The 243,793-nt window shown below is 39.0% G+C and overlaps 1 protein-coding gene, 3 long non-coding RNA genes and 1 pseudogene across 11 annotated transcripts; 2 read left to right on the top strand and 3 right to left on the bottom strand.

Moving 5' to 3' along the window:
* Window positions 1–5,359: 5,359 nt before the first annotated feature.
* LRPPRC (leucine rich pentatricopeptide repeat containing) lies at window positions 5,360–109,084 on the bottom strand. 8 transcript variants are annotated; one of them, XM_081591953.1, is made up of 41 exons: window positions 107,546–107,888; window positions 102,899–102,988; window positions 102,680–102,814; window positions 96,037–96,189; window positions 94,536–94,735; window positions 93,086–93,208; window positions 88,658–88,779; window positions 88,492–88,550; window positions 87,727–87,813; window positions 86,908–87,034; window positions 86,227–86,371; window positions 85,763–85,908; window positions 85,155–85,260; window positions 84,966–85,073; window positions 76,934–77,052; window positions 75,365–75,458; window positions 72,171–72,237; window positions 65,382–65,409; window positions 62,799–62,856; window positions 61,585–61,691; window positions 61,288–61,365; window positions 60,918–60,962; window positions 60,463–60,567; window positions 59,348–59,478; window positions 58,575–58,660; window positions 56,949–57,156; window positions 49,657–49,781; window positions 49,050–49,156; window positions 37,485–37,553; window positions 36,636–36,726; window positions 30,551–30,693; window positions 30,311–30,416; window positions 25,289–25,415; window positions 19,662–19,750; window positions 15,838–16,042; window positions 13,931–14,070; window positions 13,671–13,786; window positions 11,152–11,226; window positions 9,903–9,987; window positions 7,333–7,475; window positions 5,360–5,518 (listed from the first exon to the last, which is right to left on the bottom strand). In XM_081591953.1, the coding sequence occupies exons 5-41, from the start codon at window positions 94,618–94,620 to the stop codon at window positions 5,462–5,464; spliced, it is 3,912 nt and encodes a 1,303-aa protein (XP_081448079.1). In that variant the 5' UTR covers window positions 94,621–94,735; window positions 96,037–96,189; window positions 102,680–102,814; window positions 102,899–102,988; window positions 107,546–107,888; the 3' UTR covers window positions 5,360–5,461. The 8 variants fall into 8 exon arrangements, with proteins under 8 accessions (XP_081448079.1, XP_081448080.1, XP_081448077.1 ...); XM_081591954.1 differs by lacking the exon at window positions 102,899–102,988; XM_081591951.1 differs by lacking the exons at window positions 102,680–102,814; window positions 102,899–102,988; window positions 107,546–107,888 and adding an exon at window positions 108,864–109,084.
* Window positions 27,609–28,531, top strand: LOC145546077 (heterogeneous nuclear ribonucleoprotein A1-like 2; annotated as a pseudogene).
* Window positions 107,494–163,338, top strand: LOC145546078 (uncharacterized). The gene is made up of 3 exons (XR_014082468.1): window positions 107,494–107,534; window positions 156,599–156,705; window positions 157,314–163,338. It is a non-coding gene; the product is annotated as an uncharacterized LOC145546078 (long non-coding RNA).
* Window positions 163,339–167,477: 4,139 nt separating this feature from the next.
* Window positions 167,478–176,163, bottom strand: LOC145546072 (uncharacterized). Its single transcript, XR_014082462.1, has 2 exons — window positions 176,056–176,163; window positions 167,478–168,174 (listed from the first exon to the last, which is right to left on the bottom strand). It is a non-coding gene; the product is annotated as an uncharacterized LOC145546072 (long non-coding RNA).
* Window positions 176,164–195,599: 19,436 nt separating this feature from the next.
* Window positions 195,600–243,699, bottom strand: LOC145546071 (uncharacterized). The gene is made up of 6 exons (XR_014082461.1): window positions 242,514–243,699; window positions 230,499–230,624; window positions 216,247–216,425; window positions 204,846–204,962; window positions 195,871–196,051; window positions 195,600–195,721 (listed from the first exon to the last, which is right to left on the bottom strand). It is a non-coding gene; the product is annotated as an uncharacterized LOC145546071 (long non-coding RNA).
* Between the last annotated feature and the right edge of the window lie 94 nt (window positions 243,700–243,793).

The following is a 243,793-nucleotide window of genomic DNA, read 5'->3' as shown; positions in this document are numbered from 1 at the left end:
AAGGGGACAACAGAGGATGAGATGGTTGGATGGCATCACTGACTCAATGGACATGAGTTTGAGTAAACTCTGGGAGTTGGTGATGGACAGGAAGGCCTGGCATGCTGCAGTCCATGGGGTCGCAAAGAGTCGGACACGACTGAGCCACTGAACTGAACTGAACTGATGGGATTAGCAGATACAAACTAGTACACATAAAATAGAGACGCAACAAGAATTTACTATACAGCCCAGGGAACTATATTTGATATCTTGTAATAACTTACAATGGAAAAGAAACTTAAAATGTATACATGTAACTGAATCACTTACACCTGAAACTAACATAATATTGTAAATCAACTATAATTCAATTAAAAAAAAAAAAGCAGGGGTTGCAATCTTTCCCCTTTAAGGGTCAGATAGCAAATAGTTGTCTTTGTGGGCCATATAGTCTGTTGCAACTACTTAAATTGGCTGTCACAGTGTGAAGGCGCCACAGACATCTCTGAAGTCTGGGTGGTGTGGCTGTGTTCCAGTGAAACATTATTTACGAAAACAGGCAGCGTGCAGATTTGACCTGAGGCTGTAGTTTGCAGACCTTTGATCAAAAGGTACAGGCTTTGAAATTTGCATTTTTAAACCCTCTGATTTCGACTTGTGCTATTGACAGGGAAATTTTAATTAAGCAGAAAATAATTACCTTTATATTGACTCAAATGTTTCCTGATGAGATTTTTTAAAACTGCTTTCGTTCCTGTAAAGATTATTTTAGACGCAATCATTCCCTTGGTCAAGCTGATCTCCTCGGTCAGGCTCATAGATCTTACATTTGTTTCTTTCCTTCCACTTTCTTCTTGCTTTGATCCCAGATTAAACAGCTAGCAGCAGTGATATTTAAATCTGTACCAAATCCAAGTGTGAACTACAAACCTGGGGCTAGGGGGTTCTTCTGAGATGTAAATTAGTCATTGGGCAGAGTTTAGCACAGCTGCCCTGGGCCCCTCTCCTTTAGGCCCAGTCAGGGAGCTGGAGCCCCAAGCAGGCTCTGAAGGAGAGAGCAAGGGCCTGGGATGCTGGGATGCAGGAGTAAGGAAGCATCTTGCTGGCTGATCTCTGCTTATTTACATTCAATTCTCATGGCTGAAAGCATCCTTATTTGCAAATAGTCTAAACTAGGTAATTCAAGTCTCAAATCATCTGTCATCTGTTTTGATAAAATGACTGGTTCTTCTAAAGTGGCCAGGGTATGGAGCCTGTCTTTATCCCCTAGTCTGCCTGGGTAGGGCATGAGGCAGGCAGATGGAGCACAGCCCATTTTCTGGTGGCAGCCTGGAAATAGCCGTGCATGTGGTGTTAGCAGCTAATTAAAACAATCGTGTTTTAAGCACTGAACTGAACTGAACTGAGATTTTTAAATACTTACCAACTCAAAGACTGGATGATACTCCTCAGCTTTCCAGGTGATAGTGCTCACAATTATAGTTGTTTCGTGTTTCCCCAAACTGCTAAAAAGCTCCATGGTCCCATGTTAAAAACGAAGCTCTTTGTTTTTGATTCCACTCTTGCACTGTGCTTGTGCTGCGCTTGAGGTTGTCCGATTTCATCACACACTTTAGAGCTGTCTTCCTCCTGGCGGCAAACCTCGAAATGCTTACCCGTGGGCACGTGGGGTTTGAGAGAACTCCTCGGGCATCAACCCCAATATCCTGGCTCTGAGCTAAAAGCTGGTCCCTCTATCTCCTATGAAAAGGTGTATGAGGAAGAAATCCCACCCCCCCACCCCACCCCCAGCCCAGCACACAGAAACCATAAACCTCAAAAACATGCCTTGGAAAGGGGGACAAGTGAGGTACCCACTGATTTCATTCAATGCTCACTGGGCACCTACCACTGCCAGAATGGTGGGGCCGTAGAGCACCGGGAGAGCTCAAGTTCTTGAGGGAGAAGAACCACAAGAACAAGTAAATGATTAAGAGAATCTCAGCAAGTGCAGGGCAGTGGCAGGGTTGGTGAGATCTGTTATTGATCTTCTGAAGATCCCAAGAGCCAACCACTATCCAAACGGATGTGCAGGGTGGTAGATCTGAAGCTGGTTAAGTGTTTTTGCTCTACTTGGACCTGATGATGTTGCTTTTCTTCATGCAGAAAAACTCCAATAAATGCCTATTTTCAATTTGCTAATACAGCCATTTTCATTAATTCTAAAGCTGCGTAATATGGGCTATGTAAAAAGTCTACAGGCCTGAAAGCAGGGTGTGTTTCTGATGGAAACACTCACATGTATGATTGTACAACAGCAAAGAGATAAATGACCATGATTTTGTAACCCCCTGCCGCTGTTAGTTTGACCATACTTCAGGAATGTTGCTTTCACTTACAGAAACTCTACAAAGGTTGGTTTGTTAAAAAGACAAATATTAAATGAAACCTGTTTGCTTGAAGACGTGACAAAGTGTGCAGAGCACACACACTGCAGACAGACTGAAGAAATAAAATGTTCCAGGAAGAATAATTTGCAATATAAAGCTTAATAATTTATTGCAACTTGAAAATTTGCAGATTATGCCAGACACTGGGGATTAGATTAAATGGAAGAAAATACCTTTATAGTGCAAGCTGTCCATCTGGGGACACTTGTATTAATATGAAAGTTTTTAAAAATATATTCTTAAAGTTTAGGGATTCTGATTTGATTTTTAACTGAGTCTAAGCTGGATTGCATCCTTTTTTTTTTGTATTCTCATAGTAATAAGTACACATCTGTCCAGAGTCCTGGCCATATATCTCTGATTCCGGGCAAATTAACTTCTGTAAGCACCTCACTGTGGGTATCAGACAAGAGGGGCGTGTGACACATGGTGGAACCCACAAAACTGACCATTGACAACTGGGGAATGTGCTAGGCTGGGGATACACAGACAGGAGACAAAGCACTGACCCTCAGGGAGTTCACAACCTGCCTGACTGGTTATCTGCTCTGCTTTCAAGCAGCTGCGGGGGCCCTGGAGAGAGAACAATTATTTGTAGTGGGAGCAGGGGCACTGAAGCATCCTCAGAGAGCATTCACAAACAAGGAACAGGAGAGGGAAGGTAGGAAGACAGGAGTGTGCACAGCCCTGGTGGAGTGGAGCCCACTCCTCTATACAGCTTTAAAATGCTTCGTCTGACACTTAAAAGTCCCCCTTGTTTTGTCATTTACCACACATCCAACTCTAATTCTCACCAACCATGGACCTTGGAGATCTCAAATATCTGCTCATCCTTAAAACAGATAAGCAGTGACTTCATACACACAACCTGTGCACCATTTGACAAGGAAATTCTGGCCACAACAGAGGCCACCACACAATTTTTAATTAAAAATTTTAAGACTCAAGTCCTTGAAATGGCTTAAAGTGGTTATATAAAAATTTGGTAAGATAAAAATGAACAAGCCCACAGGTTGCTGGAATACAATTTATTCAAAGCAATTCACATTAAAATATTAGGTTTAAATACACATACAACTGTATTATAAAACACTATACTTTTCCAAGGTTTATGACATTTACTTTTTAGAATCACCTGTATGCTTCTAATTTGAGTCTAAAAGATACCACTGAGTATTGCTGTAATTGTATTTATATTCCCATTTATTTCAAGTTTGCTAATAGATATTTAGAAAGTATTCATAAGCTCATCTAGAATATACATGGTTATATGGTAAATGTTTACATTCAAAAGGGGAAGTCAATACAGTGCTACAGATACATGACTCGATAGTTCTTTAATATATGAAATATATTTAATGGTTCAGCTTGCTAGAAATGTTATTAAGCAGGAAAAGCTCATCAAGGGGTTTATATCTACCTCCTCTGCACTAGACCCACATTCTACCAGAGTCCATACACAAGGCTGGCTTGGAGTCACTTCATGTAAATGAGATTGTACTGAGTTTCTGTAAAAATGACTGGGAAGTTCAGATTTTGTCCCAAGGTTGTTCCTCATCTTAGAGACCTATTTCAATGACTATTAATAAAATTCAGCTCAACTAACCTATGATTGGCATAACTACAAAATACAGAGCCTTTTTCAATGGAATCCCTAGTGGAGTGAGGCTCATGGCAAATCAGGTATTATCAAAACAACACGCATAGGTCCTGCACCTGAAAAGTGCACAAAGGGAAGCTTAGGACTAAGTTCTGGAAGCTGGGACTCAGCACTGATGGAGCCCCATTCCTCAGGTCTAATTCTACAGAACACAGATGAAGAAAAGTATGGTTGGTGCCACCATAACATTATTCCTTGGCTTCCCTCCATCAACCCTCCCTTCTCATGACATCTGCAGGCCCTAGATGCAGGACGGTTGGTCCCAACAACACACAAGTTAGCAGCATAAACAGCGTGAGGCTGGCTTATTTCCCACCAAGGCAAGGTCCCCCTTCTTGTACATGGTGGGAACCAAGCAACCTCATGGAAACCAAAACAGTAGCTAATCACTGATTTCAAATGAACAAGGAATACACCAAATGGGGATAAGTCTCAATTAAAGCATTTTCAACTTTTAAGTAATACCATAATCCCAAAGTAGGTCGACATTACATAGTAAGATGACAGACTATCTTGACTACCCACCTTAAATTCTTTTATAGTAATGACTTACAGTGTAGATATTAACAGGCATGAAGGCAAATTTGAGGACAACTCTGGTAAAACTGAATACAAACCAAGATTTCACTCCTTCACATACTTATTCACATATTCATTGGGTGTGCGAATGAAGTAACAAGTCCAGTGTAGGGTAGAGCTTATGCTGAAGACCTGAAACCATGATGAACGCACTGCACTGCTCTACTTCATGATCAAACTCATGACTCAGATGCAGATCTGGAGACTTCAGTGAACAGAGGTCTGTGGGAGCCACTGTGGTAGAAGGGAAGGCGTGGAGGGAGCACCCTGACCCAGCAAGTCTCTTTGAGTCTCAGCGTCTCACTGGAAATGACAAGCGATGGATTTGATGACACATTAGATGCTTTCTGGTGCCAACATTTTACAAACTGGAAAGTATGCAGAGTGTGTAAGTAAAGAATTGTTACTTCATTGAATATTAAGCATCAGAAAGGCCACTGAGCATCATTTTGTCTGGATCCAAATTTTTTCAGATAAACAATATTGACAAGCAAGTCAACCACAGGAACAAAATAGCCGAGGATCTGAAAAGTCAATGGGGAGAAGAACCCTGAACAACTATGGCCTCATACACCAGGAGCCTCAAAGAAAGTGCCATAGATTTACAGTGTAGGCAAAACTCAAAGTCTAGTGACTTAATATACAGTTATTGTCAGTAAGATGGTGAACATTATCAACATTATGAATAAATAAAAGTACAACAACAAAGTCACTTTTTATTTGTTTATTTTGTCCTCTAAAACACATTTAAAAAATAACATTTAGACACAGAATCACAAATACACACAAAATAAAATAGTGCTGGCTTGCTTCACAAATGGGTTTCCTTTGACTCCTTTAGCTGATTTGCATAAAATTCAAAGCTCTCCTGTAGACAAGAAAAAAGGGAGGGAAGTTACAGATAAGAGTTACCAGCAAGAGATGATGGCACAAAACTTGGAAATCATAAAATACTGCAAACTGGCAGGACAGACTGCTGGGCCCATGATAGCTGCCGTCCCCTCAAGGCTTCAGCACTCTGCTTTGTTTCGTGAAATCACCTATCCAAGAGGCCTCAAGTCAGAGTCAAAGCACCAAGAGCCCCTGCTCTGTGTGTGCAGGTGTGCACACTTGGGAGACTCTGCAGCCTCCCTTGGGAAGGTTAAGAGGTTTGAAATAAACATGTTTCAGCGACTTCCAGTTCAGTGAAACAGTAAAAAGGAATTCTGCACATACGCTCTCTCTTATTAAACAAAGCCAAGTAAAACAAAATTTCCCAGGCAACCTACTGAATGGGAGAAAATATTTGCAAACATATATATCTGATGGGGGTTAACTGTCATACAAAGCATTTATATAACTCAATAGCAACAATGGAACTGAACAGACATGTTTCCAAAAATGAACTACAGTGGCCAAGAGGTACATGAAAAGCTGCTCAACATCACCAATCAGGGAAATGCAAACAAAAAACACCCTGAGATGGATCTCCCTTCATATCTATTAGAATGGCTACTGTAAAAATATGACTTGAAATAACAAGTGTTGGTGAAGACATGGAGAAAAAGGAGCCCATATGCACTGTTGGTGGGAACAGAACTGGTGTAGCCACTAAGTAAAACTGTATCACAGCTCCTCAAGAAAGTCAAAATAAAACTAACATACGATCTAGCAATTCCACTTCTGGATATTTATCCAAAAAAAAAAAAAAGAAAACATTAATTCAAAAAGATATATGCTCCCTGCATATTCACTGCAGAGTTAAGAGGAGCCAAGACAAGGAAACAACCTAAACATCCATTGATGGATGAATGGATAAAGAAAATCTCACACACAGAGACACAGGAATATTATTCTGCCATAAAAAAGAATGCAATCTTGCCACTTGCCAACAATAAGCAAGGATGGACCTCTAGAGTATTGTGCTAAGTGAAATGAACCAGACAGAAAAAGATAAACACTGTGTGATCTCACTTATATCTAGAATCTGAAAAACACAAAGTTCATGGATATAGAGACTAGGTTAGTGGTCGCCCAGAGGCAGGTAGAGGTGGGGGTTGGGGAGGAGGAAGATGGGTAAGCCATACATACATAAAGTTAATAATACTGTACTGCACATTTGATAGCAGCTGAGAGCACAGATCTTACAAGTTTTCACATGAAAAAAAATTTTTTGACTATGTATGGTGGCCAGTGTTAACAGGACTTACTGTGGTGATCATTCTGCAATATCTACAAATATCAAATTATTATTTTGTACACTTGAAATTAATATAATGCTATGTCAATTATACTTCAATTAAAAAATCCCAGATAAAGAAATAAAAACCAACTTATTTAAAAATGGAAATGAGCAAGTAATTAACAGTGACATAATATGCTTAGCTATTGAAATACGGCCATTAAATCCTATTTCAAGTTGAAACGAAGAGAGAACTGCCCCAAGGACATTTGATAAATTCGTATCTACACCTGAAGTTCTGAGACTGACCTTCTATTTTAAACCTCGGTCCCAGAGGGCTGTGTTCTGTGGCAGCCAGACCCGTAGCATAACTTTAGTTCCTGAAGCCCTCCCTGGAGGGTCCTTCACAGAGATCTAATCCTCATGTAATTAAGTATTCACCTTATTTTTCACACATTATTATGAAGCATATACAAATCTGTAGAGGTATTTTTCCCCCCTCTTAATTAAGAAATACTCACAGGAGGTTCAGTGAAAGGGACAGACTCTCCAGCATTCTTCAGCAAAACTGCGTAACGCTTTAGAAACAGATCATTCAATTTTACATTCTTTGCAGTCAAACTTTCATATAGTGCTTTAGCAGATGCAACATCACTGTCCAAGACTAGAAAAAAATATATTAATCATAGATAAAGTCAACCTATCTTCTTGTTTTTCCCAAACACTTAGCCATTCATCGACTCCTGGATCCCTTTATCCTAAACGAAACCAATACTCAACTACCTTCAACAAAAAAAAACCATATTCAGGATCTACAATCCAGTCTTCCTTCCCCACACGTCTCACTATGAAAGAGAAGGAAAACGACAACACAGCTATTTTAAAAGATCCATGCTAGTTCAACTGACCACAAATGGAAGTCTTCAATCATAGAGTAAGCACATACCATTCAATTTCTTCTGTTTAAAACCACACTTTGAAATCAGGCTAATTCAGTGACTTTTGTAATGCTGCTGTTGCTGCTGCTAAGTCGCTTCAGTCATGTCCGACTCTGTGCGACCCCATAGACGGCAGCCCACCAGGCTCCTTCGTTTCTGGGATTCTCCAGGCAAGAATACTGGAGTGGGTTGCCATTTCCTTCTCCAGTGCATGAAAGTGAAAAGTGAAAGTGAAGTCGCTCAGTCGTGTCTGACTCTTAGCGACCCCATGGGCTGCAGCCCACCAGGCTCCTCCGTCCATGGGATTTCCCAGGCAAGAGTACTGGAGTGGGGTGCCATTGCCTTCTCCGCTTTTGTGATGAGGGGCATGTAAAAATAACTAATGTGGAAGTCTGTATCTACATCAAGATCAGCTGCTAAACAACACCAAAAGACTTTCAGTACATTCTCCTATTCTAAAATATGCAAATGAGGCATAGTTAGTGATCCCCCTCAATAGGAGCTAGGTTTAGCTGGCTCTCTACTTGTGGCTGGTATACAAATATTTTTAAGTTCACTGTTGAAATTATACAAGCTCTGCTAAGAATTGTTGGTGATCCGACTCTTTGATCTTGCATTAGATTGCTAACATCTACCCTACACTGATGCTGAATAATTAATCCCAACTCTACCAGCACCAAGGTGGGCCTCCAGGATGATGTGGGATGTTCAGGGATCAATCAAGGATCTCCCTAGAGGGACTGAGGATGACTCTACACCTCTCACTGAAGCTGAACAGATCTTTAGTTTGGGTGAAGTCAGTTTCCTCTGTGTAAATCCTTTGCTCCCGTCCCTAAGAGACCAAAGCCTTCTCCTGCCACTGTCAAGGGCTCAGCCCAAGCTCTACCATCTTCTAGGGAGCTGCTCCCCAAACTCTCCCATCTTCTTCTCTTTCCTTACTTCCCGATCTCCCTGCTCTTCTCCCTCCCAACTGCCATGCAATTTAGTACTAACTTCATGCCGTTTTACACTACTTCATCTTAGATATTACTAATACCTGCCAATTCTGCAAATGTAACCTTAAGAAAGTTCATGATTATAGCACTATTTCGACATATATCATGTTCCGCTCATAAGGGTATAAAAATGGAGAATTCTGATTGCTAAGTCTGGTGTCCTGCCAACAATCAAATCCACAAAGCAACTCTTTATTTACCCTTTGGCTGAAGTGAACAAATCAGCAGGTGTCAGATGGACAGCTGATCATAACTTAAGAATGCTGACATTCATCTTAATTACTGAGGAAACTTTAGACTGGTTCCCTTCCACATGTGGTTGCCTGGCAACCAGGGAGGAAAACTGCTTAAAAGACTACAATTTCAAAGCTGTGACTTCAGGTAAAACCTTGGGGCCCCCTTTTTAATTAAGGTGTTTGCTATTTCCAAGAGTAGGTAGGTAGGCCACTGAAGGAGCAAACAGGCAAGTGAAGTCTTAAACATATAGCCATTTTACACTGTACTTCAGGTGGCAGGCCGTTGGAGGGGTAGGATTGGTTCCCAGAATGTACACCCAAGTGGACTTCCAAGTCTTTCCAGGAACCTGGATCGTAACTCAACACAGCAGGGCCCCTCAGAAGATGCTCACAGATAGTTTACATTAACCTATAAGAATAATTTCAGATTTTTTTTTTTTAATACAGGTTTTTTCTATTTCTTGGCTGTGCTGGGTCTTTGTTGATGCACGGGCTTTTTTCTAGTTGTGGCGAGCGGAGGCTACTCTCCAGTGGTGGGGTACAAGCTTCTCACTGCAGTGGCTTCTCGTGTTGCAGAGCACAGGCTCTAGGGCACACAGGCTTCAGCAGTTGCAGCTCCTGGGCTCTAGAGCACAGGCTCAATAGTTGTGGCGCATAGGTTTAATCCCCATGGTGTGTGGGGATCTTCCCAGATCTGGGATCAAACCCATGTCTTCTGCATTGGCTGGCAAATCCTTTACCACTGAGCCACCAGGGAACCCCCTTAACTATAGTTTTAAAACATATCCTAAGGCTAAGTAAATTATTTATACCATAAGCGATTATCTGATATTTAGGATTACTGCTTTTGAGCTGAAGACTTGTTGACTATACTACAAATATTTAAATCACTTAAATAATGCAGTTACATGAGACTTATTACCATAGCTTTTCATGATGCAAGTGTATGCTTCTTCCTTGTCAATTAATTCAGGAATCAATTCTAACAAAGACTTCATAGCTGGTGCCTAGGAAATTAAATATAGGTAACATCACCACAACTCAAAAGAACAGTGAAATATGACACTGATATATGGACATTATATCATAAAAACTTAACAATAATATAGTAGAACTGCCTACTCAATTTAATGGACTATTTCTCTTTTGTATCTTTTAGTATAGTCAGCCCCTCTGTAGCCTGTGGGTTCCAAGTCTGTGGATTTAACCAACCCTGGACCAAAAATATTCAGGAGAAACAAAAAATTCTATAAAGTCCAAAAATGCAAATGTTGAATTTGCTGGGTGCTAGCAAATATTTACATAGCATTTACATTGTATTAGGTATTGTAAGTAATCTAGGGATGATTTAACATTTACCAGTGATGAGTGGTAGGTTATATGTAAATATACATCATTTTATATGATCTCATAGAAAGGAAAAAAAGGCAACTCAATATTTTCTAAATGATGCCTGCTGTAACTAAATATATGAGTCAGAGAGAAAAGTGCAATTAGGTAAATTTTTTTTTTAAAAAGTATGTTTATGTGAAAATTAAGGAAAATTAGTTTCCAGAGTTGGAAACAACCTAAATGTTCCACATAAAACAAACATTACAACTGGCGCTCAGTTTAAAACTTCATAATGTGCCCAAATAACCTAAGAACAAGGTTTCTGGGGCCCATTCACAGGTAAAATCGAATCTAAAAGGGCATTTTTGAAATATGCTTTTGTTCTTTTTTTTAAAATAAACATCAATAAGCTTGGTTCTGTTTCATACATACACACATACTTTTAGTATAAATAAGCTAAAGAGTTCCTCTACCTCGCAGTTTCTCCCGGAGTCACCTGACAGGAGGCGCTCTGTAGCAGGCATCTCCCTCAAGTTCTGCACTCTGAAACTCATCCAGTGACCCAAGCAATGGGATTTGTATCTTACACTCCTAAGGGTCCTTTCTTAGGGCTCAATGCACTGCATGAACCTGTTTTGCATTTCCAATACAACCAAGGAGCCAGAACTGACTTTGCATAAATATCTAAAAAAGTAAACAAGTTCAGGCCAGCAAGTGTTCAATCTCTGTAGCATTTTTAGAAAAGGTCCTGAATCAAAAAGCTCTTCTATGATACTCAATACCTTTGAATAAGACTCGCTCATAGCATTATTGCCTTGGCAACAAGTACAGCACCTTACCTTTCCTGATCTCCGAGAATTCCTAATACAGAACACCAAGAAAATCGGGATTTGTTCAGCAACTGCACCACACCTCTAAAAATCGAAACATTATTCAGTAAGTGACGGTTTTGATAAACAAGGGGACCAAGGTGAATATTTCCAATTAAGAAAGTTCACAGTAATATAGTAATGTATCATTACTAACAGGAAGGCCTAATAGTCTACCAATTTTTTCAAAGCAAAAAAAGAAAACAAGTGCAAGCTCTGCCAAGCTTTTGTGAATGTTGTCCTTGGCACTGCAAGTATAAAGTTTGTTTAAAAAGAAAAGGGAAAAATTAAACTAATGCTTCAACAACCACAGAATAAGGTTTAGGACTGCAAAGAAAGAGGGAAAAAAGAAACACTATGCCTCTCCAATTATACTGCCAAGCATTCACAAGTGAGCTAAGGATCATAAGGTTAATTATACATTTAATAAGGTGTCAGGGAGATAACTGCTCGTTTCTTTATAAAAATTAAAATGTACAAAGCAAGTTCTCTTTAAAGTATAATTACCTACACTTATGCATACAAAAGGACTGATTTCAATCTCTCTATTTTATAAAAGGCTTTCACTGCAACAGACAGCCAGTGCTTGAGAAAGAGACAAAAGTTAAACTCAAAAAAAAAAAAAAAAGTTTATATGACAGACCAGATAAATCAAGTGTCTATCCCATCTTAGATGCTATAGTAAAATCAAATATGGCAAGACAATATTTTAGTTTACATTCATCGCAGATGTCATTCTCTTAAGTTTCTAAAAGCATATTGCTCTTTCAAAGCTTTAAAACATTGTCAATACTAAAACGACTAGTATAAAAAGAACTTTGGGGGACACACAGAACATTTACACTATAAATGGATGCTTTCGACATCTGTGAATAAGATATTTTTCACTACAGTAAGAATAATCTTTAACTGTTTGACAGGCAGGTAAAGAATGGGTAAAGGGTTTATGGGTAAAGGGTTTACCATCTGAAACCACAGTCTATTGAAGGAATAAAATTGAAAAGACAAAGCTGTTGCAGCAACACTTGGCTGTCATAAAGAGCTCTGGACAGGCTGCTGTGGGTACATGCAGCTCTGAGGGTGGTCATCACAGCCCCAGTGTCTCCCACCCTGGGCTACTAAGAAGAGCTTTGATGACCATGGCTCAGAAAAAGCTTGTAAATGAAACACGAAGTGCACCTTTCTAAAGAGCTATCGTAATAATGTGTCACAGTTGAATGAATACTCAGCTAGACATCCATATACCTGAGTAGGTACACTTAGGTATGTACCATACAGAGACAAAACATGAGATTTTATTCTTTTCAAGATAAAGCTTTTAACACTGAAGACAAGAAGATAGAACAATGAAAAGATTCCTGAATCCCCATTATAAATTGCCACTTGTTTGAAAACAAATTTTTTTTAAGGAAAAAAAAAAAGGTAAACAAGAAAATTCTCAAATAATTGGCATTTCTCTCTCTCCAGGAACAAAAGTAAAAAAAGCTTTAGAGGCAGTGCCAATTTATACTTTTCACAAAACTGTTAACACAGAGAAATTTCTCAGGAATTCCTTTTACAAATGGCTTGGATTCCACTCTCGAACTGGATGACCTTTCAGGATCACAAGCAGGTGAGTTCACTTTCCCCTTCCCTATCTGCTACCTAAGATGTGTCACAGCTAGCAAAAACGTAAGTGAATGTAATACTATTTACTATCAGAAATTGGTCCCAGGCCTCAATTTGACACAGGGAGTCTACACAAACACAGTCGATGGCGGGATCACGGTGACTGTTTGACTGCCACCTGCTGGGAAGGGGCTCCCTGGCGGTGCCTGTTTGTGTACATTACCAGTGGCAGCTCCGATCACCCACCGTTCTGTCGGCACTTGGCACGGCTTTATATTTAGTGCTGTTAAAATGGCATGAATGCAGTTGTCTCCTTCCCTGAAGATTGCTAATTTAACTGAGAGTGCGGGCCACAGAGACCTGCATTTGTCATTTAATGTGTCTGTGACACACAAGTGAATAGAAAGCAAATTTGACTCTTAATAAATCTTGAATAAGGCACCAAGAGTGTTTGAGTATTCAAGAGAAGCGGTACTTGAAAAGAAAACATTTCCTACTTTTTGTTTGCAAACTGTGTTGCCATGGTGACGCACGGTATTTAGAGCACTAGAGAAATTAAAGTAGGAAATCAAAGGAACTGTTTTGCAATACCTATCTGCACAGAAACATTTGTCTTTAAATCATTTTGGCAAAACATGTCTCTTTCCACCCCCATTTAACTCTAAAGACATTTCTAGTCCAATTTGGCATCTTTAAAACCAGCAACCTGTAACATACAATCCAGTCCTTGTCATGTAACCTTGAGTCACATTGAATTTAAATGTGCTAGCAGTGCTGGACTTCACTTCCAGTCTTCCACCACATACCTAACCCTAGTAATTTCTCAGCTGACTTCACACAAGTCACAAAGCCTCACTGCTCCACATGTGGTGGGTCATTACCTGTAGGAGAGCTCTGGCATCATCCACCTTGCCTGAATCCACGAGCTGAAGGAAAAGATCAGTTACAGGTTTGTAAACTGCAAACTGATTGGCCAATCTCTCTGCCATGATGCTTACTGTAAAAAAAAAAAAAAAAAAAGACAAGTAAGAAAAATCTTTCATTTAAACAATGGTATAACTAACTCACTCACCAAAGACAGTCAGTCCAGACACGCTAGAGAAAGTGCGTCTTTGCTCTTCGACCAGAAGAGCTAACTTACTCTTTTCAAGTGCTGGTTCCAACTGTCCCTCTATGACTTTTCGGAATAAGTATGCCAAGCCAAAGTACTGAGGGTCCACAGTTTGGTTCTCTGAAGTAAGCATATTTTCAATGCTTTCTATTGCAACGTCTATGTTATTACTGTAAAAGAAAGTAAAATAAATTACAAAGAAATATTTGCTTTTATATTAATATTGCAGGCAGTTTCAGTACAGGTAATTTAGTATTTACACATGCAAGCACTTTAGGGGAAAAAAGACAATATGTTTACAATTAACCAGATAAAAAACATTACACAAGTTGAACCAAATTACATTTACGTGGCAAAGGCAATCACTGGGTGCTTTATGCTGCAACAAATAACTGAAGTGGCTGCTTATTTTAAAACACTGCTCTAGAGAAAAGAACAAACAACTATACAGAGAAGAATTAAAGACAGTAACTTAAAAAATTATTGTATTTCAATGTTTTGTTTTTGCAGCTGTTTGGATATAAAATGAAATCTTTTATACTTACTTTGGTATTATAATCTACAACTGGTCACTACTGCATGAAGTAAAGATAATGTTAATCTCAGGATTCTTAAAAATGCTGATGATGTCTGCAAAAGGTACATTTTCATGTCTCTCAACCCACAGTCACAACAATTTGTTCTTGTCAGGTAATATACAACATTTGAAAAATATTCAATTTATATCAAAGTTCTCTGAACAAAGTATCTTCATACTTCATTCTTAAAAAATTAATTACATGGCCCCTTATTAAACAACTTATGATGAAAATTATCTTTATGACTTTTTGGTTAAGGTGCTCTTTAACTGATACTTTACAGTTATGGTATGGTACTCCAAATCCAAACAATCAATTTTATGTTGGAATTATCACCCAAAACAAGAATTCTCTAAAAATGAACCCCATTACAATAAATTTTTCTTAAAGGTTTTAGTTAGAGAATAATTTAATAGTCAATTATATTTGATAGTGAATAAAAACATCTCCACATCATATAAAACTCTGATTATATGGTAACATTTAAAACTTCATCCAGATCTTTCTTGAATAACTTTCTGGAATCTTCTAACTTAAAATAATAATCACATTTTCTTACTAAAGGGAAAGTTTAAAGTTCTATATGGGGAAACAGTTTTAGAAGGGGGAAAAACAAAACAACTTCTGTCCAAAGAAAGAGGAAAAAACAAAAAACCCTGTAAAAGCCAATAAGACTTTTTAGTATCACAACCCATTACATGTATGTAAGATTAATTGGTAAAGAACATTTTTTCTCCTAAAAGCATGAAGAATGTCAATTCCATAATTACCCCCATGAATCTTTAACTTCACCAGTGAGGCTAACAAAAATCAAGTTCTTATTTATTTCTACAATAGTGATTCTCAATAAGGAATCTAGAAATGGTGGTAAGAGAATCACCTGTAAATACCTCCCTTTGTGTGGGTGTGTGTTGACAGGGGTGGATGGATAGGAGGGTGGACAAAATAGAAATGCATATTTTTAATAAGCTTGTAGGGCCACCCATTTCATGATGTTCTGGCAGAGTGTCACCTTCAAGTGTTGCTGACCTTCAAATGAACTTATTTTTCACTTTCGTGAAAAAGTCTTTCAACAAGGGCCTGGCATGTATGAATGAGAAAAGTTACCAACCGTGGGGCAAATTTTATGAATTTGAAAATTTTGATCAATGTTGTTTACGATTTAATTTACAGCTAAAACATATTTTGTAAAACAAAATTATTCCCTGACAATTATAAAACAGGCAGCAACTGGCATCACTATTTCCTCTACAGTTGATACGGTTTCTAATAGCCTGCCTAGTTTTTAAAAGGTGGTATTTGAGATAATGTTCCTTCCAGTGTGTACAGCGGAGGAAAAGAAAGTTTGAAGATACTCACTTTTTTATTTGTGCTAAAGCAATGTTATTGATGAAAACCATACGAGAAAGTCCAATTGTATCCTCGAGTCCATTTACCAACTTCTGAATGTCATGTATGCTTTCCGTATCACCCTTCAAGGCACATGCCTGAATAAGGCGGGTCACTGCCAATCTAGAAGGTATCTGGTCCAGATCTAAGGCTGTTTTTAGTGTTGTCAGAGCATCTACAATAGAAAAGCAGCCGACAGAGTTTTTCTTATATGAAATGTACTGACAATGCATTTTGAGAACTAGCTTTTGATATGAGCACCAAATGACTATACACAAAAAGCTATTAATACTTTTATTCTATATTATAGAAAATATTAATACTTTATGTGAAACCTGAAAAAAAAATTATTTATTTGACTATATCAGAGACCAGAGAAATTTCTTCCTTAAGTCACACAGAAAATGCAAATGTTACCGATAGAAAGCAGGTTCCATTCAGGGACAACATTTAGTGACTAATTTCAAGGAAGTTGACAAGTTCAGAGAAATATAAATAAGGAAGAATTTAAAAAATTAAAGACTTTCCAAAACTATGTAACTTTTACCCGCATTCACACTTCCCCAGATTTTATTATACTCAAGAGATTCATCATTATCAAAATCTTTCTAATATTCCAAAGATTCTTTCTTGAAAACAGTATCTCTTTCTAATCCAAAAAGGTTTGATCATACAAGATGAACAGCCAACCTGGAACATTCAGCTCACGCAGCGACAAATTTATTTTACATGATTGAATACCATGCAGATATTTTCTTGCACTGATTTTTCAGAGAAAAGAAAGCTCATCAGGTTCCCAGGGAAGCTCTCCACAGAATTGTTTTTTTTTTAATATCAAACTTACAAGTATTTGATTATGGATAAATATGGAATATCCTTCTGAGTTACTGACTTAAGTGCCAGACTAGCAAAATCATTATACTAAATACAGTGGTGGACTGGAGGGAATGTAGTACTTAACATAACAATCACTGCTACCAAAGAAAACTTCATGGCTCTCTAGCAATTAAGGCAATGCAACCTACACAAAACAAAGACTCTCAAAGCAGCTTTCCAAATAAGAACAGTCCATCGTTAACAGAAGAATAGGGAAAGGGTAACAATTAAACACGCTATTAAAAGTGATATGATAAAAGACATCATGAATTTAGTATTTATTACCGAATAAAAAATTTATTATTACTCCAAATCTATACTTTAAATCAGGGATTCTCAAATGGGGAAAAGGGAAAAAAAGGTTAAAAAGTATATTCAATAAAATTTTACAGATGCATATGAACATACAGGAAATAAAAAATTTTATCTATAGAAAATAGGCTTGATAAAATCTTCTTAACTGGTGGTCATACACAGATAATCAACTTTGGAATATTCATATTAGCCAGGGATACTGTCAGCTAAGAAGCATCTTCCTACAAGTAGATCAAATAGTTAAGATAATGATGTGGATGATAGTGTTTATCGAGCTTTTATTACGTATGTTGAGCACTTACTATGCTCCAGACACAGATTAAGCAGTTACACTCACAACTAACCTTCTGAGGCACCAAATTTATATGTGGGAAACTAAGGTACCGATAGTTTAAATAATTTCCTTAATTTTTTTAAGGTCATACTGTTAGACACCAACCCAAGACCTTAAGCACACTGGAGCCTGCATCTACGGGTGCACGTGTGTGTCAAAGAGTGGAGGATCGAGAATAGATCACCTTATGTCTACCCAAAGGAAGCAGGGGACCTTGGAACTGAAATCATATTCCCATACATAATTTGCCTTCTGTACAGTTCATGACTTATGAGACATCAAAAGCGGTTCCCACCCACACCCTCCGCCCTGAGTAATACTCATTATATTGCCAAGTTGTGATGTATCAGCTATTAATATTCCACAACAGCATAAGCTAGTTAAATTAGATTAAGACTGAATTGGCTTTATTTTTCTTCCTGCTTTAGATGGAATTGAGAAAAAGAAACCCGATTTTTTTTTTTTTTTCAATTGGGAGCTCTAGTCAGCCATGGAGCAAAAATAAGGTAATATGGATAGTGCCAACACCATCCTGCCCTTGACAATGACCACTGGAGGTTATTACTCCATGGGAGGCACGGAAAGTGGGCTCATGATTTCTGCTCTCAATCAGTCTCCAACTGAATAGATGAAAACAGATGTGAAATTATATCAGTTTCTTGTTGTTTTCACAGGATAACCTAACATACAAGTAGGGTAGCAGTCAACTAAACATTGATCAGATTCAGCTCAAAAAGCAACCCCTTGAAATTAAAAAAAGTATTTTATTCTGATCTCCATGTCTATAGAAATATAAGCTATTTACAAAAATGAGCTTATTTATATGGGGAGAAAATTTAATTTTTTGATGTTTTAAAATCGTTTATCAGGGACTTCCCTGGTGGTCCAGTGGTTAAGACTCCACACTCCCACTGCAGCAGGCATGGGGTTTGATCCCTGGTTGGGGAACTAAGAGTCCACATGCTGTGTGTAATGGCCAAAAAATAAAATAAAAATACAAAAAGTAGAAAAAATTTATCATATCTGCGTTTAAAAAGCAACTTGCCTAAAAGCCTTTGCTACTGAAAATGAAAGCTTTTGAAGTTTTAATAGCAAACCACACAACACTCCGTTATGACTAAAGGCTGGGCTGTTTAATGTGCTGGTCCTGCATATAGAATACTGAAGCAGCAATTCTGCGAAGGCAGAAATCATCACTTACACACTCAGTCCTCACTAATTAGGAAGACATCTATAGTCCAATACCTCTAGGCATTACAGGTAACATTAAAGCTGCACAATTAGACAGCAACTTTCAGGGATGTGAAATTCTACTATAAGCATGCAAGTGAAGAATAACACCATTCTCACAGATTGAGGAAAAAACTAGGTAATACACATATTTAACAGTTAAAAAGCTGTTTCAACCTTCCCTAAAGAGTTCCTAAGTGGTTTTGCTACATCGGCAAAATCTGTGGTGTTACTGTATTGACTAAAATTCAAATGTAAAATTAAATGTGAACAGATGCTTATCTAAATTTAAGAGTCATCATTTTTCCCCCTTGGGAGCCCATTCATAAGCCCATCCCATCCATATCCATCCCTCTCCAAACCCATAAACAGCCTCCGCCAAGCAAATGGCCCCATGTCCCAATCCTCCCCAGAGTCATCTCCAATTTCTCTGGTGTTATCCTCTTAATATTCATTTAAAAACTCCAAACTCCAAATAAATATGGTATCTTACTGCTGTTGGTATTATGAACTATTAAAAAAGAATTAGATTAAGTTTTAAAAATCAATATTGTAATCATTTGGTGCACAATCCCACACATTTAACACTCAATTTAACTCATTTGCTATCTCACACACAACCAACACAATATGCAAGAAACAAGTGCTGGGAATTGTTTCAGATGCTCTAAAGTATGTTAATTTCCAAAGCAAAAAAATGACTTGTGCTGTGAATTTTAACGCACTTGAAAGCCTGTACTTTCTCTCGTTCTGGAACACAAATTTTGCATGTCTGAAGAGCTGTGATTCATCTTAAGAAAACCCATCTTGTGTTAAATGGAATGGAAACTGGACTAAGTGGTCAAATGACAAGTACATTCATATTCAAGCTGTATTATAAATGCATGTACAGTAATTTACGTCTCTCAGCTACCACAAAAGGCTCTTGATAAGCAGGTAATTTGCTAAATGGACTCCTTTATCCAAGTATTCGAAGGGCGTTACAAGAAAAATCTGCAGAGGCATTAATGTGACGTAAAGGTCAAGCATTGTGACATACCTTTCAAATAATCCCGCCTAACTTGCGTTATGATGAGGAGGCTGTTGGCAGCATCGTTCAGTGTGAAGCCCTTGATGTGGGTCTCAGCGCTAAAAGAAGCAGACATTTAGAAAGGAATTACTGACATGCTTCTGATACGATAATAAATGGTTGAGCACCAAGGTGAAATTATAAAAACTACCGTTCGTATGTTAAAAATATTGCTGCAAAATATCGACCTGGAGACAGCTTTTGTGTTATCCTGTCAATGGTTATAGAAGGATAATTTTTTTTTGCATTCTGACAGATGACAAAGTTGGAAATGAGCAACAAAAGAAACAAAGTACAAGATTTTTTTTAAACAATCGGTTCAGATTCTTGAATGCTGACATATTAGATGACTAAAATAACTGCATGCCCTGCATTGTTCTGCTGTATCCTAAGCGGGATACTTTTTCCTTTTTTTCCTACACTCACCATAATTTATAAAATGTAAAAACTAGTCTTTCAGCAACAAAAATGAGCATTTATTTTCAGCACTTTATATTTTAAATATAAATTAAAGCATATTACTAACACCATCTCATTCAGTTGATTAATTTTCAAATTTCTGTCATCTAGATACATAGTTTTTAAAGGTGAACCTACTGCAGAACTAAAACCACGGTTACAGTAAAATGTAAAATTTCACACAATCTTGTCCCAGCCTTAAATTTGAAATCCCCCAACTTTTTAAAACTCAAGAGCAAAAACTTGCTTTACTTATGACTAAAACCTACATGATTTATTAAAAAGAAGAAGAAAAAAAACCCCAGCAGAGATGATCTGTTTGCTACACTGTGCGTGTATCTCCTGTGTTGAAATTTCAGCATCCTTAATGCCCCTGGGGTTCATCTCCCGATTAGGAAATCTCCAAAGGTCAAAAGGAGCAAAAGCAATTGCTGCCATTTGCCTTCTCAAGCTCAGTGATGGTCCGGCTGCTAACAACCTTGGCCTGCCGACATGAACATCTAAGCTGAGCAGATTGCGAGAAAAGCAGGGTCACTGCTAAATTATTCTCATCAATCCCAAGAAAATCCTCCAAAACACCGTGATGTGCCCATCATCGCAGTCACTTCAAGCCTCTGGGGTTCCCCCCGCCGTTCTCGGGTGCAGGATTTTCTTATTCCCCCGACGATCCTCTTAATCCCACCAAAGCACCCACTGCTCAGTTCGACTTGTTTCCTTTGTCCCATCTGTCAAAGCTCTTAAGTCAGCAGTTTCGTGCATGTGACTATAAACTGCAGAAAATAAAGGATTTACGTTCTCAATCTCTAGCATGATTAAATAAACAAGGAGACACTATTAAAATTAAGCTCACTTCTTATGCCAACAATATTACATGTATTATATGATACTTACTTGAAAATATTAACTAAAATTCATTTAAAACCACAAGGTAACAAAACTTGTGACACACTTGATGTCAAACCTTTTGAAAATCTCAAAACACAGAATATTTTTCTTTTAATAATTTCTTCCTATCTCAAGAAGGTATGTATTCAATACAAATTTGAAATTGGGGATAAACAGGAAGAAAACTCTCCCCAGGTCTATTATATGCTGAATACATACATGTTTTACATATAAAAACCGACCAATCACAACCAAAATGTTTCAAACTGACAAAGGGAGAAAAACTACAAAGGGTACTGGTAACTTTGCGATGGATTCACTAATACAATAAAATAAGAGAAGTTTACTTCTGATTCTTAATTTTGATCTTTCCTTTTGGAAAAAAATCTAGTACAGAGATGTGAAATCAAACTTACTGTGATGATGAGAATATTTTTTATCCATGTCATCCAATAGGGTAGCCACAAGCTACACATGGCTACCTGGCTACTGTGGCGGAGGAATGGAAACTTTAATTATATTTTAGTCATTTAAATTTAAGTGGGCGGTTATAGCTAGTGGCTACTGGATTGGACAGCACAGAATTCTAGACATTTCATTTTTAGAGCTACCAAAATAAAGGAAAAAAAATCACAGAGAGAAAGGGGTATCAATCTTGTAACTTACAATCAACTGCAAAAGTTAATCTGTCTTAACCAAAGAAGATAATATTACAGGGAAAGTTTCCTCTTAAGAGATTTCAGAGCAATGACTGGTCTATGGATTGTACTTACATAACATGCACACGGGGCATTAGGCAGTGATCAGAATTTATCTTACTTTGGATAACAAAACCTGGCCAATCCAGTAAAAAGCATCAGTGATTGATTTAACACTATTTTTAGACACAATAAATAAGCTAGTAGGAACAAAAGAAAATAAAGTGCTATTCTCCAAAGATAAAGCAGATATATCGCCATATGATTCTCAAATTTCATAACTATATAGTTCAGTGTTAACAAAGATTTAAAATAACAATTTATATAACCCTTACTGTTTTATGAATAAGTAGTTCCCCTCTTCTGAAAAAATTCACTATACCTAAATTTTTATTTTGAAACATGAAGAAATGTATTTCTAACTAAAAATGAAAGAACATAATTCTTTCTTTCTTTCAAAAATGTTAAAGGCATTTGTTACTTTTGAGGTTCCATTACTTGTTGGGAAGGTTAAATAACCTCCTTAATAAAACTGAAGAAATCTCATTAGTAGTCAAGTGAATCTGTAACACATTAGAGACAGCAAAGGTATAGCAAAAACAATGACTGCACTAGTTCAAAGGGGAAACAACTGCTCTTAAGAATGAACAAGTGGCATCATGTAGGTAACTATAACAGACTGCTATTTACGGAGTAATGTGAGAGTAACAGTGCCAGAATAATACTAGGGGTACAGCCACTTGCTACAATGGCTCATTTGGTCATACCATATTAAAATAATGATGGCTCTAAAAAAAAAAAGCAACAATTCTTTTTCATTCTTATCACTGATGCAGAGTTGGAAGTAGAAAAGATGACCTAGTGGAATGTTAGTAATAAACCAGGAAACAAATCGAGGGAAGTTACAGGACACTCCTTTGGTAACAGAGAACTGGAACTCTAACTTCCACTTCTGAATTCCTAGTTCAGAGGTATTTTCAAAACTACCCAATGCAGATCTAACCCAAGATACAATTCTTACAATTCTTCATAGTTAGATACAACATTTTATTGGTTCAAGGAAAAGGATGTGCACAGATTCCCAGATTAAGTGCCCTTGGGCATTTGAAAGCTTTTCACCTAGGAATTCTCTTTGGCCCACACAACTACATGGGGAAGGCATCTACAAAACACTCCCAAAACGGTAACACAGCGAAGATGAAAGTGACCTCAGGAGTACAGCAAGGCTTCGTGAAGATCTTAGAGAGGCACGGAAGGCAAGAAGATAAACCTACATTTTACAGGCTGTGGACATAAGTGGAAATAGATGAGCTGTGCTTATAACCACCTTCTAGGTCAACAGCTTTCACACTTGTTTGATCAAGATTCTCAGTCAGACATGGTAAAAAATGATGCTTTACACTACAGACCAGCACACTAATATACATACGCACATATAACAGAGAGGAATCATTCACAAAATATCTTTACTACATGGAGTGCTTTAATGTTTTCTATTCATTAAGAAAGATGTTGATTCTGCCCCATTGACTAGAATTCATCATCTACTAACTGGTTACAAATGCAATTGGAAAAACTACTCTAGACCAGGGGACTTCAGTAAGAGGTATGCACACTGTGGGAATGCTCTAGGGTGAGGCAAGAAAATGCTTGTTTCTATTTTTGAAAAATTTCTATTTTTGGACTATGTTTTATAATATACTTACATATCATACAGTAGTGCAGCTCACTGAGAATGGCATGTGATCAAAATGTTTAAGACACGAGATTCTTGAATCACCTCGGATGTCTAGTAAAATGCAGATCCCTGGGTCCTACCCTAGATCAGATGAGTCAGAACTTCTGGAGCAGGTGGAGAGGAATCTGTGCTACCAGAATGTGAGGTTCACCGTTCAAGAAGCAGCCAAGTTAAAATGGAAGAATTATAATCTGTGCTTTTGGGAAGTATTTCAGAGGTCTTTGTGGCCAACCTCAGGATTAAAAGACTTTTGAAAAAGTTTTCTTTGTTTCCATCTCCTCAGATAATCTCAAAACAAAATTCTCAATACTCAATTCTCAACTCAAAATGGTGCCCTTTTTTTCCTGCTGCCCCTTCCTCCCAAATCCCTGTTGCCTCAAAAATACCTCTGATAATTGAGGATTGTGTTTATACAATACTTTTTCGAGAAAAGTAACTTTAGGAAAAAATCTGCACCTCCTGGATGACTTCAATGGTTGTAGATGACAGGATGCTGTTCAATGTCAAATTTTTCAAGTCACTAACTGAGGATATACTGAGTATTCCACAGATAGATAATTTAATTATTAACAGCAACTGAGTAAACACACAAATGAGACATAGCACTTATATGTATATATTATGAATATATATATATACACACATATGCACAGCTTGTGTGTATATACAGAGATATAGATATATTTCTATATACAAGTACAATCACACACAACATATTTTTCAAAATGTACCAAGACATAAACAGTAAATATGGCCCTATGGTGCATAACTTTAACATAACACTAATATTAAATCAGGTTTTCCAGTGAACTCCAAGAGTGGCAAACATCCGTCTTCTATTCAAGATTCTAAGATTCCAAAAGTGCTGAAACTTAAAAATTTTGAAGGCCAAAAATTAGCCAGGAAACATTATTTCAAAACTTACAATATACTAGGAAAACACTGACTTTTGCCATTGAAAAATAAAGCTATTGACTCATTAACAGGACAGGTCTACATTCCAGAGAAGGTAACCTTGATCCACTCCTTTCTAGGCCCTTTCTCATCATTTACTTAACTTCTGAAGTTAATTCCTTGGAAATAAGACAACCGAGTCAGTTAACTAACACATCAGGGAAGAAAGCTTTATTCTTGTTCTGATTTAAAAAGTATTTTACTCTAGGGAACTAGCCAGAGAGACAAAACCATTACCACTTACAACACCACAAACAGGTTACAAAACAAGAAGGGAAAGAGAAAAGGTATTTAAAATATGCTGAGTACCATATATTTTTTCCTACTTCACCCTGTCTTTCAATGCCTAGAAGAAACAATTAATATAAGATTTATTACCATTTCATTACACAGAAGAAAAACTGAGGTTCAGAGATAGGAAGAAATTTTTCAAAAGGCTTTCAAGTACGATTCAAAGCCTTGCCTAAGTTCAAAACCCTTGATGCCTTCACATATTAGGCTGCTTCCACCATAAAAGGTACACAGATCGAGCTGAACAAGAAACAAAACAGATACCTATAAAACAAAACAGAACACCACCCCCCCCGCCAAAAAAACCAAACTACTTTTCTGTATACGAATAGCATACATGAGTTGTGAGGTTCTATAAGGTAAAATAAAATATACTGCAGTGTGCAGGACAAATAAAAGTTCCATTTTTTGTAGTTTAAAAACTCCCTTAAAATTAGAAAACCATTTCATATAATTTCTATGGATAGTTGAAGACAATTAAGCAACTGTTACTATAATACATCATTAGAAAATTCCTAATGATAGGTTTTTCTTTTTTGAGTGTGAAGTTTAATAAATGAACTGATACTTACAAATCTTTCACTTGCATTGCTTGCGTAGAATTATCCTTCATCAACAGTAAGTTTATAAGGCTGGCATAAGCTTCATTGTCAAACACAATGTTTTGCTTTTTTGCTGTCAGGAAAATATTAAATGCATCTATGAAGGAAAACAAAAAATGAGATGACATTATTCTGAAATGGCAAAAAGGAGGGGGAAAAGCCCTAAAGCAAAGCCCCTAACCCCCCCTGCCACGTATTTCTGCTTCTTTTAATACGCACCCAGTATACCACTCTACAGAGATACATACTGACTAAGTAAGCAGATGGTATCACTCTTCTAATCTTTAAAAAAGTAAGGGACAGTTTTGGAAACTACTACTTAATCCCAGTGGATGGTAATAGAAAGGGCTTCCTTTTACAATGATTTTTTTCATACTAGCTCTCTAAAGTCAATAAATTATTTTCATGCCAATAAAAACACAACACAGCTCTTCCGAATTTGTTTGTCAAAAGATCCCAGTTTCAAAATAAACTGTAAAATGTGTGTTAAAGTCCAAATAAACCAGGGGTATAATTTAGACTGAGGGGAGCAAAAGATTCATTTTAAAGCAATCTTTAATCTATAAGTGGGTGGTTACTATGGTTAACATTGCAACACAATAGCATTAAAGTGAATATAGCCTATAATTCTAAAATTAGGAGATCAAATTATTTGGTTACGACAGGACTTATACAAAAACATACAATTTTCAAATATACAGATATCTAACAAGTAAACTAAGCAACATTTGTTTGACTGATTAACAGTTTTATTTCACTTGTTCACAATAACTGTCAGTGAATGAAAAGATGTTACCAAAAGAAAAGTAACTACACTTTTCAGTCACCTACTTTTCTGAAATAAAATTGCCTGGCTATAAACATCCAACTGAAACTATAATCCACACTCTGTTGTGTATAAACAAATCACAAAAAAGGTGGGGCATAACTGAACTATCACTCAAGACCTTTTATAGATATAAAGCTCCATGTAAAGAAAATACAGAACACATAACTAGGAATGAACATGATATTAAAGCTCAGAAGAATATTCTAGGCTACTTTAGAGGTTTCTAAACAAGCAGGAAAAAAAAAAGTAAAACCCAAGCAGAAATTATGCTTGTGTTTACAAGTTATGGGAGTATGAACTAGCTCTACTGAAGAGACAATACCAAAAACTTAACCTTTCAAGTTAAACTCTGAGAAAACAAGAAAAAAAGATATGACACTAATATTTGCATCTTAACTAAGAAAAGATAGACTCTATCATTCAGTATATAATGCATATATTTTTCTTTAAAGGAAGCTTAGAAATTATGATGTATTGTAATTATTGGCTATATCCCAGCAAGCATATACAATAGCTTCACTACTTTGCTAAGTGAAAATTTACACTAAGTACAATCTGAGTATTTAAGATCAACAATGTAATATAGAAAAGCTTACTGCTGCTGCTGCTAAGTCGCTTCAGTCGTGCCCGACTCTGTGCAACCCCATAGACAGCAGCCCACCAGGCTCCCCCGTCCCTGGGATTCTCCAGGCAAGAACACTGGAGTGGGTTGCCATTTCCTTCTCCAATGCATGAAAGGGAAAAGTGAAAGTGAAGTCGCTCAGTCGTGTCCGACCCTACCAGGCTCCTCTGTCCATGGGATTTTCCAGGCAAGAGTACTGGAGTGGAGTGTCATTGCCTTAGTTGTTTTCTGAAATTGTAGTCTTGAATTCAGTTTTCAAGTATTCACATTTTGCCAAGCACTTCTACACAAACGTAACTAAAACCTCTTGAATTAACAGAATGAAATCAACTAGATAAATGCATATGGTATATTAAAACTACAGCAGGGGTATATCTTTATAATGCATTATATTTAGTCAACTGGTTAGATGTTTTTACTTAAATAAAAACAACTAAAAAAAGGCAATATATGGAGTTTCAGAATCTTTAAATAGGAAGTATACACTAATGGTACATTCATTTCAGTTAAATCAAAATTCCTTTAGAATGTTTAAACAGTATCGATAATAATGAACTTTAGGTTTAAGAGATACATGGCGAAAGACTCAAGGATGTATTAGACTAAATACACAGCAAAAGAAAGTAACTCAGAAAGAATAAAGTTATTCTGCAGGACTGAGAAAGCTTAAAAGTTTAGCTTAATTCCTACTTAAGACACTGTATATCAGTGTCACAAAATCTGTCACAAAATTTCTAGTTAAGAAATTAAGAGGGAGATACATTCGTTAGGTTACTCCTTTCTGTCCATGGATGCCACCGAGAAAGCACTGTTGAAGTCTCCCCCTCTCCACTGCTGTCATGTCTAAGTCAGAGTCTCCCAAAGAGTCCGAACAGCTGCACAAGCTCTTCATCAGAGGACTGAGCTTTGAAACAACCGGTGAGAGTCCGAGGAGCCATTTTGAGCAATGGGGAACGCTCACAGACTGTGGTAATGAGGGATCCAAACACCAAGCGCTCCAGAGGCTTCGGGTTTGTCACATACGCCACGGTGGAGGAGGTGGATGTGGCCACGAATGCAAGGCCACACAAGGTGGACGGAAGAGTTGTGGAACCAGAGGGCTGTCTCAAGAGAAGATTCTCAAAGACCTGGTACCCACTAAACTGTGAAAAAGATTTTTGTTGGTGGCATTAAAGAAGACACTGAAGAACATCACCTGAAAGATTCTTTTGAACAGTATGGGAAAACTGAAATGACTGAAATCGTGACTGACCGAGGCAGTGGCAAAAAGAGAGGCTTTGCTTTTGTAACCTTTGATGACCATGACTCCGTAGATAAGATTGGTCATTCAGAAATACCACACTGTGAATGGCCACTACTGTGAAGTGATAAAAGCCCTGTCTAACCAAGAGATGGCTAGTGCTTCATCCAGCCAGAGAGGTCGAAGTGGTTCTGGAAACTTTGGTGGCAGTCGTGGAGGAAACTTCAGTGGTGGAGGTGGCTTTGGTGTAGCCATAGTGGTGGCGGATATGGTGGCAGTGGGGAAGGTTATAATGGATTCGGTAATGATGGAAGCAATTTTGGAGGTGGCAGAAGCTACAATGATTTTGGCAATTACAACAATCAATCTTTAAATTTTGGACCCATGAAAGAAGGAAACTGTGGAGGCCGAAGTTCTGGCCTGTATGGTGGTGGAGGCCAATACTTTGACAAAACACGAAACTAAGGTGGCTATGGTGGTTCTAGCGGCAACAGTAGCTATGGCAGTGGCAGAAGGTTTTAATTACTGCCAGGAAACAAAGCTTAACAGGAGAGGAGAGCCAGAGAAGTGACAGGGAAGCTGCAGGTTACAACAGATTTGTTAACTCAGCCAAGCACAGTGGTGGGAGGGCCTAGCTACTACAAAGAAGACATGTTTTAGACAATACTCATGTGTATGGGCAAAAAAACTTGAGAATTGTACTTGTGACTAATTGTATAACAGGTTATTTTAGTTTCTGTTCTGTGGAACATGTAAAGCATTCCAACAAAGGGTTTTTAATGTAGATTTTTTTGTGTGCACCCATGCTGTTGATTGCTAAATGCAATAGTCTGTTCATGATGCTGAATAAATGTCTTTTTTTTTTTTTTAAGGTGCTGTGTAAAGGTAGTCTACTCTGAAGCTATTTTGGTAAACTACTCCAACAGTGTGAAGTTAGAATTCCTTCAGGGTGATGTCAGGTTCCATTTGAAATTTATTTACAACCTGCTTTGGTGGAGAAGCTGTTGTCTCCAGAACCTTGGTGTAGTTGAACTGACAGTTACTGTGTTGTGACCTGGAGTTCACCATTAAAAGGGTCACCCGTGCAAAGTCATGGAGTTTTTTTTGGTTATTAATGATTGTTGGTATATCCTATGTAATATACCTAAACTGAATTATGGTACCGATAAAGTTATAGATGGGAATGAAGCTTGTGTATCATCTATTATCACATGTAATCAATAAAAAATTTAATACCCTTTTGAAAAAAAAAAAAGTTAAGAGGTTCTATAAATTTCTAAACTGATGGCTTTCTACCAAAGAGAACTCAAACTGTCAATACTAGAATGAAAACAAATCTGCTGCATAATGGTTAAATTATCATAAAGCATACTTGGAAATCTACACAAAAACTGGAGAAATTAAAGATAACAGAAGCATTCTATGGAGAAAAATTAAGTGAAGAAAATGAAAGTAGTGTACGATCTGGGAAGAGTACAATGAAGTCTAAATGAAAACATCTAGAGTATGAAAAGCAAGCTTGTATCAGAGGGTTCAGGGTAGTCATAGAAATTTTAAAGCAGTCATAATAGAGGTAGGCACACCTTCTGGAAACATTACCACTGAAAAAAGGAAGAAGAGCAAGAAACGGGTCTCATATCCAGCCTTCAATCTCGATGTTAAGCAGAGATACTATATGATCGTTAAAGTCAGAATCGTCTTTTGTTTTCACACAAAATCAAAATATGTAAAAAGTATATTTGCCAAAAAATTCATGATCATGTTATTTTCAAAGTGCAATTTTTGATAAAATGACATCTACTTTAGTTTTCATTATGAAAAATTTCAAGTGTACAAAAAAATATAAGGAATAGTATAATGACCCCCACCATGTATCCATTGCCTACATCTAACAAGCAACATTTTTCCTGATCTGTTTAACCTTTAAACACATGGCTCTTGACTTAAATATTTTATGGCTTAAGGACTTTCTATATGGCTTAAGTATTTTAAAATGAATTACAGAAATCTTGAGTTTTTTCATTTCTCAATACTTCATTACTGATCTCAAAATTCAAGGACATCTATAAATCATAAGCTGCTATTCTATCTAATATAAACATGAGAGTGATTGCTTAATTACCTACTACTGAGTCAACGTTTAAATTTTCCCAATTGTACCAAAATGTCTTTGTTAACTTAAATGAAAGAAAATAATTAATAAACACAATTTAAGTTCCATCTCTTCCTAAATCACTACTAATTTGCTGGGCTTAGATCCCACGTTGCTATCAGAAAGAAGACCCCAGTGTACATGTTTACCTCTGTTTCTCCTCCTGCGGCAGGCATTCAATAGCTCTTTCTGGAGATTAACTTCTACAGGTGAGCGTAATGAAGTTGGGGAATCTTTTTCTTCCTCATACCACAACTTAAAAATAAAATTATTGGGTTAAAGAAAAAGTGGTAAATACAGTAACCTTTTCAATGTAAAGCTGGGTTCACTATAACCTAAATTTATACCGACAACAAAATCTGTTATGCTTATAGTTAAAAACAAACTACCTCGGGTACATCAAATGGAACCTCTTGATTACTGTTCCTAAGGATTTCTGCTAATAACCTTAATGTCTTCTCACGAGGAATAATATTTTCTTCTTGCATTTTATTCCAGACAGCATCAGCTCTTTGCCAGTCATCATTTACTTCTGTAAAAATAAGTAGAAACTAATGAACATACTAAATAGAATTCATGAAAATATTTAGAACTTTTTATTTGCTGCTAAAGCAAGTATTCCAAACACTGCCTCCGGGGAAAGGACCAGGGTCACTGTGGACCAAAAGTGAGAAGACTTCTTTCTGTATACCTTTTTGTACCTTTTGAAGTTTAAACCATAGAAAGTCCTTACCTATTAAAACACAAGAAAAAAAAAGAAAACCACACTTCATTAAAAACTTCTCAACTATGAGCAGTAGACTCTGGAAAGATGACAGGATGCACATACACAGGTCCAGTACACAACAATGATTGAAAACGTACAAATGTATGATCTTTGTCAAGAGTGACAAATCAACAAATCTTTTTTGCTTAGTTAAACAGGGAGAATTCTGTCTCTTCTGTCGACCTGAAGAACTTCTACGTCAGTGTGTGATAGATTTCTCATAATGTCAATAGACTTAAGTAAGATTACAGGGAGAGAGGAAGGTTATTGGAAAGAAACCAGCAGATTTCCTTCATAATGAAATATCTAGTTTCTTCTGTGTGATAACCCAGTCTTCACAAATAGCAAAAACTTCAGAATCAAGACTTCATTTTTAAACATTCTATGAGTTTTGAAAAAAGAGCAAGTCATTTAAGTTTCTGCCTGTGAAAAATTAGGGCAAAATATGAAAAAACTTATGACACTAAGTTCAACACACCTGTTACACACAAAGAAATATTGTTCTTAAAAGTGACCTTTTAAAAAATTTGAAAATATGAGTAAGAAATATCTCAATGGTGTATGGTCAGCTCCAGGAAGAGCGTTTGTTTCAGGACATGAATGTTCCAGAAAACATAAGAATGTTTGTTTCTCAAAAATATCAAAATACTAAAACACATGATTTTCCTAGATTTCCTCCCACCCTAAAATTGAAAAGCTAATAAGCTTTTTGATAACTGACTCTTCAAAGTAAAAAAAACTCAAAGAACAAAAACATTCACACTCCATCAGAAACGTGCAACAAAGAAAAAGAAAACAAGTAGAAAATTTCCTAGGAGTCACACAAGGATGGCAGCCCAAGTTTTCATATGGAATATACTAAAAGGTGAACCAAATGGTAGAAATTAACCTAAAGTTCAGAGTGATTTTATATATACTTTGATAATAAAATCAGCCTAACATAAAACCCTTGCTAAATTTACAATCAATTTTCAAAGCAAGAGTCTCATAAGCTAATTATGCTTTTCTTTCATTAAAACATTCTCATGTAATGTAAAACTCAACAGTAATTTTTCAAGTATGTTAATATATAAAACTTTATATACATAAAGGTTATCAAATACACTTTAGTTTATTTAATTAAATAAAAACAAAAACCCAAGCCCCCAAATCTTTAATTCTGTAGAAAGGGAAAGGTGGACCACTTCTGTTTCATGCCAAAGGGTACTATGGACTGTGGAAGACACAGGGAAAGTTTCCACACACTGGGAACAGAACTGCTAAGGCACTTTTTTAAGCTAATAATTATTATTTCAGATAGTGAGGAGATGGATGAGGTACAATGCCTTCAGACTGGAAGGAGTACAGGAAGATAATTTACTTCTGGAGAACAGGATACAACAGAGAGGCACCTGTTCAAATGGACTAGCAGCTTACAACAAGAAAATATTTCAAAACACAGGTGAGAACTAGACAGTGTACAGCATGAAACAACTGAGATATATGCACTTTCCATCTTGGAAATGTACCTGGATCACAGAATATAGAACAAAAATTGGAGGCAATCAAACTAGTCAGTGCCAAAATCTGTAGCCATGCTCTCACCAAGACACAGAAAGGCTAAGCCTTTCATAATATACCTCAGGGGCTTTAAATTCCTTTAACCAAAACAACAACAATCATACTTGTTATCTGAAAAATCAAACAGCCCACAGACCTGGCTGTAACCAAGGAATGGACACTGCCTCAATAATTCCATCACTTTCCTGGAACTCCTGGTTCCTTCTTTAAAGAACATGAGCACTGATGTACTAAATGATCTGAGAACCTTAAGTGATAAAAACTAAAGAATTTTTGAAACTATCAGTGAATTTTACAGGAACATAGCTGTGGGACTTCACTGTGGGGCCATCTGATCAGCATGTAACAACAGCTGGCGCTTCACACACAGTTTCTATGGTATTAAACTAAGAGACAAAGATTTCTAGAGTTCAGAGTTTTAATTATAAAGTTGGTAAGTTTTTACGTATTACTGATAGGATGGGGTAATTTCTAAATTCCCCATGTGTCAATCACCTGATTATGGTCTCTAAATATCATTCCTCTCTAAAATAAGGTTTGGACAGGAATTACACCACATAAGCCAGGATGGTCTTGTTTGGCCTGAAAATAAGGACCTATCAAAGACTACTGGGGTATGTCAAATGACACAGGGAGCTGATGGAAAGAGGTTCCCAGTGGCCAAAGACAGGACAATTTGGGCACCAAAAAGAACAATGACTGCAAGGAAATGAAACACAAATATACCAGAAAGTTCACCAACTCATTAAAAAAATGTTTAACGATCAACTTAGGAGGTTCCAGGGATACCAGCACTTAAAACTGGTTAACTGAAGGGAGAAAAAGCAAGCATGTATCTTTTCCTATGGATTTATTTCATATTAATAAAATAAGCCACAGAACACAGCACACAAAACATGTAGAGCATTAAACAATCAAAATAATGATGGGTGTATATGCAAAAAAATACATGGATACAAATGTAGAGAGAGTGATTTGGAAGGATGGCCACGGACAACTCAACTCAGGTATTGTGTGGACACAACATTTGACATTTTGCTTTGTATACTACTATACTGGCTTGACCAGTCAGTCATTTAGAATACATTCATGTGGTATGTGTGTAATAATGGAGGGGGGAAGACCATACAGCATGAAAAAGAAATGTCAATGGTCATAAGTAAAGAAAATAGCATGTAAATAACGTCTTAGGATAAATACTCAGGGTGGTTTTCCTGTTTTCTCCCCACCCCCAGTTGCGCCATGCAGCACATGGGATCTTAGTCCCTTGAACAGGGATTGAACCCAGGTCCCCTGCAGTGAAAGCATGGGAGTCATAGCCACCGGACCACTAGGCAAGTTCCATAAATGTTCATGTTTTAAATGTTGGGGTTTTAAAAATAGATTTTATTGCAAAATTATGAATGTAAGGCATCTCAAGTTTTGGCAAGAGTACTTTATATATACAAAGAATAAATTCTCTTCTTTGTATATGTAAAGAATCTGAAGTGTTTTGAATATAATAAAACTGTAAGAAGGAGAAAAAACTATCCTTTAGAAATAACAGAATATTCCTTATAGTAATGTTAAAGTAATAATATATATGCAGTTGAGGGAGTTGTTTCATTCACGTAATGTTTGTTGCAGGTCTTGGAAGCCAATTTCACAAGACTATCACAATGGAAAGTCAAAATACATTAGAAAGGAGAGAACTAAAGTTTGAATTATGGCAGATTCCTATAACAGATCACCTATGAACATCATATTATTAAGCAGAAAAGGAAAGCTGGTTTAGTAGAGCTAGTATTTAAAGGAATGAAAAGTTACATTTTTTATTCCTTAATCTACATGATAGTTACATGGAGGCTGGGTGCTAGGAAACCACGGAGCCATGTTTGTCTTGTGTATGGTTCTGTCATATGCTGTAATTCACAACGAAGTGTGTATATGTGTGTGAAAGGTACTGTTTTAAAATAAACAAGCAAAACTGCTCTTTAACAAATATCCTGAAATAATTAAATGAACTCCTTTCAAGGGCTAAAATTATATCATGAAAAAGAATGAGTTCATAAAAAATTCCAAAACATCGAACAAGTTGTTTTCTCAGAAATCCAGTCTGGACTTTTCATGTGTTACAGGGCCCCATTCCATATATCATTCCATACTTCTTGTTCCTTTTCAAATAAATTGTGCTTTATAAATTATTCAAAATATTTAAGTAGTGGTCCAAGTCAAAGGGCAAAAAGGCAGTGGGGGGGCCACGCAGGAGGAGACAGCTTGCTTTTTCTTCAGAAAGGGAAGGTTTTGGGTTACCACAACCACATTATCAATTCATAACACGACAGATGCTGGGTTAAAAAGTATATACTTCCCTATGATGCTTCCTCTGGCTTCCAGTCCCATGAGAGGTTGCCGTCATGCTATCTCACCCTCAAAGGCTCCTCGGCTGAGCAGAGGAGAGCTTCTCAGACTACTGGCTCAAATACAGAGCTGGGAGGGGCTGTCCATCAGAACAGATAGAAGGGATTAAAGAAAATGGTAATAAACCTCAGAGGTTATTTGTAAGAGTTTCTGCTGATCCGTAAAGGAAATTTTAAGATGAACTTAAGACTTGTTTTTTCTTTTCTTCCTTTTTAGAAAAACAGCAAAAGGTCAGCTCCAGAGGGAAAAAGAAGTCTGTAAAGGTGGCTGCCTCTCATCCTTCCCTGGATGTTCCTCATGTACGCTTGCAGCTGTTCTTTCACCCCAAGGTATCGTCAGTCCTGGTTCAGGTCTAACCCTTCTGCAGAACACCAGTTTTCTATCTGCAGTGCCTACCTCAACACTAGCACTGTGGACTTCCGAGATATTTCTGAATGAAAGTCTTCTATGGGATGACCTGAAAGGTTGAAACTCATTTAGATGTAACACTTTGGTATTTGCAAAACATTAGAATTTAAGTAAGAAAGAATTCTTTCAAAGTAAGAAAAAGCAGGGGGAGTGGGGAGAATTAGCACTTGAATACAGGTTATAATCCACTAATTAAGGACTAAACGCCTAAAATCCAAGTTTTAAAATTATATACATTCAACAACCTCAGCATTGGGTGCCAGAATTTGATCATCATTCAAGTGAAAAGTTTTAAGAATTACATTGTGAACTGTATTGTCAATGTAACCAACGAATGAAATGTAAAATTTACAGCATATTTAATATACACCATCAAGATGTAAGACAAAGCCTCCAATGATAATAAATACAAGTTCAAAAAGACAAATGAATCAACTTATTCACTGCTGTCTGTTTGGTGAAGGAAAAAGAAGAATAAATCAAGATCAAATATCTTATGTAGGAAAGGAAGGAAGAAAGGTCACCTACTATTCCGTCGTTCCTCTCTACAAAATACCTTAAGAGACTGCACAGTTCCAGATGTGTAAACTTGCATAAACATACTAGAGAACTGTTTAACAACAGAGACCACAGTTTCAGAAATGACCATCACTTTTAACCCTTAGTGCAAATACAAATTCAGCTTAGGGAAACAATCAAGGTTGTGAACAAAGATTAAGCTATAAAGACGACTAATGAAAGTGTTTTATAGGATGGAGAAGTAAAATCTATTCACATATCCAGCAGTAGGAGACTAGCTGGGTAAACTCTAATATATCTGTTCAATACAGCCATTGGGGGGTGATCAAGTGCAGGGAAAGGTTCGTAACATAGAACTGAGCCAACACTATCTCACAATACAATCACATTTTGAAAAGTAATTGTTTACAATGAGTCTGTATATAAATATGCATTTTTCTGGAAAAATATCTAGACACATGAATATGTCACTGATTACTTACAGAAGTGACTGATGAATTTACTGAAGAATTTAAATTAAAAGAAAAAAAAGAATAGTTTCTCCTCAAGAACTCCCACTAAATTCTGTGGCTCTGATGAAGAGTTTTCTCACTTTCTCATTACTGCAGTAAGAACGTCAGGGAAGACTGCAGGATGTCTAGTGAAACAACACAACATTTTGTGATATAAATTCAATCTGGCCTCTACTTGAGCCTCTGTGGAAGACTCCACAAGTGACAACCCCAGGAGCTTCCTCAGGGCCTGATGTTCCTTTCCGGGCACTGCCTTCCACAGAATAAATATCTCAAAATAAAAACATGAGGAATAGTCATATTACTTACTATATAGTTTTAGCAGACTGTAGTATAGCTGGTCTCTATCACATTCAAATAGCTTCTGTGTCAGCTCCACTAATTTTTCTAGAGTTTCAACCTTAAAAATAAGATTAACAGAGGGATCTAGGTTGTATAAAGGATATATTTTATAGTTGACAAGTCACAGTTGAATAATCCTTCAAATCAGCTTTACCCAAAGGGCAGGCTACCTTTACTTCAAAAGTTAAAGGACTGAGCACAAGCATGCAACTGTACTTAATGCCATGATAAATGTGATGCCATATGTATTTTATCACAATTAAAAACAATTTTAAACTAAAGAGCTAAAGGATTCTTTGAAGACAAGAGTACATATGAATAATTCTCTAGTTGCGAAAACCTCCACGGAGGAGCGTTTTGGAAAATTCAAAGATACTGAGGGTGGAGGACTCAGTGAGTACATCTATATCTGTTAACAGGAATATTCTTCCACCCCAACTTTATACTCCTCTTTCCCTGTGGCTTTTTCTTGGCACGATGCGAGAGGCATCTGGGCTGGAGTAAAGTAGAAACTCCACTGGGCTCCCATCAAGCATTTCCTCTGGTCACTAACGACAAGCAGATTTTAACTGCCAAGGAAACAACGTCAGCCCTGCTGAAACCAACAAGTAGAACGAAGCCAGCTGAAATCTTCAGAGCCTATGTTATTATTTTCAGGGATTCTGTAGACCTCACGGACCAGAATTAGGCAATTGCTTATTTGGAAAACAACCAAGGTAACCAAAGCTGCATCTCATGAAATCCCCAAATGCTCACAGGACATGGAGGACACTACTCACAGTTTTAGGTGAGGGAGACCAGAAATTAAACACAAACCTGTTTATTTGCAATACATCTATCACAAAACCACTGAAGTCTTGTAGGCCGAGCTCTAATGCCTGGAGTCTGTAAAATAAAATAATCGTACAGCACACAAGGTAAGGCTTTAGCCAAATGTTAATTTTCCCTCAATGATAGTTTTCCTTCTAATGACCCTGGATGCCTCCTTCCCAAATGTATATACTAAAAGAAATCTATAACTTAATCCCACAGTTATCAAGGACCTTTAGTATTAGAACAACCTACACTTAACCAATGTCTAGAAGATTCGGGTTATTTCAAAATACTACTCTGTAGGTCAATTTGAATTCCATAAATCTATAATTATTAAAAAAAGGCTAAGCGTTCTGTAGTTGAGAAAGAAAGAAACCTTGAAATGATGGACTAAATCAACTCCAAAATATATCAAATTAGACACACACACACACTTTATAGAGATCCCTATAAATTCAGAAAGCAAAAATTATTAATATGTTACACAGACTTAATAATTAATCACAATGATAAACCAATGGTTTTTAAAGAAACATGCCTTGTAAAACTTAGTGATGAAAGTATTCTGATTGCCATACATGCTTGCCTAGTACCTAAAACTAAATGTTTCAAGAGCTAAGTACTAAAAACAATCCAAGCACTCAGTTAGTTCATAGTCTTAGTTTATTTCAATAATTGAGATGTATGTTATAGCCTCACTTAGGAATAACTAATAATTAGTCAACAATTCTGGTTTCAAAACTTTACAATTTTGGATACTGAAATAAAAGACTTCACATGTAATTTCAAGGATCTGTCACTCTACCTATAGCATCTTCATCATCTATGAGGGCTTCCCTATGAAAACACTACATTATTTAATACATGATCACAGTATTATGATAAGAAAACAACATACTCACAACCCTGGCAGCTCTAGTCCAGAGGACATACCTTTACTGCTTTCTCCACTCAGTTTTGTGGACTACACCAAGCAACCCTCAAATCTGACCTCTTATTTTTAAGTCTTCATTATGTTTTATTTCTTAATATCATACAATGTTAAATTAAAAGCTGACGCAAGAACCAACATCTCAGGGCTTTGGTAGAATGACAGAAAAATTGGTATAGAAGAAGTTTGTAAATTAAGTGTTCTTATTCTAACCATGCAAGTACCCACATTTTGGGTTACAAGAAATAAATGTGGAATAAATTAACTGTTGATATATATATATATATTCTCAAATATCACTAATATTTCCTTTCACATCCAATTTCTACTCAAGGATGTTCTCACATTATCTGTTCTGTTTCACATGCGTTACACTGAAAATGAAGCCAACACCAAATGTACACAAAAGCCCTTGAAAAAAATACTAGATAATCCTCTTTAGAACATGGCAAAATGTAAGGGCTACATTCACTTACAACTTTCAATATTATTGCTCATCCAAATGGCAATGATCTAAATAGCACAACTTTCATGGCAAACTCGTCCTTTTTGTGGCCGATTAATCTGCCTGTCACTGGCAGGACAACTGACTTATATGGCAGATATTCCTATGCTTCATTATGAAATTAAGGACTGTTTTCCCAAATGAATCTCAATCATCAAAAGAACATCTAGGTCAGATTAACTAAATCTCCTAGTGTTCTGTAACAGTCTACATTTCTGGCTTATCTCTTAACATCTTATTGAATTTTAAACACTGTAAGTTGAAAGCAAAAAACAAAAAAAAAAGAAAATGTAATAAAAACATGGAGTACAGAATTCTAATTGGGATGCTAAATATAACTTATCCAAAACGAGTTAATGCTTAATTAAAACAATGAACTCAACTCTAATTTTTTCTGTTTTTCCTATATACAATCTATTTAATAGACAATGAGGATAAAGTAATTATTGTAATTAAAAAAAACAAACAAACAATATGTTTGTTTCCACCTGGGTTACTGTGCTTCAAAACACACTTTGTGCAGCTGCAACTCAGAACTAGGTTCACTTGTATTAGAAAAAAGTAATCCCAATTTAAAAAATAATTTTCATTACATCACTCTGATATAAATTTGCTGTTATCATAACAGCCTTTCTATGTATATTAGTAGAAACAGATATCAAGTATAATATTGATAATTATCATTTTGAAGTGAAAACAGATGAAGATTCTTCTACTTCAAACTCCACCACAAAGGAAATCATTTTAAATTTAACTAAAATAGTGATTTTTACCTGTTCTGAGTTTTGTTATCATTACTGCTAGAAATGGAAAATGGAAAACCACCACTCTGGCTTCATGTCCTCTAGCTGAAGTAGTAGGAGGAAAATCAAATGCACAAGGAGGATGGGACAAACAAAAACAGTAAGAACCCAACTATCTATCTATCCCCAGAGCCAAAATAACAAGGAGTAAAAGGGTATCATGGTAATTATTAAACCTTTCAACAATTGTCCTTTCTCTACGCTCTCCAGAGACAGACTTAAAGATCATATCTAGTAAGGAGGAAAATATGGCTGAGCAAGTCAAACCAACAGTCTAATTATCATTAACTAAATATGATTCCTGTGTTACAGAAGATACTAAGTAACTCATGGGAGAGAGGGAGTATAAACTGGCATGAGAACTGACATCTCCTGAAATTTTGGGGACAGAAGCGGGGGAACTGGAAAAGGAAATGGCAACCCACTCCAGTATTCTTGCCTGGGAAATCCCATGGACAGAGGAGCCTGGTGGGCTGCAATCCATGGGGTTGCAAAAGTTGAACACGACTGAGCACACATACGCACACAGTGGGGGAACTAGCTCTAAAATCCCTTCTTTATATATGAGATCCATTTTGGCTTATTAAAGAAGGCATATTAGAATAAAGCCCGGAATCTGATCTGTTAAAGAACAAAGGAAGGAGGAACAAAGGTTGGGAGACTGCTATAATCCAAAATTTTGGTCCTAAAAGCAAAGTCATAAAAAGAAGGGATCTGCCCCTTGAGAAGATAGCAAATTAACTCTGGCTGAAATGTTATGGAAGAGTAATAGCAGATCGAGAGGGAAAATTCAGGAAAGAGAAATGCTGGAGAAATTTTAAGTTGTTTTGGTGGTTCAGATATTAAAGGTTGAGAGCTCATGGAGGCTGAATTGAATACATGAAAAACAAAGTGAAACTGAAGTGTCAGTTGCTCACTCGTGTCTGATTCTTTGAGATCCCATGGACTGTGGCCCACTAGGCCTCTCTATCCACTGAATTCCCCAGGAAAGAATACTGCAGTGGGTTGCCATTCCCTAGTCCAAGGGATTTTCCTGACCCAGGGATCATACCTAAGTCTCCTGCATAGAAGGCAGATTCTGTACCATCTGAGCCATCAGGGAAGCTCCATATTGAATATATAAATATATCAAATCAACAGGTCCAACACCTTAAACTTAGTGAAACATTATATCTTATCTCAATTTTTTAAAAAGAGAGATCATGGAAGCAGAGGCAGAAATGGTGTAAGGGAACCAACAGAAAATTTGTAATCAGGATGCAATCTCCAAGTCCATGACAACTACTAACTAAATAACCTCCACACTCACCCCCTGAATTGAAGTTTCACCGCCCTAATAACTTCTCAGAGTTTTTCTGTGAGGCTCACATGAAGATATACATGAAGATCATTTGAGAAGTATTAAAATGTTACTAATATGGTTATATTGCTTAGCTTGTAATCTAGGTTTGAACCTCAAGAGACGAGGTTAGAGAAAGAAATTCTAAGTAAGTTTAAAGCAGACGCTTGCACATCTTTGTGTTTGTATCCTGAGAACTTAGCTGTAATTACTGAGCTGCTCAAAGGGTTAAGAATAAAACTGATATATTTCTCTACAGAAACTTTTAATATGGTTATTTAACATTTCATGTCATTATTTAACTTTCTGTACTTGTTTGTACCATCTCTCCCTAGACTTAAGCTGCAATCTTAAAAACATAAAATGAATTATCTACACAGTGTTTATTTAAATGACCCACAACACTTCTTTCCTGGGAGGTGAACGAACTTGACTAAAAGAATGAAGTCATTTTCTCTAAACAAAGAAATACTACCTTATTTTATCAAATATGTGTAGCAAAAGAAGTATGGGACTAGAATACTAGAACTCAAGAGGCCTGGGTTTTAGTCCAATCTTTGCTACTACGAATCATAAAAGAGGTATCATCTATAAACACACAACAAAATTTTTGTCTTTATGCATCAGAGGCCTTAAAAATGGTAATAATAACATATGACCCACTTCTGAGAAATGATCCTAAGTAAATAATCTGAGAAACAAATATGCTAGAAGGTAAAGATGTGAATTATGATGACTACTTACAATAGTGAAAAATTTTCTCAAAAGAGGAATGGGCAAATAATCTTATACAAAAGAATGATGTAGTCATTAAAATGCTTTAGAACAGTTCTTACTGACATTCAGAGAATGCAGAGACAGTGATGTAGGGTGAAGAAAGTATTATGCAAGCAATACGATTCAATTTCAAATATATACAAAAGAAATATGCATTGAATAAAGGACAGAAAACCCACAAAGATGACTAGATGAGTAGTGGCCTGATATTGAGTCTTTAAACTGGGTGTATTTTAAACAGTAACACATGTTAAGCTTTACTTGAATCTGTACAAAGGGGGAGGGTTTCCCTGGTAGCTCAGCTGGTAAAGAATCCACCTGCAATGCAGGAGACCCCAGTTTGATTCCTGGGTTAGAAAGATCCCCTAGAGAAGGGATAGGCTACCCACTCCAGTATTCATGGGCTTCCCTGGTGGCTCAAGACGGTAAAGAATCCACCTGCAATGTGGGAGACCTGGGTTCAATCCCTGGGTCGAGAGGATCCCCTGGAGAAGGGAATGGCAACCTACTCAGTATTCTTGCCTGGAGAATCCCCATGGACAGAGGAGCCTCGTGGGCTACAGTCCATGGGGGCTGCAAAGAATTGGACACGACTGAAATGACTAAGCACAACAGAGCATACACAGGGGGAACAATCAGGTTGACTATCATCACCGGGAAGACAAAATACAACACACAAAGTGTATTTATCTGATATTATTATGTAAGTTTATAAAAATAATTTGTGAACATTTCCCCAGTTGCACATTTCATTCCAGAATGTGCCAGAAGAATATCAGAAGGAACCAGGGACAGTTAGCCTACAGAGGATGAGACTGAAGAGAGAAAAGGGTTTGACTTCAACACAAGAAAGAACATCACAGAGAAAGCAGAGCATAAAGCTAACATTCAGTGTTTAACATTGTCCCAGACACTCTAGATGTGGTCTTAGCAGTGTTGTCTCATAGAGCCTTAAAAGAACAAGGATAGAGAAGAAAAGTCCTGTCCTGCTCTGGGGCCTTTGCACAGGCAGTTGTCCTCTAAGTGAGATGTTTTTGCTTCCACTCATTATGTGCCTTGCTCCTAGTTCATCCTTTAGTTCTCATCCCAAACATAACTTCCTCAAAAAGATTTAGTCTGAAACAGACACTTTCATAGCACATTCCGTTACAATAACACAATTATTGCACTTTCATCTTTCTAAAGTCTATCTTTAGGACAGACTGTAAGATGTGATCCATAACTGTTTAATGAAGGAAGGAAGGGAGAGAGAAATGGAGGGGAAATTGATCACACTGGGAAGCGAAGCAAATTTCAGAAACCACGCAAATTTTATCAACTACCTTAGTTAAAGGACTTTGCCCAGTTTTAAGTGACAAAATCTGCCAATGCCAACTTTATAAGGGTTCATAATGGGAGGTGCTGTTGTCAGATCGAAGATAGAGCTCAATGTACCTCAAGTCAGAGCTTAGATGATCTTATGTCTCTGTTACTTCATCATTGTTGTTCAGTTGCTCAGTCATGTCCAACTCTTTGTGATCCTATGGACCAGAGCCCGCCAGGCTCCTCTGTCCACGGGATTTCCCAGGCAAGAATACAGGAGTGGATTGTCATTTCAATCTCCAGTGGATCTTCCCATGTCTCCTGCTTGGCGGGCAGATTCTTTACCACTGAGTCACCTGAGAAGCCCTTAATTCACCATCAGTCAGTTCAGTAGCTCCGATGTGTCCAACTCTTTGCGACCCCATGGACTGCAGCATGCCAGGCTTCCCTGTCCATCACCAACTCCCAGAGCTTGCTCAAACTCAAGTCCATCAAGTCGGTGGTGCCATCCAACCATCTCATCCTCTGTTGTTCCCTTCTCCTCCTACCTTCAATCTTTCCCAGTCTCCACCATACTTTCTGCTAATTAAGGTCAGTAGCACTGAGATATCTACTATTAGATATCATTTAAAGTGACTGAGTAAAGTGTCTTGAAAATCCCCACAACCACTATCCTAATTCAGATCCTATTAATCTTACTGTACCAAACCTCCTTTCATCTATCACACATCCTTCTGCTAGTATAAACTTCTTTCTAACATTGCTGAGAGTTCACTGTCTTCTGAATGAACTCTAGCCTGCTTATTCAGATACTGAAGGGTCTCTGGGAACAACCTACCCTTACAAGGTATTTCTTATAAATCCTATACCCTAGGATGAAAGATTTATTTAGAAAATCAGGAAAAAAACTGGCTTTGTTTGCAGATGACAAGAACTTATATATAGAAAATATAAAACTATTAGAACTGATCAATGGATTCAGTAAAGTTGCAGGATTCAAAATCAACAGAAAGAAGTCAGTTTGACTGCTATCCACTAGGAACAGAATATCTGAAAAAAAATTGAAACAATCCTAATTCACAAGATTATCAAAATGATTAAAAACAAACAAACCCTAGGAATAAATTTAACCAAGGCCATGAAAGTACACTGAAAATTAAGACTTAAGTCAGACACACAACACACACATACACTCACACACATAGAAGTCCTTCCATTTGCAACAACACAGACGGACCATGAAGGCATCGTGCTAAGGAAAATAAGTCAGAAAAAGGGGAAGACTTTATGATTATCACTTATATGTGAAATCTAAAAAAGCCAAACTCCTAAAACCAGGGCATAAAATGGTGGTTGCCAGGGTCTTGGGGGTGGGGGAACAGGGAGGTGCTGGTCAAACAGTACAAACTTCCAGTTCTAAAATGAATAGGTTCTGGGGATCCAACGCACAACATCACAATTATACCTAATAATACAGCTTATACACACACACACACTCTCATATATTTGAATGTTGCTAAGAACAGATTTTAAATGTTCTTACCACAGAAAGGGTAATTATTACATGAGGTAACGGAGCTGTTAAATAACACTACTATGGTAATCATTTTGTAATATATAAGCACATCAAACCAACAGGGTGTATACCTTAAAGTTATACAATGTTAAGTGTTACTAATATCTCAATGAAGTTGGAGGAAAAAAGGAACTATTTCGAGATTTCTCTTTTCTACTTCTTTGCTCTACCTCTAATACCTTTAATACACTTCCAACCCCATCAAACTCCCCAATGTGAAGAGTACTACCACATCCATCAATCTGCACCCTAAACCCCATTATCAGTAAAGTCACCTAATTTCCTACATTAAGAATAAGTTTCTCTCTTGAACTCTCAAAACCATTTATATTTTTCTTATAGCAGTTAACGGTTGTCAGTCTAATACAGATGTTATCTTCATGTATTAATCTTGTGTTCAAGAAGCTTCACATTAATTGCTTGAGGATCAATCTAGGTCCGATTTACTTTTTTCTCCCTTAGCCTTTCTTTTAGAGGAAAACAACACTCTTTCTGAATATATATATATATACACCCTCATTACTGAAAACTCAAGAAAATACAGAAAAGTATATAGCAAAATACAGCTATAATTCCATTCTCCTACAATAAATGATGGTTAGACATATAAAACTACGTTAAAACATAATACATTTATGATATATGTAAACCAACTCATTTTAAAAACATAGTACATAATACACCAAAATCTCGTCTTGGTCTTCATTTAATGAGAGCATTTTTATGACTGGTTGATTGGCTTATTTTATCTCCCACAGTGCTTAGGATACAAAGAAGCTTTATTGTATATTTTGCTTTGGAAATTCAACCCTAGTGAATCTACCCATGGATAACACACTGCTGCATTTTGGGGAATGATAGAAATGTTGTTCAGTATTTATTATGTTCTTTCATATATTGGTACTGTCCTAGTTTATTAATATTCATTACGTTTAAGATTTTCAATAATCGTTAGGAAATCACAAAGGAGAACTCCAGGCCTTGAATTTTCACAGTCAAAAAATCAAGTTGCCACTCCTACACTGCTGGTGAGAATGTATATTGGTACAGTAACTATGAAGAACAGTATGGAGGTTCCTTAGAAAGATAAAAATCGACTTACCAAATGACCCTGCAATCCCAGTCCTGGGCATGTATCTGAAGAAAAACGTGATCTGAATGGATACATGCACCCCAGTTATCATTGCAGCACTGCTTACAATAGCCAAGACATGGAAGCAACGTAAATGTCCGTCGCCAGAGGAACGCATAAAGAAGATGTGGAACACAGATACAATGGAATATGATTCAGTGATTAAAAAGAATGAAAAATGCCATTTGCAGCAACACGGATGGGCCTAGAGAGTGCCATATTGAGTGAAGTAAGCCAGACAGAGGAGGAGAAACATTGTATGACATCCCTTATACGTGGAATCTAAAAAGAAATGGTATAAATGAACTCTTACAAAACAGAAACAGACTCACAGACTTCAAGAACAAGCTTATGGTTGCTGGTGGCGGTGGGTGGGGGGGGAAGAATGGGGAGAAGGGATAGTTAGGGAATTTGGGATGGACATGTACACATGACTATATTTAAAATGGATAACCAGCAAGGACCTACTGAATACTACATGGAACTCTGCCACTCTTGTTATAAGTGGCAGCCTGGATGGGAGGGGGAATATGAGGGAGAATGGATATATGTGTATATATACATGGCTGAGTCCCTTTGCTGTTCATCTGAAACTCTGATAACACTGTTTGTTAATTGGCTATACTCTAATATAAAATGGCAGAAAGTGAAGAGGAACTAAAAAGCCTCTTGATGAAAGTGAGAGAGTGAAAAAGTTGGCTTAAAGCTCAACATTCAGAAAACTAAGATCATGGCATCTGGTCCCATCACTTTATGGGAAATAGATGGAGAAACAGTGGAAACAGTGTCAGACTTTATTTTATGGGCTCCAAAATCACTGCAGATGGTGACTGCAGCCATGAAATTAAGATACTCCTTGGAAGGAAGGTTATGACCAACCTAGATAGCATATTAAAAAGCAGAGACATTACTTTGCCAACAAAGGTCCATCTAATCAAGGCTATGGTTTTTCCAGTGGTCATGTACAGATGTGAGAGTTGGATTATAAAGAAAGCTGAGCGCTAAAGAATTGATGATTTTGAACTGTGGTGTTGGAGAAGACTCTTGAGAGTCCCTTGGACTACAAGGAGATCCAACCAGTCCATCCTAAAGGAGATCAGTCCTGGGTGTTCACTGGAAGGACTGATGTTGAAGCTGAACTCCAATACTTTGGCCACCTCATGCGAAGAGTTGACTCATTGGAAAAGACCCTAATGCTGGGTAGGATTGGGGGCAGGAGGAAAAGGGAACTACAGAGGATGAGATGGCTGGATGGCATCACCGACTCAATGGACATGAGTTTGGGTAAACTCTGGGAGTTGGTGGGAAAAAAATCAAGTTCCTACTTTAATTAAACTCCAACTAACCATTAAAAAAAAAAAAACCTAAAAATGTGCCTCAAATATTTCTATATATTGCATACCTTGCTGTCGTACCCTAGGGTACTGCAGAAGGATTCTGTAAAGCTATTCTTTATTCTTTAAGCAGTTCTATACACTTTCACTGTAAAAATTCTGCCATCAGTATACAGCCATTCCTAAATGATGACACTCAATGAACTGCTGTACACTGACAAAACCTTAAGTAATTAAGAGCAGCCTTCTCTTGCCTATTCATGTGACAAGCACGTACCTTACGCTAAGCATAATTCTGTGAATTACATGGGGTGAAGAAGACAACAGAGTCTCTACCTTTAAGGGGCAAAGAGAATTAATATTGATTACTACCATAATCCAAGAAACATGCAAGCTGCTTTACACACTAAATTATGTGATTGAATCTTAAAGAAAGACCCTATATTCCCGTTTACAGATGAGGAAGCTTAAAAAGGTTTAGTAACTTATTCTTTATCACAATAGGCAGTAGATGACAAAAGGAGAACCCACTCTTATGCCTTTTGCTCTTCCTATTATGTCTTGCTTATTACACAAAGAGAGGCACCCGCTTTCCTGCTGCAGACCCTCTAATCGCTATTGTCTGAATACCTGAGTTTTATTTCTGCTCTGATCGGTGCCTTACTATACTGATAACATGCACAAAGAGTAGCAGAACTCAACAGGCAGACAGCTCCCCTCATTTTCATATACCTACGCTGTGCACTTTCAAGTGAGAGAATTTATCCCATTTCCTAGAAAATACAAATGAACTACTTGAGCTACAAAGGCACCTGTCTGAGACAGTACACCTTACTTCCCTCTGCTAGAAGGACAGACTGGATTAAAGAGAAAAAAAGAAGAAAGTTCTGAATTAATTTCACAGTCCTTTTTCATACTAGACATTTCTCTTCTTTGAAAAATGTCAAGAGAAACTAATAATTTTCTGGGTTGTGTGCCTGTATTTTCAAATCCATTATACGCAGTCATCAACATAAAAACAAGGAGGCCAAATACCACCTCATCCATTGTGGGCCATCCATCATGGGCACTTTTGGGAAAAGACATGGGTAGCAAGCAGTAAGGTGTATCTGAGAGAAACATGACTGATATATTTACAAGTTTATTTTACACACATTAAGCAATATCTAAGACGATGTGTCCATCGTCTATGAAATGATTTTTTAGGGGACACAGGACTGTTTTAATAGTGAAATTAATCACAATTTGGACAGACTTCATAGTTGCCCTTTGACTTACCAATTTCAGTAAGCAAAATTTCAATCAAGCCTAGATAAAATATACTAATCCTAAATAGCCCAGGTTTGTCACCTACCATTTCCCATAAGCTGCTTACCATAGTGAAAAAAAAAAGAAGAAATTTTAAATTAAATGCCAAACAGTTGCAGACAGCACTTGTTTGGCTGATTAACTTGTAGACAAGCATTACAAATAAATCTGAGCATGGTCTGCAGCAAATTAAATTCCACTGCTTTTAAGAACAAAGAATTCCTTGGCAAAGAGGATTAGCAACTTTACACCCAGGAATGCCAGTTTAATTTAATTGTTCCACAATCCAAGATTTAATATGCAAATGTCATTTTGATATATAACAGTGAATTTAACAAAGTGAAGAAACAAATTCAATATACAACCAGGCTGCCTTTTCTGAACTGTAATTACATACAATAAAGAAGCTGGCCGAGTCTCCCCCCCTCACCCCACATTATTGGGACTGAATTATATTAACATGAATCAAAAAAAGTGTAATTAAAGGTTAAAATTTTTAAACATATTCTAATTAAGAGTCTAAATAGCTGTACAATTAGAATACTGTAGTTAACATCATACCTCAATGATCTTCTTGGCTTCTTTGTAATTTCCTGTTTGTAGGAAGGCAAAGAAGAGATCATAGAGCATAGTCATTTCACCCTGTTCTTGGCTCACAAAGTCCATTGCTAGAGAGGAAAGAAGAAAATATATTAGAAGAAAAAATATAGAGTAACACAGTATCACTTGAAGAATTCTGAACAAATATCAGAAAACTTTAAATATTCAGAATAACTTAAAGCTTATAGCTATATGAAACAATTTTCTGTCACATTCTTTACCTAACAGCATATATTTATGACATTAAGCACCTATGACTAGCTTCAAAGAGAACTGGTGAGATTAAGGGTGAAAATCCCCACAAAGGTAGATCATCAAGAAGTGGAGGGAAAAAAATAACAAAGGGCAACTTTTCAAAATGAACCGTTACTAAAAACAAGGACATCTGTAATATTAAAAAAATTTACCTGATACTTTTCTTTTCAACTCAGAAGCGCAACAAAAGTTTCTCTGGATGTGCTTGTCTTCCCGTTAAATTTTCTCCTCACAGCAACACATTAAGATTACACAAGCAAGAAAGAGGAGAAAACAAAGACTAACAGCTCTAAGATATTAGAAGGTGACTAACCTTTCTGAATTAGCTCAGTCTCGCCCTTCTCTATCAGCTTACACAAGACATCATGAATCCTTGGCAGGATTTTATACTTTCCATAGCAGTCAATGGTGCTTTCAAGAGCAGCAGGTAAGTTATCCCTTGGAAACAACAAAATATTAACGTTGAAAAAAATATATCTAATTAATCTGAGAGATACACAATGACCAGTCAAAAAGTACACAGGTAGCTTTTACTTAAGTAGACTACCACAAAGCCAAAATGGAAAAAAAAAAATACAAGAAATAATCCTTATATAAAAATCAATGTTCAGAGTACAGACATCATTAGCGGCTCCTTCTTTCCTCTGCTTCACCTTTTATTATTTCACTTGCTAAATGGCACTTTTTAAAGAGTCCAAAAGATGAAGGCATTTTCTCATATTATATAGAAGTTGCTATAAGAATGCATTATTTCTAAAAACAAGGACAACTGTCAAATATTTTTTCCAATCACTTAAGTTTATGGTTCTCAATAATTTCAGATTTGGGAAACATTGCTAAATGTGCATCAACAGTCGCCAAGAACTTTTCAAGCACTTTCACCTTTCTCATCATAATTTTCAAACTGCTGCCTTTCCGGATAAGGAGGAAATAACTTCAGGACTCATAGTAGGTGTGTAATTAATTAAAATAAAAAGACATTTTCATTAAGTTATTTATTAAATAAGAGTATGGAAATACATTCTTGTGGGTCCTCAAAACCTATTTTATCCTTTAGGAAACAACATATAAGAAGTTATTAAGACCTTGGAAAAGCTGTTTAGATAATGTGATCCATGTCTACCTGCCACTTTCTTTTATTTTTAAACAGATGAGGAAATTAAGGCATATAGAGATTGACTGATTAGCCTAAGGCCACTAGGAAGGCACTGCCATTAGGTCCCTGGACTCCCCCTTTCGGAGTACATCTAATTATACATTATGCTCTATTAAAAAGCAATGTTGTTCCTTTAACCTAATAAGGTGATATAATTTGGAATAATAAATTTAAAAGATTTTTTAAAAGAAAGTATGAAATGTACTTAGAAAACAAACAAACATGGTTACAGGTATGGACCAAAAAGTATAGCTAGTGATAATCTTCGTAGAGAAAAGACATTTCTCTCACACGTGCAACAGTTTTTAAAAGGAAGAAAAGCCTTTTAAAATTTTCCGCTGAAGCCCTAACATTTTGGTTCATTATATAAATGTTATGTTGCCCTAGATTGAATTACTATTTTATCCAGATTAAGATTTTAAACTGTACTAAGAAGTACAATACCATGAAGAAGCGTTAATTTTACTGCAATAATACTGACACAGTGAAAATGAGCCGATCCGAATGGAACTCCACCTCATCCCCTTACTGAGCCCTGTTTACAGTGCATCTTCTGGTACCCCACAGAGTCATTTGAATTTTTGTCATTTGGGGTGAAGACTAAATTACAGGTTAATTTCAAAACTGCAAGTAGATGTTGCAGGCTAGATTACTGTCATACAAGGGAAATGCTACAGAAGCTACCACATAGGATATAAAGCTTTATATAATCAGTATTTTCCTTTGCTTCAGATACAAGTTCAGTTATTACCTTTCCACAATTTCACTTAAGGGAAAAACTACCAAAACATTTTTTCAAAAGAAAAACTAACATAACGGATTTTTAAAAGGCAGGATGATTTGCTTTTTCAGGTCCATTCCCAAACTAGAATAGTATTGTATCTCAATTGTATTTTCCCTGCATTAGGTCAAAGTTATCAATAAATGAATGAATAACTGTTTGGTCAATCAAAGAGACACACTAATAGTCTTTGGTCTCCAAATATATGCTTCTGAAGATTACACATGCTCAGAACAACAACAGAAAAGACAAAGATAGCAAAATGGAAATAATTCATATATATTTGTTAGTAATTTTAAATAACAATGTCACTGATCCCAGGTTGCCAACAAAATGAATTAAAAATCTGTAATGAAACATTTCATACCTACTGATGATAGAAATAACTAATGACTAGTCATTTCTTTTCAATTCCTATTTACATCCTGACTTGTGTTTCGCTGGATCATGTAACTTTAGACAAAAATGTCCATTCTTCATATAATTTGGTGTCATCATTAATCCTTCCTATTTAAGCCTGAAAATTCTGGTTATGGAAATTAAAAATATAGAAAGTATCTAAAACTGACATTGCTAAAATAGTTGTATATGCATAGGACTTTTGAATTGCAACCCTAATTGATAAGTACTACAACGAAGCTTGGCTCTAACAATGTGACACATTTCAAGAAGTGGTGATAAAAAGTAGATTATCACAACAGTTGAACTCAAGGATCTTTGGGTCTCTTCTCAGTTCTAATACTCTAATATAAGGTTCTATAAACTTGAGTTTAGCAGGTTCATCATCTCAAATGTTTCACACCAGCAGAGAAAACCATCACATGACTACTACTTGTATTAGGCAGGATTACATCAGAAAGTGCAGCAAAATAACAAATGGAAAAAGGTTGAAACTGCTTTACACCCAAAATGTGGGGGAAGATTTAATTAATCAGTGTAATTCCATACCCTAAAATGACTTTGTTTTCCTCTGTATGCATTAAAACACTAGCATTGATTTAAAACTCTACTCTAAAATAGAAATAAAAATTTAGCCACTGCTTTCAGAAACCTCAAATAATACTAAGTGAAAACCAACTCTAACATACTATTATCTCTAAGAAAAATCCACTGTGATATTTTCAATGACTAGACACCCTTCAAAATATTTCAATGATATACGTACAGTAATCTTCATAAATAAAATATATGCTAGTAAAAAGTAAGCAATCATTTAAAAGTATTTGTGACTGATGCAAATCAACTCAATATGACTTTAAATCAAAATTCTACGAGCCGATGAAATAAAAGCAGAATGGAAGAAAGATTTTATAACAATACCGGAAAACAAAGCTCTCCTAACTCAAATTTATTTATAAATAAGCTAAAAATCACAAATGTGTTTCATACAAACTTGAACTGTTAGAACAAGAACAACCAGTGATAACTATCTATTTACCTATCGATAGCTTTAAACTTAGTCTGCTCACCCATAATAACTTCCAATTCAGAGAGTATACTTAATTTAATCAAAATTTTAAATGACAAATATTGGTTTTTTTAATTGGAATAAAGTGCTTCAACATTATGCATAAAGTGCTGGTGAAGTGGCAATTTACCTAAAGAGCTTACTGACTGAAAAGCTCTCAAAATCTGAAATCACTAGAGAAAAGAAGGTCGCTGGGGGGAAAAAAGTTCAAAACAAGGGAAGGGGGGAAAAACACCTTAACACTCTCAACACCAACTATTCTATAAATCTTAAGCAGATGTTCAGTGTGGAAAGAAATCATTCCAGGAGAAACCACAGACTTTGCAAAAATTTTTCTGTTAAGAGAACCAGTCTCTGAAAGAGCTAAATGTTTTTTCTGTTCATCATCTATAAATGAGGAATCTTCAAGGAGACTGGTGTTGCAATTACAACTAATCCTCCCCAAAAAATTAACTGTGTTGAAGGCTTTGTAATTTCCCTAGGTACAATTTAGCTGTCACTTACTTTAAAATTTACTCAAACATGCGCTCCGAACAGCACTAACTTCACATGTCAAGTGCTTTCCAGCCAATTGAGTCTAAACTGGAAGTCGGTGTTAAACAACTGAATGATTAGACAAGATAGCTCATTTCCCTGCTCTTTTGTTCAGAATAAAATGCCACATTTACATTATCAGGCTCAACAGGATTTTCTGACAGAGGGAGAAAAAACCCTACTGAACACTGTCCGTACTAAGCACATGAAGCCTGTCATTTACCAATCATCCTTCAAAAAGCAATAGCCATGAATGTAACTTAATTACGACCCAATGATCCTTGACGAAAAATCATCTTATCACTGTCCTGTTCCCCTAGGGCAAATGAACCACTTTTGTCCTTTGGCACGGATGATGCTAAATTCTTAATTGCAATAATGGAGTAAAAGAGCCAAACCTCCTTAATTTCCTTTCAGCACATAAAGAGTTTTACTCTAGAAGGCAAGCATTCCCATAAATAATAAAAGTATCCAGTACAAATGAAGATGCCAAAATTAAAGGGGAGTGTATATGACAGAATAACCACCATCCTAAAAAAGTGTATTTCCCACTTCTGCAACACACTGAAGTGTTACAGTGTGTGAGTTTTAAAACGTACTGGGATAGGTTCACCTTACAGAAGTTGTGACCTTTATGAAGAACTCAAGATTAACACAGTAAGAATTCTGGGAGGATTATATACACAAAGTCCATGATTCACTTAAATGAAATGCATGTGGGTATATACAGCTGATAGCACAAATCAGCATAGAAAAATCCTTAATGGAAAGCAGAAATTAAAGTTTCTTTGATCATTTGCACTAAATAATCCAGTTAAACAGCTTCAAATATTTTTCATATGCAATGAAACCAAAATGTATCAGCTATACAAGAAGTGAATCTGAAACTGCATCATACAAATTCTTAGGCTTTTAAAACTAATGGCCAGATTTCATTAATTTTATTTCCTTTACCATAGCATAAAGACTAATCAAAAGCTCTTTTAACCTATTTTAAAACATTTTTCTTTCTTAATATGGAGTATCCAGGTCATCTTTCTGAATCAAGCATGATTTCAATTAAAAATATATTTAAGTAGTTACAAAGGAAAATGTTTAATGTTCATGTGGACTACATGTAGACATGTGGCTTATACAACCCCAATATAAACAAAACACATGAAAATTTTGTTCAATTCAGTATGTTTCTTTTCTGTTCGGTACAAGCATTATTTTGATAATACAAATCAGATTAAACAACTTCTTCAAAATTTTGCAAACCTGTCATTATTTTGGATTTCCTTGAGCAAATGAATAAAACAAAATATATTATTTTTCATAACAATAAGGATTTTATACACTATCCGGTAACAAACAGATACAATTAAATTTCTCCTGTGTTTTATCTGATGCTGGAAAATTCAGTTCAAAATTAAAATCTACTGAATCTTAAAGATCACCTTTCTAAGGAACTCAACCTCACAGATTTGTTCCAGAATTACAGTATGTAAGTGACAGCCTTCTTCACAGTCTGGCAATGATTTTCCAAAAAGGAAAGGATGAAGATTTTGTACCATGCTCTGAAATGTTTCACTTAATTTTACCTCAAGTTTGAATAAAAGGCTCATTCTCCAGATGAGCTTATACCTGCTGAGACCAGTTACATGATATTATTGAAGATCAAACATATTTAATCAAGTCAAATACATGCAGACTTTTGGGGAAGCCAGTGTAGTTAATCCTGCACTTGTCATCATTTGGGAAAACATCATTTGGGAAAACACAATTGAAAACAAGTTTCAAAATCAATGTTTGCCTCCAACTTAGCCCCGACTAGGAGTGCTACTATTGTTCTCTGCAAAACATGAACTTTTCTTTATCTCAAGTTCTACTTTCTGACTCTAAAAGAGTCGACAGGAAGTTTTTTCATGACAGATGAAACCGAAAGATCTTGTCAGGGAAAAAGCCTCTGCAAAGCAGAGACAGCAAAAAACAAAAAAAGTCAGGCAAATAAAAATAGAAGGTAACAATTTCTCTTTATATCTGAAAGCAGTAAAAAAAAAAAAAAAAATCATAAAAGGTACTAATTTACATTTCTCTAGCCCAATTAACAGGGACAGTCAAATTTAACTGAGACAAACAAATCTCTGTACTATTAAATCAGAAGCACAGAGTATGCTCCATGTTAACATCTGAATCCCATGCTTTTTTCATTTTCCTTTGGGGGAAGTTCTCCTTGGTTCATGAGCCCCATCTGCAGACCTTTCTCGGAAAACTTTTCATCTTCTGTTTCACGGTATTTCTGTTTGTAAGATACTTCTCTACTATGGCCTCGTTTTCATTGTTAATTATTTTATTTTTGCCCACTGATGGAGGAGGGCCTAATTCTTCTGGGCACTGGGCCCATTTCTTTCAAACCCCTATGCAGAGCTCCACATGCAATCTGCAGAGATGGGTCTTTTGAGACCATCAAAAAAATTCTTGGAGGAAGCATATTAATTACAGGATTTCTATATAAAGTTGGCTGTGAACACGAGAACTCAATAACACAGTAATTGTTTGAATCACTATTCTTTAAAAAGATATAATGCTGAGATTGTGGAGGTTAAAGACTTAGCCAAATCAGCTAAGTTGATAAACTGCTTTTTGATTGGATGTCAAAGAAATTATTTCACAAAACATTTGTGTGTATGAACGTGTGTGCACATATATATGTATATATAAACATAACATAGTTAGATGTTTTTTATTTCACACTTTCAAATCATTCGTTATATTCAATTAATTATGTTCTTAGTAAATAAAAACTACCAGAAATTTGGGAAGAATATGAGTACACTAAGATTTACCCTTTACTTTTCTCCTGGCATTGATACAGCAACATCCAAACTAAATGAGAAAAACTCAATCACAAAATCAGCAGATTAAAAAACTGCACTAAGTCATGGAAGAGAATGGCAAAGGGGTAAGGTCTGAGAAATACTTAAAAACAGAAAAGAAAAACAAATGCTAGAGGAAAAGAAGATAATAAAGGATGCTTTATTATCTTACTAAAATGTTTCACTCTGTGTAAGAATGTAGGTTGACTTTATGATTTACACTTGAAAAAAATACCTTAAATTGGGCACCAACATGAACATTCCAAACACAGACATCTTCAAACTCAGTAAACCTTACCCTATTAACAAAATTCATCTTGCCACAAGACACAGAGACATCTTCTACAATAACTTAGAGAAGCTACAGTAACTCCTGTGTTGGTACATGCAGTTAAAATACTACACGGAAAAAAGGATCCCTCAAGAGACACTGCCACATCATAACATGAACAACAGTGATGAAGCATAAACAAAAGCCCCAGAGAATCCTTTCTTATGTTTATTAATAATTAACACTTATAAGGCTCAAAACTGGGGAAAACTAGATTTGGTTTCATGTAGTATCATCATATGCCCCACTAAACCTCCCACCCCCCAAAAACCACCATAGATCATTTCACTGAAAAGTAATCCGTAGGACCACAGGGTTGTTGGCAATTTTAAAGGTCACCTACACCATAGACATTCTCTTATTCGGTGGCAAATAAGGCTTCCGCAGCATCACAGAGAATTTACAAAATATAATCCCTGTATGATTAGATTCATTCTTTCAATGCCACATTCAAAACTGAAAATTCAATTAACTTACTTTTCCAGATACAGGGTGACCAATGGGGAACTTAAGGTGGTAGATGGTTTCGCTAACCCTAGGGTCACGATGGCTTCATGCAACTGTTTTACTGTTTCCGTTTCACCTCGTAAAGCTGCGCCATTTAGGATGTGGAAAAAGGACAAGACTGTTGCATCTTTGATAAGAACATCCTTCTCTTTCATCTCCTTTAGAATGTTAATAGCATCTACAATGAAGTAGCACAAAAGACCCTTAGGTAATTTCATGTAGGGAAAACAAACTGCTATTAAAACAGCATTTCAAGCCCAGCAGGAATGTAAATTCTAGTGTATAATGCCGATTTCAAGTTAATTACTACTTGCATTTCTAAACGAGACTACAATTATAAATCCACAATAGCATGGTTTTATCATTTCCCTGCAACTTTGACTACAAATTATAGATAGGGACTGTGTGCCCACTCTGCACCACATAACCCTGTACGGTGTGCCCTATAGCTGTAAGATCCTCCTAAATGGATGCTTTTATCGTTCAGAGCTAACATCTGCTAAATCACACCATTGTTTCTTCAGCAGATGGCTTGTCAGGAGGCCAGATAATAAAGATGTGTTTACACTGTATATACAGCCAGACTAATGGTCTGATACCGATAGGGCCTGTTTGCTATGTCGATACTAATTAGCCAAGCAGAGCCAATGAAAGCTTTCCAAAAGACTGCATGTTAATACATTAGATTCATTAAGCTTCATTAGGAAGGCAGAAACAAACATTTTAGGATATGGAATAAGTGCATTTTTATAATTTTATTAATTACTGCACAGACAAAATGTTTTGACCACTTTATAGAAAGTGATTTTAAAAAGCAGGCTAATCTTCATAAAGGATTGTCTGTGTTAGAAAAATTTCCTAGGGAAAAATTCAACAATCAAGTCAAATACTTTCTCCATACATTTTTCAGTATAATGATTTAAAAACAAAAAATCTTTAGGAATAAAAAGAAGACAGGGAGGTTTTTTTAAGTTTCAAAATAAAGCCTAATGAGAAACTTAAGAAATAATCAAATAGCTAAGAATAAATTATTAGGTATAATTATATTAGGCTTAGCATTATCCCAACTATAAGAAAGTTAGAGGATACACATCAACTATATAATCAGTTAGGCTCTCCCTGAAAACTTCTCCCTGAGAAACCTTATTGAAGTATACACTTTGTTAATGTTATTAGAAGTGAAGACAAAGATGCCTGCAAAATTCATATTCTTGAATAAAGGTTATATTTACAGGTTTTATGTTCAGCCTTCCAATGTTCTTAAGCAAAAACAAAGCCATTAGTGCAGGCATATAGGCAAATTGTGCCATAAGTCATGATCTTCAAACTCAACCCAAACAGCAATGCTAATAAAAACTAGCTGCAGAAATGCAAAAAGCACTGAGCTGTGCAAATGTAAATGACAAGCTTGCCAACCCATTAAAACTAATGGCCTACACTGTCCATGCAGCTTTGGTTGGATTCACATGCAAATTTGTATGCAAAGTGTTCAAGCACTTTGCAGGATGGACATGATATACCATTAATTTCAATTCACATGTTATTCCAGTGGCAAGATACTTGCATCACACATTTCCTTTATGTGCTGTTGCTTACCTTGGAGCTTGCCATGTTTTCCCAATACTTTAACGAGTCTTACATACTTGCCAGTGTCAAGGACAGCAGAAGGATCTAAGCGGTCACTAAAAATTAAAGCCATATTTATATTATGTTAGAAGTTGTTTAACTGTTAATAGCAGTGCAGTATCTACTTGATCACTTTTCCAAAAAATCTCAGAATCTGAATGTTATTAACACTGGCTCCTACTTTTTAGTTCAGGTTTATTTTTGAGGCCATATACAAATCTACATGCAATTATATTCAAAGAAGTAAAAATGTAATACTAGATGTGTATTACATCTTTCCATCTGCAAATAATACAAATAAGAAATGCTTCTGTTTCATGGCACTTAAGGTGATTCTCACTTTGTTGCAAATACTGAAATGCCCCCAAGAGATATTTTTATTTGGTAAATCTATCAGTGGGAAGCGGACAGAATTCTGTTTACACTACAGTACAGGAAGGGGAATATTTAACAAGCCTTATATAATAGTTACCATCACTGTTGTGATATGCAGTTGTATAATCAAGAGGAAAAAATCTTGGCTTCAAGGAATAGAATGTCTTATCATACTTAAACAAAGACTCCTTGCTGAAAACAAGCCATAATTAATCAAAGAGTATTACAGTATGAAATTTCAAAAGCACTCACAAAAGAGAATTTTTAAAAGTTACATTATATGAGAGTGGTATTCACTCTACATGAGCCATCAAGGACTGTATAGCAGCATAAATGCTGATGATTTATTTCAGTGTCTGGGTACTCACAATTCTCGTTTCAGGTTCAATGCATCTTCTGCATTATCATGTCGACAGCACAAATTTATTAAAGCTGCATAGCCACCGACAACCATATCTGATTCATATTTTGCTTTCAATTCAAGAGCTTTTTGCATGTTCTAAAATAAAGGAAGGAAATGAAAAAGAAGTAAGAAATTAATATGAAAGTGTAAAATTTTTAGTTTCCATGTTCAGAGTGTAAAAAAAGTTAACACTACTTTTAAAATAAATGGATACACATTATTAACTTCACCTTGCTCCCTGGTATTTTTAATCCACCTTTTAAAAAGCAGGAAAGATATATATGAAGGGTTCAAAAGATTTGTTATCTGCGCTGCAAAACTGATCACTATGCCAAATTTGACGTTTTAGGTTTCGGTACTGTATTATGAAAAAAGACTTCCAGATTAAATCTGTACCAAGTAAGTCAAATTTCCATGCACAGAAATATATATCATTGCCAAGTTCCTCACAGTCTGTAAAGTGCAGGAAATATTTTAGAATTTAATAGTGCCATATTATAACCTTAACGTCAGCTGTATTTTTTCCCCCTAAAAACACAGGCATACGACCAAATGATCTGAACTAGAAACTGAAAAAGTCTAGTGATATACCCCAACTGCAGACACACACTAAAATGAACACAAAGTACAGCTGGACGCCTGCTGAAAAAAGGCAAGAGACCCTTTATCTCAGAAAGAGCTTTTTTCCAGCAGGAAAATGGAATTTCAATCCCTGCATTAACAACCTAGTAATATTTGACTTGCAAATGACTACTGCCATGTATCAGTTGCTTGACAATCTAGATATGAGAGACCGGAGCCATGGCTTGAAAGGACATTTGGCATGTATGATAAACCTATCACGGCTGTTACTATCATTCACTTTGCAGATTATCGTAAACAAACTACGGCAACCCGAAAACATGCCATTCAAGGTGTAGCTGAAGTTAGTTAACCTCTCATTTAATTGCATTCTTCACAGACATGATGTATAATAATCAATTGAAAAGATAATAAATTTTATATTAGGCTTTGCTTACTTTTATCTGTAAAGAATTTTTTACCTTAATAGCACATTTTAAATATTTAAACAAACGTTACCTCTTCTGAACATAGCATTAATATGAGCTGCTTTAGGATATCTCCTACAGGTTGATTTTCAGCTTTTAGCTTTTCAAGTTTAGACTCCAAATCAGGTGATGAAGGCTGCAAAGCAGAAATGGGAAGAAAAAAGAAGGAAAGAAATTTACTACAAAGAAAATGTACCCTTTGTCACTCTTCTCTTTAAACTGTCCTTTCCTAAATGTCATAAATGCTATCAAGGATATTAATGTGGGGATCTGGGATGGACTCTAGGGATTTATAAAGCTTCTGATATTATATGTAGATTTCTTAGACATAATTTTTCTGAGATGGTAAATGGCTTTTACCAACTTCCTAGAAGTATGCTAGAGGCAAAAACGTTAGGAACCACTGGTTTTAAAAGGACACAGTCTAGAACTCTCATTAAATGAGGTTATTACAGCATGTAGAATCTACTCAAAAAACATACTTACTTTTCTAGAGTCTGTCTTCTCTCTTTCAACCAATACATTAACATCCTAAAATCAGGATTTAAATTAGGATTAGAAAACATATGGAAAATATACAGCAAATGTCAAAAGCAAATTTTGGAAGTCTCATTTCATTTTTCCATTTTCCAAAATTTTCCCGAAACTCTCTTCAGACTTTATAACCACTGTAAAAGACACTTTTAAATACATTCTTCAATATGTAAACAGCATTCACCAATAATCAATAAAAAGCCTTGTTTTAAAGGCTATCATTTAAATAAACTTTTGGCCAAAAGCAATATATTTAAATAAAACTTTGACATGCCTCTATATATAAAGTAAGCATTTTAAGAAGGTATTATTTCACACACACCTTAATCAATTCAGGAACATGGTAGCTATCCAGTAAATTACGAATGCCTCTGTAGATATTTTCAGGAATTTTTACATTCTGTGCAAAGGGGAGGGAGGAGGAAAAAAAACAAACAAACAAGTTTTAGACAACCAAACTTAAATTTGTCTAACAGAAATTATCTCAGACATAATTTAAGTCTCCAACTCATGTATGTCATTGAGAAGTGGTCTGGTTGTACTTAAAAGCAGCAATTTCAAATCTAATAGATACATGTCAGACAGGACAGGCATTATATAGCAAAAAATGAAATGGTACCATCTCCTTCAGCTGATGGAAGTATTGTCTCAAACGCTCCTCCTTGGCCTGTGCCTCTGAGTCACTCATGCTGTCAATCAAGTTATAAAGAAAATAGCCAACAGCTTCTGTGGAAAAAAAACAAGAGAAAGCATTCCACTAAAATTACTGAGACTGTCATGTTATCAAGATTAATTTATAAGAAATCATTTTGGTGTGAGATGTCACCCTGATGAGAGGCTCTGAAATGGCAACAATGATCACTGAGGCATAGAGATTATGTGGTTTGGGAGCACACATCTAACTGGTGAGTGAAAGGAATATTAATTATTTTCAGACCGAGTGACAGCTTTTCAGTACTGAATCTTACTTCAATCTATTTTCTTCTACCACTCTGTGACAGAAGTGGTCCTGCCCAAGGCCTTACCCCTTTACTGTCCAAATCACAAATAGTGAGAATAAATAAATGCCCCATATGTATTTCTATATTAATTTTTCGTGGGCAATTTTTAGGAAACATAAAATTAGAGGATTGGTAAATGTTGAGTATAGAAAGTTAAATAATTTTAATAAGCAGATGTAATATTCCTGTGGAGAGCTGCCTATTAGCCAATGAAAAACCAAGATTAACAAAGATGTTTCGTAACAACAGTAATTTTCCTATGCATCTAAGCATAAAATGTATAGGGCCATGTGTTAATACATAGGATATAAAAATACAAACTTTCAAGAAAGATACCATATGGTTTTTTTTGTGTGTGTGGTGTTGTTTTTTTAATAGAAAACCACATATGCTAGGCTTTATTACATGAAAACAAAAATCATTAAATGTCAAAATAATGTATTTTGGGTAATAAATTATATTTAAGTGGAAAAATCTACAAGACCTCTTTACTATTTTATATGTTTAAATTATACCTGCAAAACATTAAAATCACATAAACACTAAGGATTACTGATTTTTAAGGCTATTTTCACTGATGCTGTAAGAAGCATTTCCTCAATATCTGAAAAGAAAAACCCTCCCAACCCTGACTTTAGAAAAACAACTATGGTAATACCAACCACCTCACAGATCTCAAAATGATGCACTTATCAATGTGAAGATTTATAACAAGTGTTTTCAAATTTCACTTTCAAAAACAAAATGTTTACTGCTGTAATCCTTCTGGCCCATCATTACACAGAAGAATGGATTTGTGGATAAGTTACAATCATCAAAATTGAAACGCTACCCGTTGGTCCTGGAGGCTCCTGGCAATAACGTCCATCCTTGTACAACAGTTCTGTTATCTGGTAAGACAGAAAATGCGTGCATTGCAGCAACAGAAGCAAACTAGAACAAACACAATCTGAAATTGAATTCTTGAAATAATATAGCCTCTCCCCAGTAAGGTATTACTGTATATCACAGTAATACAACACCACCCCCACTTGCCAAGGAAATTGTTTTGTTTTTAAGTAACAGGTTACTCTTTTAAAAACAAAAACAAAACAAACCCCCGTTGAAGGAAAACTGCAGTATTTCATGATACATCACTAAGAAAACCTCTAAACTGTTCTGGTTATATATTGTTTTAAATAAACTGTTACTGTAGAAAACAGCTTATAGGAATTATCAACCAATGTTATTTGTCATTGTATCGTTTTTGGTCTTGCTGAAATTCAACCAGTTTCCTCCTTTTAAATGAAGTTTTACAGCAGTAAGGAAGTAAAATATCCTGAAACACTAAATAATTTTTTTTTTTTAAGTTTTTCAACATTTTGCCAGTCATTTTAATGGCATTAAAACAAAATGGGGGCTTTCCTGGTGGCTCAGATGATAAAAAATCTGCCTGCTATGCAGGAGACCTGGGTTCAATCCCTGGGTCAGGAAGATTCCTTGCAGAAAAGGGAATGGCAACTCACTCCAGGATTCTTTCCTAGGGAATTCCACGGACAGAGGAGCCTGGTAGGCTGCAGTCCACAGGGTCACAAGGAGTCGGACAGGACTGAGCAACTAACGCTTACTTACTTACTTAAAACAGGGTCAAAAGTTGTAATATGTTTGTTATCATCGATTGTTATCAACTGAATACACAGAAACTAAAAGACCTACTCTTCAACATTAACTCTACCCACAAAATTTCAATTTAAAAAATCCAAACGTATTTGATGACGAAAACGATTACAAAACCTACGATACTGACATGTAACTTTTGAACACTGTATTTTGACTATATATCAACAGGCTAAAGATAGTAAGAAAGGAAGCATAGGTTTCTGAAGTGATATGAGCTACAAATTCTCAATTACTTCATGTGTATACTACGACTGAACCTATTTGCTCTTTAGATAGTGTCTGCTCAGCTGCTCAGTCGTGTCCTACTCTTTGTGACCCCCATGGACTGTAGCCACCAAGCTCCTCTGTTCAGGGGCTTCTCTAGGCAAGAATACTGGAGTGGGTTGCCATTTCCTTCTTCAAGATTGTGTCTGGCCATAGCATAAGTATTAACAACTCAAACTACAGTTCCTTCTTTAACTATGTATTTTCTAATATGGAAAATTAGGTAAACCTGATCATATCCCACTTCACTAAACAATGAAAGCATGATGAATAGCAATCCAAAGGATAGTTAAGGTAGAAACTATTAAAAAGCAAAGCAAAACAATCCTATCTACAAATTTTTTTTTAACCAACCCAGATGTTGGTTAAAGATAGAAGATAGACAATAAATTCTACCAGAAGTTGTAGCCATACATTAGACATACAACAGCCACATTAAAACCTAATTTTGAACAAAGACACATTTAATAAGCCAATGAAAAAGTCTTTATAGTCAAAAAAAATTACTTATAAATATCTTAACCACCTATTATAACTGACTTATATCGTTTGAATGGCAGTTTAAGTAATACTAAAAACAGAACTGAATGAAAATAAGATTTTAAAAAATATTTAAAATGGGAATTCCCATCAATAATGTGCATTCTGATTGTGTTGTTGTTTATTCGCTAAGTCGTGTCCGACTCTTTTGCAACCCCATGGACCTTATCCCTGCCATAATCCTCCGTCCACGGGATTTTCCAGGGAAGAAAGCTGGAGTGGGTTGCCATTTCCTTCTCCAGGGGATCTTCCCACCCAGGGATCGAACTTACACCTCCTGCATTACAGGCGGATACCTTATAATTCAACATAAGGATTGTTGTACTTCCTGCATAAAAGCAGTTAACTTCTTAAGAAGATGGCAGTTTAAAACTGATCTGTTTATCATTCATATATAGATATACATATAGATACACTTGATGCTTCCTGTGTGGCGCTAGTGGTAAAGAACACACCTGCCAATGTAGGAGACATAAGAGACGTGAGTTTGAGCCCTGGGCCAGGAAGATCCCTTGGAGGAGGGCATGGCAACCCACTCCAGTGTTCTTGCCTGGAGAATCCCTTGCACAGAGGAGCCTGGCAGGCTACAGTCCATAGGGTTGCAAAGAGTCGGACATGACTGAATCAACTTAGCACGTATAGGTACACTTCCACAAATATGTATAACATATATAACATGCATATATTTTTTAAAAAAATTATTAAATACGAATGGTTACCGCCATAATGTTAACAGTTCTTATTGGAAAAGTTGAAAACTTAAGAATTTAGGAGTAACTCAAGGTCACGTCAATAATAAATTTCATGATCCAGGAAGGTAGTTTTAAAACTAAAACTACCGATTCAAGATTCTAAATTCATTAACTTCTAGTGATGCATGATAAATGTATGAAGCTATTATAACTTGCTTTTTATCTATTACACTATGATTTGCAGTATTAGGAATACTTACCTTGCTCCAAAGATTTATATTCATAGACCTGCAGGGGGCAGCAAAGGATTAAAAATAAACCCAGAGGTTTAAAAAACATTAAAATATACTAGCAATCATTATATGCAATACATACAGACCAAAGCCTTAAAAAAAAAAAAAAAAAAAAGTTTCCAAAATCAAAGTTAATTTTTAGGGCAAGATAATTTAGAAAGATTGATTCACTTATTTTGAACCCTCAAAATAGAGAGTGGTTTGGACACGAATCACTAAGAACCATCTCTAAACCTTGGGGTCCCAGTTTGATGGAGCAGGGTATCTGCATGGTCTCAAAGGATCTGCCAGAGACTGCTTATTACTTGTAATGGTAAAGACAGTAACTGCACAGTGGAGAAACTGAACCAATATCGTCACTGAGTGGTCAAAATTAACATCACTAATGAGGTGCTGATAGACACATTTTAGATTTAATTCCCTGAGAAAAACAGAACAGCATTCCTGTGGTATTCCAGTCAGAAATATAACATGAAGTTAAACATGAGGAAGCATCATGGGGAACATTCTAGAAAATAACTGGCCTGTATTCTCCAAATCTATTAATGTCATAAAAGACAAAGGCTGAAGAACTGTTCCAGATTAAAGAAAATTAAAGAGAAAAGATGACTAACATCTATTCCTTGACTGGATTCTGTATATGAGTGAAGTCACTCAGTCATATCTGACTCTGTGACCCATGGACTGTAGCCTACCACACTCCTCCGTCCACAGAATTTTCCAGGCAAGAGTATTGCAGTGGGTTGCCGTTTCCTTCTCCACGGGATATTCCTGACCCAGGTATCGAACCCCTGTCTCCCACATTGCAGGCAGATGCTTTACTATCTGAGCCACCAGGGGTTCTGTATAAGAGGGAGGAAAACATGGGCCCCTCCAAAAAAAGAGTGAAAATACTTGACAGAATTGGTATATGAGCTATGTCAGATAAAAATATTCCATCAACGTTAAATATCCTGAGTCTGTCAACTGTGATGTGGTTGTATAAGGGAATATCCTTGTTCTGTGGAATTGTGTGTACGTATACGTGCTTATACACGTGTCTGACTCTTTGTGATCCCATGAACTGTAGCCCACCAGGTTCCTCTGTCCATGGGGATTCTCCAGGCAAGAGTACTGGAGTGGGTTGCCATTTCCTTCTCCAGGGGATCTTCCCGACCCAGAGATCGAACCCATGTCTCTTCCATCTCCTGCACTGGCAGGTGGATTCTTCACCACTGAGCCACCTGGTTGTGTAAGGGAATATCCTTGTTATGTGAATTATATACTGATGTATTTAAAGATAAAGCATTATGATATATGCAACCTAAGCCCAAATAGCTAAAATGTAAATTAAATTTTTAATATTTCAACAAATATTTAATATTTAATAAAATAAATTAATAAATATTTAATAAAAATTTAAAATTAAAATTTATATACGTGTGTGTGTGTAAATTAATAGAAAGTATAATGATAATTTCACAAAATGCTAAAAATTAATAAATGGGGTATGTAAGAAATCTCTGTACTACTCTTGCAATTTTCTATAAATATGAAATTATTTCAGGAAAGCAAAAATAACAGCTCACTCAAATTGTGACTGTTTAAAGGAAAAACTATTTACAAAACTGGATAACCAATGAACATTAGGTCTTAGGCTATTTGCAAGCTTTGTAAACTTAATGTCTATAAGCTTTGTATATTTAATTCAAATATGGAATCTACTTTCAGAAGATTAGTTATGTGTTTTAATGATAATATTACAATGTAAATATAATGTATATATTTATTATAATTATGTATATTATACTTACATTGTAAAAATACCCACAAAATTTACAGACCTCTTAAAATCTGCACCCACAAAAATTCATAGGCCTCTTTAAACTTGACATTGAGCAGTTTCGAGTTAACTGTTTTGGTATAGTGAGTTAATAAGGCACTTGTTTTTACTTTAAAAACATTCCAAATGAACTACTGACACACACAACAACTAGGATGTATTTGGGGGCATTATGTTGAGTGGAAAAAGGCCAATCTCAAAATACGATATACTCTGTAAGTCCACTTATGTAACTTTTGCAAACTAAAATTATAAAAACTGAGAACAAATTAGTGGTTGTCACAGATTAAGGATGGTGAATGGAAGCTAAAGAGGTAGTGGCAGGGAGGTGGGGAATTTGTAGTGATGGCATAGTTCTGTATCTTCACTGCGGTAATGGTTACTCAAGTCTATATATGTGATAAACTGTCAGAACTACACACATACATTGTACGAATGTAAAATTCCCAGTTTTGGTAATGCACTGTGGTTATATAAGATGCAACCACTGGGAGAAAATGGGTAGAGTGTATATAGGCCCTTTGTGTCTTATGCTTGCAGCTTTCTGTGACTCTAAAATTATTTCAAAGCAAAAAATAAAACATGTTCCATGCCCTGCTAGAATCCTTTGCCTTATGATAAAATCACTCCTCCTACTGAAACACATTGAGAAAAAGTTTTAAAAAAGATGAAACTATATTTATAAGTGGAGAAAAATGTTTACAAAGCCTTGCATTGTACACATATTCTTTTTCATTATAGTTTATCATAGGATACTGAATATAGTTCCCTGTGCTATATAATAGGACCTTACTGTTTATTTTATATATAGTAGTTACAATCTGCTACTCCCAAACTCCTAATTTATTCCTCCCCCCCTTTTCCCCTTTGGTAAATCATAAATCACCCTTATGGTAGAAAGCGAAGAACTAAAGAGCCTCTTGATGAAAGTGAAAGAGAAGAGTGAAAAAGTTGGCTTAAAGCTCAACATTCAGAAAACTAAGATCATGGCATCTGGTCCCATCACTTCACGGCAAATAGATGGGCGAACAGTGGAAACAGTGGCTGAGTTTATTTTTGGGGGCTCCAAAATCACTGCAGATGGTGATTACAGCCATGAAATTAAAAGGTGCTTGCTCCTTGGGAGAAAAGTTATGACCAACCTAGACGGTATATTAAAAAGCAGAGACATTACTTTGCCAACAAAGGTCCGTCCAGTCAAGGCTACGGTTTTTCCAGTAGTCATATACAGATGTGAGTTGTACTATAAAGAAAGCTGAGCACAGAAGAATTGATGCTTTTGAACTGTGGTGTTGGAGAAGACTCTTGAGAGTCCCTTAGACTGCAAGGAGATCCAACCAGTCATCCTAAAGGAAATCAGTCCTGGATATTCATTGGAAGGCCTGATGCTGAAGCTGAAACTCCAATACTTTGGCCACTTGATGCGAAGAACTGACATTTGAAAAGACTCTGATGCTGAGAAAGACTGAAGGTGGGAGAAGGGGACAACAGACGATGAGATGGTTGGATGGCATCATTGACTCAATGGATATGATTTTGAGTAAACTCTGGGAGTTGGTGATGGACAGGGAGGCCTGGCGTGCTGCAGTCCATGGGGTTGCAATGAGTCGGACACAACTGAGCTACTGAACTGAATCACAAATTTTGTTTTCTATGTCTTTAAGTCTGTTTCTGTTTTGTAAATAAGTTCATTTGTAACATATTTTAGATTCCCCATATAAGTAATATTGTCTTTCTAACTTATTTCACATAGCATGATAATCTCTAGGTCTATCCATGTTGCTGCAAATGGCACAGTTTCATTCTTTTTTATGGCTAAGTAATATTCATGTGTGTGTGTATGTGTGTGTACACACTACATCTTCTTTATCCATTCAGAGATAGCATCTTCTCCTCTACACATTCATAATTATCAAGACTAGTTTGCAGTTGCTTTCTTACTTTCTGCTCTATAACTAATTAACAAGTTGAAGGCCAAGAAGATTCCTGTTCATCCTTGAATTACCTATTATCTCGCAGTTGAGGCCTAAGCATACACTAAAAAAGTTATAATTCCTGAGTACTCACAAATTGTAGTTCATGAAGTATATTCCTTCTCCTTGTAAAAACATCATGAGTGGGAGCCTCACTGGCTGACTGAAAAGAGGAACTTAACATCTGGCACTTAACTTGGTTGGTTTCAATAGGGCTGGTGTCAGACACTTGATTTTTTCCAACATGTGAAAGGCCGCACCATTCAGTGGTACAGATTCCCACTTCTCGAGCTCAAACTGTTGCCACTGGGTCAGAAAATCTCTCCTTATATCACAAAACTCTTTTATCTATGCACTACAATGCCTTAAATGCCTCCAAGGCAATTCTTTTTAAAAAAAAATTAATTTATTTTAATTGGAGGATAATTACAATATTCTGGTGGTTTTTGCCATACATCGACATGAATCAGCCATGGGTGCACATGTGTCCCCCCATCCTGAACCCCCCACCCTCCTCCCTCCCCACCCCATCCCTCTGGGTTGTCAGAGCACTGGCTTTGAGTGCCCAGCTTCATGCATTGAACTTGCACTGGTCATCTATTTTACATATGGTTATATACATGTTTCAATGCTCTGAAACATCTGTTTTTGGTATATTGCATTGTCAACCGCAGTTTGAACTATCTTCAATGACATTTTGTCTCTGAGAAGTAACTCAACATTTTTGTGGTAGAGTTTTCAGTAATATATAAAACGTACACAGCCTTATTTCTCATTTGAACTTCGTTCAGTTAGAAGCATTGTTAGGAGGAAAGAAAGTCTTATACTAAACATCCTCTTGCCTTGGATTTGACAGAAGAATTCACTAACTTTATCAGTCAGAAGTAAATACCCTTTAAAATACTTTAAAAATAGTTAAAAAAAAAAAAACCTTAATAGTAAAAATTCCCTAATAACCTTTACTAATCCCTAACTAATAAGCAGTATTGAATTTTAAACATTTTTAGATAGGTGACTTCACCTTCATAGGTTAACAATTTAGTTTATATATTGGGAAACTTTGGGAATGTATTACACTTGACTGGTATTCAATGACCATCTCCTGAGCTTATCAACTTACAATATATGGGCTAGCAGATAAAGTATCAGGATCAGGGAGACACTACTACCTTAATAGCAGGGCTCAACTAATTTAGTGGGAGTAATCCTAGACTAAAAGCTGCTCAAGTCCTACCTACGAAGCATAGACTGCAAGAGACGTGGGTTGGATCCCTGGGTTAGGAAGATCCTCAGGAGGAAGAAATAGCAACCCACTCCAGTATTTTTGCCTGGAAAATGCCATGACAGAGCAGCCTAACGGGCTACAGTCCGTGGGGTCGAAAAGAGTATGACACGACAGAGCACACACACAAAGCATGGAAGCACGCACTAAGGAAACTGTTCCAAGTAACTTAATTCAAGATCGTCTCAGGACAAAGCTCAAAAATATTTACAGGAATTAAAACAAAAAAAAATCCACATTCCCCAGCATAAAATTCATAACTGGCATCCAGTCAGAAATTGTAAACAAGCACAAATTGATGCATAGTAAGAAAAAAAATTATTTAACAAAATTAGTAGGCAAGGACATCAAAACATCTGTCATTAATATCTCCATAGAGAGAAGAAGGAAGAAGCATGAACATATTAAGGAGACATGGCATATATTTAAAAACAAAAAACCCAAAATGAAAAATATAATGTCTGAGATTCAAATACATTCTAGATGTATCTCTGCCTCAGCCAAATCTCTGCACAGTACAAGTTAGTCTACTTTCTTCAGAATAAAAGGCAAGTTCCTTCATGCTTTTTTAAAATATTTCACAATCTGATCCTAATCAATGTCTCCAATCTCAACAATAAATACTTGCTGAATAAAAGGGAATGCTCAAAAACAGAGGCAGAAACACAGAATAAATAAGGCCTCAGTAATTAGTTCAACAGTGTTGATTATGTGCCAGGTATTAGTATCTATGTGCTGAACATAGGGCAATAAACCAAACATGGAGCTTATGTTCTAATAATCAAAACAGCTATCACAAAATCTTTGTCATAAAATAAAAGCAAAAAAAAAAGATATGGCATGCCCTTGTTTAGAAGGTTTCATTTTTCAAAACTACAATGACTTTGGTTATCTAACTTCCCAGCCCACCATAAACCAGAAGCAACCTACATGTCCATCAACAGATGAATGGATAAAGATGTGGTACACGTCTATACACACACATACATACAATGAAATATTACTTGGCCACTAAACAGAATGAAATATTGCCATTTGCAACAACATAGATGGACCTGGAGATTATCATACTAAGTGAAGTCAGTCAGAGAGAGAAAAACAAGTATCATATGATCTTACTTATAAATGTAAAAAAAAAAAAAAAAAAAAAGGTGCAAATGAACTTATTTACAAAATAGAAACAGACTCACAGACTTAGAGAATGAATTTATGGTTGGTTACCAGCAGGAGAGGGGGGAGGGAGAAACAGATTGGGAGTTTGAGAATGATATGTACAAACTGCTATATTTAAAATAGATAACCAACAAAGACCTACTGTAAAAAAAACAGTCATCTTGTAATTAAATGCTCAAAGCATAAATCAAATATACATGTAAATTTGTCTATACCTTCTACTTGCTTTCTTTTTTGAAACAAGACCTTTACCAAATTAGTATGCCTTTCTTAGAAATGTTTGATATAAAAGGCAGCCTAAACTCAATTCAACTACTTAGTAAGAATAAAACAGACTAAAACAAACAAACAAAAAACAGATAAGGTTGTTTCAGGTAACTAATGTATTGCAAGATAAGATGTATTTCAAGATAAGATTATCTGCTTCTCTCCTCAAATAGTAGGTCAAAAAGACAGAAGAAATCATTCCATATTTAGACAAAGATCATTTAAGGTGATCATCTTACCTCCTAAAGCCTAAAATGAGGCTGCCTCTCAATGAAGTAAATGACAAAGGCAATGTATTTGATTCCACTGCAAAAGAAAATTATCATCATAAAATTCCAGACCAAAACCAAAAACTTGCATTATCAACTTATTTGGAAACACATTTATACCAGTATCAATTTTCATTTGGGAAGTATTATTTTAAAAACGGAAAAATTTTGACACAAAATTAATTAGAAATTACAATAATATGTATTGGCAATGTAAGCTATCCTTTTAGAACATTTTACTTCATTTACATAAATCTATACAACTAATGAATTTGTAACTATTCTTCTGTATAAATACATTAACTAATCTACCAGCGTACTCAAAGTCAGCCTGGTACATATACCAAGGCTGTATGTTATTGGACAACATGGCACTACGAAGGGAGAGAATGTAACTACCCTTTAAAAACAGAAGATTGGGGGGGGGGCTCTTTCTTGAGAGTTGTGTCGGATTATGTTGAACCATTCACATTTCCTCATTCTACTTTTCACTATGATCTATGATCTGCATTCATGCAAGAGTGACACCCTAAAGGCATAATAACCTTGATCTGTTAAATAACTGATTTATATTGATCTTTCACTTTTCGGATGATTTTATTTCCTCTACTATTCATTTGGCATTTAACAGTCATGTTTCAATGAAACCTTGCATGCTTCAACGCTGACAGTCAAAGCCTGATTTGCCTTAGTGTAAGAATCAGGCTTTAATGCGTAAGACCTGACACATAACCCTTGTCATAACAAGCATGGGACAGAATCATGGTCAGCATCTCCTGAATTTATTTTATATAAAATAAATATATAAAATGGTGCCACGTTATACGTAATTGTTTTTATCTTTTCAGTACGTATGTAAAGTGGCTACTAAAAGATTCAAGAGGGACAGAATTATAATAGGTAGGAACCCACTGTGGAGGCAAATTCTGAAGACAGAATTAATAAATACAGGTTAGATTAAAAATTAAGATACCCGGTTAAGATTTTTAAAAAATTCATGGGAAAAGTCACCATAAGTTTTAATATTATTTGCTCATTTCCCTAAATATGAAAAAAATTTAACCTACACACATAAGGAGAATTACTTGAGACCAACTGTCAGATCCCTTGAACAAGAAGCCTAAGTTTCTCAGTGGTTTCATGTGACATTAACTCTAAAAACCGTCTCTGAAATGACCTGAATTTAGTCGTTCCAGGAATTTTGAAGTGAACGCACAACATGCTTTTTGGTAACCTTGAATTTCGCTTGATCACATTAATTTGCATCCCTACAAACTCAAGTGGAGAAATGGTTCTCCTTATTCCACAAACTTGATCAAGATTAGCTATTTCATAAGTCAGGGGGTTGGAATATACAGCATGGTGACTAAAGTTGGTAATACCGTATCTTGTATGTGAAAGTTGCTAAGAGTAGATCTTAAGTGCTCATCACAAGAAAAAAAATTTTTTTTAACCATGTATGGGGATGGATGTTAACCAGACTCACTCGGGTGATCACTATCCAATACATACAAATATTAAATTACTATATTATATGCCTGAAACTAATATTTTATGTCAATTACATCTCAATTAAAAAAAAAAAAAGACAATCCATTTACTTTTTGCTACTACTCGCCATTCCTTGTAACCACAAGTGCCTCTCTATAAGCAGCCTACAGCAAATACCAGCAATTACAGAACTAACTGCTCTTCAAAGACCTATAATTCAAGAGAAAGGGAGGGCACTGATGGGAGTGAGCTGAAATCTTCTGTAGTCTTTAAGTTCATGGCATTTTTCTTTTTCACATGTAATAAACAATCTCTTGGAAACTTATTTCTAAACTATTCAAATTAGTATTTTACAGAATATTATCAAGCTTTTATTCATTAAAAAGGTCACCAGAAACATTTCAGCCAGCTGGAAGGCTGCTGATAGAAAGCATCTAGTTTCCGTAGCAACAAACAAGTCTGAAAAAAATCAAGAGGCTGACAACGAAGTGGAATGGATGGTATGATAAAGGGAAAGGCATCTCTCTTGTATTCACCTTATGCGCCCAGATTCCTGTTAATGCTTCTCTGTTTTCAACTTGTCAGTATGAAAAATCTATATATTATACAGAGTGGAAGGCAAAATCAATACACTTGGATAGCAGCCTGCATTAATACCCAACCTTACACTCAAATAACTACACCTCTAACAATCACCATTTTTCATACTGACATTTCACCTTTCCCTTTACAATAATACAATAAACTATTTTGTAAAATGTAGACACAGGTAATATGTACCAACAATCTGGTTTTTACAAAGCTTCCATTTATACAATTTGAATACATGTTAATCAAAGCTTAGCTTTTAACATTTTAGTGGGCTAGATATTGATGTTTGTATGCTTGTTTTTAAACGGTGTCTTTTTCACAAGACCTGAAACTGTCAAGTTAATGCCATAGATAATGTTAACAAATTTTAATTAAAAAATGTCTAATTTATTAAAATTAAAATGTCTGATAGTAAAAAAAAAAAAAAAAATAAGGTTAAAGTTAGATGATCTTGGTCTGACTCAATCACCAACTTTGGCCAAATCATTTAACCTCTCTAAGCCTCTCTTCATCTATCAGTGGTTGAATTTTATTAGTATATGATGAAACCGTAGAGCACCCTATCATTTATAAGTGTTTAGTAAACATTTGCTGTGTTTCGTTAATGAGGACTGGGAGCTGGCTTCATGGAACCTAGGGCCATAATAGGCATTAGCTTAGAAAACACTTTCAGAAACCACATCTCATAGGATTTTCACAACTCCCACAAGGTAGAGAGAGAGGCAATACAATCCCATTTCATGAAATTGAAACAAAAGAATGGTAGATTTGTTTCTGATCCCATAATCAGCAGTTTATCATAAATAAGATCCAAGCCTTCCAGGTCCCCATTCCAACCTAACACCATGTTACTTCCAAGGTTCTTTAAATTTTAAAACTACTTCCAAATTATTTATAAATTTCAATCCATAAACTGTCTTATCAGGATAATTTTTTTAAAAACTTATAAAAACTTCCTCCCTTTAACGGAAATTACTTTGAACTACCTGAGGCAGGGAGTGAGGGAATGGACTACCTTGCATGTTCTCAAAAGTCACAGAAATTAACACCTGCCAAGTTTACTACTTATGTTGCATACTTACGAAAAGATAAAATATAATCCAAGTTTCCATGTACTGCTTCACTTCTCAATTCAGCTTGAGAAAATACATTATCATCATGTGGACATCCATTTTCCTAGGGATAAAGCATATTTCAATGATAATATACCTCAGCTAAAAATATTCCAAGTTCCTGTTTTTCCCATTTCTTTATATCAGAAACTCTAATAATCTTTCATTTTAAAAGATCATTTTCTAAAATACAAATAAACTGAATAAACAAACTGAATAACCAAACTTTAGCAAAAATTATGAGATGGAGTTTCAACATTCTAAATTAAACGTTTATCTTCAAATTCATATAATCTGCTACTATTCGAGTGCCTTCCTTCTAGGGAGAGTATACTACTGAAGACATTAGAACTACTCTCTCATTTACAACAATGTACTGATCCAAAACGAAGAATGTATTGATCCAAAATGATATTTTAAGGCATATAATGAGGTACAGGTCAAATTTATTTTTATTTAACTACAAATGGGTAATTACTTGTCTTGACATCATATTTAATAATTTAAGTAAATGAGCTGAAATTCAGCTGAACATATTTACTGAACCACTTTGTAATAACAGCACAATATTAAAAATCAACTGATCAATAATAAGAAATAAAGATAAATTATGGTACATCTATACAATAAGACATTCAATCATAAAAAATAATTTGTGGAATTACATACTATAATGTAAAGATGCCAAGTGAGAAGAGTAGGTTTTGGGGAAATAAGAATATGTGGGGAAATTACTTTTTTAAATGCATTGTTTAACAGTTAAATATGGATAGTATAGTCTCAAAATACACTGTTAAGGACTCAGGGAAGAAAGGTGAAGACACTCCTAAACTCTAAGAGGAATGTAATTATGAAATTATTTAAAAGAAAAGACACTCTTAACTACAGAAAAATAAAGGCATTATGTGAATAACCACCTAAGAAACAGGTCTCCTGAGCAAAATATTTCTTATTAAAGTATGTGGTACTCTACAGAGTTGCTCCTAATTGCCCAGTACTTTATTCTGAAAATCAAAGTGCAACCATTTGCTAAGCCAGTGCACTATCCAACTCAATTTTTCATAGGCCCCTTCATAAATGTCTTGCTTATTCTGGTGGGGACAGGAAGTATCTGGTAGGAAAATAAAGCTTTGGGGTCAAACAAAAGATTATTTAAAAAAAAAAAGAATGTAACAGTAAATTTATTAAGAGTTTATTATGAAAATTCATAGAGAAGTGAAAAGTACTACTCAAAACATAGATACAGTTGCACTGTAGAGTAGGGTTAGAGTGAAATTGTTTCATTTAAATTATGTGTGATATTGGCATGTTCTCTCTTCAACACAAGACAAATGTTACTTTACCTTTTAAAGTTTTTTTAAAGTTTAATAACTTTACCGGTGTTACATTCACCAATATTTTTACAAAGCTTTAGAAAGTTATATACCAACATAACCATTTTAGTCCTCAGCTCAGTGACTTTTTTCCTTGGTTACCACAAAACACTAGGGAGGGAAGATGTTCTCTTCAATTATGAAATTAAAGCCACACTGTGCTCACCTGCAAAATAGCACGAACGGATTTTATACTATCAAAGCACGGAAACACGTAATTAACGTATGTCTCCTGATCAGGAGTTACTCCTATTTCATGCATTCCTTTAAGGACTTCCACTATACCTGTAAGATCAAATTTAAGAGCACAGAGATGAAGAACTTAGAATATATTAACAAATGATCAAAAGTTCAGTTCATTTATTTGAATTGTAATGTAGGAAAAGTACTCGGCATTTTGTTTGTCTGAAAGAAAAAGAACAAAACTGGGTGATAAGATGCTAAATGAAAAAAATTAAACTACTCCTTCCTTCATCTCTCTCTATTAATTCAGGAGTAAATAGTAAGGAAATACTCCAGAATTTATAAAAAAAAATGAAAACATTAAGCCAGATGCTTAATAATTTCCAGTATCCCAAATGAACAGAGATCATAAAATATCACTGCTTTCATACAGCATTGACGGATCTACAAAATAAAACTTGACATGAATAAATATCATAGAGACAAGCGATCAGAGGAGTGGGGTCAGAGGAGATCTCTTCAAGACAAAAGTTTTTAAGTTAAGCACTTATGTAAAGAATTCCCTTATTGTATTAATAACTTAACTACCTTGTGATATCTTATTTAATAACACAAGAATAAAGAAAGAATAATTGATTCTAATGAGCTAGTCTCACTGTATTTTACACTGTAAAAGTCTAGTAAATTGTTCGTTCTTTCATAAAAACATCCCCCATTCATAAAAACATCTTTTATTAACTTCTAAAAAGGACAGTTCATGTTTTCCAAAGCTATGGTTAGCTTCAAATAGTACAAACTAATTTCTTTAAATTAGACCAACTAATTCTAGAATATTGTCAAACTACTCAGGTGTTACCTACTTTGACAGAAGCAACAGTTTAAGAAAGACCTCATCTGTTTTTCTCTTTAGAATTTACTTCTTTAGCTTCATTACTTTCACATTATTTAAACTTCCCCTAAACAAAAATCCCTGTTTTTGATCTATGGTATTATCTTCAAGCTGGTTTTAAATAAGGCAGAGGAACCACAGATCAAATTGCCAACACCCGCTGGATCATCGAAAAAGCAACCGAGTTCCAGAAAAACATCTATTTCTGCTTGATTGACTATGCCAAAGCCTTTGACTGTGTGGATCACAATAAAGTGGAAAATTCTGAAAGAGATGGGAATACCAGACCATCTGACCTGTCTCTTGAGAAACCTGTATGCAAGTCAGGAAGCAAATTGGACATGGAACAACAGACTGGTTCCAAATCGGGAAAGGAGTACATCAAAGCTGTATATCATCACCTTGCTTATTTAACTTATATGCAGAGTACATCATGAGAAACACTGGGCTGGAAGAAGCACAAGCTGGAATCAAGATTTCCGGGAGAAATATCAATAACCTCAGATAGGCAGATGACACCACCCTTATGGCAGAAAGTGAACAGGAACTAAAAAGCCTCTTGATGAAAGCTGATGAAAGAGGAAAGTGAAAAAGTTGGCTTAAAGCTCAACATTCGGAAAACTAAGATCATGGCATCTGGTCCCATCACTTCATGGCAAATAGATGGGCAAACAGTGGAAACAGCGGCTGACTTTATTTTTTGGGGCTCCAAAAGCACTGCAGATGGTGACTTCAGCCATGAAATTAAAAGACACTTACTCCTTGGAAGGAAAGTTATGACCAAACTGCTACTGCTACTGCTAAGTCGCTTCAGTCGTGTCCGACTCTGTGCGACCCTATAGACGGCAGCCCACCAGGCTCCGCCGTCCCTAGGATTCTCCAGGCAAGAATACTGGAGTGGGTTGCCATTTCCTTCTCCAGTGCATGAAAGGGAAAAGTTAAAGTGAAGTCGCTCAGTCGTGTCCGACTCTTAGCGACCCCATGGACTATAGCCTACCAGGCTCCTCCGTCCATGGGATTTTCCAGGCAAGAGTACTGGAGTGGGGTGCCATTGCCTTCTCCGATGACCAAACTAGACAGTACATTAAAAAGCAGAGACATTACTTTGCCAACAAAGGTCTGTCTAGTCAAGGCTATGGTTTTTCCAGTAGTCATGTATGGATGTGAGAGTTGGACTATAAAGAAAGCTGAGCACAGAAGAATTGATGCTTTTGAACTGTGGTGTTGGAGAAGACTCTTGAGAGTCCCTTGGACTGCAAGGAGATCCAACCAGTCCATCCTAAAGGAGATCAGTCCTGAGTTTTCATTGGAAGGCCTGATGCTGAACCTGAAACTCCAATACTTTGGCTACCTCATGCTAAGAGCTGACTCATTAAAAAAAAAAAGACCCTGATGCTGGGAAGGATTGGGGGCAGGAGGAGAAGAGGATGACAGAGGATGAGATGGCTGGATGGACATGAGTTTGGGTAAACTCCGGGTTTGGTGATGGACAGGGAGGCCTGGCGTGCTGCGATTCATGGGGTCGCAAAGAGTTGGACACGACTGAGCAACTGAACTGAGCTGAACTAAACTGACATAAAAACTACATTTCTTTAAGTTCCTTATGTAATACACTCTAGTACAAAACCTTGAATATAAATTCTCACTGAATACAGAATTGCATATACAGACAAGTCTAACTACATTATGAATACTGCACATTTTTTAGATAAAATTCAGATTATGGATCAAAACTTTTTAAATTTAAACAGCTCATTATATTTAAAATTACCCAATATTTTCAAAACCTTAGTTAATTAGATGTATTTTTCAAGATGTAAAAATAACACAGGAAAAAACCCCCAGAAGACAAAGCATGTGCTTACTTATACAGAGAACATGCATGTCGAGTTGGTCCATACAGCACACACAAGCTTAAACAATAATTGCAAGAAAAATCTGAAGCTATTCCTTCAACAATTCCCTGGGAATTGGTACTAATAACCTTTATATCTATCTAAAAACTGCAAGTCACACTGGGCTCTTCTTCATATGCAAAAATTACTAAGCACTTGGCACAGTACATAACTGCTTTTCAATTACTAGTAATAGACCTGTGCTAATCTAATGTCCTCAATGTATCTTCTGGCCAGTAATGACCGCTTTCATGACCACGGTTTAAAGTAAATTTCTAAATTTCACGTAAGACATTACAGTGAAATGACAAAACAAAAGCAAGGTTTGTAGTTTAAAGAAACTTAGCTTTTAACTCTGGTTCTGGCACTTAATGGCAGAGTAAATCTGAGTAACTCACTTTACTGGGCCATAATCTCTTAGCTTACACACTAGAAATGGCAATATACCCAAACTGTGCCAACAATTTAACATGTAACATTTGACTTGATCCTTCTATCCACCATCCATGTAATAAGAAAGGCAATACATCACGGCACTCAATAAACAGAACAATTTTCTGACCCATAAGAGTCCATGCCTATTAAATAGATGGAAGCAAAGTATCAAAACTGTAAACACTGCCCACAGGTATGAAGAAATTCTCGTGGTCTAGGCCTACAGGAAGATGGAGGACAACTGAAAAAGCAGAACATACTGAACAAAAAGAATCCCAGTATTGCAACTCAGTTTAAACTGATCAGTATATAAAGCTTTATATTAAGAAGGTTTTCATCTCAGCCTACTCGGGGGGATTAGTATATATTTCTCTACTTAAATAAAGTTGGAAATGCCTCTAGAAGTCCAATAACCTTTATTTTAACAAAAGTGTTAAAGTTAGCATTTTCAAGGTCAAAGACATGTCCTAAAATAGAAACACTGTTTCCTAACTGCAGGCAGGTGCTTATAACACTACAAAAAAGGAAAAACCTACACTTTCCCCTCCAACCAGAAGGATCTACGATCAAGTCCTTTGGACTCAGGAATGATAATAAAGCTCCATATTTACTTCTCAGGGTGGTCCATAAAACTAAAATCTGTGTGAAACCCTAAAAATACTAAACAAATGTTAACAGTAACAACAAGTGAAATTTTTTTAGCTGTCTTAAAATACTTTAATAGCATAAAATAACTATTTCATTTTCTTGCAAACAGGCCAACAAACTGACTACAGACAGAAGATTCCTATACAAACACTTCTCAACATCAATGCCTCAAATATATTCTAATCTCTTAATTCTTCATTCTTCTAATAACGCTTTTCAGGTCAGGAAAGAGTGCATTCTGCTTGTTTAGATGACCTGCATTGGTAGCATTTTTAACTTATGTATCTTTCCAACTGAAACTAAAGTAGTTTTATGAAAACCTGGCTTCCCATCATTGCTCAGATGAGTTCAGTCAAGTATCTTCACTTCAGTAACTATAGTGGGACTGCTGCTAAGTTGCTTCAGTCGTGTCCAACTCTGTGCGATCCCATGGACGGCAGCTCACCAGGCTCCGCTGTCCCTAGGATTCTCCAGGCAAGAATACTGGAGTGGGTTGCCATTTCCTTCTCCAGTGCATGAAAGGGAAAAGTGAAAGTGAAGTTGCTCCGTCATGTCCGACTCGTAGCGACCCCATGGACTGTAGCCTACCAGGCTCCTCCATCCATGGGATTTTCTAGGCAAGAGTACTGGAGTGGGGTGCCATTGCCTTCTCTGTATAGTGGGACAGGAAGATACAAACACTTCTCAATAAGAAGAAAGGTGACTGATCTAACATACCTACATGTATTTTCCTCAGAAATACAATCCACATTTTTTAAAAATATTCATATATTAACTTAGATAAAGAAGGATCCCAAACCTCTGTGAACTTAGAAAATCTAAACAATCTAGTAAAAAATATTTCAAATGTAAGCACAATAAAGTTTATGAATCGAAAGGAAAGTCTCCATTCAAAAAGTTTTAAAGGAATTAAAGTACTTCAAACTACTGGGAAAGATACATGGGTTTTCTGAACAAATTCCACTGACTAGGGCTGTTTACGCCACATGATTTTAGACTCTACCCAGAGAACTCACTTTACAAGGAGGGAGTTTCTTATTTTTTAACAAGTACCTCCTAAAATAAGGATTCTTTTTTATTCTACTTGTTTGAGTTAGTATGAATAGAATGCTAGATTTTTAATTTATATTCACTCAAAACTTTGATATAGTTCCATGTATTTTGGCATCAAGTATTACTGCTAAAAGTCTAAAAAATTTATTACCTTAGTGATCTTTAAAAACAAAAAAACTGAATGAGGCTTGAAACTTCTAATCCAATTTTGAGAATATAAAGAAAATACTATGTTGTAAAAAAAAGAAAAAAAAACAGGAAATTAACATGTGATACAGTATTGTTAACTAAAGCACAGATTTTGTTCAAATTTGAAAAAAAAACTTATCATAAGCCATTTGGGGAAAAAAGTAAACTGCTTCCACTGAAGCCATTTGTTTGTTTAGATTTTCAATAAAAAGCATTTCACTAAGAAAAATAAAAAGTACCTCCTACTCAACCATTTTACTCAACTGGTATTTAGGCTTTCATACCAGCCTTTCCTTTCATATTTTACCTCTTTTATCTTCTTATTTTCAGGTTTCTAAAAATATACCAAAGCATGTAGATCCTTAATCATTCTGCATTATTTCCTCTCACTTGGACCAGTCCGCTAAAATTCTAAGCAAGGATTTTTCCTTTTGTGCCACAGAGAAACACCAGCAAGATAAGCCATGAGGAAGTCATTATAAGAATCTTTTATAGGACTTGGTGATGGCCAAATTTGCAGCCAGAAAAATCCTGTTCAATAAACGTTTGATCATGCTACAGTTGAAAACTTTGTTCAGTCTGATCTGAGCTCTGAATACCTTTCTTTGATTTCCTGAATAGTTCCTCTACATCCTCCATCCTCTGCAGCCATTACTTTCTTCTATTTACTTCAATCAGTTTATATATGACATCCCCCCAAAGGCAAAGTCACTGCACTAGGAAGAATGTTACTTCTTTATCTTACAGTGTGCTGGAGAATTGATGCTTTTGCACTGTGGTGCTGGCGAAGACTCTTCAGAGTCCCTTGGATTGCAAGGAGATCAAACTAGTCAATCCTAAAGAAATCAGTCCTGAATATTTATTGGAAAAACTGAAGCTCCAATACTTTGGCCAACTGATGCAAAGAACTGACTCACTGGAAAGACCCTGATGTTGGGAAAGATTTTGAGGGCAGGAGGAGAAGGGGACAACGGAGGATGAGATGGTTGGATGGCATCACCGACTCGATAGACATGAGTTTGAGCAAGATCTGGGAGTTGGTGATGGACAGGGAAGCCTGGCATGCTGTAGTCCACGGGGTCGCAGAGAGGTGGACCCAACTGAGTGACTGAATTGAACAAAACTATATAAAATATATACAGTCATTTCCCTGTTAGTCTGTAGAATACATACTTTATTTTCAGGACTAACTGCAAGGGAGAAATGAGTTTTTAAAAACTATAAACCAGCTGACAATCTCTTGTACTCTCAGGCTAACTTCCTCAGTTTTCCTATTTTCCCAGTTAAAAATCTTCATTGATTAAAATAACTTGGTACCATTGTTTAAAAATGTCCTTAATTCAAAAATCAATACCTAATTTTTACCAATACTCAGAATTTTTAGAAAACAAATACAGTATATTTACCAATGTCTAATATGGAGTTATTAAGGTATTAACAATGAGTATTTAAAATAGGAGGACAGAAACTGTGTTCTAATCCAAGCACTACTGACAACTACATGTGTGGAACCCAAGACCAGTCACTGAATCTCTCTGGGCTCTCAGTTCCTTCATTAATATCATGTGAGCTTTCAAAAAGGTACCTTTGAGCCTAAGAGTCTAAGAAAGAGAGCCTGGAGATAAGAGTCCACTTTTCTACTAGTCTGAGATACAACTATGGAAAGAAATTATCTGAATTCTTTCATGTTTACTAAGTGTAAAATGTAGTAAACAATTCAAGTCTAGATACTGTGATAGGTTGAGAAAAGGAAAATTGACCTGATGAACAAAGGTTTCAACGGGAGTACTCAAAGTATTTTCATATCTGTGTACAGTGGACAATACTAATATGCCCAAGGATTTTCATGGGATGTAAATTTTCTGTGGTTCAAAAACACTAGGTTAAAGGTTACCTCTTGGAGCTTTCAGAACTGGAGGATACACAAAGAGTTAATCAACTAGCATATTGTTTTCCTAAAGATTTTTCTAAAAAGGATTTAGATACTTTTAGACCCAGAAACAATTAGGGAATGCTTGTTTCACTATTTCCTTTAAACCAGAAGACAGCTATATATTTAAAACAAAATTACAATATGAAAGTCTGCTAAAAGCACTTTTTTTGTTGTTTGTGCATTTTGTTTGTCACCCAATGTCATACTAACAACCCTGCATCTCATTCTAAAGCACATTATACAGCAAGATAAAATGAAAAAGACCATTTTTTGTTTCCCCAAGGGGGAAGTACTTCTGTTAAAAGCATCTTTTTATGAGACTACTCTTTCTGAATTACCAATAATGCAAACCAAGGAATTAGATACTGTACTCTAAAATTTAATATTTGTTCAATTCTTATTCATATCCTATAGACATCCCATGTGTACAGGGAAAAGTATGCTAAATGCTTAAACGTACTTAAGAACCTAAAAGATTGAACATTTCTGTCCTTCAATCAGTAGGCTGTCAGGCCATAAGCACTTATTTTGCAGTAAAAGTTTTCCTGCCTTTCCTATTATTGTAACAGCTCAGTAAAGGACAAATAGACTGGTCCAGAAAGAAAATGGTCTGGTTGTACAGTACATAATTTTGACTTTAAAAAGGCTAGATAAACTAATTTCAAACACTGTATGTATGTAAAATCAAGAACTAAAGAGTTTTTTGAAGAACTTAAAAATGATGAACTATTTAAAGCCACAATCACAAGTTTGAATACCAAGATCAGAGATGAAATAAGAAATGAAATTAAGATGAAAGAAATCCACTGTTTGTCTTTTAAGCTTTTACCTAATACTTGACCATGACTTAAACCAATTCTATTTCCTCATAAGGTTTAATAAGTATGTTTCCTCAAATAATTCAATTAAATGTGTACAGAAACTGTTATACAGGATATCTGAACCACTATATCTGTAAAAGGTAAAACCTAACCTTGAACATTTCTCTCCTTCTGATGTCCAACTAGCAACGGCCAAAAATAATGAGTTCTGATAGGAAAACCTTCTTCCTTCAAAGCCTTCATCAGAACTTTTGCCAAATCTGAAAGAGATACCATAAAATATATCAAAGCTACCTCAACAAAACTTACTTATGTGAGTTCTAATTATGAGAATATAGTACCCAATTTTTGAGCCATTAAAGCACACTGGAGTGTGAACTGCAAAGGCGACGTGTGCAGCTGGGCTTCCTTTAACTTCTTACAGTAGTCTTTAAGCTTCTCTGCAGGCTAGAAAAGAAAGGCGCTACACATCAGTTGAATCTGCAAATACCCTACCATTCGACCTTCTGCTAATATTCTACCGCTTTTGAGATTTAAAAAAAAAAAAAAAGTGAACTCCTCATCCTCTTTCTGCCCAATACTCTTCCAACACAAAAACAAAGCTTTCTTAATATTTATATTAATAGTTGATCTAGTTTCATAATATGTTTGACTTCCCTGGTGGCTCAGACGGTAAACGGTCTGCTTACAATGCAGGAGACTGGGGTTCGATCCCTGGGTTGGGAAGATCTCCTGGAGAAGGAAATGGCAACCCACTCCAGTATTCTTGCCTGGAAAATCCCATGGACGGAGGAGCCTGGCAGACTATAGTCCATGGGGTCGCAAAGAGTCGGACACGACTGGGCGACTTCACTTTCATTTTCTATCATAACATGTTCTTCTATTTTAAACAATCTTATTTCACTGCCGATTACACTGTCTACAAAGTAAAAATGGACTATTTGAATACCGTATTCATAGTCACACAGTGTCGTAAAAAGAAACTGCCAAAGTCATTCAGATTGCCTTCCCTTGATATAGGACATGCTAATAAAATCTGCAATGCTGTATCTTCCAATTTTTCAGTGACTAAAAGCAAAATGAGGTTCATTGTATCTGGAAAGAAAACAAAGACATCTTTTGTTACTGATTTAAACAAATTTGTTACTGATTTCCCATTGATATCAACATAAAAGACAAACTTATGAACTACAAATACCAAAAAGGATTTACCTGCCTAAATAATAAATACTTCCAAATCAAAATATTCCCATGTACTCATTAACTCAATTTTTTCAGTTTATTATAAAGCTTTAAAAGAATCCCATGTCCATCTACTACAATACTTTATTGCTAGAGAATGTCTGTTCCATCATGTAAAAATAGTAATTCTTATTTTCTGAAAAATTATGAAAATAAAAATTTTAAAACTACCTGGAATATATCTTCTTTCATATGTAATTTTTTCCAAAATTTCTGGGACATATTGAGGATATCCAGCTTTACTGAAACTCAAGATAATTTGCAATAAATCACGATCCATAAGGTAAAGATCAGACTTCTCCACTTTCTCCAGGGTCTAAAGAAAGGTCCAGAAATTAAAAGAACAAGTGAGAGGCAAATTGTTTTTTAATTAAATCTAAACAAATTAAAATACCAAGATTTTTAAAAATTTATATATATGATGCAGTGGTAAAGAACCTGCCTGCCAATGCAGGAGACTCAAACAGACATGGGTTCATTCCCTGGGTCAGGAAGATCCCCTGGAGTAGGAAATGGCAACTCGCTCTAGTATTCTTGCCTGGAAAATCCCATGGACAGAGGAATCTATCAGGCTACAGTCCATGGAGTCACAAAGAGTCAGAAATGACTGAGAGACTGAGGACACACACCATCTAAAGGTTTAAGACTTCTTTTGTAAAACTGAAACTATTCTGTTTCAGCAATAATTGTTACATCAGCAGCAAAGTACTGAACTATAGTAAGAATTTTCCTTCAAGACTGTCTATAAGAGATATCATTAAAAACAGATATACACTACATTTTTCCATGTCATGCAAAATTTAAGAGTTTATACAAATGATTTAAAAGTATGTTTGTTTATGTAAGTCACACCTGTTTAACATGGTCAATATCACCCTTCTCGGCATATGCATTCAATAGTGCTAGGTATGTGTCTGGACCAGGCTCAATTCCAGCCTCTTTCATTACTGTGAGAATATTTTCTGCATTCTCCATATCTCTGTACATTAATTCAAAGAAAATAAAACAGATTACCATAATACTGCCAAATATCATATCATTTAATCTAGAATATATTACCTCTTATTAAAAATTCTTAAGTACAAACATTTAGAATCATAACATCAGAAAAGGAAAAATACATATTTAGATAAATATATATAAAAAATGTATATGTATTAACATGTATCAAAAATACATATTAAACTAGTAATAGGTTTCCAAAATAATAAAGATCCTAAACATCTCAAATTTTTTCTTTTTTAACATCTCAAATTTTTATAGGTAACTTTTCCAAAAGAGAAACCAAATTATATAATAATTACAGACATTAAATAATGTGCCCTCTTCCACTGGGTATGTTATGACTCAAATTTATCTTTTTAGGAAGGAATAACATTTAGTAAAATATTCTTCAAAAATAAAAATATTTTCTAGGGCACTAGCAAAGCGGTTAATAAACTTTACAAAGTCAGCTACTTTGGATCAAGTTCAGTTTTTAAAACTGAAAATCTTCAAATAAAAATTTAATGAAACAGATAATTTAAGAATAACTTATATTAAGATGTGTATATTCTACCACCTAGACTCAAAACAGTTTTTTGAAAGTTAAACATAGTTTTAAGAATTTTCTACAGTAGCTTCCGATAAATTAAACCTCACTTGAGAGTAAAACCCTAGGCTGAGCATTACCCAGATCTTGCATGTCCTGTGACAAGAGCACTGAATACTGCCTCTGTGACTGGAAGATCCTTAGTTTTCATAAATCCAAGAATCGCACTGTAACAAAAGAGAAATAAAAATACTTCTTGGAAATACATGAAAAACACTTTTTACAATATGTGCACACAAAAATCCCACTCCCTGAAGTTATATCAATAGTTTTCAAGTACACTTGTTAAAGATAGAGGGTAAATTTTAAAAATCTGATTGTTTCTTCTGTACTACTAATTAACCTTCAAAAAGCATAAAGTTTAACAAGATTCATTTCATTAAAAATAAGATGTACATTTCAATTTATTCCTTATTTTCTAAATCCTCCATCCAAAAGTAGGAATAAACTATACATGAGCAATGTCACAACTGATCTTATATAAAACATTTGTGAAATAAAGAGAATATTATTAGTTTTATAAATGAATACAATGTAAATGGTTACCAACATTTGTTTTTGGAAACAGCAATTTAACAAACAAAGTAAAACCAGCTTTTAACCCAACAATTTTAAACTTCTGCTCCAGTAAATTATACTTTTAACTATAATAGTAATTTTCAATAATCTTTCCCCTTTTACACAATTTAGTATTTTATCTAAGTCATATGACAAAATTTGCTAAGATAAAATCCTTCTGAAATAATTTTCTTACTAAGTAAAAATTAAAAAAAAAGTGACTATAGTCTAGGTCTACAAGACTTACATATTTGTTTGCTTAAAGATACATTTACAAAACTACATACCTGGCACCTTCAATATCTCCCATATTACAATAAGCAGCAATCAACCTTTGGTATGTCACCTGTCAAAGAAATGGGCCAGTAAATACTTTTTAATAATTTTTTTTTTCTTGGTTAAAAACAAAAGTTGATATGACCAATAAACACACCTGTAATAGCAACTACTTACTCGATTTGGTTGAATGTTTGCTTTTTCCATTTTTGCCAAGAAATCAGTTGGTGAAAATTTATGCTCATTTTGAAGGTAGACTTTAAGCAAAGCATTATAGTGACTTACATCATACACAGTACCTACAAGTGAAATTTATATAAAATTTTTAGAAGAGTAAAGTCATACCCTTTATCACAACTAAAATATGTGCACTTAAATGTAACAAAAAGGAAACTGGAGCCCATTATACAGAGTGAAGTAAGCCAGAAAGAAAAACACCAATACAGTATACTAATGCATATATATGGAATTTGAAAGACGGTAACGATAACCCTATATGCGAGACAGAATAAGAGACACAGATGCATAGAACAGTCTTATGGACTCTGAGGGAGAAGGTGAGGGTGGGACGTTCTGGGAAAATAGCATGGAAACATGTATATTATCATATGTGAAACAGAACACCATTCCAGGTTCGATGCATGAGACAAATGCTCAGGGCTGGGGCAATGGGATGACTCAGAGGGATGGGATGGGGAGGGAGGTGGGAGGGGGGTTCAGGATGGGGAACACATGTAAACTCATGGCTGATTCATGTCAATGTATGGCAAAAACTACTACAATATTGTAAATTAGCCCCCAACTAAAATAAATAAATTTATTTAAAAAAAAAAATGTAACAAAAAGGGTAAAATGATCAATTCAGAATTTTACCCCATATGTAGACCCATCCATGCAGAAACCCTGTCAGAACAAACTAAGTATACAAGAGTAACTATTGAATTAGTGGACAGTTACACACAACCGTCTATCCAAGTATTAAAAGGTCTCTTACTTATGAAGCACAGTATTCCCTTCCAGTCAGAAATTGCTTCCTCTAGTGTGCATTTTCCTCTAGAAAAAATATTTCCTCTAGTATGTTGGAAAAGCTGAGAATACTGCTCAAAGTCCAGGTAAGTGACGTCTACTGTGGTTTTTCAGAAAGATTTTATGGTCAAGATAAAAGTTAACACAACTCTACTAGGTTTCATTTCCTTATTTCTGCCACAATAACATAGTTCTGCAGATGACAAAAATATTTCTGTGAATTTCATTAAAAATGTTATCCCCATATTTACTATTATGTCTAGTTAATTTCATGGGTCATTTCTCAAAGAGAATTTTTTAAAAAAATAAATACTGTATCTTTCAAAGAGTGAATTGAGAAAGTCTTTAACTGTATAAAATTTACATTAAAAACTCAAAGTTTAGGGACACCATCCTAAAGAATCGTACTTTAATAATGCTGCTGCTGCTGCTGCTAAGTCGCTTCAGTCGTGTCCGACTCTGTGCGACCCCATAGACGGCAGCCCACCAGGCTCCGCCATCCCTGGGATTCTCCAGGCAAGAATACTGGAGTGGGTTGCCATTTCCTTCTCCACTGCAGGAAAGGGAAAAGTGAAAGTGAAGTCGCTCAGTCGTGTCCGACTCTTAGCGACCCCATGGACTGCAGCCTACCAGGCTTCTCCGTCCATGGGATTTTCCAGGCAAGAGTACTAGAGTGGGGTGCCATTGCCTTCTCTGACTTTAATAATAAAAAGCTATAAAACAGCTTGTCCTTATGTATCTTACCATATACCCCTATACCTTTAATACTATCTCATGGCTCTGGCCATACTGTCCATTACTTTTAATGTTACAATATCATGTTCTTGTTCAATCTCATTATGTAATAATTTTACAAATTATCATCAACTTACTTTGTACAAACTCAAAAGAATATTCTAAAACATTACTATTTTAGATAGAAGCCAGGTTTCTTGCTAGATTAACACTCACTCATCCATTGGTGTAATATGGACAATTATTTTCTCCTGCATGTATTACCTTGTGTTTGCCCACAGTAAAGGTCTGACACTTTTCTGTCATCTCACAGGGCTTTTATGTGCAGTTATGTTTATTAGCTTGGCATTCTACTGTTCAAGAAAAACACAGAGACTTGAAGATGTCATTATATAGTTCCCTTCATCAAGATTATGTAACTGTATTAAATATGGACCTGCCCTAATACTAATACATAAAAACATGTTTGTGCTTTTTTGTGCAGAGCAGTTTTTATCCCTACCTTTGTCTCTAAATCAGAGCTCAAGTAATCAAAGTTTTTTGCAGTTTCAAAGAAATTAATAGCCATTGTAAGAAAATAGTTTTATTAAAAATAATTACATCTATCCTTTTTCAAAATGTGATTATTATCTTAGAGAATTTTTTTTAAGTTAAGATTTGACTGACTGACAAGAGTGGACCTGGGTGTCTGGGGAACATTGGTCCAAGCCTTTCACTATAAACTTTACTGAGCCTTTCAAAATTGAATCATGTTAAAGTCTCACTATTTAATGAAGTAGAATTTAAATTTTTCTGAAGTTAAATTTGCTTAAACATTTTCTACAATACCAATTATTACTACTTTAGTACCCAACATATGCAAAACACTGGAAGGTTCATGATGAAGATTCAAATATGAATAAGATCATTAGCCGCCAAGAGAAGAATATCTATTAATATTAAAAAGACAAATCGACAACTCTAATGCAGGTAACCGATGAGACACAAATTGGGACTGCAAGTAAAACTCTAGATTGGAGGGATTTAAATTATAGCTTGAAAAATGGATTGCTTTCAAGAGCAAGAAACAACACTCCATAAGAGATGAAACAACTTGAACAAAAAAACTTAAGGAGACATATATTAACAGGATGGGGCCAAGAATACACCAGAAGTAATTCTATTTTAAAAAATTTAACATGTGGCAACGTTGAAATGAGAGCCTACCATTTCCAGTGTTTCCTCCAGAATCCCCTTTAGTCTGGAAAACTCAGTTCCAGTCTCAGCTCTTTCACAGCTCATTTTGTAACTTTGGACATGTTATCGAAGCTAAAAAAGTCTCTTATAGCTTGGGACTTCCCTGGTGATGCAGTGGTTAAGATGCCACACTCCTGGGCAACAGGCATAGGCCCTATCCCTGGTCGAGGAACTAAGATGCCACATGCTATGTGACAAGGCAAAAAAAAATCTCTTACAGCTTTAAAAGTCTGCGAACAAGTCACAGTTGCAACGTACCAGGTTTCTAACAACAGTAACTCAACAAGTGTAGTTCAAAGCATTGGTCTACTGGCAAAGAGAAAAAGATGCTATGAATTTTACTCTCACAAAGGATATACAGTGTAGAGGAAAGGTATTTGTGAAAAGTTAAATTAGAAAATACTACATGTCTTTCTATTGAGGTATTAAATGTCGTGACTACTGTATAAGGGCTCTTTTCTACTTTAGAATATAACCCATTCTCACAAATACTTCCCCTAGTTCGATGCGCATCTTTAAATTATGTGACTGACATATAGACATATATAGTTTGTGAAGATTTTCTTAAATCAGGAATGAACATTGAATTTTATCAAATTATCTTTTACACGATTTTATTTTTTGAATAGGTACTATGTTCACAGTCCCAAATTGAAAAAGTATAAAAAGATATTGGAATTCCCAGGCAAGAATACTGGAGTAGGTTGCCATTTCCTCCTCCAGGGGATCATCCCCACCCAGGGATCGAATCCACGTCTCCTACATTGGCAGGCGGATTCTTTACCACTGAGCCACCTGGGAAGCCAGAGTAATCAACTACAGTTTAATTTTAAAAGAAAAAAGTAGAGTAAAAATTATAGCTAGTGTATAATACCCTTCCAGAAACGTTTTATCATATGCACAGACACATATAAACATTTTTCTTCAGAATGGTAGCCAACTACACACCTTGTTCTGCATCTTAATTTTTAACTATATTTTGGAGAACACCCCACATTAGTATATGAAGAACTCCATTTTTTTTTTTTATGGTTGCACCATATTCTATTTTATGGACACTTTAATTTATTTAAGCAATGCCCCTAGTGAGGGACATTAGAGTTGGTTCCAATTTCTTACCATTGCAAACAAGCTACAATGAAGAATATCCTTTTGCACATGTGAGTATATCTATCTAAATTCTAACAACTGGTCTATGTTGTATATTTGAAGTTAAAATAATCTGTAAATCAAGTATACCTCAAAAGACATTTTTTTAAAATAAAACATATTAAAACACTGAAATGCTTGATATGTCAATAAACTTTAACAAACAGAACTACTTGGTCAAACGGTATGTGCATTTTTAACTTTGACAGACCAAATGTCTATTTTGTTCTTTTTAACTTACCTGTAAAGTATTACTTGTTATGAAAAATTACTTTATTCTTAATGCCCCTAGATGTCACTATAACTCACCAAATAAGTCATATCACACACAAAAAAATATGAATCAAGTAAACCCCTCCATAAAACTGAATGACAGCATTTAGGCAAAGAGATTCTTTTTTACTACAAGAAAAAAATATCCACACCCTCTATGCACATCATATATTCAAACAATCATACCCAATTTCTGAAGTTCATCCCATATCTTATGAGCAAATTCTGTTCTCTCAGAGAGCTTTAGTTCAGGCAAGAGAGACCCACAGCTGCGCAGTAGAAGCAAGGCTTGATTACCACCTGGGCAACCTATGAAAACAGATTAATGGTTAATATTTAACATAGTACCCAGTATCATACAGATAAAAATCAAAACCTAATCAAAACTGAAATCTGTAAATACTTAAAAATTTCCTGCCTCACTAAAGATAATACTAAAAGGGTCCTAATAAATCAGAAAAATCCTATCCCAATCATCAGGTATCATTTAAAATGTCAGTAAAAGTTTTAAAAATTGGTCTGTTTTCTTAGGGAAGCTAAGGTTAGAGATCTATACAATCTGCAAGACTACAGAGTACATAAAGACAAAGGAGCTAATTTATATGCACTACTTCTTGCAACTGAAAGGCTATGGTTCTCAATATCTTATGCAAATAGTACAAAGCAGCCCAATTAAAATCCATGAATATTCAATTTAGCTTTACAACACGTTACAAACACTAACTTCCTTCTCCCTTAAGCCACATGTCCCTGAAAGCTGATTTCAAAACAAAAATAAACCACTTATTGCCAAGATTCTGTTCCAGAATAAGCAAACCTTTAAGAAAGTACACTAGCGGTTGTCTAGGGCTGGAAGGGATGCGGGTTTGAGGGCTGATGTTTAGGGGTGTGGAGGTTTCTTTTGGGGGTGATAGAAATGTTCTAAAATTGACTGCTGTGATAGCCATGTAACTCAATAAATCAAGGCAGAAAATGATAAAAACTGTCTTTAAATGCCAGTTATTACTGATACTTCTTCGGTATTCCTCATCATTAGATTCTACAGCTTCTTAATGTGACTGAAATCATGGATGAGCTTTGGGAAGCTGGTGAATGGTCTCAAACTATACACAAAATTATACATGTGGCTTGCATGCGGGATTTTGTGTGAGCCTGTGTGGTCAGGTTTTTTATTTTGCGTGGGCGGGGGAGTTGAGGGCCTGTAAGTTTCTATCAGATTATCAAAGTTGCAAAAGTGACTCAAACGTTAACAGCTAAGTGGAAATGAAAGTGAAATGATTATCAGTCTTTCTGGAAATTTTCATATGTGACCATCTTAGGCAAAGCAGACACTATGCTAGAGAAGATAAAAACTAGTATCTTCCAAGAAAATTTACCACTGAAAGTGATTCTTTTATAAACTGTGGGAAAAGACAATTTTTATTTGCTGATTTTGAAATAAAACATGCAAAAAAAATGTTTTCACTCAAAACTTTGCTCTATTGAGTTGGAAAAACAAACAAAAAAATTGCAACCATAACATAAAATCACAAATAGAAATGACAAAATTTAAAGTACCAAATAATGTGCTCTGTAATGAGCTTACCATCAAACCAGAATTTAAGTTCAACTTTTTGAATGGAAAATCTTGAAATACCTGAATGACAGGTGTTATCAAAGACTTTTTGTAGAAGAGTCTTCGGGATGCGGCCAGTTCTTCGGACAGAATTATCTAGCCTCATTAAAGCCCAATCAAACTGGCTGGCATTCCTTCTATGAGAAGAGGTGGGCTCCTCCTGAAGAGAATTCTTTTTTTCAGCAGCAATGGAATGTAGCCTGGCTTGGCTCAGTAGACCTCTACAAAAGGACACACAATCAGTAATAAACTATGTCAACTACTATCCGCATAGGTCATCTTTGTGAGCAAAATTTATACAAAGCTTTTTTATTAGTTACTAAATACCTAAATTCCTAACATAATAGCAAAAATGTTCAGAAGTATAAATTGGTAGGGAAGGAAGTTTTGACCTTTGCTTTACATAAAATCACAAGCACATAAATTGTACGCAAAGTAACCTCTTGAATAACTGTCTGACAATGTCTCTTGATAACCTCCCACATGGAATCATCTCAAACTAAAGACAATAATATGGTATGTTTTCAGTGTTTTTAAATCTCCCTTATCCAAAACCAAGTTAATGAAGAAAAATGAAGATTATGCTACAAAGCTCTTCTTATCTCTACAAATGAAGAGATCTAAAATATACCTAAAATTCTGAAGAATTCTAAAACACTCTTCGAACACTTTCTAGGTGTAGATTATGAATTATTAAGAAGACCCATTTCCAAGTTAAAAGTATGTAGTTTTTTAAAGGATCATTAATGACAAAAGCATTTCCCATCTTTCTAAACAAATCTGAAACATTTAAGTAAAAAAAAAAAAGTTAATAAATTAAGGTCAGACTAGCATATGTGTTTACAAAAAGCAAACAACCCTTAAGCCATTCACTTTAATAAAGCAGGTCTAACATGCAGGCCAAATGCTCCAAAACATGAAATCAGAGGTATTTCACACTGTAGAAATAACAGGCTGTACCTGATTTACAAACATGAAACAGAAACAATCCTTATGTGTGAAGGAAGCCCTGTCATATACCTTTGAATCTGAACTTTCTATACATTCAAAATCTCACATAAAATCATCTAATTTGCAGAGATTTACACATTTACCCCCAAATATCTTAGACTTTTCAGAAGTAGCCAGGAAGTATAACTAAGGAATACACACTAAGTATATATTAACTAAGTAATAATGTAAAAACACTCTATTTATTAATTCAAGAAAGCCTTTACAACGACAATCACGTTTTTTTAACATGTCACATTTTTTTTTAACCAGTCAATTAGAGGATGAGATGGTTGGATGGCATCACCAACTCGATGAACATGAGTTTGAACAAGCTCTGGGAGTTGGTGATGGACAGGGAAGCCTGGCGTGCTGCAGTCCATGGGGTTGCAAAGAGTCAGACACGACTGAGCAACTGAACTCAACAGTCAATTACCAAAGTAAATACATACTCATGAGTTTAAAAATAAAATTGTTGACTTCTCATGCCATTAAGCTGAAAAACTAGTCACAAAACTTAAGGATTACTTACATTACATTAAAGAAAGTAACACCAGTAGTTTCACAAGTTTATGCAAAACACAGAGGCAGTAATTGATACCCGACTAGAAATTCTATCACCAGGACCTGGGACAAAACACAACCACTCTGGCCATCAATGATTCCACCAGTGTAAAACAGCAGACTGGAAAACAACAGAAAAAATCAGAATACTAACTAAAAACAATGTCATCTTGTTTAAGTAGGAAATCTAATGATCAGCACTTGTAGACGGCTAATTGATTAAAGTTAGTTAAATGAACTGAATTAATTAAATACTAGATTTTTACCTATGAACCACAGAAGATACACTGCTACATACTGCTACATATATTTATCCCTTACTTGCAAAAGTTTTATCTGGCCGTTTTATCTACAAGATCAGTTATTAATAACCTATCCCCATGTTAGTCAGGCAAAAACAAAATATTTTAAATCATCCATAACAATGTGTCAGGTTCAGGTGAGTGTAAAATACTGCTCACCAATGAAAGCTAAATAAAAGAGATTTCAAAATCATAGTGAAGGGACTTCCTTGGTGGTTCAGTGGCTAAGACTCTGTGCTCCCAAAGCAGGGAACCTGGGTTCATTCCCTGGTCAGGGGAACTAGATCCCACATGCTGCAACTCTGATCGAAGACCCCGTCTGTGTGCCCCAAGTAGCCAGATAAATAAATAAAAATAAATGTTTAAAAAATTGGGGATTTCCCTGGTGGTCCAGTGGCTAAGACTCAGCACTCCCAATGCAGGGGGCCTGGGTTTGCTCCCTGGTCAGGGAACCAGATCCCACATGCCACAACTAAAGACCCAGAGTGCTGCAACTAAGACCTGGAGCAGATAAATAAATAAAAATAAATAAATAAAAATAAAGTTTTTAAAAATTGTAGTGAAGTCTAGTATTTGTCGATGTTTTTTTACACAACCCAAATCTGATAAACTGTGGAGAAGCATAAAAATAAAACCTCTACTCAAAATGCAGTTTTAACATATAACATCGAACAAACAAAATTCAGGCAGAAAACTGAGATGTTAATAAACCAGCACAGCAGACTGAACATTCTAAAGCTAATTTTTTTCTCACAAATCTTTAATGCTGTCAAATTTCTTTCACGTGTAAGTGTGTTCCGCTTTATTTGGTTAAGTCAAAATATGACTCTACTATAAAATAAACTGGGGAGAACAGTTACATATTTAAACCAAAGGGTTCTTCAGTCTTCAAAAGGATTCTCCAGTGTTTCCTCGTAGGAATGCGTTTTCTACCTTTTTTTACTTGAGTCACAATTTATTTTTAAATTCACTGAACACATCCTGAAAGGAAAAGAATTTTGTAGCTAGGGCTTCCAGGTGGTACAGTGGTAAAGAACCCACACGCAATGCAGAAGATGCAAGAGACACGGGTTCGATCCCTGGGCTGGGAAGATCCCCTGGAGGAGGAAGTGGCAAACTACTCCAGTATTCTTGCCTGGAAAATTCCATGGACAGAGAAGCCTGACAGTCCATCATGGGGTCGCAAAGAGCCGGACATGACTGTGCAACTGGGCACGCATGCAGCCTAGAACAACAGGTATGTTGTAACAGAAAGGAAAGAACACGTGTAGGGATTAAGGTGGGTCCATGGTAAGGCAGGAACCTACGCATCAGACCTGCACAAGCTGAAATGCACTGCCCCCAAATCCTGATGACCCAGTGACATACACACATAAGGGAAAAGTATTTCATCATTTCACTCATGTCATATATGGCTCCTTTATATTTTTTAAGTTAAACTTCTCAGGTTCCCTCCTGAGATTCCAGCACTCACTACTAACATCCAGGTTACCCCTGAATTTTCTGACAAATTCTGGCACTTAAAAAGTAATTTTTCTCAGGGTTTTTGGTTTTTTTTTTTTTTGCCTTTGTTTTTTAATAATTGCTGGTAGTGATTTTTGGCCCTTTAGTGCAAAAACATAATGATTTTATAGCTGAGCAACCATATTTCAAAAACGTACAAGGGCTAAATTATTAGACTGATTACTATTAGACCATTATAAATAGGCTTCCATTGGACTCCTCTATTAAGCCTGTCACTTTTAAAAATATCTTATTTTTTCACAGCATTTTAAAGTTTACAGAAAAACTGTTCAGAAAGTACAGAGTTACCATATATTATATCCTCTTTCCCCTCGACCCAATTTCCTCTATAAGCATTCTGTATTAGTGTGATACATTTGTTACAAATGAAGACCAATAGTTTACAACAGGGTTCACTCTCTGTGTGTACATATCCATGCTATGGGTCTTGACAAATACATGATATGCATTACAGAACCACAAAATAGTTTCACTGCATTAAAAATGTCCTGTCTTTAACCTGTTCATTCTCTCCCCCTCCTCCTGAACAAGCAACCACTTTTCACTTGTCCTGTTTTGCCTTTTCTGAAATGTCATACAGTATATAGTCTTTTTCAGATTGGCTTCTTTCACCTAACAATATACATTTAAGGTTCCTCTGTGTGTTTTCATGGCTTGATAGTTCATTTCTTTTTAGCATTGAATAACATTCCCTTGTATGGCTATACCACCATTTGTTTATCAGTTCACCTACAGAAGGACATATTAAGTTGCTTTCAATTTGGGGCCACTATATTGGGCTTCCCTGGTGGTTCAGACAGTAAAGAATCTGCCTGCAATGTAGGAGACCAGGGTTTGATCCCTGGGTCGGAAGAATCCCTCAAGAAGGGAATGGCTACCCAACTCCAGTACTCTTGCCTGGAAAATCCCAAAGACAAAGAAGCCTGGCTGGCTACAGTCCATGGGGGTCCCAGAGTCCGGCACGACTTTCACTTTCACAAACAAAGCTACTGTAAACATTTGTGTGCAGGTTTTGTGTGGACAGGGATCGAACCCCGGTCTCCTGATTGCAGACGGATTCTTTATCGTCTGAGCCACCAGGGAAGCCAAGGAAGTATTAATAAACCTGATAATCAGTTCAGTTCAGTAGCTCGGCCGTATCCGACCCTCTGCAACCCCATGAATTGCAGCACACCAGGCCTCTCTGTCCACCACCAACTCCTGGAGTCTACCCAAACCTATGTCCATCGAATCAGTGATGCTATCCAACCATCTCATCCTCTGTCGTCCCCTTCTCCTCCTGCCCCCAATCCTACCCAGCATTAGGGTCTTTTCCAATGAGTCAACCCTTCGCATGAGGTGGCCAAAGTGTTGGAGTTTCAGCTTCAACATCAGACCTTCCAATGAACACCCAGGATTGATCTCCTTTAGGACGGACTGATCGGATCTCCTTGCAGTCCAAGGGACTCTCAAGAGTCTTCTCCAACACCACAGTTCAAAAGCATCAATTCTTCGGCGCTCAGCTTTCTTCACCGTACAACTCTCACATCCATACATGACCACTGGAAAAACTACAGCCTTGACTAGACGGACTTTTGTTGGCAAAGTAATGTCTCTGCTTTTAAATATGCTATCTAGGTTGGCCACAACCTTCCTTCCAAGGAGTAAGCGTCTTTTAATTTCATGGCTGCAATCACCATCAGCAGTGATTCTGGAGCCCAAAAAAATAAAGTCTGACACTGTTTCCACTGTTTCCCCATCTATTTCCCATGAAGTGATGGGATCAGATGCCATGATCTTAGTTTTCTGAACGTTGAGCTTTAAGCCAACTTTTTCACTCTCCTCTTTCACTTTCATCAAGAGGCTCTTTAGTTCTTCTTCACTTTCTGCCATAAGGGTGGTGTCATCTGCATATCTGAGGTTATTGATATTTCTCCCAGCAATCTTGATTCCAGCTTGTGTTTCTTCCAGCCCAGCGTTTCTCATGATGTACGCTGCATATAATTTAAATAAGCAGGGTGACAATATACAGCCTTGACGTACTCCTTTTCCTATTTGGAACAAGTCAGTTGTTCCATGTCCAGTTATAACTGTTGCTTCCTGACCTGCATACAGGTTTCTCAAGAGACAGGTCAGATGGTCTGGTATTCCCATCTCTTTCAGAATTTTCCACAGTTTATTGTGATCCACACAGTCAAAGGCTTTGGCATAGTCAATAAAGCAGAAATAGATGTTTTTCTGGAACTCTCTTGCTTTTTCGATGATCCAGCGGATATTGGCAATTTGGTCTCTGGTTCCTCTGCCTTTTCTAAAACCAGCTTGAACATCTGGAATGCAGAGTTCCAAAGAATAGCAAGGAGAGATAAGAAAGCCTTCCTCAGCGATCAATGCAAAGAAATAGAGGAAAACAACAGATTGGGAAAGACTAGAGATCTCTTCAAGAAAATTAGAGATACCAAAGGAACATTTCATGCAAAGATGGGCTCGATAAAGGACAGAAATGGTATGGACCTAACAGAAGCAGAAGATATTAAGAGGTGGCAAGAATACACAGAAGAACTGTACAAAAAAGATCTTCACGACCCAGATAATCACGATGGTGTGATCACTCACCTAGAGCCAGGCATCCTGGAATGTGAAGTCAAGTGGGCCTTAGAAAGCATCACTACGAACAAAGCTAGTGGAGGTGATGGAATTCCAGTTGAGCTATTTCAAATCCTAAAAGATGATGCTGTGAAAGTGCTGCACTCGATATGCCAGCAAATTTGGAAAACTCAGCAGTGGCCACAGGACTGGAAAAGGTCAGTTTTCGTTCCAATCCCAAAGAAAGGCAATGCCAAAGAACGCTCAAACCTGATAATCAATTAAACTTAAAAAAAAAAAAAAAAAAAAACTCACCAGTCGTGTTAAGTTCTACTAAGGAAATAAACAAGGGAATTTCATGCAAGAATAACAGCACAGTTCTACTTTGGATTAAATGTACCAAGAAGATGACACTCAAATTTCTAAACTAAGGATGAAAAGAAGCAGCCATACAGACAGCAGAGGACGATTATTCTCAGCAAAGGAGAATAGTCGGCAGACCAAGCAAGTGAACAATAGATAGAATGATACTGGAGAGACAGGCTGGGCTAGGCATGGAAGACTGTGAAAGCAAGGAGTCTGGATTTTATTCTAGGTACAGATGTCATCCCAAGTACAAAACTGTATCAGAACCCTACTAAAGGTTTGTAAGCAGGGGTTGTGGTATGATCTACGTCTGTTTTGAAAAAGATCAGTCTAGCTGCGGGGTGGAGAATAAATTAGAGGGAAGTAAGAACAAACATACCATTTTAGGATGCTATTACAGTAGTCCAGGTGAGAGACTGACAGAAACTTAGGGTGGGCAGTGGAGATGGGAAAGAAGTACATACCACTACCCCCACCTAATTTCACTACATATTCCAGGCAACAAGTCTTGCCAGTACAATTTGTTAATTCTCACTCCCATGTAAGAGAAAAAAATTCAGCTATTAATAAAAGTACCCTAGAGAGACTTATGGAGAAGGCAATGGCACCCCACTCCAGTACTCTTGCCTGGGAAACTCCATGGACGGAGAGGCCTCGTAGGCTGCAGCCCATGGGGTCGTGGAGAGTCGGACACGGCTGGGCGACTTCACTTTCACTTTTCACTTTCATGCACTGGAGAAAGAAATGGCAACCCACTCCAGTGTTCTTGCCTGGAGAATCCCAGGGACGGAGGAGCCTGGTGGGCTGCCGTCTATGGGGTCCCACAGAGTCGTACACGACTGATGCGACTTAGCAGCAGCAGCAGCAGCAGAGAGACTTAATTTATCCTCTGCCTATTATGTATCAATTTTAGAGACAAAAACAGAAGCCTTCATGGCATAGGGGAAACACCAGCTTTAAGAGCATGGGCTTGAGTCCTGCAGACTGACCTGAATTCAGGCTCTGCCTGAATTATAAGATGTGTAACTTTGGCCAAGTTATCACAATTCTAAGCCTGTAAAATCTCAGAGATAATGCATTTACCAAACAGGAACTGATGTAAAAAGACAGAGATAATGCAATGTTTCCCAAAATATTGCACTTCTGTTAGGAAAATGTTTTTGGATACCAAGTAGCTTTATTTACTTAAGTAAATACTCTGAAATAACTATTGCATCAAGGTCTTTATTTTTCTAACATTATTGCTGAAAACAAAATTAAGTTTTAGCAAGGAGATCAAACCAGTCAATCCTAAAGGAAATCAACCCTGAATATTCACTGGAAGGACTGATGCTGAAGTGAAGCTCCAATACTTTGGCCACCTGATGTGAAGAGTCGACTTATTGGAAAAGACCTTGATGCTGGGAAAGATTGAGGGCAGGAGAAGAAGAGGACAACAGAGGATGAGATGGTTGGATGGCATTACCGACTCAATAGACACGAGTTTGAGCAAGCTCCAGGATATAATGAAGGACAGGGAAGCCTGGCGTGTTGCAGTTCATGGGGTCAAAAAGAGTCAGACACAATTTAGTGACTGAACAACAACTCAACTTATCTGACTGATCTTTTAAAAAATCTTTTGTAAAGCTGTCACAATGAACTTTCTCCCTGCACTATTTTCTCCCTGCAAAGTCTCCCTGAATTTTGCAAGACCTCATTTCTCCAGAAGGTCTTGCCCAGTTAAGCTGTCCCCACAAACACTGCTTTATGTTTTATGGTAAGTCACAGAAATTTAGAATAAAAAAGTCACTTGCAGCCCTTCTACACTTGATAATAGTCTTCTGGCTTGAAATGCCAATGCCATCCCTATCCACCTACCCAGATGTCCCTTCCATCTCTGGCTCCTCCAGTCCAGAGGGAGGTCTCCTTTGTCTCAGCTTTGATAGGAAGTGATAAATCAGTTAACCAGGCTGGGACCTATGATGTGATGCAGAGCAAGATACTCTGCAGAATCTATAAAAGAGTGGGATAGATTAGATTATTCTCCATATTTCCTCCAGAGTTTACATTCTGAGATCTTATCATGTGCTTACTTACTTGTGATCGCCTTTAATTTCTCAATTTATAATGTATTAGGTATTGCCTTTTAAAAAATCTTTCTACATCCATAAGTAATCCCTTCAGTACCTAAAACACAACATATTCAGAACATTTGGGAACTGAGAATCACAGCATTTGGGGAGATCCTAGATAAATTGCTTCACCTTTCTAAGCCTCAGTTTCCTAATTTGTAATAAAACAATGCACAGAAGATGAAATGCAAATGTGACATAGTCATACACACACAATTTGACAATGGTAAAGATCTACACCAAAGGTACTATCCTTTATCCTCATCTCCAACTCGATTCTTCCTAACATCCTTGCCAAGCTCCTGTTCTCTCAGAAAATAAATCTATCTTCTCTTCAGTTCTGCACCACCTAGTTGAGGCCCCATTAACCCTGGTTTGCAGTATAAACATTGTTCCTCACTGGTCTATCCATTCCCAGTCCCTATCTCTCCCAGAGTCTACGTAAACTGTCCAGACCTGTACCTCTCAAAACCCTCCAATGACTTCCAACCAACTTTCTAATCAACTGACCGGCCTTTGCAGTGTCAACTTCCACTACATCCCATCCCACAGAGACACATAGGATAAAAGTACAACCTCCCAATTTCTTCCTCTGTTAACACTGACTGCTGCTGCTGCTGCTGCTAAGTCGCTTCAGTCGTGTCCGACTCTGTGCGACCCCACAGACGGCAGCCCACCAGGCTCCGCCGTCCCTGGGATTCTCCAGGCAAGAGTACTGGAGTGGGGTGCCATTGCCTTCTCCGTAACACTGACTACTCATTATCAAGTGTCCTCTTAAACACGAGCAATACCCTACTGCCAAACAAACATGACTCTCTTGTCTCTGAAATGCCACATTATTATATTCCTGTCTTATGGACAGCACATATATCAATATAATAAGTCACACACATGCCTATCATTGTCCTCTGTAATTGATAAAAGGAGTAGAGGCTGAATTCCAACTCCAGGGGACCAAGACAGACTTTTGACATTTGTTGAAAAAGTTTTTTTTTAATGAGAGGTAAACAAGGAAACCTTTTCTTTCCTTTCGATTTTAGAAGTCACAACAGTCTGTCATAAGGCAACATGTGCTCTTCACCTTTAAGACAGTGGTCAATCCAGACCTGCCACCCAAACTGATTTAGCTCAAAGCTTACCCTTCCTCTGATAAGCACATAAGGACTGATGAATAAATTCTATAATTTCACTCAATAATAACTCATCTGTCCTTCTCAGACATTCCTGGAAATCAAGATCAGGGTGAATTTGTGGCAATCCAGTGGATTACATGAATGGGAGGACCCCTTCAAACTCCTCTGCCTCTCACAAATATTCCTTCCTCAATGTCAAAGATTTTCATTGATTTACTCAACAAACATTTGACATCTACCATATGCCACAAAGTCAAAGACACCAGGGGAAACAAAAACAGTATGACAAAAAAAAAAAAGACAAAGCCCCTGCTTTAAAGGAGCTTACAATGAAATCTGGAATGCTGGTGGGTACAAACTCAATAGTGTTAACTGATGCTTTAGTAATTCTGCACAAGGGAGTGGTCAATAGTGAGAAGCCAGCAACAGAGATTTAACAGAGGAGACATATTTCAAAAGTGAAATCACCATCAGAGGCAAGGAGAGGTGCAACGTGGCCCATCAAAGCCTTACTGGTTCCCAGGCCAGCAACACCTTCATCATCCGGGGGCTTGTTAAAAATACGGAATCTCAGTCTCCTGCCTATCTATACCTACAAAACCAGAATCCACATTTTCACAAGACCCCCAGAGAATTCCTGCGCTCATTATAGTTTCAGAAGCCCTGCTGTCAAGGACTCTGAAGCAGAGTCTGGATGCCATGGGAATGAACTCACAAGAAGGGCAGCTCCACAGTCATCCCCAGATCACGAAGCACATTACCCTGGAACCACCACCAGGGAGCCACTGCCATGTCCTAGTCTAAGCAGGACAATGACATGATCAAATTATCAGGGGAACTACAGAACAATGTGGGGAGAAGGCGGGGAATTATTCTAAATGAAGCAGATCTAATAGATCATCATCATTTCTGCAATCAATACATGGGGGTAGAGGTGGGAACAGGGAGATGTCAAGGAAATGTGAATGAAAAATCTTTTAGAAAACTGATAGAAATAGCCAAGTTCACTAAAACAGGAAATACAAGAGGAACAGATACAATAGGAAAGAGGAATCCAGTTTGATATATTTTTTTTAATTTTCTAAATTGAAGTATAGTTGACTTACAAGGGTGTATTAGTTTCTGGTGTACAGTAAAGTGATGAATCCAGTTTGAGATGTATGGGTTTGAAGCACGTATAGTTCAACCCGTGGAGGTACCTAGTGGCAGTCCATACCCAGGAGAGGAACTGTTACCATCATCAGGTAGGGAAGTATGGCCTGATGTCCTGAAAGTGGAAGAAGTCACCCAAGGGAATGAAAAAAAAATAAGAAAAGCAAAGGACTAAGGACAAATCCCTCCATTCCCCAATGCTCCCCCTCCCTACTCCCTGCCCCCGCAAGGCATCAGCATTTAACAGATGAACAGAGGAAAAAGGATGTGGCAAAGGAAGTGAGAAAAAATTTAAAGAGGAAAAAAAAAAAATCAAGGAAGAGAGGTGTCATCAATTTTTATCAAAAAAAGAGGGGCGGGGTTTCAATAAGGGGAAAATGGGAGACTAATGCCAGAGGTCGAGGCCTTAGAGAGGATTTGGTTATTAAGAAGTCCCTTTGAAAAATTAGATGAAATAACCTTACATCTCACATATATCTAATTTCAAAAGATATATACACTCACGTATCTCAATGGCTCTTTGTGGGTGATAGAATTAAGGGTGATATTTAATTTACTGCCTCCCCCTACCCTATATTTTGCAACTGTTCCTCAAGGCACATAAATTCCAAAATTTAAAAACACATAATAAAGTTAAATAAAGCGATGATAGCTTTTCCTAGTGGTGCGACTACAGTGAGTCAAAGAGTGAATTCGAAGTTAGCAAATGAAAGAGACAGGAGTACAGACAGGAGGGAGAGACTGGGAAGCATGTGAGGTTAAGTCTAGTTTCGGGAAAGGTTTTGTTTTTCAGGTAGGAAAAAGGTAGGCATGCTTACAGGCTGTGGGTAGGAAACTGTATAGAAGTATTCTAAGTCCAAGAGAACAAGAAAACAAATACTTCTTTACTGGCTTGCTAGGAGCTGAGCACAAAGTGGTGAACAAGACCGAGTTCTGCTCTTATGCAACTCACTTCCTACTAAGGAAGTAAACAGCAAGCAAATAAGATCAGACAAGTGAGACACGCTGTGATAAACTAAAATAGTCATTTTTTAGACTGAGTGTTGAGTCTTCTCTTAAAGTTGAGTCCTGAATGGGAAGAAATGAGTTTTACAAAGAAGGGGGAAAAGGCCTTGTTACCTCTACAAACAATGAACTGAGGATCAAAAAAGGTTGGTAAAGGAATTCCCTGGTAGTCCAGTGGTTGAACTCCCGCTTACACTGACAGGGTCTGGATTCTGGATTTTTTTTTTTTTTAACGGTAAGGTAATGCAGCAAGGAAATGGAATCCAGGTCTGACAAAGGCCCAGACCAACACCGTTGCTACTAGATTGTGTTCTTTCTATTGTTTTCCTCAACTACAACAGTGAAGATGAACTGTAACATCCACCATCCTCTGGTTCTCAAGAGTATGTTAAGGACTAGAAAAATGTAAATAAGAGTCACAACTTTCTCAAAAGTACCTCCTTGAAAGCCAGGAGATGTAGTTCTGCGAAAGCAGGCACAACTTTTAAAGGTTAACTGTTCAGGCCTAATGAGAAAATCCAGGTAGGCTCCAGTTAGAAGTGGACTATATTTCAAAGATGTGTAAGAAATCATAAACCATTTCCTCCATACAATTCTACACATAGAGTTGGTTTCCAACCTGATTCACAAAGATCCATGCAATCACAGGAAACCGAGGCCTGTAAATGTTAACTTGTCCAGTGGCATAATACAGAGGAGCCTGCAGTCCAGCCCTGGCCTATTCCAGATCCTCAGCTCTTAGTCCTTATGCTGTCTCCCAAAGTACCTTTATTTATATGAACACTAGTCTTTCAAAATCAGTTTGGCTTCAATTGTAAAACCTCAGTGCCCATCTACCCTTCTCAGGTGATTAGAATAGTACTCATATTAACACTTCCATCAAGCTTCCATATCCTCTCCTTGGCAAAGTCTATACCAAACTAACCTTCAGACAAACCTCAATCCATGAGGGTATTTATTCACAAATTTGACACCCACTGAGAACTCTACTTGCCTTTGCACCCCCATTTCCCACGGAGTGACTAGAACGTGTCCGCCCATTTGTTCACTGACACGGAGCCTACCGTGAGAACTCCCAACCTACCTCACATCCTCGTAAACACTGAGGTGAACACCACTCAAAACACAGGCAAAACCCCTAAGGGGTCATAATTAAACTTCTACCTTTAAGCTATCCCTAGCTTACCCAGAATTCCCAACCTATCCTCCCTCCCAAAAACACAGCTCTCGAAACGTAAGTCCTAGCTGGTTACTGAGCGAACAGCAATACGGCTTGCACGTGGGACAGCACCCAACCTAGTCAATGATGAAGTAAGTAATACCTGACCCCCCAGCAGTAGCCTTCAAAGCCCCCCTCAGCTTCCTAGGCTGTCCGTAGCCCGAGAGCAAACAAACTTGAGTCCGAGGCGGCGAAGGTTAGGACCCATGCCGGAAGCATGCCCTGCCCGTGACCTTCTGAAGGCGATCAAGCCCGCCACCCAAAACCCGCCCCTCCGGGCTGGGGAGTGTGGTCGGAGGCCCGGGGACGCCAGGCCCAGGAGCCGGGAGAAGGGTGTGGAGAGAGTACAGGTAGGACCCGGCCCTCGCCCCCGGCCACGACCCGGGGGGACAGCCGAGCTGCATGCGGTTAGGCTGGAGGAAGCGGCCGGGGACTCACCCGGCAACAGGCCTGGCTCGAGCGGCGCGCAGACAGAGGGCAGCGTGAGGCCGACCCGGGCCTCCCGAGAGGAGGCGCAGGGAGAGCGGGAGGTACGGGGCCGCTGCGGCGCGGAGGAGCCAGCGGGCCGGTCTCAGCAGAGCTGCCATGGCTCGGTCGTCCCCAAAGTAGGATGCACGCTGAGCAAGAAGGGCAGGAGGGGCACGTGACCGCTAGGTCGCCCGGCGCGGAAGAGACCAAAGACTGGGCGCGCTAGACGTAGGGGGAGGCATCTGTTGTCATAAATCAGGAGATGGAAAACCTCGCTTCTACCAGGACATACGGTCCCCATGAGATATTTAGATAATAAAATAGCTTGATTTATAGTTTTAGGAGGCGTATCTTTCGGTTCTCTTTCCCTCATGTCGGCATGTTCAATCCGTCCACCCCTAAACTTTTCAGTTGGTAGAGTCGGAAAAGGTCGACTCCGCCCAGGTTAGCGCAAGGGCTTGCGGCTGGGCCAACTAGCCAGAAACCCCGGGAATGCTCCGGAAGGGCCGATTATGAAGATCCAGGAGTGTGGGGCAATTCTCCGCACGCTGCGGATTTTGCGGCCGTCTGTTACGGCTCCAAGCACAGGTTGCCGCGCCTACCGAAAGGAACGTTCTATTCTCTCCAAGTGTGAGACAGGAAAACGTTAAGGACCTTTGCACTGTGCTGGAAGTGAACGCATTCTATTCCCCAACTCCCACCCCGCCCCTTCCTTCAGTAAATGTATTAGCATCGGAGATAAGATCACAGTATAATTGAGTCTTGGAAGGAAAAAAAAAAGATCCTGCGCCAAATATGGGGATAGAAGAGTCCCCCAGCCTTACGACCTTGAAGGGTCCACTGCGCACATAAATCAACTTAAAGATATTTTGCGTATTGTATATGTAAACTTTCGTTACAAGTTTCTAAGTTACCCGAAGGTTTCCACTCAAACAACTCTTTTAAAACAGTACCATGCTATCATGCCATCTCAGTTTGTAAAAACACTTAGGTGATAGTCAAGTTATGTATTTTCCAACACAATTCGGAATAGCTTTCTCAGCAAAGTTTTGCCCTTTTCAGTATCTGTTGGAGAAATAGGAATATTTGGGAAGCCAAGAACTAGCTTCAGGTGTAACCAGCTCTCCAACTCCCTCTTCACCTAGCTGCGTTCTAAGCATCCCCAACTGAAAGCTCAGAAATTTTCTCCGGAAGCCCTCGAGGGTCATTGCCCGTCAGCACACGAGCTCCTTGCAAGCAGAAATGTGTGACCTTTTCCAGTAGTGGAAGCGCCTACCCAATATGAAGTATTAATCACTGAATAAATGTGTTTGGAGGTTTTCTAGCTCATTTCTCCTTTGAGAGGTGAGAACAAGAAGATCCAAAAAATAAAAAGTTAAATGATTTACTCGGGGTTATACTACATCCTGGAATGTGAGGTCAAGTGGGCCTTAGGAAGCATCACTCACTATGAATAAAGCTAGTGGAGGTGATGGAATGCCAGTTGAGCTATTTCAAATCCTAAAAGATGAGGCTGTGAGAGTGCTGAACTCAATATGCCAACAAATTTGGAAAACTCAGCAGTGGCCATGGGACTGGAAAAAGTCAGTTTTCATTCCAATCCCAAAGAAAGGCAATGCCAAAGAATGCTCAAACTACCGCACGATTGCACTCATCTCACACGCTAGAAAAAGTGATGCTCAAAATTCTCCAAGCCAGGCTTCAGCAATACGTGAACTGTGAACTTCCAGATGTTCAAGCTGGTTTTAGAAAAGGCAGAGGAACCAGAGATCAAATTGCCAATATCCGCTGGATCATCGAAAAAGCAAGAGAGTTCCATTTGGAGAAGGAAACGGCAACCCACTCCAGTATTCCTGCCTGGGAAATCCTATGGACAGAGGAGCCTAGCAGGCCTCAGTCCATGGTTGCAAAAGAGTTTGACACAATTTAGCGACTACACGACACAACATAGACGCCCTAAATCCCAAATACTTCTTTAGCCATCCTTTGCATTGAGAGTATTTCAGCAAAAAGGGTTTGCACAACACTTAATCAGTAACCCTTAACCCCAAGAAGCAAGGGGCAGTAGAAAATTGAATTAGAGTGGGTAGGTGATAAAAGAGTTGCCTTAAAGATGTCAGCAATATGTGAAATGGGTGGACCTGAGGAGTGGAGAGGTTCTTCTGTCTCTAGCTGACAGATTTCTTGTCTAGTGTTGACAGCTGTGGGATAGGCTGTGGTGTCCAGGGTTTGGCAGTTGGTGATGACCTCACTGAACTGACTTCTGGTGTGGCTTTGGCTATTAAACTTCATAGCCCGGTTCTTTGCTCCGGCAGTCTACAAACTTCAAATGTTCTTAAAAACGGACCCCCCAAAATTCTCTGCTTGTCATCTGGCATTTTTTGTTTACAGTCAAAAGTCTTGACAAATACTTCCTGTCATTCGTGATGCCTAATTGGTAGCCATCTCTCTAGTCATATTCCTAATCTTCACTTACGCAGTGAAAGTGAATGTCTTAAGAGGTAAATAAGATCACATCATCCCTTTGCTTTAAAATCCTTCATTGATTCTTGCATTTAGATATAAATCCAAACTTTTTAGTGACCCTCAAAGACCTTCATTATGTAACCACACAACCCACTGGGTCTCTCCAACCACATCTCCCAGTTTTTCTTTTCCATACTAGAAGCAGGAGCTTCCTCAGCTTTAGTAAATTGGAATAGAAGCTCCAACAATAAGCTCATTGTGAAGAGAAAAAAGGAGGCAAGATGAAAACAAAACTTGGAACTAAGGATTATGTTACTTCTCAGACTTGGGACCAATTCCCCTAATTTTTATTTGGCTTATTGCATGCTTGACTTTTGTAATTATGATAGAATTTAAAGCTTGCTTTAAAATGTCAGCAGCTTAAAATTCTTTATTAAAAAATATTTTAAACTGCAAAAAAAAAAAAAAAAAAGCAAGAGAGTTCCAGAAAAACATCTATTTCTGCTTTATTGACTATGCCAAAGCCTTTGACTGTAGCTAACAATAAACTGTGGAAAATTCTGAAAGAGATAGGAATACCAGACCACTTGACCTGCCTTTTGAGAAATCTGTATGCAGGTCAGGAAGCAACGGTTAGAACTGGACATGGAACAACAGACTGGTTCCAAATAGGAAAAGGAGTATGTCAAGGCTGTGTATTGTCACCCTGCTTATTTAACTTATATGCAGAGTACATCATGAGAAATGCTGGGCTGAATGAAGCACAAGCTGGAATCAAGCTTGCCGGGAGAAATATCAATAACCTCAGATATGCAGATGATACCACCCTTGTGGCAGAAAGCAAAGAAGAACTAAAGAGCCTCCTGATGAAAGTTAAAGAGGAAAGTAAAAAAGTTGGCTTTAAGCTCAACATTCAGAAAACTAAGATCACGGCATCTGGTCCCATCACTTCATGGCAAATAGATGAGGAAACAGTGGAAACAGTAGCTGACTTTATTTTTCTGGGCTCCAAAATCACTGCAGATGGTGATTGCAGCCATGAAATTAAAAGACGCTTACTCCTTGGAAGGAAAGCTATGACCAACCTAGATAGCATATTAAAAAGCAGAGACATTACTTTGTCAACAAAGGTCCGTCTAGTCAAGGCTATGGTTTTTCCAGTAGTCATGTATGGATGTGAGAGCTGGACTATAAAGAAAGCTGAGCGCCGAAGAACTGATGCTTTTGAACTGTGGTGTTGGAGAAGACTCTTGCGAGTCCCTTTGACTGCAGGGAGATCCAACTAGTCCGTCCTAGAGGAAATCAGTCCTAGGTGTTCATTGGAGGGACTGATGTTGAAGCTGAAACTCCAATACTTTGGCCACTTGATGCGAAGAGCTGATTCATTGGAAAAGACCCTGATGCTGGGAAAGATTGAGAGCAGGAGGAGAAGGGGATGACAGAGGATGAGATGTCTGGATGGCATCACCGACTCAATGGACATGAGTTTGGGTAAACTCCAGGAGTTGGTGATGGCCAGGGAGGCCTGGCGTGCTACAGTCCATGGGATCGCAAAGAGTCAGACACGACTGAGCGACTGAACTGAACTGATACTACTAGGCATTAGTATATGATTTATTTACTCACTCATTGAACACATATTCAGTGCCAGGCCTATTTGAGATGCGGATATAGCAGAGAACAAAAGAGACCAAGTTTGGACTTTGATTTGATTCGCTCCAAAGTTTAGTTTTGGAAGACAGAGGAAAACTGTGATGTGAAATAAATATGGGTAAAGGAATTAAGGGTGGTATGCTTAACCCCCTCAGAGAACAGTGAGGATGGTGAGGATAAGAAGAAAGAGTGAAGAGGTAGTGGAGGGGATGGTGGGCTTGAGGATCTGAGAGGCAGCTAGGGCCCTGATCATGCAGAATGTTGTAAGTGGCTATAAGGACTTTGATTTTTATTCAGAATGAGGTGGGAAACCTTGGAAAGTTTAGTGTGTTGTTGTGATATGAATCCATTTGTATTTTTAAAGGATCACACACATTGCTGTTTGAAAAGGTGATTTTACGGGAATAAGGATAAATGAAAGTAGGGAGACCAGTGAGGAAGCTCTTGCAATAATACAGAGTAGAGATGGTAGTGGCTTGCACTAGGGGGTTGGCAGGTGAGATAATAAGAGTCAAATTCTCAGTTTATTTAAATAATGGAACCAAGAGGATTTACTGATGGATTGACTGTGGGATGTAAGTCAAAAATGACTCCAATATTTTTGGCCTGAGTAATTAGAAAGATGGAGATGACACTGATTAAGAAGGAGAGGACTGAGGGAAAAGCAGATTTAAAAGTTGAAATCAGAGTTGAAGTAAGTCAGAAAGAGAAAAACAAATACTGTATATTAACACGTATATATGGATTTGGAAAGATGGTACCAACAATCCTTCCTGCAGGGCTGCAAAGGAGACACAGATGTAAAGAACAGACTTTTAGACTCGCAGGAGAAGGCGAAGGTGGGATGATTTGAGAGAACAACACTGAAACATGTACATTACCCTATGTAAAATAGATGAGCAGTGCAAGTTTGATGCATGAAGCAGGGCACCCAAAGCCATGCTCTGGGACAACCCAGAGGGATAGGGTGGGGAGGGAGATGGGAGGGGGGTTCAGGATGGGGGGAACACATGTATACCTGTGACCAATTCATGTTGATGTATGGCAAAACCATCACAATATTGTAAAGTAATTATTCTCCAATCAAATTAATTTTTTTTAAATATTAAAATCAAAAGTAATTTTCTTGAGGTGCCTGTTAGACATCTAAATGTCAAGTTTGAGTAGGGGTTTGGCTGTTTGACATACAAGTCTGGAGTTCAGAGCTAGAGATACACTTGGAGTCTAAAGTCTATATCTAATATTTGAAGCCATAGAAACGGATGAAGGCACCTCAGAAGAAAATATGGATAGATGAAAGATGCAGTCAAAGGACTGAGACTTGTGACATTTCAGTATTTAGAGAATGCAAAGATGAAAATCCACCACAGGAGACTGAGAGAGAATAGCCAGAGAAGTAGAAGAAGAACTGAGTGATGAGTTTACAAATAACAGAGAGAAGTCTTCCAATCATGGGAATTATCAGCCATGTAAAATGTGGCTGTTCTGGTAAAATGAGCACTCATCATTGACCATCAGTTCAGTTCAGTTCAGTTGCTCAGTCGTGTCCAACTCTTTGCGACCCCATGAATCGCAGCATGCCAGGCCTCCCTGTCCATCACCAACCCCCGGAGTTCACCCAAACTCATGTCCATTGAGTCGATGATGCCATTGAGACATCTCATCCTCTGTCATCCCCTTCTCTTCCTGCCCCCAATCCTTCCCAGCATCAGAGTCTTTTCCAATGAGTCAACTCTTCGCATGAGGTGGCCAAAGTACCGGAATTTCAGCTTCAACATCAGTCCCTCCAATGAACACCCAGGACTGATCTCCTTTAGGATGGACTGGTTGGATCTCCTTGCAGTCCAAGGGACTCTCAAGAGTCTTCTCCAACACCACAGTTCAAAACCATCAATCCTTCGGCGCTCAGCTTTCTTTATAGTCCAGCTCTCACATCCATTCGTGACTACTGGAGAAACCATAGCCTTGACTAGATGGACCTTTGTTGACAGAGTAATGTCTCTGCTCTTTAATATGCTGTCAAGGTTGGTCATAACTTTCCTTCTAAAGAGTAAGCGACCATAGGATTTCTCAAATCAGAGGTCCATGATGATGTTTAGAAGAGCTATTTTTGTAACTTGTTGAGTCAGATGATTGTATGAAGTGAGTTTTAGAATGCATGAAGGATGGGGAAGTGAAGATTTAAATTAAATTTTAAATTAAAGATGTTAAGATTTTAAATTAAAAATTTTAAAATTAAGTTTCATAGTAAGTAACCACATTCAAGTACTCAATAGTCACATAATAGCTATCATTTTCATCATCATAGAAAATTCTACTGGACAGTGCTCCAGTAAGGTGTGAAAAATTGATAATGTATAAGGGGGAGAAAGAGTACTTTGAATGAATATGCAAGATGAGATGGAATCCAATACAAAAGTGAAGGGATCTACTTTAGGTAAGAATCCAGACAAAATCCAGCCATTGTCACAGAAGGAAAGACAAGGCATATGGCTGCAGAATCAGGAAGGCTGGTAGAGGTAGTGGTGAAAATAAATGGATATTCTCTTCTACTTGCTTTTATCTCTAAAACCCTTAGTCCTCAACCAGCATTCTCTCTATTCTTGTGTGAGTCGTCCTCTTAAAGTATGAGGCAATACTGATGAAATTTGTCTAGGCATTCACTTATTCAATCATGAATGTATCCACTGTTTAATAAATACCTAAGTTCTGTGAGGCAGCAAGTTAAGTGCTAGAAAATATAGGATGGGCAAAAGCAGGCATGGTCCCTACAGTTATGGAGGTTACATTCTAAGAGGCAAGACAGGTATTAATCAAATAATCACACTCAAGAAGTTACACACTGAAATGGGTTCTGAAGAAAGAAACATGTTTCCTTGAGAGAATATGCCATATTTGGGAATTTTAAAAGTTTCCTTTAAAAAGGATCTTTAACTGGAGATCTGAAGCATGAATAGTTGTTAATGCACGCAAGATACGTGCACACATGTTGTGTGTGTAAGTGAGAATGAGTGATTTTTCCTTGTTTACCAGTTCAGACTTCCCAAGTTGTTCTCAGATTTCTTTAGTCTCTAGAAGCTATGGAAGAGAAGTCCAGGTGGATCATCCTTGTTTTCTCCCTTAGCTTATTCTGAACTATGAAATGCATTCAACTGTTAGTTAGAGGATGAGATGATTTGAGAGAGTAGCATTGAAACAAATACATTACCGTATAGAAAATAGATGGCCAGTGGAAATTTTGCTGTATGATGCAGCAAACCCAAAGCCTCTGGTGCTTTGTGATAACCTAGAGGGGTGGGATGGGGTGGGAGATGAGATGGAGGTCCCAAAGGGAGGGGACATATATGAGCAGCCAATTCATGTTGATGTATGGTAGAAATCATCACAGTATTGTAATTATCCTCTAATTAAAAATAAAATTTAAGGAAAAAAGAAAATTAGGGGTCTCCATCCCCAGTTAGTAGAATTGCCTCAGAACAGAATCTTAACAGTTTGAAAAATTACTTAACTGTTTGGGGTTTTTTGTGTGTAAAAAAAAAAAAAGTGTGAAACTGGTGATATCTACCCTTTCCTCCCAAGATTTTTTGGGAATATTAGAACTTGCATAGGAAACTGCGAAAAATTATTGTTGCTGTTCATAATCAAGTCTAAAGTTCATGAATTTGGGTTCTTCTCCAGTTTCTCCTTGGGGTCCAGTTTTTGACACCAACATCTTTACTCCCTAATAATCTATAGCCATTGTCCCAAATTCCGATCTCAGTTTAGTCAGTTGTTAAATGCTCAGTGCAACCAGATTACGGGGCAATTTACATCTCAGGGCAAAGAAAGTATCTGTCCTACACTTGATGAGCTTAATTTATAGGAGATGATAAAACACATACTGTATATAGGTAACCACCACACTAGGCAGTGTGGTGAGTAGAATGAAGAAGAGGCAAGCCAAATGACAGCCAGGCAGGAGAACAGAAGAAGGATTCACAGTGGGAATGACATTTCAACCCTTGGAGCCTGGGGAGGATGTGAGGTAGTAGACATGTGGCGAGAGGACTTCTAGGCAGGGGAAAAAGCAAAAACAAAGAGCTCTCCTTTCTGTACACACATCCCTCCTTAAACTGCAGAGAATGTTTTTGGACACAGAAGTCTGCCCAGAGCCTGCTGAATAAAGGAGAGGATCACTAAACCAACAGTGTTTATGCTTCTGTGGCTAGGATCAATGATAAGAAAATTCATTTTGTAAATGACCCAAATACATACATAACCAAAAAATTTCATAAAATAATAACTAACCTTGCTACATGTGATGCTGTTAGATACCTACTAATCTATTTTCTTCTGTTTCATTTTTTAAATTTTGTTGTTTTTTGATGTGGGCCATTTTTAGTCTTTTTTGAATCTGTTTCTGTATTGCTTCTGTTTTATGGTTTGGTTTTTTGGCCGTGAGGCATGTGGGATCTTAGCTCCTTGAGGAGGGATCAGCCCACCCCTCCTACATTGGAAGGCAAAGTCTTAACCACTGGCCACCAGGGAATCCCTCTATTTTATTTTTTTAAATGATGATTGATCCTAATTCAAACTAGCTATAAGAAGACATTTTTCAGACACTTGAGGCATAGTGCGTAATTCAAGAATTGTTGCTTTTTTAGTGTAGTAATGGACTCTGTTTTTACGTAAGAAAATATTTATATATTTTTCAAAGATAACATGCTGGCATGTGTGCATGCACATTAAGTCGCTTCAGTCATGTCTGACTCTGCCACCCCATGTACTGTAGCCCACCAGGCTCCTCTGTCCACAGGATTCTCCAGGCAAGAATACTGGAGTGGGTTGCCATGCTCTCCTCCAGGGGACCTTCCCAACCCAAGGATTGAACCCATGTCTCCTGGGTCTCCTACATTGGCAGACGGCTGCTTTACTACTAGCGCCACCTGGGAAGCCACATGCTGGCGTTCAGTTCAGTTCAGTCACTCAGTTGTGTCCGACTCTTTGCGACCCCATTGTATGTAGAAGTAAATTAACATTCTGTTTGGAATTTTCTCGAAAATACCTCCCAAGGAGTAAAAGTTGGAACAACAGGACATAAGAAGCAGGTATGAACATCTTGCTATTGTTAAATCTGGGTGATGGGTGTATGGGAGTTCATTTTACTATTCTCTCTCCTTTGTAGATGGTATTGTGTTCATAAAGAAAAAGATCTTAATTCTGGTTATATTTTGATTTCACTATTCACCTGTATCATGACTTGGAGTTTGAAAAACACTGTACTCAATCATGTCAATATAAATGCAAGGTAAACAGCAGAATACAGACAAATGTATCAGGCTATACCTCTTGAGCTGGAGATTTGTTCACAGGAACAACAGTTGATTAACTTCTCCAACAAATAGTTGCTCCAACATCAAAACTACCTGTTGTTGCTAAGTCATTTTACATAAAATATGAAATAGCTGAGATTGTCACCAATACAATCTAAGACAAAGATTTTCATTTGAGACCAAAGTTTAAAAAAAATTTTCTTCAAAATTCTGAGCTGAAAGTATGATACTCAGTTCCTTGAATGGAAAATTTACAAGGCAGTGGATATTAATTTCCTTTCATTTAGGTCAAATTAACCTTATCTTGGCCTCATATAATTTATGAGGAATCACAAAGAATCAAAAAATAGAACTGATCGTTCATAATTGTTTGTTGGCCTTTTTGGAGAGTCCTTCAATTTTCACACAAATATGTCCAAACTAGAGTGAGCAAAGAAACAAGTGATTGCCTTGAGTTTAAAAGCCTGTTTTGGTTAAAAGCCTTAACACATTTTAAGCAGCAGATTTAATGTTTAGTTATTGTATTTTCTCTTAAGGCAACTTGTCTGATGAATCAAGGACTAAATCCATCTGTGACTACATTCTTCATACCCAAATTTATTCATTTATGTAATTCTCAATTATTCAAAAAATATTCTGCTCAGACCTTTATTTGCACACAACCCAAGATTCTCATTATAAGTGGAAGTCCAATTTGTCATTGTTACACCCTTCAGCAACAGTTCTGTCAAACAATAGTTCTTTCATAAGCACATAAACTGGGAAGACAGATGCAGGGTCATTTACTATAAGAAAGTAACCACCACTGGCAACAGGGGTTATTGCTGATATTTTCCCAGTGTTACCATGTGTGACGGCTGAAAGTTTATGTGTTTCCCATAGGGCGGATAGTGTCTGGATAAATCAATATAGCATAGTGGTCAAACATAATTGTCATTTCAATGTACTCTACAACTGAGTCCCTTCAAGACAGAAAACAGTAATCATCCTTGTATTAGCTGAACATGAACTTTAGGAAGTCTTTATTAACAGTCATTGTTAATTCCTAAAATGTAACATGGGTCTCTTAAATTTCCTGTATAACTGTTTTTGTTTGTTTTTAAGGATCCAGAAAATATATTTAATTTATAAGAGCAAGAGGTACTGAGAAATTTTGTTTTAGCATGTGTCTAAAGGTTGGAAAATATTTCTTTTGCAAATTGGATACTTTTATGCAACCAACCTTCTAATAACTTCAGCTTAATTTGGAGAGGGGAACTACTAGAGTTAACTTGTGCTTAGTACAGAATTTGTGGATTTTTCACTGCACTGAGGTGCAAAGATATTGATATGGTTGTTGTTCTTGGCTACCCATTTTGCTTTCCAGGCCTGACCAGGAAGACTGCAGATCGCCTGGAAATGTGGTACAGCAAGCAAGGTGTAGAAATAATGTGTGTCCTGGGGTTGTCTCCCACTGGAGAGTGAGTGGTGTGTTTTCAGTTGAGTGTGGAACAGTTGAATGATGTTAGATTAAAGTACTTTTTAAAATTATATGTGGGAAGAAAGATACTTGTGTATCACTGCATGTTTAGAAGGAAGAGACTGTCAGCATTTTTTGTTGTTGTTGTTTCACAATGTTTCCCCTACATTCTGGTTTCCGATATCACCCACACTAATGATAAACGGATCTGCACATAAGCCAGGCCTAGAATATGAGAGAATCCCATCCTTTGGGCTATAGCAACAGGGACCCAAACTAAGGCAATTGGCATAATTCATTGAATTTACTAACTGCAAATGGTAGGAAATCTTATCCTAGAGTTATCAGCCACGAAAATGGGAAGCAGTAATTGCTGGTGGTCATTCTCCCTGCCCCACAAAGCCACCTGTATGTAGAAGGAGAGAATGAGAACAACACAGGGAAGCAGAGCCAAGGTCTGGAGAGAAATCTGATGACTTCATCGGTGTTTCTGTATCCAGTTGTGCTTGAAGCCACATTTACTCCTGGACTTGCCAGGTACATGAGCCAATAAATCACCTTTGTCCTTAAGCTAGTTTGAAAGATGTTTTTGCTGTTGCACTGGAAAAAGGCCCACTTAATACATACTGAGTTTGGATGGGATCATTATCCACCATAGTTTTAGGTTTAATTCTTTAATAGCATGCTTCCTTTAAGCATCAATAAGTTGACTTTTTCAATTATTTTTAATGTTTTAATTCATTCTCTGTGTTCTCATTTTTCATTTTGTTGATTATAATTTCATTACATTAAAAAAAAAAGATAATGCCCTGAAATAAAAGAAAATGCCCTGAGATTAAAACATAACCAAGCTATATTCCAAAGTTTCAACAAAAGGGAAGAAGTCAAAAAATTAAAAAAAAAAAAAAGGATAAAATCCAAATCGAAACTAACACACCAAAAATATTCCACAGCAAAATACTGCAAGAAGTTGAAGAGAAACACCCTAGAACAAAGGTGAAATGATCTGCTGATAAGTGGCTTGTACATAAGACACTCAAAAAAGAGAAATCTCCATACTACACTTTTCCCACCATCTTCCCAAATATAATTAATTGCACTAGGGAGCTTAGTTTCTTTAACTTCTACAGACTCCATGTTTTACATAAACTCCCCAGGTAATTCTGATGCACACAAATTTTAAATTCGTTGTGTGAAATACATACATTAACTCATTCAACATTCTTAATGGTTCTGTAAGATGGGATCTATTAGTAACTACATTTTATAAATGAGAAACTGAGGCATAGAAAAGCTAATTTGCCCAAGATCACACAGCTGTTTGGAGAAGGAAATGGCCACCCACTCCAGTATTCTTGCCTGGAGAATCCCATGGACAGAGGAGCCTGGCAGGCTACAGTCCATGAGGTTGCAAAGAGTCAGATATGACTGAGTGACTATCTCACGACTGAGCAACTATCTGTCACTCACTCACAGAGCTATTAATAGTACATGGTTGAGTCAGGTTTGAAACTCAGGCAAATGGGTTCCAAAGCCAGTGTGTATCTAACCACTACCCTACACTGTTTTAAAACAATCATCACAATGCAGAGACACAGCAGCAGTGGTGACAATGGCAGGCAGGCCAGTAGAGAAGAATATGTCTGGGTTCATTTGGGGTCTTTTGCTACTCTGCCCTCCAGGAACTCTTCCACCCCAGCCAACACTGATCTCTCGTTTCTGAACTTATATTCAACTTAAAATCAGTATCGCACAATTTGGCATTTAATCATGCCCCTTTCATTATGTTAGTCTGGCCTTCTCAACTGGATGAGAAATTTAGATCTCAGGTCTAGTTTTTCATCTCCCCTTGCTTGTGGCACTTAGTACAGGGAATCAGAAAGTTATTTGTTGCCAGATTTGGAAATGCTAAATTGACTTTAGAAACCTGTGAATTTTAGACTCACTTAGGACTGAATTCATGAGACTGACATTTCATTTTATCGGTCCCTACCCATTTGCAGTTTTAGATGTATAACCAGAGATTTCCTTCCTTGAGTCACACCAGATATTCTTTTGTTGATCCACACTGTTCAAAGCCCCCATTTATTTTGCTAATCACATTGGTGTGGGAACGTTCCCTTCCTGCAGCTGAGAGCAGTTCTTGAAAGATTTTCTTTTTAAGAAAGCTTCCAGCAAGCTCTTTCGTTTTTGACTTTTGTTTGCTTCCTAGAAATGCCCATGCTGGGACAAAATTACTTTATCCAGATGCCAGTAATTGAAAAGACATTCTAATTATCTGCCGATGGTAAATCATAAAACTTGTTTGGAAACCCTTTTGTCAAGCCTGTGAACCTTCAGAGGAAATCATGTTTTACCTGGGACCGCTAAAATAAGCGTGGTATTTGGAAATGCTGTAGGCTTGATTGCATTGAATTATAAATTGAATCGTTACTAAACTTCACCTCTGAGAGGTTTTCAGTGATTGTTTTATTCAGCTTTGCTGACTACCCTGCCCATAGCAACTCTGGCAATGATTCCCCCAGCGGCACGATGGGGCTGCCCAGCTGCAGAAATTCATGACGGCTGCATTTGCCTGCAGAGTTTGGAAAGATCTAAGGTCTTTGGAGACCAGAAATGTGTTTTTCCCTTGTCTTAACTGGCAGTATGAGCCTCTGGCATTTCAAAGTGCAAGTCATTAGTGTCCACTGGGGTGATGTTAATCTATCTGTGTTTCAGTCCCAGGACATTTTCCAGTTGCTCCTGCCACAACGATCTCTGCCATCTCAGTGCCTTTGATGCCCCTCGTGAATTCAGGAAGCTCTGCAGTGCCGGAAGGGCTTCACAAAACCCAGTTGCTACCCGATCCTCTTTCTCTTCCACCTCTCTGTCATCTTCGAAGAAATCTCAAAGCTTATTTAAAAGGTGGGGCTTCTGCCGGGCATTTTCAAACTTGAACTGAGAGAAACCTGTTACTCTTAAGGGTTTTTTTACCTGTCTCAATAGGAAGAAGACCTTCTTTCATTTTGAATTTAGGGCTTGCTTGAGTCATATAGCCTAGGGAACTTAAGCTGACGTTGATCACATTCAGGAAAAATAGAAGACTAGTGGATGGAGAGGAGGCAGACATGAGAATTGCCAGAAAGCAAGCAAAAACAGGGCCCTTGAATGGTTGGAAGGGACTCAGGAAAGCCAGATACCCAGGTGATGCTGGAAGTGGGTGTGTGGGGTTGGAATTGTCAGGACATCCTATCCTCCTCCAGCTTTCCGCAAAGACTCAGCTGAACCCCTGCTGTCTGAGCTACGGTTTGGGGGAGGACTGAAAAGGGGCAGGGTGTGCTCCTTTCATCAGATTGTTCCAAACTCCTAGTGGGTTTATATGACATGGAGCCAAACCACACCAAAGAGCTCGTTGACGGTTGTTAAGAGCCTTGGCCTTTTATTTAATCATCAGAAAAAAACCAAGGTTGTAGGTGCTTGGTAAAGTGCCAGATTAATTATTCAGAAAGAAGGGCCTGGGATTGGACCAAATGTTGTCTCATTAGCATGCAGTGTCCATGCTGGAGTCTGGTTAGACAACCATGAGAGGTCAATGGGAGGGAAACAGGAGAAAAACCAAATTACCTTTCCTTGTGTTGTGCTGTGGAATATCACACTGTAGCATGCTCAGTATAGGGTACTCTCCAGCAATGTGCTTTGGCCAAGGCCTTGTTCAGGAATATGCAAGACAATTATTCTGCCAGCCTCCTGAATCTCTGCCCATAAACTTGGCTTTCTTTCCTCTTACAATCCACTGTGTCTAAGGACAACCCTCCCACTTTTCTTCAGATCTCACCTCCTCTGTCCTACTCAAGGACTTCAATCCTGAAATTTTCTCTTCTTTTTCCTGTGCCATTAATTTCCCCTCTCTACTAAATGATTCCCATCAGCATGCATTCTAGTATATTTTTCATCCTGAAAAACACAAAACCTCAAGACTCTACTTCTCCCTCCAGCTTCTCTCTCTCTCTTTTTTTTTTCCTTTACAGTAAAATTCCTGAAGACTTGCTTGTACTATTTGTTTTCCCTTTACTCTATTCATTCTGGAACTTATTCATATCAGGTTTTGTTCCCACCATTTCACTTACCAGTATGTTTGAGTAGCCAAATCCAGGGGTGACTGTTCCTGCAAAGTCTTATTTTATTGGATTTCCTCCTTTTTCCAGCCTCTAAACAATGCAGTGCCCTGGGCCTCAGATTCTTTCTGCCTCTACCTTGTCAATCTCCTCCAGTCTCCTGGCTCTGTACATCGATCTTTAGGATGATGACACCCAAATTCATTTCTCACCTCTCCTCTGAGGTCCAGTCTCCAATTCCCATTTGGATGTTTAATAGATGTCACAAACCTCACACGTCCAAAACAGAACTCTTCATGCCCTATTCTCTCTGACCCAAATTGCTTCTCCCACAGTCTTCCCTGTGTCACAGCTGTTCCATTCTTCTAATTCCTCAGTGCAAAATCCTAAATATGATATTTTTCCTCCCCTCTCTCTCATACAATGCCTCCAGCCTATCAGCAAGTTCTGTCAGCTCCACCATCATGTCATACTGCACTTCCAAACACTTGCTTCCATCTGCCTCATCACCTCTCACCGTTATCAGCTCTCACCTAGACTGCTAGTCTGCTAACCACTCAGCCACAGTCTGTTTTCTACATAGCAACCAAAGAAATATTTTTAAAACATAATTGAATAATTTTATTCCCCTAATCAAAACTCTTTATGGCTTCTCCATCACACTGAGAACAGAAATCCAAAGTCCTTACTCTGGTCACATGAGCCCCTCTCTGATGTGGCCCCTGCTTGTTTTCACAGCCTCACCAACTTGCTCTCTGTTGGTGCCTCTTTCCACTCAAACCAGCCTGCCTGTGATGCCTCCAACATGTGTAGTTTGTCTCTCAGATGTCATAGTACAGGTTTCATTTATAGTAACTGCCTACCCCTTACGGAGCTCCTACTACAGGCAAGCCAATACCTAAGGCATTTTACATACATAATTTTTTAATTCTAAACATAGGTGTTATTATTATCTCCTCTTTACAAATAAAGAAACTGAGGCTCAGAGAGGTTAGGTAATTTGCCTAGGGTAGCAGAGCCAGACAGCAGTAGATCTGGGATTCACAACCAGGTGTGCGTGGTTTTAAAGTCTAAACTCTTCCCACTGCATTCTGCTACTTCTTTGTGATCACGATATACTAGTGCAGATTTAATGCCCTCAGTAAAATGTTACTTTGAGGGGTGTGGTGTGTGTGTGTATGCTCATCTCCTGATATTCATTATAAAGTTGATTTAAAGCTTTTCAAAGAAGTTGCTAAGGAAGTTGATCCTGTTTAAAACTCCTTGGATTTCCAGAAGAGGAGTGTGTGTGTGTGTGTGTGTGTGTGTGTGTGTGTGAGTGTGTGTGTGTGATGGGGATACAGCATCTTCCCACCTGAGGGATGGAGCCTGAAGGGCTGGGGAACAAGCCCTAGGGTATCAGCTGCAGTGAAGTCTCTCTTTTGTCTCCAAATGCTAATAGTTCTGGATTCAAAATCTTTTCTCTCTTTGACTGGACCCAGAGATAATAAAAAACTTACAGCATATAATTTGGCATTTTACTGGTATGGTAGACTCACAAAAATTTTGTTCTCCCTGACAAGGCTCAGATAATTCTATCAAAATAAATCTCTGAAGGAAAAAAGCTTTCTTTAAAAGTCTATGAGAAGCCTTTTCAAGAACAAAAATAACACTTAAAATGGATATTCTATGTATCTTCTTTTTCTTCTCTTTTTCAGAAGAAATTCTACCCTTTCTGATAAGAGAAAATAAAAACGTCAGGGGGGAAAAATGTCAAAATTTGGCAATTGTAGAGGGTAGAAATTTCCTCCAACACTGTACTTTGAATTTTAAAGAGTTTTGGGCACACGTTGTGCAGGAGTCAGATTTTCACAACTACATGTATCCTTCTTCAGTGCCCAAGTCCATGAGTTCTGCATTCAGTCATCAGACGTTGACTGAGAACATGACGGTGTTAGGGCTCTCCAAAGAAAGAACCAGTAGTATATATATAGTTGTTTAGTTACTAAGTTGTGTCTGACTCTTTGTGACCCCATGGACTGTAGCCTGCCAGGCTTCTGTGTCCACGGGAATATACATATGTATATTCTTGCCTGGGAAGTATATGAGTCAGCAACAACAACAAAGGAGACAATATTATAGGATTTGGCTCACAGGATTATGGAAGGCAAGAATTCCCCAAATCTGCCATCCACAAGCTAGAGGACCAGGGAAACTAGTGGGACAATTCAGTCTGAGTCTGAAGGCTTGAGAACCAGGAGTGTTGATGTACAAGGGCAGGAAAAGATGAATGTCCCAGCTCAGATAGAGAGCTAATTTGCCCTTCTTCCACATTTTTTGTTCTATTCAGGCCCTTAATGGAATGGATCATTCCCACCTACGCTGATGGTCAATTTCTTTACTCAGTCTACCCATTCAAATGCTAATCTCATCTGGAAATACTCTCACAAACAGACCCAGAAATACCTAACTAGCTATCTGGGCATCCTTCAGCCCAGTCAAATTGACACATAAAATTGACCATCATAGTAGCTATTTCAAGAGCAACATAATTTAACGTCTCCTCTAATGGCCTCTCTGATGTCTACTCTCTCAAGTTTTGTGGACACTTCTCTGCCCAAAATGTGCTTGATGAGAGATGGCCAGTATCTTGCAGCTTGACCTCACAGGAAGGTTGAGTAGACAAACTGAATTTTGTATGATTTCAGTAAGTCACATTTACCATATTGTTCAACATTGTGCTGGGCAGTGTGATGGCTACAGTGAGGATGAAGAAGAGAGTAAAAACTCACTTATTGAGAGCCTATTGTGTGCCAAATAATTTATAATGCATACATAATTTTATGATATATAGGTTAAACATTTTTCTTCATGGTTGGAGAAAAAATGAGGCTTTAAAAGGTTAAGTACCTCAACTCAAGCTAGGGAATGAGAGAGTTAGAATTGAGACTGAAAATTGTCTGATACTAAAACACATGCCCATTTCATTGTACTACCTTGGCATAGGCACAACTAAAGTTGAGATTCCCTTATAAATGTGCTATGATACAAGATGAAATAAAAAATCTTTCAAATAACAAATTCTGAAGTAGAGTTTTTATGAGAAAGTAGGAAATTCACAGAGGGGAATTACAGTCAGGGAATCAGAATGAACTGAGAAATAGAGGGGATTGATAGTGACATGTGAGGAGTGAAAAGGCGATTGTTCTCTGCTGCTGAGGGTGTATGCTGAAAGCAGGGGATTGGGTTATGCAAGTGTTGTGACCAGGTTGTAGAGTACTTTCAAAGCTGGGTAGAGTTTTAACTAGAGAGGTGTGAGGGAGAGAGTGGATAGCCAATTTGCCTTCCAGAGGGGGATCTTTTATCATCAACTGAAACATGGTAGAACTTTCAGTGTACGTAAATAACTACATTGAAATATAAGCCATAATTTTGTCCTGCAATATTGTAAAAATTAAAATTGCTCTTCAAATAGAAGATAAATACAACTATGACCATTTTGACATAGTGCACAGAAGGACCTTCAACTCATCATCATCAGTGTCTCAGAAACAGGAGAAACAGTTATGTCTACTCGTGGCTCAGACAGCAAAGAATATGCCTCCAATGCAAGAGACCTGGGTTAAGTCTTTGGGTTGGGAAGATCCCCTGGAGAAGGGAATGGCAACTCTCTCCAGTATTCTTGCCTGGAGAATCCCATGGACAGAGAAGCCTGGCACGCTACAGTCCGTGGGGTTGCAAAGAGCCAGACACGACTGAGCGACTAAGCAAAGTCAAACAGTGGTTGTCAGCACCATGGACAGCGATACTGTGGCCGCATGCTGCATCTCCAGGCAGAGGAATTTAGACTTGGTGAAGTATATTGTCGTACCAAACCAGTGAGTGGAATGCAGTCTTTCAGGAATTTCAAAGATGAATCTTTCTACCAAGCTTCTCTTTCTTTGGACTCCCACCTGGGAGAGGAGAGCCCCACTTGTGCTCTCTATAAAAACTTGATGTATAGATGCGTACGGATGTACAGAAAACTCAAAGCTTTCAAATAATGGAAACTAATTCTTTTTACAAAGAATAAGGACCCTGGAATAAGAAAATGGGTAGTGGCACTTTTTATCCTTCTGAACTCAGTTTTTGCTTTTTACCAAGACATGGAACTCAGTTATCCTACATATTCAGCACCCTAAGACCCATCAATCCTTTCAAGTCTGAGGCCCCCAGCTTGCCTCCTACTGAGGCCTACAATAGAGAAGGACAAGAAAAGTGCAGAAGCTGTGTGGCCTAATTCTAAGAGTGTATTTTGAGGTTATTTCTGGTTTGTTAATTCTCATCTGCAAACTTCTCAATCAGACTTAGCTTGAGGTTAGACATCTGAAGCTGGACTCAGGATAGTATTCTTTGCTTAAGAGAGAAAAGAAAGGAAGGAAAGGTAAGTGTAAATGGATTTAGAATCTACAAAAAGCATCTGAATCATAACTGCTTTTTTTTAAAGGGGCAATTCTGTCACTTAGGGACATTATCAGGTTTGCTCTTACTGGAAATGCTAGACTCTGATGGGACTTCTTCCTGATCTAACAGATCTTCAATGCATAAAGCGGTCTTATTGTTCCAAATCTTTAGCATGACACTCATGGGGTCTTCTTCCATTCTTTTGGTCTGGGCTGACCTTATGCTAAAATGCCTATCACCCACTGGACTTCTCTTGTCTAGTGCTTTGCCCACATCAGAACTTTAGGGCCTCCGCACCATAGTTCTTACTGTCCCCTCTGGCTGCCATGCCCTAAACACTCCTCACCTTTGTCTCTTCTTGAAGATTTTGCCTATTGTTTAAGCCCTTACTATTCAAAGGCTTTTCCTAACCTCCCAACTAAATAAGGAGCCTTAAGGCCCCATGGTATATACAATGCATAGCTTTGCATGTTGGTGCTTCATGCATTTGGATTCTCTCTCTTCCACTAGATGGTAGATTCCTTGAAAGCAGGAACTGTGATTTATATTGTATGTACCACAAGCCTTCCTGGTAACTCAGTTGGTAAAGAATCCACCTGCAATGCAGGAGACCCCGGTTCGATTCCTGGGTCAGGAAGATCTGCTGGAGGAGGGATGAGCTACCCACTCCAGTATTCTTAGGCTTCCCTGGTGGCTCAGCTGGTAAAGAATCTGCCTGCAATGTGGGAGACCTGGGTTCGATCCCTGGGTTGGGAAGAGCCCCTGGAGAAGGGAAGGGCTACCCACTCCAGTATTCTGGCCTGGAGAATTCCATGGACTGTATAGTCCATGGAGTTGCAAAGAGTTGGACACGACTGAGCAACTTTCACTTTCACCACAAGTCATCTATAAATATTTGTCAAGTTTAATTATTTGGAAAAATTCTGTCAGCCTATACTTGTGTATCAGTCCTTAAATTAGACCTTCAAAATAGACTCTGAAGGCTGAGAACCTCCTAGAAGAGAAGGAAAAACAGACAGGGCTTAAGTAGATTGCCACCAGTCACCTCCTCCCCTTGCCTCTCTTGAATTCCTTTGTAGCAAAGAGAATGCAGTGTTGGCTTCCGCATTTAATCATTACTGTGATTTTTGAGGCTCTTAAAAATTAACTTTACTTAATGCTTTTCTAAAATGCCACTTGACAACAGTGTACAGGTATTTTACATAACTACTGCATACCGGAGGTGTCTTCAATAGAATGTAGTGATCAAAATCCAGATCATAATAATTATATCCCGTCAGGGTTTCCATTATAAGCTCCTCTCCAGAAGGGTTTGTTACCCATTTGTTTAATTTGTATCAGGCTTCAGCCTGACATGCAAGTTCTCAGTCTGACTATAATGTAGGGAATCTTTTTTTGCCTCAAAATATACATTTTAATCAGTAGAGCAATTCTGTATGCAGAATACTGAGTTTCTCTGCTGGGGAAGCAGACTCAGTTATTTACACTTGACATTCCTATCAACACTGGGTATTTATATCATACCTGGAGCAACTCTGATGGTCAAGGCTGCAGCACTGCTCAAGGTCCCCTGTTAGCCATCCTGTGGATTGGGTGTCAATCCTGAACACAAGTGATCTAAGGACTCTTGGGAACATGAACCACTTGTGAGTGTTTATTACCTTGAATTTAACTGTTAAAGAGAGGGGGGACTCAAGGCTTTCCTTAGCCCGGATGCCTAGCCTCCTGTTATCTGCTGACCTCAGCTAGCAGTGGATCCACAGGAAAACTAAAGGCTCCCTGATCCCCTCCCCCAGGAATCAGTCTTATTCTCTTTCCTCTGGGTTTTGCCTCAGCTGTTGGAGACCCAAGTTTACTGCTGCTTCACTCCTCCTAATTCTGAGTAGATTATACCTTCGGGGGTCAGGGGTTAAAGGAGAGAAGTACTTTCTCCTCACAGATCTATTCTGAATGGAGGACATTCCTGGTCTTCTTTTCCTCAAGTCCTATTCCTCTTGATATTCTCTTTGTTTTTAGACAAATCTAGTGGATTTTTGCCTTCCTTATCTTTACATTGAATTTTCCTGGGGAACTTCTGTGAAATTAAAGCATGGATAAAGGCAGGGACTGGAAGAATAGAGGAAAGGTAAAACTGAAGGTGGTTCTTTTTGAGTCTCACAAGTTGGTTGTGGGAATTCCTCCTAGAAAACTTTCTATTTAGAAAATTCCTGCTTTGGGAATTCTACCAAAAGACTTGCTGTGTAGCTCAGGCCAATTACTTATTTTCTCTGTTTCCTTAGGTGTCAGGGGAGGGGGATTCAATATTTAATGCACTCAACAAACATTTATTGAGCAAACAGGAAAACTACAAGCCCTATCCTTATGCTGCTCACAAGCTAACTGAAGTCATAAGCAGTGAAACAAGCACTGACAATATGAAAAAGGAAATACAGACTCAGAGGGAAAAATACAAAAACTCTGAACTTGGGGAAGGTTTAAAGTTGTTTTTCCAGAAGTATCATTTTTGCTGAGGCCCGAGAATGAGTAAAGGTTACCTGGCAAGAGAAAGAGAAAGTGCAGTCCAGGCTGAGATTCCAGAACAGAGGGCCTGGTCTGCAGTGGCGCCGCTCATATGTTGGATACTCAGAGCAGATTCTTGTTAAATACTCCCTTCTGTATTCCACACAATTATTCAGTAGTGACTATAGATGAGACAAAGGAATAATAAAATTCATCACATGAACAAGATTTTTGTGACTCTGTATAGGGGCCAGATGTTAACTAGACTTTCTACAGTAACCATTTAGCAATATATACATGTATTAAGTCATGTTGCACACCTAAAATGAATGTTATATATTAATTATACCTCAATAGACACACACACCCAGGAAAAATGGCCAGTGAAAAGTGTACATAGTGAAAGTCTTATGTTGAATTATCATGTGTATAATCATGCCTGTAAAACTTTAAATGAAACAAAAATATATTATTATACAAAAAAGAAACAGGTACTAAAATAGCACTTAAAATGTGATAAGTATTTTTCTTGAAAAAGAGGAAAAACATACCTACTTATTGGTCTGTAGCTGAATGAATGCTAATATTATAGTTTCTGGGTTTGAAATATAACTTCTGTGTCTTTGTCAATGAGTATATCAAAATGGCTCTTCTTTGCACATTACCACTCAATTGTCAGTATAGCCAGATTTGTCAGCATTTCTTCACTCATAGATGATCAGAAAAAAATTTTTTCAATAATTTTATCTATTTATTTTTGGCTGTGCTGGGTATTCGTTGCTGCACAGGCTATTCTCTGGCTATGGAGAGCAGGGGCTCCTCTCTAGTTATGGTGTGCAGGCTTCTCACTGCAGTGGCTTCTCTTGTTTCAGAGCACAGGCTCTAGGTGCATGAGCTTCAGTAGTAGTGGCACACGGGCTCAGTTGCTCCGGCCTGTGGAATCTTCCTGGACCAGGGATTGAACCTGTGTCCCCTGCATTGGCGGGCAGATTGTTAACCACTGGATCACCAAGAAAGTCCTACAAACTTATTCTTGAGACAAATGTGCATGCACACGTTGAATTCACATGCATGGGACACAACTGTGTAATTGAGCATTCCAAATTAACTTTCACTAATAAAATGCTTGTCAAAAGAAAAGTAATAAAAATGGCTTAATATGAAGGTAGCATGTTTTATTAAAATTCAACAGATACCACAGCAATTATTTAGAAGTTAACCCTACCAAAGAGGCTTTGTATTTTATCAATGCCTTTCAGCCAAACACAACCAGAGACATGCCTGTATTGTAGTTGAAGAAGTTGGGTTTATCATTGCAGTGAAGATGCCTCAGTAAGAGGGTGTTGAAAAGAACCTATTTGGGGGAATTCCCTGGTGGTCCTGTGGTTAGGACTCAGGACTTTCACTGCCGGGACCCACATTCCATCCCTGGTGGGGAATTAAAATCCCTCAAGACACATGGTACAGCAAATGAAAACAAAAAACCTTATTTGGTTTGGATTTAAGCTGTGGTTGGGTGATTTGGGGGAGGGTCTAAGGAAGCAGGGGCTCACTCTGGATCAGGTGCTGTTAGAAAGTGGGGCAGTTCTGTGATGGGGCATCTCAATAAATCTTATGTATAGGGACAATCAATCATGTTAGCCAGGAGACTGGGAGAGACGGTTCTTCGTGTCGTATAGTGACCTTGTCTGAAGCGGACATTCTGCAGGATGTTTATGTTTGACAGGAGAACAGTGTGGCCTAGCTGTAGCAGATCAGTGTGTCAGATGTTGAGCCCACTGTGTCGTCTTTTCTTGGAAATCAGGGGCTGTTCTTTTTCTCTTTCCCTCCCTGTAATCATCTAGAGTTGACAGCATACTGAAAGGTTTCAGAACACGCCCCCCGTGAATCTTCCACTTTGGCATATTGATTATTCTGAGCTGAGTCACTTGAGAAAAGAGCAGATGCCGGCAGGGCTCTCCGACCGCTCCTTTCGTCCCTAAAAGCAAGTCATAACCTTACTCTTGAGAGAGATGCCCTCCTTGTACCAAGAAGAGAACATTCTTATCCCAGGAGACAGGGAGCCAGTGCCGAAATGGATCTATACAAACAAACTACTAAAATAACTCTGGTCTTCCATTAGTTTCTCTCATATACTTCCTAGTCACTGTCCCACGATTTACAACTGGCCCTAGCCCAAATCTCTTTGTCTTGTCATCTCTCCACAAATGTATCATTTATTTGTTTAAAAGGTGTATATGATTTCAGTTCTAACTGCTTCTGTGAGTCTTCATTTTACTTATAAAAACTCCTGTGTGCACATAAAAAATATTAAAATATGTATGCGTTCCTCCTGTTAATCTGTCTTAGGTCAGTTTAGTTCTTAGGCCTAGCCAAAGAACAAAAGAGGAGGATAGAATGGAGTTTTCCTTCAATATTTTTATTTCCTATTCCTCAAAAATTGATTTTCAAACAATACCTGGGTAGGGGCCTGGGAACTTATATTTTAATATGTGCCTTAGGGAATTCTTGCCAGGCATTCTGGGAAATATTGATCTCTTCCTTTTCCTTAAAAGGGAAGCTTCATAGTAGATAATTTAATAAAGCTTAAGGATACCTGGTTAGTATTTGGAGGAAAGAATACAATTGGATCACTCTGTATAGCAAGATAAAATTTGGATGAATGCTGCTATGTGTGGACTTTCTCAAGTTGTGGCGAGTAGGGGCTCCTCTTCATTGTGGTGCTCAGGGGGTTTCTCATTGCAGTGGCTTCTGTTGTTGCAGGCACAGGCTCTAGAGCACGAGGGCTTTAGTAGTTGCAGCTCTAGAGCGTGGGCTTAGTATTTGTGACACATGGGATCAGTTGCTTTGAAGCCTGTGGGATCCTGCCAGATCAGGGACTGAATCTACATTGGCAGGCAGATTCTTAACCACTGGAAGTCCCCTCAAAATTATATTTTGAGGATATTACATATGTGTCAGCTGGATACTCTGGGTAACCACCTTAGGTTTCCCTAGGTTTCTTTAAGAACAGTAGTTCTCAAAGGGTGGTACCTAGACTAGCAGTATCAGCATCATCCAGGAATTTGTGAGATGCACAAATTTTCAGACTCCTTCTCAGACCTACTAAGTCAGAAATTCTGTAGGTGGAGGGTATCAATCTGTTTTAACAAGCCTCCTAGTGACTCTGATACCAACTTAAGTTTGAGAACCACTGCCTAAGAGAATCCTGATCCTATTTTCAACTTGGCCAATCATGTAAATCTATCCTTAAATTGCAACTTAGAATACTTACATATATTTGAGAATATAGCCTTGAACTCACTATGAATTATTGCTACTTTTTGAAAATATTGCCTGTCTTCCAAAATAGTCGTGCTAATTTGAATTGTTGCCCCATGTTCTTAGTCAATGCTACTCCAAAGTTCAGCTTCAGGGTATAATTACAGAGAACTGTCTAAAGCACTTCATTCAAGATGAATTTACTCTTGAATCTAAGTCAGGATGGTGGCTTCCAGAAGCTGTTCTGCTGAACCTCAGAGGCTGTCGGGCAGGAGTGGGTAGACAGGAGATGGAGGGAATGGGTCTCTGCTTTCTCTTTCAATCAGAACTGTTCCAACTGAATTGGTTTTAAGTGTTGGTACTACAAATGAGATTTCCTTTCTAACAAAGAAGTCTGTTGTTAAAATGTTTGAAAAAAATGGCCTTGGTTGTCACAGACCAGAGTACCTGGACTATATTGTTTTGGCCTCCATATGTTTACTTTAAAAAAAATCAAATTCATCAATATCGAGAGGCATTTTTAAAAAAAACAGCTTGTAGAAAAACATTGCTGTACTTACTATATTAATACATTGTAAGAACATATCATAGCCCAGTGCAATGTCCCCTTTATGAGGACTTTATGGGACCAAATGCTTGTGTCTCAGAACTGTAAATTCTGTGCTACTATTGAGCAAATAGTGAAACACGTGTTATTCTGTTTTCCTTTTTGCACTGGCTACAGGAAATCTTAGAGCCAGACTTTGTGTTCAACCTTATTTTAAGCACCCACACACACACACTTTGCCTAGATTTTCTCCTTTAATTTTTTCACTGTATATCTTAGTGAGATGTCTTAAGTTCATCTTCTAATAAGGAGAGGTGGAACTCTTCCCAGCCCAGGGATCAAACTCGCATCTCTTATGTCTTCTGCATTGGCAGGCAGGTTCTTTACCACCAGCACCACCCGGGAAGCCCAGGTAAGTAAATAAGTAAGTAGTAAATAGGAAGTGATTAACATTTGAGTGGTAGTGGAAACTGCAGCTGTGAGTGGGATCACCCAGGGAGGGCACACAATATGAGAAGGGACCAGGGTCAAGGATGGAATCCCTAGAACAGCAAATTTCTGTGGTTGGCTGAGGAACGAGAAACCAAAGAAAGCAAGCTAGCAAAGGAGAGCATTCAGGAAAGAAGTGCTCAGTAGTGTCTGAGAGTAAATAGAGGTCATGTAAGATAAAAACTGCAAAAAGATAATTGGATTTAACAGTAGTAAGTGTTAGTCGCTCAGTCGTGCCCGACTCTTTGTGACCCCACCCCATGGACTATAACCCACCAGGCTCCTCTGTCCATGAGATTTTCCAGGCAACGATACTGGAGTGGGTTGCCATTTCCTTCTCCAGGGGATCTTCCCAACCCAGAGATCGAACCTGGGTCTCCTGCACTGCAGGGAAATTCTTTACCGACTGAGCTACAAGGGAAGCCCACTACAAGGGAAGGGAATTAGTAGAACTTTTTAAATGATCCTTGACATTTCCTATAGCACCTGTCAGTAGAAATACTCTTGCTGTAGGAGCAATATAGAGCTCGGAGGCAGCTGATTTGGGAATTTGCCTGATTTATTTTTCCCTCCTGCTTTTATTGGGTTAATAGTCATCATTAGTCGTAAGTCAATAGTCATAAATTAATAAATAAATCAATTTTTAAGAAGAAAGAAAATATTAAAAAAAAATAAAGATGACTGTAGAACCTGGTAGAGAGATGAATTGTATATGGCCAATACTAGTCTCAAACTTAAAATGGAATTTATGGAATTAGTTTTTAAAGCACAGTGGTTCTAACACCATTGGAGTTGATTCTTGGCTCTTATTAGCTGAGAGACCTTGGGGGAAGTCATCAGAGACCTCCATCTCACAAGTGAAACCTCTTCTGTTATGGTTGGGGCCTCTAGGAAGCAGATTCTGAGAAGCAGTTTGGCAGTCAGTTTATTTATTAGGGAGTCCTCTTGTGATTAGTCCTTATAGAAGGGAGAAGAAGAATTAGGATTGGATAAGGGAGAAATTGGGCTATGATATTCTCCCAACAAAGGCCTTAGCCAACCCCACAGGGAACTCCAGCATCAGGATGACCCTTTCGAGTTGTCCCAAGTCAAGCTGGTCTTTATACCGCCACCTTGACCAGTATTAATAGTTACCAGCTGTCTCTTGAAGGAAGCGTGACCTTGGAGGGGCAGTTTTCTCACTCAAGGCTAATAACTGAGGGCCAAATTCCAGCAGCACTCCCAGCAGCTGGAGAAATAAGTTCTTCCTGAAGTGGGCCTGGACCACACATCACAGCATCACTAAAATCCCCAAAGGCTATGGAGGCTCAGCCAAAGTGAAGACTAGATCCCAAAGGATTATTGTCCCCTGCTGTCCATTTTCCATGACTTATTAGTTCATGTTTGCCCATCTCAGTTTATTTCTGAGTATGGCAAATCTTTCACAGTAATTGCAATGCAAGAAGAAAAGGTGTTGTCTGGAAGAATAAGCTATCTGACTACAGAGACGGGCAAAAGGGGAAGCTGTACAAGAGTGACCCTGTTGTCATGGTTGGTTGGCTTACAGTGGGAGAGAAGTCAGAATGGGTGATAGATCTACCAGGAGTCATAGAGAATGGCTGGTAAGCAGGTGCCATATTAGTTCTGAATCAGATTTAAAGGTCATGATGCAAGGTTCCTTTTCCATCCACTGTATGACTTCCTTAGGTATATTGAAAAATCATTGGAGGAGAAAGCTTGGTCAGCCTCATTCTCCCCAGCTGCTCCTTTGGATCCCACTGTTCATCCAGGACCTCCATTGCAAGCCCAGAGAGGAGAATGAGGAAGAAAATATCTTTTAAAAATGATGATAATATTCCCATTCTCTGCTCACCCTGGAGGCTTATTTTGAATATTATAGTGATTTAACTTGTTAGCAGTTTAATTCATTTTTAAAAGATTAACCAGACCAATTATTCATCAGATTTCACCATCTTTGTCAGCCTCAATAAGAGTCCTTTGTTACAGTGATTAATGTGTTTTAATTGTAGCTTCTCTCAGAGCAATAATTCGATCGCACAGTATTTGCCAAATCTATGGAAATCTTGGAAATGCTTTGACAGCTGAGCTATTCTTGGGAAATGAAAGTAAAGGAATATATGTAACTAACAAAAAGTGTTTCATAGCATATCATTAATATGGATTTTCCCTCTCTGGCAGACCTTGCTCAACTTCAGTCCATGAGGCTGCTTGCTGTGCATGTCAGTTTGCCATCCAGGAACAGTCAGGAGGTAGAGCTCAATTAACACAGGTGACTGGACTTTCTCCAGTTAGTGTCCTCAAGCATATGCTAATCATAATAATAATCATAGCAAACACACATGAGCCACAGGGAAAGTTAATCAACTAGCCAGTGCCTATAGATAATCATCCAGTTAAGAGGGTGGATTCTGTGTTGATCATTCTATTTTCTACCCAATGCTTCATCTGTATTCATTTAACTGGTGGCCACTGTCCATGTTAAGGATTTTATAATATCAGAAAGAAGTCTGTATGGGACTTCCCTGGTGGTCCAGTGGTTAGGACTCTGATTCCCAATGCAGGGGGTGCCAGCTGGATCCTTGATTGGGGAACTAAATGCACATGCCCTATGGCATGTCCTACTGCTGCTAAGTCACTTCAGTTGTGTCCAACTCTGTGTGACCCCATAGACGGCAGCCCACCAGGCTCTGCTGTCCCTGGGATTCTCCAGGCAAGAACACTGGAGTGGGTTGCCATTTCCTTCTCCAATGCATGAAAGGGAAAAGTGAAAGTGAAGTCGCTCTGTCATGTCTGACTCTTAGCGACCCCATGAACTGTAGCCTACCAGGCTCCTCCGTCCATGGAATTTTCCAGGCAAGAGTACTGGAGTGGGGATGTCCTAAAGTAAATAAATTAATTTTTTTAAAGAAAAAATTGTATTTTTTTTAAAAAAGAAAGATGACTGTAGAAACTGGTAGAGATGAATTGTATATGGCCAATACTAGTCTCAAACTTAAAATGTATTTTAAGGAATTAGTTGTTAAAGCACAGTGGTTCTAAGACCTTTGGAGTTGATTCTTAGCTGTTATTAGCTATGAGACCTTGGGGGAAATAGCAATGCCTGGCCTCCCGTACTTCAGTTTCCTTATCTCTAAAATAAGTATAATAATATTCACCTGATAGTGAGTATTAAAATAAGGTATTGCAAGTAAGACCCAGAACACAGCCTGGACTATAGCATCCAATAAATTATTTTTGAAAGAGCTATAAGCCTGGATAACCTACAAGGACTACTGTATAGCAGCTGGAACTCTGCTCAATGTTATATGGCAGCCTGGATGGGAAAGCAGTTGTGAGGAGAATGGATACATGTATACACATGGCTGAATCCCTTCGCTGTTGACCTGAAACTATCAGAACATTGCTTGTTAATCAGCTTGTAAATAAAAAGTTTAAAAGAGTCGGAAAAAAAAAGCTATAAGCCTTTTTACTTTAAGAAAATCTATGGACATGAGAACAGGGATCTGATCTCACAGTAATCCAGAGACAGGTAGAAAAAGTGTGCTACTGTTGTTTTTCACAGAAGAATCGCCATTGCACAGGGATGTGTGGTGATCCCAGTAAACACATCATATGTCTGCCAACAAACTGCTTAGTCAAGCACAAAGGGTGCTCTAAAGCCCACAGCTGCTGATTCCCATTGCAGAACTTCTACTACAACCTGGGAGGCACCGAGGTCTCTTAATGAGTGGAGGGGTTGAGAATAGAATAACTAAGTCATTATTTGTTGACAGACATTAGTGCCTCTGTTGGGATATATGCATCAGCCAGACATCACCTCATTTAATTCATGTAGCAAGACTAGGAGGTAAATATCACTATTGCTCCCACTTCACAGCTGAGGACACTGAGGCTCAGAGATAGTAAGTAACTTGTTTGATAGATTTAAACCCAGGTCTGTTCAACTGTAATATCTGTGTTTTAACCATACACAGTTCTGCCTCCTTCCAATCCCACTTGATAACGTGCTGTTTTGAGGTTTCCCTGGTGGCTCAGTGGTAAAGAATCTACCTACCAATGCAGGAGACATGGGTTCAATCCCTGGTCTGGGAAGATCCTACATGCCAAGGAGCAACTAAGCCTGTGCGCCACAACTATTGAGCCTGTGCCCTGGAGCCATGGAACCATAACTACTGAGCCCACTTGTGGGAACTCCTGAAACCTGTGTGCCTAGAGCCTGTGCTCTGCAACAAGAGAAGCCACTGCATTGAGCCCCTGCTTGACACAACTGTGTGGATCACAACAAACTGGAAAATTCCTAAAGAGATGGGAATACCAGACCATCTTACTAAATATGTCTCCTGAGAACATGTATCTGGGTCAAGAAGCAACAGTTAGAACTGGACATGGAACAACTGACTAGTTCCAAATTGGGAAAGGAATATGACAAGGATATATATTGTCACCCTGCTTATTTAACTTATATGCAGAGTACATCATGTGAAATGCAGGGCTGGATGAATCACAAGCTGGAACAAGATTGCCAGGAGAAATATCAGCAACCTCAGATATGCAAATGACACTACTCAATGGCAGAAAGTGAAGAGGAACTAAAGAGCCTCTTGATGAGGGTGAAAGAGGAGAATGAAAAAGCTGGCTTAAAAACTCAACATTCAAAAACTAAGATCATGGCATCCAGTCCCATAACTTCATGGCAAATGGATGGGGAAAAAGTGCAAGCTGTGACAGATTTTCTTTTCTTAGTCTCCAGAATCACTGAAGATGGTAACTGCAGCCATGAAATTAAAAGGTGCTTGCTCCTTGGAAGACATACCTAGGATATTGAAAAGCAGAGGCATCACTTTGCTGACAAAGGTCTGTGTAGTCAAAACTGTGATTTTTCCAGTAGTCACGTACGGATGTGAGAGTTGAATCATAAAGAAGGCTGAGCGCTGAAGAATTCATGCTTTCGAATTGTGGTGCTGGAGAAGACTCTTGAGAGTCCCTCAGACTGCAAGGAGATCAAACCAGTCAATCCTAAGGGAAACTAACCCTGAAAATTCACTGGAAGGACTGATACTGAAGCTCCATTACTTTGGCCATCTGAGGCGAAGAGCTAACTCACTGGAAAAGCCCCTGATGCTGGGAAAGATTGAGGGCGAGAGGAGAAGGGGATGGGAGAAGATGAGATGGTTAGACAGCATCACCGACTCAATAGACATTAACTTGTGCAAACTCCAGGAGGTAGTGAAGGACAGGGAAGCCTGGCATGCTGCAGTCTATGGGGTGGCAAAGAGTTGGATGCAGCTGAGCGACTGAACAACAACAACAGAACAACTCATAGAATGACGAAGTTTAAGACTCGCTCAACTGAAGGTACCACAGCCTAGAAGATGGACCACGAGAAAAGTCAATGGCCCTGAAGGTGCAGAAAGCCCAAGAAAAGCTTCCAAGTACTATACTTGCCTTCTTTTTCTTTTGATCCTGTCTCTCCATAGGGTGGCTTTTTTTATAAGCACACTCTTCCAAGTTGTTACATTAACAAATTTGCACTGATTTCTTTATCCTTGTCATCTAAAGACCACCTTGTCAACGGATGGTGAACTTTTCCTTTATGCCAGGCCTGCTGCACTGTCTAATGTCACAAGTGTCTGCTCGTATTAGCTCCCAAAGACTGGAGAGGATTCCGCATGGGGCCTTTGCAGCAAGCTGATTTGACAGAATGAGTCCCCATGCTCGCTCATGGCACTTATCAGTTAGTCAGCCCTCCTCGAGGAGGAGAATTTAGAGTGCACCATATTCAGTTTCCAAATCAACTGCTGTCCCCTCAGGAAGCTGTGTGTTGCATTATTAAAAGAGTTGCCTTCAACCACAGCAACATACTTAAACATTCATCCACATTAAAAAAAAAAAAAGCAGGCGTGAGGAGGGGGCAGCACTACAGCGCCCCACACCCTTCACTATTAACTCTTTCTTCCCGGGTTTCAATCTCCCTTGATGAACAGTCCTGTAGCCTTTACTCGTGAGCACGAACAGTGTGATTTTGTGAATCTTACCTTTACATAAAGTGGGGTGCTTTTGCATTTCTTGGGCTGGCTCTAATCCCTGAGCTCCCATAGCAAAGTTAAATCCAAAAATTCTAGCTGCCACAAATAGTAACATCTTTGATTTACCTGTTACCTACCTCTCCCACGAGTTCACATGAAAAGCAGGAATCAGTTCTGAGTCGAAGATGAACAGATGTGAAGCTCACACTTTCCTAATTATAACTTCAGATATTTCTAATTTCTTTTAAAAAGTAAAATTGATGTCCAGTTTACCTTTATCATTCCAAACAAGAAATGGACAAGATTGCTGGAGAAAAGGAGGGATCCTTTCTAAAGCTGCATGTTGATATAAATATGAAAATGGATTAAACTCTGCTTCCAATTTCCAAACACGTGTACTTCAATGAATATTAAATGGCAGGCCCCTATCATCATCATGACTTATTTACTCACCAGAGTTTTTATTAAAAAGGGACTAGAATTGCCTGTGGAGCGTGAAAGTCTCCTGTAATTGAGTTTAGAGTGGTAAATCCACTAAACAGGCCATGGCCCCAGAGACACCCCCAAAACCCACCTGTCAGCTGGTGTTATATCACAGCTCCAACAAGGCATGGCTGCCTGCTCCTGCTAAACACTGATGTGGCCCAAAATGAAAAAAAAGAGAAGTGATTTCCCCAGGGAGGAGGGAGGGCTAGGGGCAGATCATGGGGGTTGGGAGAGCAGGAGAAAAACTCTCATCTAACAGCTGCCTAATGTCAGCTGGAATCATGATCTGAAACTCAGCTCGGGAGGGGCGCTGGCCAGGGCCTCACTCGGTAAGGTGTCATTTCCTTATTCCAGCATCCGTTCGGTCGGAGCGTAATGGAGTGGACAAGAAGCTTTTTCATCATGGATGAGCCAGGGAAATCAAAGCCCAGAGTTTCAGTGCAGACAAAGATACAAAAAGCTTAGGACTCGCACAGAAAAGCTCACATCTGGAAATGGAGTTTGTCCAACTGAGCCCTGCTGGATCAGCATGGAATGGGAGCAAGGCCATTTTAAGCCAAATAAATATTTATTTAGGTAATAAATATTTATTGTTTACTAGTACTGATGAGTTGCTGAATGTATCAAAATAAGACGCAGTCCTCATCCTGAAGGAACTTAAAGTGTAGTTGAGAAAAACATGCAGATAAGTCAACTCTTACAATACAGTGTGTGTCAAGGGCTATGGGAGCAAAAATATGTGCTTAAAACAATAAGTAAGAAGAAAGTGATATTTAAGTTGGGTTTTTCAGAATGAGTAAGATTTAGACAGGCAAAGAGGAGTAGGGTGCGTGGGGATGGCAGGAGGAGTTAGAAACTCTTGCTGGATGGAGAAGATACATGATCAAAAGGGACAAGTGGAGTCTTACAGGGTTTCCAGAGACTTGATGTAACTAGAGCTTCTCTCAGGACTGTTGATGGACTATATGCTGAGAGAGATGGGAGGAGAGAGAGAGAGAGAAGCCAGAGGGTCAGGACTTTTATCAGCCTGGCTAGTAAGTTTATCCTGAAAGCTATGGGGAGCAATGGAATGGAAGAATATTTTTTTAGAGGAATGAAGGAAATTTTAATTCTGTAATCTTAAAAGCAGGTATTAAATCCAGTGTTTCCATGTCAGTGTGTCAGAAAATATTACATTTGGGGTTGCACAGACAAGCAACCCTGGAGTTGCACAGGGAAGCAACACTTTCCCTGTAGTTTCTACTCCAGTCTGGTGTCAGTTCTGCTCAAATGTTCGCTTTCAATAGGATAGTTTCTTTATCATGAGACCTGAGACTTCTTCTTTTCTAAGTTCTTAGTAGTCTACCACGCTCTTTCCACTTTCCAGGGTATGAACCTCACAGGGTCCCTTTGACTCTACATTGTAGTTGATTCTACATTCACTCATCTTCCTTGGAATGGAAGAATTTTCATCAGGGGAGTGATGTGGTCAAGTTTACCTTTTAGAAAGACCAGTTTCCCTGTTGTGCAAAGCCTGAATTAGATGGGGGCAAGCCTGGAAATTGGAAGGCCACGAAGGAAGCAATACAGAAATCTTTGAGAGAGGAACTGATGGTAGGTACAGTGTAGGTGGAAGGGACAGATTGAGAAATACAGAAGAGAATTAGCAGTACTTGGAAGACAACTGAAAATGGGGAATAAAGAGAGGAATTCAGAATGGCTTCAAGGCTTCTGGTTTGGGTTTAGAGTTGCTAGATTTAGCAAATAAAAATGCATGGAATATTGGTACATATTGATATTTAACTTATATGCAGAGTACATTATGAGAAACGCTGGACTGGAAGAAACACAAGCTGGAATCAAGATTGCCAGGAGAAATATCAATAACCTCAGATATGCAGATGACACCACCCTTATGGCAGAAAGTGAAGAACTAAAGAGCCTCTTGATGAAAGTGAAAGAGGAAAGTGAAAAAGCTGGCTTAAAGCTCAACATTCAGAAAACTAAGATTATGGCATCTGGTCCCATCACTTCATGGGAAATAGATGGGGAAACAGTGGAAACAGTGGTTGACTTTATTTTTGGGGGCTCCAAAATCACTTCTGATGGTGATTGCAGCCATGAAATTGAAAGACGCTTACTCCTTGGAAGGAAGGTTATGACCAACCTAGATAGCATATTGAAAAGCAGAGACATTACTCTGCCAAGAAAGGTCCGTCTAGTCAAGGATATGGTTTTTCCAGTAGTCATGTATGGATGTGAGAGTTGGACTATAAAGAAAGCTGAGTGCTGAAGAATTGATGCTTTTGAACTGTGGTGTTGGAGAAGACTCTTGAGAGTCCCTTGGATCCCTTGGACTATATGGAGATCCAACCAGTCCATCCTAAAGGAGATCAGTCCTGGGTGTTCATTGGAAGGACTGATGTTGAAGCTGAAACTCCAATACTTTGGCCACTTCATGTGAAGAGTTGACTCACTGGAAAAGACCCTGATGCTGGGAGGGATTGGGGGTGGGAGGAGAAGGGGACGACAGAGGATGAGATGGCTGGATGGCATCTTTGACTCGATGGACATGGGTTTGGGTAGACTCCAGGAGTTGGTGATGGACAGGGAGGCCTGGCGTGCTGTGATTCATGGGGTCGCAAAGGGTCAGAGACAACTGAGCGACTGAACTGAACTGAACTGATTGATAACCAAAAAATGACTTCTTGTTTAATGGAAATTCAGATTTAACTGGGAATCCTGTATTTAATCTGGCAAACCTACTTAGCTGGTTGGATAAATGTTGGGTCATTTATCAATCTGAGGATCAAAGGAGAAAAACAGATATACCTAGGAGAAGGGGCCAAGAAGATGATGCATGCGTGCTCAGTCACTCAGTCGTAACCAACTCTTTTGCAGCCCCATGTGCTGTAGCCTGCCAGGCTCCTCTGTCTGTGGGATTTCCCAGGCAAGAATACTGGAGTGGGTTGCCATTTCCTTCTCCAGAGAGTCTTCCAGACCCAGGGGTCGAACCCGCATCTTTTGTGTCTCCTGCATTGGCAGGTGGATTCTTTACCACTGAGCCACTTGGGAGGCCCCAAGAAGATGAGAAGCTGACTTCTATTTATATTGGATTTTATTATTCCCCAATATCTTTCTGTCTTTCTTCTGCAGGGATTAGTGTTAGCTGGACATGGCCACTCAGCTAGAGACTTTACTTGCTAGCTTCCCTTGCAGAAAGCAGTCATGTGACCACACTTTGACCAATAGGATGTAAGAAGTGATGTGTGTCTTGCTCTTAGAAGGATTGAGCATGAACACTCTTGACTCTGTTCTCATTTCCACTGGCTGAAAGATACCAAAAGTGGAAAAGCCACCTTGGGCAGAGGTATGTTGAAGATGGCAGAGCCATTTAACTTGCTCTGGGCCACCCACCTCTGAATTATCATATGAGAGAGAAATAAACTTAGTCTGTACCTTAATTTTCAAGAGGCACTGTTCAATGAGCGGTTGGAAATACAGGTCTGAAGCTTAGAGAGGTGTAAGCTAGAGAGGGAGAACTGGAAGTGGTTAGTACACAGGTACTGAATGAGGCTTTGGGTTAGATTTCCCAGAAGAAATGTGTGATATGAGAAGAACGAAGCACAAGAAAGTCAAGCGCTGTCTTTTTTATTTTGACATTTGTTTTTTTTGGAGACACAACTTTAAACTTACCCTCAAGTTAAAAAAGATCTTCCAGGAGTACTAGAATGGATGTTCAAAGAGTTTTGTTTTCATTTCCAAAGATTTTCCTTCCTACCCAGCCATGCATTAATATTCAGTACTATTAAATTTGTTTGTTTGTATTTGGATTTATATTTCAGCACTGTCTGGGAGGCAGTATGTTCTCATGTCCTGTGAGTATTTGGACATTTACACACATCCTGGTGGCTAGACTCTGTAGTAGGGCCAGTATACATGTGTGTACTTTGTGCCTAGGGTGTGTCAGCACATACGTTCGTGTGTTCCCCTGTGTTCTGCTTGTTGATGTGCCCTGTAGACATCTTTGCCTGTTTGTCTGTAGGAGATGCTGGTTATCTTGTTTACCTTAGTAGCCAGTCCCCAGAATTGCCAAGAAATTGAGTTTTATATTCTTCTTATATAGAAATTTTCTGTCCATTGTGGAGACTATAGAATATTTTTTAAAAGATCGTTTCAATTATCTTTTTTTTAAATAGACTTTGTATTTTAGAGCAGCAGTTTTAAGTTCACAGCAAAGTTGAGCGAAAGGTGCAGACATTTCCCGTATGTCACTTTCTCTCACACATACATAAGGTTCCCATTATCAACATCCCCCACCACGGTGGTGTATCGGTTGCTATTGAGTAATCTACATTGACACGTCATTATTACCCCAAGGCCATAGTGTACATTAGGGTTCACTCTTGGTATTATATATTCTATGGGTTTGGGCAAATGTATAGTGACGTGTATCCATCATTATAGTATCATACAGTGTGGCTGTACCATTTGGCATCCCCACCAGCAATGAATGAATGTTCCTGTTGTTCCACATCCTTGCCAGCATTTGATGATGTCAATGCTTTGGGTTTTGGCCATTCTAATAGGTGTGTAGTGCTATCGTGTTGTTTTAAGTCATCTTTGTAAATCCAAAATGTTTGACGGAAGAGTCTCACAGAATTATCTATGGGTATTCCTTACCTATTTTGTCTGTTTTTACCTATTAAGTCTATTCTTCTCAGACCCCAAGCTGCAGCTGAATTTTGCATAATACAGTATGAACTGAGATCTGCTTAGGGGTTAAGGGCACCACAGTTTGTGTGTGTGTGTGTGTGTGTGTGTGTGTGTGCATTTACTATGGAAGTTTCTAAACATACTCAAAAGTAGAATAAAAAGAACCTCCATAACCCTACTTCAATAATTATCAACATTTTGATAATCTTGTTTCACCTACCCCTCCCATTTTTTCCTGCTAGGGTGCTTCAAAACAAGTATTAGATAGCTTGTCATTTCACCTGAAATATTTCAGTTTGTATCTCCAATTGATAAGAGTTTTCCTATTCCACAGTGTCATGATTACCTAACAAAATTAACAATAGTTCTCACTCTCATCTAAACCCAGTCCATATTCAAATTTCTTGCTTACCTCAGACATCCTTTTAGAGTTGGCTTTTTCAAAATCCAGATATTGCACATTACCATGTCTTTCTGGTTTCTTTTATTCCAAAGCAGTCCACCTTCACATTGATTTGAGGAGGAACCAGGTAACTTGCCTTGTGTTCTGTATTCATCTGATTACTTTCTTGTGGGGTCAAGTAATATGTTCCTCTATCCTCCTTATTTCCTGTAAGCTGGTAGTTATCCCTAAATTAGATTCAATATCAATATTTTTAGGCACAAATACTTCATAATCTGGTGCTAATACTATGAGGCATATAGTATCTGGTTGTTTCAACTTTTAATGATACCAAGATTGATCAGTGGGTTTAGGTAGTGTCAGCCCACAAAGTATCTACTAACCTTTCACTTGGTCTTAGCATCCACTAATGATTGCTTCCTAGACCCATTATTTCATTTGGAGTATTAGTGATTTTTAAAAATTATTTTGTTCCTTTTATTAGCTGGGACTCTTCTAGCTCCAGAATATGGCTGACCAAAGGCAATAACGGAATTGCCAAATGCTCAGGGCCAAGTAAGGGTCCTATTTTCCTGGCCTTGTTTTCTATAGAAAAAGGTCAGTTAACTCTTCTGACTCTCTGGTGATCAGGCCTGAATTCCAACCTCATTCCCACTGAAGGGACCCTTTGTGCTCAGATAATGTTGAAATCAGCAAGTATCCAAGGACATGGGTTCACCTTGTACTCCAGAAAAGGGGGCTCTAGGAGTTGCAGGGGGCCTTTTCCCAGGACACAGGGAGCTCAGTGACCTTCAAAACCCGAGGCCTGACCACCAGGCATTGGCCTTGCTGGTTTGCAGAGGGCTCTCTCTAGCATCTCCCACCCCAGTCAGGCTCAGTCTGGGGCTCTGGCTTTCCTGCTCCTCCAGGAAGCAGTAGCATTCAATCACTGGCCCCAGGGACCAGATGTCTGAGTCTCTGATGCCTTAATTTTCTGTTTCTCGCTGTGTGTCCTCAGACAGACTCTGGGCCCTTTTCCTCACCTGATTTGGACACTGGGCTCCACATCTTCTTTGAGAAATAGGAACAGAGCTGATCTCCTGCCTCGTATCTCTCCATTAGCCCTTTCCCTCATCAGAAGTCTTCTGAAGAAAGCTCCAGAATGAATGGTCCTCGAGGCAGAACCCAATTCTGGGTTTAATACTCATCTCTGAGAGGGCAGGATATGAGGGGCGCCTGGGATCCATCAAGTTGTATAGATAGCTCCCTCCTCAGCTGCTAAATAAAGCAAACGGGCTATTCTTTTCTTTTAGAAGTTGAGCCTGCATGGAAAAAAAATGGCACCAACATTCATTCCTAAATTCTGTATAAAAAATGTACCCTAGGAGGAGTTCATGGTATACATTGTTGGGTTTTAAAAATGGAGAATTTTAATTCCCTTAAGACACTAATTAAATATATATATATTCTTACATATAAAAATACATTTTATCTTATATATGTGTGTTCAAAATAGTCACTTGCCTTTATTTTTTTTTTAATAAATTTATTTATTTTAGTTGGGGGCTAATTACTTTACAATATTGTAGTGGTTTTTGTCATACATTGACATGAATCAGCCCTGGGTTTACATGTGTTCCCCATCCTGAACCCCCTTCCCAGTCACTTACCTTTAGATGGTTACAAACCACAGAGAAAAATCTGTGTTGTTCTTTGTATTCCCACCAATAGCCATTTGGCTTAGTGTGACTTTCAGTTGTTTCTAAAAAATCAAATCCACTCTGAAAGCAGAGTGGTGTGCCCTCTTGGAGAGCAGCCAAAGAATATGCTGCTGGCTAGATCTCTTCAAGAAAATTAGAGATACCAAGGAAACATTTCATGCAAAGATGAGCCGAATAAAGGACAGAAATGGTATGGACCTAACAGAAGCAGAAGATATTAAGAAGAGGTGGCAAGAATACACAAAAGAACTATACAAAAGAGATCTTCACGATCCAGACAACCACGAAGGTGTGATCACTCACCTTGAGCCAGACATCCTGGAGCGAGAAGTCAAGTGGGCCTAAGGAAGCATCACTAAGAACAAAGCTAGTGGAGGTGATCAAATTTGGAAAAGTCAGCAGTGGCCACGGGAATGGAAAAGGTCAGTTTTCATTCCAATCCCAAAAAAGGCAATGCCAAAGAATGTTGAAACTACTGCACAATTGCACTCATCTCACATGCTAGCAAAGTAAAGCTCAAAATTCTTCAAACCAGGCTTCAACAGTATGTGAACTGTGAACTTACAGATGCTCAAGCTGGATTTAGAAAAGGCAGAGGAACCAGAGATCAAACTGCCAACATCCGTTGGATCCTCAAAAAAGCAAGAGAGTTCCAGAAAAACATCTACTTCTGCTTTATTCACTATGCCAAAGCATTTGACTGTGTGGATCACAACAAACTGTGGAAAATTCTTAAAGAGATGGGAATACCAGACCACCTGACCTGCCTCCTGAGAAATCTGTATGCAGGTCAAGAAGCAACAGTTAGAACTGGACATGGAACAACAGACTGGTTCCAAATCAGGAACTGGTTCCAGGAGTACGTCAAGGCTGTATATTGTCACCTTGCTTATTTAACTTATATGCGGAGTACATCATGTGAAATGGTGGGCTGGATGAAGCACAAGATGGAATCAAGATTTCCTGGAGAAATATCAATAACCTCAGATATCCAGATGACAGCACCTTTATGGCAGAAATTGAAGAAGAACTAAAGAGCCTCTTGATGAAAGTGAAAGAGGAGTGAAAAAGTTGGCTTAAAACTCAACATTCAGAAAACTAAGATCATGGCATCTGGTCTCATCACTTCATGGCAAATAGATGGGTAAACAATGGAAACAGTGGCAGACTTTATTTTTCGGGGCTCCAAAATCACTGCAGATAGTGACTGCAGCCATGAAATTAAAAGACGCTTGCTCCTTGGAAGAAAAGCTATGACCAACCTAGACAGCTTATTAAAAAGCAGAGACGTTACTTTGCCAACAAAGTTCCATCTAGTCAAAGCTATGGTTTTTCTAGTAGCCATGTATGGGTATGAGAGTTGGATGGTGAAGAAAGCTGAGCGCCGAAGAATTGATGCTTTTGAACTGTGGTGTTGGAGAAAACTCTGGAGAGTCCCTTGGACTGCAAGGAGATCCAACCAGTGCATCCTAAAGGAAATCAGTACTGAATATTCATTGGAAGGACTGACGCGGAAGCTCCAGTACTTTGGCTACCTGATGCAAAGAACTGACTCATTTGAAAAGACCCTGATGCTGGGAAAGATTGAGGGCAGGAGGAGAAGGGGCTGACAGAGGATGAGATGGTTGGATGGCATCACCGACTCGATGGACATGAGTTTGAGTAAGCTCTGGGAGTTGGTGATTGACAGGGAAGCCTTGCATGCTGCAGTCCATGGGGTCTCCAAGAGTTGGACACGACTGAGCGACTGAACTGAACTGAACTGGAGTGCAGCTCACAGTGTGAGCAAAGCACATCTGCCCCTGCACTGCCCAAGCATGGACACTAGATGGCAGGCTTACCTACTAGATAGAAGTATCTGTCTCTGGCAGGTCTGCTTCCCACAGCCACACACTCTGAACAGATCCCACACAGATCTAGTGGGCCCCACAGGGAAGATGTGACCAACCGTCCGTATGAGGTGAGAGGAAGAGGCGTCTGATCGGGGAACACTCGCCTGCTTGTCTGCAGTTGCAGTGAGATCAGGATCAGGGTCTACTGGATCCCAGACCTCATGATTTGTGGCCTTTGCGACACCCCTGCAGTGTCAACTGGGCATTGCACCTCTTTGTCCCAGGTATGGGACTCAGAAATGTCTCCAGCTTCCCTTGGATTGGCTCAGATTGTAAGGTCTTTCAGATGTCCCAAGCCTGGAAGGTTATGCTTTATGCAAGCTTCTATCAAACACAAGGTCCTGCTCTGAGTGTAAGGACTGCTGAGGGCCAGGAAGGAAATGCACAGGCCTGTGCTGACCCTGTGTTCAGGTTTGTGGTTTCACTAACATTCAAGACTCATGGCATTCTTTTTTTTTATTTTTAATTTGATAGATAAGTCTAGTTTCCATCCGCCACCATACAAAGTTATTACAGTGTTATTAGCTATAGGCTGTACATTACATACCTGTGACATTTTTATTGAAGTATAGTTGATTTACAATAGTGTGTTAGTTGCAGGCGTACAGCAAAGTGATTTGGTTATATATGTGTATATATATTGGAGAAGGGCATAGCAACCCACCCCAGTGTTCTTGCCTGGAGAATCCCTTGGACAGGGGAGCCTGGCGGGCTATATGTGTATATCTACCTATCTATATATTTATATGTATATCTATATACACATAGATATGTGTATATATATGTAAATATACACATAGGCTTCCCAGGTGGCACTAGTGGTAACTCACCTGCCAATGCAGGAGACATAAGAGACGCAGGTTTCCCCTGCAGCAATCAAAAGCAAGCATCAAAAAAAAAAAACAAAACAAAACTGAACCACGAATCACTCTATCAAAAAAAATTTAAGTCAAGTTTTTAAAAATTAATGAATCCTATTTAAATACATTGCAAAATAGGTGTTCTATTAATAAATGATATTTTGAATGAGTTAAAAAAAAAAAAAAAAAGAGACGCAGGTTTGATCCCTGGGTCATGAAGATCCCCTGGAGGAGGGCACGGCAACCCACCCCAGTATTCTTGCCTGGAGAATCCCATGGACAGAGGAGCCTGGCGGACTGCAGTCCATGGGATCACAAAGAGTCAGAAACAACTGAGGCGATTTAGCATGCATGCATATATATGTTTATACACACACACACACATACATGTATGTGTATATATTCTTTTTTCGATTCTTTTCCATTATAGTTTATTACGAGATATTGGATGTAGTTCCCTGTGCTCTACAGTAACTCTCTGTTATTTATCTATTTTGTATGTGGTAGTGTGCATCTGTAATCTCCTAATCCCAATTTATCACCCCCTGCTCCCCTTCCCCTTTGGGAACTGTAAGTTTGTTTTCTGTGTCTGTGAATCTGCTTCATAAATAAGTTCACTGTGTCATATTTTAGATTCTACATATAAATGATATCATATAATATTTGTCTTTTTCTGTCTGATTTACTTAATATGGTAATCTAGGTTCATCCAAGTTGCTGCAAATGGTATTATTTCATTCTTCTTTATGGCTGAGTAGTATTTCATTGTATATATTAATATATGTACCACATCTTCTTTATACATTCATCTGTTTATGGACAGTTAGGTTGCTTCCATGTCATGGTTATTGTAAATAGTGCCACTGTGAACATTGGGGTGGAGAAGGCAATGGCACCCTACTCCAGTACTCTTGCCTGGAAAATCCCATGGACGGAGGATTTTCTGTCCAGGGGTCACTAAGAGTCAGACACGACTCAGCGACTTCACTTTCCCTTTTCACTTTCATGCATTGGAGAAAGACATGTCAACCTACTCCAGTGTTCTTGCCTGGAGAATCCCAGGAACGGGGGAGCCTGGTGGGCTTCTGTCTATGGGGTCGCACAGAGTCGGACACAACTGAAGTGACTTAGCAGCAGCAGCAGAACATTGGGGGTGCATATATCTTTTAGAATTGGAGTTTTTATCTTTTCTGGATATATGCCCAGAAGTGGGGTTGCTGGATCCTATGCTAGTTCTATTTTTAGCTATTCAAGGAACCTCCATACTGTTGTTCATAGTGGCTGCACCAATTTACATTCCCATCAACAGTGCAGGAGGGTTCCCTTTTCCCCACGCCCTCTCCGGCATTTATTATTCATAGACCTTTTGATGATGGCCATTCTGACTGGTGTGAAGTGACACCTCATTGTAGTTTTGATTTGTGTTTCTCTAATAATTAGCAATGTTGAGCATCTTTTCATTGCCTCTTGGCCATCGGTATGTCTTCTCTGGAGAAATCTCTCTTAGGTCTGCTGCCCATTTGCTGTTTCTTTTGTTACTGAGTTGTATGAGCTGTTTGTATATTTTGGAAATCAATCCCCTTGGTTGCATCACAAACATTCTCTCCCAGTCCATAGGTTGTTTTTTTCATTTTGTTTATGGTTTCCTTTGCTGTGCAAAAGCTTATAAGTTTGATTAGGTCCCATTTGTTTACATATTTATTTTATAACTGGAAGTTTGTGCCTCTTAGTCATCTCCCTCACTTGTCTCATAGCATTCTCTTTTTTTGTTTGTTTTTGGCCATGTGGCTTGTGGGATCTTAGTTCCCCGACCAGGGGCTGAACTCAGGCTCTCGACAGTGACAGCGCAGAGTCCTAACCACTAGACCACCAGGGAATGCTCCCTTACAACATTCTTAACACTCTTTCTTTTGGTTGCTCCTGCCCTCCTCCCATCCAACCTAACCCTAAACCCAGGGTTTAGACACCATTATAAGTGCTTGGTGAGAGTAGGAACCTTTGCTGGTTTACTTTTGGATTCCCCATATCTGGTACGAGGTGAGGGCTCAGTGGATGTTTTCTAAATGAATGGTTGATTGAATGAATTCATGTTGAAACTGAATAATCATTTAGTTTAACCTCATGATCTGGACACATCCCAAATGAGTGGAAATGTATTTTATTATCTAGGTTGTCTGCCTTCTTCTCTTCTCCTTCTTCCTCACCCCCAGTTGAGATCCCAACCCAGGATCGGAACTTGGGATATGCCTGAATTTTTTCTTAAATCTAGCTGAAATCTCTCATGCTGCAACTTGAGACAGTTCTTTTTGCTGTGACCTCAAAGCAAACTGACAGTGGGATTGGGGAATGATATTGTTATGAGTTGAATTGGCTGACTCATGTCCCCCTAGAATTCATATGTTGAACCCCCAGAACCTCAGAATGTGGAGGTAAGACCTTTAAAGAGGTGATTACAATAGAATGAAACTGTTAGGGTGGGCCCTAATCCAATCTGACTGGTGTCTTTTCAAGAGGAGGACATCTGGACACACAGAGGGGCACCAGAGGTGCCTGCACAGAGCATAGGCTTTGTGAAGAGGCAGGAAAAAGGCAGCTTAGCTGTCTGCATACTGAGGAGAGAAGCTTCAGAGGAAACCCAAGGCACCGACACCTCAATCTTGGACTTCCTGCCTCCAGAACTGTGAACAAATCAATGTTTGCTGTGTCAACCACCCAGTCTGGGTATTTCATTATGGCAGTCCTAGCAAACTAATATAAACCTTCCCTGGTGGCTCAGAAGGTAAAGAATCTGCCTGCAATGTGGGAGACCTGGATTCAATCCCTGGGTTGGGAAGAGGCCCTGGAGGAGGGCATGGGAATCCACTCCAGTATTCCTGCCTGGAGAATCCCCATGGACAGAGGAGCCTGACGGGCTACAGTCCATGGGGTCGCAAAGAATCAGACCCAACTGAGCAACTAAGCACAATGGTTATAACAAACATGATATGATACATCATGTTTGGCCCCTTTTGTCAGCATGTCTGGTGTCTAAATGGCTGTCATCTCACTGCTATTGCATGACATCAGGCAGTTGCGGTTTTCACCCTACCTCTGGCCCCTGGCTCTTACCTGGCACGCAGGAGGGCTGAAAGACACCCTGAGAAAGGAGAGGTGTTCACAGCTTTCGTCACACCATGGGCTGCCCTCCCAAGTCCTTTTTAGAAAAAAATGGGTGGACTCACATGTGACGCAAAATCGGCTGATACAGTCCTCAGGAGAGGTGGTTCCCAAGCGTCACAAAAGCCAAGCTCCCCAGAGAGGTCAGCACGGCCTCAGCGGCACAGAGGTCGACACATCAGGAGAAATCAGGTTTGCCAGAGAGAAAAAGGAGCCAAAGAGGCTGCTTGTTGGAGATTAGATCAGATCGGACATTTCATAACAGCTGCACATCTTGGGGATTGAGGACTTGGCGGGGGTGGGAGTGGGGTGGGTAGGAGGGAGGGCGCAGGGCTGGCCAAGAACGCAGCAGAGATCTGGAGGCTCTGGACAGGAATCAGCTCAGAGAACGAGGAAGAGCCCGGGGTCAGAGACCACTGCCATGAAAAAGAAGGCAGTGCTGTCTCCTCCTGGAGTCGCCTTTCAGTGGTAGGATTTGATCTTGTGAGAAGTGACTGAGGGTAGCACACTCACCCTAAAGTGGCAATTCTGGGTCATGCTGGGGTGGAGGGGCCAGGATGGATGGAGGAACTAAAATGGAGCTGCAACTCTCCTGGGCATGTGGCCACTAGGACAACTCTGGAGCACTTCAGCCCCCTTTCCTTCCCCTGCTGGAGACCCTCTCTCTTCTCTTGGAGATGCCATTGTGAGCAGATAACCACTGGGGAGGGAGATAGACACCCCAGGAGACACACACACAGAAGGAAGACCCTCATCCATAAAGAATTTCTCCTACCTTGGCATGGACATGCAAGAAGGTGAGTCAGAAAGAGACCATCTTCTTCTGCCCCTAGTTTCCATGTTCGCCTGGCTCAGAGGTAGGAACTGAGACTGGACCTTGGTCCTGCCTCCATTAGTGCTCCAGGGATAGCCTCCCTCCTCCCACCTCTCTGTCTCATCACATTTCTCACTCCAGGCAGAGACAGAGGACAACCTATGCCTGCAGCTCCAACTGTGTGTCTGAGGGTCACAGAGCTGGTGGGTGCACTTCAGTATCAGGTAACACTGAGCCCTGAAGAAAGAAGAATGTATCATGAAGAGCTTTGATATCATCAAATTAACACTCCCATTTTTCTGATGAGGTTGTTGAAACCCAAAATGGAGAGAAAACCTGCTGAAGGTCAACATAGGGTTGATCGAATCTAATAGATGTTACCAGAGACATATATCAAAGTCACCTGAGTCATTACAAAACACATCCCATAAAGTAATAGCTCAATTCCAGTCTTTTTTTTTTCTGCCTAAGCATGCGAATCCAGTCTATATTTAAAAAATCAGTCCTTGAAGCACTATATTACCCCCCTAAGTACTCTATGTCAAATAAAATTCTATCATGAAAATAGATGCAGAGTCTGCTCCCATGAAACCACATCACAGTGAGTGGTCACTTCTGGGTCCCAGGCTGTGTAAGAAATACCAACATGGTAGGTGGGGGACAGGCTGACTCTGGTGGTGAAGCATCCGAAAACCAGACTATTCAGAGGGGGAACTAGGAAAACTCAACTTGCTGAAGATAATACTGAAGAACACCATGACAGTGAGCTTCGGCTGCTGAAGAAGGTTGACAGTGGGAAAGGCAGGAGGGGGTCACATATGTATTGTTCCTTAGAGCAAAATTAGGACCTCCACCTCCTAGAAGTCAGATTTAAGTCAAGAGAAGAAAGAACCTTCCAGGCTAGAAGGGGAGTCTTCTTTCTCTTCAGTCCTCTTGGGAAAGGATTGCCTTAGCTTGGGCAACTATAACAAAATATCACAAGCTGAATGTCTTACACAACAAACCTTTATTTTTCACAGTGCTGGAGGCTGGAAACTTGAGGTCAGGGTGCCAGCATGGTCAGGTTCTTGGTAAGAGCCTACTTCTTGGTTTATAGACAGCTGCCTTCTCCCTGTATCCTCACATGGCAGGGAGAGAGAGATGGGTCTTGTGTCTCTTCCTCTTTTTATAAGGGCATTAACCCCATGAAGAGTCCGCCCTCATGACCTCATCTAACCCTAATTGCCTCCCAAAGGCCCCACTTCCAAATACCGTCATGTTGGGGATTAGGGTTTCAACACAGGAATTTGTGAGAGACACACACATTCAGTCCACGACAAGGGTCTTTGGTAAGATATAATTGATATTTAAATAAAATAAAGGCTATTACCTTGTAGATGTTTCCCTCCGAGAGACTAAAAGCCTCCTCAGAGATCTCAAGGAACTGAGTATTCTCCATGGTGGGGCTAGCATTCTGCAGAGAAGGCAGACTTATAGGAAAAATCCTAGGAGACTGTAGGGGAGGAGAGGAGGCAGGAGGGACTCCTGAATGCTGGGCGTGGTGGTACTTCTCAAGAAATGGGAGCTTGCATTTGAGCCTCAGCTGGGAGTAAGCAGGACCTGGGTTCTCTGGCTATCACACGGTTCTGGTGCTTCCTGTGTGGGAATCTGGGAGTCATTTTTCTGAGCACACAGGAGTGGAGCAAGCCCACAGTCATGCTGTGGTTTCCTTTGTACATGATGGCTGCAAACCCACAGCTAACATCACACATGGGATGGATATTTTTGAACAGCATGATGACAGTGACACGTTGGCCCCAGTCCTCTCAACTGGAATGGAGCAGAGAGAGATGCAGTGGCATAGGCAGCACCATTGCTGGACAAGAAACTCCATGTATTTGCACCCTGTCATTCTCTTCTTCCACCCACGTTAGCTCTCTGAAGCAGAGCTGCAGCATATAGTTGCATAGGTCGTGCACTGCACAACTCCAGAAGGTAATATTCACCACCTGTGCAACTCTTTTTAAAAAATTTTTTCTTGGAGTATAGTTGATTTACAATGTTGTGTTAGTTTCTACTATAGAGCAAAGTAAATCAGCTATGTATATACATATGTCCCCTCTTTTTTGGATTTCCTTTTCATTTAGGTCACCACACAGCATTGAGTAGAGTTCAATACAGTAGTTTCTCATTAGTTATCCATTTTTCACATAGTATCAATAGTGTATATATGTCAATTACAATCTCCCGATTCATCCCACCCCTACCCTTATCCCCCCTTGGTGTCCGTACATTTTTTCTCTTGTCTATGTCTCTACTCCTGTTTTGCAAATAAGATCATCTATACCATTTTTCTAGATTCCACATATATACGTTAATATACGATATTGGTTTTTCTCTTTCGGACTTTCTTCACTCTGTATGACAGTCTCTAAATTCATCCACATCTCTAACTTGTGCAACTCTAACTTGCAGCTCTCTGTGAAGTCAGAGACCACAGGAAACCCAGGAGCCACCCCCAACTGCCATGGCAGAAAGGCTCATCACCTTGAGAGGAGCAACTGACCTTTTCACAAACAATGGTATGAGACTGACAAGATTACAATCACACAGTCAGTGAAAGATGGGCCCCCCCTGACCTGAGTTATCTCCCTACCAGTGGTGACCTTCAGGAAAATTACAAACTTTTCATACCAAGTTTGATATCTTTTCTTTTTGTTGACATCACTCAGAAGCAACTTAACCAGCGGAATACGCTGATGGAAAATATTGCACATTTACATCCCAAAGTATAAGTTATGGGCTTAATTTTAGCCTAATGTGATTTGAAATGGGAAACCACAGTTGCAAATAGGCCTGAAAGTGATTAAACTCCAGTGGGGGTTGGGAATAATGGAGACATGACAGACCCTTACAGTAGCTCGAGCCACACAATAGGCTAATGAAATTACTTACCTGACACACAGTGTATTTTCTGAAAACTGAAAGTGCACTTAACATCTCTGCAGCTGATATGCCAGAGATTTTTCTCCTATGGAGAAGAACAGTACATTTTTAAATTGTTTATTATATCTTTTTAAATTGCCAGGAAAATCTCTGTGATTTGCCAGTACAACTTCCTGAACTTGTACTGGAGGAAGAAAAGCCTCTGAAAAAAAAACAACAAAAAAACCTCTCTTTTTGGTTTTAGAAGAGAAATTTGGAAAGGAGAATGATAAACTGGTCAGGAGAAGGGTTGATGTGACCAGAGCCAAGGAATGAGTTTAAAATAAGAGTTATCCTGGTTTCCAGTGAAACTTGAGATGAGGATTGCTTCAATCACTGACAGCTGAACTTTATTTTGGTGAAATCTGAAACATTCTCCATCTTTGGGTAAGAGGAATAGAAGGGAGTAGCGGGTGGATGGCAAATGTGTTTTGAAGACAGTATTTTTTTCCATGAAAAAATTCTTGATCCCACTACCCTACCTCATTGATCTGCTTCCCTTTATGGCAAAACTTCTCAAAAGTTCACTGTTCCCTCCTGAAACCACTCCACTTCAAGCTTTTGCCTCCACTAATTAATAAAACCAGGCTTTCCTGGTGGCTCAGTCAGTAAAGAATCTGCCTACAATGCAGGAGACCTACGTTCAATTCCCGGGTGGGGAAGATTCCCTGGAGAAGGGAATGGCAACCCACATCAGTATTCTTGCCTGGGAAGTCCCATGGATAGAGGAGCCTGGTGGGCTACAGTCCATGGGGTCGCAAAGAGTCAGGCAAGACTGAGCAACTAACACACTTAATAAAACCACAGGATTCCCTGGTGGCTCAGACAGTAAAGAATCCGCCTGCAATGCAGGAGATACCAGTGTCGGAAAGATCCCCTGGAGAAGAGAATGGCTATCCACTCGAGTATTCTTGCCTGGAGAATTCCATGGACAGAAGAGCCTGGTGGGTTACATTCCATGGGGTCACAAAAGACTCGGACACAACTGATTGACTAACATACACACAAACTTAATAAAAACCACATTTGTCACTTGCCATGCAGTGGTCAGCTCCTAGTTCTCCTCTCACTAGGCCTATTGGCTGTTTTTGTATTTTTTTTTTTTTTTTTGGCTGCATTGAGTCTTAGTTGCAGCACTTGGGATCTTTAGTTTCAGTATGCAGGATTTAGTTCCCAGTGTGTATTTGCATGCCCACTTGGTGATGTCCATCTCTTTGTGACCCCGTGGATGGTAACCCACCAGATTCCTCTATCCAGGGATCAAACCCAGGCTCCCTGCATTGGGAGCATGGAGTCTTAGCCACTGGGCCACCAGGGAAGTCTTTGGCTGTTTCTAACAAGGCTGATCATGCTTTTCTCTTTAAAACACTATCTTTCAGGATACTGCTGCCTCCTTTTTTTCCCTCAGTCTTTCTCTCTCTACTTGGATACCTAAAGGCACTTTCAGTTCAGTTCAGTTCAGTTGCTCAGTCGTGTCCGACTCTTTTTTATATACATCCAAAACAAGACTCAATATCCATCCTCAAAATTTGTGTTTCTGCATGCGTATCTGTTAATAGAATCCACCTGCAATGTGGGAGACCTGGGTTCGATCCCTGAGTTGGGAAGATCCCTTGGAAGAGGGGATATATGGCAACCCGCTCCAGTATTCTTGCCTGGAGAGTCCCATGGACAGAGGAGCCTGGCGGGCTGCAGTCCATAGGGTCGCAAAGAGTCGGACACGACTGAACGACTCAGCACACACACACACAGCCTTTTTTTCACCACTTCCACTGCTACCCTCTTGGTTCAAATCATCAGCCTCCCTCCCCTGGGTGATGGCAACAGCCTCCAAACTGCATTCTGTTTCTGCTCCCCTGCCCTACCTCACAGCCTGTCCTCAACACACCAGCCCAGAGAGCTTGTTAGCATCACGTCAGATCCCAGGATCCAGACTTGGGTTCTTTGTCTGTTATCCTGCTGTCTTCCTCCTTCCAAGAAGGGCCATGGTCACTTCTAGGGAGGGAAAAAGGCAAGGATTGGTGGAGTTAGGACCTGAGTCAAGCCTAAGTAAAAAGGAGAATTTGAATGGGTTGGGGAATGCCCTGGGCAAGGTCCTTAACGCAGCCAGTCTCCTGATGCAGTCAAAGATTGGAGAAGGGCCCAATGGGGTAGACGTGCCTCCTTCACATTGGGAAGTGTCTGGTAAGATAACTTCGGGACAACTGTGGAGGGCCTTGAATGCCGTGCTCAGGAGTTTGGTCCTTCCTCTGCATTTAGCCATAGGCTTGGGCAGCCGCACAGTGGGAGCAACTCTGAAATTCACTTAGCATAGTTATCTCAGCGGCCTGCCAAGTAGTCTATTTAGTCCAATTCACAGGCAGAGCTTTGTTGAGCATTGAGAAGTCACTTGCTCCATGTGAATCCAATCACCACTGCAGGCACACCTCAAAGAGGGAACACACAGCCACCTCTGAAAAAGCCTGCCCCACACTCTGGCAACTCAATGCATGAATATGCTTTTCAAACGTCTGACGCTGCTGCTTAGAAAAGATATTATGGGACCAATCCTTGATTTGACCTTTTGTATCTCTATCCATCCCACTGGGCTGAAAGCAATTATGTGCATCTTGTGTGTGGCTGCTGGAATGGGGAGTCACTTAGCCGGGGTCCTTTTCACACTCCAACTGTCCCCTCACTCATTCCTTCCTCCCTGTCTCACCCGGGCTGCACAGCAGGCCTCCTCCTGCTGCTTGGCTGGGTCTGAAATGGCGTTCGGGGGAGGTGAGCGGGTATGTGAACAGGTGGAATCCGTTCTGTCATGGTGATTAGTGTTCCCTCGACCAGGCACAGCTCCAGGTGGAAAGGGGGCACAATAGGGGGGTAGGGAGGAGAAAACAGGCAGGGGAGCAAGAGGCAGAGGAGGGCTGAACCCTTTGTCAAAGGGCACCCAACATCCTACACGAACTTCCTACAGAGCAAAGCAAGCCTGCTGTCAGGGTGAGTGGTCATGGTCTCTGTCTAGAGATGGATGACCCGTCAGCTGTTTTTCGATCTCTGTGTGTGCTCATGCCTATGTGATTAAGTGTGTATACAGGTGTCCACGTCTGTGTGTGTGAGAATGCACGAGCGTCTGTGGGTTTCTGCATGTCACTGTGTACTTTCCAGCACCTGTGTGTTATGTTTGTGTATATACACACAGGTCTGGATGCCTAAGGGAATGCGTGCTGGTGTCTGTGTATGTATGGCTGAGGGTGCATATGTGGCGCTTGCATGTATTCATGATGGCAGGCATAGCATTTCTGCATATGGTATATTTGTCTGCATACAGTCTGTGTATGGGGTACTTGTTGGTCTGTGTGAGAAAAGGGCTAGGTGGGGCAGAGCTCCTCATCTGTCTTTGGATGGAGCAACTCAGCATGACCGTGGAAGACACCCCAATCCTAACTTTTGCTAAATAGCCTTAGTGTCTGGTCCTTTGGGAACTGCTGCCCCTGACTCTGTTCCTCACTTGCCCCAAACCTGACCTCTAAATATAGCTGAAAGACAGACTCAGAGCCAAGGAAGAGGTCCAGAAAGACAGCAGTGGGAGAGGGTTAAACTGTTGAAGGCAAGACCCTGGAGAAAACGGGAGGGGAAGATCAAGGATCTTTTCTGAGCTTCTGTATATAAATAATTGACAATGGAAAAGTGAGCTGGCCTCTTGGGCAGGAGGTAAATGCAGACAATGAAATAATGGTGAGGAAAGTGATCCACTCCCAGCTCAGACTCACCCCTGATTGAGTTGAGACTAAACTGGAGAAGGAAAGGAAACTAAACTGGGAGGTGGGGGAAGCTCATTAGAGCTGACCTGGACCATTTCCAGGCTCTCCGCTCCCAGCCCCAGGTTCAGTCGCTTGATGTTGCCACCATTGACTCTGGAGACTAGGGCAGAAAGGAGAAAATTAGCAATGCCTGCAATTAGAACCATATATTGTTATCCAAAAAGACCTCCTGAATGCAGCAGATTTGACAGCATTTGGCAGTTTCCTGCCACTCCAACTTGCAATCAGCAACATGTGACCCTGTGTGACCTTTTCACCCATTCCAGGTCACCTTTGGGCCTCTCAGATTATTCTCAAGGTAGGGAGGGGTTGATGAAACCCCAGGGTCACGTTGTCTGTTTTTAAAATCATCAAAGAATCTCACCCAGACCGACCTTTTATGATTACTCATTGATTGCTCATTGTATGCAACTTAAGAATAGACATAAAAAACAAAATAAAAATTATCCATGAGGATATAACCTGGAAATAACCAACGTTTAGTATTTGATGTATATCTTCCTAGGCTTTTCTCCCCCTCTGTATATCACTGTATCCATGTATATCTACAAGCTGTTTTATAACTAATTTTTTCACTTAATATGTCTTAAATGAAATTTCATGTCAACAAAAATCTACACCATTGTTTCTAATGGCTGTTAAATATCTCATTGCTTGGGCATACCGTGATTTATTTAAGCAATCTTTGTTAGATATTTGGGTTTTTCTTTTTCGTCCAGATTTAGAATTTTGGAATCATAATGCTCAATGAGTTTTTTTTTTTTTTTTTTAAGTCTTTCATGGTCCCTTTGGTGATGTGGTGGCAAAGGTGACATTAAAAACAGAGAACTGGTGTCAAAGGTGATAAGAAAAGCAGAGTACTTGACCCTGGGTTTCATCACTCCCTTCCCACCTTGAGAATAATCTGAGGATTCCCAAAGGTGATGCGGGATGGGTGATGAAATCATGCAGGTCCCACTCTGGGGGCTGGAAGCTGGGGTTGTAGGAAGCTGCCATTTGTCATGACGTCTAGTGTTTGGAGGGCTTTCCGGAGCTGTGTGTGTGTTACCTGACTGCAGGCACTTCTAACTTTCTCTTGGAAGCAGCCTTTCTGTCCAAGTTCCAGACACAATGGCGGCATCATCAGGGCCCCTACAGGGAACAACCACCCTCTGCCCTCAGTCCTTCCAGACAGCAGAGAGAACCAGGACAGGGAGCAGAGACTTCCAGCAGATCTGCTCAGGCTCAGCAAAGGGCTTCTTTCTATTGTGCATCACTCACTCTGGTTTTTATTTCTACCTGAATCTGCTAAATGTTTGTTTTGCCTGCTTCTGTTCCCAGATTGGAGTTCCTTACACAGTCTGTGTATGGGGTACTTGTTGGTCTGTGTGAGAAAAGGGCTAGGTGGGGCAGAGCTCCTCATCTGTCTTTGGATGGAGCAACTCAGCATGACCGTGGAAGACACCCCAATCCTAACTTTTGCTAAATAGCCTTAGTGTCTGGTCCTTTGGGAACTGCTGCCCCTGACTCTGTTCCTCACTTGCCCCAAACCTGACCTCTAAATATAGCTGAAAGACAGACTCAGAGCCAAGGAAGAGGTCCAGAAATTCTGCTCAATCAGTTTCCTCTTTCATGTCATTCATACACAGTTGTTAAACACCTATTATGTGCCATGACATTGTGAGGACACTTGGGAAGACAAAGATAAGTAAAGCACAATCCTTGGCCTTCAGGTAATTCCCCCGAACAGATGCAGGAAACAAAGACACAAAGCCCAAATCACAGTTCTCATCTTCCAGCCCCAGGTGAAAGCCTCCCTACTCCATAAATCCTCTCCAGGCAGGGGTCAGGGCTTGTCTATCATGACTCCCACATCTCCACGGCTACAGCCCTGACCACAGGACTATCCACACTTGAGACTGAGAGCCTCTCAAGGCCAAAGCCTAGATTCTACTCACCCACTGTGCCCAATGCCTGACCAGTGTTGGACACAGAGAGAAAATGCTTAGGGAGTACTGCTGCATGCAGCGTGGTCCTGACCACCCTCCAGCCTTAGCCCCACTGGATCGTCATTCCATTGTTTGCATGGGTGACCAGTCCCTTCCACTCTCATCAAGGATCTCAGCTAAGCTCTGAAGCCAAAATGCATGGGTTCAAATGCTTTTTTTTATACTCACTGTGTGATCCTGGATTAGTCACCTAAGACATCTATGCCTCAGTGCCCTCATCTATGAAATGGAGGTGAGAATAGGACCTACCTCGTCACCAGGTGTGATCAGGATTACTCGGTTAATATTTGTAAAGCATTGAGAACCGAGTGGGCATATTTTTAGCTCTTAATAATGGCCAGCTATAACCATGACCACGATTCGAGTTTCAGTCAAACTTGCAAAGTTTGGCTTCTTATGATTATCTCTTTTGACTCCTTTTCTTAAAAAAAAAAAAAAATTTAATTTATTTGACTGTACCAGGTCTTAGTTGCAGCATGTACTGTCTAGTTCCCTGACCAAGGATGGAGCCCAGGCCCCCTACACTGGGAGGTGGAATTAGAGCCACTGGACCACCAGGGAAGTCCCTCTTTTGACTCTTTAAAAATAGGTCTGCTCTCTCACGTTCTCTTCCCGAGAGACCTGGACCAAGCCTCCTACAAGCTGTTAAGCACAGCGGGACCTGTGCTGCCCACATTACCCAAAGATCCTACCCTGCATTTCTCTTCTGCATCTGGCAGTTATTGGCCTCTTTCCAGCTCACGTCTCAGGGATTAAAGGACGTCTTTGTCCCACCACCTTGGTACAATGGAAATCTGACCTTTGGTTCCAAGATGGCCTTTATAACTTTATCCAGGATCTCAGGAGCCCCACTTATGCTATTACAGTGTTAGTAGCCTGTGGTGATGTCTAAGCTTCTGAGGTGGGCACATAAACTCCCAGGCACATTGGCACATTGGTGGTGGTGGTTTAGTCACTCACTTGTGTCTGACTCTTTGCAACCCCATGGACTGTAGCCCACCAGGCTCCTCTGTCCATGGGGATTTCCAGGCAAGAACACTGAAGTGGCTTGCCATTTCCTTCTCCAAGGGCTCTTTCCAACCTAGAGATGTAACCTGCGTCTCCTGTGTCTCCTGCATCGCAGGTGGATTCTTTACCCACTGAGTTATTGGGGAAGCCTCATTGGTACAGTGTCTCCCATCAAAAGAAAATGACACATGCTCCAGATTGTACAACTAGGCTTGGGAATGGGTTGCATGGAATTATACACATTCTCAGTGTCCTTTGTGATCCATCTATAGTACACTTTTTAGCAGGGTCTTGTCTGGAGCCAGAAAAACTACATGGGGCTGGAGCAAAGCAATTCCTTGATATGAAGGAGGCGAAGTCTGTCCCTAGAACACTCATCTATCCATTCAGGCCCAGCTTATTGATTCCTGTCGTGAATATTCTTTGAATAGCTACTATGTGCCAGGCAGTGTCTGGTGTTGGGATAGTACCAAGTCCAACATGGAACCTGTACCCTTGGAACTCACAGTCAGCAGTGCGTTATGTGCTACGATTCAGGAAGCACAAGGAGCTATGGAATATGTAGCAGGGGCATCAAACCCAGACTGAGATGAGAAGGGAAAGCTTCCAGGAGGAAGTGAGGTCTGAACTGGAACTTGAAAGATGGGTAGGAGTTAAGGCAACCAAAGAAGTGAGCACAGTATGTCTAAAGTCAGGAAAGTGAAAGAGAGCAGGGAATGACGAAGTGTATAAAATTGGATGCTACAGAATTAAACCCTTACAAAGGCAAGAGTGAAGAGAGACAAAGCTGGGGAAGTAGGCAGGGGCCAGATCCATGGGTATTCTGAGCCTTGTTAAGGAGTTGGACTGTAGTCCCTCTTCCCAAACACTCATTCCTCCTGATTCCCAGATATGATGTCTGCTGATAAGGCTCAATACCAGTGAGGAAGGTGGAGGGGGCTACATTTTAGAAGTAACCTCAGAGGAAGAGCAAAAAAATTTCATCTGAGAGAAGGAAGCTATCATGACACCCAGTGGAATGGACATTTTGGAAGTGAGGAGCCCTGCCTAAATCCTCTTAAAGCTACAATTTGTAAGTAGCTGCTTGCTTTTAGACTCAGGGAACTATTTACTTCATTCCTGTTTTTCATAAGAATCAGATGAACCAACTTTTGCCTCATAAGGACACAGAGTCATAATCCTGTGTACAGTGTGAGAAGAGAAGCCAGTAAGCATGCAGGAGCAGTTTAAATAGACTTAAGTGAGGTGGCCTGTATGACAGGGTCTTGAAGACAGACAGCACATAGTGGACATTAAATAAATACCTGCTGAACTTGCTGGCAGCATTTCTGCTAACCATATGCAGATGCTCATCCTTCCTGAGTGCCAGGCACAGAGTTCAGTGAGAGGGGCGAAGAAGTGCAGGGCTGGGGAGCTCATGGTCCAGCCCAGCAGCTCAGGCATCTCCACTGCCAGTGCTCATGACAGATGGTGTAAATGCACGTGGCAGCACACGGTGGATGGTGAGACAAGTAGAGCTTTTGGAGCTCTCTTCTGGATAGTTTCCTGGAGGATATAGGACTCAAGGAGGACCAGAGAGTATTACCCAGGTAGAGACGATGGGAGCCAAGGATGGGAAGGTGGGATGTGTTTTGCTAAGAGCTGAGAGGACTGAGGGGAGGGTGGGAGAGGGAATGGGACCACAGTAAGCAAAGGCCTGAGCAGAAAATGCAGCCCCAGCCAACCATGGTTCTGCAGTCAGCTAGACTGGAGATGGAACCCAAGTGTTACCTCCTATAAACTGAATGAATCTAGATAAATTACTTACCTTCTGTGAGTCTCAGTTTTCCTCATCTTTACACTAATAAGAACTCAATGAACATGAAGAGCAACATGGCATAAACCTTAAGCTACAGAGGTTAAGAGCAAGGATTTAGGGGGTCAGATAGAACTGGTTTCAAAGGACTGGAAAAAAAAAAAATCAGCTAGCAAGGGCTGAATGTGAATGCTAATGTGTGGTGTGGCAGACAGTGTTGAGTGAAAGGAGTGGAGAAAAAGGGGGTGACATCAAGATTCCTTAAGTTCTATTGACCTGGAGGTGGTGAGACATCTATACTGGTTTCTAGTGAAAAGTTTTGTTGTGGATCAAAATCCAAAGAGCAAAAGTGTATGATATTTTCCATCACAGGTAGATCAAGGCTATGGAGGTTTAGCTGTCATTTTGTTTTGCCTCCTGAGGCAAGTAAATTTGAAAGCAGAAGCATATTCTCCACCCCCTCGCCCCTCCCCGCCACTCCGGAGTTGCACCAAGTCTTGCTAGGTTAGAGGGGGTCTTTCGCACAGGAAATGGAACACAGGGCAACCAGGGCCCCCGCCTCTGCCTTCCTTTGCCCTGCCTGGCTCTGAACTGTACCCATTCTGGCTGCCTTTAATTCCCCAGCTGCCATTTCTACCTCATATCTAGCAAAGATCCCTTTCATTAGCATATTTGTTTACATTTGTTTTTTTACCCTAAATTGTTGAGTGTCTTTTAATGTGCTGGAGTTACATCAAGTTTTCACACTCTGCTGGGAAAGGCAGACACATACAGGTAACATTTATTGCAAGTGATAATTGCTTTCATAGGGGAATGAGCAGGTTCCATGGAGAAGGCAATGGCACCCCACTCCAGTACTCTTGCCTGGAGAATCCCATGGACGGAGGAGCCTGGTGGGCTGCAGTCCATGGAGTCACGAAGAGTCAGACACTACTGAGTGACTTCACTTTCACTTTTCACTTTCATGCATTGGAGAAGGAAATGGCAACCCACTCCAGTGTTCTTGCCTGGAGAATCCCAGGGACGGCAGAGCCTGGTGGGCTGCCATCTATGGGGTCGCACAGACTGACACGACTTAGCAGCAGCAGCAGCATAGTTGCTTAGAGGTGAGGATGTAATTTACACTCCAAAGTGCAGTGTGGCTGCCCACTGACTCTCTCTGTCCCCAGTCCCTAGCTGGAGGGCAGAGCCAGGGTCAATATGGAGAGAACACACCCTCCAGGGGCACCTGGGTATATGGACACCCTCAGGCTCAGTGACAAAGCTTGGGCTGAATGTTTCTATCAGTTGTTTATCTGAAAATCTTGACTGCATGTCTTCTGTGTGCATATATGCATACTTGATGTTTTCTTGTTGGGAGCATGAGTAAAGAGATGTGGACTCTCTTCAAGGAGTTTACAGTCTAACTGGAAAGTTTAAAAACTAAGATAGCAAATGGATGTGACAGGGAAGAGATTTTTTTTCTCCTTCCCCTTTGTTCTTAGACTCGGGTGCCTAGCAGGGTGAGATAACAGTGTAAGAGAGACACTTTTTAAGCTTTTATCTGAGTTGGCCCATACAGAGTTCACTAACCATGTGTGCCTACTAGGCGTTTGAAATGTTGCTAGTACGACTGAGAAACTAAATTTTTAATGTAGATCAATTTTTAAAAAATATTTATATATTTGGCTGTGCTGAGTCTTAGTTGTGGCATGTGGGATCTAGTTTTCTGACCAGTGATTAAACCCTGGCCCCCTGCATTGAGAGCACAGAGTCTTAGCCACTGGACCACCAGGGAAGTTCCAAGTGTTGTTTAATTTTAATTAATAATCTAAATAGCCCCATATGGCATGTGGCTAGCATTTGGATGGCACGGCTCTAGCCTGAAGGGTAGATAGCCTAACAAAAAGTAAGACCCTGGAGATGAGAGCAAAGAGATAAAAGGACTCATGGGCTGTTTGAGAAGGAAGAAGATGTGGACAGTCCACGAGTGAAAAAGTTTCCTCTGCCAATCACGAGGAAGCAGACATTTAAAAAGCGCTAACACCAGTGCAAAAAACTAAGTGGCAGGCCACGTAGGTATGAGTTCACTCACATGAAATATTCAGAATGGGTAAATTCATAGAGTCAAAAAGTAAATGAGTGGTTGTCGGTGGCTGGATTCAGATTTTCACAGATTCCTTGTCGGTTGGTGAGTGTGTGCTGCTGTCCCTCTGCAGAGACGGAGACTTGATTGTATTCTGCCCTCATAGGTAAAACGTGTTCCCAGCTTTGGGAGAACAAGGAGCCATGGCTTCAAGTTGCCCCTAAACACTCTTCTCATTCTGGGCCTACACTAAGCTTCCCCTGGCGGGCTGAGGACCTTTCTTCCTTCAGGGCCATAAGACAAGTTGAAAGAGCGTGGAAGAGAGAGAGATCTTTCCAGAAATCAGATTTCCTTTCTATGCAGCAACTTCTGGCAGGCCTAGGAGAGCAGAACATCTCAAAATTCACCTGCAGAAAGGGAAGAAAGAAAAGTCCTTTTACACTGGGAAAAATACCAAAGTTACCACAGACCGAAAAAGCTCTGTCTAAGTTAGGAGTGTAAAACTAGACCCTTTGGCTTGACCATTGACTGAAATCGCTCTAGGCTGATCTCTTAGTAAACACACACACACACACACACACACACACACACGCCTTCTGACCCTGTCCTCCCCCTTCCATCTAGGGAAGGAGATGATTGCATCATGGTTCTCCCTGGCACGCACAGCACACCAAGTGTTCGTCTATATTTAGCCAAAATGAAGTCACTGAAACCCTATGCCCGCTAAATGCAATTAGTGCTTTGTTATTTGACTGCTCCACATAGTTTTCATCCTGAGATGAATTTAAAAGGACTGAACAACTTCTTGTGGCTGGGAAAACTGCTCGAGGAGTAAGAACTGAAATCCCAAGTCAATGAACCCCCTGGAAGGGACCCTGAGATGAACACTTGATATCTCCTGTGAGCCAGGGAGACCTCAGTTATCCTCATTCTTGAATGCAGGCTGGGGAGGGGGGATAGTGTGTAGTTCTACTTAACTGGTAAAAGCAGCTGCTCTGATCACTGGCTCCCAGTAACGGTCCCAGCTCCACTTTCCTAGCAGTCAGGAACGTCACACGGAACACAGAGCCGCAGAGCTGACATTACAAGTGGACGAGAGATGGGGGGCTGCCCACAGGGTGTGATTTCAGAGCTTCAACTTGTTGTTGGCTATTGCCTCAGTTTTATGCTTGGGGCCTCCTTCCTCTGGCTTAAGGCTCTGAACTCAGTGTGTGTGTGTAGCATTGGAAACATTAACTTAAGAGTCCCAATTTTCAAATTTTTGTTTCTCACACTTTTTCCTCACTTTGGATGACAAAGACGCCTGTCAGGGAACCCAGTTTTAACAAACATAATAGCTTCAGGGAAGCAGGCAAAGAAATAAGGCAAATATCATTGAAAATATTTCTAAAGTAGATAAGGTTTCATGGAAGTATTTTTCGTAGCAAAGTAAGATATTCCTGAGGCCAGGGATTCTGTACAAAATTTAGAAACCAGTTGTCACTTCTTTATACTCTCAGACGTTACCGTGCTCTTGTTCTCTGTTTCATCAATTAGGACTTTTGTTTTTCTCCTAAAACTTGATATTTTTATGATGAAAAATACATAAGATGACATTCAAAAAATCTTAAACTCTATTTCAAAAAACACTTTCTGAAAGTAATGTTTTGTTTTGCTTGTTTATTTTGGCTGTGCTATGCAACTTTCGGGATCTCAGTTCCTCCAACCAGGAATTGAACCCACACCCTTAGCAGTGAGAATGCAGAGCCCTAACCACTGGACCCCCAGGGAATTCCCTGAAAGTATTGTTTTTATACCACAGATTTGATTAAAAGTGAGTAAATATTTCAGAAAAGCATCAACAGGACTCTATATCATTTATTAACTATATAAACACAGATTTTAGTAAGTTTAAAATATTTATTCATTCATTCAACTAATATTTATTGAGTACCAGTGTGAGTAAAAGTAGCATACATTTCATCTGTGTTATCACTTTATGTCTTTCATTAGTAATTATACTTTTTGTAATTTTAGCAGCACATATGTTTCCAGCCCTGGAGGAGGGCATGGCAACCCACTCCAGTATTCTTATCTGGAGAATCTCATGGACAGAGGAGCCTGGAGGATGCAATCCAGTGGGTCACAAAGAGTCGAACATAACAGAAGTGATTTAGCACACACGCACACATGTTTCAGCATCCTACTTCCTCATTTGCAATAGAGATTTGGTAAACTTATTAAAAATTTATCCTTGGACAACACCATAAAGAAAATGAAGCCAACCATATAAGCTGAACTTACCTCATATGGCAATTGGAAGTGGCCTCAGCTATTAATGGCACTTAATTATATCCCAATGGATTGGGATGAAGAAATTCCAGACAATTACCAACACCTTTTTCTCTTTCATGAAAGAAGTATGCAGACAAGATCAGGTGCACTCATTTCTGTGGGGATATCAAATCAACTTAGATTTATTAGAAAATAAAGAGTCCAGGACAGGGAAGTCTGGTGTGCTGCAATCCACGGGGTCTCATCAGATGCGACTTAACAACTGAACAACAAAAAGGGTCTCAGGGGCTTCCCCAGTGGCTCAGTGGTATAGAATTCGCCTGACAAGTAGGAGACGTGGGTTTGCTCCCTGGGTCGAGATGATCCCCTGGAGAAGAAAATAGCAACTCACTCCAGTATTCTTGCCTGGGAAATTCCATGGTCAGAGGAGCCTGGCAAGCTACAGTCTATGGGGTCCTAAAAGAGTCAACACAAAAAGTGTCTCAAACTTAAGCACTCTTTTATTGGTCACAAGTTAATTTCCACATGCCTCACACTTTAGTGAGAATAGCTGTGTTGGCTAGCAACCAGTCACCAACACCTCAGTGTGAATGAAAACCTGAGAGGCAACTCTGAGAGATGAAGTGAGGTAGAGAGAAGGCAAGAACAGTGGTACTTGGAGTGGGGAGGAGGCACCCTGGGAAGAAAGTGTCTCAAACTTCATAATTTTGCACATAAACCCCGATCTCTGAGATAACCTCCACAGGTCCTAGTCCTACTTTCTCCAAAATCTTAGAACCCGAGTTCCTTGCAATTATAATTCCTATTTTACTTCTCCTAATTGCTATGATTGCCACTAGTAATTACCATGATAGAAAAGCGAAGTCTGCTACTTTGAGAGTTTTTATATGTTGATTGTGGAGAAGGAAATGGCAGTCCACTCCAGTGTTCTTGCCTGGAGAATCCCAGGGACAGGGGAGCCTGGTGGGCTGCCATCTATGGGGTCGCACAGAGTTGGACACGACTGAAGCGACTTAGCAGCAGCATGTGTTGATAGTCATTAAAGTGACCATTTGTGCTTAAGGTTTTAAATGCCTTAAGATGGCTACAGTGAGGTCAGAGTAAATATTTTTGCTATAGTTTTAAAATATAAATAAATAAAAATAATAATTCCACTAGTTCAAGAGTTAAAATTTGCCATAGAAGAATTGACAAAACTTTTAATTAGTATCTAACTAATAGCTTTAATAAATTTATACAGTATACTTGAAATTTTGTTTAAATTTCATAACGATTATATACTTCAAATCTGTGTGAAAAGGATAGATTATTCAGTAAATGAGGTACTTATTTGAAAAGAAAATAAAGGTGGATCTCCCTCTCACCTCTTATGTGAAATACGTGTAAAAGATCTACAATTAAAAATAAAATAAATGAACCATTAAAATTCCAGAAGATAAACTGAGTATGTATTTTTGTAATCTTGGAGTAAGGAAGATGTTTTGAAATAGAAATCCTCAGGAAAAGATTGTCATTTGGGACTTTTCTTTCCAAGTCAAAATGTCTCCAAATGTCTCCATGGAGAGGAAAAGAAGTCTATTCTACAAAAGTAAGGATGAAACAGTAAGATGAACTACACATACAACAATTACATACAATGACTGTAATAAGTTTTACATATTTAGAACAAACGTGTGTGTGTGCTCAGTCATGTCCGACTCTTTCTGACCCCACGGATTATAGCCCGCCAGGCTCCTCTGTCCATGGAATTTTCCAGGCAAGAATGCTGGAGTGGGTTGCCATTTCCTTCTCCAGGGCATTTTCGTGACCCAGGGATGGAACCCAAGTCCCGTGCATTTCCTGCCTTGGCAGGCGAAATCTTTACTACTGCGCCAACTGGGAAGCCCTCATTAGCTTGAATAGTTCCTTTATTTTTAAAGGTGGGGGGAGGGGCAAGGACTTGAACACAACTATCCTTGAATTGTTGAACACAGTAAGATGTTAGCAGAAGACACTTTTGAGGTCACCAGCCCAACCGCTGGGCACCCCCCCCCCCATTTTACACAGGAGGAAATGTGCTCAGAGAGGCTCAGGGACATGCCTCATGTCATCCAACCCTTTAGTGCAGAATTCATTCAACTTTATCTTGACAACCTTCTATAGAGATGTTTATGCATCAAATGTGAGCAAAAGAAGATCACGTTACAGCCCTCCCCATTCAGATCTGTGTGTGTGGCCCCTAGGAAGTCATCACCAAGAGTGCTGGAGAAGCAAAGGGACATCCTAAGGTCCCATCTGCCCTCTTGGCTGTAGAATACCAGGGACCCAGCTCATCTGGCTTGGCTACTCTTATAGCAGCCTTCAGGAGCTTGGAAAGTGAGGCATTGAGTTAAAACGACATTCCAGGTCAGCCTCCATTTGTCTAGATAACAACCTCCGGCTCAGATCCCTCTTAAAGGCTACTGCTTGCAGAGCCAGGCCTTACCAACAAAAGATGCAAAGACCAGACCTGCCATCCAGGAATGGACACTGATACAATCTGAATGGGAATGAAGAGGAAGGCAAAGAAAGCAAAATATGTGTAATCTTAGTGGCTTCTGCTGTCACCCAAGTCAAGGGTCCCCTAAATCTAGCCTGCACACAACTGAGGGCATGGGAAATAAGAGAGTTAGGTGGTATACAGATAGATTAAAGTTTTCTAAAGGCGGGAATTCCCTAACAGCCCAGTAGTTAGGACTCTATGCTCTCACTACCAAGGGACTGGGTTCAGTCCCTGGCCTGGGAACTAAGATCCTGCAAGCCTCACAGAGTGGCCAAAAAAATTTTTTTTCTAATGGCCTTGTATTTATTATTGAAACAAACATATAAAAAACATAACTGAAAAGTCAAACTCATGATTTCACTTATATATTTTTAAGGACGAGCCCAGTAAATGTGTTAAAAAGTGACTTCATTTAAAGAAAAATAGTAAGCAATTAATGATGCAGGTATTGTTTGAATACGGCAAAAGTTCTGAATGAGGTATGTGAGTGACCTAAGTTTGAGAATCACTGATATATTCCATTTTTTATAACTTTTTTCACTAGCCCTGGGAAGAAATAAGTTCTACAAAACCTGTCAATGCACACATACATACATTTATGCATGTATGTGACAAGGATTTTGAGAAACAATATTTAACTTTTTGTGAGATGTACTCTGGACCCTGGATTCACCTTTGACTTTCCTTTTCTCTTTCCATGTAATTGCCTTGAAGTACTTCCTGTCAGTTCTGCTTCTTAAACCTCTTTCTTCATCCCCTTTTTCCATCTTCTGGGCCTCATTCCTGGTCAGTGTCCTCATTACCTTTCAACTGGACTGTATCCTAACTCATCTCTTTGCCTTCAATCCAATTTTTCTCCTTTAATCCATCCTTTGCCAAATTCCACACTTCTGGCCAAAAAGATTTTTCAAAAACTCAGATCTAACCCTATCAGGCGCTGCACACAGGATTCAAAGTCCAAGCTGCTCAGTAATTTAAAGTCATCTTGTTGTTGGTTCCTGCTGACCTTCCAAATCCCAAAACTGGCCAAATCAGGACTAGGAACCCAGCTTCTTCTCCACCTATCATACTGTCTTCTCCAAGAATCTCTCCTTGTTTTCATTCCACAGGTGATAACTTAAAAAAAAACAAACATTTTATTCTGAATTGGAAACTTTTTCTGTTTAATGTCAATCACACAGAGAATGGGAATAAGATTTCCATTTTAAATACAGTAGTGCTCATGCCCAGTCATGTCTGACTCTTTGCAACCCCATGGGCTGTAGCCCACCAGACTCCTCTGTCCTTGGGATTTTCCAGGCAAGAATAGTGGAGTGGGTTGCCATGCCCTCCTCCAGGGGAACATCCTGTCCCAGAGATGGAACCTGAGTCTCCTGCCTCTCCCGCACTGCAGGAGGATTCTTCACTGCTGAGCCACCGGGGAAGCCCAAACACAGTAGTAACTGGGGCCTTAATTAAAAAAACGGTATCTGAGAAAAGTCTGAGAAAAGTGAATATATAAGCCATATGAAACTCAGCAGAAAGACTTTTTTTTTATTAGAGTGTAGTTGCTTTACAATGTTCTGTTAGTTTCTCCTGTACAGCAAAGTGAATCAGCCACATGCATACATATAATCCCCTCTTCCTTGAATTTCCTTTCCATTAAGGTCACCACAGAGCACTGAGTAGAGTTCCCCGTGCTATACAGTAGGTTCTCATTAGTTATCTATTTTATACACTATTATGTATATAATAGTCTCTCAGTCCATCCCACCCACCCCCTTGGTAGCCATATGTCTGTTTTCTATGTCCAGAAGGCTATACTGGCACAGGTAAGTCCTTGCCTTTCTGGCATAGGGAGTTTTATGGAAAGCCTACCATGAGACAGACAAAACAACATAACATACAAGTAGACAAGACGTGCACAAGGGTATCGTGTCCCTTGTCCATCATGAAAACCTAATGTCGTAAGTGGAAGGCAAAGAGCTAGTTATAGAAGTGAATGAAAAGGACATTAAGCTATTAGAAAATACTGATTTCATGCTGAAAACAACAGTACTGCGTAAGGATGATTTTGGCCATCCTCACTTTGTAATTCTCCCAGGATAAGTGGGTGTCTCCAGTGAGCAGACAATGACTCACTGGTTAAATTCTGGTGCGGATCAGTTTACGAGAGCAGAGTTTATCCCCACCCCCCTTCCCCAGGTGACGTTGGACTTGCCTTACCCAGTGAAATATTAGCTGGCAGGACACAGAGGCACAAGTGTGTTTGTCTATTCTGACTTGGCTTCCTGAACTGGCCACCCTATGCCAGGAGAGGAGCCTGCCTCAGGTAGATGCTGTCCTTCCATCCTGGGTCCAGATATTCAACCAAGTGGAGCAAACCTGCCTTAGACCCTAAGGCTGGAGTCCAGCCTAGCCCAGCCAGCCCAGGTGAGCCCACCTGGGATCAGACCAAGGCTGACCTGCAGACCTATTAACAAGAAAAATAAATGTATGTTGGTTCTACATACATTTGAGGTGGTTTGGTGGTGGTGGTGTAATTGCTGAGTTGTGTCTGACTCTCGCGACCTCATGGACTGTAACCGGCCAGGTTCCTCTGTCAAGGGATTTACCAGGCAAGAATACTGGAGTGGGCTGTCATTTCCTTCTCCAGGGGATCTTCCCCACCCAGGGATCGAACTGATGTCTCCTGAATTGCAAGTGAATTTTCACCGCCCGGCCACCAAGGAAGCCCACAACATAGCAAAACCCCAGTAGGCCAAAAGTAAAGCGGGTTTGGTTTTGTTTTTGTATCAAGTTAAAAATCAACCCTGGGACTTCCCTGTCGATCCAGGGAAGACTTTGCCTCCCAATGCAGTGTGTGAGGGTTCGATTCCTGTTAGGGGAGCTAAGATCCCGACATGCCTTGCCTAGCCGAAAAGCCAAAACATAAAACAGAAGCAATGTGGTAACAGATTTAACAAAGAATTTGAAACAAACCAACTCTTCGTTTTCCTTTTGTGGATCATCTCCAGGAGGAAAATAATAAGGCCATGGCTGACCTCCTCCTAGCCCCCAGCACATTTCTAGGGCATCTCCCAGCATGCCAGTTGCATAATGTGAAAGCGCTGCAGCCTCATTCTCACATTAGCCTCAGAGAAAGTAAATTAGGACTGTTACCCTGCTCCTGCATCCCTCCCCCACTTAAGTCACGGTGACTGCTCGAACTAAACCAGAAAATCCAGTGGCCCTTTGTTATCAGAATGCACATGCCCCTGCCTCTCCTTTCAGAAACGGGGGAGGAGCGGTGGGTGGTGTTTTCAAGGGTCTCCGGCGGAGGAGCGGTGGTGGTGTTTTCAAGGGTCTCCGGCGTTGGAGAGCCTGTCCCCATCAGTTCTAGCCGTAATTTTTCCTAGTCCGAGTTCACGATGCCTGCGTCCTTTTATGAAAGGAATGTTCCCAGGAGGAGGGCAGCAGGGTCAACGCCACAACGTCCCACGGCCCGGATTACACAGACCTCGTTTTCCTTCACCTGAAGTTTCGGAGGAGCTTCTTTCCGGTCTTTTTTTAGGGCCCTCTGTGTTTTCCCTCCTAGCCCGCGTCTCCCCTGCTCGCTGGGGTTTTCGTCGGTTTCTTCCCCGGCGCCCGAGGACCGCGTCACCGCTCCTCAGAACCTCCGCGCCATTTCGGTCGCTGTCCTCCAGGTGGCAGTAGAGAGCCGCTCACTGCCCAGCGGCTTACGTCACCTTGTTTACCCGGCTCCGGGTCATTTTTAGATCTAAGATCACAGGATGTTAATTGGGCCAATGATTTCCCATTCGTTTTGGCAAAAGGCCCTTCTTGTGGGCGTAGGGACAAGGATGATGTCCTTCTTGACAGTGAGATTTTGCTGCGGGGAGTATTTATTTGTAAACACTCGGCACTTCATCTTTAGGACAGAGGAAAGCAGCGCAGTACGTGGGTCTGTGCTATGGGCTTGTTTCTGGGTCACTGTAGTTTTGGAGCCGAACAAGGGTGATGTTAACTAGGGACAGAGCCGAGGTATCGCCAGGGCCAGCTGAGAGCCCTCAGAGTCTGCCTTTTTACTTCCCCTTCCTCCTTATAAAATAACTCAGCAGGAAAGCATTTGGACTTTGGAACTTGGAGAAATAAGGAAAACGGCTGATATGGTCAATCTGGGTCCTGATACATATTGGGGAGACGCCTTGAAGGCTCAGGGAGGGGCTGGGATGGTCCAACTTCAGTGGCCCTCACCCTGAAATTGGATCTGAATGTCTCGTCGTTATAAATCACACATTTCACGGGCTGGAACTTTTCATCCCATAAAAAGCACCACTTATTATTCCTTGTTTATGATTCTGTACCCAGGTACGGGTCAGGAAGGGTGAGGCACAGGGGAGCCGAATGGCCTAGCTCACTCTCCTGTCTGAGTTCTCAGCAGGTTTTGCTTCAGAAGCCCTAAGATTTCTGCTCTTTTGGTACCAGCTTTGAGGGGTAGAGGATGGAAGGAACTGGGAGTTTGTGACTGTTTAAGAAGTAAAATGAACAGAATTCCTTAATCCCTTACAAGAGGACAGTGTACGCATTTTATGCTAAGGGAAAGAAAGCAACTCTATAGATTAATGGCAAAAATAAATGAGCCTCCAAATTTAAGTGTCTTTTTTTCCCAGTCCACCTCCCATCTGACCCTTTTACATGCTCCTGCTGCTGCTACATAAGAACCAGCTGCCAGAGAGGGCAAAGTCCCTCTCCCTCAAGCAGTGTGCAATCCAGCAGAGTAATCACTCTGGCCTGGAGAAATAGATGGCTTTCAGGAAGGCAGGAAGTGAAGGAAAATACATTTTGATTCCAGTCAATGACCGTTTCTTGAGCTGTGTCAACAACTCAGGCAACATAGGTTATAAAGACATGAAAAGATATGGTTCCTGCCACTGTAGAAAACTTTTGTCTAGTAAAGTTTATAGTCTTAGGGAGTTTTTGTTCCTTTCTTTCTTTCTTTTTGAAAGCACATAATGAAAGAAGGTTTGAAAGAGATAGAACAAAAGAAAGGGAGAATGCCAGGTAAATGACTTGGAAAAGTATTCCTCCACTTTGGCATCTGCTTAAGAGTGGTGCCTCCCTGGTGGCTCAGACAGTAAAGAATCTGCCTGCAATGCAGGAGATTTGCCTTCTATCCCTAGGTTGGGAACATCCCTTGGGAAAGGGAATGACCAGCCACTCCAGTATCCTTGCCCGGAGAATTTCATGGACAGAGGAGCCTGGCAGGCTACAGTCCGTAGGGTTGCAAAGAGTCAGACCCGACTTACCAACTGAACAACAACAACAACATCTTGAGGATACTAATGCATAGAGAGATGAAGTACTGAGTTGGCCAAAAAGGTCATTTGGGTTTTTCCATAAGATGGTACAGGAAAACCTGAAAGAACTTTTTGGCCAACACAACAGTTTGCCCAGAGTCATGAAGTGAGTCAGCTGGCACTTGAATCCAGGCAGCATGACTCCAGAACCATTTTCTCTACCATCTCCCTAAAGAGTGTGCTAGAAACTTGTTTGCTCTTTTAGGTAATCTTCCACCATTCTCCACTCTGCTCCATGCTGCAGATCGTATCAATGAGCTCCCTTACCCTTAGGCTTCTGGTTGGGATGAGCCTGTGGGTATCCCAGCATGAGAGCAGAGGGAGGGGGAAGCACCACCAGGAGAGCTGTGTCCTCTGATGATTGGTCAGAGCTCTGGTCAGGTGGCTGTGTCCTCTGATGATTGGTCAGAGCTCTGGTCAGGTGGCTGTGTCCTCTGATGATTGGTCAGAGCTCTGGTCAGGTGGCTGTGTCCTCTGATGATAGGTCAGAGCTCTGGTCAGGTGGCTATGTCCTCTGATGATTGGTCAGAGCTCTGGTCAGGCGGCTGCGTCCTCTGATGATAGGTCAGAGCTCTGGTCAGGTGGCTGTGTCCTCTGATGATTGGTCAGAGCTCTGGTCAGGTAACTGTGTCCTCTGATGATTGGTCAGAGCTCTGGTCAGGTGACTGTGTCCTCTGATGATTGGTCAGAGCTCTGGTCAGGTGGCTCAAAGAACAGGGGGCACTCTCTCCAGCTTCTGGTGACCGCACCTCTCCTCCTCACTTCAGGCCTAGGGGTGGTCAAGTGGCTGTTACTTTTTGCACTACCTCTGTGGTTTCCCTACATCCTGCCCACACCTTTGTAAATAGTCCCTTTATTCAACTCTCCTCAAATTACCCGATTTGAGTTGCCATCTGTTTCCTGCCCAGGTCTGGCCTGATATAAATAGGAAGGCAGGAAAGCAACCGCTCAGAGGCCCGCATCCTTTGGTGGGCAGCATTCCTCAGAGTATAGGATAGTTGCAGATGAATCAAGATGACCTGTCTTTTGAAGGACTTGAGTGTTTGAGTGTGTATGTGTGTGTATCCCAACACTGCAGAGAGAGGTTACCCCCCAAGACTTAGGGTCTCCTGAGTCAAAACAGGTCACAGGTGGTTATTTTGGTTTAAGGAATCCTAGGCCTTCTGGGAGAAGAGCTAAAGGGAGGAAGGAGAATGGGGGAAAGTTAAGGAAGAGGCCTCCCATTGCCACATTGCTTAGGTTCAAATCCCAGCTCCTCCTCTTACCAGGTGTGTGACCTCTGGCAGATCATTTAACATTCCCATACCTCAGTTTCCCTGTGTATAAGTTGGGTTGGTAACATTAAGGAACTTGATAATTGTAATGTCTGGCCCACATTAAGGGTTATATTGTTGTGCGTGTGTGTGTTCTAAGTCCCTTCAGTTGTGTCTGACTCTGTGCGACTCTATGGACTGTAGCCCACCAGGCTCCTCTGTCCATAGAATTTTCTAGGCAAGAATACTGGAGTGGGTTGCATTTCTTCCTCCAGGGGATCTTTCTGACCCAGGGATCATACCCATGTCTCTCATATTTCTTGCATTGGCAAGCAGGTTCTTTACCACTAGCACCCCCTGGGAAGCCCATATGTTTAAGTGTTACTTGCTCAGTCGTGTTCAACTCTTTGCGACCCCATGGACTGCACCCAGCCAGGGTCCTCTGTCTATGAGATTTCCCAGGCAAGCATACTGGAGTGGGTAGACATTCCCCTCTCCAGGAGATCTTCCCAACCCAGGGATCAAACCCATGTCTCCTGCAGTACAGGCAGATTTCTTTACTGTCTGAGCCACCAGGAAGCTCAAAAATAACATTTTTGACCTTTGAGAAATGCAGGGCAAATTCATCTGCCCCAGCCCTTGAGGATGCTGCCCTGGGAAATCAGGAAGTGAGCTGTGAAGCAATTGCCACGGTTTGGATCCTGGGAGCAGTATGGAATGCGAAAGGAGGTGCAGAGCATGGAATCCTTTCAATCTCTTGGCTCTGTCCAGGATTTGCTGCTGCTACTTAAGAGCACGTGGAGCAGATGGCCATCAGAAGACCCGAGTAAATAAAGTGACTGGAAAGATATCACTCTAAGAGAATGAAGGACCACTTTCTTCTCCCCTTCCTTCCTAAAGGCTTCCCTTCTGTAAATATCACTTCTCTCTCCTGCATCACCAATTTCTCTGTCTCTAAGGGACTGCTCCCATCAGCATGTAAAGATGCTTTAATATCTCCTATCTGAAACTCTCTTTTGATTTCATATCCGATTTCATTTCTCTGATCCCATTTACAGCAAAACTTCAAAGAGCTGAGTTGTCTGTTGACACTGCTTCCCCTCCTATTCTCTCTTCAACACAATCCATTGGCATTTCTTACTCCCTACCACTTCTCCCGAACTACTCTTCTCATGGTCATTGAGTTGGCTCCACTTCGCTTCAGGTAATGGTCACCCTTCTGTTGTCCTTGGCCTCTAAGCCACATTTGGCCCAGTGGGATGACATACTTCATGTCGACATATCTTCCTGTCTTGGCTTTCATAGGTCTCCCCTGGATCTCCTCTTTCCTCTTCAAACTTGTTAGCATGCAATGGCTGCAAGATTGCTGCCTGAGAGCCCTTGGGGTGTATGGTGTACAGGGATTAACTCATTTATTGGCTCTTCACAGTGCCTCGGGTGAAGAAACATCCATCTTCAGTAACCATTAGATCAATCCAATCACCACAATTGGTTGTTTCAGTCAGATTTTATTTCTAAAGCAGGAAGGGTGGTTGTTGGCTAGACAATCAGCCAATTACCTGCTTCACTGTTTGTTTAGCAACATCCAAAAATAAATTGTCAGCATTTTATGTGCGCAGGCTTTGAAAGTACTCATAGCATGGTTTTATGTCAGCCACCGCGAATTTAGAACCTAAATGCTGGAGCCCTTGACTCACAGAGAGGAGGTGTTCAGGGAAAGGCAAGGCAGAGGTGCCTGGGCCAGGTTCATTTACGGCCAGGAAGCAGCAGTCTTGGAAGTAGAGCTTGCCAAGGAGGTGAGGGAGCTCCCCGAGCTTCAAGCTGGCACTCAGCTCCCAATTACAATTCCAGAATTATTAGCTTTGATTCTGTGAGAAAGGAGCACTTCAAAGCCAGAATCCTATGAATTAAAATGTTGACTAATCGAGCTAATTATAGTTCAGTCATCTGAATTTTCACACAATGAGCCCAGAGTTCTCATGAAAGCCTTCTCTTGGGCAGGAGGCTATGATGATGAAGCGGCTATTTATGTCCCAGATTCAGTCCTCCTCATTCTGGCCAGGGAATCCTCACTGGAGTGCCTTTTGCCCACAGAAAACCTTTCTGAGTTCTGCCCCAGGTATCTTGAAAGCTGAAGCAAACTCAGTTGAAGCAGAGATTCTGAAGATGTTGGGAGCAAGATACCCCTCCCAAGGTCAGAGGAGGCTCTGACCAGTGTATCAGGGTGTCCTAATGGGATTCTTTTCATTTTCAGTTTTATTCTGGATTTTAAAATACTTAGGTAATTTACATAGCCTAATTATACTTTAGGGAGAAACTTCTCACTTCACATGTCTCAGTTATCAGATGCACAGTGGTATAATAAATTTTAATCACTGTTTAGATGTTCTTTGCTGCAGAGTTAATAATACCGACTAAGCCTGAATGTTTGATGAGCTACAGAAGACACTTTTTGGTTGTCATGACCAGAAGGGTGGGATGCACACACATCTAGTGTGTGAGGCCAGGAATACTGCTAAACACCCTGCAGTGCTCAGTTTAGACCCCTCCAACAAAGAACCATCAGGCCCAAAATGTTAATAAGGCTGAATTTGACACCCTGTGTTAAAGGATGTAGGTGCACTCAACACTGATTATCCATTCAAGGTGACAGCATCTTTACATGAATGGCGTTAACTTGCCACCAAGATATATTTGGGCAGATTCATTTACATTTAGCACTTATGAACGAGCACTAGGGGTAAAGAGACAGATTAAATCCATGACAATCACCCTCTCAAGTCTTGTGGACGATGATTAATTCCTCCTAGTCAATATCTTGCTCTTCAGGTAGCTGGTACTTGATGAATAACAATGATGTTTATAGATGCACAGGCCAACTGGTTAGGCATTCTTCATGTATGGATACTTAAGGAAGTAGGTATACAGAGCATGATCCACTTGGTATGTTCCTGTCTCTGTGACCTATTTTTAAAGGAAGTTTTAATTAATTCTATCATAAATATAATGTATAAACAATAACAAGGTTTAAAATCATGCAAGATCTAGGAGCAAATTAAGTCCTCTTATTATTAAACTAGGGCTTCCCGGGTGGCTCAGCGATGAAGAATCTGCTTGTAACGCAGAAGACACAGGTTCGATCCCTGGGTCGGGAAGATCCCCTGGAGAAGAAATGGCAACCCTCTCCAGTATTCTTGCCTGGGAAATCCTATGGACAGAGGAACCAGGCAGACTACAGTCCATGGGGTCACAAGAATCAGACATGACTTAGTGACTAAACTACCACCACCATTATTAAACTTAACTCTTATCAAACTGTGAAGAGTGCCATAGCCCTGACTCTTACTTCCTAACTCTTTTCTATTTTATCCACTGCATTTAGAGCTGGAAGTTAATTTGCTTTTACAACATAACTTTTGACTGTAAAGATGCTCTGTTCCGTCTTGTCCTTCTGGAGAAAAACCACTTAAAAATTGTTCTAAAGAGCACATCCACATAACTTAAAAAAATCAAATTGCCTTAAAAGACCAGTGAAACTCAGTAGTTTCTTTCCTCATTCCTTCCCACTCTTCCTAGTCTTTTTTCTTCTGGCATTCACATTTTGCTATATTTTAAATAATATACATGTGCTGTTCTTTTTTTGGTTCAACAATTTTAAATGTATTAACTCCCAGTTATGGTAAATGTGGATTCAGCACCCTTTTCAGCTATTCCCATCTGTTTTACCTCCTTAGTTCTCCCCACATAATTATATTACAATTTTTTGTTTAATTAGTATTTGATATTTACATCATTATACACAGGCAAGGAAACCAGAGCACTGTAGTCCACTGTTAGTTTTCTTTATTACTTTTTGCTTTTCCTGATGTTAATAATGACCTCCTTTTTTTTTCACTAGTGACTACTTTAAATCTCTTCTTTTATAGTACCTTTGGTCAAAAGTACTGCACTTATGACCAAATTTCTCTGTATAGGCCAAATTATTTAGCTGACATTCTGAGTTTTTAGCCCCGAAATGCCCTCAATCTCATGATTCATAGAAAGAGACTCCAACCTTCAGGTACAGCCCATTTCCCATCATCACCTTTATTTTCCCAAAACAAGTAGTTCTTCCATCAGAAGTTTTTATCGCCCTTTAAAAGCCTAGCTCCAGCTCATCTTTAATGGCTTCTTGCCAGGAGCCACGTAAAAGTAAATATTTGAACCCTCATCACTACAGTTTCTTGAGTCACATATCTTAGATCAGTTATTAAACAGCCAACACTGGTTTCTTCAGAATGTCCCAGGGGCATTACTGGTTCCAACATAGGTGAACACAAGTTTAGTAGCTTTTAAAATGCCTAGTGGGCAGCATTCACAGATGATGGTCTCTAGGACCTGTTTTCTCTTTTTTTTTACTTTTTGCTGTTGCTACCTGCCCTTTGGATCCAGATAGGATGCCTAACTCAAATAATCCTGGACTGTGGAGAACCCAGGTGATGGTTTAGAATGGCATGGAACAAGCAGCAACCATCTTTTGGCTTCTGCTTTCACTAAACCTGGTCTATCATATTCCCAGGATCCATTGCCCCATTCAGAGTTCTCGCTGCAAAGGTCTGTGCTGTTGCCAGTACGTGGAACCCTGGTATTCCTGTTCCCAGGGTTGAGTGGGTCTGCCACTGGAAATGAGAACTCCAGTGTTGAGGAGAGCAAACCTCACTAAAAATATGCATGGTTCAGTTCATCCAGAAGAGACCTCATAAAGCAGAGAGTCTCCATCAGAAAAGCTCCTCTCTTCAAGGATGCTGACTTCTCAAGATGCTGATAGCAGCTTCCTGACTTAGCTAATTCAGTCCTGCTCTGCCTGCTCTCAGAGGATGCTTGATCATGTCAGCTTCCTGGGGATAACTAGCCTGAGTCTACCACGCCTGTGTCTATTCCTATACCCTTTACTATGGACTTTCTGTATATCTAAAACTGAGCAATTGTGGAGGGAATTTAGGCAGTATATGCTGTAAAACCTTTAAGCATCCAGATCTCTCCCTGAATATGGTGACCCCTACTTTTTATTTTAATTTAAACTTTTAAATTTATATTGGAGTACAGCCAATGAACAATGTTCTGATAGTTTCAGATGCACAGCAAAGTGAACCAGCCATACATATATATGTTTCTGTTCTCCCCCAAACTCTCCTTCCATGCAGGCTGCCACATGACATTGAGCAAGAGTTCCCTCTGCTATACATTAGGACTTTGCTGCTTATCCATTTTAAATATAGCAGTGTGTACATGTCGATTCCTAACTCCCTCAGTATCCCTTCCTTTCCCCCTCCCACCATAAGTTCTTTCTCTAAGGCTGTGAGTCCCTTTCTGTTTTGTAAATTAATTCATTTGTCAGTCAGTTCAGTTGCTAGGTTGTGACCGACTCTTTGCGACCCCATGGACTGAAGCACTCCAGGCTTCCCTGTCCATCACCAATTCCCGGAGCTCACTCAAACTCATGTCCATCGAATCAGTGATGCCATCCAACCATCTCATCTTCTGTCATCCCCTTCTCCTCCCGCCTTCAATCTTTCCCAGCATCAGGGTCTTTTCAAATGAGTCAGTTCTTTGCATCAGGTGGCCAAAGTATTGGAGTTTCAGCTTCACCTTCAGTCCTTCCAGTTAATATTCAGGACTGATTTCCTTTAGGATGAACTGGTTGGATCTCCTTGCAGTCCAAGAGACTCTCAAGAGTCTTCTCCAACACCACAGTTCAAAAGCATCAGTTCTTCAGCACTCAGCTTTCTTTATAGTATAACTCTCATATCTGTACATGACTACTAAAAAAACCCATAGCTTTGACTAGACAGACCTTTGTGGGCAAAGCAATGTCTCTGCGTTTTAATATGCTGTCTAGGTTGGTCATAACTTTTCTTCCAAGGAGCAAGCATCTTTTAATTTCATGGCTGCAGTCACCACTGCAGTGATTTTGGAGCCCAAAAATATAAAGTATGTCACTGTTTCCATTGTTTCCCCATCTATTTGCCATGAAGTGATGGGACCAGATGCCATGATCTTAGTTTTCTGAATGTTGAATTTTAAGCCAGCTTTTTCACTCACCTCTTTCACTTTCATAACAAGAGGCTCTTTAGTTCTTCTTCGCTTTCTGCCATAAGGGTAGTGTCATCTGCATATCTGAAGTTATTGATATTTCTCCCGGCAAGCTTGATTCCAGCTTGTGCTTCGTCCAGCCCAGCATTTCTCATGATGTACTCTGCATATAAGTTAAATAAGCAGAGTGACAATATACAGCCTTGATGTACTCCTTTCCTGATTTGGAACCAATCTGTTGTTCCATGTCCAGTTCTAACTGTTGCTTCCTGACCTGCATACAGATTTCTCAGGAAGCAGATCAGGTGGTCTGGTATTCCCATCTTTTTCAGAATTTTCCACAGTTTGCTGTGACCCACACAGTCAAAGGCTTTGGCGTAGTCAAAAAAGCAGAAGTAGGTGTTTTTCTGAAACTCTCTAGCTTTTTTGATGATCCAGCGGATGTTGGCAATTTGATCTCTGGTTTCTCTGCCTTTCCTAAAACCAGCTTGAACATCTGGAAGTTCACGGTTCAACATATTGCTGAAGCCTGGCTTGGAGAATTTTGAGCATTACTTTACTAGCATGTGAGATAAGTGCAATTGTGCGATAGTTTGAGCATTCTTTGGCGTTGCCTTTCTTAGGGATTCAAATGAAAACTGACCTTCTCCAGTCCTGTGGCCACTGCTGAGTTTTCCAGATTTGCTGGCATATTGAGTGCAGCACTTACACAGCATCACCTTTGAGGATTTGAAATAGCTCAGCTGGAATTCCATCACCTCCACTAGCTTTGTTTGTAGTGATACTTCCTAAGGCCCACTTGACTTCGCATTCCAGGATGTCTGGCTCTAGGTGAGTGATCATACCATCGTGGTTATCTGGGTCATAAAGATCTTCTTTTGTATAGTTCTTCTGTGTAATTTTGCCATCTCTTTTAATATCTTCTGCTTCTGTTAGGTCCCTACCATTTCTGTCTTTTATTGTGCCCATCTTTGCATGAAATATTCCCTTAGTATCTCTAATTTCCCTGAAGAGATCTCTAGTCTTTCCCATTCTATTGTTTTCATCTCTTTCTTTGCTTTGATCGCTGAGCAAGGCTTTCTTATCTCTCCTTGTTATTCTTTGGAACTCTGCATTCAAATGGATACATCTTTCCTTTTCTCCTTTGCCTTTAGCTTTTCTTCTTTTCTCAGCTATTTAAGGCCTCTTCAGACAACCATTTTGCCTTTTTGCATTTCTTTTTCTTGAGGATGGTCTTGATCCCTGTCTCCTGTACAATGTCAAGAACTTCTGTCCATAGTTCTTCAGGCACTCTGTCAGATCTAATCCCTTAAACCTATTTGTCACTTCCACTGTATAATCCTAAGGGATTTGATTTAGGTCATACCTGAATGATCTAGTGGTTTTCCCTACTTTCTTCAGTTTAAGTCTGAATTTGGCAATAAGGAGTTCATGATCTGAGCCAGAGTCAGCTCCTGGGCTTTTTTTGGTTACTATGTAGAGCTTCTCCATCTTTGGCTGCAAAGAATATAATCAATCTGATTTTGGTATTGATCACCTGGTGATGTCCATGTGTAGAGTCTTCTCTTACGTTTTTGGAAGAGGGTGTTTTCTATGACCAGTACATTTTCTTGGCAAAACTCTGTTAGCCTTTGACCTGCTTTGTTTTGTACTCCAAGGCCAAATTTGTCTGTTACTCCAGGTATCTCTTGACTTCCCACTTTTGCATCCCAGAACTTACATAGGACGAGGGCACAAACAAAACCTTGTGTGCACCAGGACCCAGAAGAAAGGAGCAGTGACCCCACAAGAGGCTGACACAGACTTGCTCGTGAGTGTCCAAAAGTCTCCGGCGGAGGTGTGGGTCGGCAGTGGCCTGCTGCATGGTTAGGGGCACTGAGTGCCGCAGTGCCTGCATGGGACCTTTCGAAGGAGGTCGCCATTATCTTCATTACCTCCACCATATTTGGCCTCAGGTCAAACAACAGGGAGGGAACACAGCCCCACCCATCAACAGAAAATTGGATTAAAGATCAGAACAAGACCCAGTTTTCCCCTCAGTCAGTCTCTCCTATCAGGAAACTTCCATAAGGCTCTTATCCTTCTCCATCAGAGGGAAGACAGACTGAAAACCACAATCACAGAAAACTAACCAATCTGATCACATGGATCACAGCCTTGTTAACTCAATGAAGCTGTGAACCATGCCATGTAGGGCCACAGATGGACGGGTCATGGTGGAGACTTCTGACAAGACGTGGTCCGCTGGAGAAGGGAATGGCAAACCACTTCAGTATTCTTTCCTTGAGAACCCCAAGAACAGTATGAAAAGGCAAAAATATAGGACACTGAAAGACAAACTCCCCTATTGGTAGGTGCCCAATATGCTACTGGAGATCAGTGGAGAAGTAATTCCAGAAAGAATGAAGAGATGAAGCCAAAGCAAAACCAACACCCAGTTGTGGATGTGACTGATGATGGAAGTAAACTCTGATGCTGTAAAGAGCAATATTGCATAGGAACCTGAAATGTTAGGTCCATGAATCAAGGCAAATTGGAAGTGGTCAAACAGGAGATGGCAAGCGTAAACGTTGACATTTTAGGAATCAGCTAACTAAAATGGACTGGAATGGGTGAATTTAACTCAGATGACCTTTATATCTACTACGGTGGACACGAATCCCTTACAAAAAATGGAGTAGCCCTTATAGTCAACAAAAGAGTCCAAAATGCAGTACTTGGATGCAATCTCAAAAACAACAGCATGATCTCTGTTCATTTCCAAGGCAAACCATTCAATATCACAGTAATCCAAGTCTATGCCCCGACCAGCCGTGCTGAAGAAGCTGAAGTTGAACAGTTCTATGAAGACCTACAAGACCTTCTAGCACTAACACCCCAAAAAAGTTCATTTGTATCATTTATTTTTAGATTCCACATGGTGACCCCTACTTCTAACAGAAAGATGCTCTTCCAGATATTGAAACATTGGTGCAGTATCTTTTCCTCAAATTCAACCTTGACTTCCTACTTCTGTATTTATTTTTAACCAGAACTACATTTAGAAATATATAAGCAACTAGACCCAAGTTTGATCCCTGTGTCAGGAAGATCCCCTGGAGAAAGAAATGGCTACCCACTCCAGTATCCTTGCCTGGAGAATTCCATGGACAGGGGAGACTGGTGGGCTAAAGTCCAAAGGGTGCGTCACAAAGAGTCGGACACAACTGCATGACTAACACTTTCACTTTCATACTAGTAATAATGATGGAAGAAGAGAAGACATGGGTATGGATTCATCTTCCTTTGTGTGTGTGTGTGTGTGTGTGTGTGTGCGCACGCGCGCGTGCACACGCACTCAAAAGTATCCAGGTCTTTTCTCTGTCCGTGGAATTTCCCAGGCAAGAATACTGGAGTGGGTTGCCATTTCCTCCTCTAAGGGAATCTTCCCAACCTGGGCTTGAACTTGCATCTCTTGGGTCTCCTGCATTAGTAGGCGGATTCTTTACCACTGTGCCACCTGGGAAGACCTGTGGGTCCGGTTAATATTTAAAATGGTCTCGAGTTCTCTGAGCACACATTGATGTCTAATGGGGGAGGAAGCGAGGAGAGGGACAGGTGGCTGACCTAAGGTCAGAGAAAGCTGACCTAAGATTAACACTTAATTGTACTCAATTTTCAAATTAGATCATTGTCAACAGACGGCTGTGAATTTTCATATGATTTTGTGCTTGACTTTTTTGGAGGATATTTAAACTCTTTTATTCACCAACTAGGCAATTTATGAACTCACATTTCAGCTTTAATTCTACCTCATCACAAGGAGAATTACAGGGCTAGAAAAACTCCACCAGGCATCTTCCACTAGAAAGGCCACACCCGAAGCCAGCCAGGGCAGCAGGGATCCCTAACACGTGTTTTTGAGACTTCTAATTTAAGGTATTCTACAGCCAGTTTCCACTGGGAATAGAAGTGGTGTGTACTTTCCCGTTCTGTTTGCCTTTGCTATGTTTCCTCTTCCTATGTTCTGCGCAGCTGGCTATTGTTCAGTTGCTCAGTTGTGTCCAGTTCTTCATGACCCCATGGACTGCAGCACACCAAGCTTCCCTGTTCTTCACCATCTCCTGGAGCTTGCTCAAACTCATGTCCATTGAGTCGGTGATGCCATCCAGCCATCTCATCCTCTGTCATCCCCTTCTCCTCCTGCCTTCAATCTTTCCCAGCATCAGGGTGTTTTCCAATGAATCAGCTCTTTGTATCAGGTGGCCAAAGTATTGGAGCTTCAGCTTCAGCATCAATCTTTCCAATGAGTATTCAGCATTGATTTCCTTTAGGATTGGTTTGGTCTTCTTGCAGTCCAAGGGACTCTCAAGAGTCTTCAACACCACAGTTCAGCTGGATAGACTGAGAAACCCCCACCCCACCTCAGGCTCCGTCAGGACTCTCTAGTTGTAGCTTGCAGGTTTAGTTACTCCCTGGTAGGTGGGATCTTAGTTCTCTGACCAGGAATTGAACCCATATACCCTACACAGAAAGACAAATTCTTAGCCACTGGACCACCAGAGAAGTCCCTAAATGCAACTTAGATTTTTATCATTTGCATAAAATCCTTCACCCATTGTCATCAGGATAAGGTGCAGAACTTACTAGCATGACTTAAAGGCTCATGACCTGCCCTGCCTGCTTGTCCATCTTCATCTCCTGCCCTTTCCTCTGCATCATCCTCCAGCCATGTTGAATTTCTTGCCAGTTCTTGAGGAAGCCTTGATTTCTCTGGACTCCACAGCTGTGTAAGAGGGGTTCTCACCCTCTTCATCTAAATAACTTTTACTCATCTTTTAGGGTTCAATTCGAAGTATTATCTTCTCAAGGACTCCTTCTCTGGGTCAGTGCACCACCCACATGTACCCATAGCCCAGGTCTCCTTCTACCTTCACGCTTGTCTCCTCTGTGTGTCTTCCTGACGAGACTATGAACACTTCCAGACAGAAACCAGGTCTTTATCAGTGAGGATCATCACAGCAAGTGGAGCAGGGAAAGACAAGGATAGAAAAAAGTGCAGTTGATGGACATACTCTTCCTGATCTCAGAACCCCAGCCTGCTTCTCCAGCCCCTCTCTAGAGGAAACCAGTTGCTCTTTGGGGGAGGATGGTCCTCTGGGAGGAGATGGGGTGGAGGACCACCTTCTCTGCCTTCATATCCACTCTGGGTCCTCTGGGAGGTGATGGGGTGGAGGACCACCTTTTCTGCCTTCATATCCACTCTGGGTCCTCTGGGAGGTGATGGGGTGGAGGACCACCTTCTCTGCCTTCATAGCCACTCTGGGTCCTCTGGGTGGTGATGGGGTGGAGGACCACCTTCCCTGCCTTCATAGCCACTCTGGGTCCTCTGGGTGGTGATGGGGTGGAGGAACACCTTCTCTGTCTTCTTATCCACTCTGATAGCTCAGGGGAAGCCAGAGGGGAGCTGCTGTTCACTTTTCCAGGGAAAAGCTCGGAGATGGCAGCTTAGAACTCATGGCCATTCTAAGAATGTAAGGAATTTTTTTAAGATAAGAAATCCCCACCCAGATGCAGAGCATTGTTAGTTTGAAGAGATCATAAACAGGAGGAGAGAAAAGGAAGGAAGGAACTCTTATGAAACATTAGAATTAGCTGACATTTATTTGAAAACTGCCTAGTTCTCTGCTCTGTGGATTTCTACAATCTGTATGTAAAAGGAAATCGGGGTGGAGATACCTATTATGGTTCACAAAGAATAGACGCACCAAGAAGAGGCATCATGAAGTTCTAGTAAAAACCCCTTTATTTTATTGCCCTGGTCCTCACTAGACCCTGCAAATATTTGATCATGCAAACCTGATCAGAAGTTATTGATCATGAGTATGGCTGAGTCCCTTTGCTGTTCATCTGGAACTATCACAATATTGTTCATCAGCTATACCCCAATATAAAACAAAAAGTTAAAAAAAGTAAAGAAGGTACATAGTTTAAAAAGTTATTGATCATGATAAAAGAATATATATTCATATATATATGAGAATATATGTGTATAATTGAATCATTTTGCTGTACACCTAAAACTAACACAACATTGTAAATCAACTATATTTCAATTACTTTTTTAGAGTTATTGATCATGAGTTTATATAATGGAAGCACTCTCTTTCTCAGCTTCTTCCTGGAAGGGAATAAAAAAAGATGGCCATAGATCTGTAAGAAGTGAAAGTGGCATCTCCTCTCCTCAACTCTGAGTGCAGAGATGCAGTCCAGGAAAGGAGAGCAATTGGAATAAAAAGTAACAAAGGGTGAGAGGTTTACCTGTTCCTGACCTGGATGTGCTTCCATCTCCCTAGCCCCAACCCACCCTCATCACCCTTCACCTACAGACACCTGTATATACACCTGTACTTTGTATCACCTTATCATAAATTCATTGCTGTACAAAACTTAAGCTTTTGTGTCAACAAAGTATTCCCTCCTTCCCCCACCAAAAAGCAGGAAATTTTAAAAAGTGGTTCATGAACTTCCTGGAACTTACCTAATTGTAGAAAGACCTGGAATTAAAGGGGTTTCCATTCCCTATGGGCAGACTTGACATAGACAATTTTAGTTCAAGCATCTCTTCCTTTTTGGAAATTAACAGCACAAGTCTCTAGTGATTTAACATGCTGTCCCTGTGATGCAGTTGGAGATTTCACACAAGTAATGAGGACAGGCCGTTTTGTGATTATTTAACCCTGCTGGTCCTTTGTTTTTTGAATTTTCTTTAAAATAAAAACAACTCAAATATGTGCATCTCTGTGAGGGAATGAGACAGAAATCTGCATTTCCTTTTGTATTTTAAGTGTATATGTTGAAATATACTGTTTTAAAAAGAGAATTTTAATCTGTGTCTCTGCAGTTCCTTTTGGAACCACACATATTTTCATAAAAGAGCAGACTCCCTGATGCATTCGGACAAGAAGCAAGTGACTGGGCAGGGAAGGGAGGAAGGAATGATTATGAGCCTTCATTTTCTTTCTTGAGTCTCCATATCTCTGCCTTAGAGTAAGTCTGGAGCTGTGCTTGCTTATGATGATATCAGCTTGCTGTGGATAGAAATTATGATGGTAGACTAAATTAGGCACCATGACCTCAGTGTAGAAGAAGGAGGAGGAGAAAGGAAGGGAGGCTGGAGCCACTGTTTAAAGTTCAGTTAATGAAATAGCTGTCAGGATACATCAGGTACTTTATACAAAATTGAATTGTCAGGAAAGATTCTCCCCACTCCCCACTCTTTTTTTTTTTTTTTGAGGAAGAGGCAGAGTCCTTTATACCTCATGATTTTAAGGACAAGGAAAGTCTTCCAAATTATGGGAGTGGGGGAGAGATTAAAAAAGAAGTCTTATTACTCAGGCCACTTAGCAAATGTTTAATGAGCACCTGATATGAGCAGAAGCCCAAGCTGGGCTGAAAAGCAACCCCATCCCCTTGTCTTTTGTTTGTCTTGTTTCTTTCCTGAGTGGGATGGTGGAAAGAGCCGTCCCTGGATGAATTTTGGTGAGTCATTTCATTCCTTAGAGTCTCAACATTTTCTGTAAATAAGAGTAATAGTAACACTAGCCTTGTGAAGATTAAATGAAATAATGAATGTGAATTAAACACAGCTGATTTTTATGTTCTGTGTACAACATCCCGTTTCATCCTTCCAACAGCCAGTCATGCAGGCATTCTCATCCACCTTTACAGGTGAGGAAAGAGGCTTAGAGAGATTAAGTAACTAGCCCAAGTCACACTGCTAGTTCCTGGAAGTGTTAGGATTTGAATTCAGTTCTGCCTTACTCCAAAGTCCATGCTGATAATGACAGTGCCCCACTGCCTCTATAAATATCCCTGTAAAATGCTATGTCACCACAAGATAATTTTATTAGATACAGCTAATACACAATACTATTTATTATTTGACAGATTTGAAGGTACCAAAGATCACATCATTTGCATATAACAAGTGCAGGACAATTAATTTATGTAAAACTGCAGGCTTTTACAGGTAAAAGGGAGCTTTGAGATGATCTAGGCTGTGTTGCTCAAACTCTGCTTCTCAGAGGCTCCTTACTGAGCTATGATTTTATCTGTTTTAAAGTTTATTATGATTTCTAGATATAGCATTTTTTCTGAGGAATGAGTCTAAGACCTACTTTTATCTAATTCACTCACTAGCATTTTACAGTGGACTTTTGGTGGGGCATTAAGAAATAAAGAGATAAAGGTGCTTGCCTGGTGGCTCAGCTAGTAAAGAGTCTGCCTGCAATGCAGGAGACCTGGATTCAATCCCTGGGTTGGGAAGGTCTCCTGGAAAAGGGAAAGGCTACCCACTCCCATATTCTGCAGCATGTGGAATCCAGTATCTCTATTAAGAGATAAAGAGACTCAAGATCTCCTGGCTTCTGTGCAGGTCTCTCTTTACTCCTCAATACACTCTCTTGTTTTAAAAAAATGTTTATTTATTTATTTGGTTGCACCAGCTGTTAGTTATAGCATGCAAGATCTTTGGTTGCAGCATGTGAGATCTAGTTCCCTGACCATGGATTGAATCTGGGCCCCCTGCATTGGGAGAACAGGAAACCATTGGACCACCCGGGAAGTCCCCTCACTGCTAACATTTTTTTTTTAATTTTTTAAAATTAATTTCTTTTTTATTGAAGGATAATTGCTTTACACACTGCTAACTCTTGACATGATGTGTCCAATGTAGTAAAGAACTGAGAATATAAAAAATTATAATTAAGAGAAGCTTTTTCAAGAGAATATTTTAAGAAGGCACATAAATCTGGCTGATATAAGCAAAGACAGTGAAAGTTTCAACAAGTAGAAAGTAATTGTGAAAGTCGCTCAGTCGTGTCAGACTCTTTGCAACCGCATGGACTATACAGTCCATGGAATTCTCCAGGCCAGAATACTGGAGTGGGTAACCTTTTCCTTCTCCAGGGGATCTTCCCAACCCAGGTATCGAACCCAGGTCTCCCGCATTGCAGGCAGATTCTTTACCAGCTGAGCCACCAGGGAAGTCCAGAAAGTAATTAGGCATGGTAACAAAAATGAGAAAAAAAGATTTGAAGGGGGACTTGGAAACTATGTCAGTGATGACTATTATGACGTTGATACCTATGGGAATAAGCAGAGAGACAGCATCTGGTGAGGCCCTTACATGCATTCATTTATTCAACTGTCATTTATGAAGCATCTACTGTTTGTCAGTCACTGTACTAGGCAGAGGGAACACAAAGATGAATGTCCTTGCACTCAAGAGGCTGAATAAACTGGAGGTGGAGGTGAGGAGGCAGAGGCATTAGCATGATGAGAGATTTGTAAAGAGTCCTGGGGTACTTTGAGAAAAGATATCTTACCCTGGCATCAGGTATGGAGAGGATGGTGGTCAGGAAACCCTTCACAGAGGACGCAATACCCGAGAAGTTAAATTAGAGGAGATTGACACCAAAGGACATTGCTCTGGCTTTAGATAGAAAAAAATTTAGTTTTTTTCCTACTTTTTCAATGGGCCATCCAGCAAGCCTCCTTGACCATAAGCCACAGACTGATCAAAACCCAAACCACATTGCCTCAGGACTACTGCTAACTAGAAGTTCTGCTTTCAATTACTGTAAATAAGTTTCTTTTCACAAAGATGAAAACAACTATTCTTTAGTATCAGAGCTGGGTGGCATTTTCTTCAGTGATCACTTGAGTCTCATCTCCTTTGGATGATTTCTATATAAATAAGTGTATCCTGTGGGAGCCACAGTACCTATTTATTGGATACTTGTGAAAATACAGAAATGAAGTATGCTAGTTATGGAAGACTAAACTGTTGAAACAAATGGACCCTAAGATGCAGTGGCTGAGATACAGCAGAATTTTATCACTCATGCAATGAAGAATAGTCCACATCAGCAGCAGCCCTCTTGGACATGAAGAATCGTGTCCCCAAGCTCCTCCATGTGAGATCCTGCTTCCCTGGGGCCTTGATGTCTATGTTCATTAAAGGATGGGGAAATAATGAGTAAACACTTTCTGAAAGAGCTACATCCATGACCGCACGTATCATTTCTTCTCGTATTTTTATTGGCAAAAAATTAGTCACATGACCACATGTGGTTGCAGGAGCTGCTAGGAAATGTGTTTCCAGACCGAGCAGCTGATATCAGGCACAGATGTTGCTAAGGAAGAGGATTTTTGATGAGCAGCTACTGTTTTCATCACATAAACTGAGAGGAATAAAACAGATAATCACAGAAAATCTAAGCTGGCAAGTCATTAACAAGAATGGCTCTCACATATCAGGTTGTACACCTTAAAGTTATACAATGTTATGTGTCAATTATATCTTGGTAGAGCTGGGAAAGAAGAAAAGAATGCTTCTTAGCACCAGAACATTTTATAGTTATTTGCTTGTAATATGAAAGGATTTATTGACGCTTTCGAGTGGGATCCTCCTGCCCCATGTCATCCGAGCCAGTAGAACGAGGCTGAGCTTGGTTCAAAGCAAAGTTGTACCCTTTGGTCAAAAAATGGAGAGATGCAAGCTTGGCTCCTAGACCAACCTGTGAGTAGTGTTGCTTCATAGGGATCTTGGCAGTGGGGCAATGGAAGGGAGTGGAGTTCCTGTGAGAGGAAGGTGGAGTGCGATTGAGCAAGGCACAGTACCGGGTGCAGCGTCTCTGCCTATGGCCCACCACCACCATCTTGAAGGAGCCTCGTTCACAGCTTCTGCACATGGTCCCCAAGATGAAGCGTCAGGTGCAGCCACACCGCACGAGGAACTCTGGTCTGATGTTCCTCTGTCAGGGTCTCAGTACACAGCACCCTGTGAGCAAGTGAAGCCAGACTAACACAAAGGAAAGGGAGAAAAAATGGTTAAACTTTACTTTATTACCTAGATTCTATTTTAATTTCCCGGGTATTGTGAATGAGTTTTGCCAGTGATACCTGTTCACGTCTTACCAGCTTTAGACAGAAGCCTCTTCATAAATGACAAACATGCAGCCACAACCAGGTGGTTGCTTGTTGGTTTAACTATTTTTTAGTTTAAAAATATTTAAGGAATCTAACAACTAGATGGATAGTGTCAATAGGAGTAAATCATGAGAAACTGTCAGATTTTTCCCATCGGAACAATTTAGTAACATCTACAAATATTTTTTAGTGCCTTTCCTGCACTGAATACTTTGGAGTAATATAAAAATGACACTGTCAAAAAAATAAAAAATAAAAATAAATAAAAAAAATAAAAATGACACTGTCATTTAAAAATTTTTTTAAATTTATCTGTATATCTATAAATTAAGATTGAAATAGAAGTGATATAGCCCAATGATACTACTGATTGGCAAGTTGAATTGCAGGAAAATATGTCAGTATGGAGAAAGCAGGATTTGAGCAAAGTTTTGAAGTATATATGAGATGCTAATAGGCATAATGGATGGGAAGGCATTATGTTTGTGACAGTTCCAGAAACAAAAGAGAACAAAGCATGTGTGGGGAACAGAGATGAGATTGTGGATTAAGAAATGGATGACATTGACTCATTACAGGGGTGATTCTCTATGAATGGGGTGAGAGTGGGAGAAATAGGAAGCAACTTTCTGCTCCCTATGGAGCAAAATTGAGGCAGAAAGTGTGTGCTGCTTTAAAAGGTCCATGAATAATGCTGTTACACATCTTTATTTAAACATTTTGAAATACTATTTAAATACATTTTTTATTGAAAATGTTGTACTTTTGAAAAAACTGGAACAGAGTTCAAGTTTTGAAGCACCTGAAAAATCTTTCAAACTAAAATTCCACTTTGTATGAGCATAACTAGTACAATGCACTTAATTAAGTGGCCAGTTGATTAGTGAATTGATAGACACCTTAAGGTAGATGTGCAGAATAATATGTGATAGAATTCTCAAGGTAGCCCCCAAGATTCCTGTCCCCGGTTTATTCAATCAAAACTAACTCAGTATAGGATGTGTTGTGAAGCAGTGATAATTATGGTCTTAAATTAGTTGCCCTTAAGATGCAGGGAGCCCTCTAAAGGCAGAGCTTTTTCTCTGATGGGTTGCAGAAGCAGCAAGCTGGACATGTAAGGACTTGATGTGTCATCACTGACTTATGGAATATGGAGGAGACCATGTGAGAAGGAAAGTGGGTGGCCTCTAAGAGCAGACAGTGGCCCCTGGATCACAACCATCTGCCAGTCACTAGATTCTACCAACAAGCCAAATAAAGTTGGAAGCAGATTCTTTCTGAAAGCCTTCAGAAAAGAGCTCCACCTGGCCAACATTTTTATTTTGACTTTGCAATATGCTAAGCAGGGAGCCCAGTTGAGACTGCTCAGAACTAAGAGCTAGTGAATAAATATTGTTTTGAGCTGCTAAGTTTGCAGTGATTTATTACAAAGCCATAGAAAACTAACATAAGCAGACACCTGAATTCAACTGAAGCACAATTTGTATACTTCAGGATTCAGCTCCTATCCTCAATGAAAACTTACTGATCACCCCAGAGTAATCCTTTTCTCCTCTCTAGTTCTACTTGACTTTGTTTTTACCATTTCGGAGTTAGATATTACAGTATTGCCTGATACTTTGTGTACTTGAGCTTTTTGTGTCCCTAGTTGATAAACTCCTTGATGGCAAGAATCAAATCTTTAAGGTTTTACTTCTAAGAAGGAGGTGGTAGGCAAGCCTGATTTTCAAGAAGTTTCTATCAACAAAAGCAAACGAAATGTTCTTGAGAAAGAGCAAGTAGCTATCATTTTCTCTCAATAAATAAGAACCTGAGACAACATTCAGTTGCTCAGATCAAGGTTACGGATCTCCTGTGACTGCCAGCCTGTCTAGGTCTATCACTACATAATGGGCAAACCAGAATGACTAGTCTGACTCATAAAGGTATAATTGAGACTCTTCCAGTTATGAGTCTGTTTTATTCTTAGTGCCAGTTATTACTCCATAAATATCGCTTTGTTCAGTCCCTGTATGCTGCTGAGGCTGTGACCATGGCAGGGTGTTAAGCCCTGACTTAGAAATTACAACGTTCTTTTATTAGGTAATCACGTGAAAGCAGTCTTAACAGCTTCCAGATGCAATATCCTTTATTTCTGAGAAACTCTTTCATGCCTATGTATTTCTAACATGAGTGGATTTTATCCTTTTACCTTTATGTGTGACCCACTAATGTAAATAAAATTTCAGAAGGGCCCAGCACGTTTTATACACCTGGAGACTGATTCTGAAACAAGTTAGCAACGTTCTTACATAGTTCAGGAGGAAAACATCTGCTCCAGAACAGTGATTTAATTTCTCCTTCTTTCCCTCATGGGTAGGAAAGAAAGAATGATCCTCTTTGAAGGCACCCTACAAGTGCCAGAGGGATTCCCAGGTGGCTCAGTGGTAAAGAATCTGCTTGTCAATGCAGGAAACACAGGAGAGGGGGGTTTGATCCTTAGGTCAGGAAGATCCTCTGGAGGAGGGAATGGCAACTCACTCCAGTATTCTTGCCTGGGAAATCCCATGGACAGAGGAGCCTGGTGGGCTACAGTCCACGGGGGTCACAAAGAGTTGGACATGACTCAGCAACTTAGCATGCACAAATGCCAGAAGGAATGATCAGACTATGCCTGAAATAGAGGAGTTTTGCTTGGAACCAGTATTTAATGAAGTTAGAATGCCTGGATTTAGGAAATCTCATGACATTCAATGGTAATTTATTTAAGATTCAGAAACTAAATCAAATACAGGTTTAAACCTTTTTTTTTCAAATAAAAAAAGACAACATTTTACTAGCAATACTTTTACTGAATTTTCTCAGCCTCATGCTGAAATTGTCTTTTTTTAAGACTGATCTGTCTACCTATTTTCCAGTTTTGCTGTAATTCAAAAAGTATTCTAAGTTCCTCCTACTCCATCACACCCCCACAAACACACACCACATTCAAGTTGAAATATAGGATGTTCTACCTCCAAAATTTGTTTTAAAAACATTTTCACTTCTCCATCTTTATCCTCGCTGCCTTGGTTAAAGTCCCGTCTCCCAGCCTGTCTTTCCTGCAAACTAGACCTGAAGTGATTTTTCTAAAACATAGATCAAGTCACATCATTCCCTGTTTTGCTTATAAATTTCTGTCCCCTTGCCAGATTATACTTCAAACTCCTGAGCCAGACTGCTTGTATCTTTTTGCCTGCTTCACCAGCCTTACCTCCTGCCTTCACCCACTTCCTTTACTTCTTCTTTTTTTTTTTTTTAATAAATTTATTTATTTTAGTTGGGGGCTAATTACTTTACAATATTGTAATAGTTTTTGCCATACATTGACATGAATCAGCCATGAGTTTACATGTGTTCCCCTTCCTGGACCCCCCACCCACCTCCCTCCCCATCCCATCCCTCTGGGTCATCCCATTGCCCCGGCCCTGAGCCTTTGTCTCATACATCGAACATGGAATGGTGTTCTGTTTCACATATGATAATATACATGTTTCAATGCTATTCTCCCAGAACGTCCCACCCTCACCTTCTCCCTCAGAGTCCATAAAATTGTTCTATGCATCTGTGTCTCTTATTCTGTCTCGCATATAGGGTTATCGTTACCATCTTTCAAATTCCATATATATGCATTGGTATACTGTATTGTTGTTTTTCTTTCTGGCTTACTTCACTCTGTATAATGGGCTCCAGTTTCATCCATCTCAGTAGAACCGATTCAAATGTATTTTTTTAATGGCTGAGTAATATTCCACTGTGTATATGTACCACAGCTTCCTTATCCATTCGTCTGCTGATGGACATCTAGGTTGCTTCCATGTCCTGGCTATTGTAAACAGTGCTGCAAAATCACCAATTACTGGGAATTCCCTGGTGGTCTAGTGGTTGAAACTCCATACTTTCACTGTTGAAATAGCAGATTCCATCCCTGGTCAGGAACTAAGATCCTGCAAACCTTGCAGTGTGGCCCCCCAAAAATCCTGGGTCCTGTCTGAGGTCTATAGAATCAGAAACTGTGAGATATGGGGCCAGAAATATGGTTAACAATGGTTAAGCTCTGCGTTGATTCTCAGGCAACACGAAGTTTGGTAACTGCCAGGAGCATGTGCAATGCTTCAGCTTCTCTCCCTTTTCATGTCTTTACCCTCATGCCACACACACATACACACACACATTACTTTGCCTGGCTGTGTTTGGACTCTGCTTCCAAATTAGTTCTAAATCTTCCTTAAGCGTCATCTATGGCAAGCCTTCCCTGACTCCCCTAGGCTGGCTTCCATATTGCTTTAAAGTAATAGAATTGCAATTTTTTATTGTTGCTACTGTTTACTTATCTATTTCACTGCCAGGTGAGCTGTTTATAAATAAGAACTGTTTCTTTCACCTTGGTCCCCAGAGCCAGAGTGCTGGGAATGTAGTGAGTGGTCCCTAATAAGTGTTTATGAATGTGTGAAAAAACAAATGCACAATTTCCAGATCTTATTAAGAGAACATAATGACCATTGAAAAGATTAAAAAAAATTTTTTTTAACTGGAAGTGTGATTAATCCCGACTCCGAGGTCTGGGAAAATTGATTTTAAAAAGATAAAGAAAACCTAACCTAATATAGAAGAAAAAATTAAAAGAGCTTTTCAAACTCGAGGAATTTTGCTTTTCTCTAGTAGATAGTCATTGCTTGTAACTCATAGCATCAGTGGTTCCAATAGCTATCAATGATAGATTGCCCTGTTATAGATAAAAATTCCTGCTTCTCTGAACTATTTATTTCTTCCTGATGATGTTCTGAGCTCAGATGCACTGTGCTGTCAAAAGCATTGATAAATCTGGGCACTGTACAGTCCTGGGTTCAAATCTCAGCTTTGCTAAGTACTAGCTGTATAACTTCCAGCAAGTTGTTTAATTTCTCTGAGTCTGCTCCCTTATTATATCAGAAAAGACTTTCTACATAGGCCCAGAGGCAATAATATGTGTACTCACAGAGGGAAAGTGGGATGTAATGAAATAAAGTGTGTAAGACATAGGAGATATTGAAGAAAACATTCTCTTTGTAGTAGGAAAGAAAATCTTGATTGTAACTGAGTTTCTATTGTATGTCAAATATTTTATTAGATATCAAGGAGGGAAGAGGAATGCAAAAAATATAGAGTGCATATACCTTCTAATTCAAGAGATAGTGTTTTGAAAGGGCTTATAATATATTGAGGATTATAATAAACTTAAAAAATCAACTTTATTGGAAACATATACATTACCATTTGTGAAATAGATAGCCAGTGGGAATTTCCTGTATAACTCGGGGAACTCAAACAGGAGCTCTGTAACAACCTGGAGGAGTGGGATGGGGTGGGAGGTAGGAAGGAGGTTCAACAGGGAGGGGACATATGTATACCTATGACTGATTCGTGTTGACGTATGGCAGAAACCAAAACAATATTGTAAAGCAATTATCCTTCAATTAAAAGTAAATTTTTAAAAGTCAACTTTATTAATCTTTACAGAAAGAAAAAAGAACTCAGCTACAAAGAGATTGCTAGTTGTTCTCCAGAATCCATTCTCTCCTTATTCTACAGTGGTAGACCCATAATTTTAAACCAAGTATGTTGCCACCTGAAAAAAGGATTGCATTTCCCAGCCTCCCTCACTGTTGACATGACCATGTACCTGAATTCCGGCTAATAGTATATGCATAAATATAGTGTGAGAAAATTCCAAGAAGTATTCTTAAAAAAGAGGTAGCCTTCTAGTTCCTTCTGTTTTCTCTTTTCTGCTGATGGACTGAGACTTTGATAATTGGGGATACTTTGGCCATCTGACACGATGAGCTGACTCATTAGAAAAGACCCTGATGCTGGGAAAGATTGAAAGCAGGAGGAGAAGGGGATGACAGAGGATGAGATAGATGGATGGCATCACCGACTCAATGGACATGAGTTTGAGCAAGCTCCGGGAGATGGTGAAGGATAGGGAAGCCTTGCATGCTGCAGTCCATGGGATTGCAGAGTTGGACACGACTGAACGACTGAACAGCAAGACATCTTGGATCATAGTGTAGAAGCTGCATATTGAGGATGGAGAAGAAACAAAATTTAAGGAGTTTGGTTCCTGGTGGTCCCATGATGCCATCATGCCAGCTCTAAACTGCCTATGTTTATTTGAAGTACAAATAAACTTTAATACACTGTTGTTTGTGGGCTTTCCTTCATTCATAGCTGAAGTTAATCCTAACTAATACAAACTAATGCTAACTTGTAAAACTTCAAGCTGCTTTTAAGTTTTTTAATGGAGAAAAGCTTATGTTATAGTAAGTGAAAACAGTGTAGAAGACAAAATTATGTATGTGTACAAATAGAAGATATATAGGAAAGAAGTATGCCAAATTATGAATGTGTTGGTTTAGGATGGTAAAATAATGGGTAGAGTTTTCCCTGTTTCATTTTTTCTGTACTTCCCCAATTTTTTTATCTGAACAATTTTTATTTTTATTTAATTGTTACTTTATATTGGAGTATAGTTGACGTAACATTGTGTTAGTTGCAGATGTACAGCAAAGTGATTCAGCTATACATATATCCATTATTTTTCAGATTCTTTTCCCACATAGGTTAATACAGAATATTGAGTAGAGTTCCCTGTGCTATACAGTAAGTAGATCTTATACTTCCCCAGTTTTTTAATTAAAGAATCATATTTTTCAATGGGTATACCTTTGAGCTGGATTGGCAGCAACTACTATACTTATCCAGTGTTTCTTTATCATCTAGTTTCTAACATGTTACATTACTCTTTAGAAGAGAATACCATTGTGATTGAATAAGTTCTGGGTTCAGTATTCTCTCCTGGCTATTTGAATTTGGCAGATTACCTCCCTGAGACTCAGTGTCTCCATCTGTTAATTGGGCATGATAATTTTTACCTATTTCATAGGATTATGTCTGAGTTAAACATGGTAATGGATATAAAATCACATAACACCACGCATGTAGTAAGATAGTCAATAAACCCTATATAATATTGGTATTATATCTATTTACATATGTCAATGAGTCTACTTGCTGTCATTTTCATTAGCCACATAATCTTAGTGTACTATAGCTTGCTTAGCTATGTGTAACCTTATTACTAGAAATTTATGTTGTCCTCAATTTTTCATTAGTAGATAAGATCCAAAAGGTGAGGCTCTCCCAGGCAGGATAATCATGGATAAAAGCTAAGATGACAATATCTGATCTGATAATAGAAATTTATAGCATTTAAAATTATTACTGTTTCAGAGAACCTGGAACATTATTATTGCTAACAATTTATCAAGTGGCTGACAAAAGATGGTATAGTGTGTCAATAAATGAATATTAATTTGTTTTGAATTGAAATGAGTTTTGATGGAAGCAAGAAAACTTGTTTTCAAAGAAGACAACAAATTAAAGAAAAGTGTGTTTGTGTATATGTGTGTATTTTGGAAGGAGTTGGGTGTTTCTTGAGGGAAGGTCTTGAAGAGTTGGGATTTGATACCAAAGTATTCTTGAATAAATATGAATTCAAGTAGTGAGTTTTTCAGTTTTCTTTAATATTCCCCTAAGGTTGGTCAAGACATTATTTCCATTTGAAATTATATTTTAACAGAAGTATAAAGTAATACATGCTCAGTGATGAAAGCAAAATTATAGAAGAAATCTCAAGAGGGCTAAAAATAACACAAGGAAACAAATCAGCATGTATTTTTTTAAACAACGGAAAGAATTCCCATTTGCTTGTAATTAAATACTAATAAAACCCTGTGTTCCACAGGGGATAAATAGATGTTACTACTCTGACTAAGAGACAATCTGGGGAATTCCCTGGTGGTCTAGGGGTTAGGACTCAGCACTTTCACTGCCATGGCCCAGGTTCAATCCTTGGTTGAGGATCCCGCAAACCACTTGGTGCCTCCAAAAAAAAAAGAGAGAGAGAGACAATCTGGATATTTGGGGAACTACATTCTTTGTTTTAACCAGATCCCAAAATGAATCCGTTTTGTGGTAGAGAAAATAGTGCTCACCCTATATGCCATATGCTTCCTGTATTTCCCGGCTTCCTATTGTGTCAGGTTATGGCCTTGTGACTAGTCCGTCCCAGGAGACTGTGAGTGCAGGAGATATGTATAGGTTCCTTCTGGCCTGTGACTGGGAGTAGTAGGGATGGAACCACATAAAATATTGAGATGGTAATGTCACAGAAGATGGAGCCTGGTTTCCCAAGTCACCAAGTGGAGGAGAGCTTCGCCTACCTTCTTTGGACTTTCAATGAGTAAGAAATACATTTTTATTAAGTTACTGTATCAGTTTGCTAGGGCTTCCCTGGTGGCTCAGACAGAAAAGAATCCACCTGCCAATGCAGGAGACTTGGGTTCAATCCCTGGGTTGGGAAGATCCCCTGGAGAAGAAAATGGCTACCTACTCCAGTATTCTTGCCTGGAAAAGTCCATGGGCAGAGGAGCCTGGTGGGCTACAGTCCCTGGGGTCACAAAAGACTCAGACATGACTTAGTGACTAAACAACAACAGCATTAGTTTGCTAAGACTGCCATAACAAAATACCATAGATTGGGCGGCTCATACTACAGAAACTTATTTTTTCATAGTTCTAGAGGGTGGAAGTCTAAGCTAAGGTACCTGGCAGTTTTGCTGTCTTCTGGGGCCTCTCTCCCTGGCTTGCAGATGGCCACCTTCTTCAGCATTTTCACATAACTTTTTCTCTGTTTGGGAACATGCCTGCTGTCTCTTCACCTTCTAAGGACAACAGTCATACTACATTAGGGCTCCATCCTTAAAAGTCCAGTTTTAACTAAATCACCTCTTTAAAGAACTTATCTCCAAATACTGGCGGTTGGGACTTCAAATAATGAATTTAGGAGGAAGGCACAATTCAGCCTTTAATAGTCACTGAGATTTGGGGATTTATTTTGTTATCACAGCATGGCATAGCTTATTCTGATCAAAACACTTTTCCTGGGAACACAAACGAAGATGTGTCTGTTTTGAACATACACATTTATGTTTCTATATGAGTATTTGGGGGGTATGAATGGGTGTGTGTAAATGTGATGTGCAGATTGTTACAGCCTGTGAATGAGTTACATGATATGAAGATATTGTTCGCTCATCCTTGGGATAGCTAGACAGGTCCCGGGAGGCAAGTGTCTCTAGACTATTCAACTTAGATCATGAGCAGCCCCTTCTGTTCACCCACTGTACCATATAAATATTATCACCTATGTATGTGATGGTTTTTAAAAGATTCCAAAGTACTTTTACTGATATTCACTGTAAATAATTATATACCATGGCATAAATATTTTATGAATTTTTCCTATTTTATGGAATCTAAGGAAAATTTATTGATAACCTAAATGTCAAGCACTCTTTTAAATTCACTATTCTAATACATAAAACTCTGAGTTATATGTATTAACTCATTATATTCTCAAAATAACCCTACCAAAAAATAGTTCAACAAAATTAATAATATCCCATTTTACAGATGAGAAGATTGTGGCACAGATGGGTTAAAGACTTGCCCATTTACAAAGGTGATCAATAGTAGAGCCAGAATTTTAACATAGGCAGCCTGACTCCAGTCTTTCTGGAGCAACACTTAAAACCATTGACAATTTTAAGCCAAAAAAAAAAAAACACTTAGTGAATGAATTTCATAGTTGGATTTTGAAATTTGCTTACCTCTTACGTATAATAAGCAGCAGTTAAGTCAAGTTTACCTCTTTTATGCCTTTTAAGAGTAGCTATTTTGCTCTGTAACAAGATTAAATCTTTGCTTTGAAAAATGATGTACCCCAAAACATGAATGAACACAGTGTGAGCTGAGGATCAGTGCCATAATTACAATCAATTCAATTCAGCAAAGTATTTGTTGAGTAACTACTCTGTGCTAGGCTTTGTGTTGTGTGCCCAGAATACAGTAAAGACTAAAATGACACTTTTCCTTTCACAGCCACCATTACAGAGAGGTTTATGGTATTTTCCTCAAATGTGTTACTGAAGAAAAAGGTAAGTGCCATGGTGGTTTAGATATCTACTGAGCCACTTCAGAGGACTAAGAAATTAAAATGGAGAATTAAAAAACTTCATTCATTCATCCATTTAAAATAGTAACAAACCCATTATATGTTGACAAAATATATTTTATGAAAAATAATTATTTCTAAAACAAAAAAAAATCTGGTGAGAAACATGACATTTGATTTGTTTGGCCAATTTCCATTATGTCATACTTAATAAAAAACATTATCATAGTGCTTCTCATATTTGCATTCAGTTTGTTGAAATATGTTGTTTGGGTTGAAACACATGAAGAAAATCTAGCTTCAAATAGGTAACTGGAAACAGAGGAGAATTTTTAACAGCCTTTTCAGGTAATTATGGATATTTTTGATATTATGCCAAAGCTTGACAAGCTGTAGTTTCTTAAAGATTTATACAGATTATACAGTGGAAGTTTCAAATAGATTCAAGGGAATAGATCTAATAGACAGAGTGCCTGAAGAACTATGGACTGAGGTTCATAATATTGTATAGGAGGTGGTGACCAAAACCATTCCCAAGGAAAAGAAATAAAACAAGGCAAAATGGTTGTCCGAGGAGGCCTTACAAATAGCTGAGAAAAGAAGAGAAATGAAAAGCAAAGGAGAAAAGGAAAGATATACCCATCTGAATACAGAGTTCCAAAGAATAGCAAGGAGAGACGAGAAAGCCTTCTTAAGTGAGCAATGCAAAGAAATAGAGAGAAACAGTAGAATGGGAAAAACTAGATACATCTTCAAGAAAATTAGAGATACCAAGGGAATATTTCACACAAGTTCAGTTTAGTTCAGTCGCTCAGTCATGTCAGACTCTTTGGGAACCCATGAACCGTAGCACCAAGGCCTCCCTGTCCATCACCAACTCCTAGAGTCCACCCAAACCCATGTCCATCAAGTCGATGATGCCATGCAGACATCTCATCCTCTGTCGCCCCCTTCTCCTCCTGCCCTCAATCTTTCCCAGCATCAGGGTCTTTCCAATGAGTCAGCTCTTTGCATCAGGTGGCCAAAGTATTGCAGTTTCAGCTTCAACATCAGTTCTTCCAATGAACACCCAGGACTGATCTCCTTTCGGATGGACTGGTTGGATCTCCTTGCAGTCCAAGGGACTCTCAAGAGTCTTCTCCAACACCACAGTTCAAAAGCATCAATTCTTCAGCACTCAGCTTTCTTTATAGTCCGGCTCTCACATCCATACATGACCACTGGAAAAACCATAGCCTTGACTAGACGGACCTTTGTTGACAAAGTAATGTCTCTGCTTTTTAATATGCTGTCTAGGTTGGTCATAACTTTCCTTCCAAGGAGTAAGAGTCTTTTAATGTCATTGCTGCAATCACCATCTGCAGTGATTTTGGAGCCCAGAAAAATAGAGTCAGTCACTGTTTCCCCATCTATTTGCCATGAAGTGATGGGACCGGATGCCATGATCTTAGTTTTCTGAATGTTGAGCTTTAAGCCAACTTTTTCACTCTCCTCTTTTACTTTCATCAAGAAGCTCTTTACTTCTTCTTCCCTTTCTGCCATAAGGGTAATGTCATCTGCATATCTGAGGTTATTGGTATTTCTCCCAGCAATCTTGATTCCAGCTTGTGTTTCTTCCAGCCCAGCGTTTCTCATGATGTACTCTGCATATAAGTTAAATAAGCAGGGTGACAAAATACAGCCTTGACGTACTCCTTTTCCTATTTGGAACCAGTCTGTTGTTCCATGTCCAGTTCTAACTGTTGCTTCTTGACCTGCATACAGGCTTCTCAAGAGGCAGGTAAGGTGGTCTGGTATTTCTATCTCTTTTTAAGAATTTTCCACAGTTTGTTGTGATCCACACAATCAAAGGCTTTGGTGTAGTCAATAAAGCAGAAGTAGATGTTTTTCTGGAACTCTCTTGCTTTTTTAATGATCAAACGGATGTTGGCAATTTGATCCGTGGTTCCTCTGCCTTTTCTAAAACCAGATTGAACATCTGGTCCACAGTTCACGTACTGTTGAAGCCTGGCTTGGAGAATTTTGAGTGTTACTTTACTAGCATGTAAGATGAGTGCAATTGTGTGGTAGTTTGAGCATTCTTTGGCATTGCCTTTCTTTGGGATTGGAATGAAAACTGACCTTTTCCAGTCCTGTGGCAAGATAGGCACAATAAAGGACAGAAATGTTATGGACCTAACAGAAGCAGAAGAGATTAATAAGAAGTGGCAAGGATATACAAAAGAACTGTACAAAAAAGGTCTTAATGACTGGGATGATCACGATGGTGTGGTCACTCACCCAGAGCCAGATTTTCTGGTAAACTGTGCTTAAAAACAAACTTAGGGTCAAAAGTTTAGAGACTTTATAGTTACCTTAGTTGATTATATTTTTGTTTTCAAACGTTAAAAGATCTGTCAATGAAATAGCTTTCTCTCTCCTGTTACTTATTCTCTAAAAAGTAATTATATTAATTGGAAGTATCTGAAAAGACATTTCTCCAAATGGCCAATAGGAATATGAAAAGATACTCAGCATCATTAGTTATCAGGGATATATAAGCCAAAACCACAGTGAGATATCACTGCACACCCACTAAGATGGCTAGAAATCAAACAGCCATTAATAACAAGTATTGGTGAAGATGATGAGAAAGTAGAATCTTCATATACTTTCATGGGAATGTAAAATGGCTCACCTACTTTGGAAAATAGTCTAGCAGTTACTCAAACAATTAAACATAGAGTTAACATATGATTCAGCAATTCCACCCAGAAGAAACAAAAACATGCCTATACAGAAACTTGTATATAAGTCATGGCAGCTTTCACCAAAAGGTGAAAACAACCTAAATGTCCATCAACAGACAAATGAAAAAATAAATGATATATCTGTACAATGAAATATTATTTGGCCTTAAAAAAGGAATGAGGTACTTATATATTAGACAATATGGATGAACCTTGAAAACATTGTGCTACCTGAAAGAAGCCAATCACAAAAGACCACATATTATGTGATTCTACTTACATGAAAGTTCAGAATAGGGAAATCTATGGAGACAGAATGTTGATTAGTGGTTACTTGGGGTATAAGGGTGAGAGGTTTGCAGGGGTAAATGAGTGATAGGAGTTTCTCCTTGAGATGATGAAAATGCTCTAAAATTGACTGTGGTGATGGTTGTACATATCTGTGAATATCCTAAAAACCATTGAACTGTACATGTTAAATGGGTGAATTGTACGGTATGTAAATTATATCTCAGTAAAGCTGTTACCCCTCCAAATCAGTTACATCCTAGACAAAAAATTAACCATATGAAAATTTTTTAGAGAGATAACTTTATAGAAGGGGAAACTAAAGCCCTAGAGAGAGGAGTGTTGACCTAAACTCACTCAGAACCTCGGACAAGAATCCGGGTTTCTGGTTCCTGCAGTAGAGTGCATTTCATCCCCCAGAATAGTATTACAATACCCCTCTCGCTTCTGGGAAGACAATTGCAATGATCATACCAAATGCATTTAAAATGGAGTCAGCTTGGGAGGTGAAAGAAAGTATCTACAAGAAAAGTACTCTACCTGCAATTCTGCTGTGAACAATATTACCCTTTATGGAAAGAAATAAGAAACTGAGCAGAATAAGAGAGGCGAAATAGAATTCACTTTCTTGGTTTAAACACTAGACTATTTATGGGCAGTCCTATAAGTATTCACCCTAGTTGCATAGGCTTTTGCCAACTCCTTTAAAAATAGCTATTCATAAAAACAATAAACACAAAATGCAGCACAAAGGTTTTTGTAGGTCCATAGACTAGTAAATATCATACCCTTTCATGGCCAAACGTATTGTAATGGAAAGCTTGGTGTTTGTCTCACAAATTATTTGGTTCCAGTGGTAAGCAGAGCTATAGAGGTGTCTCTGATTTGTATAATACTTTTTTGGGTTTTTGTTGTTGTTGTTTTTGGCCATGTCACTCAGCTTGTTAGTTCCCCCAACCAGGGACTGAACTTCAACCCCCAGCAGTGGAAGTGCAGATCTTAACTACTGGACCACCAGGGAATTTCTCTGATTTGTAGAATACTTTGAATTTCAGCCTGCTTTTACATAGTATCATGTCTGATGCTCAGCACAACCCTGTGGAATCAATAGGGTAGATATTATTAGCCCCATTTTGCAGATAGAAAACTATTTTTAGGTAAGTAGGACAAGGTTGTGTTATCATCCTATTTTATGAATGAGGAGTCTTATTTTACACACAAGCAGCATGATATAAATAGCTGCAAGAGGGAACTTAAACTTGTGGCTGGTACATGAAAATTTGGGAACTATTTAAAGCTAGAGAACAAGGGAACAGAGTGTACCAGCTGGAATACTCATGGAAACAACAACTTTATTGCTGCTTTATATTTATTACTTCCACAAACTGCTTTTTGACAGATCAGACCCTGAATCTGCAAACCCTGCTATGTTATAGAATGACTGACAGTGCTGTCTCCTTGCATGGCTCCAGGGGACACCATTCACATGGAGGTGACACCATCCCCATAGCATTAGACACAAGTGGTAGATGTCCCGTGGAATTAAAGCAGATTTCTGGCCCTGAATCAGAGATGCTATGTAGATATCACAGACATGAATCAGGCAAATCTCAAGGTCCAGCAGAAACCCCCATTCTTCCATGAAATCTGCCCCAAAGTCTTCTGTCCTAACAGTCCATTATATGCATTGTATATTTTGGTATTTCTTCACACTTAATTTTATTACTTTTTTCATTTTTAATGACATTTATTGTTTTTTTTCTAATTTTACAAGCAATGCATGTTTATTGCAGACAATTAGGAATACAGATGGAGAAGGCAATGGCACCCCACTCCGATACTCTTGCCTGGGAAACCCCATGGACGGAGGAACCTGGTAGGCTGCAGCCCATGGGGTCGCGAAGAGTCAGACACGACTGAGAGACTTCACTTTCACTTTTCCCTTTCATGCTCTGGAGGAGGAAATGGCACCCCACTCCAGTATTCTTGCCTGGAGAATCCCAGGGACGGAGGGGCCTGGTGGGCTGCCGTCTATGGGGTCGCACAGAGTCGGACACGACTGATGCGACTTAGCAGCAGCAGCAGGAATACAGAAAGGCATAAAGTAAATAATAATTATCATCCATAATCTCCATCCCCTAGAAATAACCACCAGTTTCTCATTTCCTCTCATTTTAACTATAATTTATCTTTGTACGTTACTCTTCCAAGTTTCATCTTCAAGGATTTGACTCCTATAAGTTTCATCTCTTTCAAAATATGGTATCGCTGAAGGTAGAGACAGTATTATTTTCTACTTCTCTAGTCTCTAAGCTTTCTTAAGCATAGTATAAGTACAGTAGTCAACAATTCAATTGAATAAGTCAGTTTATCTTCAATAATTTGCATCATGTGGAATTATAAGTACAATAAAGAATATAAGTAAATCTACAAACATATGAGTTATGCTCATATGAGTTACGCTCATATGAGTTATGCTGTGAATAATAGTTTCCTTTCAATTTACTAAGTTACTTACATTTTATGTATGTAATTTTTTTATTGTTTTCTAGTTAGTTTTGGTTAAATTTGGGAGATCTTTATTTACTTCCCCACATCACCAGTCATTGACTGGTTAAAACTTTTTTCTCCTCAGGAAAACACAGCACAATTGAGCGACTATCACATTCTTTGGAGAACTTCAGTCTTTGGTCACAGCATTTAAGCTCCTGGTGGTGATCCCACAAGTGACCCACATATTTTGTGTTTTGATGGTGGGATTATTATCTTAAATCTTTTTGCTTCTATTTGATGAGTCATGTGGATAACACATTTGAATTCTGTCTATTAACACTAGTAAGTTTCAAGCATCAACTGGTGGTAGAACAAATAGCCAATCATTTGAACTGCTAAAAGAGAAACAGGCATATTAAAAATTTTAAGAGTTTATTTGAGGAAAAATCAGTTTGAATCAAACTGAAAACTGCTCCAACAGGAGCTAGGAGAAAGATTTTATGGAGAAGAAGGAAGCAAAGCAAGGAGATTATTTGATGGACTATAGCTCAATGCAGATGACACCACCCTTATGGCAGAAAGTGAAGAAGAACTAAAGAGCTTCTTGATGAAAGTGAAAGAGGAGAGTGAAAAAGTTGGCTTAAAGCTCAACATCCAGAAAACTAAGATCATGGCATCTGGTCCCATCACTTCGTGGGAAATAGATGGGGAAACAGTGGAAACAGTGGCTGACTTTATTTTTCTGGGCTCCAAAATCACTGTAGATGGTGATTGCAGCAATGACATTAAAAGACGCTTACTCCTTGGAAGGAAAGTTATGACCAACCTAGACAGCATATTAAAAAGCAGAGACATTACTTTGCAAACAAAGGTCTGTCTCGTCAAGGCTATGGTTTTTCCAGTAGTCATGTATGGATGTGAGAGTTGGGCTATAAAGAAAGCTGAGCGCCAAAGAATTGATGCTTTTGAACTGTGGTGTTGGAGAAGACTCTTGAGAGTCCCTTGGACTGCAAGGAGATCCAACCAGTCCATCCGAAAGGAGATCAGTCCTGGGTGTTCATTGGAAGAACTGATGTTGAAGCTGAAACTGCAATACTTTGGCCACCTGATGCAAAGAGCTGACTCATTGGAAAGACCCTGATGCTGGGAAAGATTGAGGGCAGGAGGAGAAGGGGGCGACAGAGGACGAGATGTCTGTATGGCATCATTGACTTGATGGACATGGGTTTGGGTGGACTCTAGGAGTTGGTGATGGACAGGGAGGCCTGGCGTGCTACAGTTCATGGGGTTGCAAAGAGTCTGACACAACTGAGCGACTGAACTGAGCTTAAGCGTTTGCCTTATTTGGAAAAAAATCTTATTGGCTGTTTGTGATCAGTGTTCTTAGGTTTTAATTTCTTAACCTTGAGGCATTTACAGGATTGGATTTGGTTTGCTTAGGTAATGCCAGTAAGGCATTAGAACCATCTCAGTTTAATGACCTCCTTTTAAATTAACTTAACAATTGCTATATCGGGATTTCATTTTCAAAGAAAGACGATATTTTGTAGCTCAGAATTCCAAATAGTTAATCTAAAAGTAGGGGCTTTAAGGAAAATTCTGCATGCATATGTGCTAAGTCGTTTCAGTCATGTCTGACTCTTTGAGACGCTGTGGATTGTAGCCTGTCAGGCTCCTCTGTCCATGGGATTCTCTAGGCAAGACTACTGGAGTGGGTTACCATGACCTCCTCCAGGGGATCTTCCCAACCCAGGGATCGAACCCTCATCTCTCATGTCTCTGGCAATGGCAGGCGGGTTCTTTACTATTAGTGCCACCTGGGAAGCCCAAGGAAAAGCCTAAATTAATTTAAAACAAATAAGTATTTTTTAAAATATTAGTATTAGTGTCTCATGGGTCAGTTGTAATTGGACAGCATGCATTTTATTTGGCAGTCATAGAAGCAGGCTGTCTAGGGCTGGGGCAGCTGCTCAAGGCTGTTAGCAAGCTCCTTCTAACATTCTTCTCTACTATCCTTTCTTCGTGGCTTTTGTCCTCATGGTTGCAAGATGGATGATCTACCTCCAGGCATCTAATCCATGTTCTAGGCAGGAAGACTGAGGGAAAGAAAAATGGAGAATACAATAGTTCTAAATCAATTGAGTCGGATCTTTTGAATCAGGGGAACAATAGCTTTTCTGGAAATTCCATCTCACAGACTTTCTTATGTTTTATCTGCCAGAACTGGGTTGCCTGCAGAGATGGGGAGTGAATATTTTTAACTGGGTACTCTGCCACTGTAAACAAATTGGATTCCATTAGGAAGGAAGAAGAGAAGTGTAGACATGGGATACGGAACATGCGATATCTGCGGTAGAAGGTAAAAGTAATTTTCAATGTCTATTTTGAATTTTATTTTGACCACACAAATATGCATAGTGAATTTTGGAGGGTGAAAGAAACTCTAAAGATAGAATTTCCCACTGAGAGTCTTAACTAGTCTTAGAGTCCTCTACTTTCCTGAGAAAGTATTGCCCATAAATTTAAGAATAGCCTTAACTCTAGAAAATTAGTGGGGAAAGCTAAAGAGACTGTTGATAGGTTTGCCTCAAAAATGGAAATGGGGTCCCTGGAGCCACACCCCAAATACTATAGCAAAGAAAGTGGATATCTTGCTATAAGATGCATACAGATTATACATACTGATTTACCAAAGTCCATTAAAAGAAATTCATCTAAAATATTAGCAATAGTGAATTCTATCTCCATAGGCCAAAAACTCTTAAACCCAGTAGAACAACTGTCCTTCCATCCAAAACAATTTTACAGTAAGGTTTTCTCCCTTATCTAAAGTATTGTGTGTGTAATTTTCTTACAAAGAGACAATTAACTAACACCAGACATTAACACTTCTCTCAACCTCTTCAAGCAATTAGCATACAATTATTTCTTGTGAAAACTGAAATGAAAATCATTGATAAATGGTACCAAATTACAAGACTTTTTTTCTACTTAGTATTTTTATTTTGCAGTGCTTTTACAAACACTACTGGTTCTTTTTTCAGCAGGAGTTTCACAATTGTGATGAGACATTTTCTGCCAATATCAAAACCAGTGGCTCATCTAATTTGGGAATATCAAAAGCTGTATCATGTGATATCTGTAGCCAGTTTCATTTTTCTTTACCAGTAGAGAAGTATATGTAAAATTAGAATATAATTTTCACAATGACTAATGCATTTCCAGTAATTATTACTATGAAGATAAATTCTCAAAGAAAAATAGACATTTAATTGTACTATACTTTTTTCATTTTGTTTTGTTTTTACAGCATGGTGCCTGTCTGTCTTTATTAAGGTAATACTTATTTGATTTCTAGTTAAAATAAAAGATTTTTATCCAGCTGAATAAGCAGCATAATTATCTTGTCAGAGAATAATGAAAATGAATATTTCCTCTATTTTTTGGACTGGTATAGTTTTTACAAGCTCTACAGAAGATATCATTCAGATAAGGTCACACTAAATAGAAGTTTTGCTCACTGGATTAAAAATAGATCAGCTCAATGACTCAGCAGGTAGCTTACTGCAGTTGCCTACTAAGAACACCCTAATTCTTCTTTGTACTACATCGCAGTCAAGTACTCATGTGGCTTTATCAGGATTAGCTTATTCAGCTATTAGAAATAAGATCACAGTATATCTAGGACATTCTGTGAGATGCAACAGTACTGAGAGTATTATGGGTCAAATTCTGATTAGGTATAAGCAAGCACATATTCAAAGATTAAAGTTCCTATTAATAATTTACAGTAATGTGGCTAAATTGAAAGTCAGAATACAGAGACCACATGATTGTGCTTTGATTTTTAGAGCAGCACCTGTTTCAACCTTCCTACCTGACTTCCCCTACCGCTGCCATATGGGAAACCTCAGGGGGGCCTTTAATGGTTCCCTTTTTTCTTACTCACATTCAGGCAGCGGCCAAGTCACTACCTTCAGTCCCTGAACATTCAAGGATGGTCTAACAAACAGAGTTGATATTTCTCTTGAAAGGAGACACAGATAGGACTACCTTCCTCAAAAATATCTCCCTCCAAATTATTGGCTATCCATTGGGAAACACTTTCAGCCAGTATTATCCATTAACATATAATAATATATCCAGCAACTACTTGAAAATCATCTTTGTACAGCCTCCAGATATTAGGTGCCTGAGTAACACAGAAGAATAAAATTAGACCTTGACTCCTACAGGCTCCATTTAGCTCTTGATTTATCAGACCCCTGAGTAAATAGATAGGTAAGTTACAATGTGAGGAAAGAGAAAGTAGGAAGGTGGGAGAGTCAGATTTTGCAAGGCCCTGTACTAAGGTAGCAGGCCAATGAGAAGGAGCACAGTCAGGACTTGTAGGGGTGTTGAAGGGAGGAAAAAATCAATGTAGAGGCTCTGAGAAGTACAAAAACAAGTCTCATTGTCATAAAAATTTGACCTTAGTCTCACCTTGGAAGCACTGCCTGGTTCACCCCATTCCTTTCTCAGGTCTGGCTCTCAACAAAACAGGTAGCTGCAATTTGTCTTTGGCAGACAGTCTATTTTCCATTCAGGTGGCTATCTTTCCTCTGGAATCACTAGATTTACCGCCATCTCACTACACTCCCATGTGGAGACCTGTTCTAAAGCTACGGATTGATAAGAAAAAGTTAAGGAAGACATTGATAAAGGCTAAAAGTGAGATCCCTACTGGTAATGTTTGCATTTTTACATAGGAGTTTGGGAAGCTCTTAATATTATTCAAATCAGACCACTAATCTCCAGTTTAATGCCAACTTTTATTTTTTATTTTTTTTTTTTTTTCAGACCTAGAAGTGATTTTATTTATTTATTTATTTTTTTTATAAATTTATTTATTTTACTTGGGGGCTAATTACTTTACAATATTGTAATAGTTTTTGCCATACATTGACAAGAATCAGCCATGGGTTTACATGTGTTCCCCTTCCCGAACCCCCCACCCACCTCCCTCCCCCTCCCATCCCTCTGGATCATCCCACTGCCCCGGCCCCGAGCCCTTGTCACATGCATCGAACATGGAATGGTGCTCTGTTTCACATATGACAATACACATGTCTCAATGCCATTCTCCCAGAACGGCCCACCCTCACCTTCTCCCTCAGAGTCCATAAAATTGTTCCATGCATCTGTGTCTCTCATTCTGTCCCGCATATAGGGTTATCGTTACCATCTTTCAGATTCCATATATATGCATTAGTATACTGTATTGTTGTTTTTCTTTCTGGCTTACTTCACTCTGTATAATGGGCTCCAGTTTCATCCATCTCAGTAGAACCGGTTCAAATGTATTTTTTTTAATGGCTGAGTAATATTCCATTGTGTATATGTACCACAGCTTCCTTATCCATTCATCTGCTGATGGACATCTAGGTTGCTTCCATGTCCTGGCTATTGTAAACAGTGCTGCGATGAACATTGGGGTACACGCGTCTCTTTCAATTCTGGTTTCCTCGGTGTATATGCCCAGCAGTGGGATTGCTGGGTCATATGTAATGCCAACTTTTAAAGTTAACTTAAAAGGTGTTATATTAATTCAACAAGGAGGGCATTAGACTAAAGCAGCTCTGATGCCCTGGCAGCCTACGTAAGCAAACAAAATCTAAGCTTGCAAATGCTGAAAAGTTAGGAAACCGAAACTTAAGGACAACCAATCACAAACTGCCATCTAGACTTTAGCTATAGATAATCTGTAATCTATAATTAACTTGTGCGTGCTTAGTCACTCAGTTGTGTCCAGCTCTTTGCGACTCCATGGACTGTAGCCCACCAGGCTCTTCTGTCCATGGGGATTCTCCAGGCAAGAACACTGGAGTGCGTTGCCATGCTCTCCTCCAGGGGATTTTCCCATCACAGGGATTGAATTCAGGTCTCTTGCATTGCAGGCAGATTCTTTACCGTCTGAGCCACCAGGGAAACCCAGTGTTTCATATGCCTCAGCTTATCTTTGAACAAGGATTAATTTTACTCAGTATCCCAAGTCTCTGTCCTAGACCTTATAGTTTTACTTATTTTCATTGTGCATTAGTTATCTTTGTAAATGGCTTTCCCTTCATTTGTTCACAGTGAATGTTATTTTTGTTGTCAATTATTAATCCCAATGAGAACATAAAATAAAAAATTATACTTCTTTTAAGAGTAAACTTGACCGTAAAAATAGATAGGTAGATAGATGAATAGATAGGTGGACTGATGATTTACTAAGCATTATTTCAAGGTTCATTGATCTGGCTTGCTCAGGAGTCAGTAATAAGGCAAACGAATATATTCTCTACTCATGTATTTCTTAGAGACATGATTATTTATAACCTCCAAGAGGGCAGAGTCTCATCTATTGTCTTTGGTTTCCCAGCACATGGTTCTTGCCTGACACTGGTCTGGGATCAATGGATTGAATTACAACAACTTCACAGTTGCTCCCTGGTTCCTGGAGCTGAAAATTGTCACAAAATTTAGTGTATCTTTTTCTTGGCAGAGGAATTGTGAGTTTATATAAAGAGAGTTTACATCAGTCTAAGAAAATGTAAAAAGCAAAAATGAAAAAATGTACAAAGCAATATAAAATTGAGTATAAATAAATGGAGTGAAAATATAGTGTTTAAAGTTAATCTCTGAGAACACTGTGTGTGTTAGTCGTTCAGTCGTGTCCGACTCTTTGTGACCCCATGGACTGCAGCCTGCCAGGCTCCTATGTCCATAGGATTTTCCAGGTAAAAATACTGGAGTGGATTGCCATTTCTTCTCCAGGGCATCTTCCTGACCCAGGGATTGAACCTGGGTTTCCTGAATTACAGGTAGACTCTTTACTATCTGAGCCACCAGGGAAGCCCTTGTTCATTCTTAAGTGTTGGAACAAATGTAAGGGCAAATACCAATTTTCTCCCCTCTGAAAATAAGCAGAAAGATTTTCCCCTTCTTTTTCTTTCTGAATTTCTTTCTCTGTCCTTTTCAAACGTATGTAAATCTTCATGGTAGCTAAATGAGCCTCTGGCCTGTCTCATAACTCAGGAATGTTTCCTCAAGGACCTGGTAGCCATCTCTTTGAAGTATAATTATCAAGGAAAGTAATTCCAATCTCCCAGTTTCCTGGGAAGAGATGGGTCTAATTCGTCACCTGACTGCAAATTATAAAACCTACCTAAATATTGAATGATTTGTCCACTTAGCTGTATAAAAGGAGATTGATTCCCTTCTGTCTTCATAATCCCTCTAACAGATGATATGTGTGGCATATCACGTTCTGGTTTAATCTTATTCAAAGTAAAACTTTTCATTTTTTTCTACTTTTGTGGAGAGTTTTTTCTGGGCTTCAGTAGTTGTGACTCATGGGCTCTAGGGCACTCAGGCTCAGGAGTTGCAGCACATGGGCATTGTTACCCTGAAGCATGTGAAATCTTCCCGGACCAGGAATGGAACCTCTGTCCCCTGCATTGGCAGGCAGATTCCTAACCACTGGACCACCAGGGAAATTCAAGATTTTGTTTTGATTATATTTCTCCAATACAAACATGAGCTGAGCTTCCTGGCATCTGAGATATTGATGTTTGGTAGATTTCAATCATGACACTGATTTTATGTTCTTAAGTAATGGAGAATCTGTACAGTGAGCATGGTGGTCAAAAATGTGAACTCTGGAGTTAAAACGCTTGCCTTTTAAATCCTGGCTCAGTGATTCACCAGAAGAGTGACCTTGTATAAGTTAATCGAAAATCATACTGATTTTCCTCCAAGTCTAAATTTCCTCATCCTCACCTAAATTTCCTTTATAAAGCCTCAGTTTCCTCACCTTAAATTGTGAATGATGAATCAGTGCTGCCTGAACCTCATGGGAAGCGTCCCCCACAACAAAGAGGCTCTGTTGTTGATGTTAGTACAATTCATGTGCCCAACACAGAGTGAAGTCAAATCCACCAAAATGTCGGAGTTTGGAGCAGACTAAGGTTTATTGCAGGGCCATGCAAGGAGACAGGTGGGTCAAGCCCTAAAAGCCCTGAGTTCCCCGAGGGTTTCAGTAAAGCCAGGTGAGGGAGGAGGGTTGCAGGGTAAGTGTTCAGCTCATGCACAAGTCTCTGATTGGCTGATGGTGAGGGAACAGGGTGGTGTCACAGGGGTGAACATTATCAGTCCTTAGACTCCAAGAGGCTTGGGGCTATGTGTGCATGGTCATCAAGTAGTTAACATCTTCCATTTGGTGGTGGGTTTTCACATCTGTAAAGCAACTCAGGGAAACAAAGTGAAAGTTGCTCAGCTGTGCCCGACTCTTTGCGACCCCATAAACTATATAGTCCATGGAATTCTCCAGGTAAGAATATGGGAGTGGGTAGCCTTTCCCTTCTCCAGGGGATCTTCCCAACCCAGGGATCAAACCCAGGTCTCCCGCATAGCAGGTGAATTCTTTACCAGCTGAGCCACAAGGGAAGCCCAGGGTTTTCACATCTATAAAACAGCTCAGGGTATGTGCATCAAATACTGTTTTTTAGGTACTTCAGAGAAGAGCTAAAGCAAAGGATATTGGGGGAAGGTCTGTCCCAGGAAGGCCCCACAAGGTCCTGCTCAGTTACACTGGGAAAAGTGGAAGGGAAAGCTAGGCCGGCCATGACCACTGCTGTGCAGACAACAGCTAATCTACTGATTGATGCTAAGGCTCTATGAGGGATGGGGCTGTGTCTCACTTTAGATCTATACACCCCTATATAGCTGTGGGCTGTGTCTAGTACCTTGAAAAGTACAGTAGTACCAGCTACATCACCCCTGCTTTTATGTTTGCTTTTGGACATCCTGGGCTTGAAGTAAATATACTGTACCACTGTACTCTATACAGTACTGTATAATAAAGTACACAAAAGTACAACCACTTGTTGAGGATACATGCATGTGACAGTGTATGCCAGACATGTGAACTGACTTGTGTGTCTGGGCATGCAAATACCCATTCACATATCTGAAAGTTCACGACTTGAAGGTTTGTGTGCAGGCGACTTACTGTAGTAGGGAGGCTTAAATGCTAAGCTGAGGTATTTGTGCATGTTTTCCTGGTGGCTCAGTTGATGAAGAGTATGCCTGCAATACAGGAGACCCGGGTTCATTCCCTGGGTCGGGAAGATCCCCTGGAGAAGAAAACGGCAACCCACTCCAATATTCTTGCCTGGAGAATTCCATGGACAGAGGAGCCTGGTGGGCTACAGTCTGTGGGATCACAAAGAGTCAGACATGACTGAATGACTAACACTTTCACTTTCACTTCATACTGTAGGCAGTGGGGAACCACTAAAAGTTTTTGGGCAGGGAAATAATATGATCAGAGCTAAACCTTATGAAGAATAAACCAGTAGCAACGTCTAGAATGAATGGGTGGTGGGATGCCTAGTAGATGGAAGGTGTTACTAATTAAAAGCAATCATTCAAGCTAGAGCAGTGGTCCTCAATCAGGAGTGATTTTGCCTCTCACGGGACATTGGGAACTGTCTGGAGACATATTTGACTTTCATAAGTAAGGGGGATACTATAGGCATCTAGTGGGTAGAGGCCAGGGATGTTGCTAAATATCGTACAGTACATCCTGTTAAAAATGTGAATTTTATCCCATTTAAGGAACTCTGGGTTAGACATCATTAGAATGGATAACGAGAAGAGAACAAATGGGGCAGACATGAGTGGCCCTGTGGAAGCAGATTGTACAGAATTTTGCAAATGACTGTATCTATAGATCAGAGGAGAATTCAGGGTTTAAAAAAGAAAATGAAGAAAAATTCCAAGATTTAAAGCAGATAACTGAGAAGACGATATCAAGAACAGAAACAGAAGTCAGAAGGAGGGCCAGATTTTAAAGGAGAATGATGAATTCGTTTTGAGTTTGAAATTTAACTGGATACCTTAGCACAATTCCGGAGGCAACTAAAAATGTACTTGTGGAACCTAGTAAGAGGCTAAGACCAGGGATGTAGATTTTAGGAGACATTTGCAGTGAGTTATTGGTTAAAGGAAAGGGAGCAGATAAGGGTACTGAAAAGGGGCAAAGAGGAGATGAGGTCTGAGAACAGAATTTTGAAAGACTATGAGAGAACACATAGGTCATATTACTATAAGACCATGACGTTTGTTAAATCATGTTATTTTTCAGAATATTTCTCTATTTTAGCAATTTCCTCCCACAAATCCAACATGTTAATTAGACTACCTGGAAGTGAGCTGTTCCTAACTGTTCCTAAACTCTTGTTAAGTCTGTTTCAAAGAACCTCTTGTTCTCTTGTTTTTAAATAATAGTTTTATTAAATTCCTCAAATCCTCTTATAAATCCCAAACATATTCTCAAGCTTGGCTCAATAGAACAGCATTTTTAAAACATTCTTTTCCTTTGATTCTGTGACTGTCTTTTGCATTTAAGATTTATTTAGAAATTATTTTCAAGACTGGCCTTCTGCAAAATTGAGATGTTATTTGATTTCAGATCATAGCAAGCCTCTGGCTTATCTGCTGTCCATAGAGGAAAATGAGCATGAGTTTATATCTCAACTCTGCCACGAGTAAGCTATGTGATCTTTGGTAGTATTTTTTCTCTCACTCATTTAGAAAATTTAATTGTATCTACAAAAAGTTACATGAGTTTTGTTAAAGACTAGTGTAAATGTTTAATGTGGTGGTTACCCACAGACCCATTCCAGTATAATGTATAATATTACCCATACCTTCAGTGTAATTCCTAGTTACCAATTTTTGAAAACTTCCCTAAGTTTTTATTTTGAAAAATATTAAACCTACAAAAAGTTGAAAAAATATTAAAATGAGCAGGCATATACCTTTCACCTAGATTTACATATCTTTAACTTCTGTGACATTTGCTTGTTCTGTCTGTGTCTGTTTATCTATTTACCTACCTATGTTTATTTTTTGCTAAATGACTTGTAAGTAAGTTATAGATATCATGAAAATGTATCCCTAAATACTTAGTAGACATGTGCTACAAACAAGGACATTTAGCTATAAAACCACAATATTATTATCTCACTCTAAAAATTTAACTTTGATACAGTGTACTATCTAATATGGGCTTCCCTGGTAGCTCAGATAGTAAAAATTCCATCTGCAGTGCAGGAGACCCGGGTTCAATCCCTGGGTAGAGATCTTTGGAGAAGGGAATGGCAACCCACTCTAGTACTCTTGCCTGGAGAATCCCAAGGACAGAGGAGCCAGGTGGGCTACAGTCCAGGGAGTTGAAGAGAGTTGGATATGCCTGAGCGGCTAACACTTTGTACTTCGTACTATCTAATATATAGTCAAATATTCAAATATTAAGATGGCTCCCCAAATGCCTTTGAAACAGTTTTTTTGTTTGTTTTTTCAACATAAGATTTAATCAAGGTTCATGTTTTTCTAATCTGCTTTAATTTAGAAAAGTCTTTTGCGTTCTTTGGTCCTTTATGACACTAATGATTTTGAAGATTACAAGCAAGCTGTCCCGCAATCTGGAAATGTCTGATTTTCTCCCCTGATTAGTTTAAGGTTACGTATTTCTATAAGTACACTACAGACATGATGTTGTACCCTCTCATTGTATCACTTCAGGAGACATGTCAATCAGTTCGTCCCAGTATTAGCAATATTAAGTTAGACCACTAAATTAAGTCTGTCAGTTCCCTCCTTTGTAAAAGTGGCTGTTTCCTATTTTAGTTAATAAGTAATCCATGGGGTGATATTTTAAGACATGTAACTACCCTATGTTGTGGTCTTGGGGTTCTCATCTGACCTATATTCTTAGTAGTTTTTGCCAGTTTGTTCAGTTTGGTTCTTCAGAAAACACTTTTTTTGTATGTAAACTATCCTATATAATTTGTTTTCACTTGAGTTAGCCAGAATTGGCTTCTGTTATTTTCCACCAAATACTCTGAACCCTACAAAAATTGTGTAAAATGCTTACTGCACTAGGGGAAAGGTCAACTTTATCTTCAGGGTTTCAAATGTGATTATGATACCACACACAGGCCGATCCATATGGGACCTCCAGATTTGTTCAGGTTACATGTAGAAAAACATTTATTTTTTATCAGATTTGTAACTGATGGGCCTAACCAGACTTGCTTAGACCAGTCCCTGCTAGGCCTCAGATAAATGATACACAAGCCCATGGACTGCTCATTGTTACCTAGTTGCAATGAGACTGTGCTGTTCCTGATGCTTAGTCATTGTCATAAGTCTGGACAATGTAGCATGATGAATCTAGTGACAGACATTATACCCAAATCCTAGTTGCTAAATACAGATGACCTGACTTGCTAAAGGCAGATTTTATAACCATATTAGGTAATTTCACTGGAATTTCAGGGTGACATGGGTTGTATTTGTTAATATAATAGCCGTGGTCATAGAAAAACTAAAATCTCAATAACAATTTAATAGAAATTCAATTTCTTTCTTAATCAAAGTCCAATTGGTGTTTGGCAAATGATCTTCTACATAACAACTCAAACTCTCTGATTTCTTCCATCTCATTTCTTCTATCTACTGTCCCTGGAGCCTTGGAGTCCTTTGCTTCCAGTAGCAGACAAGAAAGATCATGTAGGTTTTTGTTTGGATTTTGGAAGTGTGTGGTTTATAGAATCAATTTTAAACATAGAATAAGAGGAAAGAGAAGGAGATAAATAACCAAAGTTAAAATAAGGTACCAGGCTAGTGGAAGGATCATGGAACTCTGTGATGCAGTGTTCACAAATGGTTGAGCGAAGAGCTTCAATGTATGGAAAGAGTCAACACAAACTGCTTCCATTGGGGAAAAGCAAGGGCAAGGACACCCAGCCAGAAGCTATAGTTCACCAACCACTATGCAGGAGGGTTTAACAGGCAAGGCTGAAAATGCTACATATCACTTCTGCCCATGTTGACCTTCTATCAGCCAAAACTCAGACCATACTCATCTGTAAGGAAGGCTAGGAAATATGGTCTAGGAGCAAAATGATAACAGCTTTGGAAAGGGCCAATCATTTTGTGCCACAGAAGCTGGAGGTGTTGGGTGACCTGTGAAGCTGAGAGGGACTGTGGATGCTAGAGAAGTTGCAGTCACTAAACACCCCAAGCCTGATGGTCTCTGTTGGTTGTGGCTGGTTTTACCTCACTTTTCCAAAATGTTTACTTGTATTAAATATTTGTCAATGAGTGCTACATTTCACTAAGGCCTCAAACTCACTCCTCTGCAGGATTTCTTCAGTAGCTGAGAAGCACTCCTACTACTTTCCTAATGTTTCTTTAGAAAAATTAAAATCACCTCTAGCTAGTCACCTAATTGCAAAGAGTTGTGTGATCAGTTTTAGACAGAAGCTGAGTTCAGCAATGTGCAACTATGCAAATTACCCTATTCATCACCACTAGTTTTAGTTAAACAACCCTGCCTGGGGGGAAAACTCAGACATATATCCAGTTACTCTCCAGATAACAAGTCCTTTGGTCTCTTTCAAACAGAAGGGGGTTTTGTCTAGATTTCTAAAAGTATGTGAGTCCAGAAGGAAAGTGACACAGATTTGATGAGCAGCCAAAAGGCTATAAAAGATTTAGTAAACCTTAACTTGTGCTTTACCTGGAATACGTTATTGAAAAAAATATTTAAAAATGTGTTGCTGACTGTTGTGATACAATGAGACCTACCACGGCCTAAAATGAAGTTAAAGCAGGAATTCGAAGACATAAAGTGAGCACCAAAGTTTCTAAGGAACTCATGTGACCTTGGGATTCCACTTTGATTCCATTGCACAGAATTTGGGGGACCAGAGACTAAGGTTAGGACCTACTCAAGTAGAGAGATCTACAGAAAACCAGAATCCCAAAACTCCCAAAGAAAACTCAACCTATTGCTCAGGCATAGGCAAGAAACTTGCATCTTGAACTCGATCCTGGTTGAAGACAATAAGATAGAAAATTTCCCCTGTGCATTTATTTCACAAGCTGATCTCCAAGTAGATTCTCATTCCCAAAACTTGCTCCCTGTGAGGTTTGAAACCCTTGAATGATCATTGAACTTAAAGTGGTCTCAGGTTGGTAGTCCCCTCAGGCAATAGGCAGGACTGTAATTTCAACCTGGACCTCAAAGAAATTCCACAGATGAAATGCCAAGGCCAAGCATTCAGCTCACAGTAAAAAAAAAAAAAAAAAAAAATCTAAGAACATAAGGAAATAAGGCACTCCAGGCTAGGACTAGCAGAAACAAAACAGAAGAATCAGATCTGCAACGACTTCAGAAATTGCAATCATCAGGCCCAACATAAAAGTACTAGGTTTAAAGAAATAAGAGTGGCTTGAAAATACACGCAAAGAACAAAAGACTATAAAAATGGTTGAGCATATATGACAAAGAGCTAAACAGAATTTCTGGAGAAAAATTTTAATAAATAAAGATGAAAACTCAATAGTCAAATTAAGCATCAGAGTACTCTACCTAGCAAAGTTATCATTCAGAACTGAAGGGGAGAGAAAGAGTTCTCCAGACAAGCAAAAGCTAAAGGATTTTACCACCATTAAACTGGTCTAACAAGAAATGTTAAAAGGTCTTTTTTAAGATGAAGAGGAAGAGTGCTATTTAGTAATAAGAACACATATGAAAGAGTAAAGCTTACTGGAATAGTAAATATATAATCAAGGTCGTATGTTAATTACTTATAAAACTAATATAAAGGCTAAAAGACAGAAGTAGTTAAAACAAGTATGATAATAATAATTAGTTAAGGGATATACAAGATGTGCATGTGATCAGTAGTGTCTGACTCTTTGTGACCCCATGGACCATAGCCCACCAGGCCCTGCTGTCCACGGAATTTTCCAGGCAGGAGTACTGGAGCAGGTTGTCATTTCCTTCTCCAGGGCATCTTCCTGACCCAAGGTTGAACATGCCTGTCTTATGCCTCCTGCATTGGCAGGTGGGTCCTTTATCAGCTTAGCCACCAGGGAAGCCCATGTACCCAACATAGGAGTACCTAAATATTAAAATAAATATTAACAGGCCTAAAGGGAGAAATAGACAGCACTGCAATAATAGTATGGGGACCTTAATATATCATTTACATCAGTAGATAGATCATTTAGACAGATAGATCATTTAGACTTCCTTATTAGGAAGCATCAGCCCTAAGAAATATATTAGAACGGATTGACTTAACAAATATTTACCAAACATTCTATCCAAAAACAACAGAATACACATTGTTCTCAAGTGCATATGGAATATTTTCCAAGATAGATTATATATTAAATCACAAAACAAGTCAATAAGTACAAGAGAATTGAAATCATGTCAGGAATCTTTTTCAATCACAATGGTATGAAACTAGAAACTAATTACACAAAAAAGACATGAAAATTCACAAATATATAGAGCTTAAACAACATGCCACTGAATAACCAATGGGTCAAAGAAGAGAACAAAAAAATACCTTGAGACAACTGAAAATGGAAATGAAACATATCAAAATGTATGGAATGCAGTAAAAGCACCTTCTAAGAGAGAAGTTCTGAGTGATAAATGCATACCTCAAGAAACAAAAAGAGTCTCAAGTAAATAACATAATTTTACACCTTAAGGACCTAGAAAAATAAGAACAAATGTAGCCCAAAGTTAATAGAAGGAATGATGTAGTGATTACAGCAGAATTAAATGAAGCAGAAAATAAAAAGAAAATTAAAAGGTTAATGAAACTAAAACTGGTTCTTTGAAATGATAAACAAGATTGCTAAACCTTCAGCTTGAATCACCAAGAAAAAAAGAAGGAGGATTCAAATAAATAAAATCAGAAATGAAAGAGGAGATATTACAACTAATAACACAGAAATATAAAGGATCGTAATAGAAAAATTATTTGCTGGTAAACTGGACAACCTAGAAGAAACATATAAATTTCTAGAAACACACAGTCTACCAAGATGGAATCATTATGAAATATAAAATTTGAACAGATCAATTACTGGCAAGGAGTCTGAATCAGTAATCAAAAGCCTTCCAACAAACAAAAGTCCATGACCAGAGAACTTCACTGGTGAATTCTACCAAACATTCAAAGGACTAATACCAATTCTGAAACTCTTTCAAAAATTAGAAGAGGGGGGAAATCCTCCAAATACATTTTATGAGGCCAGCATTTCCCTGATACCAAAGCCAGGCAAGGATACTATTAAAAATAAAATTATAGGCCAATATCTCTGATGAACATAGATGCAAAAATCCTCAAAACAGTATTAGCAAACCACATTAAACAATACATTAAAAGGATAATACATCATGATCATGTGGGATTTATTCCAGAGGTGCTAGGCATAAAAGCATACACACAGATCAGTGGAACAGAATGGAGAGCCCAGAATTAAACCCACACATTTGTGGTCAGTTAATTAATGACAAATGAGCTAACAATATACAATGGTGAAAGGATAATGCCTTCAATAAATGCTATTGGGAAAATTGGACTGCCAAATGCAAAAATTAAACTGGACCACTATCTTAAACTATATACAAAAATTAAGTCAAAATAGATCAAAAATTTGAAAGTAAGAACCTGAAGCCATAAAACTAGAGGAAAACATAGACAGCAAACTCCTTGACATAGGTCTTAGCAGTGATTATTAAAGTCTAACACTAAGAGCAAAAGCAAAAATAGCAAGTTGGGACTACATTAAAATAAAAAGCTTTTGCATAGCCAAAGAAACCAACAGCAAAATGAAATGGTAGCCTACTGAATGGGAGAAAATAATTGTAAATCATATATATGGTAAGGGGATAATATCCAAAATAGACAATGAATTCATACAAATCAATAGTGAAAAAAAATCTAATTAAAAATAAACAAAACATCTGAACAGACATTTTGCTAAAGAAGACTTACAGATGACCAACAGGTACATGAAAATGTGTTCCACATCATTAATCATCAGGGAAATGCAAATAAAAACCACAATGAGATACCACATCTGTTAAAATGGCTTTTATCAAAAAGACAAGAAATAACAAGTGTTGGCACAGATACGGAGAGAAAAAAAAACCTTCTGCACCTTTGCTAGGAATGTAAATTGGCACAACCACTATGCATAACAGTATGGAAGTTCCTCAGAAAAATTAAAAATAATACTACCATATGATCCAACTATCCCACTTGTGGCTATTTGTCTGAGAAAAACAAAAACACTAATTTGAAAAGATACATATTTTTTCATGTTCATTGAGGTATTATACACAATAGCCAAGACATGGAAACAACCTAAGTGTCCATTAATGAATGAATGAATCAAGAAATTGGGTATACAAATGCAATGAAATATTATTCAGCTATAAAAAAGAACGAAAACTTGCCTTTTCTATAACATGGATGGACCTCAAGGGCATTATGCTAAACAAAGTATGTTAGACAAAGACAAATGCTTCATACTTCTCTTATATGTGGAATCTAAAAACAAAACAAGCTCATCGCTACTGAGAACAGATTGGAGGTTTCAAGAGGTAAAGGTTGGGGAGTGGAAAACATGGGAGAACTTTTTTTTTTTAGTTTAAATTAATTGAATAAAATTTATAAAAAATAATTTAAGTTGGAAACTCAGGAGATGAAGTAAGCTTTAGAGTAGAAACAGCTGAGAAGATAATTTGTAGAAGAGTCCAGTTCAAGCTTTTAATCTTGGAACTTCAGTTTTGTTGAGGGCAGTTTCAAAATTCCAAACTTGTTCAAAGCTGAATCTTCTCTGCTTCTTCAGCTCAGACCTGCTTCAGGCCTCTGAGCTTGAGGTAGGGAAGATGGCCTTATTAGCTGCTTCTTTTCTCCCAAAATACCTCCTCCACTTCCAAGGGCCATTTCTGACCTTGCCATTCCAATGTCAGAAGAAAAAGAGGATTAGGGAGAAAGGGAAGCAGTTTCATTTGCTTGGTACTGTGTCATCTGGTGTCCATGCCCTCTGGGAATGAAGACTACCCAAAGATGACACTTTTCTCCAAAGATGACACTTTCTCTCTAGATTGTTTCTCAGAAGTACACCTGCTTCCATGTATCCTCGTTGCAGCTCCTTGTTGCAGACAACACTTCTCTGACTGTGAGCTTTTAATAACTCACTCCAAGCTGGGCTTTGGGCACTTCTTAGGGAGCAAGAAGGCAAGATTCCTTTTCAGATGATCAGAGGCCAATGCTTTTTGTGGATTCCACTTTGTTCCCTGAAACATACTACCCTTTGCCTCCTACATGTGAAAGGCCATTTTACACCCACTATGGTCCTGCAGGGATTCCCTAGTGGCTCAGACAGTAAAAAATCTGCCTGCAATGCAGGAGACCCAGGTTTTATCCCTGGGTCAGGAAGATCCCCTGGAGAAAGGAATGGCTACCCACTCCAGTATTCTTGCCTGGAAAATCCCATGGACAGAGGAGCCTGGTGGGCTACATTCCATGGGCTTGCAAAGAGTTCAACATGACCTAGTGACTAACACTTTCACTTTCACTTTCACAGCCCTTCAAACAGGTGAAGCTTCAGCTATATCCCCAGCCTTCACACTTGGCAAGGATCAGACCCAAGTCTTTCTTGCTGAAACTCCTGGAGACAGTTCTGGGAGGTCTCCTTGAGGTACTTCCCATTTGTCTTGAAGTGATGGGGGAGCACACTCCTCCCTGACCGCATGTGAAGGTGAAGGGAAAAGAGAGCCCTTTCCAAAGAAATCGTCACCTTTCCACCTTCCCTACCTCCATCTCTTTACTCTGTCAAGGTCACTGGTGGGTTCATGAAAGGCAGAGTATTTACGCACTTAGCAGGTCCAGAATGACTTGGAAATACTGCTCATCCATTGTATTGATTTCAGCTTTGGGAGCCTGGCCAAAATGAAGAGAGAAGTGTCATTTGAATATTTTGTTTCATTGGATTTTAACCTAAATAATTAAAATCATTACATTTTTTAATGAAGCAAGAAAATGCAAATAAGATGCTATAATTTCTTTGATGTCAAAAATTCAAGACTGAGAATGCAAACCACATAGGGGCAGAAGATATTTACAATGCATATTACAAAGGTTAATTCATATTACTCAGACTACATACAGAATTTGTACAAAGTAATAGAAAAACTGGCAAAAATTTGAACAGGCCCTTTACAAAAGAAGATATCAAAATAACCAGGAACAAAAAAATGTACTCAAGCTCAGCAGTTATCAGAGAAAAGCAAATCTAAAATACAATAATATATACCATCATATACTCACGAGAACAGTACTCATAAGAAATAGAAAATACCAAGTGCTGATGAGAATGAGGAGCATCTAAATTTTTCCTTTACCAGTGGAGTGGGAATATAAATTAATACATCCACATTGCAAAACTGCCTATTGCTAGCTATTAAATCTGAACCTTTGACCCAGCAATTTCATTCCTTGGTTATATACTCAATAGAACATATATGTGGTACACCAAAAGAGATTCTCATGAATGCTCATGACGGCATCATTCATGATAGCTCCAACCTGAAAACAATTCAAGTGTCTATAGATAATATAATGGATACATAAATTGTGATTGTTCATAAAATGGAATATCATGCAGGAACAGAAATATATGAACTACTGTTACACACAATAAAGTATATGAATCTCATTTATGTGAAAGAAGTTAAGCACAAAAGTATTCATACTACACAATTTCATTTATATAAAAGTTTGAAAAAAAAGGCAAATCTATAGTATTGAGTCAGGAAAGTGATTTCCTTTTGGGAAGAAGGAGGGAATAGTGATTGGGAGAAAATAGAAATGACATATCCAGTTTCACACCCTATTGGTTATTACATGGTATATTCACTTTGTGATGAGTCATTGAACTGTACACTTACGATTTTTATACTTTTCTGTACCCATTTTATATTTCAGAAGAAAAACAAGTTTTTTAAGCAGGGGTAGGGGGAACCATGCTCTAAGAAAACAAAGATCAGGGACTTCTCTGGTGGTCCAATAGCTAAGACTCCACACTCCAATGCAGAGGATCTGGGTTTGATACCTCTTGAGGGAAATAGATCCTATATGACACAATTAAAGATCTTGTATGCCTCAAGAAGATTTAAAAAAAAAAAAGCCCCATGTGCTGCCACTGAGACCTGGTGCAGCCAAAGAATTAAATTTTTTTAAAAAAAGATAAAAAACACTGATTTTGATTCTTTGTTATTTCCTTCCTAGATTAATGATACCAAAGAAATCCCTTGATCTCTTTGAGCCTCAGTTTCTTCATTTATGAAATAGGAATGATGTAATTAATCCTTCCCTAGAGGATTGTTGTGAATGTCAAATGAGAGGATATGTAGAAATGTGCTTTGAAAACTGTAACAAGCATCAGTTATAATAGCAGATATATATATAAATGACAAAAAATTTCAAGGCCAATCTTTTTTCACGAATTGTTCTCTTTCCAAAAAATCATATAATACCCAGCTCAGGTAACAGAGCCCTCCCATACTGTTTAATTCTCATGAGTCATGAATAGATGTGCTATATAGCCACACAGATATGTGAGTCTACAAGATAAATTTAGAAGTTTTCATGGTAGCAAAATATTGGCATCTTAACACAACTGACATTTCAATGGACAAGTGTAGGAAAGACTCTAACTTTTAATCTGGATATCTCAACTATTTGGTTGCAAATAACAGAAACCATCTCAAGCTAACTTAAGGAAAAAAGAATGTGGAGATGTCTCAAAGAACTCAAGGGCAGTAAAGCAGTTGGGCATCTGGAATCAGAAACTATTCAGCCTTGAAGAACGCGGCAGAACCTGCTCTCTGTCTCAGCGGTGTGTCTTTAAGGATGTCTGCTTCATTCTTCTCTCACCACTGGATCTCTTTCCTTCCCTGCGCACAGAATGGGGAAGGATGGTCCGAAAACAGTTCTGAGCTGACAGCCTTTCCTCTTAAAAGACCAGCCGAGCTTGAGGGCAAATTTCTTGGCCTTAAAGAAAATTTCCTGGCAGAAAATCAGTTTAATCTGGTTTGGGATGAATGATCACTCTGGTTTGGTCAGCTGGCCAGAAGTCCAGGGTCATTTAGTATAAATAGGCAAGGCATACATTTTCAGAAAAGGGGGATAATGAGCTGGAAAGACACCCATGAAAATTTCTTTTGCAATTTCCTACAGATTTTAACTGCAGTAGTTGCATCACGCAAATTGCCTGCTTTCTATCTTTTCTGTTCTTTGAGAGTTGTTCCCACAACCTTGCTGAGAATGGATATCAAACCACTTGTCATTTGCTATCCAGTAACAGCTGATTGGGCCAGGGATTAAGATCTGATACATTACAGGCCACTCATAGTTTTTCTGTATGAAATTTGGAAATGGGATGTGAATGCTGGGTCAGTTACTCATGGATCCTGTACTTGTAAAACCATGGAAGATTGATGTTGGAGTAGCCACGCTAAGACACATTCAGGTAAAGGAAATTGACCTGCAGATACACAGTACAGTGAGACAGAAGCAGCTGGCTAGAAAAATGGAAGAAAGACCATGCTGGCTTTTAGAAAAAGACACTGACTTTTTTCTGACCTGATTCCCAGGTTCAGTCTTGGTGCAGTTTTAACCACTAATGTGCATTTGGGTTCCATGAAATTATCTTATCTGTTTTTTATAGATACCTAACTCCCTCAATCAACTTGAGGAGATTTATGTTGACTGTAACCAGATGAATCTGAATGAATTTGAAACCATCAGGGCTCAGTGAGTGTCCTTTTTATCCTACACAGGTGTGAGATTTTTTTTTTTTGCTTTAAACTCTGGCCACAGTTGTACAAAATCAATGACTATTTTTAGATTTTCCAACAAGATGTTACTTCATGCCTACTGTGTTTAGCATAAAAAACATTAACAAAAAAATTAGACACACGGTCCTAGCCTCAGGGGTTACAATCTAGTTGAGAAGAGAATACAAAACACACCTAAAACAATTAGAAACTAGCACACAACAGTTTATAATTAAGCATTAAATTGCAGGGCACAGAAACAGTACTACCATACAGGAGACAGAGCAAGATCCTTGTGGCTGGAACCAGTTGAGCTGAGAGAGGAGGGGGCAGGGCTCCACAGAGAGCAAAGCAGCAGGACTGGAGAAAAGTGTTCACGTGGCTAATTGGTAGGAAATTTGCTTAAAAATAGTTCTCGTATTTTTGATTACTAGCTTCTCGTTGTTGGAGAGTTCTCTTGTAATGTTGGGAAATTATAAAAGCACACTGCTTTAATTGAATTTGTTCTTCTGTATAATCTTATAGCATTTTCAACGCACAATCTGCTTTCACTCACTTCAGCTTAATATAAGGAGATTAAATTTCCTGGGGCCAGTCAGTTCTTTGTCCTATTCAATGAAGTATTTTGCAACAAACATTAACAATTGTGCCTAAAACCTCACTTTTTTTATTGTATGCTGTCCTGTGTGATGGTGATTAATAGCAAATAAATCATAGTACAGTTGTCTAAATATGAACAAACATGCATATTCATGTAGCAATTGAAATTCACAAAGCACTTTACCTTATAATATAATCACCCTACAGTGAGTATATAGAACTAATACAAAGAAGTTATAATAAAAGAAAATTGTTATAGTCATTATATATAATCTACTAAGACACACGAAAATATATCCTGGAGAATGAAACAAAAGTATATATACATTCTTTAATGACTTATTATTACAAAATTATTATTAGAGTTCCAGAATTGACCTATATAATTAATGAAAAATGATCTTTATTTGGTGCTAAACTCTCCATAGATTGCATGAACCCTGTGTTAATAAAACTACCAAAATAGTTGCCCTACTGGTTAGATGACTACTATGATATAGTTTGAAAATTATATTTACTTTGTTGTTGATGATCAATCATGTTCCAAGATAATACAATAAAACCTTGTTTTAAAAGATGATTCATTTTTTTTTCTCTCTATAACTATTTACAGTGTCAAATTTAACCTTGTAGTGATGAACACAAAAGAATTCGGAATAAAGAATTTTCACAATCCTTCTGTCCTTTCTATATCTTTGTTTAAAATGATTTTCTGAAAAGAATAATTTTCATTTAATCTTTAATGATTTATTTGATCTTTGTACTTCATAAATAATTAATTAGCATTTATTTTAATTATTTTTTAGAAAATTACAATTTTATGAATTACGTATCTCTTGAATTTTATTTGGAATAAATACTTATCAAAAACTTATTGATTCATTAGTAAGAGAACCAGCAAGATGGTAAAACTTGTCTAAAATACATCTCTTTAATTTTAAAAGTAGTTCTATTAGAACTGGGTCCATACATTTATGGGAGTAATTGGAAATTATATTTTGTTACTTTTTAAATGTCCTGTTTTAAAGAAATAATACCTAAATAAAAATAAAAACATATTTACATTAAAATGTTAATTTGTAATAGTAATGATTTTGCCTTAAATTGTTTTTAGAAGTACTTTTTAGAAACCATTTTACATAATAAACTCAAAATGAAGGTGCACAGATATTACCTCCAAAACATAACCCCAAAGCAAGCAAGGTAAAATGTAGTGTAAAACTCCAGTTTGGACTTTTTTTTGCAATTGACTTGACAACAAAATGTTCAAAGAAAAAATCATACTCAAGAAGTTTACCAATCTGGAAATACCCTATTCTTAGACAAAAAAATAGGGAACTTAGGTGAAAGAAACCAGCATTCAGTAAGCCACTATGCTATGCTAGGCATTCACATAATTATCTCCTAGTAATTCTTACTTTACAATGTAGATATGATCTCTCTTTACGCAGCAGAAAATGAACCTCATAGCAGCTAAATAACTTCCTCAAGGAGTCCTGGCTAGTGATTGCTTAGAACTCAGTTATTATCTTGTAAAGTCATTGTTTTCTCTTCTCTCTTCAGTGGCTATTTTATCTGAAACCATGTCAGCCAATGATCAGGTTAAATTTCAAAATCCCAGAAACTCAGAACAGCAACTTTTTTTGAAAAGGTGAAACTAAAAAATGTCTTTCTTATACAATTATTTTACATTATTAGAACTGTTTCTGCCTATCTCTTTTCAAAGTAAAAAAGAAAGAAGAAGAACTCTTTTGGATTAAAGCATGTGAAGAAATTGATGGGGTCCACATGGACAGAGGAGCCTCGCCAGCTACAGTCCATGGAGTCGCAAAGAGTCGGACACAACTTAGTGACTAAACCACCACCAGGGCACACTACCCTCAAAATATGGAAAACTTTTTCTTCCTCTACAAAATTTAACAACCAAATGTGATGTGTAAAACTTTAGTAGATCCCATTTAGGAAAAAAAAAAACAAAACAGATGTAAGACATATTCCTGGGATAGTTGGAGGAAAATTGAATAAGAGCTGGATTTTGAATGATATAATTAAATTGATTATTAGTTTTGCTGGGTATGAGAATGTTATTATAGTCATGTAGGAGAAACTTCCTTTTCTCAGGGATGCATACTGAAATATTTAAGAGTTAAGTGTTATGATACCTGCAACTTATTTTTAAATCATTCAGCAATAATATAAAATATTTATAGAGAGATCATTGCAAAGTGATGAAATAAATATGGTAAAATGAAAAAAATTGTTGAATCTAGGTGGAGAGTATACAGATATTCATTATAATTTTCTTTAAATTTCTCTCTAGGTATGAATATGTACATAATGAAAAGGTTGGAGTGATAAAAATCTAGCCTGTAAATTTCTGCTTAACCTCAGTTTTTTTTTCTTTCTGTTTTTCAAGGACACCACAAATTACATAAATTAAACAGGTGAACTTCAGTCAACTGTCCTACAAATTCAAATCAGTTTCATTCAAAAAGTGTTTCATTCATTTGTTGAATGTCTACCCAATTGAAAACATTCCATTTGTGAAATGCTGATTCAAAAGTGATGGAGAAGATAAGAATACAGAGTTTGAGATTAGGATTAGGACATGTTAGGAAATTAGGATAATAAAATAATCAAGAGCGCTGGAGAGTTTAAGAGTAATGGAGAATCTCAGAGGACTGCCCTAATGGGATCTTCAGCCTAATTCTTTAGAAATGTGGAAGATTTGAATACAAAGAATTAAAAGATTACAGTTGAATGAATCAAAATGAGCAAAAACATAGAAGTGAGGAAGAGTTTACATGTCTTATAAATCAAAGATATAAAATTGCTATTCTAAACTTCAGATCACTTGAAGATAACTGGTATTTCTTCACTGAGTTGACATAGTTCCAGGCTGAAGGTAAGAAACATGGCCAATTCAGCCATATTACAAGTATATGCATGATTTCCTTTAGGTTTTTTGAAATATTGAAAATAGCCATGTTAACCAAAATTTCAGCAATGGAGACCTAATTGAAATTAAAAGCTTACTTATTTGGGGTTTGTTAGGACTGCAGCCTAGGAGACACAGATTCAAAAAAAAGCACTTGACCTGTGTTCCACCAGCTACAAAGTGGGGGACGTTTATAAAGGTGAAAACAGCAATATGGTACATTAGTTACATGAGTTGTTTATCAAGAATTATAATTGGAGCTGACAAGAAGTAAAGGTGCTTGTTAAGTAAGGATTGGTTGGGGTCCAAAATGGCTGCAGTGTTATAAGGGGAGACTTTGAGACCCATGAGTTTGCAGTTGGCAAGTGCTATTTAGAATACAGCTGGTGGTGTCCTTGGGACTGTTATAGTTCAAAGAAAGGTCAGGTCCTCAGTGGTGCAGAGATGTGTCTGAGACCAAATCCTCAATGGCAGCCCAGTGCATTTTTGTGTGCCTGAACTGTGAGGTCTTAGGTTCCTCTGATTACTTTATGCATCATTGGAGGTGCTAGCTAGTAATTTAAGGGCTGGTAACTTTCATTGCCAGTAGCTGTTAGGCTCTTCAGGTGTAATGAAATGATTGTCTGGACTAAAATGGTAGGCGATAACTAGTGGCAGCTAGTAAAACAGACCCCATGTGAAAGCTCATCTGAGTTCCCTACTCCCCCGAACAAGGGGCTCCAACATATGAGGGAGATGAACAGTTAATCCCTCTGCACATTGTATAGTTTTAGGCAGGCCAAGAAGACATATTCAAAAGTATAGTCCCTGGTTCTTATAAGCATTATCTCAGCCAATTCTAATAACATTCATTTTCACATAAAACTAAGGCCTGCTTGAACCTATTGAGTTATGGAGGGTTATGAGTGTCTAATATTCATCAACCAAAATTAGTGATTTGTTAGAATTTAGTGAGGACTAATGCAGTGTTCTAGGAAGATAGGATGCATGCAAAGCTATCAGTTCAGTTCAGTTCAGTCTCTCAGTCGTGTCCAACTCTCTGTGACCCCAACATGTGACAACATGCAATAGTGTATGTTTGCCTCAATAGTGTTTTAGCATGGAATTTTAATTTTACAATATTAGACTTCAGGATATGTACACATTGTTCAAATAATAAATAAGTCAAACTAAAATTACAAAATTACTAAAATTACAAAAATAGGTGTATACCTAGTGTTCCCCAATTTTCCCATAGAGTGGCACTTCACTGTTAGCCCCAACTCTGTTTCCATTGGGAAATGAGAATGGGTATATAGGAAAGCAAATATGGGGTGTAGATTGTTCTAGAGTTTTCTCTACTGCCTAAAGCTGTCAATGGCAAAAACTGTTTGAGACCAACAGTTCTATTCCTATTCAGTTCAGTTCAATTCAGCTCAGTCGTGTCCGACTCTTTGCGACCCCATGAACCACAGCACGCCAGGCCTCCCTGGCCATCACCAACTCCCAGAGTCCACCCAAACCCATGTCCATTGAGTCGGTTATGCCATCCAACCATCTCATCCTCTGTCGTCCTCTTCTCCTCCTGCCCTCAATCTTTCCCAGCATCAGGGTCTTTTCCAATCAGTCAGCTCTTTGCATGAGGTGGCCAAAGTACTGGAGTTTCAGCTTCAACATCAGTCCTACCAATGACTACCCAGGACTGATCTCCTCTAGAATGGACTGGTTGGATCTCCTTGCAGTCCAAGGGACTCTCAAGAGTCTTCTCCAACACCACAGTTCAAAAGCATCAATTCTTCTGCACTCAGCTTTCTTCACCGCCCAACTCTCACATCCATACATGACCACTGGAAAAACCATAGCCTTGACTAGATGGACCTTTGTTGGCAAAGTAATGTCTCTGCTTTTTAATATGCTATCTAGGTTGGTCATAACTTTCCTTCCAAGGAGTAAGCGTCTTTTAATTTCATGGCTGCAATCACCATCTGCAGTGATTTTGGAGCCCAGAAAAATAAAGTCAGCCACTGTTTCCACTGTTTCCCCATCTATTTGCCACGAAGTGATGGGACTGGATGCCATGATCTTAGTTTTCTGAATGTTGAGCTTTAAGCCAACTTTTTCACTCTCCTCTTTCACTTTCATCAAGAGGCTCTTTAGCTCTTCTTCACTTTCTGCCATAAGGGTGGTGTCATCTGCATATCTGAGGTTATTGATATTTCTCCCAGCAAGCTTGATTCCAGCTTGTGCTTCATCCAGCCCAGCGTTTCTCATGATGTCCTCTGCATATAAGTTGAATAAGCAGGGTGACAATATACAGCCTTGACGTACTCCTTTTCCTATTTGGAACCAGTCTGTTGTTCCATGCCCACTTCTAACTGTTGCTTCCTGACCTGCATACAGGCTTCTCAAGAGGCAGGTCAGGTGGTCTGGTATTTCCATCTCTTTCAGAATTTTCCACAGTTTATTGTGATCTACACAGTCAAAGACTTTGGCATAGTCAATAAAGCAGAAATAGATGTTTTTCTGGAACTCTCTTGCTTTTTCGATGATCCCGTGGATGTTGGCAACTTGATCTCTGATTCCTTTGCCTTTTCTAAAACCAGCTCGAACATCTGGAAGTTCACGGTTCAGGTATTGCTGAAGCCTGGCTTGGAGAATTTTGAGCATTACTTTACTAGTGTGTGAGATGAGTGCAATTGTGCAGTAGTTTGAGCGTTCTTTGGCATTGCCTTTCTTTGGGATTGGAATGAAAACTGACCTTTTCCAGTCCTGTGGCACTGCTGAGTTTTCCAAATTTGCTGGCATATTCCTATTACCTGCTATTAAGTGCTGGAGCTTTCTCTTTTTTTGAACAAAACAGCAGTCTAAACCATACAGGGTAAATTTGACAAATACTGTGATCTTATAAGGGGCTTCCCTGATAGCTAGTTGGTAAAGAATGCCTGCAATGCAGGAGACCCCGGTTCGATTCCTGGGTCGGTAAGATCCCCTGGAGAAAGGATAGGCTACTCACTCCAGTATTCTTGGGCTTCTCTTGTGGCTCAGTTGGTAAAGAATCCTCCTGCAATGCAAGAGACCTGGATTTGATTCCTGGGTTGAGAGGATCCCCTGGAGAAGGGAAAGGCTACCCACTCCAGTATTCTGGCCTGGAGAACTCCATCGACTCTTCAGTCCATGGGTTGCAAAGAGTCAGACACGACTGAGTGACTTTCACTTATGATCTTTTAAAATATCTGTCTGTTTACATTTCTTCACTAGAGCATAAAATTGCTAATCTGAGAAGCAAGCTACTGTTGGCATTCAGATAAATAGAATTTTTCTAAAAAGACTGTTTCAATGGTCAACCATTAAAAAAAAATTAACCCAATGAAGTAATGTAAGAATTATTTGCTGTAATAGTAGCTAGAAGTGACGGTATAATCTACTTAGACACAAATGATGGTTCAATTTTTCTGAGTAACAACTGTTTCAAAGTATTAAATTGCAATTTTATTTCTGCACATATGTTACATGAATATATAAAATGTATACAAATATTAACTATTTACTATAAGCTTATAATGGATAAAATGGTCAAATGTGGTTTTTTTTTTTCTTTTTTAGGTGTATTTTAAGACACCTAAACTACAAAAAAATTCTTTGCCCTGGAAAAGGTTAGGCCACAGAAATTTGGCATGAGTGATTGCTCACTCTTCTGTGTAATCTGAGTTTACAGGTATTTATCTAGTTGTGAGCTTGGACCTTAAAAGATGTTGTTGATAGACTGATTGGTCTAAAGCTGGCAGAGGTGTGTTTGGCCCATGCAATTTTTTAAAACTTAATTTAATTAATTCTTAATATTGAAAAGCAGGAAAATTTACATAAAAATCCAGATGTGAGGTTTCTCTTGGAAAAAGAAGAAAGAGGAATGCTTCAGCCACTGAGCCTTTATTCAGTACTTAGCCAGAGTGGTGAATTGGCTGGCCCTTTAGCTGAGTATCTGTTATTCCCTGACACTAATACTGAGGACCAATTGCCATTTAATATCATCCTAGCGTTGCTCAGTTGTGACCAACTCTTTGCAACCCCATGGACTGTAGCCTGGCTGGCTCCTCTGTCCATGGGATTCTCCAGGCAACAATACTGGAGTGGGTAGCCATTCCCTTCTCCAGGGGATCTTCCCAACCCAGGGATCAAACCCAGGTGTCTCCTGCATTGCAGGCAGATTCTTTACCATCTGAGCCACCAGGGAAACCTAACTTAAATAACTTAACTTAGCTGAGTACCTGTTATCCCTAACATTGATACTGAGAACCAACAGCCATTTAATAGCATGCTAGTGCTGTATGTTTTTTTTATACTCACCTGCTTCACTCATTTACTTCCTAGCCTCTGTAGAGATTTGAGTGTAGGATATCTGAGTTAACTTACAGAGGCCTTGGGATATTTATGGAATTTCACCTACTGTATTATTCTGCAGGCTCAGTCCCATAAAAGTGGGAGGGGGTTCCAATTTCAGCATGCTGCCCATATATTTTTAAGAAAAATACAAATTAGTTGATTTCTATTCAGGTATGATTTCATTTGTTAGTTAATGATATCAAGTTCTTTTAAAAATGCACTGCCTTAACATTTCCAATTATGTTCTGTGGAATTCCAGAAAATGGTGACTGGAAAACAAATGCCTGTCTAGTCAATTAAGTTAGAGAAGCACTGAACAGTAGGGTCCCCTCTTGATTCATAATGCATGGAAATTTACAGAAAGTGAAAAGTGAAAGTGAAGTCGCTTAGTCGTGTCCGACTCTTTGTGACCCCATGGACACCAGGCTCCTCTGTCCATGGGATTTTCTAGGCAAGAGTACTGGAGTGGGTTGCCATTTCCTTCTCCAGGGAATCTTCCTGACTCAGGGATCGAACCCAGGTCTCCTGCATTGTAGACAGACGCTTTACCTCTGAGAAGTCCTGGAGCAACTTAAATAAATGGTTAATCAAATAAACGTATTTGGCAGAGGAAGTTTTCTCTGAAAAAGTATTTGTTAAAAAACCTTCACTTGGAAAATGTCTCATCCATCTATCCAATCCCCTGTTCACTTGTTCAACAAATAGATATTGAGTACCCACTAGACTAGAGTCTGTGAATAAGACAGAGATGGCCATGACCAGTACTTTTACTTTATATGAGCCCCTCATTTCTCATGAAGGCTATTTCAGGCATTAACCGCACTAATTTTTGTTTTGCCACTAACAGTAACTTTGTCAATGGAGAGAAAGTAAAAGTTGGAAAGAAATATTGACAAATCTGGCTAGATATGGGATATTAAAAAGAAGACTGAATGGGGAAATTGCAATGCCTTGACAGATGCAAAAAATTTGAGCAAACTTTGGGAGAAAGGAAACTTATTTGGGGCATATGTATCAATTAGGATGCTTTGGGCTATGAATAGTAGAAAATTCAACTAAAGAGACACATTTAATAAGGAAAATCATCTTCCTTACTGAGAAATTCAGGGGTAGAATAATTCCAAGCTTGCTTAATTCAGTAGCTTGACATCATCAATGATTAAGCTTCTTTCCATATTTTCTCTCTTTCATGCACAGTGGGCTGGTCTTTCTTCTTAAGCTTGCCTCGCCATGGTCATAAGACAGTTGCCTCCAAGCATCACATCCTTACAAAATAATAACCATAGCTAAAATTTAATTTGCACTTTTGATAGGCCAGATAGTGTTCTAAGCACTTTACATATATTAATTCCTTTGTTCCTTACAACAACCCCATGAGTTGGTTCTATCATCCTATTTCACAGATAAGAAAATTGAGATAAAGTTATGTAACTTGTTCAGAGTCACCTAGCTAGTGAGTGGCATCACTAAGATACAACTGTAGGAAGTCTGGCTCCAACAAATGAAGTGGGTACTTTTTCCTGTTCCCTTATAACAGCAAGGAAAATTCTTTAGCACCTCCTACTTCTTGCCTATTTCCTTTCAAGTGTTGCCAGCCTGATTTGCATCACATGCACATTCCTAAACCAATCACCCTAAGGGGAATGAAATTATCATGGATAGTTTAGAATAACCAAGATTAATCTCTGGGACTAGAAAGAAACATACACCAACTAAATGTGGTTTATTAAAGGAGATGGTTGGATGGCATCATTGACTCGATGGACATGGGTTTGGGTAAACTCCGGGAGTTGGTGATGGACAGGGAGGCCTGGCGTGCTGCGATCCATGGGGTCGCAAAGAGTCAGACACGACTGAGCGGCTGAACTGAACTGAACTGAACTGAAAGGATGGGGCTGGTATTCCACACTGTTGGGGCTCAGATTCACTGAGGCAGTAGTGGGAATCATGAGAGCATGAAACAAATTTCCAAGGAAGATGGTATAAAAACCAGAGGGCTAAAAACCAAAACTTAAAAAAGCTGAGGGGAAGGATGGTTGAAGCAATATAGTCCAAATGTTGAGAACTGTATAAGCTATGTGGTAGGTACATGGGGTTCATTATTGAATATGATTGTCTATTTTCATGTGTAACTGAAAATTGCCCTAATAAAAATTTGTTGAAAAACAAAACAAAAACCAACCATGGAGACTTTGGAAACTCTCTCTCACTATGAAGGAACTTCCTGTCGTTGCTTTCCCAACCCTTCTGCAGCCTTGTACTTTCCTTATCCCCTAAGGTTTGAACCCACTCTTATGCTTTGAGACAATTTCAGCTTCCAGGCTGGGAGAATATAAGAAGCCCTAGGACTTCCCAGGTAGTCCATGGTTAAGAAT

Source organism: Giraffa tippelskirchi, chromosome 4, assembly GCF_054371585.1.
Source record: "Giraffa tippelskirchi isolate mGirTip1 chromosome 4, T2T-mGirTip1v1.2.pri, whole genome shotgun sequence".
NCBI lineage: Eukaryota > Metazoa > Chordata > Mammalia > Artiodactyla > Giraffidae > Giraffa > Giraffa tippelskirchi.
Note: the sequence above shows the minus strand (reverse complement) of the source record. Positions and strands in the feature narration are given on the sequence as shown.

Bases quoted from the DNA above. Each gene is read 5' to 3' on its own strand.
- LRPPRC (XM_081591949.1), bottom strand. From the start codon at position 108,029: ATGGCAGCTCTGCTGAGACCGGCCCGCTGGCTCCTCCGCGCCGCAGCG. The intron at 65,410-72,170 runs GTAAGATGATCA...TGCCCCCTGCAG, and splicing joins CTCATTTTAGGCTTTAGGAG to GTCTATGAATATAAATCTTT. The intron at 14,071-15,837 runs GTGAGTATCTTC...TTTCTTTTACAG, and splicing joins GCTTTAGCACAAATAAAAAA to TAATAACATAGACGTTGCAA.